Consider the following 288,358-nt stretch of genomic DNA (forward strand, 5'->3'; position numbering starts at 1 on the left):
ACATATATGCACTTGAAAACGATTTATTCAAAACTCATTTTTCCGTCAAATCACTGACACTGAATTTGGTGGTTTTTAATCAAATTTTGACTCCTATTATCTATAAAGCTTTGGATTACATATTATACGCGCAATATTATCCGCACTACAATCTGATAAGTTTGACATGACAAACGTTGTTGAATAACCCGTTCTTATTACGAAAAAGCCTGAGCTTTAAGCCAAACTTCATCATCTGTAATACTTCTGATGTTCAACTGAACATTGAGGTTTGTTCATTCGTTAAACTGTTGAAACATTGTACATCCGACCCGCCACTTTGTTTCCACGCGCACTAGAGTTGGTTTCTAACAGGTCGAAGCAACATGGGTGTAAGTTACACCTTTTATGATTATTCCTAATGATTTTAATAGGTTCGAGGTAATAAAAAGCATTTGAAAAGGTTAAATGCTCCAAAACACTGGATGTTGGATAAGCTGGGGGGTAATTTTGCCCCAAGACCCAGCACAGGTCCTCACAAATTGAGAGAATGTCTACCACTCAGCATATTCTTGCGAAATCGTCTTAAGTATGCGCTCACTTATACAGAATGCACAAAGATATTGGCTCAACGTCTGGTTAAAGTTGACGGGAGAGTGCGCACTGACAAGAAGTACCCTGCGGGATTCATGGATGTTATCACCATAGAGAAAACAAACGAGCACTTCCGTCTTATTTACGACACCAAAGGCAGGTTTGCCATCCAGCGCATCCATCCTGACGAGGCTAAGTATAAGCTCTGTAAAGTAAGGAAGGTTCTTGTCGGCCGTGGAGGAGTACCTTATATTGTAACCCATGACGCCAGGACGATTCGATACCCAGATCCAAATATCAAGCCAAATGATACGATCCAGGTGGACATCGCTACGGGCAAGGTTCTAAACCATATTAAATTTGAACCAGGTAAAAACATTTCAAGCTTATTGCTTTTGTAGGCAATATGTGTATGGTAACAGGTGGACGTAACTTGGGACGAGTTGGAACTATTACCCAATGGGAACGCCATCCTGGTTCTGTTGAAATGGTTCACGTGCGCGATAGCACAGGGCACCAGTTCGTCACTCGCCTAAACAATATTTTCATCATTGGAAAGTCGAACAAACCATGGATTTCTCTACCGAAAAACAGGGGCATCAGGTTGTCCATTATTGAAGAGCGCGATAAGCGAATACGGGCAAGACGTCTTGCTCACTAATTTGCAATAAATTTAGTTCGGAACTCAGACTTTTGGAAATTTGTGTTTCACAGCGTTGTGAAGCTGGTTTTTGCAACATCGACCTAATAGTTCTGTAGACAGTTCAGGTTGGTCGAGTAAGATGCACACAAAAACGTTACTTGACACTGTATCAAGATGGTAGACTATCGTTAAGGTTTCTTTGCTTTAGTCTAGCGGTTATTGAGAATATATAAAGGGGAAGGCGGTCGATTGTGTTCATTGCATGTCATGGTAATTCGTTGACAGTTTTACTGTGCCGTGATGAGATGAGTATTTCTCTAGCACTGTATGGTAGTTTGGCTTGCTTGCATACCTACTTGATATTTATCCTACCAATATATCTTAACGCCTCGGGACCTTCCTGAGTAAATGTTTTATGAGGTCTCAAGATTGTCGGTTACAGTTTTAAGTGGCAAATTTATTAGTAGGAAATAAAGAATATAAAACAAGTAATATTTGGTAGTGACGAAAGAATGTTGGGAGACTTGTCATCCAAGATGAGTCGCGTCTCATGTATGTTAACGGTTTACAGGGGGTACTGTCGCGGTGTTCGTAGTTGATGTGGTAGTTGCTTTTGAATGAAAGTCGCTATGGAGTAGAGTGGGATTTACTGCGGCCATATTTAGGCGTCTTTACTTAATGACTCGTCCTTGGTTGCTGCTGCAATGGGTTTTCCCACGTTCGTTGAGTGTCGCTTGTATTCTACTGTCTTGGCAGTTTCCGAGAGTATTTCTTATAGAAACGCGGTTGCAACAATTCGGTTAGGTCTGTACATGCCGTGACGTTTTTCAGGACATTCTAGGCAGGCACACAGCTCCCGCCTGTTGAGTGACAGCAGAGGTTAGAAAGTGATTACTAAGTCCCAGTGGGGTTCCCCCGGGAAACTCAGTACCTACTTCATGGTGAAGTCGTCACAGTAATTATATGGAGGTGGACAGTCGTCTATCTGTTTCCTTTAATGCGTGCCTGCTGATTTATTTTCTCATAGAAGCTACAGGTTTTTATTCTGGTAGCTATAAATGGTCCTTGAATATTAGGGCATTGAACTCAACATTATCCTGCAACTGAAATGGTTCCAGTACTTGTGTCATATCACAAGAAATATGCACATTGAACTCGTTCTGTTTTTATTACGGACTAGTCTCAATTCACTTTAAGTGGCAAAGTATCTGTTTTACTTCGATGAGTACTTCCCACAGTTTTAAAGAGCTCTGGGATTCATCGTTTGAATATTGATTCCATATTTGCTGAGACAGTTTTATTTTCCCTCCAATTTGACAGTTTAGACGTCTATTCAGTGGTTCTTACACCAGAATTACAACAAGCTGCCTATTCTAGTACTTGGAGTAAGTATAACTAATATCAACCGCACCATGAAGATAATACATTCCGGGGTTGTATGGAAAAGTGATTCCTTAATTTTGCTTAAGTAGCCTCAAAGATATAGACAATAATAGCCGAAAACAACGAGGCGCGTACTTCGCTCTTATCCATCACTAAAGATGACAAATCTGTCACAATAATAAGCCAGGGAAAGTCAGGTGACTGGGTAGCAGTTTGCTTTGGATAACTTTAATTAACTATTTTACTGGAGCATGATATCGCTGATTATATCCGAATGCAATACAGGTGGCGAGAGCATCATAAAAAACATGTTAAGAATATAAGTACGTTAGACACAGTGGTCTTGAGTAAACAACATAGAACAGACGTATGCTGGTCCGCGTTGTCGAACTAGATTGGCATAACAAAATAATATTGTAGCAATCGTAAAACGAAAGACAATCTTAGTAATATGGTTTAAAAAGATGATGGAAAGGTATGCACGAAGGGATACTGGAGTACAATATCGAGAAGATAAAGAATAAGTGCATCTGAACCACTGTGGACAATTTCAAGCTGTGTTACCCAAACTTGATCACGGTTATCACGCGAACCCCGACCAGATAGTTGGATTCTATCAACATGGGTTGGAGCAACAGTCGGTGACTATATGGATTAATGCCATGTCTTGGTTTGGCCACCCATAGCTTCCCTGAAACCTACTTCTACACAAGCAAGCTCGTCGAGGTGGGTGGTGGTTAGGTATACGTAACACATGTTCTAAATGCCTCAGTTGATGAGGTTTAAACCTTCATCAACTGGTTTCTCACTTTAGCTTAACTTCGATTTTGCTCACTCGGTTGTCCCACGATACGCAAACAATGCTTCGAAGACACTCATGATCAATGTCTTTCAGCCTACGTGTGTCCTCTGCTCTCATAGGCCATGTTTCATAGTCGGAAAGTAGAACAAAGAGGACCGCTGCATAGTATATACTTCCTTTCGTTCACAGACTGAGAACTAGTATGTGCTACAAGCGACAAGAGTTGGCAAAGGCCAACAGCTTTCTGAATGTATGCTGAGAATTCGTTGAACACGAGAGTTAGTTACACTCCAAAGTGAAATGGCCAACGCATCGCAAACATGCTCAAATTGTTGCTGAAGTTGATGAAAGGATTCTAAGTTTTGTCAGCGTCTTTCCCACATAGGACTATGTCATTTGCGTATTCTGCAGCGATAAATGAACTTCCTGGTAGGAAACCAACTCGTGAAGATTTAGCTCAGAAGTAATTTCCAGGGGGGTACAAATGAAAATGTTAAGTAAAAATGGAGACAGTGGGAAACACCATTTGAGGTTTACAGTTCGCCATAAACGCTAACTCAATCAATAATGTTCGAGTAGGGAGCCTTTACAATATTTATATACTTTCTGGGTACGTTTTTCATTGAGAACCATTGTTACAGAAACTCACGATCAGCCGAGTTGAATGCGACTTTAAGGTCAAGAAATGTAACTACAGTCAGTAGTTGGTAAGCATGCTCATGTTATAACATCTCAACCAACTTGGCCGCTAAAACTGGACCACTAGCCTTACAGATCTCTGGAAACAAGCCACTAGGACCTGCTGCTTACCTTCATCATAGATTACCTGCAACCTTATGTCACTTTGCAATTCAGGTTATTTGGAGATAGTGACTAGCCGGATGGTAACTGGAGGCCAGTCGAACAGTTCCTTAGTGTTCTATTTGTCCGCCTAGTCTCCCAAATCAAGAGCAAATAATCCGTCCCGTTTTTCTCCGAAATAGTCTCGCTAACACCAACATTCTCAATACGTGTTTTCTTGATGAGTCGGAATGGCTGTTCGCTGTCACCTAACGCTACCACCTTTCCTATCTCTTTTGCTTTCGTTGTCCATCACTCCTCACGACCACTAAATAAACTTGTCAGTTCACCTTTGAGTTGTTTCCGCCCTTTATCGTCCTCCAAGCCTGACGGAATGAGCCTTCGATCACCTACCAATTTAGTGGATGGCACTGGTTTTTACTGACTCTTCGATCTAAATAATTATTAGATACCATTCCTACTTATGTATCTTTCCCAGCTTCTTCAGGATGAACTATTTCTCTACAATCGAGGTGCTTGAAAATAAGATCAACTTTTTAGCAATGGATTAGAATTGCGCAACAATCACATACACGGCACAGTGAAAACAGGAGTATTCATAGACGAATTGTATTACAACAAATAGTAATCCGCCTACGGGAATGAACAGAATCAGTACGACTAATCACATATCTTCAGAGTATGTGCGAAGGCAACCAACATAATTGGAATGACTCAACTGTCAGATGTATAGACTTGCACTCTAAAATTATCAGTTCATATTCCTAATTATCATGTTTATTATCTGAAATAACTAAGAAACCTGAAGCCTTTCAACTACAAACAATAATTTAATAGGGTCCATGAGTTAAATGTCTCAGAATTCATCTTTCCCACGTTACACACGACTGATGTTGTAGAGGAAGTTTCACTGTACGGGTTACTTCCATTTATTCTTCCTTAATTGGAGGACCTTATATTGGGTTACTTTTTAAGTTTCCCTGCAGTCGATACTTTCTGTGGATGACATAAGATGATTTCTGAAACAAATTGATGGGGAGGTGCATTTGTAAAGCTTCATGGTTAAAAAAGTTAGTTTGAATAATTTCGTACGATCAATCACACGGCATCCTATCATTGAAAACATGTGATGGCTATTAATTCTCATTATTGATTAGTAGAACAATAAGTATCAAATAGAATTATATTTTTCAAGTGACTCAGTGAATTTTTCAATAAATACTAAAAGCTGTACATTTCAGAGATATTAGTATAAATATAGTGATTAAGGACTGCATGAAGATGTAAATTGAAGTGTATTTGTCATAAACTGCTATTTAAATACATTTGTAGATATCATGAAAATGAAGTGCCACATCCTGTCTAGCAAATAAATAAAAATCGAGCGATAAATCAGTTGAAACACATCTATCTCACAAGCCAATACGTAATAATGAACATCCTTAACGCAACTGAAAAATAGACGGTGTGCTTTCTGGTTTATATTTCAGTTCGAGAGATTGAAACCTAAGGTAAAGATAAAATAATTAAAATAAATTCATACATTTCTGAGTTAAGATGATAGTAATAACCTAGAACATGTCCAATAGATTTCTGTAATCCGATATAATAAAATCCAGCGAATGACGCTCCCTCTATGTGTTTCAACCCGGGATCTGGAACAATGAACTTTTCCTAAGAAAATTTTTAACATTAAAAAACAACTCACTTTCCATCTCATAAATATCGTATCGGATGTTTCTAAAATAGAGTAGTCGAAACTATCTATATGAAAGTTCCCTAGAGAACTTGTTGCTGGTATTTTTTCCTGCAAGTGAATTGATAATAATTAAACAAATACCCAGTGTAAGACATCTGTTTCCAAGGTAGCATCCCATTTACCAGTCATGAACGGGTGTAGTCTACTTATTATTTCTCCTTCAAAATATGTGGTCAGACTTGGATATTCTTGGGTCAAATTCTCAATTTTCATAAAGCCGTACACCATTTTTTGCTTCATATCGACATACTGAATAAAGGTCATGATTATCGAAGATATTGTCTTGCTTGTATTGTTACTTCCACGTTATACTTTTTACCCTTGGATCGCTGAGAACCTGTAAAAACGGCACCACTGCAAAGGCATGATGTAATAGTAGTATGTGGAAGTTCCTGTGGTAGCAGATCAACATCAAAAACACCGAGCATTTGTAATTTTATTACTCGTTCTAAATTGAACGTGATGAAAGCACATTTTAGCACGGGGACCAAATAGACAAAATTTATGGTTGGAAGAATGATAATAGTGTGCATTCAGAATTGAACTTCGGTGAAATGAACTCCATAGAAATTATAGAACGGGAAATGCAATAATCAGCGAAAACACAACCACTAAATCGTTTTTATAAGTGGCCTGTTACGAGAAAGATGTCAGAGAAGCGTTAAGAATAAACTATTCCAAGGAAGATATATTATTACAGAATCTCGCATGAAAGTGTTCAAGTTGAGTTAATCAAACCTTATCACAGCACTGCTAAAGAGAATCAGGAAAAAGATTACAGACAATCAGTAATGGATGGGCGAATTAGCGTTGGAAGAACTTATATATTAGCCAGTAGGTCACGTGTTTAAACCTAGTACCATTTGATTTCGTTTCAGCAGGCGAGTAGTACCACTAGTCTTCATATTATTAGGGGTCAACGTTAAGTGCACCTAACCGTATTATGTAACTGGAAGCTATAGCAGGTAACTGATGAGTAACAAGATGCTTAGGATGTGGAATGTATTAACGCCATCATATTTTCTTGTAGACTACCACATGCAATTTTCAGCCGATAGTTAACAACTCGAGTATTCTACACAGGAAGTTTATTATCTGCTACACACCTCAAACCGATAAATTACTCGTCAAAGGTAGTATATCAGTTAATAAGGTTGTAAATCTTCATCAACTGAGGCATTTAGAACATGTGTTACGTATACCTAACCACCACCCACCTCGACGAGCTTGCTTGTGTAGAAGTAGGTTTCAGGGAAGCTATGGGTGGCCAAACCAAGACATGGCATTAATCCATATAGTCACTGACTGTTGCTCCAACCCATGTTGATAGAATCCAACTATCTGGTCGGGGTTCGCGTGATAACCGTGATCAAGTTTGGGTAACACAGCTTGAAATTGTCCACAGTGGTTCAGATGCACTTATTCTTTATCTTCTCGATATTGTACTCCAGTATCCCTTCGTGCATACCTTTCCATCATCTTTTTAAACCATATTACTAAGATTGTCTTTCGTTTTACGATTGCTACAATATTATTTTGTTATGCCAATCTAGTTCGACAACGCGGACCAGCGTACGTCTGTCTGAGGTCTCTTTCTTGAGATGTCTTGCCTCAAAACAACAGCTACTAGTAGGTGTGATGAACTTTGCTGGTTTATATATTCCTGTTGCTTATAACGTGAAACAGAATTTCTTTGCTATAGACCTAAGAAATTTGATTAGTAACGACGACGTTTTCGACCCTGAACTGTGACCGATTAGTTAGAAATGCAACCACTTGAGCCCAGTCGCATGACGTTTTTGTTGTGTTAGCTTCGTACTTTTTAAAGCTTACCAACAGGACTGTATTATTCTCGATCTGAGATTAATTAGAAGCAACGGCCACTAGACATGCTGACTACTTGTGGGAATCACTACTACGAGTACAATGCAGTAGATGATTTAACTCATCCAACTAGTCAATAGCAACGTAGAACCTGACGTAAAGGCATATTACTTTTTAAATTAGAACTTGCTATTTTTGATCCTGTTGTTTTCTTAAATGACCTATTGGGATGAGAAAACCTCAAGAAATATGTTCCAAACGAAACAGCGCAAGCAGGTAGTCACGAAGACTAAACTAGTCCACTGTGTCGAGGTAACAACAAAAGTCGTGAATGTATAAACTGATAATGTAACAGTGAGTATAATGTAGACGACCTGGAATCCTTTAAAATAACCAATAAACAAACTATCTTGAATTTATTGGGTTTTGCTGAAGTAGTTGCTAAAAGAAAGGTTTAAGCCAAATTTATGTATACAGAAAAACATTGTTATTGACCTTGTTACGTTTACACAGAATTACTTTTAGGTGTTTGTTGCGTGACATTTTACAACCCTAATTATGACAATTAACTCACTTCTTGTCTGTGCTTTACGCAGCTAGTCAATTATTTAAGCATTACGTTAACAAAGACGTTAATCCAACATTCCTAAAACTTTTGTTTCAATGCTCTTTACAGTTTACTCCTCCAAACATGTTTAGTCTGGAGAAAACGACTTTTTTTTAACAATTTTTTAATCTCTTCACAATTGCTTATTGTTAAGTTACATCTACATGTCTTAATCAGAAAGATAAACATAGAGCACCAAGTACCTGAACACAAGACATTCATACTAGGAAATAATTTAGACCATTACTTAGCAATCGGCAAGACTATAACCTCTGGACGAACCAATAAAATTAAAGATGGCACGTTTTAGATTTTGGCGCAATTCATTCGTTCATATGATTAAATAGAAATTACAGGTGATATTAGTTTGTGAAGAGAACCCTGAATTTAATTCCTAACCATAAACTCTAACTCAATTCTAATCCTGATTCCTCAGACTAGTTTATAAATTTCTCTTAGACCTAGCAAGGTGTCCTTTTCAAGGCCACTATCCACGTCCATAAATTATAGTCTCACCCAGCAGTGTATTACGCTGCTCAACTAGGAATACTACAAACTGTCCTGCTCATAGTAAGGATCTTAGTGAACATGTTTTATCATTGCAGAAACTTTAAAGGACTTACTGAATCTCTTGTAGAATTCAGCTGGATGATAGTGTACAAGCTTTGTAAACAACCTTCCCGAAATCTAATTAGCTTTATGCTGACATGAAGCCGGAAAAATAAGCTGAACGATCTATGTAACTGGTTCTGAGAACTTGTCTACAATACTATGATAATTTCCAAACCAGGAAGTTTGGAAACCTGAAGTTCAAGTCAAGTTGCCTATATGTTTATGACAGATTCTTAGGATAAGTGTAGCCATTCAAGATCGTTGCTGTAAATGTTTTACGAACTTTAAAACCTCATGCAAGCCAGTAAACAGATAGAGAGATCAAATCAAAAACTCATGGCTAAGAAATAATAAAACTGATTTGTGCTCAGTTTTCACAGTGCACATTTTAATCCTACAACCAAAACCCTCATATTAAAGGAACTCACACAAGTAAGCCCATTTTTCACCACTTAATGAATAGTTTTGCAGTCTCAATTCAATGTTTACGTTAATAATCATGTCAACATAACGACGTCACAGAATGATAATCCAGAAACATTGATCAGTGTTTTATCATAAAATGGCTTTATGTAAAGAATTTATTTGTAGTCACGTGACCATACAAAAGTTGCACCAAGGCAATGTAGTGAGCAGAAGCGTAACAGACTTCTCTGAAAAACCACAGATTTCCAAGGAGTCTTTAAAAAAAAACCAGACTACCACGATAATCGCCAACACTCTTAAGTATATTGTAAACTTTCTTGAGTTCGATATAAGCACAGTTCGCCTTTAAAGGCAAATAAATGTTGACATATATGCTGGTAGAGGAATTACACGGCTCGCTATAAGAAAATAAACAAATCTTTTCTTCCTATATCCGAAGTCCAATCTTAAATCAACTTCGGAGAGCAAGGGGACTCAACTATCGTGCAGTGACTTTTATATATACATGATATGAACCACAGCTTAAAACACAACTTCATCGAATATAAGCATACTGAATATAACACACAATTCGCGATTTCGGAATTTTAGCCCAGCCTTCAACTTTCTGAAATCTAAGAGCCCGCTCTTCAGTTTTGGAGGACCCGTCTAACGTGATGTTCTCACATTCACTAACTCGAGGCGCGATACCAGAAAATCGGAAGCTGGCTCACATTAAACCAATTTTCCAAGTAGGTCAACGCAGCGAACTTTCAAGCTACCGGTCAGTAGCACTTCTCTCTCAACACCCTCAAAATTATGGAGTTACTGATTTGTGACGGTTTACGTAACTGCTTCCTATTCATAAAATTCTTTTCATCCCAACAGCACGGTTTCAGAAACGTTCACTCTCGTATAACCAATCCGCCGATTGCGGTGAACAGATCAACAAAATTCCTTGATCGCAAGGGGAAGTTTGACTTCTCAAATGCTTTTGGTGATGTCAACCATTTTTGTCTTAGCAATAAGCTCAAACAATTGGGTATCAAAACACCTTCAAATGACTGACTCACTTCATATCTAAAAATTGACATTTTAGGGCAAGGATTAACTTCACTTTCTCTCAGGCTATGGAATGTCCTAGTAGGGTCCCCCAGGGTTCAGTACTAGGACATCTCTTCTTGGTTTATAAAAACCACCTTTTACAGCAGGTATAATCAGATGATGTTAAGCTCTGGTGAGAAGTTTACAACCACAAGGAGAAATTGGCACTTCAGGAGGATCTGACTCGCCCTCAAAGTTGTGCGGACAACAACGGACATATGTTTGACACTCCGAAGTGCAAAGTAGTTCATCGGTGACATGTTGCAGACTACAGCTACAACTTAGGCGACTCCCTTCTAGAAGTATCCCAGGTTGAAAAAGATTTAGGAGTGTTGGTACCTTGTGATCTGAAGTCTCACGCTAACTGTGACAAAAATGCCTTTCGAGCAAACCTTGCACTCGTAACATTGAAGCGCATTTTTTGCCAATTTGATGGAGGAACTTTCCACATAATCTTCAGCAGTCTTTTCGACCCCATTTAAAGCGTGGCAGTATATTGTTTCTGCCCTCAATCCAAAAGGATAAGAACACATTGGAACGTATCCAATTGTGAACCACGAAATCAATTTGAGGACTAAAATTTAATCCCTATGAAGAGCGCCTCAAATTGCTGAACCTTTACCAATCAGAGTATAGGTGTCTTAGAGGTGAAATTGTGGTGACTTACAGCATTCTTAACACTTAGCTCCAACACAAACCTCAAGGGTAACACCCAGAAACTAGAGACACAACACAGAAGAACGGACTGTTGACATAACTTCTACTCCTTCAGAGCTGTCAGATGCTGGAATTCGCTGCCGGCTGAGCTAGTCCAGGTGACTTTCCAGGAGTCCTTCAAGAGGCAACTTGATATATTCTTAAGGACTAAGGGTTGAAGATGACACGGATATTCAGTGTTTGACAACGCTTTTACCAGTAACACCTTCTAATATAACTCGTACCCACCAAGAGAAATCAAAAGACAGAATCGAGGAGATCGGAAGCTGTATTTGATTATTGCCAATATATCGGAATTATCTGATTTAATCTGGCTAACGATTGCAGTAGCAGTCCCCACACGTGATCTGGTGCGGATGCATGACCGAGCGCCTTCAGCTAGATGAGTCCACCAAAACATATGGTCAGCATCCAATGTCGAAAACTCACAGAGCTATTTATTTTGGGGATTTATCTACCGCTACAGGGTAATCTGTTACTATGAATTACCAATTTCTCTTTTTTTTCTACTATCGTTGATAAACCGAGGTTCCTGCTTAGAGGTATTGGTGATTCTCTGCTACTAGACACGGAAGTTCGTTATGCGAAGGCTTCTTCTATTCCGTTCACTACTATTTGAAACTTTATTTTGTGATTATGGAACTTCTTGAATATCCATGTCACCATCGACTGATGAAAATCGATTGAATGGTTTATACGTTCTGGTAAAATAGTTATGGTTTGTTGCTAATATTTGTTGTCTTGCATCATAGTCGTTGGCTTGTTTTGTCGGTTTAATGTCTTCCCCGGTATTTTCAAGAGTCGGCAAATCACTGCTGCGTGTTTGTCTATTGACGCAACGTCGTGTTGTGATTTCGTCCGGTAATGTCACATTAATGCTTTGTTCTGTATGTCTCTCCACATTAGTAGATATTTTGTGGTAGGTCTTGTAAGGTATGTGAGTATAGATAGCATCATGTTAAACTTAAATAGCGTGTCATGAATTAAGTCATTATTGAAGACCATGTCTAAATTACAATAAAGGCTGTCAAGTAATATAGGTAGTTCATGCTCACATCTCATCAATAATTCGTACTGTTTTCTGGTTAGTAAGCATTTAGTATAATACTCGAAAATTTGTTTCTTGTTTAAAGTATTCTTAACGTATTTATAAGTATTTGTGTAATTACGGTTTATTTCTTATTCTAGTAATGCGACTTTGAAAATCTGTTCAAGTCACAATGGCTTTCTTAAAACTAATAATAATCCAGTCATATTTTTTCTCAGAACCCACACTGTATATGAGGTATTATTCATATATTAATAGTTCTGTCCCATGGATTTCTTGCAGATCCGTCCAAGTTTATTCTTACTTGCTTCGAGAATAGTTTATCGTGATGGTGCGTCACTTAATAGGCAACTTAACCAGAATTGAAGACTACTAAACGAGTTTATTTCCTTCGAGAAACCGATTAAGTCAACATGCTAATAAAATGAACTAATCTTATACTTAATTACAAAGTTACTCAAAACCACACCTATGCTCGTGTGTTATGCTAGTATACAATTAAGTATAAAGAATCATAGTTGGAAGGGTCGTCAACTCGTTCTGCACAAATAACATGCAAAGATGCACAATTTTAGTTCCAAGTCGAGAAACTTCATATTAGTCGAAATATACAGTGCTGTGTCAAGGAGTCAGGCCAACCTAAGCACTGTACCACACTTCGTTTGTCCTAGACTTTGGTATTTCTGACCTAGCAATCATGAGTATTTACTGGGCCTGAATGTAGTACACGCCATAAGTTCGAGTGCTTCCTACTAGTTTGAAACAATTATTGTGATTATTATCATCCTGAAAAAAGTATGTGTTTGCGATTGTATAGCTTTGAAAATGAATTCGCTAAAAAGAGATCTTTTCGCTGAACCAATCATATTTAATGTCTTAATGGGTGTATTCCGTTTACTTAAACAAAATAAACATATTCTTGTATTTAAGCTGTGTAGTTATAGAGTATTTAGCACATCACCTATCAAAAAGAAACATGCTGGTTCAACCCCATTATTTATTAAGTAGCTTCTCTCTCATCTCTAATCAACTGTTTATTCTGAATTAGAAATCCTATAGAACTACTCAGTATCCTCACTCTAGTTCTCCACAATTCTATCATACTGTAAGCTGTTAGATACACAAGTCGTTTCTCATGAATACTACGCTAAATGAGTGAAAATTCAATGTTTTTACGAATTCTTGTTGCTACATTAGCATCGTTGTATAAAAGATATGTATCACGATCAAACATTTGTGTGTACGTGACGTGTTAATCTGTAAATACTTTTGTTTACGCTCGACTAATTCATGTGCTAAAGTTAACATCGCCTAGATAATCTATTTAGTCATTCAAAACAGCCACTCGCTCAGTTTAATTAAGAGTTTGTAAGGATTGCCTAAACGTGTGATTTATGGGTAATTTTAGGTGTTCCTTCGCTCCGTGTGGTAAAAACGTATCAGTCGATGATAGGTTTGCTACCATAGTGAGTCAACTAAAAAATTGTATTCCCAAACTTTTGTATAAATACAAATATTGGGTAAAAACAGCACTACCTTTTCAAAAATATAAAAACCCATAATTATTTCTTTGTAGTTTCAATGGAGCATACCAGTATCAACTATCCTGAGATATATAAGGATGAATCTACTATAGAGGAAAAATTTGATGTCCAGGTACGAGGATTGTTTTCCTCATATTTTTTTAACTACCCATTAAGGTTGTGCCATTCCAAAACAATGCTTTTAATATGTGTATAAGACTTATATAAACAAAAGGCGTTTTATGTGTAATCGAATTCTGCCCACATTAAATCAATAAGTTTTTGAATCTCCGTCGACTGAGATGGTTAGGATATGTACTACGCAAACCCATCCACCAACCACCTCGACGTGCGATAATGGCTGGTGCAGGAGCAGGTTAGGAGAAATGTAGGGACGGCCAAACCAAGACATGGTATTAACACATAAAGACACTGACTGTTGAACTGAGTCGTGTAGGTGCGTGTAGATTATTTGGTTGGGGTCCACGTGATTATGGTAACCGATTGTTAGAGATGGCGCAGGTACATTCCCTCTAGATTCCTCATAAATTTTCCCCATTATTTCACTAAGTTATATTTTATCGGATGGTCTCTTGTATGTGTAGTCTTTTCTATTACCACTAATACTGCTATTACCTCAACAACTATGGGATTCACCCTGGCAATTTCATCTCTGCACGCTAACGGGTTATGGCAACTTAAACCGATGTATACATATGCTAGGTTCTAGGCTGCGTTCGACTGAGTGTCTAAACCCTTAGTAAAGATTCTCGTGATCGTTTTATAACCAGAAACTAGTACACAACATTACTCTGGAGTACTTAACTAGCTTATTTCAACTTTACATTTCGTGCCTAATGCAGTCCAGTAGCGTGAGATATCTGGTTTGAAATTCAGTAATTATGATTAGTTAATGTAACTTAATAAGCTGTTCGCAATATGCAAGACCTATTCAATTTTAAATATTTCTAGTATTAGAGCAAATAGTTTTGTAAAGTGATAAGCAACCATTTTCCGTTGTTTAAGGAATAAGGAAAAACTCAACCTATATTAATTTGTTGATATTATAGCAATTATTTCTCATGTGAACAGTTTATCCGAAATCCATGTCCAGGTTTCTTCGAATTCGATAACTTAGTGTCGGAAAATTGAATTTTTCCAAATACAGTTAGTAATAATCTTCATTCTTAAGTTCGTGCATGCCCAGAAATTCGCAAGGCTCGTTTTGTGAATTAAATACACAATAAGGAAGTACAATAATAGTAATCTTTAGCACTCTACTTAAAGTGGAGGACTAGTCTATTAACAATTCATGTCTTGACGTCAAATTATATACTTAATTGTGATTTTGTATGTTATATGTTCACTTTGTATCGTGGAAATTACCATTGAGAAGTAGACCATTCTCTACTTACAATTTGGCTGGACCTACCTAATTTGTTTACAAAGTAACCTTTTCCTTCCTGGCTAGATTCATGATCCTTACAGATGGCTAGAAGACCCGGATTCTGCCCAGACAAAAGCTTTTGTAAAGGCACAAAATCTGATAACGGAGCAGTTCTTGCGTAAATGTCCATACACTTCGAAAATCAGAGATAAGTAAGTGTATTACTTTAAGTTATATTTTTAGATTAACTGCTATCTGGGACTACGAAAAATACTCTTGTCCATTGAAATACGGCTCCTTTTACTACATATGGCATAATAGTGGTTTACAAAATCAAAGGTACTTTTTTATTTGAAGAGGGATTTGTCAGTGTTCTTTATCAAATGAAAACGTTGTCAGGACCCACAAAAACGTTTTTAGATCCTAACGAAATTGATCCAGAAGGCCTTACATCTTTGAGAAACTACAGTTTTTCGGTGGAAGGAACTTATTGTTGTTATGGTCTTAGTTTTGGTGGTTCTGATTGGTCTGAACTTAAAGTAAGTTTACATTTCATTAATGTGTTTTCTTAGTTTAAAACCTGCGAATCGGGCAAAGATCTGCCAGATGTTTTGAAACATGTCAAGTTCAGTTCAATTTCGTGGACGAAGGATGAGAAAGGTGTTTTTTACTGTATGTACCCTCAGCACGAAGGTAAAGCGGATGGTACTGAAACAACTACTAATACTGATCAGAAGCTCATGTACCATCGTCTGGGTACACCACAGTCAGATGATATCTTGTTCCTGGAACGACCGGATCACCCTACTTGGAATATGTGCGTATAAACAAAAGTCTTAATTCGAAAGATAATTTTTTTTAATCATTCGCCTATTAACTTAGCCCACTTCTATAGTATGTTCTGTCTCACATTGTCTTGTTTGAAAACTTCCCAAGGCTGGTTAGCTTGATGTTTTCAAGCTTTGTTTTAGCAGTGGCGAGATTGTTTTTTTCCTGTTGCAATTAATCTCACTTGGTATGCATGTATGACATACAAATCTTGAATCTATTGCTTACCAACATGTATCTAAAAATTTCATCCTACCCCTTAAAATGATGGTGAATGTCAAATATTAGGTTGCAGGTGTTCGGTTGTAAGAGTTCTTAGTTGGATCATCTAACGAACGGCATTTAGGGTGAATCTGGAGTCATTTTACGTTTAGTCGTAAATGTGGATCGATTGATATGAGTGACACATTTCCAACGTCTGATGCTATCCTTCTAAAGACGTAAGAAAATTCCGACAATGTTTTAGCTAAGTCCATTAAGCTACTAATTGCTCGTTATCGGTATATAGGCATGGTGTTTATTTTAATCCAAACAATAACTTCTGTATTACTAATGCTTTTGCTCTTGTCTTTGAATAATTTTGTTATAACGGTTAGATTTCCACGTTTACACTTATGGGACGTAAATTTGCCTTAGACGAATATCTACACTAGATACCTTTCCAGTGTCTATTCTACAGGACTTCAGCATAACTCAGATCAAGAACACATGATTAGTCTGACCAGAATGTAAATATATTTCCACACCAAAACCCGACATAATCCAACAACAATGAACAATCAATGATAATAATTATAAGGATAGGGGAATATATAACTCATCTGACACCTGTTAGACTATTTACATGTCCGACTAAGCAGACAATCACTATCATTCTCGTCCACACATCAAATTTTATCTGCTATATATATAATTTTATTTATTTATTTTGACACAGATATTGGTACAAGGAGGTACCAGATATATATGCGCCACACAAATCTCATTCGATATGTGTGAGGGCTGGGATACTGCCCGGGTGCCCAAACCGAAACATGATATATATATATATATATATATATATATATATATATATATATATATATAAATTTGTAATAATCGTATACCTTAGGATTTTGCGCTAGCTAAAGCTACTTCAGCCTGATTTTGTATTCACCTTTATATACTTTCAGACAGTAAACATATTTACCGTAACGTACGATGCTGAACTAAATTAGGTTTAAAACAAGAGTTGAATATCAAAAAACGTTGAACTACGCTAGTCTGTACATTCACTGACCGTTGATCTAGGCCACATAAAGACTCATAATTCCTTTTTCTAGTGCTCAAGATAATGGTAGTCAATGAATAAAGATGGTTTATATTTTTCCACGTAGTTGGTGTATTACTAACCTTTATTTATTTATCTAAACAGTTTTCAATTTTTGTTGATTGTTTTTCCAATGTTTCATTTCCACAAGATTGTGTCTGGTACTCTTAATATTATATCACGTAAATCGAAATCAATAAGATTATACGTCTTTGTTTCATTGATATGATCTCTTACACTGGCATATGTTTTCGTGTTATATGTATTTTGAAATATCAGTCAAGGAGAAGTGTCTGATTGCGGGAGATACTTACTGGTAACTTTGTATGATGGATGTGAACCCAATAACCAGCTTTTCTACTGCGATCTTGAAAAATTCGATCTAATTATCAAAAGTTAGTTGTTACGTAACCAGTTTGTCTTTGTGCATTAACATAGCATTGATCTTTGATGTATACTAGACCCAGTGATTAAGTAGTTTTTGTCTTACGATTCTTGTATTACCATCAATGTATATCATATTCATAGTATCTGTGATCTCTCAGCGAACACGACTTGGTGCTGGTTTATTTTAAAGTCAATACAAAAAGTTTGTAATTAACCAAGCTTCAGGGATGTGGAAGCTAGACGAAGTGGTGTGAAGGGCTGCGGGCAGTATAACGATCAGTAAATCAGCTGACATAATCAGTGGTTTTCTGGACAGTGTACCTTAATTCGACTGTAACTCTTCCCACAAATTAGATAGAATTTAATCTCTGGTTCTAACATAGATTATGTCCTAATGGATATAATTTCAGTGGTCCTAGTCTTCAGTTTTCTGTTTGAATACACGAAAAGCAAATACTATGTTAAATTATTAAAGACTGTAGTCACTGCAACATTGCCATGTATTTTCAACGAATAATAACAATAATACTTAAGGTTTATATATTTGTACACCGTTATTATGAGTAAATCAATGAGATTATTGAATGTTTCTTTAGGAATAATGATATGCAGTTGTATATTTGCATAGTTTGATTTTCAGTTAGCCTCCATTTTCCACATTTTGCGCTAGGGTCATGTATTATAAACCTCGCCATCAAATATTGAAACATTCTCCGTAGTTCATTTTGAGTAGCAACATCAATGAAACCGTTACCAGTGTTAATGATAATTCTTTTTAGAAAAAATTGAGTTGATTCCAATCGTCGATCGCTTTGAAGCTGTCTATGAATATGTGACAAATGAAGGTGATTCATTTGTATTTCGCACCAACTTAGATGCTCCGATGTACAAGATAATCAAAATCAATCTTTCTAATTGTGATCGTGTAAGTTTGTCTGTATGTGACTGCGATTATTATCCTCATTTATTGGTCATATTTCATAGCAATTCTGAAGACTGCACCTTTTTTTCCTGAGGGTACCAGAAATATATATATATATATATATATATATATATATATATATATACTTATGGACAGATTATAATAATTGCTAAATCATATCACGATTTTGCGATATTATATTCAATCTTTTCAACCGATTGTCAATTAACTACCATGGGATTGAATTCACTTGGTATTGTTTGCTTGAATCTTCCCATAGATGGTGGCTAGCAGTGGAATCCAGGACACGCGTTTCGTCATAAGTGGATAACGCGGTGGCGTTTGAAGCGAACAGTACTGGGTTCGAGTCCCGGAGTAACCATCAACTCTGGGATTCAGGTACATCTACCTGACGAGTCCCAAATAGGAAAAAACGCGCGTCCTGGATTCCACTGCTAGCCACCATCCATCTTTGCTTATAATATCATAAGATTGATTTATTGGGAGCTGATGGTTCTCACTGAACGACCATATAGTTTGCAAAAACTATGTAGTTGATTCTCTTTAGACTTTTCAGCGTTCTATCCTGGCTTTAGAATAAACAAACTAGTATGAAATCTCAGTAAGTAGTTATGGTGCTAAATGATTTTATTTTTCCACGAATTATTAAGTGTATAAAATATATATTATGTTGTGAACAAATGCAAATAAACACTTGCCATGTGCGTGATCATACATGCAATTTCATTTGATTTTCAAGTGAGAATGACAAATATGATTAACCCCATGATCATATTCTAAACTTTTGTGATTTTTTTGTTTGAGTCACTTGATTTAATTAGGCCTTCTACAAAGTGTGCAAAAACAAGCTTAGTGTAATGGCATGTACTTGATATATATATGGTGAAAATTTATTCAGTGATTGTTTTTTTTACAATAAATGTCCTAATTCTATTTTCCATATATTCTAGCAACATTGGGAAGATCTTATCGATCACAATGTGGAATCACTCTTAGAAAGTGCAGTTTGTGTGAACGAGGATAAATTGATCATTTGTCATCTAAAGAATGTTAAGGTCAGTTCTGTATTATTTCCTTAAATAATATTCATTAACCTAAATAGCCTAATAAAAAATAATTCTCGAGTTTGTATATCTATTAACCAGTTATTCGAAGTGAATAATGCCTCGTGAACAGAAACTTGATAGAAGTCACAAGTTATTAGTGCAGTAATTAAAAGAAATCTTCGACATATTAAGGATGGGAATTGACTTTTGCATGAGTTTATCAAGTTCAACTGACCCAACTAGTGTCCTTTCTCCCAATTTACGTTATGCAGTTACATAGGCAACTTAGTTCATTACCTTTTGTTGGATATTCCATGGTTCGTTGATAAGCTCCTGATGACTATTGCTATTAACTTTCATTATCTCATGCACTAGCATTTACGATATGTTGTCCACGAAAACGGCATTTTGTCACTTTTATCAACTACAGGATTCTGGACACAAATACAGAAAATATTTTATACATGTTATATACATCCAAAAATTTTATTATATTGGGAGACGTAACATTTTCTAACTTGTGTCCATTTAGAGCTGCTTATCCGTACACAAACTACTCACTGGGGAGAAGATATCGGATATTGATATTTCACTTGGATGCGTCGCTAATGTAACTGGACGCAAACGTGATGATGAAGTAGGTTGTGATTTATCTTTTATAAAACTTAATTTTTCTCAATATAGGCTTTCATCCATTTTACATCGTTTCTCACTCCTGGAATAATTTACTCCTACAATTTTTCCCACTCTCATCCAAAGTTAGAGGTAAGTAGTTTGGCAGGTGAATTGTTTGTAGCATTACTTGTTTTTGTGTACTACAAATCAGAAATGGCATCATGCGTATCCTGCGGTTTTCAACACTTGTTGACTGGTGAATTAAAGTTACTTTGTCTACCGCTACCATCGTAAGTAGGAATTAAGCACCTGCTCAAATGTATCATCTTTCAGCTAATCTGTGATCGGAGTATTGTAATCTGGTAGTTACTATACTTAATGCTAGCAACCTTTTTCACTGCGGAGTGGGTAGGCTTGTCCACAAAACATAGATCACTGGTCATACACACCATCAACCTATCGTTTTCATACCATTGCTTGGTTCATTTAGTAGTGAGCTTTTATGGGTATTCACATAAAAAATATAATCAAATTCTTAGTGTCAGTTCACGTTCCATTGTTCGTATTTCTTGGTCAAGTAAATGGCTCCAAGTTAATTAATGTGATCACGAACTTTACTTCATCCTCTTACTTAATCACCATGTTCATACATCAAAAACTTTTTTTTAGCTATCTTACATATTATATGTCTTTCTATTTTTGTTACTTACATGTGCAAGTTTACCTGTTATTATCCTTGTTGATGTTACTGTTTGATGACAGGTTATCAGAGAGTCAAAGATTCGGGATGTAGACTTAGATCAATTTGAAGTGAAACAAGTATTCTATGAAAGTAAAGATAAAACTGTAGTTCCCATGTTTCTTGTTCTACCTAAAGTAAGTAAAAATATTAAACGTCTTAGTATATATAAATTCACTACCTTTATATAACTTGTCCTATCGATATCGTCACACATCCGTCTTTCAATACCTTTTAACTAGAATACTAGTCATCTCTGAAAATCCGTGCTCATTGTTCATATTTGTAATAATACTGGATTAATGTCTGTCTATACCTTCTATTAAACTCAAAACGTTTTGTGATAAACCGGACAAGGCAGCTACCATCAACCTAATCAACTTTGCTTAAGTTGTGCTATGTACTACTGCTAAGGGTAAAACGCTTAACTGATTTCATGATTACTGCGATCTGAAGTATTCCTATAAAGTACGACTTTTCATTGACTCTGAATCTCTTGCTAATGAAAACTAGGGAAATGAACTGAAAATCACTTCAAAATGTTACATCTTAAAGTGGAACTTAATTAATTCTTTTACGATCTCTTTTCAAACCGCGATGATAATAATAACCATATAATTTAGTCCTACGTATCATTGCCGTTAAAAAAATTTCAGCACAAAATATGCTGTATTGCAAAGAATCTCCGCTCAAAATTCACCTGACTTATGAGTATTCAAAAAATATTTATAAAAACGTTTTTAAACACCGATTAGCTTTCATTCACATCAATCCACAAATGTTTACAACCGGTCTTGGTCCCATGAAACTTCGTTTCATTTCATTATATATTTGATATGTGAATTCTATAGTAATAATCTATCTTTTCTTCAAAGAACAGAAAAAAAGTCCACCATCCACTGTGATTTGTCCTCAGTAATTAGATTCGCAATAGGTCTTAAAGATTTAATAAAAGCATGTGAACACACGGTTATCATACGTAATTAGTTAATTAAAAAATTACAAAACGGGAGTATTTGTGTCAACAACTGCACGTTCGAAGGATAAGTGCCTCAAGCGTTTGACTCGATTGCTCAATCAAATGGAAATATTAGCTACCTTGTATAAACAACATTACGGTGCAAATTTCTAAACCATATTGTCTTCTACACGATCAAATGATGAAATTTAGATTTAAATGTATCAAAATCCACCGAAATCCACTTTAATAGTAATCTAATTACCAAGACCACTTCCTAATTATTATTCTCACAAAACCAGGTGTGCCCTGGGAGAGTCCGCTCTCCCTCTCGAAATGCTCTCATATTGCCACACATATACAGCCTCTGCTAGGGAAGTCTTACTCACTGCCTTCTCGCTGAGGGGTGTTGTTTACGAAATTGAGGGGATGAAAAGCGAATGTTCGGCACTTTAACCGGTCTAGTGGATATGGCGGATCCACCTAGGGGAGTTGAAAAATTATGATTCCAAATGAATGGTGCACATGGGCTCCAGGATCTCGAAGGAACAAATGACATATGAACCAATCGTTGTTCACCGACTACCACGAGACTACATCTCCTGACTTTCCTCCCTTGTGGATCAAACCTTTGGATCGAAGACTCCGGGTGTTGACCCCCTAAGAGAACCACCTGCTTCGGTTTAGGCACCCGGGAAGTATCCCAGCCCTCACACAAATCGAATGACAAAGTATGAAGCATATATATTTGGTACCTCCTTGTGCGAATGTTTATATGTTTAAATAAATAAATAAAGATATGAAAACCCTCGACCTTGTGTTCTAATCACTGTTTGCATTTATATCTACACTGGTGTCTCGCTTCACATTTCACCTTGCCAAATTAGCTACTCCTTCTGGGAAGGCTTATTAAATTATAGTGAGTTTTAGCTTAATCAGTTTGAATGGTATTCATTTCGTCGTCAAAAGTCGTCACTGTTCCGATTCACTCTATTTTCCCTCATTTTTTACTTTTTAGAATTTCCAACAAAACAACTCGGCGCCGTGTCAACTTTACGGCTATGGTGGATTTAACATATCTGTTACTCCATCGTTTTCGGTTGGACGATTGTTTTTCTTGATGCATTTTGGTGGTATAATTGCAGTAGCCAACATTCGTGGTGGAGGGTTAGTTTAACTTGGACAATTTTTTTCCATTATGTTCGTAATTGTTGTGACGCGCGGCGTCTAATAATTGAAGCTAATGCCCACTCTTACACACAAGACCGACTACCTGGGTGAAAAGATGAAGAGTGAAGTTTATTTGGGCTAAATCGAATCACATGTAGTTAATGTCTCATCCTTTGCAAAATAAAGCCATCGTTTGGCTATTTGATTACACTGATCACTCGGCGATTCCTGATTAGTCTGCTTTATCAATTTTGTGTAAAGTTTTTACTCAAGCTCACAGTGTTAGGTGGTCGGTGTCATTAGTCTCAATTGTATCCATCTAGGCATGGAGTTTGTGATCAATGAAACTGATTAAGATACACCAAGATCGTTCGTTTTTAATCTGCTTATGGCGTATGTAAGATATCTAAATATTTTGTTTAAAATATTTAGCACATATCAATCCTCTCTATTCTAAAGATTCGAAGCGTATCTGATGAAAATGGTTGGCTTGCGAGCATTGTAGGTATTTAATTACAAGTGCCTTTTATTAAATCACTGGCTGATCGATGTAGTTATGAGTCTGAAACGATTAATCTGCTCTGGGCCATGTGAATAAACTCTCATTGGTTCACGCGGTTGTGTTGTGGCTAAGTTAACTAGAATCAAATTTTTTGTATTCCTGTTCCTCATACGCATATAATTTTATTTGATAATTGATAGAGAATATGGAAAATCTTGGCACGACGCCGGTCGGCTGCAAAACAAACAAAACTCTTTCGATGATTTCCAAGCAGCAGCCGAATACCTTCTTAATCATGGATATACTAACAACCAAAAGCGAGTTTTCTTTTTGTTCACTGTTTTTGGTTTTTTTTTCATTTTCGCTTATTAATCATAACGAATTATAGCGAATTGAACATCAACGTTATATTAGGTGTTTTAATAATAGGTTGGTGGTTGTTCATAAACGTAAATTTGCATTTGGGTACATCAAGTTCTTGGAAGGAAGTTAGATGCGACATCTGTTCTTAGACTTATGAGAAATCAAGTCACTGACTGTTATGTAAAATGATTCACATGTGTTATTCGAGAGATCAGTGAACGCATCAAAGGACAGAGTTCGACTTTTATGACTATATTGTTTTCTCACTCATCAGTCGCTTCTTATAATCAGCTTTAAATCTTGCTTTTTGTTCCTTAGTAATTTGGATAAATAACACATGATTATAGATCTTTGCGGATACAATAAAGTTAGGAGTTGAGTTCGCTTTTATCTGTTCTATCGTGGGAATTCTTTACGAGTATTGGGTACGCTACAAATAAATATTAATAGTATGCAAACATTCGCCAGTAAACTTTTGAAACACTTCCCGTTTGTTTGGTAACTTAGTTAAATTTGTAGCTGTAATTTATTTTAAAACGAACATGTTTCCCATATTCTGTACACAATATCGATTTATCTTGGTTTTATGAGATTCATGTTTTGGTACTTACAATACTGTCCAAACCACAGTTTTAGTTGTTTAGTTTGTTTTTATAGCCACCAATTTTCTTTTTTAAAAAAACGACCAACTCATCTTTAAACTTTTAGACTGTACATTCAAGGAGGTAGTAATGGTGGACTTCTAGTTTGTGCCTGTTGCAATCAACGACCTGATTTATTTAAAGCTGCTATTGCTCAAGTCCCAGTGTGCGACCTTATTAGATTCCACAAATTTACGATTGGACACGCCTGGAAAAGTGACTATGGAGATCCTGATAATAAAAAGGATTTTTCAAACTTGATGCGGTAATCCATTTCTAAATCATTTATTCATTTCCTATTTTTGGGACATTTTCATGTTTATCATTTAACCCTTACTTAACCGTAACTCCTGTGATCAACTCACACATCTCTATTTCATGTGCATCAATTAGTTGATGACTTTTTGTGAATAAATTTCGTGATTACCCTTTTATAAACCTCATACAACTAAATCGGTCGACACGGAAATGTATTGACTTAAAGCGCTCACTATTTGAGCTGAAAATTTATTATAAAATAACCCATGGCTCTGATAAAATTCGAGAATATATATAAAAACGAAAAATCGTCCAAACGAATAGAATGTATAGCTTATTATTCCTCCTAGCTTATTTTTTTCAAATACTTTGAAGATTATGATAAATATACACCCCAGTATTGTAAGGGAGTTTGTATAAGCCTGATTCAATATTGCTTGCCAAATTTACTAGTTCTTTTTCTGTACACTTTTTCAAAATGTCTCACAGAAACTAAAAACTGATCCAATATATGAATAAACTAATGATATTCTTCAGTTGATATTAATAGGTTTTGTAGTCCCGTTGTTTAAGGTGTTTTCGAAATAATTTAAATCTAGATTATTCTTTGATTTCACGGTAGGTTCTTGTGTAAAAAGATAGTAATCAGTTTTAATATCTAGCTGACGAAAACGAATTATAGGTCAAGAAAATTCTAGCATCTTATATGATTCTAAGTTGTACTTATCTACACACTCTTATTAATATCAATAATATTATGGCTGGGAAATCCGAATAATCTGTAACACCATATTAATACCATTAACGTTTGTTAATCACTAATATACTTGTACTTTTATTCACTGAGTATATTGTTGTAACAATTTGTAACAGAAATCATGTGTAAATATGTTTTGCTTCTTATAGCATTTCCCCACTCCATAACGTCAAGATTCCATCTAATCCAGATGTTCAATATCCAGCTTTATTGATTTTAACTGCAGATCATGATGATCGTGTTGTTCCGTTACATTCATTCAAGTTTATTGCTACTTTACAAGAAAAATTATGTCGCAACTGTCGCCAAACAAACCCTATTCTGATTCGAATTGAGCCAAAGGCTGGACATGGACAAGGCAAACCAACATCAAAATCAGTAAGTTTACAAGCAAATAAATAATTCAATCAAGAATCGTTGAAGTAACAAAAATCTAGAATCTGGTTGCTAAGTCATACTGCTAACCGTATTGGGATAAGATGGTAGTAACGGATAACGAGTGTCTCCAGTGATCCTGGCTCCTCACAACAGAAGAGAAAAGCTTGTAAATCATGACCATGCGGAGAATTAAAAGCTTGTCGCTAGCACGTCGTAAACTAGTCACAAAAGGCTTTGACCGACTTGCAATACTGTTTTAGACGTTTCAATTAGGCTCCCAAGTCGTCAAAACCATTACCAACCCAGGTTTTTCTATTATCCATTGAATTTCGCGAAATGTTATTCACGGTATCTCGAAATGTCGCTCCAAACTACGCGAGTTTTCGATGTCTAGTCCTTGTGTCATATCAGACAACCCTGTTGAGCTAAGACTTTAGAATCTCGAGCGATCGGCACACGTTGTTTCTCCTGAGCTCGCGTACAGAATTGAAGTGTGGTCATTCACGTGATCCCGTCTGACAAATAGAAAAATCTAATACGGCCCACCCTTCGTATACCAGGAGACTTAACAACGACCACTCGTGATCTTGTAACAGACACTTTGAATGAGAGCTTCCTATAAAGATTGCTGATGATAGTACTTTTCTCTTTCCGATTAACAACTCAGAAAGACAGGTGAATCGCGTTGGCTTTTCGTCGTTTTATACCTACTCCGTCACCACGCTCAAAAATAACTCGTTATGTTAGCGTCACAACCCACCAAGCAGACAACTAATCGTCTGTTGCATACTCAATCAACCGCTTGTTCTTGCCAAGTACCAAAGTATGGAGCAGGCTGCAAATGTTCGGTTAAAGGTGCCTTAATATCATTCTCGCATGTTATACAACAAACGAGTGAGCAATGCTGAGGTTAGTTGTGAGATATTAGGCAAAGATGCTAAATCAATTGATGTTGCCAATCCTCAGCAACTAAGATACCTGGGACATAAGTATGACCAACTACCGACAACCATAACGTAGAATAATGGCTGGACTGGTAGTAGGTTTAAAGTGAGGTAGAGGCGCCCAAACCAAGACTAAGCATTAATCCACGAAATCACAGACTACCGGACTATGTCGTGGTGGTAGGTCAAAAACTACCGAGTCAGTAGTCGGAGACATTGGATAGCATGACTTAGAACCGGTTACAGTGGCACACATGCATTCACTTATCTTTCTGCGGATCTTGAGTTACAGTACTATTTCATACGTAATTTTCCCGGAAACACATTCTCATTGTTCCGTGTTTTTTTACTGCTGATACTTGCTATGTCTCGGTAATATCCTTTCATCGTGCTGATGTGGTATGACTACTAGGGTTGACGCACATCTATGCTAGGCTTTATGTAGATTTTGATCGACTGGTTTATTATATGAAATATGGATGCCGGATGACCACAGTATTTTCGTTTAGCGATTTGTTCATCTACTTGAGGGCACTAGCTAAAGGGTAAACTTAATACTCCCTTGCGCTTCCACAGTTTATTTAAAACTCCAGATCTTAAGCAATATCTCAATACCCCTTACCCTATGTAAAATACAAAGAGGACCTGAATGGTAGGTGTTCTGACCAGTTTCGTGTGATAAAAAACTGATTAGTTATTATCGAAATTTCACTAGAATGCAACCAGCATGTGTCCAACTCGATGAAAACTCATGTTTACATCTTAGTTTGTATTTTAAAAGTTTGCTTGTCTGTCACCTTCACTGTTGTAGTAATAAGTATTATCAATCACATTTTATTCTTATTGTGCATATATTCTATTATATGCCAAAGTTACTGAAATATTTATAAATATGTATAGTAAACCATTTTTAGTACTCATTTATTGTACCTTGCATTTCTATACATACCGTGATGATTTGCATTTCAGATTAACGAGGTAGTAGATATATACTCCTTCTTACAAACTGCAATGTCACTCACATGGAAAGAATAATATGGATTGTTATCGCAATTACTAGTCTTTGAATTTTTGGTACCTAATAATCTCGTCGCTGTTGTCAATATCTATAGATTAATTTTACTAACTGCCCCCGATTTGATTTGTATGAAGATCGTCTGTGGTGCTTTGTTTATTTATTAACATTCTTGGCTTTCATATATATATATTTCGTGTAACTAAACCAAACTTATACATTTGTTATGACGTATTAAAAAATATTTAATGATATTACTAATCGGTTGATTCACTGTTTATCTTTACGGTTTGATAGATTTCAACGGTGGCTTGTAGTTTTTTCTTTGTAAAACGATATGTAATAATAAATAATACGAAACGTAACCGATAGTAAATAACAAACCGACATTGTTTCCCTCATCACTAAAACAGACACTTATCCAGTTAGGATTGAAAGGTTTTATAGACAATGCTACACTATTTGCTATATGTGCTTTGTTAGATTTCATGCTCACGTTTCACCTAAAGGTAACTGTTATAATAAACCAAATGCCAAATTTATTTTTAAAAATAATGAGCTCAGTAAAATCCAGGTATGTTGTGCATCCAATTATTAGCCGAACAGCACATAAACGACTGTTACAGGGATCCACTCTAACAGTGCTTGTTCCGTCCTCGTACTCAATGCTATGCCTACACCTGTCAGTCCACGAGAACTGGCCATCGGGTCGCCAGATAAACAGAGGGTGTATCTCGTCGGCTGTCCGTTTTGGCGAGGTGAGGTCAAGTGAATGACCACATTAGGATCCTGTATGCGTGTTTCGGAGGTACAGCATACATCAATGGTACGAGATACTTGAGTTTCAGCCAACGAGGTCTACTGCCGATTTCACTAAGGGTGCGTACGTTTAGGGCTCTAATGTGTAGCGAGGTTTCAGTAGACCTGGGACAGGGTTTTGCGCACTAGAATCGCTGGCCATGGTGACACTTGAGGAGGAAGCCAAAAGAGGAAGTTTAGTGTTGAAGGTCGATGTAAAAGGAATAACGGGAACTGAGGAAAAAGGTTGATTATGAATACAGTGGTCTTGAGTGCTGATAGAGATATGAGGGCAGTTATCACCTCCCGGTTGCTCACACAGTGGAAGGGTTCTTCTGGAGGTACCTGAAAAGTAAATTAGGTTAGGAGTGATCTTAGTGAATCTGAAAGCGTGACCACAGTACCCAAAGGACAGCTACTTGAGGTCGGTCGCACACGCAGTTGTTGAAACCTTAACGCCGGAGATGGATATCCTTCGGACAAGGAGATGTGTGCATTTATTAGGGTCGACCTTTTCTAACCCCACCCCTCCTTGTGGGAAGGCAGCATCGCTGCCATGCTGGTTATCTGAGGGAAGCACCTTACTGCCGTCACACCTCTGTACAGTCAGCAGTACGACTTCACCCTCGGACCTTGGGTTTGCTGCTTTTAGTCTCACTGTTCTACAACCGACCTTGGTTTATCACGATAGGCAAGCCCGACCACCACGTCAAAGTATCAACGGCTGCGAAACGTGGCCATTAAGAGTAGAAGATACTCGTAAGCTACTAGTATTTGACCACATATGATTTATAAATATTGCTCGCATTTGCTGGGATCATCGGGTAAGTAATAGCGAGGTTAGACACAGGGTATTAGGGAATGATGTTAAATCGGTTGTTGAAGTTGTGAATCTTCGTCGACTGAGATGGATGAACCAAATGTTAAGTATACCTGAACACATTACCACAGCGTTCAATGCTGACAACTGTCGGGGATCGTTGGAAGAAAACCAGGGGAGTCCAAGCCAAAACGTGGCATCAGTGCTTGAAGTCACTAACTTCTAATCTTAGCCATGTTGATAGATGAAGACTACTTGATTAGGGTCCGCGCGACTATCTTAACCAATGTTTGGAGACTGTGGGTGACATGGCTCAGAAATGATCACAGTGGCGTAGGTGTATACACTTTCTTCCTTCCCTTAAACTATGAGATTAAAATTATTTCATATCTTTCTGTACTATATCCTTACATAAAATCTTTTCTTTATATATTACACCAGTGTTCGTCTTGCTGTGCTAATGAGGTGTGGCAACTTGTACCGATGCATATATATGCCTGGTCCTACGTTGTAACTGACTTATTGCATCCAATTCTATTAAAAGGACTTTCTCGGATTAAAAACAATGGGGATAACTACATAACATGAGATATTTCACAAAAGATAAAGTCAGAATGAAAATCAAGTAATCTCAAAAAATAAGTGACAAAATTAATTAAATTCAACAGCGAATGGTCAAAGATGATTATGGTAACTTAAAAATGAGCTTTTCAGTGTCAGTTATTAAAACGCCTACTGCTGCATTCGGGGACTGATTCGTTGTTTCTTACGCCAACAATCTTTTCGACACCTGAAAGTTTATCAGAACAATGGAGATTTTTCGTAATGATATGCGCAGCTCTTAATGGACGTGATAAAGGCATTGAAGCATGTACATCGGACACATGTAGTTCACTTTTACATGAAATCAGCTTTTTATATTCTTGTAAACATTCATTTCCTTCTGTACTGTTTAAAATAACATATCTTCGTTCATGTGATGGGGATGCAGATCCTGGTCGGTTTCGAAGATTTAGTTGTGCGCCTCCCTCAGAGATACAGTTTTCATCCACATCACATTCGGCTTCAACATCCTCGTCTATTTCATCTTCACTCTCACTATAGCATCTGAATGCTACTGAAGGGATTTCAAGTGGTTGACGATGCCTAATTCTAGTGTGAGCAGGAGATGATGAATGTCCAGCTGAGGGTGATAGAGCACTATTCCGAGGAAAAATTATAGAGCGGACAGCACGGGGTTCAGATGGTAAAGAATTCGAACGCAAATCAAACGTAGAAAATGATGGTGATGAAACTGAATGTAGTGCTGCATGCCTTGGAGGGGTTGACACAGGCTGAAAAATAGGAAAATCGTGATACTAAACTAGACACTAAACAACCAAAGATTAATTGGTTCAGGATGAATTAAATTTCGGCACTGAAACAGACATAGGACTTATAAACAACTGTGTGGTTAACAGGATATGACTGACCTGGGAAGTCACCACTGTTAAGGAGTTTTCTGCGAAATCTGTAGTTTTGGAAGTTGATAAGGTCTGAGATCGAAGTCCAGATGTGTTGTCGCCTTGGAACTTTTTAGTGGGTGAATCTGATAAGACGGTGCATGAATGTAGATGCGGAATTTCAGCCTTTACTTCGTTATTTTTCGAGTCACATAAAACCACATAACCAGGATTGAAACCTCCAATACGAGAATTTGGTATGGTAGATGACAAACCGATTGAAGCTAGGCCTAACTTATTCATCCATTTTGATCGGTCGATTTCAGAATCAGAAGCGAACACAAAGCGAACCCAATCATTGAAAATTGAGAATGCACTAACATGAATGAAATATGAAAAACCACATGACATTACTGAGAGCTATTCAAATGAACTAGCCCAAGTTATTCGTTTGAAACAGCTGTTATTTCCGCAAATCTAGGTTAACAGAGCTATGAAATTAGAACACCAGTGTTCTTGAGTGCTGTTAGAGGTATGATGGCAGTCATCACTTCCCGGTTGCTCACACCGTGGAATGGTTCTTCTGGAGGTACCTGAAAAGTAAATCAGGTTAGGGTGATCTTAGTGACCTGAAGGCGTGACCATGGTGCTTGAGGTCGGTCACACCTTTGTGTTAGCTCCGTAATTGTTGGGACCTTACTGCTGGAGACGGTATCCCTGGGACAAGGCGAGGTGTGCATTTATTAGGGTCGACCTTTTCTAACCCCACCCCTCCTTGTGGGAAGGCAGCATCGCTGCCATGCTGGTTATCTGAGGGAAGCACCTTACTGCCGTCACACCTCTGTACAGTCAGCAGTACGACTTCACCCTCGGACCTTGGGTTTGCTGCTTTTAGTCTTACTGTTCTACAACCGACCTTGAGGAACGACTGTTCCAGCTGGTATAGCTCTATTGGTTTATCACGATAGGCAAGCCCGACCACCACGTCAAGGTAGCAGCAATGGTCAGGATCGGAACACCATGATAGTACTAGTTAGGTAAATCATATAACTACGGTTTGTATGTTAATAATAATAGCAATTAGTAAGTAGATAGTTATGGTTAAATCAGTGTTTAAATAAAAAGGAAACTCCGATACATGTATATCAATTTCTAACCTTCAAACTATTATGTAGTATTGTCGTGTGCACTACCTATTTAGACGGACATAAGCATTATGTAGCAGGAATTGGAAGTAGAATGTTACTAGGATGAAGATGTAAGGGACAACTGAAAAAAGATGTGCAAGTGATGTACTCAATGTATGATTTTCGTGTTTTACAAAGCTACTGTCTGATTTCGCATAAAACAAAAAATTAGTTTACCGTACCTGAATTTTCGCTTACTGGAGTATATCTGTAATCCAGAATGCATTGATCATACATACAAGCCAACCGACATATAGAGAAATGTCTCGATTGCACACCATGACTGTGAAATGAACTTTAAAAGGGCAATATTACGTTGCACTGATGATTTTGAATCATCAATCTACAGCTTCGAAAAAGTGGAACGGGGATTTTTAAGGGTTGTTGCATCGTGTAACGAATGTTTTACTTAAATGTCTCTTCAACTTATAATTACTATGGTAAACCATAATATTCTTCGTACGTAAATTAACTATGAACGGCTTTTTAAGCTGGAAGCTCAGCAGGCCCATGGATTTGTTAGAAACTAGCAAGGACGATATACTGTAGCAATCGACTAGCGAATCTTAAGGCGAGAATACCGTGTACTAGTCTTCTACAAATTTTGTAGTTGATGGGGTCTATATTGAGCACATCCTATAATTCTAACAGGTGCAATTGAAACGACTTACAATTTTCCCGATTTCGCTGAGACTGCAGGAGTGATTGTGAAACCATGCAACAGAATTAAACCTTCAGCTGAATCATCCTAAAATAAGGGAAACAAATATTTTCCTATTTTTAAAAAACAAGTTAGAACATTACTTCAGGATTTCTGTAATAATAGAACGTTGAGTTTTTGTAAACACACCATCGCTTCACATATTTACTGGTAAGTGGGTTGGTTTTCTTCAACCAAAGCCAACCTTGACAATCTCCCTGTCCAAGATCCTTGCAGGATATACGACGAGCTATATGTAAAACATGAAATTAAAAATCCATAGAAAGCAGTGAAAACAATGGACATAAAAAAGTCAATGTACTGCTTTTGCGTAGAAAGACCCAAAAGTGTTATGCATGTTTACCATGCAGTTGGATTACCTTTCCACTTAAAATTTGTAAAAAATAATTTCTCTTTATCCACCAACGACTTCGGTTAAGTATAGGACAAATATTACCTTAAATGCACCACGGAACAACTTGTCAATGGTAAGGTTTCAATAAATAAGCTCAATTAAATTAGTGGAGTTTCATTGAAATCATGAACCGACCAATGATGGTCTAACATTGATCCGTCCACGATTTCAATGAAACTCAGCTATCTGTACATCACCATGCCGTAAATAAGTAGAATTCGAAAATTTCGATCTCCTGGGTACTGATACAAGGCAATGAGCTTGTAGTTAAATACCACAACCCTCTTTTCAATCTACGACCAGGTTCAATAGAGTAAATAAACCGACTAATCCATATAAAATTTTTAAAGAATAGTACGGTACTTCTGATATTAGACAAGACAGAACATATTTAATGTTTTTAAAAATTGCTTGAATCAAAGTGAGTGGCTCGCATTCATCGTTTTTTAAGTAACTTTGTTGATAACCGGCTATTTTAATTAGCAAGCTACCCGCTGAAAAACGATTATGACAATTATAACTTTAAAAAGAAACAATGTTAAAATGTCCGTGTAAGCAGTTTACGTATTAGTTTACTACACATGCTGGGATTTATTAATTTCGAAGCAGAACAGGATTGGGATATTAGCAAAAGAAGGATAAGTAGAACTTACTTGGTTTTCTTGATCCAAATCCATGTTTTAAAAAAAGCATGAAATCATCAAGACTAGAACGATGAAGCTGTAAAAATAAAACACGCACAATATGATGTTGAGTGGGATACTTGAGGGTATATAATGATATAGTAATGTTATGATTTGAATTATTTTTCCGGTTAGTGTTTTTTAGCGAGTTAGTTTTCTACGGGATGGGGTCGCTAACCACATGCTCAACCCTCCTCCTTTACCCGGACTTGGGAGCGGCAGTAACTCTAGAAGAGCTACAGGCTCTCAACAACAGGTTCCAAGCCTTACAGGATCTACTGAAAGAAGGAGAAACTACTATGGAGGACAACTGGAAAGGTATCAAAGAAGCACTAACTTCAACGTGTCAAGAGGTTCTGGGCCTAAAGAAGCATCATCATAAAGAATGGATCTCTATACAAACATTGGACAGGATCAAAGAAAGAAAGAACAAGAAGACAGCAATTAACAACAGCCGAACACGAACAGAGAAAGTTCAAGCACAAGCTGAGTACATAGAAGCAAACAAGCAAGTGAAGAATAGCATTAGAGCCGACAAGAAGAAATACGTGGAAAAACTAGCAACGACGGCGGAAAAAGCTGCAAGAGAAGGAAATATGAAACAGCTTTACGATACGACGAAGAAACTAGAAGGAAAATATAGTAAACCAGAGAGACCGGTCAAAGACAAAGAAGGCAGGCCAATCACTGAAATTCAACAACAGCGGAACAGATGGGTAGAGTACTTCGAGGAACCCAACTTCGAGATCAACAAGCTGGATTCCGTAAGGATCGGTTGTGTACAGACCAAATCACGACACTAGGGATCATCGTCGAACAACCAGTTGAGTGGAACTCGTCACTGTACATCAACTTCATTGATTATGAAAAAGCATTTGACAGCGTAGATAGGAGGACGTTATGGAAACTTCTTCGACACTACGGAGTTCCTGAGAAGATTGTCAACATTATCCGGACTACAGTGCAAGGTCGTGCATGGAGGACAGCTGATAGACGCATTTCAAGTAAGGACCTGAGTCAGACAAGACTGTCTATTCTCTCCCTTCCTCTTTCTTCTGGTGGTCGACTGGATTATGAAGACCTCGACATCTGAGGGAAAACACGGAATACAATGGACAGCTCAGAACCAATTAGACGATTTAGACTTCGCAGATGACCTAGCCCTCCTATCTCATACACATGAACAAATGCAGATAAAGACAGCTAGAGTAGCAGCAGTCTCTGCATCAGTAGGCCTCAGCATACACAAGGGAAAAACCAAGGTCCTCAAATTCAAAGCGGAGAACAGCAATCCAATCACTCTTGATGGCGAAACTCTGGAAGATGTAGAATCCTTCACATACCTGGGAAGCATCATCGATGAACAAGGAAGTTCAGATGCAGACGTAACGGCGAGGATTGGTAAAGCAAGGGCCGCATTCCCACAATTGAAGAACATATGGAACTCAAAACAACTTTCAACCAATATCAAAGTCACAATCTTCAATACGAATGTCAAGGCAGTTCTATTGTATGGAGCTGAAACTTGGAGAACTACAACAATCATCATCAAGAAGGTACAAGTATTTATAAATAGTTGTCTACGCAAGATATTAAACATCCATTGGCCGGATACTATCAGTAACAGCCTCCTGTGGGAGAGAACAAACCAGCTTCCAGCTGAAGAGGAAATTAGGAAAAGACGATGGAAATGGATAGGACATACACTACGCAAATCATCAAACTGTATCACGAGGCAAGCCCTAGCTTAGAATCCTGAAGGGAAGGGGAAAAGAGGAAGGTCAAAGAGCACACTGTGCCGAGAATTGGAAGCAGACATAAATATGATGAATAGCAATTGGAAAAGACTGCCCAGGACAGAGTTGGATGGAGAATGCTGGTGAGCGGCCGACGCTCCTTTGTGAGGTGTAACAGAAGTATGTAAGTAAGTAATGTTACGATTGTATCTTGAAACACTGACCAATACCACGTGCTAAAGTCACTAAACAGAATTTTATGCGTCTACTACATCTATAACTTAGCTTCTCTGACTTGGCCAATTACACGCCCTACCATCACCTGACTTTGACCTGAAACAACTGAGTTCTCATTGGCCCGCAGTTCGCAGACTTCTCTTTACATCTGGCCTTGAGCTTGAAGAATTTAGCAATCAGCTTCTACTGTATTTATATTTCAAACAGATGTAGCTTTTATTACAGCCCTACCAGGTCGCAGTCACATCACAAAATAAAAAATAACAACTATACAGGAACGAGCCATGAATAGCAATGAAAAAGCAAGTTGTAATTAACAGACCGGCAGGAAATTAGAGATAGTAGGTCGTATAACAGTAATTAATGAGTTAACTGAAAGTCTATAATAAATGGAACAATCCCATATTGCTTTTAGTCTAATATCTTATATCTCTAATCTATTTTTGTACAGTACGTATAGTGAGTCTTGTCAAGGAATTCACTTGTAAAACTTACGTTTCTATAGCGTTTATCCAGAGCATGAAACTTAGGAGATGAACTACTACAGTGACGAAGCGACGAAGGACTCGGTTTTTTCTGAAATAACGTATCTGGGAAGATTTTAAAAAATATGTATAAAAGAAACATTATCACTATTAATTTGAGTTTGAATTTTAGAAAATTATGGACAAGACGTTTTTCTGAATTGACAGTATAGAGGTGAATACCAAGCTCCCAGTTGAAAAGCAATTTATTATTTTTGATTACACTGTAAAAGCCTACAAACTCAATACATCCACAATCTGATCAAAAAGTGTCCTGCTTTTCATAAGTCAATCGATCGAATGTTTCGAACAATCTGCAAAGCATGATGGAAGCCAATCGCTTGGACGCAAACGGCAGTAAACGTATTCCCCGATAGTTGTTGCATAGATGACATAGGACATTTCTAAAGATGGAGGCGATGGTCACTTCATTTTAGCATGTTAGAACACTCTCTAGTTGTCAGACCTTTCGAAACAACCCAATCAATTTTCCTACCAGTGGTTCGCCCCGTAATCTGAAGAGTTAATCAAAAGTAGCCAAATGAGACCACTTATTGACAATTAGACAAGTCCTAACGGATAAATGCACACCTTTGGCTGAGATGGATTGATTTGTTAAGGCGTAGAGATGTAATATATACGAATGAGTATTTATACGTGTCATTTGGTAACCCAATAGACTTTCTCTCCCACTTTTGTTTCCTCGCTTAAGTGTTCAGTTGAGGGTTTAGCGCGTAGCACGTTGTGTATCAGCATCAAATCTCGGACCACCTACGTCATGAAAATGAGTCGTCTGGGATTAGTAACTTGTGGTCTATGGTGCTTCAAGAGTTGTAGTTTCTTGAGCATTTTCTTCTAGTTGTATCGGTCGTAACCCGCCATGGAGTACAAGATAGTGGGATTGACAATGATGGGGCAACAGACTAGCTTGACTGTTTCTCGGAAAACTGCCCACTGTGCAAGTCGTCGTCGGATGTTGTTAACTGGCATTTCATTAACTCACACTAGACTTCTTGCTGCCAGTGGTTCGAATGAGTTGAAATAGCTCTCTACATTTGCTAGAAGCTGCTGTTTTCAAATCTGGCACATTTTGACCACCAACTTTCTCGTTCTTCATGAAAATGTTTTAATAAATTCCCCAAACGGATCGATGTCAGCAAATTAGTTGCAGCTTCTGTTGCAACTAAATATCGAACCGAGCTAGGTTCAAGGCTACCTACCAGCCCATCAAAAAGTATAGAAGAGCACCGGCTGCATCTGAATGACACCGTAAAAATGGCGAATAAAGTCGCTTGCGGCTTCGCGAAATGTTCCGCTTTTAAGCATCGGGTTTCTACAGGCTTCCTACAACTCATTGAAGTACGTCGGTCTACTCTGGGTGACCGCGAGTTTGACCATAAACGGAAATTCTTCGTGTTGGTTCTGTAACAACTTTCGGGGGATAAGTCTACTTACGATTGCGTCCAAACTATTGGCTTCCGTTATGCTTCATAGATTGTTCAGGACTCGCGAGGAGCAGGCTGATTTCCGTTCTCGTCGAGGATGTATTGATCACATCTTCACCCTCCGCCAAAACGTTAGAACACCGTCACACGTATTAGAGGCCAATAATCGTAGTGTTTCTTGACATCAGGGCTGCCTTCGATTCGTGGACAGGACTGTTCTCTAGGACTGTCTATTGAAGAAGGGTGTGCCTGAGAAGTTTACCAACATCTTAAAAGCCCTATATACAAACACCTCAGGCAGAGTGAGGGCATAGAACCACCTCTCTCCACCGTTCCATTCAAGCCCTGGGACTAAGCAGGGTAGCCCAATTTCACGATTCCTCTTCAACTTTATCATCGATGACGTTCTGGAAACAGCTCTGATGGATGTTGGTGTGGATTTGTTGGTTGGAGAAAGATTTTTCGACCTTGAGTATGTGGATGATATTGTCTTACTGTGCGATAATGCCCAAGTCATGCAATCCGCACTTAATCAGTTGGCAATTAGTATCCGTAGGTATGGTATGTGCTTTGCACCTCCGAAGTACAAAGTACTTCTACAAAACTGGCATTCATCCTGGGTAGTGAGCAGACAGAAGTAGTGAAGTTCGTGTATCTGGGTAGCTGAGTAAGTGTTGGTGGTGGTGTGAGTGATGAGACCAATTCACATACAGTGAAAGCCAAAGCGGTTTATGCCAATCTGGGCCATATTTGGCGCCTTCGTGATGTTAGTCTGGCTGTAAAAGGTGAGAGCAGTTTTCCTCTATACTTATGAAACCCGGCCTCTCCGAGTTGAGGGTGTTAGACGACTCTGTGCTTGATCATCGTTGTCTCCGAAGAATTGCTGACATTTAGTGGGAACACCATATTAGTAATGAAGAGTTTCGGCATCGAGTGTTTGGAGTTCACCCATATACTCCAGCAGGAGAAGCAGTCTTTTATTAAGCCTCTTGAATAATGGCTGGTGAAGGCATGCTCTATTTGCGTCCACCGTTCTGATGTTAGAGATCACCAGTTTAGATAGTCTTTCCTCCGACTTAAAGTTTATACTTGCTAAGAATAATCGGTTGTTTGGTCGGCATTACAGCAGACAGTAACCATTTGCTGTTTGTTGGCCTGGGTCTCCACCTAAGTGTTTTGAATTTCGACTTGGCCCACCAACTTAGGAGTTAAAGCCACCTGCTATGAATATTAGGCCTTAGCACCTGGCCTAATGAAGGAGGTTGTAAAGTTTCCTGCGAAACTCAAAACGTTAGTAGACGCCGTCCCATGGTAACCAGTGATTAAAAATAGGTTTATACACTATCCGACTCCTCAGGATCCAAGAGCTTATGTACACCTTTGGTTTGGAATCGAGGTTTTCCAACTCCTCTGAGTGGATTCTCTGTATCCACCGGCTTAATATAAGATCTAGATGTTTGCTTTTCGTTCTCTTATTTCCGTAAAAAAAACAACCTCACAGAATGAAGAGAATGAGAAGAACTTTCTTGATAGTGACTATAAACACATGAGCATATGAAGGTGCTTTGAATGGACTCTCCTAACTCTCGGCCGTACCAACGAATCCGCAGCTGATTGGTAATGTCCTTAACTGCTGCACTGTATGATGAAGCTTCAAATATCTGAGAAACGAGTATATAAGCTCCTTAAGTATCGGGCTGGACAAAACTTTCACGTAGGATTTTCTGATTGCCTCCAGTTATGCAATACAAAATAACAAAATTGAAGGTATGAAACAAACTAGAAGATAAAAGCAAAGTAATGAACGAGGGGGAGAAAAGATATGGAATAACAAGGTTATTATGATTTTAAATAAGAGAAATAGTTGCCAGATCTGCAAGACTGGACCGATTTTCTAGTCATACTAATCAGTCTCCATCGCAGGCATATACATCAGATTTACAAAACTGACTATCACTCACTGATTTTGTAGATTTCTAGCACATTATGTTTTGACCAAACTTAGCATTTTTCGTAGTTACTATTTCTCAACCCAATGATGATAAATCAGCATGCGCATCATGTACTCCAGTAACTGAAATTTTACTTACTTTGCACAAAGTTTAGTGGTAGACATTGTCATATTTTCACTCGAATGGTTCAAAAGAATTAATATCTATTTACCCTATCTACTAAGACTATATTTTTGAATAACTTTGGACTAGAACAAATTACTCAGGAAGAGATTATCAACTATTGTTCGTTCTTGGAGCTTTACTTAGGCATACAAATTAAAAAGAATAAGTCTAGTATGTTTTGAATGTCTAATTAGTAAGGAAAAACCAAGCTTACAAGATTACTAGTAGAGATATTCATTCAAGTGAAATCTTGACTTTGTTGCAAGTAAAATGCTCAATTTAGAAAGTAAAATATATATGTGTCGCATTGGATCTACAGTCGTTTAGTAATAATGGTATAGAGATCTTTTAAACTACTGAAACAACAAGACTTTTGACACTAAGCAGTGAGTAAAATACTGAAAACGAATAATTTAAAATTTTATAGCTCACGACAATGAATGTGGAAATCTGATAAAACAGATATTACGATTAAAACACGTACTCGTGTCACTTTTAGCAAAATTAAAAATATTTATTCCAATACAAAACACTATGACATCACCACACTACTCACTAACCTTCCCCATCGCCACTAGATATACTATTCATCAGTTTTGGGTCACCAGAAGCTGTGCGTCGATGTGTTAGGGAAAAACGAGGGAAAACAGATTTGTTTGAAGAACAAGAAGTTGAGCGAATATGATGAGAAGTATTGACAGACTTGTATTTTCTACGGATAACGCAAGGAAAAATATGATTTAGTCCGTTATTATGAAAATAATAGTACTAAAAAGTTAGTTCAGAGTATCTCAGATGATTAGAATAATCTAAGACTAAATGAAGTACAAAAGTTGTCTGAAAATAAATCTTTTTACATCCATACTACAACAGTACATAATTCTCACTACTAGTTATATTCCTTAGGAGGTTATTATCATGTTCTTCATATCATCAAAAAATACCAACCGAGTTAAATAAATTACAAAACATAGTTTCAAACAATAGGGTAATAAACTACAATCTTTTTACCTTATGAGCTCCCCAAAAATAATTAATGTTTCTGAGTTTCAGAACGAACGGCACTTGATGTCAAAAACCAGATTATACTTGGGAGAAATTTCAAATTAACGTTGTATGGAACTTATTAATAAATCTGTTTTTCCCTAACCCTTATTTCACTGGATTATACTCTTTAAATAACATCTTCAAACCCTAATCTTTCCGATTACTGCTTATACTCTAACCGCCTTTACCACTGCGGGATTTAAATCGACAACTGCATCTCTGTGCTAATGTGGTGTGGCAACTCGAGCTGATGTGCGTACGTACGAAGTTCTACGTTGTTACTGACTGACTGAATGCTTTGTTCTAGTTGTACCTAAACACTTTCATCATCTAAACAACCAAAAGTTCAATAAAAAATGAACTGAAAATGAAATCATACGAAAGGTTATCTACACAAGATATGTAGTCATCATGAAAGTGAGTCTGATAAATCGTAGTTAATCGTTAATGCTGCATCCAGAGGTGCATTGACTAGAAATGTGAATCTGCTCGTAACAGAGTCACAAGAATGTAGAACTTAATGAAAATTCTGTGATCGAACGCATTTGCAAAGCGTTCAACTACGAAAGCAACAAAAAGTATATCTTAGGAAAGTAGGCATACTATAGAAACATGCTAAAAAGAGAAACGAAAAATTCCACGTTAAATCCCGATATATGAACCTCTTTTTTAAAGTAAGTGAATTCGCACATGAGGTAAATGACGATTGACAATGAATCAAACGGATGTATGGCAATTCGAAAACAAGAGAGTATTACTTTCAGTAGTTATACTCTTACTGATCTAGGGTTGCGGTATAAGTTAAAAATACATTATTCATAGTGTGACATCTATTAATCATCTAGCTTATAATGAGAAAACGAGTAACTAGGGTCGCTATCACGAGCAAAATTTGGGTATTACTAAATAAGAAATATCTGTATCGACTTTTCATTTAATCTACTCAATGGTACAGTAGTTTGTAGAATACTACTACTCTTTTAAGACACCTTATAAATTAGTAAATGTCTGCAAAGAATGTGAGAGATGGAAGCCGGATTGGTCATACCTACTTTTGAGCTCTTGAAGTAATATTAATAAATTGCAAATAAGTTCAATTGTTATGTGTTTGGAAACGGCCAGTAGATGCTATGTTCTAAATTTTATCGATGCAATTGGGTCAGTAAGATGGAAAAGAGGTAGTACTGGTTACTCTTTGGTGACCGGTGTGTGCTTCATAGAATTATACAAGCTTTATTGAGATATGAATAACCTATTAGTAAATTTTCCGAGTAGTTAATATCTGAATTTCTGAAAGAACATGCTTCTCAGTTGAGGATACCTTTGCTGGTGATTGTTAAATATAGAACCCAATCCCACGACTTTCTTCCAGTTGTCTATAGCAATTCAACATCAAGTTCACCGTGATTCCGGTTCACATACCTTACATACTACTACTGACTTGATCAACAGGATTTGGTTGGGAATAACCAAAAATATTGAGATTAATTACTCAATTTTCTCTATGCGTCTTCTCAATAGTCACTTACTTGGAGTATGTTGTATCAGATGTGACCACACTAGTATCGTTTATTACGTTGTCAAACGTTGTAGTACCAGGATGCGCAGGTGGAAGGTGGGGTGGAAAAGATAGCGAAGAATGAGAACACACCGAGTCCATTGATCGTAAAGTCATTAATGGAGTATTTGGTGTACTAGCAATAAGCCTCGAGTTATTGTAAATTATGGATTCATTGCTGGAATTCGGTCTAAAAGATATATGAGCACGATTTTCTAGATTGCAAGGATCATCATTTATTTTTATTGATGTACCCTGATGCACAGATAAAGAAGACGTCGGAGAAGAGGAAAGCAACCCAGACACACTAACTATGGATTGAGATTCAGGTGGAGATGTTGATGTAGGTGAGGAGACAGATGTTTGATCGGAGGTGGTTTCTTGAGTAACAGACAAAGGTTCTGTAGAAAGTGGGCCTGTAAGAGGCAGACGACGTTTTGGATTTCTGGTAAATATATACGCACCTCGCGTCTGGGATAGGCTCCCAGCAGGTGGTATCTGGTTGACTATTAAGCGATGACGCCGCCCAGCTCCTGGAAAGCCAATAAAATCGTTGGAATGAGAGGGTCGCTTTCGCAATCGCAAACTGATGTGCTGTGAAGAATGCCGCATTAAATCAGCGACGCGATAGTGAAGCCAACCAATCTGATAAAAAACAGAGATAAACAGTAAACGTTCGATTATTATAAAAGTCCTATGAAAGTTTAAGGGCGGACTTTTAGTTTAAGCTGAAGTCACAAGAAAACGGAAATTAAGTCACATGAAATATCAGTCAATCAATCACCAACAACGTAGAACTTCGTACGTTCGTACATCAGTTGCCATATACCGCATTAGCGCAGAGATACAATTGTCGATTCAAATCCCATAGTGGTAGAGGTAGTAAAAGTATAAACAGTAATAGGAAACATTAGGGTTTGAAGATGTTATTCAAGGAATATAATCCAGTGAAATAAATTTGGAAAGAGAAAAAATAAGGGACATGAAGAATTCAGAAGATTAGAATTTGAGAGAACACAAAGAGTGGACGCACCTGCGCCATCGCAAACGATTTTGAGCCATATCATTTAAGGTCTCTAACCATCGGTTGCTATCATCTCGCGGTCCCCAACCAGGTAGTCTACACCTACCAACATGGCTCAGTCCACTTGTCAATGACTTCATGGATTTTTGCCATGTTGTGATCTGGCCGCCCCTAGCTTTCTTCCAACCTACTCCTACACCATAAAACATCACTTGTCGAGGCAGTCGGTGGTTGGACATATGTAACACGTCTCAGACATCTCAACTGATGAATTTTCACTACTTCATCAATCGATTTGCCATCCTTACCTAGTACCTGTTTCCTAACAACTGCATTACTTACTCGGTGGTCCCAGGATATACTAGCAATGTTTCGAAGAGTCCTATGATTGAATACTAGTAACCTATGAATATCCTCTACTCTTACCGGCCATGTTTCACAGCCAAAAAGTAGAATGGAACGAACTGCTGAGCAGTAAACCTGTCCTTTGGTTGGTAGACGGACATCTCGCCTACACCACAAGTGACGCAATTTGGTAAAAGCTAGTCGAGCCTTCTGTATCCATGCTGAGATTCCGTCATACACCAGACCACAAAGGCTGATGAGACTCCCAAGATAAGTGAAGTGGTCAACACGCTCGACTACTTCACTCCCTATTATTAGTTCAAGTGCCGATGCAACCCAATCCTGAAGCAAAATTTTGCATTTTGAGGGGGACAACAGCAACTCGAACATGCTTGCATTGTTGCTTGAGGTGGTCAACACGAAATGTCGATAAGGAAGTGAGATGTTGGCAACTGAGTAGTAATCTTCTTAAATAGTTTCTGAATGTTTGTAACTCAGTGTATTATAGTGAGTAATATGCTGCACATAGTAACTGCGGATACAGACAATTTTTAATATAGCATACCGTAAAGGGACATATATATTACATACTTACAACTATTTGTTCATTTACTTCGATTACTTCATCTCCTTTGGTAACTTTTCCGGTACTAAATGCTGGGGACTGAAACAAGAAAAATAAAAAGTAGCATTCATAAATGGCCTCCAGAAGTCTAAACATAATTTAAAACGTGTAGTAAATAAATAAAAATGCTATTTCGATCAACTGCAGCACAAATATTTCCTTAACGTAGTATCTTCTATTCCTAAAAGCTCTGTCAATGCATTCTTACATACTCCTGTCACACTTCGTGGAAAAACATAGGTCGCTAACCAGAATTCCCCATCCAACTCTGTCCTGGGCAATCCTTTCACGTTGTTTCCAGTTGCCATTCATCTTATTCATGTCTGCTTCCAATTCTCAGTGCAATGTGTTTTTAGGCCATCCTTTTTTACGTTACCCTTCAGGATTCCATGTTAGGGCTTGGCTCGGTGATGCAGTTTGATGTTTTCCGTAATGTATGTCCTATTCACTTCCAACGTATTTTCCTAATTCCGTCTTCAATTGGAAGCTGGTTTGTTCTCTCCCACAGCAGGTCGTTACTGATGATATCCGGCCAACGGACATTGAGTATCTTGCGTAGACAATTGTTTAGAAATACTTGTACCTTTCTGATGATAGTTGTAGTAGTTCTTCGTACAATAGAACTATCTTGACGTTCGTATTGAAAATCCTGACTTTGATATTGGTCGACAGTTGTTTTGAGTTTCATATGTTCTTCAACTGTAAGAATGCTTCCCTTGCTTTGCTAATCCTCGCCTTTATGTCTACATCAGATCCTCCTTGTTAATTGATTATGCTGATGTTAGTGGGTCATAGATTGGATTAAAGCATGTTTCGTGCACGATTGTGTTGGTTCACACTGATTGTTTATTTCTTATTCAGTCAGCGCTAGTCGATACTTGAAGACTCTAGAATCTTTTCACGTAAAAACTACAAATATATAATAACGTTTTTCTTATTGGGCTTCTTACTTCCACCTACCCTTGTTATTTGAAATATAACTTCTTTCCTGTTCGATCGTGTTCTGATTTGGGGACTTCTCAAGTGAATTGGTACCCAAGAATATTGAGCAATGGGAATAGCTGGGTTGTAATAGGAGAAATTGTGACAGCCGACAAGGTACGTGAGTTTCCACCTCTGTCAGAGTGTGATGCCTTTGTAGTTTTCACATTTGCTCATATCTTATTTCGTTGGCATCTTGATAAGGTTTTCTTCTTTCCAGTCTGTCGGCACTTGTTCTTCCTCCCAAATCTTTCTGAATAGAACATGGAGCATGTTTGCAGTTACTTGTATGTCTGACTTCATTGCTTCGATTGTTATACTGTCAGGTCCTGATGCTTACCCACTCCTGATTTCTTTGATCGTTGGTGGAGTGGCAGTTATGAGTGTCTGTGTGTACTACTTCAATTTCCGGTGGGTTCAGTGGGGCTGGTCTATTCAAGAGTTCTTCAAAGTGTGATACACACCTGTCCCTCTGTTCTTGGATCTTAGTGATTGGCTTGCCTCCTTTGTCTTTGACTAATCTCTCTTGTTTATTATATTTCCCTGCTAGTTTCTTCGTTGTGTCATATAGCTGCCTTATATTCCCTTCTCTTGCAGCTTTTTCCGTTGTCTTTGCTAGCTCTTGCACGTATTTCTGCTTGTCAGCTCTAATGTTTTTCTACACATGCTTGTTTGCTTCTGTGTATTCAGCTTGTGCTTGGACTTTCTCTGCTCTTATTCGGGTGTTGTTAATTGCTGTCTTTTTGCTCTTCCTTTCTAGAATCTTGACCAGGGTTGCGATAGAGATCCATTCCTTATGATGATGCTTCTTGTAACCCAGATCCTCCTGACATGTTGAAGTTAGTGCGTCTTCAATCGCCTTCCAAATGTCCTCCATAGTATTTTTTTTGCTTTGGGTAGATCTTGTAAGTCTTGGAACCTATTGTTGAGAGAAACCTTAAATTCGTTGGGTTTGTCAGTATCTCAAAGGAAGGATGTATTGAACCTTTGTAATGCTGTTTCTCCAGTTGTCTAGTGCTTCTTTAACTTAAGTTTCATCTTGGCTACAACCAAGTGGTGATCTGAAGCTATGTCAGCTCCTCTGTTTGTCCGCACGTCTTCCATTGATCTACTGAGTTTTTTAGTGATGCAAAAATGGTTGATGTGATTCTCTGTATTGTGGTCCGGTGAGACCCATGTAGGTTTGTGTATGTATTTGTGTGGGAATATTGCGCCATCTTTAACCATTTTGTTGAATGCGCATAAATTCGCAAGTCTGTCACCATTCTCGTTTCTTTTTTCCAGTCACCTCATTTCGTCCCATGATATATTGATACCCGGTGTTGTCCATTCCGAATTTTGAGTTTAGGTCTCCCATCGGGATAGTCAGGTACTTTCCCGGGCACTACTCTAAGATCGACTGAAGCCTGGCATAAGACTGATTTTTATAATCTTCATTACAATCATTCGTGGGTGCATAGCGCTGGACAACTTTTATTGTGATTTCCTCTTTTTTGTTTCCAAGGTTGCTTTGATGATTTTGAATCCATTAGGTTTACATCTTATAAGTGCTCTTCGTGCTTCTCAAGACAGCATCAGTGCAACTCAGTGTGCGAAGCATTTCCTGCTTCATGACCAGCGTGCAACAGCATCTCACATGAACCTATCCTTTTCAGTCCAGGTTTGTTCCAGTGGGTTTCATTGATTCTGAGTATCGTCAAGTTGTATCTCCCCATTTTCGTAGCTATTTGACTGGTCTTCCCGGTCTCCCACATTGTCCGAGCATTCCACGTACTTATTAATTGTTGCGCTGGTTGTTAGAATGGGCGTCGGCCTCATAACTTCCGAAAAATATCGGCTTTTACCATTAGGCGTCATAATTCCTTCGGGAAGATTCTTCAGCTCGGAGGGCAAAGTTTAAATGGTTTAAGTTGTTCATTTTGGTTAGTGTTTTTGGGCAAGGTTGATTTCTACAAGATGAGATTGCTGACCCCATTCCCAACCCTCCTCCTTTACCCGGACTCGGGACCGGAAGTAACCCTAGAAGAGCTACAGGCGTTGTCAATTCATTCAATCCGTTAAAAATACTGTAGATGTAGTAGTTCATCCCTAAATTTTTATTGTGATCTTCAAAACACAAAGACCTGTGACGTTAAGCAATAAGTAACTAAAATGAAAAAGCAAGATCAGACATGAGACCAGTGATTATGTAGATTTCGGGGGTTTAACTTCGTTTTTCCAAAAAATTTTTTATTGTTTAATAATACGATCGCCGATGGTTTCGGTTCGAAGTCAAACTTGAAGTCAGAATATGTGACTAACTGGTTAGAAGACGAGTTTTTTTAACTACTAAGAGGCCACTTACTTATTTGTAAAGGTTTGAAATTACGCTAAATCTTAATCCAAACAAAATAAGTGAAAAATAGAGCCCATTATCGACACTACAAAGTAAAGCAAAATAAATCATAATGATAGACTACATGTTAGTCTACATACTTCATCCTGAACAGAAACAATTACGTGAATATTGTTTATCGTGGACCGAAAATTAAACCCCTAAAAAAGAATATGAAAAGATATTTTAAGGAGAACTTTTAATCCTGTAGTAATCATGCACTAAACCTTTACACCACTTTACAGATAAGTCATTAGCAATCACATGGAAATAATAGCAGAATGTAAAAAATAGTTGTTATTAGCGAAAGATTTATTAAAACAAATACTGTGACCACAATGGTCGATACTTAACAATTTCAAGCAATCTCTCGGAAAGCTTACTGATTGTCCTTGCCATTTTAAACCCGATGCAGTACTTAGAAGAATATGGATAAAAAGTTTCCATACTAGTGCAAGCAATGGATCTATGACGAAGTCAATCTAAGAACAGTAGAATATTGATTGGTTGCGTCAAATAATGGGTTTTCTCTCCAAACATCCATAAGTATCAAAATCGGAATCAAACTTGATAAACGCTTACTAACTCACCAATAATCTATTTAAAATAATCTCAAGCTTGAAAGGCAAGCAGAATGACTTATTTGATTTGTTTATATACATTGAGATTGATTGTTTCATTACAGGCTTTCATTCCACTTCTCAACAATTGTTTCGGAGTAACGAAATTTCATCGGTTGAGATGTCTGAGACGTGTTACATATGTCCAACCACCGACTGCCTCGACAAGTGATGTTTTATGGTGTAGGAGTAGGTTGGAAGAAAGCTAGGGGCGGCCAGATCACAACATGGCAAAAATCCATGAAGTCATTGACAAGTGGACTGAGCCATGTTGGTAGGTGTAGACTACCTGGTTGGGGACCGCGAGATGATAGCAACCGATGGTTAGAGACCTTAAATGATATGGCTCAAAATCGTTTGCGATGGCGCAGGTGCGTCCACTCTTTGTGTTCTCTCAAATTCTAATCTTCTGAATTCTTCATGTCCCTTATTTTTTCTCTTTCCAAATTTATTTCACTGGATTATATTCCTTGAATAACATCTTCAAACCCTAATGTTTCCTATTACTGTTTATACTTTTACTACCTCTACCACTATGGGATTTGAATCGACAATTGTATCTCTGCGCTAATGCGGTATATGGCAACTGATGTACGAACGTACGAAGTTCTACGTTGTGACTGACTGAATTATTCCGGACCACGAAAGTATGTTCTATATGATTCTAAAATACGACTTAAGTACCTCCACTTTTTAAGATGTTTTACTAACAACAAACTAATTATTGTACAAATAGTAGATCTGCATGTTATAAACTCGGATGTATAGCAGCTACGACGGTCTACAATACCCTACTGAAAAAAACTAGTTATCTTTTTTATTTTTATAAACCTAATGCATGACAAGTCCCAGAGTTCATATGGCACAAAAACGTATAGTCAGGACCTAGAAGTACTGAACGACCCTTGATGAAATTCATCGTATCATGAGGGCATACTAACAAATGTCCTGATTCCAGAAAATCTGGGGAGTAGTGTTTATAAAGGGTGGCCTTATAAATCAAGTATAAACTAGCTACTCACCTAACGGACTGTGAGAGAAATTTCCAGCATGAGACGGACTTCAATCTCCGTAAGAACATCAGTAGCATATCAGTTAAGTATAGTTGAAACTTAACTCAGGTAAACCAGTACTCAAGTATATAAGAGGAAAACAATACAACTGATATCCAGAGATGCACAAACAAACGTTATTACACGCTGACCTAAGCAAAATAATGTAGCATATTGCAATCAGGATATAAAGTATTAAGGAATTTCAAAAGGAAGCTTACAAAATCAGCGGAGTCAAGTTTTCTTATTTGTACCATTTCGATGCCACATGGAGTTAGCAAGATGGAATCACTGCAGTTTTGCAGAACATCTTCGACACGGATCCTCATTGGTTCAATCTTAAATTATGATAATGAGTTTTCCGACATACATAATCGATTATCTCCTTAAAATGTTCATTGCATTGAGTACTTATAGCCTGCTGAGATAACCTATTGGTAATTATAGCATTCTCAACAAGAAATTGTCGGAATACAACCATTTCGGGAAGAAGAGAAAAAGGGGGTCTAGCTGAAAATATTTACTGTGTTACATACTAACCGCTCTAGCCAGGACGCAGCATTACCGATCGAGGACATTAGGTTCAGTATACAACTGAGAATGTAAGAAACAGCTCCCTGAATATCTGAAAGTATCCCCGGATAAGGACTATCAGCATCTTGTCTCTTAGTTATAGCCATGAGAGAATTTATTGCAGTAACAATGCATGTACACGAACGTGATACGCGCAATAAAACTGACTGAAGTGTTTCGTTATCAAAAGATGAAAATTGGTATTGTAGTTGCTTTACTTTCTCCAATATGATCATCTGATGGCCAATCTTGTGAACTCCATACTTGTCCAAAACATCAGCAGTCAGGGAGCTAAGCCACTTTCCACTTATATTCTTCGCACTGAATGCAGACAGATACGGCTCGACAGCATCGTCCAACCCTTAAACAAGTTTATTCAAAGTTTGTTTAAGTACCGGAAAGCCAAGATATGACCTGAGCGGTTGTCCAACTAAGATACGATTGTGGTTTCTCGAATTTGTCCATTAGACCGCATATGGTTGACTTTTCGAATTGTTCCAAAATACAATGTTCAATATCGTTGTGACCCAACGGTTCAAATGGTTGTGGACGGGATAAAAGAATATTTCGATTACCGAACTTCCGTGTCTAGTAGCGGAGGATCACCAATAATTCTAAGCAGGAACCTCAGTTTATTAACGATAGTAGAATGGTTCAAATGGTTCAAATGGTTGTGGACGGAATAGAAGAAGCTTTCGCTTAACAGGCTTCCGTGTCTAGTAGCAGGGGATCACCAAATCCTCCAGGCAGGAACCTAGGTATGTTAACAATAAAAGAGGAAAAGAAATTGGTAAATCATAGTGCGATGCTGTCCTTGGTCCTTAAGAATAGGTCAAGTTGCCTCTTGAAGGACTCCTGAGAAGTCGCTTGGACTAGCTCGGCCGGCAGCGAATTCCAGCTTTTGACAACTCTTAAGGAGTAGAAGTTGTGTCTACATTCCGTCTTGCTATGTTGTGTTTCCAGTTTCTTGGTGTTACCCCTTAGATTATTATTCGAACTAAGCTTAAGTAGGTGTTTAAGAGGATGTCCAGAAGTGTTAAGAATACTATAAGCCATTAGTAAATCACCTCTAAGACGCCTATATTCTAGTGGGTAAAGGTCTAGTGAACGGAGGCGTTCTTCGTAAGGCTTAGATTTGAGTCCTCGAACTGATTTCGTGGCTCGCCGTTGGATACGCTCCAAAGTGACCTTGTCCTTATGGAGTGAGGGGGGGAGTACTATGTTTCCGTACTCTAAATGGGGACGGATGAAACTATTGAAGATTGTATGGAAAGTTCTTCCGTCAAACTGTCCAAAAATGCGCTTCAACGTTACCAGTGCAAGGTTTGCTCGGAAGGCATTTTTGTCACAGTTAGCGTAAGACTTTAAGTCATGGGGCACCAGGACTCCTAAATCTTTTTCGACTTGGGATACTACTAGAGAGGAGTTTCCTAAGTTGTAACTGTAGTTTGCGACATGTCGCAGATGGACTACTTTACACTTTGAAGTGTTAAAGGTAAGTCCGTTGTCGTTTGCCCAAAAAGAAATTGGTAATTCATGGTAAGAGATTACCCTTAGTCCCGGAGAATATATCAAGTTGCCTCTTGAAGGACTCCTGGAAAGTCACCTGGACTAGCTCAGCCGGCAGCGAATTCCAGCATCTGACAACTCTAAAGGAGTAGAAGTTATGTCAACAGTCCGTTCTTCTGTGTTGTGTCTCTAGTTTCTGGGTGTTACCATTGAGGTTTGTGTTGGAGCTAAGTGTTAAGAATGCTGTAAGTCACCACAATTTCACCTCTAAGACACCTATACTCTGATTGGTAAAGGTTCAGCAATTTGAGGCGCTCTTCATAGGGATTAAATTTTAGTCCTCAAATTGATTTCGTGGTTCACAATTGGATACGTTCCAATGTGTTCTTATCCTTTTGGATTGAGGGCAGAAACAATATACTGCCACGCTTTAAATGGGGTCGAAAAGACTGCTGAAGATTATGTGGAAAGTTCCTCCATCAAACTGGCCAAAAATGCGCTTCAATGTTACGAGTGCAAGGTTTGCTCGAAAGGCATTTTTGTCACAGTTAGCGTGAGACTTCAGATCACAAGGTACCAACACTCCTAAATCTTTTTCAACCTGGGATACTTCTAGAAGGGAGTCGCCTAAGTTGTAGCTGTAGTCTGCAACATGTCACCGATGAACTACTTTGCACTTCGGAGTGTCAAACGTATGTCCGTTGTTGTCCGCACAACTTTGAGGGCGAGTCAGATCCTCCTGAAGTGCCAATTTCTCCTTGTGGTTGTGAGCTTCTCACCAGAGCTTAACATCATCTGACTATACCTGGTGTAAAAGGTGGTTTATATAAATCAATGGTTATCATCCCAGTTAACACGTGTTTGTAGTTGTCTTTAGGGAGATCAGCACACGGTTGTAGTACCTAGCGTCAGCTGTGAGCTTCCCGCAGATGACTTTAACCAGGAAATTTAGTGTCAGTTTATCTCACTGTGCACTAAACAGATTTATCAAGATTGATAATCTCTTGTGTGCATAATTGACATACTGCCAAGTAGATCGTGAGTACAAGACTGTTCTGTCCACAGTTTTCTTGTCATTGCAAGAAAAAGATACTCTGGGTATTGCCAGCCACTAGTTATTGATTAGAGATGATCATTTTTCAGACATTCCAGTCAAATCTATATTGTTAGCGCTGCCTAGTTCAGTAAACTGTGTTCGGTAAACTCTCGATGTTCGTATATGAATATTTGGTGCCTTCGATTCGGAATGCTTGAATGTTTTTTCCCGATTATCTAATTAGGTCTTATGTGAATGGATAGAAAACCTACCCAGATAGAGTTTTTCGAGCGAAAAGTCACTGTCCTCTTCATATTTTTTCCTCATTCTTCATAGTCCACGAGTGTAATAGTCAGTTCCAGCTTTCTTTTGTCCCTAATCCTTGCATCATGTGTCCCGTGTAGGTGTATGCGAATTCCAACTGATGACTGATGTTTGTCTGTACAGAATGCTTCCAGAGTGGCAACCGCTATTTGGGATTTCACTCTATGATATCATCGTCTGCATAATCAGGGCCCATGTTTTTTAGGACACTTCTCATTATAATATTTCTTTCGCGAAAAATATCTCGCGAGATTCCCTTGAGTTGTTTCTGATAAGATTGCTCCCACAATGTTGTATATCAGGCAGTATCCTTATATTCTCACTTGATTTCAGCAAGTGGCTGGCCAGTAGAACATCCTCCACGTTAGCAGCGTTAGCAAACATTGTACGAAGAACTTTCGAGTATGATATCCTTCCTCCAGATAACCCCGTACTCATAAGTGGCTCTATTTTGATAAGTTCAAGCTACCACTTTAAATTATCCCAAAGCATCCTGCTGTTTTTGTTCTGTAGACTGAGGAGAGTGTCAGAATCGTATTTAAAATTCGTTATTATCAGAGAATAATCATGGTCGTTGGTCGATTAACCAGTTTTTTGAGTACGTTGGGGTCGGAGTCATTTTGTTTGGCTGTTGGGGTGTGGTACAGATCCCAGTGTTCTTTGTTAACTGGTTGGACAATCTTAAATGTATGTCGAACGCCTTATTCATTATCTGATTATTTTTCTTGAAGCGAACTTTTCAGCATTTTTGATAATGGTCCTCGTTTCTTTTTAACCTTGTTAACGAAACTGCAATTGCTTACAATGAAGTTATTCGGAATCACAGTAGCACTTTGAGGGTCTGTACTGGGGAGCCAAGTGTACTGTGAAAGTCTAACACCACCGATTTTGTGGCGGTGAAGATTTTCACTCATGTTGGAGCTTGTTCCGTCAGTACCGTTGTCGAAGTCCCTCTCCTTCACCCCACTGCACGTCTTTGTTTGTCTATTAGTTTCAGGACCGCTTTTCCGGAGTTGCCGACAATATTCTACAAACCTGTAAGGAGAAAACTGACATTGTTGAGTAAATTCTCAGAGTTCATTTTACATGTACCATATACCCACAAGCTATCTTACTTGCCAAGTTCGTTGTAACCAGTTACTGTAAAGTCATTGCATTCCCTGTGCAATAGATCTTTTCACCTGCCACACTGCATACCATAGATGATAATTAAATGAGACCCAAGTCGTTAAAATATTATCTTGGTGACCGTGGAGAAATATAGGTTGTTACAAAATTTTGTGATTAAAAAATAAACAGTAGACTCAAAACGAATAAAAACGGGTCGTAAAAAGACCTATGATGCATTAAAACTAAACTTTTGACATGACAAACCGTAAGTTTGAAAAGTAAGCTGACTCGAAATCTCAGTCAAATCTATAATCTAGCGAACATCATCTACAGATTATTCTGATCAAAAATCGCATTCCTTTTGCACAGGGAAAGGGCGGAAGTTTGAGAAACAAAAATGGCGTTAGGGTGGTACTTCTCAATCGTAAAGCTCGAGCGTTAGTCCTAGGGTAGTACGGTCTCTGGAACCAGCAAGCATCATATTTCCAGTCAGTTGGTTGGTTGCAATGTGAGAAATAACAGATGAAAAATTTGAATACGGAAGAAAAAAGAGCAACCAATTGCCCAAAACAATTAGTTGATGAATTACATAAACGATACTTGTTGATAGAATTTTAGGGCATAACAGATGGGCCATTTAGTAATTAAGACTCAAAGATTATTAAGCATATTTGGCAAAGTGATTTTGATTTGAAATTTGTATCTAAGAGAGAGGGCATATATTTGAGGTAATACTGGACAATACTGAATAATACGCTGAATAGGAGTCGACTAATGACCCTACAAAAAATATAAGAACGAAAATAAGCCGAAACAGCTCTGATGAAAGAAACAAAGAAGATGTGGCCATTTGTGTGTCCAAATACTGTTTTCCGTACTGTATTTTAAAACTATACATAATCCTAAACTTTAAGGTTTTTTTCGAAACGCTTTCATTTATACAGTTGTTTATCCGTTCATTACTATACTTAGGGCTGTTTTCTTTAACCTATTAGAATGTTCTTGCTTGGAAACTAACTTAATAAAAAAGAATAAGTCTAAGTAGTTATAACCCCATTACTCCATGACAAATGACACAATTTCGGTTGCTATGATCATTGTATGCTCTGCTTCCTGTGCTTTCTCTTATAACTCTCCTTTTCAGCTATCTCGTGATATGCCGCCAAAAACCCATGTGGAACATGTGACTTCGTCCTGAGCCATTATCAATAGTTCGGGTATTCCATAAGGATGTATGGTTGCGTTTTTCAGAAGCTCTCAACTTTACGTGGATTCTTTTTCGACCATCAGTTGCACATCCCAACTCAACCTCTGTAAAGCACACTAACCCTTACATTGACAGTTAGAGTCCTAATAACATTATTTGTATTCAAATGTGACAGGTGTTATCCTCCCCTGATTCTATGATCAGTATGCCATATAACATATCAACCTAACTAGGTGACTTATCACTGTGAAGCCTTTATCATATGTAAAACTTTGATCTTGTCTGTGAACTGACATACTTCATGTAATATATTATTATCAGTAGTAGTATTCGTACATGTTTGCATTTACGTGTCCAGCTGTCACACTAATATTACCCAAACTAGCGTTCAGCTCAATTGTCAATATACATAAGAGCGATGTTATGAAACATCTGAACCACTGAAAATATTCAACTTCGACGCCGTATTTGATTTTATCAAGTACTGTTTCCTCATAGCTGTGTTATTACAAATGATTTCGGTACATCAATTAGCTGTTCAAATACCCAATGGTTTGAAACCTGTGCAGTTCAATTGGTGGTTTGACGACACGTTCATCCACAAAGATCATCAGATTACACAGTCGATAGGATCTCTTGCGAAGTGAAAACAACATTGTCACCTATACTCCAAAATTGATAGTGTTTCGCACCAGTTCAGGGTGACACACTTGGTTTCTTCGATATTTTTTCTATTCTCTTATCGAACAAATATGCCGCACTCACAGGTTATAATATTTTAGAGACAATGTCACCAAGCCACTCCCGATCTGTAGTCTACAACATTAAGTGATTGTAATAGCAATCATCAGCTTCACAAACTGTGGTTACAAAGTGATCTATAACTTCTTACGACGAAGTAACGACTTGTTCACGGTTATACTCTTGTGATTTCAGCTAATCTGCTGAACATATATAAATTGAATTCGACACATACGTGCAGTAAACTGTCGACGGCACAGGCTGATCTTCTGCATTAAGTCAATTACGATACTAACATCAATATCAATTGTTGATACACACATCGTACTACCACTGTAGTAATACTGCGCTTGCGGCTAGCTAAAAGTTGCTTATCTGAGGAATTCAATAACTTATCAACGCAGTGTATTCCCACACTGCCTGGTGGAACTTTAAAACGTTATAGTTTCTTGATTATCGTCGTTAATTGCCTGATATTTAACTAACCTAAAAGTCATACTTCTAAGCTCATCGACAAATGCAATATCACAGATTTATTATTACTCGGTATTTCCAGATCGGCTTGTGCAACTTCCTTCCCATTTGTCTTACAGGTCGGTGATACTCGAGGGATTCTTGTTCGTCGTTTGGCAGCCTCCGGAGTGCAAATCCCCCTGACATGTTTGGTACTAATTCAAACGGCGGTTGAATCTGGGGGAGAGTATTGTAGGGCCAGTGAAATGTTACTGAGCCCTAGCCAACTCATCAGGCAGTTGAGCCGCTGAATATCAAACGCCCTAACCAAGGACGAAGAACGCTCATCAGTTAATTTCATGCCATGGATCGGTCCACGAGGTTGTGGTGCACTCTATTTCTCGTAATACTCTTACTAATATATTTCTGTAATAACATCGTTTGTGTTGTCCGGTCACCAAAGCAGCCACAAAACCTGAATACGACGAAAGACTAATCCTCGTTAGATACTGACCGAAAAGTGTGACTGCGACGTTTGTTGATTGGTCTAACTCCAGTAGCTACTTCAGCCATGTACATAAGCTGGAAGCAGCACACAAAAATTTGGGAAATTCTGAACTTTTTATGATCGGACATAGTTGAGAATCACTCAGAAGATTGATGGGTTATATTTTTACTTGTATTAAAGAAAAGATGGGACATGACGCATTTTAAGAAAATTAATGCGTCTTTAAATATACTAGAGTTCCGGAAGCTGAATATGAGGGTTAGAAGCATAAGACTATAACTAATAGAGAATGAATTATAGGGGAAAGGAGATCATATGTTTTATCGTTTGGTCATGCGCATATGAATGATAATGGAGGTCTTTTGTATTCATGATCAGTCTATATGTTAGGTGTTACATACTATACTTCTTTATTATTGGGTGGGAGTTCAGGAAATAATTGTTGAAGCTCTTTAGGATATAGAAACATGGTTATTAGTTTTTCGGACTTGGTGGTAGTGTAACAGTTACGGACAGGCACTAGCAACCTGTTCCATAATGAACCATACAGTACTGTGAAAAATTTACAGCGCATTGGTTCTTGTTGTTTTACAGTAAGTAATGTATATATGTTTTTTACCAATCCTGTAGGCAGGGTTGAGCGGGAGGTTAGAAATAAGAGTCTGTATGCTACTTTGTAGAGTAATATTAGATTGTTCCTTAACCAACGGCACCATAGAGGTTCTAAGGAGAGGTGCTTACATCCAGCCGTGTGGTCGAGAGAGGAGTCATATCCTAGCAGTCGACGCGTGGAGTGTCTTTGGACATCTGCCCTCATCTCGTCTGTGACATTCATGTTCGAGGAAATAAATGGGTAGCATTCAAAAAGAGACGTATATATGATTTTTACAGGTTGAGCTTAGCCTCTGTGGCGAAGATCTCGTGAAGAACTCCAGAGGTCGTTTAGATATTTGCCGAGCTCGTACTGCATGTATATAATTTCAGTCCACCCATGTCTGTAAGACAAAAGATTTTATTAAATTACAGCTCCTAACGGTCTAGAGATATTTTACTAAACGATGGTATTAATGCTACCTTCTTATTCCAACCAACTCTTTGACTCACGTCTGTAACCTTGAAGTGGCTTTACTTCCTACCGAGAAATCCTATTGCAAGCAAAACTGGACAATTACACTTAGTAATAGTCTATTGATGACTCTACTAAGGTGATAAATAAAAACGATTTATAAAAATTTTGACCAAAAAAGCCAGTTAGTATTCGAACACTGTATTTTCGTCACTAAATTTTTAAAATACACATAATTCTATACTTTCAGCTCTTTTAAATCACTTTCATTTGCACAATCTTGTATTCATTCAACGTCATACTGTGGCTTGTTTTCTTTAACCTGAAGAAATATACTTGTTTGACAACTGACCTTATAAGTGAGAATGAGTCTTAGTAGTTATACCCTAATCATTCCACCACAAATGATTAAATTTCACCAGTCATGAACACTGTCCGTCCTGCTTCTCGCCCTTCCTTTTTCTTCTCTTTTTCAGCATTCTCGAGGTATAACACCGGGAAATTTGTGGAACATATGACTTTGCTATTCGCCGTCACTAATAACTCCGGAATTTATCTGGGATCACTATCAAGAAGCACGAAATAATACATTCAAGTTGACGTCTTTGATTGACTTCTCTGGACTTTAATTCCACCCCTTACGATCACCAGTTGCTTGTCTCAACACAAGTCCCACAAAGCGCGCCAACTCTCATATTGGATACCAGGGTCATACTAACACTAATATTCTGATGTACAAAAATTTGTCTCCTGTTTATATCACCTATGTGCCCTATAACGCAACATAATTGTGTAACTTAATAAAGTCTGTAGCATTTGTAACAAATTGGTCTTGCCGATAAACTGGTATGCCTCATGTGGTATACTTTTAAATGAGGATATACTATTATTATAAACTTGTCGCCGATCCAAAAGCTCATTCAGTCATGTTGCTTCTCTTCGACAAGCTAGAACAAGGGTTTCAGATTTGCCAGGTTCTAATGGCTCAACGAGCAACGACGGCGACATTTCGAGGTTGATGTCATATACCTTGACTGCTCAAATGCTTAATGATGTTAAACTCTGGTGAGAAGCTTACAACCACAAGGAGAAATTGGCACTTCAGGAGGATCTGACTCGCCCTCAAAGTTGTGCGGACAACAACGGACATACGTTTGACACTCCGAAGTGCAAAGTAGTTCATCGGTGACATGTTGCAGACTACAGCTACAACTTAGGCGACTCCCTTCTAGAAGTATCCCAGGTTGAAAAAGATTTAGGAGTGTTGGTACCTTGTGATCTGAAGTCTCACGCTAACTGTGACAAAAATGCCTTTCGAGCAAACCTTGCACTCGTAACATTGAAGCGCATTTTTGGCCAGTTTGATGGAGGAACTTTCCACATAATCTTCAGCAGTCTTTTCGACCCCATTTAAAGCGTGGCAGTATATTGTTTCTGCCCTCAATCCAAAAGGATAAGAACACATTGGAACGTATCCAATTGTGAACCACGAAATCAATTTGAGGACTAAAATTTAATCCCTATGAAGAGCGCCTCAAATTGCTGAACCTTTACCAATCAGAGTATAGGTGTCTTAGAGGTGAAATTGTGGTGACTTACAGCATTCTTAACACTTAGCTCCAACACAAACCTCAAGGGTAACACCCAGAAACTAGAGACACAACACAGAAGAACGGACTGTTGACATAACTTCTACTCCTTTAGAGTTGTCAGATGCTGGAATTCGCTGCCGGCTGAGCTAGTCCAGGTGACTTTCCAGGAGTCCTTCAAGAGGCAACTTGATATATTCCTGGGGACTAAAGATAGCTTCTTAATTTATTAATGTTTCTCCTTTTTTATTTTGAAATATACCCAGGATTCCATCTATCGACATCGGCGATTCACTTTTACTAGATATTGAAGGATCTTAAGCGAAAGATTTTTACTTTCTGTTCAGAACCACTTGAACCATTCGGATTGGCAATTGGAGCAATGTTTAAATGTTCCGGAAAATGGAAAGTCAGTGGATGTTGTCTTCATCGACTTAAACAAAGCATTTGACAAGGTGCCAACAAATAGACTGCTATTGAGGCGGGAAAATCTTGGGATTGCCAGGCCGCTCCTAAAATGTCCTAAGGATTTCTCAGTATGTCGTAGACAGAACGTAAGAGTGAATTCCGAGTGCTCCACCTGGAGAACAGTACTTAGTGGAGTTCCGAAAGATTCTGTCCTAGGTCCTTTACTTTTTATGCTGTAAGTAAATGATTTCTCAAGTATACTTGTGTCCCGAATGTTACTATACGCCGATGATGTAAAAACCTGGCGAGAAATCATAGGATACGCAGATGCATTCACACTTCAGGCAGACTTAAATATTGTGATTGGCTGGTCTAAAGAGTGGCTGATACCCATCAACGCAACAACCTACCTTGGGGATATAAAGGCAAGTAGGTACAACATAAGGGAATCGCCTGTACCCATTGTCCGTTTCCCAAGGATCTTGATATGACAGTGAGTCATGATCTTAAGACCCAGGTCCGCTGACGGGAGGTTTCAGCTAAGGGGTTTAGGACCCTATAGGCTTTAATATGGACGTTCACCAAGTTAGATACTACCATGTCCACTACGGTATACACAACCTCAGTGAGAACTAGGCTTGGAATTTGCGTTAAGGTTGCAAGCCCCTGTTTCAAAGGCGACTTGGATATGCTGGAAAAAATACAGGGGGCAACTACCCGTGCAATTCCAGAACTTCCGGGCTTACCATACAAAGAGCAGCTTATAAATCTAGATCTCCTTACTTTGTCACATCTCAGATCAAGATGTTATCTGATTTTGATGCATAGGATACTGAGAAATGATTTTGAACCTAATATACCCCTATTTTTCTTCTCACTAGATCGAGACATCTCAGAGGACATAACAGGCGAGTAGAAAATCTAAGATTCGCGTGGCATACAGTTTTTCATCCCGAGTCATCAATTCTTGGAATCTGTTACCCGAGGCACGTTCAATCAACTCGTTCAAGAGAAGACTAGACTTTCACAAAAGCATACTAGAAAAGGAATAACATAGGCCGTAGGTCTTCTGTCCTTACTACACAAATGTGAGTATGAATAGTAGTAGTCAATACTATGTTCCTTTTGAGTGATTGAGTCTTTGGAGTATAAAATAAACTGTTTAATCCAAGTTTTAGTACTATAGAGGGAAGTTTGTACTCTCAAGGATGTTTGTTTTTTAGCGGTTATAAATTTTCGTTCTGGTTGTTGCTGAGATTAGTCACGTTTCTTATATTTATGAGGTCAGATTCATAATATTACAAAATGGCACTTTGAATTTTAGCAGTAATTGATAAGTGGCAGTCGTGGTTGTGTGATTAGTACTTTTTTCTTTTTATCTTCCACAGGGCCCGTTTTAAATGTCATTTAACCCATGACTATGAAAAACGCAAAAAATATCTCTGAGCTTTAACTGTTGAAATCTATCTAGAAAGTAATCTATCCATCGAACATGGGTTTAGTTATACTTTGCTTCTGTTGTCTACACAATGCGGTTGAAGTCATGTTAAAATTTCTGGAGAGCAAATTAATGTTTACCGGTCATCTTCATACGGCTCATCGTTAATCTGTAACCAGTTTTGATGTGATTTAATGGGTGTTTTCCACTTTGGATGGTCTTGGCTGTCATAGCAATCCTTCTACTGGTTTACTCAAGTTACGTATAGAAAGTTGAGATACATTTCAGACTGAATTGTTTTTGGATCAAGAGCTTGACACAGTAGACCATATGCCTTTGTGGGATCATTCTGATTGTTCACTTTGTGTGAATAGCCCATTAATAGCATTTTACTCCACTTTGCTGCTAGATAATCATATAATATGAATCATATGGAGGTCAAAATACTAGACTGCAAACTAAAGTGTCAGTGGGTAGAACGAGGTTTTTTTAGTCAGGAATGGTGTTTGTTGACCTTTAAGTCACAAGTTTCATAGCAAGAAAGTCAGCAGTATATCTTCAGTGTCCATGGCACTTACAATTATGTGCGTGTCTACGCCGCTTGAGTATCATTGTCTTCTCAGATTTAAGACAGTATCAGATGCTTGGTTTTACCATGGGTCTCAAAACTCGTAAACTTACTAGACATGTTCTATAAGTTATAAGCAACCACGTGTCGGTGCTATAATCGTCGCCCGAATGTTGGAGTTCTAACATGCCTGTCTCTAAAAGCTTTCATAGTTAAATTTTTTAGGAAAGTTCGGACGTATCCTTTACTAATTTAGTATACCTCGAAATCTTGTCTAGCAGTTGGGTTCAAATTTAGGAACATCAGTGGATTGTCGTTGATTCCTCTGTGGAGCTTCAATTAAAAATATCCTTCCGATAGTTCTATAACTTTTGACTCAAGCGACTTGGTGGTCCATAAGATTAGGGTACTACCGTTTGATACTTGGAATAAACACTAAGCATTGAATGTATTGTGTTGGGCTATGTGGTACATTGACTACTTGTCAAATGCGAAAACATTTCGACTCTTGTTCCCAATGAGGTGACTACTCTCTTTAAACAACGGGATTCTCGTGACTTTAAAGTGACCTTAAATTCATCGATAATTCAAGTAGTGAGTATGATCTAAATGGTGTATGCGGTCTTCATTAACAACTGACCATAAAAAATCAGTCCACAGTAGCAGCATTAGTGTTAATAGAAAAGACTACGCATGCAAGATACCATCCGACAAAATATAATTTAGTGAAATAATAGGAAAAATTTATGAGGAATCTAGAACTTTAGCATCTAAGGAGAGACAGAGTAAATGTACCTGCGCCATCTCTAACAATCGGTTATCATAATCACGTGGACCCCAACCAAATAATCTACACGCACCTACACGACTCAGTTCAACAGTCAGTGTCTTTATGTGTTAATACCATGTCTTGGTTTGGCCGTCCCTACATTTCTCCTAACCTGCTCCTGCACCAGCCATTATCGCACGTCGAGGTGGTTGGTGGATGGGTTTGCGTAGTACATATCCTAACCATCTCAGTCTACAGAGATTCATAACCTCATCAAATGATTCGCTATCCTTACTTAGTAACCTATTCTTTAATAAAAGTAGTTGAAATGCGGTTTGTACCTACTACCTAGTGTTGGTAAGTTGATCGCTCTAGTCATAAGGTTACCTCTCCACAGATCCAAGAAATGTGCTAAGGTTTCTCAATGGCGTTAGTTGCTCAACAACAGACAGATTTTAGTTGAATTTGTTTTCGCAAATTTTATTTTAGAATACTTCCAACTACTGTTCATTAGAATTCAGTACAGGCTAGTCATTTACCTATTACTATACCAGTAACCTACTATAAAACACAATGGGAAATTGTATTTTTGCTGGAAAGAAGTTGTTTAGTCAGTAGGTTGTATATTTGGTTTTCGAAATATTGTCACTTACAGATGCTACAATCATCTCGGACAAAGTAGAAAGTCCTCTGCCGAGGTACTCATTCCTCATTATTTTCATAGTTTCCTCTCTAGTTTGATTGCTTAATTGGAAAGGTGAGTAATGTCTATCGCCCATAATTCAACCAACTCATTTCTTATTTCTAAGGAGAAGTACAGGGGTGTAAAACCGTAAGTTAAGAGTCTTTAAATTGGTTTTATTGTTTTAGATTCAAAGAACCACGAAATATGATCAATGAGTACATGTCATGGGTATGTTCTTGGTTTACATTCACCATAAACGTATTTTTTTAAACCGAATTATCGTCATCTGACGTCGTTTTACTATTTCGGCTCTAGGCCTTGAGTCACAGTCATTCACCACTTGTCTTCGACGATGCTATGTCCCGCTCGTCACTTTCTTCACATTTTGATGAGTCAAATATACCAATCTCTTCTAGTTGGGTTAGTGATGGAGCGCGCAGTGATGCTTCTCATGTATTGTATAAAGAATTAGATCCGTTAAATAAAGCAACATCTATGGAACTTGATAAGGAAAACAATACAGTTTTCTATAAAGAGGGGGGTTGGATTACTGTTGCAGAGCCTTCTAACGGGAAATATGCTACATCGGTAAGTAATTATCACTTCAGTAAACTGCTTTTGATAGGACTTAGGAGCGTTTGTTTTGTTTTTTGTCATGTGAATGTTTATATTTATTTAAATTGCTTCAGAACACCACAACATTTAAAGAAAACACCCAGATAAACGTATGTGATGATTGAATAAAAGTTGTTCAAATCACCACACTGTCCTTATCTTAACTAAATAAATACATTTATCTGAAGGAATGCTTCCTAAGTGAATGGTTATGAACTTTGTCAAGCTCACCAATCAGTAAACCTGTAATAACCAGAGGGCTAAACACCTTAGGTTTCAATGAAGTGATTATTGGTAGATAAGGCAAAATGGCAGCCAATCATGGATCTTTGGAGATACAGCCCTACAATAATAGCGCTTGGGTAATCATCACAATCAAAGTTTATTATCATAAGTGATATATTAACCAAACTCATCACAAAAGACACAAACAAATAAAAGGTAGATATTTTCTAATATTACTTAATATATGAAAGATTACTTGCAAATAGGAAATCGAAAAAGCTCATGGATTGGCACTATAGTTTTACTTTACTGCTATGGTGCAGCATAACTGAGATGGATTTAATTCTGTATAGGCCTCGTGAAATCCTGACTTTTGCTAAAAACGTTTAGTCTGTACAAAAGACTTAAATATCATATCTGCAACAACTCTGCGATCTATGTTTAGGATTGCATCGCTAAATATCATTACCAAGGTTTGACTTGATAACTTCAAGTAAATTGAGCACTAGGTGGATTGTTTGTGATAACAAGATAATATATTTGCAATATTCTAGTGGGTAGAAGATTCAGTTTTTGTAGTTTGCATTAAATATTATACTTTGGTACTCTTTACTATTTAAACTTATATTAATTTAATTTAGGTATTTATTTGTTCTCGGATGAAGCGAATTACACTAAACTTTGGAAAGTCAGAAACTCAACTCTCCACTGATTGGGATATTTCAGATATATTATTTTATTTTCATACCTTATCGATTTTAAGAGTATTGACGTACTTCAGTTTCTCCGTGGTATCGTGCCCATAGGGCCTAAAAGCACCAATTTCGACCTAATGCCATAGTTAGAGTGTACTTTTAACTAGCCCCAGGTTAGAATAAACATTTGTACGTTGTTCTCTGGTTTGCAATGGTTCCCTAGCTGGCGTCATTTGATGATGAAAACTCCGAAAAGATATTTATGACTATTAGGAAAAGCAGCCAGTCGAATCATTCTAAGTAACATTGGAGACCATTGAAAGAACAACACTTGATAAACAACAAATGGATAGTTTATTTACATTTAGTTACAGAATGTCAGACATAGTGAAGTACAGTACAGTAGTCAGTAAATGAATGAACAAAACACATTTACAAATCACATTGAATGTACAATCGTGTAAGGATGTAAGATGAAGACAAAGATTGTGAAAAGTAAAATTGTTTGAAAGAGTTACCGATGTACTTATATGATATACTTACATTAGTGCAAACTGCTGCTACAGTGTAAACTTGTCCATTTCCTTAACATGAAGATTCTTATTTAATTATGCTTAATAGTCTACGGATCAGTGATTCTAGGAACATCAGATATATCAAGCAGTTTTCGAAACATATTAGTGAAGAAAAATGCTTCGAAGATAGAAGTTTATACATTCTGGTTGGTGATGTTATGAGTAATTTTGTTAGTAAAGGCATTCTAAAATTTCTGAAGTTCTGAGAATGCTGACTGGGACTTCAAGTACACACACTTACACAAAACTTATTTCACTTCTAAACCCCACTTAACACTTTTCCGTAGTTTCATTTTGTATTCCCCATCATTTACAGAATTACTTTTAATAGTAGGTCAATTCTTCCGATCACTTGGACCTGATTAGAGAATTCGTTTGTTAATTTCCTTTACAGGCGTCCATACTTGATATTAGTTGTTACTTTGAAAGCATATTTCGTCCGTCTAAGGTTTACGAAATCGAAAGTCATATTTGGAAGTCCTTATACCCCATCACTATCTCAATATCACGTATTAATGCCAAACCCTTAACTACATTCTATAGCTCGTATTAGCTCAGAAGACATTAATTCTGTATTCTAGAATTGGATCACTGTATTATTTTTGTTTCCTATCGGTTATTTTTGAGAGATAAAACTTGCTTGTTAGTGTTATAGGGGATAGTGGTAACAATAGAAGTTGCAGAATTAGTGTTGTTGACAATAGTTAATTTTGGTAAGTGAACCTTGTTTCCAATATGTAGTTTTATTGATAAACTTTGTCTACTCTATTAAGGGGAACCCACAACAAAATATTTTCAGTGACGAGATAAAGGTAAGAATTTCCCTGTCATAATAGCTGTTATAGAAAAATATCAAGATGCATGGAAGTCAGTTGGTTAGGATATATTTTGTTCACTTTTGTTGTTTAGTGTATCAATTTTGTGTTAGTATACCCTAATACTGATGAAATTTTTATGGGATATTTTGTTAGCGTTTTTGTTATCAAGTTCATTAAAATTCAGTCCAACCCAATAATCAAATATGTGTTCTTGTGGTCAACTTTGAACCAGACTTTGGATTCGGACGTCTTATATGTTACCGAATCAGTGAAATAAAACTAGGATTGCTTTAACTTAGGATCCAAACTCTCCCATCTCTATAGAGCTAAATAAATTAAGAATTTGTGGTTTATCCCAACAGCCACATTTTATGTGAAGGTGGGTGCTACTTCCTAAATAGAGCTGGAGCTTTCAATGTAACGGTTGAGTTAAATGACTTAATGATTAGTCCACTGTGTCCTGACTATAAGTATGACAGATTCATCATATTTGATGTTCACAAGTTTCTGTTGATTAATGATTGACTTTAGTTGCGAACCGAAAGGTCAACTGTGATAATTTTTTCAGAGGAACAATTAGTGAGTTATCTGCTACTTTCCAACTTATTGGTATTTGTGGATTTACTAGTTTGGAGATAGCTTCCATGATACCACCGTCTGTTGGTAAGCTAGCGAAAAACAAAGTAGCAACAGTGTTTTAATATCCTGTTTATGAAGTATTCAGAGGTTCAGATATTGAATCACGCACTAACAGGAGCTTATGGGATTTACAAATTGTATTGTGCTTCGTGTTGCCGATGCCTTGAGTCAAAACTTAATGGCTGATCTTTTTCATAACGCGGTCAATTTTAGATATCTAATAAACAAAATCAAATATCGTCTATAAGCATTTATCCTCATTCTGGTCTGATTTACCGACGATTGATATTTTTGACTTGAATCTCGGAAACTTCGTGTTGAAACAAGTTACAAATAAATTCTAGGTATTTATTCAAGTGTAGAATGTGAAAGAACAAATGTAAACATAGTTTTCGCAATAAAATGTTTATTTAAAATTAACGGCTTTTTTAATCTTGTTCTCAGGCTCTTTAACTCCACAGACATAATAAAGCAAATTAGCCTTTGAGTTCGTCTTGTATTCGATATTGGTTTGTGTTGAAATCAATCATTCTTTGTGGGATTTATTACATTTTTAGTAGACTTTATTTGATTCGTAATCTTTGTCAAGTAAGGTGTGAATTTTATTCAAGTAAACATATACTTTTTATTTAAACTTTGTCTTAATTGCCATCAAATAACGTAATAACAAGGTGGGATCAGAAGCAAACGCACTCATAGATAATAATTCCTCAGAAAAAAGTAGTAGAGGGAATTTCGACTAGATATATTAAGTAAAAAAGTACTTGTCTAGCCTCTTAGTAAAATTATAACGAGTATCTTTAATCTATCTCAGGGAATTTTCAATTCGATTCATATGTGTTATTGTGTACTTTGCAAACCCAGAAAATGGTGAAAAAGTAAGCCCATCCAAGTGGTGTGATTTGTTCGCTCAATAAAGGTGTACATTCATATGCACCACAACGTTTTAAATTTTTTTCTGTTCTCGTAATAAGATTTAAATCGAAGTAATGATTGTATAACCTGCATACCGAGGACAGGTTTATGTACTGTGCCTTAAGCCACGTTTTTTGTGTGAGGACTAGTGATACTATCCGATTAACCAAACCGAAGTAGGTTCAGTGGAGTTCGAACTTGAAACCTGGATTTAAGCTATATGATCTAACCATGAAGTCATTGCTTCACATCTAATCTACGAAGAAAAGTAGATATTAGGAATGTTTGTATCTGACTGTAGTTGTGTATTTTTCGAGTTATTAGCCATTATATAAATGGACGTGTAAACTTACTATAGTGTTCTATCTTTTTCAATCGCTTAACCAACTGCGTGTTATTATCAGTCTTGTTTTCCAGATTTCATGGTTATTATTAATTAACTAATTATTATTAGTGGTTACACTCACTACTAATGGTAATAACTAGAAGCACGCTTTTGTCTTAGTTTTATGAAAACTAACTACATGTTTGGATTTTTGTTATGTACTATTTTTCGGTGTTTTTTTGTGTGTATGTGGTTATCACCAGATGCACACTATCATCGTGTTAATTTCCACTTGTTCACTTATTTGTGTCATTATAGGTGTTGGTTTTTTATACTATCCAGTTACTTAATCTAATTAAAATACCGTTATCGTTATATTTTCACTTTTAGTCTTCTATTAGCCATTATATCATGCCTCCGAATACTGAACAAACACCAGGAAATATACATCGAGATGATAAGCGTAACATGGTACATCCGCTTGTAGAAGAAGTTGATGGATTAGAACTCGCTCGTTTGGCTAGACGATTATGGGACCATAATAAAACCAAATATGGTAAATCTGTTGGTTCTATTGAAAAGGCTGGAAACAAGTCCTATTCAAAGTTGACACCTCTCGGACGTCCCACTGTTTTAAGTCTGCGTTCTACTCCACAGACTGCTTTACCAGACATGGATAAGTCTTCAGTGTCAAGTCAGTTGTATTTACATCATTCATATTACTTTCGGTACTAATCTTAAACACTCTTTATTATTGTTCGTCAATGTGTTTTTTACCTTCAACTATGTGGTTAAGAGTTAGGGTTAACTTTTCCAATGATAACATCCGAAATGATAATTAAATTTCGTTTCATGTATATTTAGTGTTGATTAGCTCTCAACATGTCATATGACAGGGGGAGACAAATATAGCAACGTAGAACTCTGCATAAAAGTGTATCTTTACCATTTGTTGTAATTCATAGCATCATGGAAGGACAAGACAGAAAGGTATACGTGAATGAGTTTGAGCTATTGCGATCTACTTGAAATCACGTCACAATCAGTTTATTCATAAGTCGGTATTTCTTTCTAATCTTACTACCCTTAACTTAAATTATGGCTAAAACCATTATTATGAAACCACTGAAAAATATGTGCGTATTCTTTCTACTTTTAATGAAACATTTAGTGAACATTTTAGTGCAACCTGTATTCATAATAATAATAATAATAATAATAATAATAATAATAATAATAATAATAATAATAATAATAATAATAATAATAATCTTTTCTACTCTAACAAAATTATGGAAGCAAATCATTGCTCGGTAAATAAGGTGGGAAGTCCTAGGACTTCAGTATCAAGATTTGTACATTTTTTTATTTGAAACTACAAACGAGAAGATATAACGAGGATTTACCATTATTTGCTTTTGGTGTAGGTATATACTACTCACTGTCACAAAATGAAAGTTTAATTAAACATATTTTAATAATTAGAGTAAATCTATCAACCGAGTTCTACCAAAATAAAATAAAATACCTAGCTCAAGTGGTAATTCAGTTATCGTATTATTAGGAAATGAGGTTGGGTAAAAAATGGATAACTCCCTGAAATGGCACTATCGTTTAAACTACTTCCAGATGGAAGCTCTGAGTTCTGTTGTTTAATAGACAAAGCTTCCTCCGTAATTCTTATTTTTATGTAGTTTTATTTGGTCAGTCATTGATTCATTGTATTCGTTGCATGCTGAATTAGAGCATACTTACTTGCACCTGTTACCCCTCATAGAGGAGCATAGGCCGCTTACCAGCATTCTCCATCCAACTCTGTCCTGGGCAATCTTTTCCAATTGCTATTCATGTCTACTTCCGATTCTCGGCACAGTGTGCTCTTTAACCTTCCTCTTTTCCGTTTCCCCTTCAGAATTCCAAGTTAGTGCTTGCTTCGTGATGCAGTTCGATGATTTCCTCAATGTGTTTCCTATCCACTTCCATCGTCTTTTCCTAATATCCTCTTCAATTGAAAGCTGTTTTGTTGCCTCCTTAAGTAGGTTGTTGCTGATGGTATTCGGCCAACGGACATTGAGTATCTTACGTAGACAATTGTTTATAAATACTTGTACATTTTCGATTGTGGTTCTTGTAGTTCTCCACGTTTCATCTCCGTACTGTGGGACTGTTTTGAAGATTCTGACTTTGATATTGGTCGACAGTTGTTTTGTGTTCCATATTTTCCTTAGTTGTAGGAATGCTCCCCTTGCTTTGCTAATCCTCGCCTTTATGTCTGCATCAGATCCTCCTTGTTAATCGATTATGCTGATCAGATATGTGAGTTTCCACCTCTTCCCGAGTTTCTCCATCAAGTGTGATTGGGTTGGTGTTTTCCGTGTTGTATTACGGGGTTTTGCTTTTCCCTTGTGTATGTTGAGGCCTGCTGATGCAGACGCTGCTGATACACCGTTTGTCTTGACCTGTAGTTGTTCGTGTGTGTAGGATAGAAGAGATAGGTCGTCTGCAAAGTCCAAATCGACCGGTCGCATCCGAGCTGTCCATTTTATTTCGTGTTTCCCCTCAGATGTGGATGTCTTTATAATTTAGTCAACCACGAGAAGAAAGAGAATGGCGGAGTAAGCAGTATTGTTTGACACTGTTCCTCACTTAGAGTACATCTGTGAGCCGTCCTCCATGCACCTTTTCGCAGTATAGTCTGTCGTATGAATTCCGGATGATGTTGACGATATTCTCAGGTAAACCATAGTGTAGAAGTTTCCATGATGTTCTAATCGCACTGTCGAATGCTTTCTCATATGGATTCGAGTATAAATAATTCTAAATAACTTTTAAGTTTCAATACAACGAATACTTCATTTATATATGACATAGTGTTTTGTATTTAGTTGTACCGTAGTAATCTAAATACATAAAGGACTCAAGAAGTTCTTATGGACATCTTTGATGAATTTTAATACTTATATAACAGTGGTACATTCGTGACCAAAGAACAAGATATATATCACTATCCTAGATGTCCATCAGGATTAAGTAGTTTTTCTGAATAAGGAAGTATGACATTTTGTTAACTATTCATATTTAGGCTTCAAAACGGTTTTGTAGCATTCAGAAAACAAAACCACTTTCGTACCAAGTAGCTTTTTGTGGTCACATACTTGTGGAACTGTGGTTCGTCATGCCATAACATTTGACAATTTGAATCTAAGATTAAACTTGTAGTTTTTTTATCAAATGTCATAGTAACATTGGTTCTACGTCGAATTTCATCACCGTCTTAATCGTTATTGTCGCATTGTACAGTTTTATTGAGATCAATGATAAACTAATTAAAATAATTCTTGATGGACCATTTATAATTAAAGCTGTCCATTATCTCTATTAAAAAATACTCAACATAAGAATAACATGTCTATTCTAATACTCATTAGGAATAAACGGTCACTTTATTTTAAAGCTTCACGAAAAATGTTGTCTAAGCTGATATTGAAATCTTGCTAAAAATACTGTCCAAGGCACTTAATATCAAGGCATCTACATTTATTAATTTTCCATTACATGTTTACCATCCTGAGAGTGGTAGATAAAGCAATGGTTACTAACTCAAAGACGTAAAATGTGTATAAAACATAAAATACTTAATTATCAACTTTTAAAAGTGAAGGTAAATGCATAGAATTCACTATTATATATATATATATATATATATATATATATATATATATATATATATATATATATATATATATATATATATATATATATATATACTTTACTCTCACTGTATATGTCTTATCTTGTTCGTTCAGTTTCTTTTCATGCTAGAACCTAAAAAGGGCAACATCCATCTTAGTTCTTGCACATGTAAAGATGGATTATCAGCGATTAAGTCGTTTGGTTTTCTACAAGTTAAATTTGCTTGTAAAGTACATTTACATTTAAAAATGTGAGGGACAGTATCGACAGTATATACCAATAGCCAGTGTATATAGATCGGTTTTGATATGCATCTGTTGCACAAAGCTTTAGTGGATGCCGTAAGACTAACCATTTTCAAATCCCCGTCCCTGAAAATGATTGTCACTCAAAAAAAAGTGTTTTACTAACGTTGTTTTCTGGCACAGTTAGCATTGTAAATTTATTTTTAAACTTTTCACTGTTCAGCTATGTATGCAACGATATTACTTGATTATTAATTCTTTTACTCCTGGCGAACTTTCACATTTAATAGGACTTGGGAAATTAAACCACATAGGTAGTTTAGCTCGACTACGTTCACACGATAGGTAAGCAAAATCAGTGTCAAGTTAAAGGATTTTCAAAGAAAGATATTATACTACGGAAAATTATCTCACAATTAGAAACTCTTAATGTTACTCCATACAACTTTTTGTCTATTTGATTCTAACTCTTTTACCTTGTTTTATCCTGCTATTGCCATGAAGCGTATTTGCTAGGTTCACAGTGCATAAAAATAGCGGCGTATATATATATATGGTGCCCTTAGGAGGCCAGTAAAATCTGTGCTGGATATAGTTCCAAATAAGATTATTTATATATGTGTTTGTCATGTGAAATTGTATCTGACGGGTGTTTTTGACTATTGATGACCTTCAGAAAATGCTTTAGTTTTACATCTTATAGGAAAATATTTATTTTATCGATTAATAATGAGATGCTTAATGTTAATCAGGTTTAGTGTGTGGACTAAAAAACACTAGCACAGTTTTCTTTTGGCTTCGTAAAAATATGGTTTATTGTAAATGATAGAACAACCCAAAATGTCCTGGTGATTTAATGCACAATGAAGGTTTAAATCAATTCTCAACGGTCATTAAACAAAGATTGTGTAAAGTGGTGGCTTTTTCTGAATTTGTTCTTATGTTTGTTAATTGTAGCAATAAAAATTTCCGCAATTTCGTTGTACTCAGTCGTTTTACAGCTATGAATTTGCGATTTTTAAAAAAATAATTGTTTCACTTAAATGTTATAAGATTAAGCTTGTGTATCTGAATTACTCAAGTTTCCTGGCTTTCGAACACATCGTAAATGTTCGTATTTATAGGATACAAACAAATGAATCATCTACGTCTATTTTAACTAGTAAGGATTTACATATTTTAACTTGTGAAACATAACAGTGTTATAATATCAAAATACGCTCTATTCATGTCAACAGAGTTATTTATTGAACTAATAACGCAATAGATTCACCTTTTATTCAAAAGGTTATAATCATTGTGTGGTGTTGAATTTGATTTTTTCTATCGTCAATAATTAATGCAGAGGTTCTTTCAAGAAACCAGTTGAATGAGCATTATCTCTTTCACAAAAGTTATGGACCAAAGAGTGTTTTAGGTGAACTGTTATTGAAGACGAAAACCCATTATTGTACATTTCAGGACAAAACTAACAAGAAATTTACTAAAACCTATTGATTTTGGTTTTACTAGATGGTTTCCCATGTGACCCACTAAAGGTGTGCAGTTCGTAAAAGCATAACCTTTAATTCATTCTGAATTTCCTTCATCTAATTACATTGTTTCCCTAAAATTGTAATTTCAAAAGTACTGATACTCATCTGAAGAATAACTGAGGCTTACTGTATATGTTTGTTCAAGTTACAGAAATATTTTCGATAGCGGCACCTATGTTGTCTCATTTCTGCTCTACCATCACTTTTTCTTTAATAATTTTAATGTCTTTGTCAGTTTAATACGGATTTTATTTTTCCAGAATCGTGTCGATTTATAATTCTTGTTTACAGATCTAATTTCCACAATTCGCTCTACTAAAAGAATAATAAAAATGTCATGCTATTTCTACACTTTTGTTTCCCTGTAGAATATTATGCAGTGTTTCTAGTCATAGAAACTATCTGCTCTCTGTCTCGCAATCTTTTTGCAATGATTTGACACTTGTGTATTATTAATAATAGACTTTTAAATCTGTTGTGACTAAAACGATGATTGCTTAATTTTGGTAAGTAGTATTGCCGAAAAATATTCGCTTACCTTAATATGAAGTAGCTTGTTGGGTTGTAAAAGTTCGAAGGTAACATATTACCTAACATCTCACTCCAGTACGTAGTATACCCAGGTAGCATAGGTTAGTCCATATAGTACATGGATTTTCATGTGTTGTATGTTGAGATATAAAATATTCCTGTTTCGAGCACAATGTAACCTGTTCAATCTCAGCCTTAAAAGGTGTGTATTCCCAAAAGCCTACAAGTTTATTAAACATAACCGAATAGACAAACTTGAAGTATGAAAACTCGTAACAGGATATATGCATGTGTTCCGATTCTTTTAGAAAGACAACATAGTCGTGAGTCAGTTACATTAAATCAAAGCATATAATGATGCTATACGAATTTATATAATATTCATGTATTAGACCACCGTTTTGCAACTGTGATACCATTTATTATACGGCCATCAGTTTTCATTACTTCCTACGAATGGGTTTCGATTTTTTCCGTGAAACTTATTTTGCCATACAATTTTTATTGGATTCTCAGTAACTCTCTGTAAAGTAAAACATTTGTTACCCATTGCATGTTTCACGTTTCTTAGTTTCACATTGCTAGATATTACAAGGCATCATTTTTTGCCTACTATTTAAATGTTATGAAACGGTGACTATGTTGGTTTTTATTGATGAAATTTCAAAATAACACAATGCTGGAATGAATTATATATTTATTCATTCGATTTAAACAACTAGTAACAATCAATCATACTATGTATACAGTTGTTGCTAATGCTGTTTTATTACGTATCAGCATTTCAGTTATGGATGACGTTCTAATGAAATGTAAGAGAAGTTTTCTACTTAAACTGATATGAGTAGGTAAAGGCAAAAAAAGGAATTTTTAAAATAAATCATTCTTCGTGTCTCAATTAATACATGAATTGTTAATAATGAATTTAAAGCATCACAGGGTCATTAAAATGTTGTAAAATTTCAATTTTGTATGTTAATATTTGTATAGCATCAAGATATAGCTATCAGCACAAGATATCCTAGTTGTAAATATCGCATTAGCCCACCTCCTTATTGGAGCAGTAGCATTTTTCTGTAAGTTGGAACTACAGATACCAAGATAATTATGAATCTGAATATGTTCAACCTCTTTAACGTTCAATAATGGATTTCAAGAACATTCATCCCTAAGGTAGATCAACATTTAACCAGATTTATTATCCTGTTGGACTCAATAAATCTTACCTATCAGTTTTCTTATTTTCTTCGATGTATACAAAAAAAAAATCAGTTTTGAAGTGAATAACCATAACTAGTGCAAGGTAAGAGTGCTCGAAATCGTCTAGTCTCTTCACCAAACCGAAAATCACCATTTTTGGGAAATCTGATGAAGGGAGTCTACCGAACAGTACAAAGTAACTTTGTTATCAGATCAAACCAGTGAATATGTATTTAGTTGAGTAACAGTTAATTCTTCGACAAAAAATCATTTCATAAATAAAAAATGTTTTCTGTTTTATCTACATTGATGTTAAAAGATAAAGGACCTCGTTAAAATTGGTTATTGGTGTGATTCGGCAAGTGGCGAACATACTTTCGCTTTTGCATCAAGATTTCATCAAGGACCAGTCTATCACAGTTAATATAACATCCAAAGCTCAACTATTTAACTTCATACTCTTAAATTCGGCGCCAGTGTAGTACTATCGTAGATCATAGAGACATAAATTGCATGCTAATGTCATTTTCTGGTATTCAGGATTTATTTCTGGGTTATTTTATCTTGTATAGGTTGCGCAGTTGTATGTAATGTTTGAATATATAACATTCATTAGTCAATATCTACAATTTTTCCCGCTTCGCTGCAAGAATATTCCAGAATATTGATGCTTTCTAAAAATTAAGGGTACTTTCGTTATTCATCGTATTAGGAACAGTTAAGGTGAGACTATAATTTATGGACAACCTTTGAGCGACGTCAAAGTGACCTCGAGAGAGTGCCCACTTAATAACTAGGACCAAATTAGCGTTATAAGTCAGTGTGACGAATGAGAATTAGGATTTACTGTTGATGGTTAGGGTTAGGGATTAGATTTAGGGTTTTCATCACGAACTGACATAAGCTATAATGCCAAAACTCTATTTAGCCAAATGGGTGGGTGAATTTCTCGCCAAAATCCGAAACCTGTTATCTTATACCTGATTGGTTCGTCCATAAATTATAGTCTCGACACAATTAATTTTAACCTTGTTCAACAGTTATGATTTTTTGTAATCGAAATTTTATAGTCGAGATCTTTTATTATTATCATTCACGCTGATACCACTTGGTTTTATCATCATGTTAAAGGTGGTAACATCCTCAAAATCTACAATAGATAATTGTAATTAGTATAATTCATAAATGTTTAATTATCAATTTCCATGGTTTATAGTCAAAACCCACTTCTCTTATTAAGTCAATAAACTTCTATGAAAATTAGTTATTTATAAATATTCTAATCGTCGCTGCATATTTGCTCAAAGTACAAAAGTCTTATTAATATTCGGTTTAATAAGTGATACTTGTATGGATTAGTCAATAGTTCAAATTTCATGAACGGAAAATTTCGGCATTGATGCAAATGCTATTTATTAGCTATGCTTAGTTTGCGTTGACTGATGTAATGTGTGGATAAGATATGTTTTATCATCCATTGGCGATGAGCCCAAGAAGAAATATTTCCGAAATGATATTATAGTTTCTTTTAAACTAATTTATAACTCATGAATAAGGGATGGTGTTGATTATGCACTATACTTTAACATTGGAAGTGAATGTTCGGTAACATGGCTATTTATTTTTAGTTGAACTACTGAATATATCCGTTGAAAATGCTAAACTTGATGTTTTTATTTATTCTACAAACATTTCATTTGAATTCTTTAAAAAATTTGGTTTCGAAAAAAATAAATAACGTCAAAAGTTTTTTGTTGTTTTACCGTCGCCAAAATGTCGTACTTTCAGCTTTGTGCCATTCCTATTTGTCCATTATTCAGGCTAAGTGAAAATTGTACCCGTTTTGGTTAAGACATGTAAAATTATATTATAACGAATGTTACAGATCTAATCACTAAGGTTATCGATGGGAGCTGAGTCAGTCAGGGGCGGGGGAGATGGGCAGTGTGATGATTGGATAATGAATCATATTTTGTCAACCTGGATTTGATTTTCAGTAAGCTTCTTAGTTGTGTTTTTTTTGGGTGGTATTCATGACATCTAGACAAAACAACGTTGCTTTGTCTAGTATTTGAATCGGTTTTATGATGCTATCATTATCAATTACTAGAACAAAACCACTAATTACGACTTATTAGTAAAGCGATATGAACTATCAAATGGATTGTCCCTTTTGCAAACAAAAGCTTTCAGCAGGCAATAAATTCTCCCAAACATTTCCTTCTTACTTCGAAATATAGCTCTGATTTTGTGTTATGAACACTGGGCAGCTCGACTACTGATTTGCATGCTGACTCAATCCATCTCACTTTTTTCATTAGAAACAAGATTGTATAGTTTGATGTACCTAGATAATTGTGAGTTGGGTTTTCTTATTATTAACTATATGTGTCCGTCGTATTGAAACTTTATCTGAGTAGAAAAATTGATTTGACAGTTCAGGAAACTGATAACCTTTTCATTCTAAAAGTATTATAATGTAACCATTGATGCGTAAAATCGTAATTTACCGCTAAGTTTTTGTAGTTTATGGTAACTCATTTAATTGGAACCATTAGTAGAGAATTTTATATTCGCATGATTGCCTTTTTTTAAAAAGAAGAATTGCGTTATACTCAATAAACTACCTCTATATACACAATTTTTATTTACTTACCACATAAATAGTTTCTGTTTTGTAATTAATTTTCAGTTGCTTGATACTAATAATAAACCCATATTTTTTGTTTATTATGTATTATATCCTAATCATTCCTATTTGCTTTTAAAAATAACAATGCTTTGGAAAAACGTTAGAAGATATCCACTTTGAGTCACCCGATATGGATTCAGCCTTTGATTTAGCATGGGACCATGAAGTGGGTAAGTTGTATATATATATATGTATATATCCGTTCACACTATTAGGATTTTTCAGGCAGTAAGACTAGGGTCACTGGTTTTCCAGAGGTTTGCGAGCGTCATGAGTCAGTTAATAAATAAAATCGAGCTTTTACTATTGATGACTATAAATACAATTTATTGACTAATGAATTGGATCTGTCTGTATTAGCTGCGTTTGTCTCAAGATGTCAATAAAAAAATATCCAAGTGTATAATTTTCATGACTGCCTTATTATTCTCATTTTATTATTCGATTATTATCCTTAGGAATATGCATCAATTCTTCTTTTATCACTAGATTTGTTGAAACAGTATGTAGTAACAATCGATTGATCCACCATTGTTTTTTCAGTTTTAATTAATAAAACTGTTTTACGATTGAAGTATTCCAGGTATCTATAATCGATAGGACGTATATGATGTTATATATGCTAACAGAGAAACAGCAGCCAAAAAACGAGTTTTTGTTAGAATCCTCATTTTGCATAGGACCACCGAAGTATCGCAACTAGTTAGATTGTAAGTGGACTCATTAGTTTGAGCGTTCCATTTTCCATTCAAATATTATTGCTAAGTGGGGATTGGGTATCATTTTATATTGTTGCACTAACAACATTATTTATGTTTGAACAGACTTACTAACATTAATAATTTTCAGTTAGTGTTAATAAGTTTTTATCTCTAAATTATGAAATAATTTACATCTATCTTTAGGAAGTTTATAATTTTTTCTAATAATTTTGTAGGCTGGAATTAATTCTATGTCGTTTGAACGCGTCTTATATGAACTCAAAAAGTTAAAGTTATTTAGATTTAAGCCTTCTTTTTAAACAACCGATTTTTACTAATTCAATTTAGGTTAGTTGATACCATAAATATGCTAAACTTTACGTTCACTTATGATTTAGTCGACTGTTTTAGCCGTGTTCACCATTTGGAAACAGTCTAACTTGGCGCACTAATGGTAATTTTTATATTATGTTATATGTATGTGTATCGTACCCCATCTACACATTTTGCTTTGAAAATTTCAGACTTAAATATTTCCAATTGCGAAGTGAGAAGACCATACAGTAAACATGTTCTACAATCTATTATTTCACATGAGTTCGATGGCGAAGGACACTGTAATCAATCTATGGCTCGCAATCGGTTTTTCGACTCAAAACAAAAATCACCAACAACACCAAACGTATATGATCCCCGTCCTAATCAAACTTCATCAGTTGCCATTCTCCCGGTACGAAATGACAATTTTCATCCCATTACAGACAACCGATGGGTGTCAAGTGATAGATTGCCTGGGAATGCACGCAGTGGTGTAAAAAAACCTGTACCATCGCAAACTACTATACCATGCTCCAACTTAGTCTTATCACCTACATCTAATTGTAGTAATGTTGACATAGAATACAATACTGGTAAAGTCACTCCTAGACTTGCATTTCCAGATAATCTATTTGATTCTGGGTTTGTTGGTGGCGGTGGCAGTAACATGATTAGCAGTTTTTCAGATTTCGATGATGTTGATGAAAATGTTATTGGTATGGATGAAGGGAAACCAGTAGACAATTTGATCACCGACCTATCTATTGATCATTCAAGTGATTTTCTCTGGGAACATGAGTTATTCATTCCACAAAAATGTTATAAAGCAAAAGGTGTTCATTGTCCAACAACTGTATAATACTATTACTACTACTACTACTACTACTACCAACTTTACTTGTAACAACAATAATAATTGCAATTATAATGTTTATTTTTAAAATAAAATTGAAACAAAACAACGAAACTTCACATGAATAAAGTAGAAGAGGATTTCTTAAACTAAATTGATTATTTATCATAACTTTAACGTTCATTCAGAATATTTATTCTTCTTTTCGCTTTGTTTTGATATCAATTTATTGTTGTTTCTGTCATTATATCGAATAATGAAGGTGTGAAAAATTAATTCTTACTCTGTATTGATTGATAAATTTCTCGCTTTTTAATTTCTTTCTTTGTTTTTCAAACAAAAAATGTTTCATCAAACCGGTTATTTTGTTTTCTTTTGATTTGCCACCCTAGCCAACAAATATAATCAGTTGTTCTATCGCTTCTCTCTTTTTCCATTTCATTTTGTTATTGTCGCATCTTTTTTTCTCATCTACATAAATCCTATTTACTTACCCTAGTCAAAACTATTTGCATTTGATTGACTTACTTGTGTTTTTGTTTACTTGAATGCCTTTTCTCGTGTCCACTGATTGATCTTAAAATGAACTTTTATCATAAATTTAAAAATTACTTTGCTGATCTGTTTATGCTGTTCATTGATCCTTCACTTTCGTGGTTGAAGGATTTTGAATCTGTTCCCCCGCTGTTGATCTTCATGATTCTACAGCGAGCGTTGTGCATTTCTCCTTTAGCATTAAATTCAATGAAATTAGGGTAATTAATGACCTCTATATTTTGGTTTATTCCTTCTATTTTGTTGCTTTTTAATTTAGTCAATTGATATGAACAGATATAAATCACATATTTAATTATATTTGTCCTTGCCTCTATTCATAAATATATTTCTTATAAAGCATTTTCAACGTATAATTCCTTCAGTAGGCGATAAACAATCGTCGAGCTCAGTCTAACTTAGCTTGTCCGATTACTTCGACGCAGTTCTGATGACAATTATTTTTAACTTTAATAGTTTTAGTTATAATTATCATTGCAACGTTGTATAAATACGTTTGTAATATTGTAAAATATGACATAGCTACAAACTTCTTAGAAATGATATCTCCATATAAATTTTCTTTCATGTTTGTTTATTGTAGTTTCTAATCTCTGGAAAATTCCCATCATATTAAAACACAATTATATGAACGAAGAATATTCTTTTCAATATTTTCTTATCAAGTTCTATAATTATATACCCGTTTCGTCCTAGTATGGGACTCCTCGCGAGAGGCGTACACAGGACCAATCAGTCTCGCACGCGGGTGCTTAACGTCTAGACCACTTAGTCGGCATCCGACTGTGTTAATGTCTAACTTATTTATTTTGGATGCGAAGCTCTACCTTTTTTGATCCGAATAGCAATTTCTTCAGCCATTTACAGGATACTCAGTCTGACGGGATTAGATAGACTGCTGTTAGCACGATATATTATTGTGAAAGTGCTCCATGTTGGTTGTATGTCCCGTTTGAATTAAAGCTAAAATGGGGCTGTTAACAGTTTTAACTACACCTTCGCTTTACCACACTGGGAGGTGCTCACAAGCCCCAATACACTAATTTCTAGAACATCTGCCAATATAACTTGCTCCACAGGAACAGTTGAATTAATAGATACAGAAAAAAGTGGCCAGTCTAGGCAATTTATTTTCAACCTCGAAGTGATCATTGGATGTGCGGAAAGCATTAATTGTTGTTCACATGCATTAAAAGTTCTTTGGATTGATTTGCATAACTTTAGTCACAGTATTTCACTACGTGCATCGCCTCTGAATTGCGAGTCTATAAACAAAGGCATTCATTATGCTCTCTTTTTTTAGCTATATGCTTATCTACAAATTTCTCCAGATGTCCATTTTCTTTCAAGATCATGTACAATCACTTTTGTTTCGTCTTCAGCAGCATCTAGAGAGCATATGGTCTTGATTCTATAGTGAAGTGTCTCAATCAGGTATAATAGCTAGTCCAAGTAGTTTTCTTGTTTATATTTCATCTTAGTGACCCATCGCTTCTCCTTGTAAGTAGAACATCTAGAAAGGTTGTTCTACTTCAATTTTCTTCCTCACATGTGAAATATGTCCAGCCGCTGCTTTTACCGTGGCCAACTTCAGGCCCATCTAGTTAATTTTATGATCTGGTGACGTAATTAGATTAATGCTCATTTTTACATCCTAAACTTATTTTATCCACACATCATTATTATTACACTTGCTAAACTTCTTGAGAAATTTATTCAGCATCCAGCCCTATTTACTGATTCCTAACCAATTCGTATTATTCAACATATTATGTAATTCCCGATTTGTAATTACATTAAAAGACTAATGTTCGATGGCTGGCGACTGTTCTAATCGAAGATGAAACCAAGTTATTAGATCGAATACATGAAGATACATTCTTATTCAAGTAGTTGAAAACTATACTTCATCACTCGGTTAGGAAATTGATGTAGTCGATCAGAAAGTTCATATGATAACAAGAAGTATTCGAATTAATATACTAACTAGGAGTTCCCGAAATAGTGCAATTTAAGGCAGGTAGAATTGGATGAATATAAATGAACGTATTCATAATCAGAGGGCAATCAAGTACCAAGGAATCATTAGTTCATACAAATACCACAGTTAACCCTCAGTTCAGTTGAAAGCATAACTGTGATATCTATATAAGCTGCTGTTTCAGGTATACATGTTAACATGCATCGATTATTTGCTAAAAGATAGCAGGTGCGATCTTGATGTCAAACGGTAGGCGGGTATATTGAAATAACCCTCGATGAGTGTTGATAGTCAGAAGCTCTCTACAATCGTCATCTACTTACACTTGCAGTTAGGAAAAGTTCATTTTAACGAAACGTGTTTTACCATTAAGCTTAGCAAATAGGTCTTCAGGAACTGGTAACGGATACTGACCGACTAGTTGAAGAGCAGCATATGGTACAGGACGTCTCGGACGAAAAAGGGTTTCTCTTCTGGTTTCACTGGTAAATGAGTTTTCATCTTGGCGCAGTGATCAAGGCTATTCTGAAAAACAGAAGCAAATTTTCTCATCTTTCTTAGCAGCCTTTCACCTGTCTTTTTCGCAAGTACTGGGGTGTGCAATGATGAACACGACACGTTGCAGACACTGTTAATGGGTATATCTATTATTCCGAGTATTTCTAGCATATCTAGACCAAGAAAATCAACGTCTAGTCGTTCTGTTAGATAGCATATTCCTTTACAGTTAGTTTCATTGAAGGAAGATTCAGACAGTAATTCGTCAACCAGTTTTAGCATTTCTCCTGATAAGTTTTTAGCAGTATTCCTACATAAATTTGCAGATCTCTCACCATTTTCGTTCCTTTATCCCAGTCCGGGCTATCTTTATGCCCGGCGTTTGGATCTCCCATCAGGATTGGATATATATATATATATACATATATATATATTTTAATCAGGCTAATCATGTGTACTTGATCTATGTTGAAGCCCTGTAGAATAGACACTGGGAGGGAATCTAGTGTAGATATTCGTCTAAGGTAAGTTAACTCCCCATTCGTGTAGACAAGGAAAACCGGTCGTTATAACAATAGAGTAAATTTTTATGGATTCATATTACCTTCCACTTGAGTTTGTAACACAAATACAAAGAGAAATACACTATCTCCCATTATTTAGTGAGCAATTATTCAGATGTTTTCCAGTATAAGGTTTTGGAAACCTTACTTTGTGTCTATGCTTGCGCGAATCATAACATTTTATCTCATCTTGATGTGAATGTTCATAGAGCCTTGTGATAATTATTTTGGATTGGTAACTATACTACTATGAAGAAATGATGTTACCATCACATTTACTCGTAGCTATCGTTCAAGACCAAAAATACCTATGAATAATATGCATTCATTTACATTGATTTAATAAGGTAAACATTGTCAAAAATCAATCCCCGGTAACCGTTTGTTTCCTAAGGTGAATTACACGTAGAATTGTTTTTTTAAAATTAGTGTCATGTTGTAATGTTTCATTTTCGTGAATGATAGAGAATTCGGGTAAGCACGATGTATAAATGATAAAACGTGTTTATTCATAAAATACTCTGATTGTCGATGATATATGTAAGATACTAATTTCTCACATAGTGAACCAACAAGAAACATCTTGTATTAATTTAGTAATTAAATTAATAATGAAACTCATTTGACAAGCACGTAAAAGTATGTATGTTGCTCAAACTGAAATAATCACTAGTAAACAGATCGGGAGACTAGAGTCCATAATAATACGTAAATGTTAAACTCTAAAATCTGAAATATTTTGTCATGGTAAAAAGAACGAATGGTATGATCTAATTTTACTGTCACTGTATTTTATCGGGAACTCCCATTTAGTGCTTCTGATGGTCGGTCTTTATTGTGAACCTGATATATAAAAATTCCTTGAAATAAATCACTTTCTTGTTCTGAAAAGCTTCACAAATATATAGTGCATATACAGCTACCAATATAGTACAATTGTTATTTGAATACTAAATCTAGATAGAAGATTCAGATTGTGTAATAAGACGAAGATTATTTCGAACAATCTGATCACACATATATTTGTTAAGAACATTTGTATATAAAAATAAAAGGTCAACTACGCTAGAAATGGAGGGTAAGAGGAGACATGGATAACAAAGAAAATAATGTGAGGACAATTTGAAATCTCATCACTCTAGATAATAAGCTAATATTACTAGGGTAGGTTTAAGGTGAGAACAGACTGTTTTTGACTACACAAAGGGGGTTTGAATTTTTGTATGGCTAAGGCTACAATAAACCTTAGTATACGCCCTTTTACACTTTTGTACAACACCACAAAAGCCGAGTTAAGATCAATTTTATGACCTAAATTCACTTGGCATTGTTTGCTTGAATCTTCCCATTGATGTTTAGAACTGCAACTGATCAGTCTCTTATTGGCATATGTGCGTATTGCCTTGACACTGCCTTACTTCGCAAGCATTATAAGCAAAGATGGATAGTGGAATCCAGGACGCACGTTCCGTCCTATTTGGGACTCATCAGCTGGATGTACCTGCATTTCAGAGTTGATGTTCACTTTGGGACTCGAATCCAGTAGCGTTCGCTTCAAACACCATCGCGTTATCCGCTTAGCCACTGAGTCCTGATAGCCACTCGTTTGTGCAATGGGGTGAAATTTAAATTCAATTGGTATTGTTTACTTGAACCTTCCCATCGTACAAGCAAGTGGGTATCAGGGCTCAGTAGCTAAGTGGATAATGCAGTGGCGTTTGAAGTGAAAGGTACTGCGTCCGGGTCCCAGAGTGAACACCAATTCTGAGATGCAGGTACACCCAGCCAACGAGTCTCAAATAGGACGGAACGTGCGGCCTGGATTCCACTAATAGTCACTTTCCATCTTTGCTTGTTATGCATTTTTTTCATTCTCAAAAAACTTAATTCAACGGAATATAAACAATGATTACTACAAATTTATATCCTGTGCCAGTTTTACAACAAATAAACTGAAACTGATAATGTTAGTGAAATAAATATAGGCCGCCAATCGTATTGTCTAATATAAGCAAACGTTTTTTCATATGAAACTAGTTTAATCGGGATCAAATGTCGCGCACCAGATGGTCAATAGGTTTTTTTATTGGTGGTACAAGTCTGTTTATGATTTCTTATATATTTATTTCGTCGGATATTCTTGCCACCATGTATAGTGCAATATAATAAATCTTCCACCTGACAAGATATACACAAATTTGACCTATTTTCTGGAATTTTAGATGAAATCTGTTAAATACAAATTAATTTTATAAAAATTTCATTTGATTTCGTTTGGGTGAATATAAAATACAAGCTGCTCCAGAATTGCATGAAAGACTTACATTCACGGAACAGTAAAAATAAATTTATGCTAAAATGTGTTTAGTGTGAGGTAATTAGGGATAAAAATTCATTTCAACATTCTATGTAATGGGTCACCAAACCACAAATTTTTCACAAAAGACGCTTTTCTTTTCATACGTTAATTATATGTAGACAGCCATTTAGAAAGTCGATCATTCAGTGGGATTCATATTTATTTCAGAAAAAGATTATATTTTCATTTCTGGACTACTTGTTGTATGCAGACAAATAATGAGAAAATCGGTAGTCTTCACTATCGTTTAGCATTGGTCGGAGCGTAGATTGGAAGTATAACAGTTTTATTCGAAACATTTCGTAATCAATGCTGGTAAACAACTTGATTTTTCCTCAATGTGTCAGAATCAGGACAAACGATATTATACATTTGTGATAAAATATACCTTAAGACCCTTATTTATAATTTGATTAATATTTCGAAGTTTGAATAAATAGTGAAATGCAACGAATGTGCATGAGCAGTGCTAATATTAAATATAGCATCAGAATAAGATGGATTTGACGAGAATTAAGCTTAATAGTGATGCGATCACTTTTGAATCCATGCTAATAGAGTTCAACACTTTGAAAATAGTCTCGTTTATCTCTTACGAAGGATGTTAGTTTAGAAACCTTCAGTATTACTAGTTCGTATTTTGAGTGATAACATTATTTAAAGATACTTCTTGACATATTGTTTAAGGATCTAAAGAAGTTGGATCAATACAAACATCTATCATGCGCTAACTATCAATACTGTGGCTACATCGAGATGTGATCCTTAGCAGAATGAAGCAATCAAACTTATGACACCATAACCCTATAAGACAATCAAACTGCAGTGCTTTCAATACGAAAGCAGTTACCTAACTAAATTTTATCAACTTTGTAAACAATGAACTACTCAGAACAGGGAACTTAACAGACTAGACACGAGTTTGGTTTAGTTTTCTTCGGAGTGATAACTACTATTTGAAAACATATTTCAGCTTTTATGTATTCTTAATTGACTGCTGCAGAATACGGATAATCAAATAGATGAATAAATCACATGTTATATCGCGACTTATCAACGATTATATGATAAAATAAACTTCATGGTTAATTTTATATCTAAATCAAGGAAATTCCCTAATTAGTGAGTAGAAAATAAACTTTGATTCTAACATCAGTTTTGTATAAAGAAGACATATTTAACTTGAATTTTTAGTGAGATTAGTCTAATAATACTGTATAAGCTAACTTACTGACAAACTCAGTTTGAGCCTTCACAATGAATGGTTTAAACAAAAATAGGCAGCAGTAACGGCCATAATCAAATGAATTATTCCCAAGTTTTCCAATTAGTTCCCCATTAAAAATAAACTCCATATTAAGAGTAACCTTGTATTTCTGGCTTTTTCACCAGCTAGTCGACATGTAAGCTGGGTAGGTGTGTGTGAGCAAAATGAATGAAATAAACAGGTTGAGGAATAAACAATAATAAATAACGAGAAAACAACCAAACAAATACGAGGTTACAGATAAATTGTTGCAGGTAAGTTTTTTAAATATAATATTTTCAGTCATGGTTAATCTTCCTAATCAAATAATACTTAACAACAGAAAATACAAGAAACATAAAAGATCCGTTAGTGAACCTGTTTTGACCTTTTTTTGTAGGAAACAAAATAACAACAACGGAACAACAAGTAAATAATCAGAAAAGCAGACAAACAAATGTAACAGGTACACATAGCATCACCGAGAAAAGACTTCACACTGAAATCACTATTTTTATCGGCTTAGAAAGCAAACCAACATTTAATTAGAGAGGAACATTAAGGGAAAACAGACTCGGTTACAAGTAGGCGCCTATAAAACAGAAGATTATATTCAATGATTAATACACCACTGTAGTGGTCGTCGAACAATATAAAGCATTGGATTTAGCTTACTGGCCGATTCTTTGTTACACATAAGTTTATTATAAACACAAGTACATACGTATAATTAGGGAAAGTGATGTTTTCCTTCGTAGTAACACAGTAAATGTGCAACTGTTTTTAGAATAAAATAATATATTCTTAGAATAAAGAAAAATATATAAAGGTCAAAAAACAGATGTATTGAATTTTTTTTAAGTTTAATGGAAGCATACAGTAAAAACTGAATGTAGATATAAGAACAGAAATAAATATGTGAAGGTTTGTTACTTCAAACGAAAGATGCTGACAAATTGACTAGGAAAGTTAAAATAATATCACGAATACTGTCTCTTGTTGAACGCTGAACACTTATATCTTCAATTTATTTTGGTGGAAAAAGGTTCACGAACGTAACTCATGTACATTCGAACCCATATAAACCAAGAAAGTAAGACATAGAAATCCTAAATATCATAATTTCCACTGAAATAAATATAAGTAGTTAATTACTTTTATAGGGAAGATTATAGGATATTCATTATGACAGGTACAAATACAAAAGTTTAAGAATCTAAAAGACAGATAACAGGAACAAGATATAATAATTCGAAATAAATTATTTGTCCAGACCACAACGATGATTAAATAAATTAGGCTTGACAAACAATCGTACGGAAAAAGTTAAAATTTTACCACGACGAAATAACGATAATGATAAATATTATTAAATTTAATAAGTACGAAGCAGTGAAAGACATGCATGCTTATTTGGAAAGCATAGTATGTAGCAATAATTGAAAGAAAAGCATAATAAAACAGACAATGTAGAAATCAAAAATAAGCAATTTGAAGTGGAAGGAATCAAATGTACGAATAACATTTACGAAATTATAATCAGTCCGTACTATTCATAAGTTAATTGAAGATAAACAAAAATACAGAACACAAGGAAAGCATCACAGTCGATAACGAATAATGGTAAAAGTGTGGACTATGTAAACTGAAGATTTTTTGCATGGACTTTATTCTTTTTAAAACAAGCCATGGACAAAAAATCATGAGATAGTCCAGGAAGAATACTCAGGAAATCAAAAAAAACTAAATATCAAGTGGACTGAGATACGAAGAGGGGCAAAAAGTGAGAAGAGAATGAACGTAGATCATAAGTTGCAAAATGCGCACTAAAAGTAGCATAGATATTGTGTTTTTCCTGTTTGACAGGTAAGTAGATGTTATAGCCTGATAAGACAAGTATTCATAAGTTCAGTGATGTATTATACAAGTAATTGTTCGTGCACAAGTTCCAACAATCATTAACATTTGTAACAATAAACATAAAGTGGTATACCAATCAGAATTCTTTACATAGAAACAACTTAATATTTTTGTCTTGTGGGTAAGTGGTAGGTCAGTATTAACAGAAAGAAATCTCGTATTACTTGAGTATAAACTAACAACAAATGAGTAAAGTGGAATGTCAGCTATTTAACCGCACACTTAAAAACACCAGAGAATATCAGTGAATAAATAATTTAAATCAACGAGGATATAAAGCAAGAATTTAATTGCACATACAAGTTAACCATTAAGATAAGTGAACATTTAACCGACTAAGTAACCAGATTTTGCATTATAAAATCGAATTGCAAAACTAATGTGCATATCAACATGAGCAAAGAAACGACAAAATGAATAGGTTTATATTTTTAATCAGATAAACCTGGTTTTTATTGATTGGATAAATTGCATGTTGAAATTTTAAGAAAGAAAGAAAATACGCAAAAAGACAAACGGAATTGATTCAATATTAAAGCATAAAATTTCTGATAGTATATGTATACATATACTTCCTTGTTTCAATATCTCTCATGATCTGAGCAATATTATTTTGATTCTAAAGTGGATAGTTGAAACTAGCTGATCCAGTTGTACTAATATTTGCGAATCCACCACCACCTGAGCCTGCTGATAAACAAGAACGATGTACATGGACATTCTGCCAGCCACGATCATTACGTCTTACCCAAACACGGGTTTCTTCTGTTTGTTGTGTATGGGGCATACCACATCTATTTATAGAAAATAGTAAAATGTGGTTACAGATAAAGTTACTACTATATCGCTTAACGATGTTTTTAAGCTAAGAAAAATATGCAAGGATAACTCACTTATCTAGGAACTGAGTAAGTCTTGTGTAGGCAATACAAGCTGCATCTTCACCCATTAAATGTACAGTCGGGTTCAGTATACTGGTATGAATAGCACGAACAACTGATTTCGGAATGACTAGAGAGAAAGTTGAGCAGTAAAATAAGCACTTAGTAATAATAGGATTATAAGGTTGATAAATTACTACGTAGTCTTTTTCACTAACGAAGTTTAAGGATTAGTCTGATTTAATTACATTTTGTGTTGGAATTTGTTCTCAAGAATAAAATTTAAATATGATGTATTAAAATTGTTATCAAAAGGGTCTCTTTATCCTAATCCTAATAAAGATAATTAATTGAGTCGAGGAATCTTGCTAGCCTATTCGTTCGTTACCCTCGGATTTTGATGCATGTATCTGGCATTTAATGTCGGTTCTCACACACGTCTAACTTTAGAGTATTATTATGGAAAGGAGTCAGTTGACGTTGTGAAACTTCTACTTTCCATACAACGTTGCTCCATTACAGCACAGCAAATAAATCGCTTGTTAAAAATCGTTATACGAAAAAAATTGGTATTTCTGATAAAGAAAAACTACAGAGCTCATATGTTTACAAATATGCGCTCGATCCCCAAAATAATCGTTTTTGTTACTGACAAACGGAATTGTAAAACAAAATATGTATTCATTTTTTATTGTTTGTTTGGAACTTCCCACTGATGTTTGGAGCTACAATTGATCAATCTATTATTGGCTTATGCGCACCCTGTGTGGATTGCGTCAATATTGCCTTAAGTTACAATCATTATGAGCAAACATGGATGGCGGCTAGCAGTGGAATACAAATATGACGAAACGCGCGTCCTGGATTACACTGCAAGCCAACCATCCGTGTTTGCTCAAATTATGTATGTTTAAGTGATAAAAAAAATTAGGATAATGATCTGAACTATTTATGACATGACAAACGAAAGCAACCACGGGACTTCAGCGAAGGTTGGTTAACTAAACACACTAACCTACATCATTAAAGCATAAAAGTATGAGAAAATACAGAAAAATCGCATCACTAACGAAAGAAACTTACTTTGTTCAAAGTAAAACTTATGGAAATCAGCCCCTTCGAGTAAATTCCCACATGCTTCTGGACCGAAATAGGTGAATTGAGAATCCAAAAATTTACTGAAACAAAAAGACAAGAAAAAAGCAATTCACAAACATTTATGCTTATAGTGCTTTATTTGAAAAAAAGAATAAAGAAAATAATGTTATATAAGCCCAGTTACCTAGGAGTAAATTTAGTGATGTAAAGTAAAACGTCAGCTGTGTAAAACATTTTTTTTGACCAAGTAATTCCATTATGGGATTTGTTCAACTACAAATTAAAACCAGAGAAATGAGGATCTCGAATAATTGGTTTTACAATCAGTTTTATTACAATAGGTCATTCTACATATTTTTAAGGTTTTTACTAAACAACTACATTCTAGTGATTTTATGCAACACTAATTCTAAGCATTCATTTGATCCACCAATTGTTTTGATATTACTATGCTCTAAGGGTAAGAGCAACTATTTATAAGTATATGTTACTAATTATTGTAGCATAAATGTCTCAGTTGAATGGTTCTTACAAGTTTTGACCGACTATATGTTACAGCCTTATAATTCAGGAGTCAAAAATTAGAATCGATATTTTATGACTTATCTTGTTTTTTTACACAATCAAAATCAGTATGAAGTTAAGATGACAGATGTCAACAATTAGTGTTACACTGGTTGTAACACCGAGGCAGTTGATGAGAATCTCATACGAAAATAAAAAGTGAAGTAAGAGACTTTTAATTTACAAGTATTTTCATTAAGTTATGCGAAGTGGAGCTATATGAATTCAAAATTTCTGAAAATTATCATGTGCTCACTAGTGACTAGCTTCGAGAGAGAATTTCCAGAGTCCTAGTGAGAATCTGTCACCAGTGAAGTTAGTCCGTGTCGGGTTTGAAGCAGTTACACACTGAAAACAATGTAAGATGATCGCGCAAGTATTGGATTGGTTGGGGCTAGGAATTAACACCATTGGATTCCGCCTCAGTGGTATTGAGGTTGAGCGTTCGCACGCGAGAACAAAAGTCCTAGATCCAAGTCCCGCGTGAGGGATTGTGGATGTCCACTGATAGGGTGTCCCATACTAAGACGAAACGACCATTCAATGCTTCCAGATTTTCGATGGTGGTTTAATTTTCATTCATGAATTCAATGAAACTGAAACTTTTCGATAAGCTTATTGACTGAATACAGTGAATCAGATAATTTTATAAAACACGAAACTTACAGGTAGAGTTCGAAGTCACCAGCTGCAGCAGCAGCCAATAGTTGTTCTGTTGCCCGGATGATGTCCTGCTTTTTGCCTGTTTAACGAGAAAAGAATGAATAGAGTGATTAACTAGGAATCTCGAACCACGATTTTACGTGTATCTACCTTGGGTCAGTGTACACAGTCTCCTAATATTGGTGAGGTTCTTCACTTCAAAAAAAAAGTGAACTGTTAGTCATCTAAACTAAAAAGTGTAGAACCTGTGCATGAACCTAAGTAACCACACGACATTATTTCAGCGAGAGAAAGGAAGGAAAAATGAACAGTTACTGAGTCCATACACTGGCAACGTTATAGATACAAAGGAATAAATTAATAAAATATGATTTTAAAAGAAGGAATGAATTTACGGATCGCAAAGTATGGAACGATTCTGAGACATAAGACAAAGGATTAATTATAGTTGCCTCCGAACACTCACCAAGATTGTCGGGTAAATACTAGCCATTTGGTCTGGACTTAGCAACACACAACTCATACCTGTAGCCAAAAACGTTTTGGACTGTGTTAAGTCATACTATGGCGCCCCTTACCTTATATGAAACACTCCGGTCAAGGTTTTACGTTGAAGTAAGACGTGATTTAGTAAACGTAACGGATGACCCAGGGTTAGGATTTCTCTTACTACGTACCAGATACTCCTAATACTGAATATTTATTGACAATATTTCACTCGACAAGCTACCCATATTAGAACACAGTTGAACAGTAACGTAATTATATTCCAAATGAACATGGTTGAACGCAAGTCGGTATCACAACAAGAAAGACGTTAGTATATTCATAATTTCTACATAACACACCAAATCTTCTCCGAGTATCTACTAGCGCTGACTGGTCAAGAAGTAGCCAATCAGCGTGCCTCAACAGTCCTGCACGGAAAGTGCCGCAATCTAATCTATATCCCGCTAATACCTAAGAAACTCAGTTGGCGAGGACTTACAGACACATTCAAAAGATTCTCCGTACTCACCAAATACCTTATATCTTATCTCGGAGTTCTTTACTGGGTTGTCTCAATGGTACGAAAACGTCCCAAAACTAGAGACATATGGGGCTCATTATTAGTAATAAATAAATTTATAGATATAAACAAAAATTGTTAAAAAAGGATACTACAATACATGGGTTACTTTTTATGGATAAAATTTATAATCAATTAATAATGGGACTAATTAAAACAGTTAAACCATAGGGATATTGAATTAATAATGTTTGATAAGCAAGGACACACTAGGTGTTATAAACCTTACAAATCAGTAACTTAAACTTCAAAAGCATCAACTGAAACAAAGCTAAGCATGTATATAAATGTATATAAGACTACCAGGCAATCTTTTGAAAAAGTGTAACATTAGGAAAACAGCCAAAAAACAAATGGCCGGTGTATCAATCATGAAGTGGAAATGAAAGTGTTTGGTTGACTACAAATAAATTGGAATATTAATTAACTGGACGTGGTATGTATTAGGTAAGGCAGAAAAGCAACAATATTAAACTACAATACGAAACATAATAGATTTGTACATTTTAGCAAGCTGGTCAGAACAATGAAAAAATACACACACACGAAAAAACTACGCACTTATTTATTCATATAAAAAATATTAGTGGAATATCGATAGTCGGGTTATAAATCGTTATTGAGTCGGTAATGGATCATGCGTATTTTCATAGACACAATGCAAAACTCGGGCACATTAAAAGTAGTAATTTCTAAGCTGGAAAGATCTATGCTGACAGACAAATTTAACATCAAAATATAAATAGATAGAAAACAGGCAAAAACAAAGACGCAAGGCGTGGAGAATGGAAAGGAGAATTATGAAGCAAATGTATTCCTCAGTAATAATTACACATTCTTCTACATTCGCGAACCGCAATACTTTTATATTATTCAGACAGATGTTTCACTGGGATACAATTGAGCGTATCCAAGATATCCTTTTATGATAACTTTCACATATTATGAGACAATAATCAAAAGAACGGAAAACATCAATCAAATCGACAAAAACGAACGTGCACATTTAAAAGTAACCACATTATCTTTAAGTCTTTTAAGAAAAATGAGATGAACTCAGATTACATTTGAAAATTGTCCGTATAAATTCGATGTTTCATAGGAATGAAAAGAATTTTTACAGAAACTTAGAAAATGTCGAAGTAAAGACGAAAACGTATCAAGAAGTTATGATGGGTACATGAAATGCGGAGAAGTATTAAGATTAAGAAAATGATTTGCAAAATACAAGTAAATCACCACAGCTTGTATTAACAGGTCAATTAAACATGTTCTATTGATATGAAGATTCAAATTAAGTATGGGGAAGATACGAGTGAGGTGTGAAAGTTTTCGTAAAAAAGAATTAAAAACTGGAAGTTTCATCAGCTGCTATTTGTTGAGGGTTGTTAAAAGATTGTACACTGGGAATTTCGATGACGCAACAGTTGGAAAAGTATTTGTATTTTAGGTACGCGAATTTGTGAGAAATCTATGTTAGACTAATTGTTATGTTTTGCTATTCGATTGAGTAACTATATGGGTTTCTAACGCCTAATCAGCTAACCGTACATAGTGAAAAGACTAAAGCTGTGCAGAATACATCATTGTCAAAAGTTGAATAATAATGCTCTTAAGTTGTGGATATCAAGAGACTTGTTAAACTGACTGGAATATGTGGTAAGTGAACATAGAGAGCTTGATTTTGATGGAGTTTTGTTCTCAGAGAGCTTGATTATTTATAAGCAAAATGCATACGATTGATTAAGGAGTCCATTATCTACGCTTGGGATGCTACTAAAAGTGAGTTAAGTGGAGCCTTTAACAACAATATTGAATGTTAGGTGTGAAACATGTGTAATTAATATACTAGGGATTATTAGAGCATGAGATTGCTGCATTCGGATTGTTAAATCATTACATATAAAACATTCTACAGTTAGTGAATCGCATAATAAACAAAACTGAATAAATTTTAAATTCAGATAAAAATCATTCTAAGTGTATGAAAAGAATTGTTTTAGAGGAAGCATTTGCTCAACTGTAAACGTTAACACATAAGAAATGAAAATGACAGGAAAATTGTTTAAAAAAGCCTCTTTGATCTTTTGCATCATTATACTTTACGTAGTTCAACATGATTGAGTTAATATATTCTACGAGTAGAAGGGAATAGTCTTTAAAACAGGGATTTTATTCAAATTTGATATGTACATAATTGGATGCCTGTTTAGTGGTTTAGTAGTTAACTGTTAACGGCGAGACCGAAAGTATTGGGCTCGATGTCGTGAAAGTCCGTGGATACGCACCACTGAGTCTCATATTAGGACGAAACATCTGTCCAGTGTTTCGTAGTTCTATATGGTTTACTAACTAAGATTAGTACGTGATGTAAACTTTAAATTTATATTTGATTATCATCTCTTAAATCATTAAGACTGTTGAAACTATATTGAGTGGGTAATTAATACACCATAGACCTAACAACCAAAGGTATTTATTTTAAGTCAATAAGTTACAGTTGGAAAGCAGACAAGTGAGATGTTTATTAGAGCTGGCACTAGGACAAACAGTGTAAAATTCCAGCCGAAAATTATATATAAAATTGAAGTATAAATAATCTAGAGACAAAATCATGTATCTGTTTTAACTAATAGCTCATATGACAAACAAGGTGAATAGTAAGCATAGTTAGTAGAATTACAAATGATGAGACACAATTAAGAATTTAGAAAGAAGTGAGTAAATCAGATAATTTTACACTTCTACAAGTAATCGATTTCTAGAACAGTAAAAACAAATATTGACGCTGATCTGTTTAAAAATGCCTTCAAAAAACAAAAATTTTCTAAGTTTCTTACACAGAGTAGTTATTTGGACTGAGAACAATTGAGATTTATTTAATTGAATTTTTTTAAAATCTAAATGTAATTCAGTCATTAGATGATTTGATTTATTGAATCACATCACATTTACCGTTGATTATACATGAATTCATAAGCGATTCTCTAGTAACGTTAAATAATAAATATTATAGCAGGGTTTTTGTGCACATACAGACTCAATTTTCTGAATACAACCAAACAGTTACTTAATATGTAGTAGGTAGTAGTAGTACATTTAATTGCCTAAGTCGACTTGGTCAAAAGTAACAATAAGTGAATAAAATGAATCGATTTTATTTCACTGATTTCTTAAAAGGTACATCATTACATATAAATGAAGAACTACCAATCATTTAGGGACTTAGACTATATGCAGATGTTGGTAGATCAATGAAGTAAATATAAATAGTTTCGTATTTGGTGTTTTAATTATCTTGAACATACGAGGCTCAAATATCTATATACATAAAAGCCATCAACTTTACGTTTACCCATGAGTTTTATGGGATACGTGATTATTATAATAAATTTACAGGTTACATCAACAATATAAGTTTATTACTCTGAACGTGAATAAAATATTGTAACTATGAACCACCCATAAAAATGTGATTTTTCACTGCAACATGTACGGATTGATCAAACTAAAGTGAGAAGTGAATTACGAAAACTAATTAGCAATCTATATATAATCAACGGACTCCACAGGAAATGAAGGAAAGGACAATTCACCAAAAGATGGAATAATGAGCAATACACTACTAATAACAATGATAAAATAATAATAAATACCAAACTTATCTTCGAATAATACCCACTAGTTCGTAATGCGAATACAAATAACGGTAAGTACACATCTCGATATGTTACTGCGGGAAAGCTGATACAAATGACAAAAACAAAACCGTGAGATGAACGAAAATTATCAAGTATCTTTTGTCAGTTATTATTTATCTTCTTAATACTATCTTTATTTAGCATAACCACTTAAGAATCAACTTACAATAACGAAGTCATATTTAAGTCTTATAAGGAAATCCAAAACATACTGGTTACATACTAAAAAAATGTTTTATTCTAAATATTAGAATCAAAAACTGATTGTAATTACCAATAATTTGACTTTTGAAAAAAAAACTAGGGAAATGAAGGTGTCACATGATTAAAGAGATATTTTATGTGGGATACGCCGGTAAGAATGTTACTTCTATTTCACACACAAAGGAGATATTTAGAAAAGCGGATTGAACGGTCTAAAGGATGAACTTTTCGCAATATATCTTTTTTAACATTATTGGATGCATAAGGAGAATAACCTGTCATCGTCACATCCAACTACCAGTAAGATCTGGTTTTTAAGGCATTTTATCAGTCTGCGATTAATTTAAACGATGATGATAGCCAAATTTAATATGATCGCCCTCGAACAAAACTTTCTGAAAATTTTGAAGTATGAATTATATAATCTGAGACTGAGATTGTATGTATACTGCTTTACTTTCTTTACTGAGTATTACTCTCATTCAGTCGGTCAGCCAACAACGTAGAACATCGTATGTACGTACATCAGTACGCTCATTAATGAGATTCAACAGTAGAGACCCTCAATGATGGAAAACTAGGTTACAAAAAGTACATTATAAAAATACACATAAGTTCTGAGGTAAATGGTGCAGTTATGAAGATGGAAGCTGGTAATAAAATACGGAGATATGCTATAATGTTATTACGTTGTATGTAAATGGATTTTTCTTAACTCGCAATAAGCAAAGACGTTAAGAATGTACGTAAATATATAACTACTAAACGATTGAGAAATAATAGACGGTGTTTGTTTGGACACAACTAACGTCTAGCATGGAACTTCCTGAACTTTATAGCGTTAAGAACATTGAACAGGCCGTATCAAGTAGGGTAATGTGACTAAGGTCAGTTTGCCTGATTTTGTCAAAGTTATTATGATAAAAAAATATGGGGACACGAAGTGATGGGCTGAATAAAAAACGGAGACTCAATAAAATATTCAGAGAAAAAGAAATCCGAGTTAGAACAAAACTAAAAATATTGTGCCTTGAATGATCTAAAAACCTGTATCGACTTTTTGACAATTTTAATGATGTACTACATATAATATTTTGAAGCAATTGAGTTTGGTTTCTTTTAAGACCCGGTAGTCCTGACGAAGTAACATTTGATAACTTGATCTTTTTAATAACTTCTATAGAATGTTTTTATTTCGTGTAATACCCGGGCGTGAATAAATGAACGGAGGCTGATATTTGCGTTCCGGACTGAATCGGCTGGGCTAGACGAGAAACTGCTATCTCAAAGACCAATAAGAAATCTAGGCTGCTCATACTGGTTTATGATAAGTCGATGACTCGAATTGGGGATCGTATTGCGTGATATATTAACAGGGCACAAAGGTCACGAGTTATAACATTGTATTTGGGTGCCTTATTGTATTAAAAATAAACAAATATGAATATGATCGGATTATGGGCAGTAGGAAATATGATGGATCAAAATAGTTTCCGACGCCTGGTGGTGGTCATTAAGTCAATAAGGTTTAGCAAAACAGTAATGAACACACTATTGCTGGGAATGGACAATGTTTAGGTTATGATCAACTTGAAGACTGGAATTTTATATGACGTATGTATACAAAACAATCAGTTGTTGATTATTAGCCTTTCGAAAAAAAACGTAATCATAAGTATTTCACTGATAAATATGCAGACGTCTGGGCAAAACAACAATAAAATGAATCACGAAATGAAATGTGTGTGAAGAATGATAAATAATAATGACAGGATTTTTGAAGGAAACAAGTGGAATAAGAGAAAAACAACGGAGCCAAATCTCGTTTTACAAAAATAGATTTCGCTAATTTTATTTAACAATCTAGCAGATCGAAAACGAAATCAACAAGTGGTACAAATGAACAACTGTGATAAAATGGAGATATGTATTCACTCTTGACTTTATACTGTTCAGCGTATACGTCATTCTTTTGTAAGATAGTAGTGAATAACTCAAACAAATTTCATGCCAAATGCACAAAAAATTTATCCTGTCTTTGGATAAAGGATATGAAGATATTAGGACAGTTTTGTGAATTTCATTTTTTCATTAACTTTCTTTTCCTTTTCATTCGACATATGCAAATAGTTTGTTAGCGTCATTTTATCATCATTATTGCTTCTTTTGGTTGATTGGGTCATATACATTCTTGCTTATTTTGTCCTTGTAGAATCTGAACTTAACTAATCTTGGAAAGCACCTTACCAGAATAATGGATTAATTAATACGTTTCTTGTAAAAATAATATGCCAAATGTTTGGTTGATAAAGTCTATTGAAAACTTGAAAGATTTAAACTACACAGGATCAATTTATCACATAATGATTGTTCTTTTTTATAATGAAGTACTTCTGAAAATAGACTTCTGAGAAGTTCTTAATGGAAATTATGGGCAAGCAAACCTACTCTTACACGAGTCAACATCAGGTGAGGTATTTGGTCAACCATCTCAGTTTATGGAGATTCACTATCTCGTCAGTCTATCTGACGAACAAAACTTGAAGTTGATAGTTCGCCAAAAGTGTTGAGTTGACCAACAGTGTTCGTTGGTACGTTTTTCAGAGACAAAAACTGACATAAAATCTGTCGGTTTACAGAACTGAATGCTGCTTTAAGGTCGAAAAATACAACTATGTCAGAGAGTTAGGAGGTATTTCCATTCTAAATAATGATAAGCGATCTAGATTAGCCAGACAGGACTACTTCTAGTTCGCATACTCCACTTGAAATCTACGTCAATTTACCAGCTAAAACTGGACAAATATCCTCAAAGACCTCAGGAGTTAATCTACTAGAGGCTGTTTCAGATTAGTTATTTAAGAGTAAAATTGATAGTACAAATCGTGTATTACACACCAAGACTACTGTTTTCACTTTAACTGAACGAATTTCAGTCAAAGTATCACCAAGTTTTTTTCAGAAGCAATTTTACATCTGCCCTTTTATTGAGTACATTTATTTTTTTGTTACACCTTTGAATTTGACAGTCCGCTGTTTCACCTTTTCTGGTTATCAGCTTTCTTGTCTAATTTCTTTGAAAACCACTGATTGATGACTGAACAGTACAAAAGAAGCAATTACCAATACCATGGCTATCGAAACATGTGGAAAGTGGCATGCAGTGTGATGAGTGCAAAGGATGGCACCATAAGGTTTTCAAGAATCTAACACTTGCGGCTTCTAAACATTTAAGTAAAAATGGATACGTCTGGTTGTGTTAGCAATGGTGCATGGACGCAAATAATGTGCTAATTGAAGCTACAGCAATGGTAAACACTGCTCGAAGGTATAATAACAAGATGAATTTAATGATAAATAATCTGTCGACACACGAATCGATGTAAAACCATTCCAAATAGGCTCAATGTCGATTAACTTACATATGCCAAAGGATGAACGACCCAATTAAAATAGTTCTGTCAGAAACTCAAGTAGGAGGTATCTTTTATCCCCATCATCCAAGTAACAGCAGTCAGAAAATGCTTAGGAAAACCAATCGTAAGACAAGATCTGTTTGTACCAGAAAAAATAACAACCTGAACACCCAAGTCATCAACAATCATCCAGTATTTTACAGTTGCGAATGCTACTTCAGTGAAAGCTGATGAATGGGTAAGAATTAAGAATAAGAAACGATCAAGTACTAGTCTCTCCGTCAGTAGTTGAGAAATTGGAGTTACCATAGTGACAGATCACTTTTCTTCCATAAAGTTAAAGAGAGGAAATTCTCAGAACCCAGAACTCGCGTTGAGCATGACACTGATATTGATAAAAGATCTACTCAACCAGGTAATATCTAAAGATATCTCTGGAGTCACCTTGCTGAATATTTGTAGATTAGGTAGCCGAACGGACTTGAAGGAAAACCAAACTAGTCTCCTAAAAGTGGTATTTAAATCTTCCAATGAAAAATACTTAATATTACAGAATGGACTGAAGGGATCGGCAGATTCTTTCCCGTAAATGCTTGGCGCTTAAAGACTAAATAAAAAGAGAAGCTGAAAAGGAATTAGAACTAAGGTTATGTATTGGCGAGCATATTAGAATCGTAAATCTTTGAGTAGTGAGGCTTCGACAGAGAATGATCCCGAAGCCAACTTAGGTGCAGTACAAAGCCATTTAAATGGTCTTCGGATCTGTCCCAGTCCATGTCGTCTCATGGACTAGCAATGAAAGAGTAAAAAGCTACAAGAAAAGGAAATACTAAGCAACTTTATGAGACCAGTCAAAGACAAAGAAGGCAAGGCAGTAAGTGAGATTGAAGTACAGAAAAACAGGTAGCTAAAGCACCTTGAAGAACTCATGAATAGTTCAGTACACTGACCACACCGGACGTCGAAGCAGTACATACAGACCTTCCTAAAGGTATCACTCCACCAACAGCCCTAAAAAAATCAAGAGTGGGAAAGCAGTAGGACCTGACAGTATGTCAGCTGAAGCACTGAAATCAGACGTAGAAGGAACTTCAAAGATGCTCCACGTTCTATTAAGGAAGATTTTGAAGAAGGAACAAGTGACGACGGACAGGAAAGAATACTTCATCAATAAACCAAAGAAAAGAGATCCGAGCAAGTGTGAAAAATACAGGGGCACCAAACTAATATCGGTATCAGGAAGATTTTCCAACAGTGTTGTTGAACTGGATGAAAGTTTCAGTATACGCCCAACTTTGAGCCAGTGATACTACCCATTTGGCTAAACAGAAGTACACAGAGCAGAGTTCAAACCTGAAGCATAGGGGATAAAAGTCGAACGCCTTAACAAGTGAGATCGATGTTAAATGAAAAGGAGAAACTGACGTTAATTACAGCTCACAATTAAAATTAGTGATTGATGATCAAAAGATGTTTGGTCACTTTGTTACGGATGTACACTGACAGAATTCGGATATTAGTTTTTGTGAAAAACTTTCCATTATGGTGATAAATTAGATGGTGTAAGGTAACGACATAATTTTATTTCAAGTCAATACCTGTTCAATGTTCAAACAATCAAGAGCTGTATAGCATTAAAAAAAATTATTTCTAAGGTTTTTGATTAGTAAGTACTTTGCAGACATTTTACTTATACATGTTATGTTTCCGTAAAGTACGTAGTTGGACTAACGATATTGTCGTAATCAATAGCGAGAGGTTCATGATGGGTCTATTAGCCTTTAAACGAAATACAGGAAGTGGGAAAAACACTTGATAATTAAGCATGTACATGAGGATGCATTTTACACGTCTAAATGTGAACACTTTTAGAATAAGGTACTGATACATTCTAGTTATGTTGTGAATGCTTAAAAGTTTTATAGAAAAAATTAGAAATGACTTCACAAAAATACTATATCTGGCCTCATTAATTATTAGCTTTATTAGGAAATAAAACAAGGGAAAAAATGATTCTTTGAATTAAGTCTTTCATTTAAACGAGAATGAATAGTCAATTACTCATTGCAAATAATTATTTTAATTAATCGTGTTTTTAGCTTTATTCACATCATGCACGACATTAATTGGGTAGATTGTTAGTGGACAGATAAAATTACGTTGACGATAACTTCATATGCTAATTTATCAAAAGATCGAGTATATGCATGCAAATCTAATCACTGTAATATTTTCGGTGGTCATGCACAGAAGTTTGATATACATTGGAAATATCATGTAAAACATTGTAACACTGGGAATACATTCAAAATTTACAAAAACTTGTTTTATATTCAACTAATTGAAAAGGAATCTTAAAATAATGTGACAATATACTAGAGATAGGGCAAAAAAACTAAAAATTAATAGCGAAATTTATTTCTAAGTAGGCAATAATGAACAAATTACAATTCACATGTGAGAAATGACATATTTTTATCGGTTTATTTTACGTTAGGTTAGATAGGTAAACAGCAATTCTTTATGTAAAGTTTGATGAAAACTGACGTATTCTCGTAAAATTATGATATCTGAATTTCGGTGAGCATATGTGATCACGATTACTGCAAGCCCCAAGTGTTGTCGATAACACAGGACATTGTGTTAGCTTAAACTGACAGGGATTAGAATGCGTAAAACCGATTTCGTGATAATACTACGTTTTCGATTAAATTAGTCAATGAAAACAGATACTTTGTAAATACCTTTAACGCCTGGATGAAAATACTTAATTTGTTTAATAGAGCATATTGCTTAATTAGGAAAACAATGTTTAAATTAAATATAATACTTAATGAACCATTAAAAAAACATATTGGAACCTCATTATTATTCGTGGTCAGGTTATTAAAACTATCATAATAGATAAAAATCATTAGATAAATAGATAATAGGTAAGATGTAATTAACAAAACAGATCATACTAGTAATAATTAAACAACAGATGACGTTGTATGTTAAAACCCATTATTCATGAGTGAATTAACCCTAATTACATTTGTTGAACTTGAATGATCGTTAAATAACAACAGTTCACTAACTCATTATTCAATCCCATTTTACCATATTATAGTACAACAGACGTAAAAAAGATCTACACTTCTTAAGAAAGATATTATGGAGAAGAGAGCAGTCAGGTAAAAATATTGTGGAAAATAATCATTCCACACTGAAACATTTACTGAGCAACAATAACTGTTAAGTATTCATAACCTCTATTGTATCATGGGAGATAAGACAAACAGCACATGCAGTAAAGTTTACAGAACAATATAAACAGCATACAATGATGCACGAATGTTTGTTCCGTTATTATGTTAACTTCTGTAATGAAAAATATATTTTGTTGAAAACAAAAGTAAGCACGTCAAATGAACAGTTACAAACTAGGGATTTATAAACAACTACAAGCGAAAGACAATACGTGTGAAACAGAAGATTTAACGTGCATCAACTTGTTCCTCATCTTTCATTGATAAGAAAAAAAAAGTTAAGTAACCTAACACCACCTAGCTTATGTTTACTCACTTTCAACAGAGCACTCTGCTTTGACAATGGTACTACATGCCAATAATTCTTAAAATAAAAGAAATCAAATTGGAAGCAAAGAAATAAAACTTCGTATTAGCGAAAATTAATCAGTTTTGTTCGTTCAATTCCAATTCAACAACCAATCATACAGACAAACCGATAGATTAAGTATAACGTCGGCCTATCCTGAACTTTGTAATCACTGATCAATATTATTTGGGTTACATAATCAATTTTTAATAAAACTATTAGTAACTACAGTCACATTTTGCCAACTTTGCATCGCTATTATTTTTTTAGCATATGAGTCAATTTCAAGTATGTTTAATGCTATACTCTGTTTCTTCTTAATATTATGATTATTTGTCCTGTTTGGAGAATCCATGCTAAATTCACTGGTCAGAATTCATCAACTCATTGTTCTTAATCAGATTATTCTTTTTTAATTTAAGCTGCCTGCAACTAATGACAAACCTTGAAATAGAATTAATTTATTTTATTTTGCAAATCTTTGTTTGCGTTCAAATTGACAACTACAATCACTGACAATAATGGAATATACATTAAAATGGAGATTTCAGAAGTTATACATATCTAATAGAACTAACTTTTTATATCAGCTGAGTCCTCCATTACTGCAGTAGAACTGTCAGATGATTCTTTAATACCATCATTAGACTTCTTAGTTACAGAAGTATGACTTCCTGGAACGGTACCCCGACCAGCTATAAGGAGTATAAATCAACAAAATACAAAGTAAAATTCTACGAAAAATACCTAGTAATACAATTGGAAGAAAACTAAATATTACAACATGGAAACTAGACATGACAAAGTTTATTTTTGGATGTGATTAAACAAATAGAAAACAGAAACTACGCAAAACGGCATACATGATACACATTGATAACTGTTAAGTACTAGCTAGTGATGGGTAAGTTACAAAGATACTTATAGATAACTGTACACCGTACGAATGACAGGAATTTTTATACGAAACAATGGTAAATAATTTAGAATACAGTTAGCTGTGAAGCGAAAAAAAGACTCAGCTTTCCCGTTTTTAGAAAACCATTATCGACAAACTACTTTAAATGGAAAATATAATTAACAACACTGAACGTTTAACCTAGCGAGACTTGATCGTGAAAAACAGTTAGCGTATTTATTTTATAAATATTTCTGAAGGAGTTATCCAATAATATATATATATATATATATATATATATATATATATATATATAATATATAGTTCACGATTTTGTATGTACACTATGAAAGCACTTACGTAAACAGCCATGCAATCAAAATTAACAAAAGTGCATATGAAAACAAATGCGTTGATATTGAAAAAAAAACTTACAACTGTCATCCTTTTTCACTATAGATTCATATGAAAAACAGAGGCAAAACATGCAAAAACACAATAGAAAACAAATCAAATGAGACGTGATATTAATAAATCTGATTGTGGTAAATAAAACTACATGCAAATAACATTTTAATGAATTCAAACACCCAACAATACAAGTATACTTTAATAATGAATGCATAGAGACATGAAATGGATTCGAAGAGGTCAAAAATATATTATGAGACCAACATTTAGTTATCAGTATTCGAAAAGTGAACTTACTAGAAAAATTGCGTGTGGCTAGCATAGTCGTAAGTATAGCACCCTAAAAACGAAAAAAAAACAGAAAGCAGGAAACTGTTAAATGGGTAGATAACCATATTTGTTTAAAGCATGCACACACATAAATGTGTCAATTATCAACACTCTGAAAAACGATTAATAAGTTTTACCATTGAGTTCGATCTAACGTAGACAGTAAGGAATAAAACGCGTTGTAACTACTTATTAAGGAGAAAGTTTAGATGAAAAAGCTATTACTACACTTCAAATACAGATGGGTTAAGTAAATAGAGAACAAAAGAATTATTCAAGATGATGAGATATAATAAATATAGATAGTTATTCATCAAGTACATGCAATAAGCTCAGTAAATGATTATGGTGGTCGAACACTAGCCTTATAATTGAGGTCAGATGACTCTATGTAATATTACATCTAGTCAATTAAAAACTAGTTAAGAATATCTTGGTCTGAAGATTGAACATGACAAACAAGCAAAACACTGACTGAACAAATACAATTACATTTCATTTTTTTATTCAAGATTTCGGTAATAAAAGTAATCAGTAAGTCAGTATAAAATTTGATAACATGAAACTGCACACACTCAATATAAAGTGTAAGGTTTTGTTTAGACTATAAATACTATTACTTTATATAATGTATCTTTAAGCATTCTATGATAGGGTACCATCAAAAGAGAAGAAACAAACAAAGGTGGTGATAATCTATGAATTCAATTATTATTGAATAAAGTAAAATAAATTTGAGCCATCGAATGCTTAAGAGAATCGCAGTATAGTTAAAAAGTAGTAGTATTAAACTCAGTTCAGTAAATGGATTTGTGACAGTTATAACAAGAATACCTGATTAAGAGTCTAATAAATACCAAATTAATAGTTATATGCAACTAATCAGTACATTTATATATGCTGGTCACTCCACACAACACGGAGTATAGTTGCATAAAGCTTTTATGATGGGAATCTTCAACGAGCGTTGTTATTCGAAATATGACAGGAAAATATTTTCTTGTTAGGCAATAAGCATTCTTGAGGCAACGTAACATTTGATTTGACACATTCTATCTGATCACCAACTCTTGCTTAGATTCCTACGCGGCCCTTCAAATGTACAGGTTTAGTAAGCCCAACCAATTATTTATGTCACTTAAATATCGTGGTAAATTAAGACACCTAGAGAAACGTTACTTCGAATCAAACGACTTTATGACAGTTGCAAAAATAACTAACTAGTTTACGTAAATGATATTCGCGACTGCTTTTGTATGGGCAAGCCTCTTCCATAATAAGGTGACCTTAAAGTGATGTATTCATTTTATCCTCATGAGCCGAGCAATATGCCAAGTTGCATCAGTATGGAGCTCAGCAAATTGGTCCAGTGATACTCAAAATGGCATTTGGAGCTTAACAAGACCAAATTTGGATGTATATACTTTGGCAATACTTCACTAAACCTCGACATTACCATAAAAAGTAAGGTGTTATACATGTTACATGGAGTATTGGATCTAGGACTCAGGTATTCATACAATTTGTCCTTCTCAGAACAGGTCTCGAAACAGACCTCCAAGTCCCGACGTCTTCTGCGTTGCATAATTTGTAATCTTCATAACGAGTCACGTATTTTAATGTGCAAATACGTGTTCGACTAATCCCAGAATACTGCACTTTTGTTATTATTAGTATTGTTCACATAAAGGATAAATTAAGGTTGGAATCCGTTCAGAGGTGATTTGTATATCGCATTCTTGGGATTGTTGTACTTTTATTTATAAGTCCAGATATAATAAATTTGGACTCGACCATTAGTGGAAAAGGAGACTTAATTCAAAACTCACCTTTATCTTTAAAATATTTAATAAACTATCATTTAAATCTAATGAAGCATTTTAATATGCAGAATCTTCTGATTACAGCATCTGTGACTCTGTGTAATTAGTGAAACCATCTCATTCTAAATCTTCTCTCCATATGAATTACTTTATTAGGAAATTTTTTACTCTGGAAAATTTTACCACAATCTACCCTTGAAAAAAAGTCAATCCCATTCATTGTCCACTGCATCGATGCCTACTTTTCCTCTGGAAATGCTTGAAACTTGTTTACATCTGTAAGTATATTCCATACCGCAAGTGAGATTATAGGATACTTAAATGTTTAGTCGTTATTACAAGCTGATGTTACTTGACATTCAAATCTGACTGACTGACCTATCGTAGTAAACATTACATTTGTTGTTCCGTGCTCTCTGCTTGTGTTTTATTTTCTAGTTGTAGATGATTACAATCAATTCGTTATAAGGCGGGAAATGATTTTAAATACACCGTCCATACATCAACAGGTCTACTTAAAAAGAATTAAATGCTACCGGTTGAAGACTTTCATTGCTGAAATACATGTGAAATATGTACTACTTGAACAATTTTTGAACTAGAAAACTTAAGACAATCTAATATTCCATATATCTTTTACATTTAATAGTACTATCTATATGTTATGACTGTGAAAAATATTTGCTGCGGATTAAGGGGTAGCGAATTATTGATCGGACCCAAGACGCACAAACACGTAGAACGACCTAGGGTTCTGATTGGTCTCGCTTCCCTGTCTAGCCCAGTCAATTGAGTCCAGAACGAAAGTCACAGCCTCGGATATATGAATCATTATATTTCAAACATACTTTGTTTATATACCATTCAAGCAGTCCACAACGTACCATAAAATAGAAGATAACATTGTACAATAATGGCCAACAGGAAAATAACACGTCAAATAAATATTGACCAGTAAGATGATACCATTTCATGTCCAAGGATAGCATTAGGCTTAACAGGATAATTTTTGGGATATTTCCCTGAATATCCCAACACTATATCAAACTGATCATGCCTGTAAACTGGCATGAATTCTGTAATTATTATTTTTAGAATATATTATTATTTGATGGAAATTGTTACCCAGTGAATTCACCCCAAAAAACACAGATATCAACGGTTCGGGAACTATAAATGTGTAAACTTCCAGTGAAGTGCATATTGAGTAATGTATGCGTGACGCTTATGCTCAATGAACACTATCCAGAGAAATGACGGATAGTTGTGTCCGGTTGGTGTATGTAGGTTTATCACGATTCCGTTGATACAACCAGTTGAACTACATTTATGCCCCCAGTGCACCAAGCTTAAACAAATAAACATTTGGTCGAAATGAAGCAGCAACTCTTCGGTTATACTTATTAGATGGTTATCACATGCACGGAAATCCAAAAACAACTTTAAACTGGATAGAAAAATTGCATTAGAAATATCTCAGAGGTTATAACTCTGTACAGACATGAACAAGAACTTATGAGGCAAGCATATTCACAGTTTAAGTAGAGTACTATGCAATTAGATTTATAGAAAAGAACATACCTTCAATTTACGTCGTGCATTGAATTTCTTTAAGCACTCCACCGTCTCCTGACGATGCACAAGGGAAGCGACACGTTCTCGTTGCTATCAAGGAAAGAAATTAGAATTCGATAAGTTGGTTGACAGAGACGGGACGTAAAAGCAATATGAAGTAGTACTATACAAATCATTAGTGGGGTTAATGGGTTAATTAAAAATGATCTACTTATTATTGTCATCAGTGGCGAATTGTTATTCAGTACATTCGGAGATAAGTGGCAAACTTTTAGATAATCGGACCAGCAATTCCAGAATAATTCGTGAAGATGGGTTTTAAGATATGGTAGGAATCCAGTTATATATACTTTACTCATTACAAAAGATTGTTTGTTGGGTTCCATTTTAATTTAGCAAAGTTACTAACAAATAAGTCAGACCAAAAGAAGCTCAATTTAGGCATCAAGTTAGAGTATTACTATACCTTAACTTGGTCGATTTATTCGTCATAAAAATTGAGAAAACTACACCGTGAATCTTTGTCTTCGCGTACTTGATGTACTCACCTAAAGAAACCAATTACCCAGACCTTTCTGAAATACATTCTTCATAGATTTGAATGCCTTAAAAATGACGAGTCAATGGCCCAAGCTTTATATATATATATATATATATATATATATATATATATATATATATATATAAATGTATATTTAAGCATTCTATGATAGGGTACCATCAAAAGAGAAAAAACAAACAAAAGTGGTGATAATCTAAGAATTCAGTTATTAAAACACAACAATATATATGTAGGATAGTCAAATTTTTGAATACACCAAAGGTAACATATTCTGTGGTTAATAGGTGATGAGTTAGGAAAAACAACACAACCTTCTCGGGTTGTGTGAGTGTTAGTTCAACGGAACATTATTAACGTGTTGTAAATTAAGAGTTTATATTAGTGTGAAATCGTATTGTTTCCAAAAATTCCTGTTAAGGCGTGCACGCGCGCGTAAAAGATAAGAAAACAATGTATAAATATAGACGTAACCAGAGTAGAGAAGATTTACGCTTAAAATGTGACAATCATGTGATGTACTACAAAGTAAATAAATCAATTCTAACATTAATATTAAGAAAAGCTAATCATTAATAGTTTAGCGCCTTAGACAAAATACAGCATAAAATCATTCTCCAGTTGGTTTGTAAACACTTTTAAAACCGCTGATAGAAAGGTATAACATGTATGACACGTTCATATGAATGAATTTATTTATAGGGTTTGATGTTTGTGGCTTGGAGGTAATGCTACGCAAGCGAAGATATCCTAGTAAGGATTGTCAGGATATTATAAAAAGTCAAGTATAAGTACGATAAATAAGAATGTTGAGAAATAGGGTTACATTTGTGAGCTGATATATATATATATATATATATATATACTATTATTTTGGAAAGACAATATAATTATGAGCTGATTGGATTACATGAAAGGGTGCAACAATTATAAACGAATCTAATACGATTCACATGTACAAAACAATTGATTTGTAATTATTTATCAGTAAAATTTATTAGCTAGTACGAATCTCATTGAGGATACTTAAGCCTTGATGTGTTAGTTTTAATTTTTCCACAATTTACCAAGCCACTCAATGGACTTGAACAGGAATTTACTACCACACACGAACGAGTCATAGATGTGATCTAAATGTTTTTTTAGCGCAAGTAAACAACATTAGGAAATCTGAATTTTCTCGGATTATCGAGCTTTAGAATATATTTTGTCTGAAAATACGAAAGTATCGATGATTCAAATTCACTACGAGATAAGCAATTAATTAGCCATTTATTTATTTGAACACATAAATATTGGTAAAATGGGTCACCGAATACATGTGCGCCACACAATTCACCTGATTTGTGTGTATGCTGTGGTACTGCCCTGGTGCCCAGGTCGAAACAGGTGGTTTTCCACTATATCGATAGTGGAGTATGTTAAATTTCTATGTATATTTAATTGAAAAACACAACGCGTGACTTAATAGTTTCAAACAGTTAACGCTTAGTTTGCATATCACGTGAGTGTTGTTTACGGAATTGAGAGGACGAAAAGCGCTTTGGGAAACCCTGATTCCAAACCAATGGTGCACATCGGCTCCAGTATCCTGAGGGAACAAATGACGTATGAACCAATCGTTGGTCACCGGCTACCATGGGACTGTATCTCCTTACGATGCTCCACTGCCTTGTGGATCAGGACCTTTAGGTCGAAGGCTCCCTAAGAAAACCACTTGCTTCGGTTTGGCCACCCGGGCAGTACCACAGCCTACACACAAATCAAGTGACTTGTGTGGCGCATATGTATTCGGTGACCCTTTGTACCAATATTTATGTGTACAAATAGATATTTAAGACCATCGGTCTACTCCGAGTGACCATGAGCTCGACCACAAACGAAAACTGTTACGTAATCAAATTGGGCCGAGAAGCCTGGTTGTCGGAGCGTGCCAATGAGTTGTAGGCAGCAGCTACTTCAGGTAATTGCTGGAAGCTCTTTCAGCTCTTCCGAGCCACTGGCAGCAAGAAGTCTGGTATGGGCGGAATAATCTGTGATGACTGGATGTCAATCAATAACATCTATCGACCTCTTAAACGATGAGCAGCTAAACTGGTCTGCTGCCCCGGCAACATCGATTAGACTGACCTACCCTGACCTGTGACGACCAATTCACCTAGCAAGGCGGAAGTCCCTAAGGAACTTCAACTCCTGAAGCACCACAAATCGCCAGGACCATATGACCTATCTTCGGCCCTTTTTAAAGATGGTGGCGACCTTCTGGTTAAGGAACTGACTACGTTGTTTACAAACGTTTGACATTTAGAATGTTCCAACATCATGGAATGAGACGATAATTATCTCTATCTTTAAAAACGGTTCGTCTTTTCTATGACAACTATTGAGGAATAAGTCTACTATGATTGCGTCCAAACTTTTGGCTTCCATCATACTTCGTAGGTTGTTCAAAATCCGAGAAAGATTGACTCGCGAGGAGCAAACTGGTTTTCGTTTTGGTCGAGGATTTATTGATCATATCTTCACCCTCCGCCAAAACGTTAGAACACCGTCATACGTATCACAGGCCAACAATTGTCATGTTTCTTGACATCAACGCCACCCTCGATTTGTTGGACAAGATTGTTCTCTGGGATAGTCTGTTGAATAAGTGTGTGCCTGAGAAGTTTATTAACATCTTAAAAGCATTATATACAAACACTTCTCTCCATTGTTCCATCCAAGTAGTGGGGTTAGACAGGATTGCCCAATATCACCATTCCTCTTCAACTTTGCTATCGATGACATTCTGGAAACAACTCTGATGGATGTAAGTAATAACGATGTGAATCTGTTGCCTGGAGAAAGACTTCTCGACCTTGAGTATGCGGATGGTATTATCTTACTGTGGAATAATGCCCAAGCCATGCAATCCGCACTTAATCAGTCGGCAATTAGTGTGCGTAGGTATGGTATGTGCTTTGAACCTTCCATATGCCAAGTATTTTTACAAGACTGACAGGAAACCGATACTGCACTTCTTTAATTGGGAGAATTATTTCTGGTTGTACGTTTGCCAACTGAACTGCTTTTCCCATTATCACTCCACTATCGTACACAAATTTCTGTTCGCTATTGTTCCCTTTTTTCTTATATGCACCTTACATTGTCTCTTCATATTCTCAATGTTATCACAGCCCAAACACAAATTAAGTGACTTGTGTGGCGCATATGTATTTAGTGCTCCTTTGTACCAATATTTATGTGTTCAAATTAATAAATAAATGAGAACTTATAATCAATTTTTAAAGTCCAATTATAGACATTCCTCCTGGCTCATGGCAAGCCGCTGCTGTTCCATAAAACAGACTTCTAAAATATTACACAAAAATGTGGCTTAGTTTAGTTTATGTATCCTAAATCGCATGGAAAAACTCTTGGTAAAACTACCAACTACGCCATTGCGATCGATTTTGAGCCATGTCAGCCAGAGTCTCCAACTATTAGTTAAGATAGTCGCGCGGACCCCAACCAAGTAGTCTGCATCTACCAATGTGGCTCAAACTAGAAGTTAGTGACTTCAAGGACTGATGCCACGTTTTGGCTTGGCCTCCTCTGATTTTCTTCATACCATACCTAACAGTAGTCAGCATTGCTCGTCGTGGTAATCGGCGTTCAGGTATACATAACATTTAGTTCATCCATCTCAGTCGACGAAGATTCACAACTTCACCTAATACCCTGTATCTAACCTCACTATTACTTACCCGGTGATCCCAGACGTGAATAATATTCCTAAGACATCTGTAATCAAGTACTATCGGAGTCTAGACATATATTCTTTAACGAGCGGCAGTCTTTTATCGGGCTTCTCCAACGATGACTGATAGCAACATGATCTATTTCAGTCCATTGTTTCAATCTTATTAGTAAAGTTAAACATTTTCCACAAGTGTATATCATTCACTCATGTAGCGAGAAGATAAATAAGAATATAAATTCATATTAGTGGATTTGTTCTGAGTTTCCTATTTCTACATGTTAATAATAACTTGTTTTTAACTCATTCACCAGGTACTTGGGTATGAGTAACACTGAGTATGAGTGTTAATCATCCTATCCGGTTTTCCAAACAAAGTTGGACAGGGTTCGAACGTGGGAATTAGTAGTCGAAAGTTGAATGTCTTAATCAATAAGCCACTGATCCACTTTCAAGTTTCGTGTCAAAAGTGAAACCGACACCTACAGACTATTATACAAACAAAGACCAAGTATGAATATGCATCACACAGATTAGTGAAAAATTCCATAAAAATCAACTGTTATAGAACAAAAATATGAGCAAGTGAATTCAATGTAATCAAAAGAAGGATAAAATCTCGTAAATAACTTTCTCTTTCCCATTACTTTATCCACTTCACACTCCCTTAATTTTGTCCCAATCAAAACACTCGTATGTAAATAATATAGAAATAAGCAGAGGATAAAACAATCTAGTCGATATTGAGGTCATGGCCAAGCTTCCATTTAACAACAAAACCCATAGTAATAATAATAATAATAGAAACAATGACACTGATAATGATGAGCACAGGTTGAAGTGAATGGGCTATCGATCTGATGCAAGGAAAGTGATTGAATTATATCGAAATGTTATCACGGGTTTTATTGCTTTTTAACTGTTCCACATCAAAACAACATAAGTGTTTTTATCTGTTCGTAAATTCATCATACGTGAAGTTGAATGATGGTTGTTTTGGTTTATACTAGAAAAACAAATACTAATTATAGAATTTTCTCTTGTCAAATAATGATGTGATGAAGAGGAGCTATGTGGACTGGGTGCATAATTCTGATCAAATATATGATTAAACACCAAATTATTATCAGAGTTAAGTTAAAGAACAAAAATGTGATCATTTAAATTTAAATGGAAACTGTTGAATTAATCTAAGGAAAAAGAGGAAATAATTTACCAAAAACTTCAAACGCACTAGTATTTATAACGCGCATGGTGTCAAAGCGAATGATCATGTTAGTTTTCGTAAACACACAGAAGCAAACAAAAGAACAGAATTTTGTTACTCATAAAAATTATTATAGGAAAGTCATGAAACAGTTATATCATGGTATAAAAAAGCGAATAAACGTTCTTTCACTGAACCAAAAAACTGTATTCCATCTTCCAGTATTTAAAACAAATAAAAATAACATTAACTTGATAAACTTTATATTGAAGAATGACAGCATTAGTGTGGTAAATGATTGACTTTCAGTACAAACTAAGAATGATATTTTAGTGGTAGAAATTATCAAGAGGTCCGGATTGTTTTTAAATGGGATCAACTTTCAGAAACTCAGTAGCACGAAACAAATTAAATAACAAATAGGATGAACAGTGGCTTTTCCTCAATGTACTACTCAGGATGACAGAGTAAATTTAAGTGGATTTTCGTGTAGTACAAATTATACAAATTCCAATCATAACAGTTGATGCATAGCCTTTATGTAAATGAATCTACTTGTTTCACAAAAGGGAAGCTTACAATCGTCTGCTGTGTTCTATCGTTAATAACTGTTAAGGAGTATCATGAAAGGACAGAGCAAATTGTTAAGTTTTGTGACCATTTCTGTACCTCCCTCGAGAACAGATGGGAAGACCATAAGCTAAACAAGTCTATTATCAAAGTAATGATTTGTGCGAAGCAAAAGAAACTGAAACGAAAACGAAAATAATACGAAATCACGTGACACCAGAGATCGTGTTAAATTCCTTTTTTTAACGTAAGAGCATGTAATCCATTATTTAATGCCGAAAAGTAATGACATTTTAAAATATATGTTAATTGGAGCTTACATCTAAGGTCTGGAATGTGAAATTAATTAAAGATAAAAACGAGAGTGAAATCTTTGGTAAACAACAAGCGGCAAAGGACAATACATTTAAAATAAAACGATCAATGAAAGAAAAAGACTTTTCATCTACTTTATCGTCGTTCGCAAATACTATGACTAAGAAAGGGACAAATTACTCGATTAAGAAAGAAGTATTAGGTATTAATATCAGATAGCATTGTTTGACTACAAAGGATACATGGATATCCATGAGAAATACTTCAATACGGATACAATATAACGATTAGAAATAATATAATTATATGCATATATTATGCAATAATGTGAAATGCAGAGCATATTTGTTCTAGTAATACGGCTATTTGAAGTGTTTATAGGAAAGCCTTTTGCATAAATATACTTAAACACAAACATATGTGATTCAGAATCTCTTGTGGTAGAAAACAGGTCCTCACTACTCTGAGAATTAATTACACAATTTAACTGGTTCACAGTTGGAGTGATTACCTCTAGTGAGATATAACAAAAAAAGAAGAATCTCAACATAGAGAAATATTATTTTAGAAATATACATTTACTAGAAAATCAGCGAAACTAAGTTTGAAATCGTTAACGTAAAGCCAGTGTATCCAAAATGAAATCGCTTAGTACCAAGACAATTTGATGGGAATACTAATTAAAGTGTGTGAAATTGGATCTGCGCGCGATGTATTGGCGGACAACGTTTGCATAGTATGATTTTAGCTTTCGAAACATGCATACAAATGGTTAGTACTGTTGGATCTACACTCAAACAGCTATTGAAATGTAGGAACTCAGGAAATTTTCATAAGTAGGAAGAAAGTTACCTAAACAAGTTTCGTGAGGATCTTGTGTGAGTGATGAAAATTAAACATTAACGTTTTTAGCATTTTTATTAAATATTTCATGGTATGAAAATTCCTTACGGTGAATTTACATAAATAAACAGTTGTCTATATGTATCAGACATAACGTCATAGTCATTGATATTAAATACAAATAAGCAGTGAATCTTACTAAATGATTGCAAGCTAAGATAGTAGTACGCAGGTACCATTGAAAACTATTGATTACAATGAGCTGATTTACTGCCCTTGTTATAATACATTAAGGTTTGAAGACTAAACAAGAACCAAATACAAAAACAAACAATTCAAATTCTACTAAACATCTGTTTTCATAACGTACACAAATCCATGGATGTTTGAGGGCTTCTGCAGCTGTGATTCGCCTTGCAGGACTGACTGTTAGCATTAGGTTGATTAAATTCTTAGCTTCAGGGGTAACTGTATCCCATTCTGGTGAAGGATACTGAAAAAATACAAAGAGATTGAAGGACAAAAAACAATTTTATAGACAAAACATTTTTATGAAATAAAAATTAGAAAACAGGAAAACCACATCTACTTACAAAATGGGATATTGAGATTTTCAAGGAAACTACTAGTGCTTAATGTGAATCTATATTTTACAGATAAGATTGTCGTTTGTAGAATTAAAGAGGAGGTAAACAGCATGGGGTGAGGTAAGGTAGAGTATTTCCAGTATACATCATGGGAAATTACTCAAACTATTTGTTTCAATAGAAAGTAACACCATCTAAAAATGGTGAAAAACCAATATCTATAAATAAGCGGTGATTAACAACATTTTGAATGATCCCTACAAATAGTACGAAATTAGACATAAACCGATTATTAGTATACTTAGATTGTGATCAGCAGTGAAATCTAGGATGTGCACTTCGTTTAAAAAGATGCAAGTTCTTCGTTAAAATAAATACCTAGCTTCCAATATTTTTCTCAGTTTAAAGAACAATATTGCTTTTATCCATAAAGATAGCGAAGGAACTCCCAAGAAGGCATTTTGTCTTGATATCAGCTGGGGTGACACGAATACATTAGTTTATCATATTCTTCTAGATCTTCGATTTTAATACTGTCCTATGCTTCTTATCATTGGATTTCATTTATCCTTTTCAATGTCCTCTATGTTTGAACTTTCACTATCACTGTTACTGTAACTATTTGGGCTTTTTGTTATTTTCATTTCGAAAGCTGTGTTGATGTGGGACGGATAACTCATGAACTAATGTGAGCGGTGACCCGGGTGTTCGAGATCAGGCTAATCACCCACTCGACCGATACCCTTAAATCGATTACGAACCCCACAAAGAAACACAGCACAATTACTCTTGGATAGAAAAACGACGAAAAATTGGCAAAACTGGTGCATGTAATGTACGGGGTCGCTCCACACAGGGCAAACTCCAACTGGTTGCAAAAACAGCTATTCTAGCCCCGGTAGTTGTACCGTGCTTTGATGTGACCTGTTTCTCGCCAGAAGGACCTACTAGGCTTCACCAACCAACTTGTTTTCTTTATGTGAAGTGTAAGAACTTCGACAGACATACATTTGTGTCAGGTCCTATTTAGAGGCAATATTCATAACATTTAGTGATTAGTAACAGAAAACTGTTATAGTACGAGTTATTCACGTCTCTTGATAATACGTATATAACCCATTATTTTAACACGAAATAACAATTGGCTTCTACCAACATTTCAAACATGATTTTAGCCAAATGTAGCTACGTTTCTCACGTTTTTAGACTAAATAATCATTCTCCTATATTTTTTAATTAAGCATCTGTCAAGAAATAAGCATCATAACTCATTCAAACTCAAGAACCGTAATTCTAATGAAGATTTAAATAGTAAATCAAGGTACAATATAGACTAAATTACATGTAATATTTACCTAATTAGTCGTCACATGGTGCAAAGATAAGAACCAAAAAAATAATAAAATTGATAAAAAGTAATATATTTTTATTTACGTACATCATATGCTCCCGATTTGATTTGACTGTACAATCGATTCTGATCTTCATCCCAGAATGGTGGATATCCAACAAGAAGGATGTAAAGAATAACACCTGGAGATTGAAAACATTACGAATTTAAGAGAGTACTTTTTAAGTGAGCAGAGGTGCTTGATAATCCTTTTTTCAATTAACAGAAACAAGGTAAATTGGGATCATATATATTCAGTGATTTGTTTGTTAAAACATAAAACTGACTCGGCAGGAATAATAAAAATACATACTTGGTTCGACAAAATTTTTAGCGTAAACAATTTGAATGAAAATGATTTTACAATCATAATTTGTGGGTAAGTGATTTTAATTGCGAGTGTTACATTAATCGTCAATGAAATATTAGCATTTCACTAGAAACTGAGAATCGAAATAAGACTGATGACTCAATAGAAAGGAAATGTGAGGTAACTGGATTTTTCTAAGTAACACTATATACTACGGTTGTTTTATGGACTGGCAGAGCTATTTTCATACAAAAACAATACGAAGATGCTTACTAACCGAAAGACTGACTAAGAATTTACAAGAATTCAGTCGTTTACACCTTAATCTTATTTATCACTATCCCTAAAACTTTTGAATGTTCGGGTGAGATCCGGTATGTTAATGATAAGCGATATAAGCTAGGACAGGAAGTCAGAAATGTTGTGCCAGAACAACGCTAAGTGCAAGCTATTCCTTAAATAATTGTAAAAACAGGTTACGCGTCTTGATACGAGATATAAATCAGAAAATAGATAAACAAATACGTTTACAAGAATACATAAGATAACTGTGAATAATTACTTCGTACACATATATCTGACTACAGGGAATAATTCGGCTCCAGGATTTTAAGTTACAGAAGATACTACTAATCAAACAGCAGTTTAGAATATTCCACAACTGATATACGATTTAAAACTGTTCAGGAGACAACGAAACATAAAAATAAAAAAATTGTTAACATTTCCAAACATTTCTGGGAAAACGTGAAATTTCTATTACACATTGAAAAGAGAAACTGCAGGGTGTATATTTTGTGATGAGATTACTGTGTAGTGAATACTTCAAATAGCAAGTCATAAATACCAGAAAAAAGAAAATATATGGAAAACCATAACAGCTTACCGCAAGCCCAGACGTCTACCGCTTTACCATATGGTTCTTTACGCAAAACCTCTGGAGAAAGATAACCAGGAGTGCCAGCAAAACCTATAACACGGAAAGTGACACCAAATGTTTTAATTAATAAGACAGAAAAATATGAGTGGTGTTTGCTTTTAAAGTGTCGAAAACACTTCATAGTGGTCTATTATGCATTTTCTTCATTAACACCTCATTCAATTGTACGAGAACAGGAGGAATTAATTACTGATAAATGTAGGTGAAGAATATCGATATTTCTCGAAATGATGCTGATAATTTATCACAGGAATAGTCGGAAATATTCTAAAAAAGTAAAATGGCAAGAAGGGATGTGGCGTGGAAGTTATGGACAAGAATTAAGTGATGAATTATTTTCTTCTAATCCAGTAAGAATACTGTGAAGATTTGAATTGTTTCAAGCCTGGTGTTTCCAGAACAATGTTTTTTTAGTTGATGGTAATACAATTCTTAATTCTTTTTGCTTTCGTAGATGAATCTGACCTTTATGTTGTTAAATGGTTAATTTCTTTAGGATTACTGCAGTTCGACAAGTATACAATTTTTTAATATGGCAGGACAGATGGTGGGTTGTTATCTTGGTTTAAAACTAATAAACAAAGTGTGATAACATTCTAAACAATAATAAAATCATAGCAATAAGAAATGCTGATTAACGTTAGCATACAAAACACCAAATAATAGGAAATGTGGCATAAGATTTTCTTGGTATTAAGTCTTTAACAGATAAGATAAACTTTATGATAGCGTTAACAGTTGTAGTGACCGTGTCTACTTGACGAGTAATTTTGTCAGGGGAAGATATTACCATTCATTTGGAAAGCAGGTAAACATAGTTTTCCAGAAAATAATTATCTTTAACACTTTTCAGGTTAAGATGGCAAGAGAAAAACCGAATAAGGCACTGTAAACTGAAACACTGAATAAATTTTAATCCAACTACGTATGTATACTTAGATCTTAGCGAACGACTTAGTGATGATTTGGCTATGAAAACTGATTTAGGTGCAGAGAAGTCCGAACCTACAACTCATTGGTTGAGAGTTAGGTGTTTTGACTTCTAGATAATCACATTCAAACAGACAAGGTAAGAAAATACTTAGTTGAGACTAATGTAGCAACCATAAATAAGATTTAAATACCCGTTTCTACTTTCCATTTCATATCTGCATATTTTCAAGCATAGATCATTGCTCTCACACTGTTTTTAATAAACACTGAACGTCATACGTATATGTATTAATTTATATTCACTAAGTCGTTGGGCTATTAATTTCTTCCTCTCCTGCCATGTTCGCGACAATTGAAATTGCTTTTGTAACGTTACTTATAAAAGGTTCCGTTCACAAATTGCTGACGAGAACTTTCTCGTGAATTGAGTGATAACTATATCAATAGTTCGATGTTACACATCAGACCAGTTGAGTTCCTGAATATGAGGTATGTTCATCAGGTCATGTAAGGTAAAGATGGAAAAGAGTTATGTAAATACACAACCATATTTTACACCAGTTAATAAAAGTGAATGATGACTAGTTGTATATCTGCACCAAATATACCTGAGAAGTATGTAAAAGTAACTTTCAAAAACGTTTTCCAACTGGTCCAAGAATACAACTCCACCTAGGGAAACAATTGTGCCCTTACTTCGGGAAACACCAGAGTATTATGGGACTTTTAGCCATAGTTATGATTTAGAAATGCAAATGGTAACGACTTGGTTGGCACACGAATAATCCAAAAAAGAAAGTAGGCGTGATGTTTCCTGGATTTGACTCAACCTGAGCAGTAGTACGATAGAGATCAGAAGCCTGAATTCAACAAGCATAAAACACATGAAATCATTTATTGTACCTAACAACTACGATTTTGGATATTACAGTATGCTGTAAATGACAGTAGTACTATTTATCTATGAGTCTTAAATGTTTTACTAATTCTTTAATCTTGATATGTAACTGAGGTGTTTTTCCCGGGTATATTTTTCGAAGTCACTAGTCAGATTTCCTGATTTCTATATGAATACTTTCCAACACTCATTATTATCTGTACAGTCACACTGAATAGTCGTTTAATTTATAAGTTGCCCAGGGTGACTGAATGAAGAGCTTATCTGATTGATGTCAATTCATACTTTAAGAAGACTTTTAAAAACATTTTTAGTTTTCCATATAAAAATGAAAAAAAGAATCGAATTTTGAAGTGACATTTGAGTACCAAGCCATATGTGTAACATAAAATGAGGTAATTGATGGCTTTTATTCAAATACTTCGTATGAAAAGTTTTTATGGGTGTGAACCGTGTGCTAGTGCAGTGTCGTTGAAATGTAGCCACAGTGTATATTTATTCGAAAAAAAAGTCACCGAAGATAATTTCTGATAAAGATGTTTTACGTCTTTCCAACGAACACAAATGAATCTGTGAATTTGTTGAATTTCCTTGCATTTCAGTAACAAAAAAATGCATATATGATACTGTTGTCACTAGAGATGTGACAAAAATAACTGTGTAGTTAGGTTCCACTCGAACCATCCACCGATTTCGCTACGAGTTTCATAAACATCCGTGAAAACTCACCCTTTGAGATCTGTTGATCCTTTATTTTTCATAAGGTTATCTAAAATATCGATTAACTAATATCCTTATAGTCAGTATGTAAAGGGATTAGACGGTCAACGGTGTACAGAGGATACTTACACTTATTAGGGAAGTTAGTCAGCTACAATATAGGACCAGGCACATATATGCACCGGTCCAAGTTGCCACAGCTCATTAACACAACAAGATGAACACCAAATTCATAGAAGCAGTTACTACAATGGTAGTAAAAAAACATTTCATACAAGGGTATAATACAAGGAGAAAGAATTAGTTCGTAGAAAGAAAGGTATAAAGTTATTTCAATCTCACAGTTTAGGGGAAGACAAAGAGTGTATACACCTACACTACTGTAATCGATTCTGTCTCATGTCACCCAGGGTCTTCAGCCTCAACCAAGTTGTCTGCATCTAGAGGTCTTAAAAAATTTCGTACCGTCAATGGAGATCCACTGGTTCGTCGAATCGATTAAATCAGATATTTCTAAGTGGGCAGTAGTTGAGTAGTACTAGTATTTAACTAAATAAATCATATATTTAAGAGAAAACAATAGGTAATTAACAGTTAGGGAGGAAAAAATTCTAACTAGACATGAAAATAAGAAGATAAGGATCAGTGATCACTGTCGGATCAAAAGCAAAGGCCGACTCCATCAGTGAATTATTAATAGATTTATCACATATACTCTTCAATAACGACTCATCGTCTATAAAGCATCGAGACGAATTTAGGAAAAGGCAAAAGAAAGAATTCCTCCATATAACAAATAGAAAAGCTACTTTGAGGTAGATCCCTCGTTGTTTTCAAGTTTATCATACAATTTACAATATTTATTTCAAAATACTAAATTTTAGAAAGCAAATAAGGCTAAGGTGGAAATTTATTTGTCTATCTTATAGCGAAATGCTAACTTTGTGATGTAAAACATAAATGAAAGCAAGAAAAATATTTAACATACTAAACAGAAACGACAAACCGACTCAGTTTACTGTAAGGCATGGATAAAATTAATCATAACAATACTATCTGCAGCATCGATATGTCTCCATCCACTTGAAAAATGAAATAAGTACCGTTTATTCAATCACTTGAGTTGGATAATCAGTTCTCTTACTAAACATTAATTTTAAAAATATGAATTGAAATTTGGTTACTGTTAAAGTATTTGCGTGAACTGAAGGAAAAATGTCTTTTTGTAATGAAATACATAAGCATATTGGTTGAAAAATTTAACAAATGTATGTGTTTAGGAAAAACGTACCAAACCAAGCTGGTTGATCACCCTGAACTTCTATCGCCAGACCGAAATCCGCTAGTTTCACTGCAGCCCCCTTGGATTTACTAGCAAGCAACAAATTTTCTGGCTGTAAAACAAATTCAATTTTATGAAAAACCCACATGTGTTTGTTAAGTACAGGACAGCTCAAAGATTACTTAACAATGATTTACTGCTATCAGTTGCAACAAATCTAATAAACGTTTTTAGTGGAACCTGTTGATGTTGTTACATACGTGCTAAAATGTCTTTCTACTATAAAAAAATGAACTTGGTTACAAGGCAAGGTGTTTTGAAGGTTACTTTTACATTATCCACAGAGTCCATTAAAACGTGGACAACAGAGTAAAACCTCTTTATGTTCTCTTATCTTCATTCCACTAAATGCTGTTGTCCGTGTATTGCTTTGTTTATTATTTAAGTCAGTTAAACTCAAGAGCATTAATCACATACACAATAATTACACACATAGAAATCGTTTTTTTGTACCTAGTGAGTCTCTTAAATATATGTATATAAATTAGAGGATGATAATAGTGATACAGATATCATAATTTGTTAGGATTGTGACGTGGGGGAGGGATATCAGGTAGATGTTTCACTGCACTCATAACACAAAGAATAAATGATTAGAAAGTAATGTAAACGAAACCGAAAATCCGGCGAGATTATCATTTATGAACGCACCAATCAAATGTAAGATAACAAGTATTGGGTTTTGGCGCGAACTCCATTCATCTATTCGATTAAATAGCATTTTGGCATGTTAGCTTATGTCAGTTCGTGATGAAAACCGTAAATCGAATTCCTAACCCTAACTATCCACTGTAAATCATAATTCTAATTTTCACACTGCTTTATAATCATCATTTATTTCTAGTAGGTGGACATTCTCAATTCAAAAGTCGTCCATAAAATTTATTCTCACCGAAAACCCTTTGACAGATTACTTGGGATTTCGAATAAGATATGTTTGAGTTTATCTACCAAGTAAATATTAATATATATATATATATATATATATATATATATGCTACTCAGAATATAGAACAAAAACGTAATAACAAAATTATCTGCTGTCATCCTGCGAACAAAAGATTAGCAAAACATGTCTCTTAGAGACTTTTGGGCAATATATATTTTGTTAGGACCGGGTAGTAAAATTGTGACTGAATAGTGTGATTAGGAAAATATTCATCATAAAATTTCACATAAAACATGATAAAATGTAATTATAATCATTTAAGATAAAAAATCATGACAAAAAATAAGTATAGACACCACCATAAAATAACACACTAAAACTTTTGATGGGCAATTTAGAGATCAAGTAAAAGTTTATTGAGTCAAAGGGAATGAATGCTTTTAAGAATATCGATGTCCACAACACGTAACATAAGATCCAAAATCCAAGTAAATGTGGAACACGCATGACTAATGATAATGAATGCTGAGTACAGTGATACACTGCGAAAACGTTACTACTAACCTTTAAATCTCGATGTACAATATTATTCTGATGACAATAATTCACACTTTCAATAATTTGCTGCATACAGTTACTGGAGGAAAAATAAGAAAGCGAGTCTTGGTTATTCGCAAGATTTAAAATTACGGTAATAATAACGATAACAAAGTCAACAGAAGCTAAATGAAATTTATAAACTACGGTCTTATGCCTACATTTGAATCAATCTAGTAAACCAACAGTAATGGTATGGGAAACAAAAACAGTTAAGGAGAATAACATATACAAAAAGATACCTCTAAATTCACTACGTATTCATCTCAGTAAACACTAAAGAGACTAACCTAGCATCCGCTTCACTGTAGAATTCTCGAGCAACAATGTCCTCGAAGAGTTCACCACCAGTTACCCTAAAAAGATTAATTTTAATACAATCATATGATGAAAACAACATATAATTTAGAATATTAATAGGGTTATCATTATAGTGTAAATTTGATTAGTAGTGCCAGCAGTCAACTAGGTCGTGAGTCTGAGCCTTGTCTTGTCTACACCGGTTTGAGCAGTCGGATGAGATCACTGGCTTTCTCACATACGCGAACAAAATCTTAAAGCTTAGTAGACGAAAAAGTACTTGATTATTGAACTGCAGCGACACACAAAAATATATGAAGGGAATACAATTCATCCAGTTTCAAACAGTGAATTTTTAGCTTTGAAATAATTTAAAAAGTAAGAATTCACTGCATCGGCTCACTCAGTAAATAAACTATATACAGAACACAGGTGTGAAATATGAGCGTGGAAGTGGGAGGTTGGAGTATTTATGATAATACGTTGAGAAATCCGGTAATAAATGTGGGATCAAAACACGTCCGCTAGGATCGGTACACAAGAATTGTGATAGATGAGAACATAAGATACAATTTGGCACTCATTAATAATTAGTAAATGCACTTTTTCATTTTTAATTAATTCTTATCCATGCTGTGAAATTATTCCTGAGACAGCAAATATATAGAGACCACGTTTTGGATATCCTTGTGATTTCATTACTCTGCCAGCTTTAGTCTATACAAAAAAAACTGACACAGGTCTGGCTACTTTGAATGCATCTACCGTTTGTCTTTATGTGCGGAGAAGTGATAAGTACGAATGATTATTGTATGAGTTTAACTGTGTGGGCGTTACATATGGATAACAAGTCTGGTGTTAGTCTATTAACGGAGCACGAATGCCACAAACAACAATTATTATCCAAACACAAGATCCCTAATTTTTCACTCTTTCTACTATGACATGGGCAAACTTCAACTAAGAGTTGGCTGTCAGGATGTCACTTCCATCGAAAGGAACAAACATAGTGCACTGACTTTACGAACGTCACTGATTCTAAGCTAACTCAGAAGATATCCTGTATACATACGTGCGCTACATTTCGAATAATAACATGCGACACATGAGATGTTAGTAATAGTAGTCTATTTGTTACCACAAGATCACTACCGATTTCCTTTGTGAGGCGATACAGCAAATATTAGTTACTTCTTGGAAGCTATATCAATCCACTCGCCAAAATGGTTGGATCCATGATCACTCGTGACTCCAAACTTACTCTAATCCTTATTGCGTAATGAACTTGGGGGGGGGGCAGCTGTTTACTGTTAATCAAATGAAAATTATTGTCAATATGAATTGGGTTGTCACTGATTAAGTGTCTGTGAGGATTGTTATGCTAAAGAACGTCAAACTGAGAATTCCGAAAACTCAAATAAAGGAACTAAAACAGAGAATCCATGGGCAGCTACATCTCGTAAACACAAAAGTCGTTCTTCCATACCTTCACGTTATGCGTCAAGGTAGCAGGAAATCAGATGCTCAACATGTCTTCTTGATGCATATATATATATATATATATATATATATATATATATATATATATATAAACATAAAAATCACTTGTTTTTCGGATCACATTTAATACTAGTAACCAATTTGAAGATACAAAACTCACAAATCAAATACGAGGTAGTGAAACCCTTCGTCCTGAATGTCATCGTATAGGCGAACTAAAAAAATGAAGAATGATTATAAAATACCAACCCGAGAGGTAGATAGGAAGTACACGTACACACATGATAAATAGGGATGTGGCTTTGTGGTAAAACCATGTTAATTTCAACCAATAACTTGCAGCTTTAGACTAGAACTTTGCCTGCCTCACTTTAGGAAGCAATTTAGCATCAATAGCTCCTACACAAAACGTATGGCTAAAAGTCATACTTTGAGAATGAGTTACATATGTTTATCCTTCGACATTGAGCGTTCTAAACTACAAATGCCAATAATGAAGTCGAGTAATGCACTCGTCATTCGGTAATTTAGAAGTGATAGAGTCTGAAATGCTATTCCATCCAACCGAGAATGATGGTTACTTGCTGTCAGTACCCCCTCTTTCTTATATAATACTGACATCGTTCACAGGTTGACCATATACGTAGTCGGGTGAACTGATTATTTGCCAGTAGTTCTGAGGAGTCAGTGACTGACAAGTCTCCCTAAGGATTAAAATCACTCGGTTGAGTTTTTTTGATTGAACCAACCGATAATGGTGCGATACGTGGGTATATACAAAAGAGCGAATCTGGAACTTGAGTCCATTAAACATCATCTTAGGACTATTAAATGGTTACCGAAAACGAATGACATTCTAGAAGTATTTTCGGAGCATTTTTTATGTGTTGGAGCTATCAAGTAAATGATGCTGATGCTAGGTGTAGTGTTTTGCACAAGTGAAGTAGGTCGAGTGATAAAGCCGTGAACCTCCAACAATTAGGATGTGTGACGTAGACCTAATCACGACCTACCTTAACCAAGTCGACTAGAGGGTATGCTAGAAGAGGTTAACGTGACCAACTCAAAACATGGAATTAGATCATAGATATATTTTTCCTAAACCTGCGGTGTACAGGTGGATGTAGCCTTCTTTGTTATAGTTCAAGAAACGATCGTTATAGATGGCTCGAAACTAGGTGGTATGATTTGAAGCTGATTACGGTGGTAAGGAGATCTACAACATATCTCCGCCTTTTTTGTCTTGAACAACTTGTCTTTTATGTACTTTACCTCCTTATTTTACAACCGTTGTTAGCACACTTATTTCCATATCTTGCCTCAACCTGTTGAACTTTCTTGGATTGATAGCGTGAACTGAGATAACACGTTAGGACCAGCTCCTAGTTTGTCAGCCACTGAACTATTTGGTATCCAATTAACTAAGACCACTCAAACTCCCAGAAGCTACGACTTGAAGTGCTGATTAGAAAATCCCCAGTGAGCAATAATTATTTGTAGTACTATAAAGAGGAAGATAGACTGAACAATAAGACCCTAATGAACATGACTTGAAAATCCCTTTGTTTCTAGCCTTCTAAAAAATGCATGTCTGTGGTTGAGCTTTCTCTAGATTTCATTTACTTAAAATAGGTCAGTGACAGATTACTTTAGGTGATAATATGGAACGGTTCGGATAGATTGACTACTGTAGCTAGATTATATTTCTTGATCCCGTTATATTTCGACAGCTAGTAAGATGCTTGGTCATGTGATAACATGTTTAAGAAAGCACGAAGATCGTAAGCAGCGTTATTGTCTTTTCGTACTGAGTTCAAAGACAAATTAGTAGTTTGGAAAGTTTTAGTGATAGTGACGCTTCTATACTTCATACTTCATTGATATTATTGAGTCATAGATTTTTGACTTACACAAACTTAGTGGAAAACCATCATAACCATAATTTCAGGAAGCAATTACGAATCTGAGATATTGGACGAGAACTTGGTCCATCAATAAGTATTTCACTTATTTGAAGGACATAGAAGTAAAAGTAGAAGCACAACACATTTTGTTTCACAAATTGTTTGCATACTTATTTATTTGAACAGATAATTATTGTTACAAAGGGGCACCGAATACATATGCGCCACACAATTCCATTGATTTGTGTGCGGGCTATGATACTGCTCGGGTACCGAACTTCGCGTACTCAAACACTGAAAGGACGGACAGAAGTACTGGATTTATCTAAGGAATACATTCAAATAGTGAACTAGTATAACAAGCTGTAAAATGAGAATATCGGACTCGAAGACTTCGATCGAAACGACCGGTTTTGATGGAACCCTATAAAACTATTATTTCTTAAAATGTTAGAGAACATGCAAACACGCTTACTCTAGGTGACATTTTCGAGAAGCCAACATAGCTTTTAAGCAAAAGATAGGTAACACTTACCTATGTTAGGGTGCTTCAGGAGCCTGCATATTCTGGCCTCACGTTCCAACTTCTGCATGTCTGCAAACAAGATATTGCTGTAGGTTATTTGTATGTTAAAACAAGTACGTAGGATGCTTATGAAAACATGATACAATTTGTTGAAATTAGGTACACAAAAATTACGCTTGCAAAACGTCAAGCCACTTGGATGAGTATTTTGCGTCATTGGTCAAATAACCTAGGTCAAAAGTGTGTATGATCTTAAGTCACATTAATAGGTTCATCCTCAACATGAATTTAAGCAAAAATTTGACAATTATGAGATGGAGTTCTTGGCAAATAGGCTAGTATTTCGGTAGTCTCTAGAAGAAAAATAATGATATTTAGAGGAATTAACGTTAGGGTTAGGATGGCTTATATATGTCAAGCGATTTACCGTCTGACAACCTAAACCAAGATCATTTATCCATACCAGACATTGAAGCCGATGTAACAAGTTGCGTCACAACTTAGATCTCAAGTTCCCGAACCTCCTAGAAATTCCTCTTTTACTGATTCATATTTTCCAAGATCGTATCTTAGATGCCTAGTCTTTTTTGTCTCCACCAGTAATCATTACCCTTACCATTCTAGGGACTCACCCTATTTCATCTTCCTATGATAACCGAGTATGACAAGTCGGAATAACGTACTCATGTGCCTGGTTTCACGTTGCATCTAGCCCACCGACTGGTAGTACTTAGAGTCAATATGAAAATTGGTTGGTGCAGCATGGGCAAAACCGAACATCACATAGCAAGGACAGGCAAGACCTAAATTAACTGTCATTCAAGATAAGAGTCGTGGGACTACTTAGAACACAAGTTTCGGACATTTACTGTAAATGATTTGTATTCCTAAGCATTCTGAAAAGTCGATTATAGCTTATATTATGGATTGCAGAACTAAAGGGGTAGAGATGCAAGCGCTTGACTTAGATATATGCGAGCATAATCGCACGCACCCCTAATACAAATATTTTTCATCCCATTAAGGTAGTCACTATAATGAACATTGGATATAAACAATGGAATCAGTAAATCATGAGGGAATAAACTGACAAATTTTATAGCTCATGAAAAGTCCGAGGAAACCAATTAAAACCCAACAATCAAAAACCTACCTCTGGTTGACAGACGTTTTGTATTTATGATCTTAGCGGCAAATTCTAAACCTGTTGAGAGCTGAATGCATTTCCGAACAATTGAGAATGCCCCACTGAGAATACAGAAAAACTTATCGTTATAATGTGATCAACGGACATTAAGTAAGATAAACTAACTAAATTTATTTCGAGACTTACCGCCCTACTTCTTCTTTCAAACTATACAAATCAGAAAACTTCGGGAGAACAGTAGCCATCTTCAGAGAACTAACCAAAAACGCCTCCCAATTATAGTCCAAACAAACAAGATCCAAGACCGAACATACGGTTTCAATGTTATATATAAATTACTTTTGCTTTATTGTGATACTAAGAAGTTCAAAATGGAAGAAGTAACACTGCCATACTTATGCGTCATCAACAACGGCTTAAGAGTACGAATTTTGGTGTTCATTATGTAAAGATTTGAAAAACTGTGACTAGGCTTCAAAAGTTATCAGCACTTTTAAGTTTAATTTAAAATTAAGACGTAGGCTCGATTGGCGGTGTGGCGTTAGCAACTCTCCAGAAGAACTGGTTTAGGATATCTTCGACATTAGCCCTACTGAACACACCACATGCTGAAGGCTCTCGGTCAATCACTTGTATCAAATGGCGATTGGGTAAACCGTACTTTGCTTTTTCACGGCATATAGCGAACGCGATTCAAAGCATCAATCACTACTCAAATACATCGTCCCAACCCTTCATTATCGACTTTTGGTTTTACTGTTTTACGGGAAGCTTGTGTAAGGGGAGGGATCACACAATGGTCCAAGGAAGCACTTTATATCACTAATATCCTTTGGAGTCTAACTTAAAGGTGTTTATGAGGGTGCTATCATTGGTTTGATTTTGCATCTATACAAGGGGTCAAATATTCTCCTTCAACTGGGTTCATTTTTCTGGACAGTACTGCTTCAATGGTTCCTTTCCTGTATGTTTTTTCTATGGCACAAATTATTATTTTCAGTGGTGAACCAACAGTGAGCGTGAGATTAATCAAACTTTTGGGCACGAGTTGTTGTTTTGAAAATTTCATAACAAACGACATCCCAATTAATTGACAAAGACTATCATAAAAACGAGATCCTGATAAGTTTGTATTTTCAGACACTCAGATTTTAAAGTGGTAATTAATGGGTTTGAAATTGTAAATGTAGCTTCCGTATCGGTTCCCTTGATTTATTTGACTGGACAAAAGATTGGTGTGGTGACAATCACCATTTATTTTCAAATAATAATAAGCTAAGTGAGGCATGCCAATTCATGAGCGAAACCAAATTGACAGAAATGTTACAGACTTTACGGCAGTAAACTGGATTATTTAATTTAGGTATAATGTATGTTTTTCTATAGAAACAAAATAACAGTTGTTGATGCATAAAAAATACAATAAATGGAAGTAAACCTGGGATAGAAGGAGTGAACGACGTATGTGCGTCTGTACAACGAAAAACTGATGGCTTAAAATGATATGAGAAAGATAAAGTGCTGTTCTACGGTTGAAATCACAGTTTTTAGTATATATCTTGGCGTCGTTTTACTAGTTTTCAGATAACTGCTGTGACAGGCTTCTAGTAAAGAGACCTGTTTTGGAAGTATGAAGGAAGGCATATGATGGAGTATTAAGATTTCGGTACGTATTTTGTGTGTTGTATCACGATATGTATTAAAAACTGACAAAGACAGTTCGAGAATTGAATTCTTAGGTTTTGATCCGCTCCATTTCAACAGAAATATTTTTGCCGCATCTATTGAAATAGTGTCGAGTATGGCTGATACTGTTATGTGTGAAGCTTCTCAAGGAAAAAATAGGTACGATAACTTGGCGGTCGTAGTAATTATGAAGTTCAAACAGGGTAATGCTTGGTGTTTAGATAATGAGTAGCTTCCAAAACTTCAACCAATCTCAGAAGGCTGACACAATCCAGCTTGTGGACTATCAAGGTCTGTCACCTATCCTCTCAACAAATGTTATCCTTAAGCGTCCGAAGTTTCCAATTAAGACAATATCTTGTGTCACACTTAAATAAACTAACTTTCAGATTCATCATGACTCATACATACTGACATTTAATTATCCTTCGCAGTTAACTGAAACTTTTATAGCACCACTCTAAACTGTTACTGCACAAACACTTATTCTGCAGTCAAACCTCACTGCAATAATGGTTTATTTCCTTATTAATTTTTTTCATTTTTTCTCTTTATATTCATCTGGTGATATATGCATAATCATTTACTCATATTCCGTGTTCACAAACACGCTTATTAAACTATTTACGTATTTCGCGTTTCTTTAGTCTCTATTAGCTTATTTTCTCGCTTTCCTTCTTTGAAGTCAACTCAATGCTCTCAGTTACAAAGAACCTTTTTTAAATATGGCAAATATTATGCTAACATTATTGTAACTTATTACTGCATTTCTGAAGAGGCCAAAAACAGTTTATTAATGACACTTATATACCCATAAGCTGCTTGTGAATAATAATTTGGTGTGTATTTGTTTATTTATCTAGCCTGTAAACCAACGATCTAAGTTGAGTATTGTAAATAATACAAGTACAATATTAACCAGCATTTTAAGAGATGACTAGTAGCCTTATATTAGTGCTTTAGAGTTTATCGAGTTATTTACCACCTTGAGAGTGCCAAGTATATTACTAAAAGCGCTAGACTTTGAATATATTGTCAGCTCATCCAGTTCCTTAGAATGGTTTAGATGTCTACTTAGTGATTTCTATTGAATTTTTCCCAAATTCTGGCTGGTAGCTTATTCCAAAAGGCAGAAAAGGTATGTAGGAAGACAAGTTGGCGCTTGCCAGACCGACGCGTTCATTTATTTTCTTCATTGGTCTTGCTGAAGTTTATTTGTTTGTTGTTCTCGGGTCTTTTGTGTTCCCAGAGAATGAGGAGATGCTTCACAGGGTAAAGTCTTTTTGCTGCTATAATTAACTGCTGAACATTTTCAGAGGTTCTGTACTACTGATTCAAGCTTCATTCAAACATCCTTATTTGGGTCTTTTATGATAAGTTCCGTGTCATGTATCTTGTAAATTGACCATTCCTAACTTACTCGCGACATCTGTGGAAATCAATTTGTTGATTGATTGCAGTTTAAACTTTACAAATGGTCTGGTTTTTAAGTCAATTTCATTTTCTGTTGGCCTTATTCTTCTATGAGGAAAGACAGTGATTCTACGGGACGTTGAATGCTGTAAATTGGCTCTTAGGTTACAATGTCTGGATTCGCAAATGGATGTGGGCGTTCGGTTTAATATGAATGTTGATTAATAACACTGGTGGTCTGCTTACTATTATGCCTGATAAAGGCGATATAGGGGATAAGCAAACTACACTAGATTGTCAAAATGGAACAGCACTTGAGTTTCCGAGGTATATTCCCAAGGATCTTTCCATGACTCAGCAGACTTTCCCAGTTTTACTGGAGAAGTGAACATGGTATTATCTAGTGATAACGTACCTGATGGTGCTAAGTTTGACTACTCAGTTAGAAGGTGCACTACTGCAGTTGAAAGTGTCATACGGGCTGAAACTTTTCAGTGCCAATCAAATTTCAGGGGAAAAATCTGGTAACAGAGGTTCGAAAAAATTGCATGAACATCAAAAACACGTGACTTGTTCATGAGGCCGTCAAACGTGAGGTGGAGCTTTGTGCACGACAAATTGAGTTTTGTTATGGAAAAGGCTACTTAGCCGATAATTCGAAGAGAGCTCGTATAGAAGCCATCGTCTAGGTTCCATAACTAGGACTGGCAGCTTCCTGTACGTTCTCGTCTGGCTGATACTAAGAGATTTCTATGAAAATATTGAGCTGGGACAAGTTGGTTGGTGGACTGTTGAGTTTTGCTCGATATAATGGATACACTATTCGGATTATGTAGCTCACTTGTTTATCCCATGTTCCTTAAGTTCGAGCGTGAGTAAACGGAGGTTGGAATTACATGTTGTTATAATTCTCTCGTATTACAACCCAACTATTCCTATTGCTTAGTAATCTTGGATACCGATTCACTCGAAAAGTTCGTAAATCAGAACACCGTTAAACAGGAAAGAGATTATATTCCAAATAACAAAGTTAGATGGAAGTAAAAAGTACGATGAGAAAAACGTTACGTGAGAATATTCTAGGGTGTTCTCCAAGTATCGACTAGCGCGTTTTGGCTAATTCTTATCCAGTCATCGTGCACCAAAGCAGTCTTGCATTGAGCATGTCCCGCTAACACATATATTCTATGATTCTTCGGATACGAGGAACGTGGTGGTGTGACACGTTTGTTCGTTGGGGAGCTGTCAAGCAAATTTGTGACTGTAACTGGCAATGGTTCAATTATCTACACTAATACCAGTCACAACAAATCGTTTGGAGTCCAGCCACCCTACCAGCTCTGATGTATGCGACAGCGAATGAAGAGTCAAATACCAAGCACAGGCTCCAAAATGGTAACGTATTATCTAAGAAAGAGGTGCTCTCAGCTTGTACGTTTTGTTTCAAACTTTGTAGGCCATTTGGGACAGATAATACATGAAAGTCATTAGCGATATTTAACGTTAAAACGCAATCTTACTCACTTGGCACCTTGACTTACAACCAATTTATACGTGTAGACCAAATAGTCTGATGGTAAGAACTTCTCAAATGAATATGAATATAAATGGCCCTGTAAGAACGGTGAACCACTTGTGTGTAAAAACATACTCGAGTTGTAAGGGGTTCTGGATACTGGATTTAATTCTTTGCGATAAAATCTACACTTCTGTTCATCCATGTATATTATTTTAGCTGGCAAAAGTTTCTGCAAGATGTTTTGTGTCTGACAGGATTCTTAGACGTCCGAAAATAAAACGTTTCCTCTGCACTGTTACACATTGGGACGTCGGTTTTCGGAAGATTATATGTAAAGAAGCGCAGAAGAAATTATGGTCAAACAAACGTAAAAGGAGGCATGGATAATTTTTAAGACAAGCATTAGCTCAGAATATTTTGAATCTGAGAAGCGGGTGAAAATGGTTGAACTGAATAGTAATAAATGAAGTATTTAGAATTTATGGGTTGTCGTGGTTGGAACCATGTGCGCATAAGGAAATTCTACTCTGGTATTTTGCTGAACCGTTGAAAATATTGGGACATTTCACTTGTCTCATTCTCTTTTTAGGACCGGTGATGAAGTAGCCATTTATTGGTATCGAATATCGAATATTTGCTGCTTGTTACACCATATTTTTCTCTTATGTTGTTCTAACTATTCTGACAAGTAGTATTTTACATGAAATTCCGGGCGCTTAGGCGCAGATTTAACGACTGGGGTTCAATAACAACAATAAAAAACGTTATAGTGATTGAGTTATTTGTGTATTTTAACCTTTTACGTTCCTGCTAGGTTTTCTAAATTATTAAACCTTTATCGCACTTAGCTCCTCAGTCTTTTGTCCATCAGCTGAGACCTGATGTGCTCTTAAGAATTACCACACACCGCGTTTAGTTTCTGTGATTCATCTAAATCTTCATCACCGATCGTATCATCCTAGGTCAATAAGTATAGTTGTATCAAATAATTAAAGTACTTCAATGTTTTCAGCTGCAAACGACTATGTTTAGTCAACCGATCATTGTTTTCAGTTTTGCTACCCTTTTTGTCTCTCCCCTTTTTCAGCACGATGATTGGAACAAGCAGACGTTAAGTTTGGATCAGATACATGTTCGCCAGAATTGAAGTGGTTAGCATCTAGCTTAAACGTACTCTGTTTGCTAGGAGATCATGCAGAGTAGAGTGAATAATGAGGGCTGGAGAAGGGAAGGACAAAGTAAAAGGTGAGTCGACCACCATGAAAGCGCTTACAGTGCACTTATATTTGTTAAAAGAATGCGATCGACAACATGCAGCAAGAACAAAGGCATTAGATTAGGACAACCTGGGAATCAAAGCTAGAAGCAGATAGTCGAACCCACTCCAAAGAACACAGTTTGTACGAAGTCTGACGTTTGGACTGATTACAATGACTGTAAACTCAGTGCAGTGGTAACACATTAACCTATTTATTAACCTGCTGGTATATTTGCACGAATACTTTTTCATACACTCGCAGTGGTTTTTTATTTGATGACTGTACCTGAGTAGTTTCTTGCACGTAAGCACGTAAGCTATTGATCATGCCTGTAAAAATGGAGTGAACCTCTTGTCAAGCAAGCACATATAATAAATCCTGTATCGTGTGATTCTGTTGTATTTGTATCAGCAGGTAGTGAAGTTGTCGAAATCATTTTCGTCTCTTGCACTGACAGTGTCCAACAAGTTAACCATTTTTATGACACCATATTTTATTTTATAACCACACATAATCCCATACTCTCAGCTCCTTTCCGAATTGCCTCCATTTGTCAGTTGTATGTCCACTCACACCTTGTTTACACTTATTTTCTTTAACCTATTAAATGCTCTTTCTTAACAAATACCTTAATAAAAGAAAATAAGACTGAGTAATCATACCTTAAACATTCCTTCATGAATATTGGCTACTCTGCCCCTCGTGTTTTCTTTTACTTGCTCCCTCTTTCAGCCCCCTTGTGATATGGAACGAAAGATTTTATCCTGCACCATCCTCAAAGCCTTAGACATTCCAAAGGGACATAAGGTTGCGACATTTAGAAGCTCCCACCTTCAATGGACCTATCCTTGACCATCAGTTGCACATTCGCAACGCAACTTTCGTGAAGCGCGCCAACTGTGATACTGATTAAGACCATCTACATTCATATCTTATAAATTATCAACCCAGCTGTGTAATTTACTACAATGGATATTGTATCATTTGTATCAATTTGATCTTGCCTGTAAACTGGCATACCTCATGTAACAAACTGTTATTTGAGAATAAATTATTATTATTATTATAACTGATGGGAGTTTTCAGGTTGTTACTAATTCCTGCCTACAAAACGTTAACGTATGTAGAATTACTTTGCATGAATGAGAAGTGGTGCAAATAGATTCACAGACAATAAAAGTGGAATTATATTTGGTCTAAATTTGCAGAAGTTCAGTGAACAACTATATGTACGGAAACAACTCATTCCTGTGTTTAAAACACTTATATTTGCTTTTAACTCAAAGGACAAGCAAGAAATACGGCTCATCTTGACGCAAATCATACTGAGAAAATCCGTTAAAAGTGATTTATTGGTCATTGTTTTATTCCTTTATTCTTTTTCCTTGTGTTGTATTTTAACTCTTACTCGGGTGTCTCGTAAAGCTGCAAGAAGTTTGACATATTTAACAATTTCTCGATGATGATTCACACATTGGTAGAAATGGCTCACAGACGGAGAAGAAATACTTAATTTCACGTGAAAATCACAGTGGACAGTTTTCGTGACCTGTCGATCATTTGATTCCGATCCAAAGCAAAAAAAAATGCGGCGGAGTAAGACAAAATACATCTCTATGTTATTAATCGTTAGAATCATTGGTTCGAACTATCATGAAAAAGTGAAAGTTGCCAGTGTAACTACAGCCAATAAATAAAATAGCGTCTGGCCAGTTCAAATGGTTTAGCTATCACGATTTCGGGTTCAAAATACATAGAAGCGTATGTATTCGCTTATTCTTTACGTCTTAACTCTGTGAAACGGAATGTCTCTCCTTGATTAACCACTCACGAACATTGGAGTTCAAGTCTTTGGACATCATACTGTGTTGTAGTGTCGCTGGTTCTCAACCACACACTTCATGAAGCAAAACATATTGAAACGACCAAAATACCAACATTCGGTTTGAACGCAGAACTAAGGAACAGAAAATTTTTCTGTTAGGTCAGATTACATTCATCTGTACGGCGAAAGTAACATTTTTGATTGACCCGTATTAAATTATACAAGGACACAAACTCTATGTTCAAGTTAAAGTATTCTAACTTGAGGAAGAGAGTGAATTGTATCAAAAGCACGAAATACCTCAAACAGCACAGCCTGTGCTATATAGTCAACGGTTTCCCTAGCACAAACTAACGTTCTAAACAACAAAAGGAGTAGTTAATAAAAAAGAGTTCGATACTCGGGAACCAATAAAAATATTCCGATAAGAAACGATCAGATATCTATTTGCAAGGATTCCAGCAACCTTTCTAGGTAGATAATCAAAATGCAGGTTTGTGGATAACTGAGTAGGCAACCGACGATGTTAATGTTTAACTTCAAACAATCCAAGATATTGAGTGGCCGTCCACCATTGTCTTCAGTGGGTTAGGTGCTCTCGCGCAAGACTGAATGCCTTTATTTAGAGTCCCACGTGCAAGCTCATGAAGGAGCACTGCCGAGGAGCTACATACTGGGACGAAATGGCCATCCAGTGCTCCCAGGTTTTCAATGGTGGTTTATTTTAAACCGGCTCATTAATTCGATCATTAGATAATCAGAGTTTGGTGGTCATCTACTGAACTACGGTGCGACTTTGAGTCTAGTCAAACATGACCCTATTGTCAATGGTCTGCCAACATGCAACAGAAAAATTAAGTATTAAAAGGTAAGTCATTAACCAAAGCCGCACAATAAAAGCTCAGACGACGGAGAGACTGATGAACATAAAATGCTCTTAAAAGAGACCCGAATAAGGGACAAGGCACAAGACAAGGAGAAGAAACAAATAAATGACAACACTGTCTGATAAAATACTTCGAAGCGATTTTGAGCAAGTTCTTTTCGTTGTATATATGGTGGCCTAGAAGGTTCACATTTAACAGTTGACACTTGGGAAGGGCCAGAGAAATGGTGAACGTGGGAAAAATTAATCTTAGGATAGTAGTGAGCGTTTTTTTTGTTCGCGCCCTCTAAATCAGTGCAAACGAAGGATTAATCAAGAAGTATTGCAAGCGTATGTGACCCATCTTCCATTCGTTTTTCAGAGGAGAGGCTGTTCCATTTTAATACATGGAGAGAAATAAGTTTTCCGGAGTTTTTGGCTTGTATTTTTCAACTTTGACCTTAGATGCTGAAGATGGCACAGGTATTCATTGTTTGACAACGCTTTTACCAGTAACACCTTCTAATATAACTCGTACCCACCAAGAGAAATCAAAAGACAGAATCGAGGAGAATAGAAGTTGTATTTGACGATTGTCAATATACTGGAATTGTCTGATCTAGTCTGGCTAGCGATTGCAGTAGCAGTTGAGCACGGCGTTTCCACAAGTGATCTGGTGCGGATGCATGACCGAGCGCCTTCAGCTAGGTGAGTCCATTAAAACATGTGGTCAGCATCCAATGTCGAAAACTTACAGAGCTATTTATTTTGGGGATTTATTTACCGCTACAATGCTTTATCTCGAACGTCCTATATATGCAGGTCTTGGGCAAGAACTATATTACAAGTGTAGTAAGTAAGCGTTTTGAGGAGCTTAAAGTAAGAAATCACATTGAACCTAGACTTTTTTTCTAGATAGGGTTCAAGACCTAGGATATGACATTAGGACCCATAGTCAGTGAGCGACTCAGTTTTAAGCATTTTACGAGTGAAATCCCGTTGGTAAAATAACGCAAACGGTAAATAAAAATCCAGAAGCTCAAAATTTGGAGAAATATTAAGAGTGTACCATGTAAGTGACTTTGAGTCATGTCATTCAAAGTATCTAACAACTAGTTGCAACTGTCACATGAGTCAGTTAACCTGAAAGAATCTCTGGCTTTAACTCTCACTATTTTTGTAAACATCTGCTGATTCGACAGTAACCCACACCAGTATCTAAAGCTGATTGGAATATTTTTAAGTAGCCTTTTTTGACATAGAATACAAACACCATCAAATAATACCATATTTTGTGCATATAATAATTTGAGTTCAGCCTACGGATAGGCTTGAAATGTGTTTTTTAAAACACTATTCTAGGCAACCACTGATCAAGTATAACGTAGATTAAAATTATGTAGTCCTCGTTGTTTTAATATGGTCCTGTCAGGTTCGCAGCACAATAGATGTTAACATCAAACAGAATAACTCTACTTAACGATAACTCTGTTAACCGACATAGGTGCATTGTTAATCACATTATATCGTTTGTATATTATATATATAAACTATTGCAACAATTAAGAAAGTCTTTAAATGATTCTGTGCATCAAGATTAATCACCTCAATTACATCAGCTTCCGTAGTATTTTAACAACTAGGTTCATTGACATAGTAAACGATCATATATATTTGTATTGACATAAGACCTTCTTAGCTGTACTCTGAAGTCTTCATACGTTTCTGAGCTCGCAAGAAGTACGAGAAAACGACTTACGTTTACTGGGACAGATGTAGTTCTCTCTGTACCACTTAACCCTTGTGGACTATCTCAAACCTCTAATGTTTCCATTTATCAATTTATGACTTGTAGTAGTTTTCTGTAAAATGGCAGTTCGATGTTTCGAAACTCGTATGTCATATGTTTACACAAGGGTTTAATCTAATTCTGTCATTTTTTGTGGCAAGTAGTTTTAGCGATATCAAAAACAAATTGATCGTACTCAACCCCTACTAGCACGGTTTCATATCAGTATATTAACATTAAATGTCACCTTTTGACTGATATAGCTAAATTATACTCAAGTGACAAACCAGTGTTCACTTAATCTAAATTTCGTTTACCATTTAACCCATCTTTCTTGGCCATTAATGCAATGATTCATAATACTTAGTACATCTCTGTGTATTCAAGTAATCTATATAGGTTAGACGTAAGTATCTTAATGAGAACTAAATCTTCACTAAAAACTAGTGCGGTCGCAGAACAGACCATTCACTGCTTAGCAATATATTGATGACAACGAGTTGTTGTGCTACCAGAGTCCGTCAGGTTTCCTTGATATAACGCCCTAAGTAACTTTATCAAGACCCGGATGCCGTATTAGATCCAGAGTTATTACTTTGAATGTAAATGGCCTTTATGGTTTATTGTCAAGAATTTCACATTTGCGGATTAGCGTTTTGTAAGTATTCAATGACATATTCATCATAAAAAAGTTAAAGCTTAGTTACTTGTTCAAGTTTTGGAAACGTGCTTCAATTCACAATCCAAAAATGCTCAATTCCAGTTAGTTCAGACAACACGATTGAAAGGGGGACGAATCAAAATGTCAGCCGTCATAACCTAAGTGTCAAGTAAAGCAACAGTGATGTAGTTCGTGAAAAGAATTCACATCCAAAAGTAAAGCAACAAGCTACATCATAAAGGTGTGTACGTGAAGGGAATTTTTATATACACTCACGAAAACGTCCCAAAAGGATCTTACTATACGATCGATCATTAACATCCTTTTATGATATGAGCCAAGGCCATGATGTGACCTACTCAAGATAAATGCATAACAATAAGTTCATACTGACTATTGTCTGCCACAGATTTTGGTGGCGTTTTATACAAACAGCTAGCTTCTGTCTAATGAAACTGTGAGCTTTTAGAGAATTCCGAGAATTCCTCGATGGAGTCCTAGACTCTGAATGTTTTTATGTAATAATTCGTTAAGTAAAATACATTTCCCCCTTATCATATTGAAAAAAACTAAGCGGTTTGATAATAATCACCTAATTACGTGATAACGATTTTGCAACTAACATGATCTCATTTCCCTTCCGGATCCTCAAAATCTGGTCAATTTCTAAGATTTCTGCTACGGATGGCTTAATCCAGTCAAGTTTTACTCCTAAATCTTGTAGTTAGAAAGATAAAGTATTGAAAACTTCTGTCCTCATTTGCACAGCAGGATTCATTTAATAAATGCTAGACCATTATTTGATTCAACAAACCCTTAAATATTAAGATTGCACTACATGATACTTAGAATTTGATGGCTGAATGTACTGTATGTTGCTAAAAGGATTCTTACTAACAAAGTAGTTAATCACTCAGTTTCTGAAAACAATTCTCCGCTTAGTAGTTTGTGAGGTCACAAGAACCAGAGAGTGGGACTGACACAAGGATCAAATTCCTAGAAAATGATATTGCGATGTGTTGGAAATATCAGAAATCCTCACTACAGTAGTATTCGTGCTAAGTTGATTCGCCACTGCTTGTTGTTGACCAAAAACTCTATAAATACGTGTGAACTCTTCCCACGGTTTTTGATTTCTATTCGGGGATTTTAAACCATGTAATAAAATGTAGCGTGGTGTCGAGTTGGGATTAACTATGAACACCGCTACCAAGAAACACATGCCAGATAAATCAGAAGGCGTAGGTTGAACGTAACCAAAGAAACCCATAAAATCCCCGAGAAGCCAAATACCAGAAGGCAATTAATGGACCAAGTCGATGTTTATTTGCTGGCGATCTCGTGGCATCGAAAGGATACCGAGATCGTGCCAGGATACAACCTTGGTTACAGAAGGTAACCGAATTCGCGCGAAGTTACAGTCGAAGTGTAAGTATATGAATGGAAGCACAAAATAGCTGTCATTAGTACAGTCAAACAAAAGCACATTAAAACAGTCACTGGTACACTTGGTTATAATAATAATTGTTTTTATTAAACCAGTCGTGTTCTCGTGATAAATGTGAGTCACTACAAATGTTTATAAAAAACGAGTACAAAAGACGTAACACGAGATCAGTTCAAATGGTAATAATTGGTCTTGTGAAACCTTACCACTTAAGAATCGTATGCCACACCCACCTATTGCCAGCAGGAAATAACATTATTTATTCGCATTATACACTTCACGTACCATTTCAGTTACATTCCTCCTCATTCTCACATTATGAATCACTATATGTTTACGTATATGGTGAGTCGGTGTTTACAATTGTTTGCTGTGCAACATACTCATAAAAAACAACAGTGGTTGAAGTATCATCACTGGAAAAACATATGAAACATTAATGAACAATCATTGAAACGTTTTTAGATCATAACACAGATTCAATAGTGTGATTTATAGAATTTGGTCTGCGCTGAAAATGTTCCAAGCATCAAGAAGTTACTGGAATATGTCTAATTATTAAACTTTTGTATACTAACTGGTAATTCCCAAGGTTGTCCAATACGTACTGTAGTATTCACGAATTAATCAGTATTGGAGTCAGAGAGTACACTTGGAGTTATTGTATCTGGAATCCAAATTAGGAACGGAAAAGTGTAAGCTTTTCTAATGATACTTATTATCTTATGATCTCATCACAGAAATTATGTGTATGCTGTCATGCAACTTCACAAAAGGATGGTTATGTAACCTAGCTGGTCGTCATGTTTTACTATCCTAATATACGAAATGCCTTCACAAGAAAGCAATTTAAAAATGTGGGAATAAAAAAGCCTTGCAATAAAGTTTTAACAGGCTTTTTCTAAAAATAACCGATTGTGGAATGACTAAATGATATTGTAAGCCAATCAAAAGTAGCCAAATGTGGTCACTTGGTGACATCCAGAAAAGTCCTAAAAGACAAATCCATACCGTTAGATAAGAGAGAGATTAATTTTCTATGGGGTAGGGATGTAATATATATAGATGAGAATTTATGCATGTTATTCGGTATCCTGATAGACTTTCTCTTCCACTCTTCTCGTTCATAAGTTAGCGCATAACACGTGTATCAGCATAAGACCTCGGACCCCGCACACTGTAACAGTAAAACAACACCATGTCCATTCCGTCATCTCCAAATATCACGTATACAACTTATTTAACTGACAGAATTAATAAAATGTTCGAATAAGAAATGCGCACTTCTATAGTACCAAAAATCTCAAAGTTTATGTAACATCTCTAATTTTGAATAAAGTAACAACAAAGATTGTAGCAGAACAATGTAAATTCATCTATTTAGTGGGTTCTTTTCGATTCCTTATAACTTAGAAATAATAGTATGAATCAATAAAAACAGTGTAGATACTTTATTTAATAATTAATACAAAGTGTAACGCATGTGAAAGAATTACAATAGATGTTCATATGATCTACAAGTGTTTGTAAGTTCCCATCCATACCAATGACCACAAGTGACCATCCTCTTTGCGGTATATTTAGATCCTAAGTGGATCGCCATATAATCACAAGTTTCATGTGGGGCTGGATAGTGGGTAACAGTGGGAATCAGAAAGTGCTTTCTGTTTTATCTCGGTTTCTTTTAGCTGTATCTACCTGTTTTCCATTGTTCATGCCCACTTTAGGTGTGGGACCCGATACCTTTCTATCCAATCACCCAGCACATTACATACTGATTTCAGGTACTGGATACGAACCGCTATGTAAACATCAACACTGGGATGTACGCGTATTTTTGCTGACGAGTCCCAAATAGAACGAAATATGCTTTCTGGATCCCAATACTAGCCTCCATCTAACTTTGATGAAAAGATGTCCATATGGTAGAAATTAATGTGTTAGATGATATGAATATTCTAGATATGCTACTGGGAAATCGATGTTGAAAGCTACGTAATTATAACTAAGAAGAATTGGTTGAATATAATAGTGGAACGATCAAAGGTCAGATAAAGAGAGAATTTAGGAAATAAACTTATCAATGTGAATACAAAATGAGGTGTTCTTTTGGTGACTGGTAAATTCCGTAAGAGTTGTGAACTATACGTTATGAGATTGGTTACTTTCAAGTAATCAGTTAGTAGACATTTATACTTGGCAAACTCTTTGACAGAATCATTTAGAAGTACGGTACTAGCTACAACACTCCTTGAAAATAAGGAGCCTATAGAATAATAAACTTGATTTATTTGAATGCCTATAATATCATATTAGACCACAAACTAACTATGCTTTGAGGAAATGCTTTCAAGTATAAACTTAAACAGACAATAAATATCCAAACGTGCCAAACTCGTACGTGGTTTGCGTTTTTTGAGATCAAATAGAAATTCATTAAACCCTATAACGAAGAGATAATTTCGGAATTATGAATATAGGGTTGTGGAGATTGTTGAGTTTTAATTGAGATTATGAACCGGTCAGTGTTAAACCACTATTGAAAACATGGAGTCTCGCATGCGGGACCATGGCTACGCATTGCTGAGAAGTCTCATACTAGGATGAAACGGTCGTTCAGTGTTTCCAAATTTTCAGTGGTGGTTCAGCACTAATCGGTTCATGATCTCGATTAAAATTTTGAAATCACCTGGCCCAATATAATTGGTTTGTACTTCCATAATCTGTTAGCTCTCTCGGTTCTGTGAGATAAAATAAATTCTAAACTGTCATTGGTGACCCTATGCTACGACTTCTATGGTCAGAGGTGATAGATTATTTAGGGATAACATTATATTGAATGATACCATAAGTGTACTAAATTTACACAAAGTAATGGCTGTAGTGAAAATATGTCTCAAGCTAAATTGCTTAAAACAGTACATCGTGGTTTTGCATTCAGTTGAGACTGCGAAGCATAAGTAAGGTTAGATACTAATTAAATAAAAACAAGACCACTACTTGGAATTCTCTGGTTTATCCTGGCTGTTAAACTGTAGCCAATTAGTGGTGAATTTCAGTTGTCTTTTTTTAGTAGGTCACAGAAAGAATTAAAATTTTATATTCTCATAACTCGATACTAAATGTAAAATTCCGTGAACATTCAGTTATCGACAACTTTTAATAGATTATTGCTTCCTGCTTAAACTAAATCGTTAGATGGTAGGGGAGTGTTATTAAGTATGAGGTAATTAATGAATATAGAGTACTTATTTCCTAGTTAAATGAGTTTATATTAAAACAACTGTTGAACAAGGAAAAACTATGAGATTTACATAAAATAAATAAAAATGTCATTTGAGAAAATTAAAGTTTAAACAAGAAAGAGGGTATATTGAAATAAAATTCACAAAATGTAAAGTTTTCCAGAATTTTTAGAAAATTAGAGAGCGTATCATATATATTAGGATTATTTTCTGTCTGTGAAAAGGTGACTAAAAAGTTTGTCATAATTCATGAAAATTGATTACCAACCAACTTAAAACTTAACTTTCCTACACAAAAGTCATTATAAACCAATTTAGTACATGAAAAAGAGTTGCAGGATTCATAAAGCATAACAATTTGCATTTACCAACTGAAGATAAGTGGTTTTCGTTGTAGTCACATATCTACTAAGATGTTTGGCTTACTTATGTCTTTTACAAGTAGTAAGCCATTTATGATAGAATAAATCAGATTCACGAGATATGTAACATTATTATTAACGTGATATGTATGTTTAGTGAAGTAATTTGACTGACTATAACAAGAGTGTAATGAATCATTGTCCTTTGTAGTAGGAAATAATTTTTTCTCAATAAAAAGCAGTTGACTATCTTCAAAGATGGGTGGTGGCTAGCTGTGGAATCCAGGTTGCGCGTTTCATCCTATTTGGGACTCGTCAGCCGGCTTTCCCTGAATCCGAGGGTTGATGTTCACTCTGGAATTCTAATCCACTCCCGTTCACCGGTTTGAACATAGACATACTTCCCGACAACCAACTATAATATTTTTTGACCTTATGGGAGCATTTGTAGCGTGGAGTCGAGTCGCGGTTGACTACGAACACCACTACAAGAAGACTACGTGCCAGTTAACCGATAAAATCCTCCGTAAGCCAAATATCAGAAGGCAGTTGATGACTGTAGTCGAGATGTATTTGTTGGCGATCTTGTGGTATCTAAAGGACACCGAGATCGTGCCAAATGAGTACAAACGTTGTTACCGAGCGTAACCGAACCCGTGCAAGGTCACAATCATTGGAAGGATAAAGGAGCAGTAATATGGCTGTCTTTAGTACAGTTAAACAAACGAGCACAGTAAAACAATCACTGGCACAATTGGTTATAATAATAATTGTTTCCATTAAACCAATCGCGTTCTCTTGGTAAAAGTAGGTCACTACACATTAGACTTTGCTAATCGAAAGCTTTAATGACGATGTTTGGCACTGAAAGGCGTAACAACGAGGTACATTAACACTTTTCGTTTCTCAAGTCGAATACTGTCGGTTGGGTTAGAACCTTAGCAAACTGTTCTAATGGTCCTCGGATGTCTGACTCTAATTGGATCGCTTCTGGTTGCTGTGGAAACATACATGTCGTCATTTCTCGTATATAATCATCGACCTAAATTGCGTTGGTGAATAACGAATGGAGAATGAACTTTGAATACGTATATTTCATACAATCATTGATCGAAAAGCGAAACAAAACAAAATAACGCGCAGTGGAGAAGGTGAGTGAGCCAACACAATTTTAACCAAGCGTCAATCGATGTTTATAGTCAGACAAAAATAAGTTACAGACATATAATGACTAAGAAGTGCACATACGCTTACATAAAACCAGTCAAGGTTAATAAGAGAATAAGTGACAGGGTAAAAATGTGGCTTGAGAAGAATGAATAGATTGATCGCTCCACAGGCTAGAATAACCTATGTGGGTTTGACATATTACCAGCCCCATACCGTCAACCTCAAATGGTATTCGTCAGAATTATCCACCTGCCCTATTTTTATTTAACTTTGTCATAGAAATTTTCCCGTATATGACGTCCTTGCAGTCTGACTTTTTAGAAATCGATCTTCTACCAGGGAACTTGATTGCTGACTTGGAATACCCAGACGATGCAGTCCTGTTTACAAAGGCCAGGACAAAATGAAGAGTCTTCTGACCAACTAAAGAAGCAGTGCAAGGATGTCTCAGATGCATTTTTATCTCTCTAAATGCAGGATGTCGCCTAAGGAGTGACTAGCATCAATGCCCAAACTAGTGATAGGAAGTAAAGTAGTTGTGTGTGTCGATCACTTCATTTATGTTGGCAGTTTAATCAGTCATGGTAAATTGGTGTCTGACGTAATCTTGACACGAACTCAGAAATCTCGGTTGTATTTTCCTTGACTGTGATGTAGATGAGATATCAGTCTACTAGGTAAGAGATGTGTGTGATGAATAGCTGCCGGCTCCATCCCATTTTATGTTTGTGAAAAGTGGCCTTTAAAAATGGGAGATATTTGTAGGTCACTAGCTTTTGATCATAGGTTTCTACGGATCTCTCATCGTATACTTTTGTACCATCAAGTTAACAGTTCTCAAGTTAGGCACGCGATAAGATGTGAAGATTGAAAATGAAAATGAAGTACTTGGGAATATCAAGCAGTTAAGATGGTTACGACACGTATTATGTATTCTTATCCATTGGCTATTTTGACGCGCAATGACGATTCGTGTGGGAGTAAGTTGTAGGAAAGCTAGGGAAAGCCAAACAAGAACATAGTATCAGTTCGAGATGTCATTGATCGTTGTAGCGGCACTTATAGGTAGGTGCAGCCTACTAGATAGGAGTCTGAGTAGTTATTTTGATCAGTATTTGAAAACATTGGGTGACGTGGCTCATAATCATTCACAACGACACATGTGCATTCACTCTTTGTCTCGCATTAGATCCTGAGTTTCAGGACTATCTTGCATATTTTTATTCCAAGAACCGATGTTTTCGTCTTAGAGGCCGTAGTACACGGTGTTTATGATTGACTGTCTGAATGTTGTCGTACCGTTATATGATTATAAGGAGCGTAGTGTTGCTTACCACACTAACAATAACGGATTTCTTTAAAGTAATTAGCCATTAAGGACTGAATTATCATGAAGTTAAAAGTGATTTCTGTATACTAAAAATGTAAGAATTTACCAGCCTGTTTCCAATGAAGTACGAATAAATTACGAATTATGAGTGGACAAGCGTGTATCCAATAGTGCGATAATACTTTACTTTCACGTGCTTTATTCGTCTTGTTAATTTGGTTTATTACAAAAATGTGATCCCTCTACAATATTTAGATGACTAATAGAATATACCATCCGGTTTCACTTGTTACAAGAAGTCTCCACACAATAATTTTGAAAATTTAAAAACTAGAAACACAAATTCTCTACTATTTTTGGGGTTAGCCTTTTATTAATACTACCAAATTATTATTAGAATAAAAATCATTCATGTTTGTTTCATAGTATAGTTTTCGTTTATTTCTGTATGTTTCTCGCTGTCGTTCAATGATTAGATTCTTCACCATGTTGTGCTAAATAAAACTATGATCTATGCTGCAATAAACTGTTACAGCATAAGAGAAACACTTGCAAAGAGTAAATGGAACTAATAGCATGGTCATTTAATCAAAATGCAGGTTATTAAAATCAAAAGATAGTAAATGACTTTAATTTTGATTAAAGTCTTCATCATGAACTGAGATTGGTTGAAAGATTAAAAAAACCCGAAATGAGATCGTATTTCATGAAGCCTCAGTATGAGATAAAATGTGAGAAAACTATGTTTATTGGTGTTCACTTCACTGATAAATTACCTTGTAACCAGTAATTATTAATTAATTAACATTGTTAAAGAGGCTCCATTGAACATCACTTTAGGGCACTTGTTCTGGTTTATTATTATTATTGTTATTATTATTATTATTATTATTATTATTATTATCTTCGCTAAACCTCTCCAGTTCACCTGAATGTTTCTCGAGTATTGGTTTATTTTGTGTTCGATCTATGTATTCGTATTAAATAGTGAAACGAGTTTGAATCTGATGTTCAGATTATTTTACTCAGTTTGATTAGACTAATAGTATTTCTTCCTATTTTTTTAAAACTCACTATGTTATTATTAAACTTAAGTATGTTGACATGAATGCTTTTTATAAACCCGAAGGTTTTCTTTTATCTCTCTTAACTGTCAATGTGTTATTAGTACAAATTGTCCCTTAAACATGACTATTTACTGTTTTTATCGGTACATTGTGTTGTTGGCTTCGAACAAATAAGAACAAATTATTAGGTAATTGGATATGTGTTACATGCATGAATCTATATTTGTAAAAATATAAATTATCACATACTTTCAATGAATACTTGTGGATCCAGGAACTCTAATTTTCCTCCTACTCTACTCAAGAAGAACAAAATTGGAGACAGTCGAACGTATTGGAGCACAAAATTACGAAACATCTTAGTAAAATCTGAGAACCATACAGTAAATACTTAATTTGAAAAGTGCGAATCAATCGTCTCAAACTCCACTGTTTCTTGGTTTCCACAGCAATCATTCACTGTTATCGTTCTCTTTTCTTCGATCTTCTTAATCTTCTGCCTCCAGGCGCTTCGACATACTACTTATATCCGTCAACATCAATAGCACACATCACAGTACAAATAACTTGTTTTCTAAAAATGTTATATCATTTTCTCTCAGAAATGCTCTCAAAAAAACATTCACAATGCTTTTTGGATGAGTTTTTGTGTTTTCAGATAAATACTTTTTATGGTGAGAATTTTTAAAGGGGATTTATTTAGAATTTGGTAGAAAGCAATGTCTTTCGTTTGATTATAAATAATCCATTTAGTTGATTATATGCATACTAGGTTAAAAAGTAAAACATTAGTTTTACTCATATTAATGACTTTTATGATAATATACAAACAAATCCTCTCCGAGCAGCAAACTTTGCTTCACTAATCATGAGTTCTTTAATGTTAACACTAATGAACAAATTGCACTGTAACATATTCACCTCTAGTGCATCAAGTAAGCTAACGAATTGTTATAATAAAAATCTAAATAAAAACCTTTAAACATAATTCAGAAACATTCTCACCTACGTCATACAATGTGGGAGCACTTGATACATGCAAACGTGATAATTCATACATCAAGCTGTTACACTGTCGTTAATATCCTTCGTGGAATGTTTTGATTACTAAATGTGAGTACTTTTCTTCAAGCATTACTTATGTTCAATTCATTTTGTTAGTCGGTAGAAAACCGGGAGATAGGTAGTCGTCTTAGCTTGTCATTACTGTGTCTCTTTTTCTTCTTAATTTAACATCAAGAGACAGAGGATAAGACGCAAAGGATATTTACTGAATTTCATTCAGAATGGATTTGTTAAGATGAGCATCATAATAAACAGAGGAGAGTGTTCTTATTATATTGAATATTGGAGTATACTAACTGTGGTATAGCGAAAAACAATTTTGTAATTACTAGAATATTTAGGAAACTATTTATTATTTAATATACTCTCAGTTTGTTTGTAGATGCTAATAACGAAATCACAAAAACAATTGGACATTCCACTGATCAGAGATCAAATTCATTTGGATTTATAACTGGAATTAATATTAGTATATTTGATCTTTTCAATAATTGTTAAACTGGTCAAAAATATTGACTCATTATCAAATTACTTTATGTACGTCAACTAGAGTTAAAATAAAATTTTTAAATATTCCATTACAGTATGTTGTGAAAGTCATTAAAAGTGACGGAAAATTTGCATTGAAATTATGAAGGAATCTAAGCTGGAACACCAGTGAAAACCTGGAAGTGCTGAATGATTGTCTCGTCATAGTATCCAGCCCCTCAGCGGTGCACATCCACAAACATGGACGCTCCAATCTAATCAAGGATTATCGGCCTGACACACGAACACTTAATGTCTAGACCACAGACACCGGATCCAACGGTGTTAATGTCGAATTTCAATTGATTGGCGGAGTTGTGTGACCATCTTCAATTGTCTTCTGTGGGTGACTGATTCATACCCAACACGAATTAGTTCGACTGGTTCTAGCTTCTCACTATAAGTCTGGAAATTTCATTTCGATACTGGTCAGTAGTGAGCACGCGATAATTACTAGTATGAAGTTATGGCTATCTGTTCATGATTTCAATGACATTCAACATTCTCTAAGACCCCTTACTGGGTAAAAACATACATATGACTCTTAACCACCATTTTTAGGTACAAACCTGAGTATTATTTAGTCAGTTACTAGCACGCATTATGATCAAAATGTAATACTACTCAGAAACTCAATAGTACACCTGGAGTTAGCTACGATTCGCGACAAACACCGAAATCTTTCAAATGACAACTTTCTGATAATCGACCCTCACCTGCCAATGACGGTAAGGAGTGGATATCACCAGTAGCTGTGATTAACAGGAATAATTACCCACCTACCACTTTTATTGACATAATTGTTCAACCTAACATTTTAAAACATATTTAAATGCCTTTCAGTCCACTGATTTGACAAGTGACTTTCCAGTTAATTCGTCTGTTTCACCAAATACGTCAATCTTCAGATTCATTTTCATTTTAAAACTAGATATATGAAGTTACTGAATATCATTCAAAAGTACTTCAGTGAAGCTTTTCGTCAGATAAAGAAACTTATAATTCTAAAGCTTATTCTACCGAGTAGTTTTCTGTGTAAAAGTCCACTACCTCACTGACTTTTTTATTCATTTTATTCAACCGGTTTCTTTTAATTGGATAAGATGTCTGAAAAATGATCAATGTATTAATATATAATGTGCTTTACATGTAAGATTACAAAATGTCAATTTCTCGTTCTTAAGTTTAACTACGTTCTCTGTCCTTATTCTCCTATTATCAACTCCTTTTTGTATGTGCATTGTTTCATATTACTTACTAATATTTAGTAACTGGTTGTGTTCCTAACAATTTCTATGCGTATTTTGTAGCTCAAGTTTGTCGTGTGATATTCTAAAATGTTTACATATACTTGTAACATTTACTGCATTTATCATTGCTTTATATCAACTGATGTAACGATTATTCACAATTTTGTGTAGTTGTTGACTTTTTGTTTAAGCGCGCCTGTCCCCATGTTTGTTTGCTTTTGGTTCCCTCATTGTTTGTTAATAGACTGTTGATAAGTTTTGACACAGCTATCAGCTGTGATTCGCACTATGGTACGTCACAATTATTTTTCATGTTATTATTGAAGGAAGTGTTTCCTTTTTTCAGACTCAGAGACGCCCTAAGGGCCACAGATACCTCACGATTTGAGGTTTGCAACTAATTTATGTCTATTCCTTAATAAGTCGTTGTTTTATGAACTTCGGTTTTGCTAGTATCTCAAGCGTATAATTGGAAGATTCAGTAAATTTAACACTCGTCTTCAAAATAAACTATTCACCTACGAAAATTTAGGTACATGAGTAATTTGCTATGACAGGGATTACATTGAACTGGATCTAGTCACTTACTGCATAAGGAAAAGCATTCAAGAGTATGTGAAAAGTAATTAAAGTTTTGTCGGCACTCTTCAAGTGAGCGAACATAAACAGATTGTATGAATGTAGTGGGAACACTAAATTTTCATCAGTTTACTGAGTTTCTTAAGCATAGTGGAATAACCGAAAACCAATTCAAATAGTTCGCTAGATAACTATTAAAGGGTATCTTTGATAAATTACTGTACATTCCTCGTATTATCAAAAATGTTTGGCAATAAAATATCTCATAAAGTTTTTTTAAACTCAAAGTTCATACTCCCTATGAAAATTTCATTCAGTAAGTACTGGTTTTTTGACCTCAATATGTCAAGTGACACTTTCCTATTCGGTAACTGTTCTTTTATAAAACGGATTGGTTGGATGATAGATCGCTGAGAAGTGTGCAGCTGTGTAACAATTAACAGTAATAGGTATTTTCAAGGCAATCAACCGCTATTACTTATTCAAATGTTGTCGGAATTTGATTTAAGTACATTTTAAAGTTTGAGCTAATAGTATCGATTTCTACAGGAAAAACGTTTTTCACTTAGAAATAGGCTAATGTCTATCGTTGTAACCATGTATTTGGAGGTGTATTTCAAAACAGACCATGCTACATACCACGTTAACCATGAATATAATTGATTCGACTGGAATAAAACATATATATATTTACATGTTATAACTAAACAAAGAGTTATACGGTTTGATATAAGGAATAGAGTAAGATTGTAGATGAAGGATTCATCATGAAGCAACAATAATCCCTCAACTAATCCAATCAATAGTGAGCAAATGTATTAAAAACATAGTATATTGTATCAGATTTCTTTACCTTGTCAGTGGTCAACTTTAAATTTACTAAACTAAGTAACAGCTGATATAAATTAATCCGTAACTAAATACACTTTGTAAAATTGACAGATTTAACTGAGTTACATAACACTATGATAAATTATTGACTTAGATAATTTATTCTTTCTTAATAATAGCTATCATCTGTTACAACAAGACCTATTACTTTCCATGGACCATTGGAATCCAGAGTTCAATATAGGTTGAGAACTAGACATTATCTGATCGAAAATTCAATAATAAGATGTATCAGTTATCTAGGACACTGAAAAGTTTTGTTATCTTTTAGATATTTTGATTTAATATGAAAAATGAATTCACACTTGACAATAAGTTAGTTTTATTTATACTCTGATTTATTTCTTATAATCATTCACATCTGAATCCTTCATTTATAAATATGAAATAATGGTGTATAACTAGCTCTTAATAAAAATAATTTCCTAACTATTCATTTATTTAGTACAAACTAGATCAAGAGATATTTCAAAGGTTACTCTTTATGAGATAAAAGTGACCTTTGAAATCAATGATCAATCTAATATTAAGTTAAGTGGCTATTTTTAATATTTCATTGTTACCATTACTTTTTAAAAGTTTTGTATATTTCCACAAGTTAACAGATAATAAATGACTAATGTTTAATTTGCGAGATATATCGATAACTACTTATTTATTACCACCGATTAAGATTTGATATTATTTTCCCTACATTACGTAAACCGTTGCCTTTATATCTAGGGTTTATTGTTATTATGGAAAAAATGGGGGGTTTTGTTTCTTAGATTGAGTTCGTTTAAAGGAATGTTTCATCATAAACTCTGTAATTACAAAAAAATATATTTCAATAGTGATGAAACCTAGAGTGATACAAAAACACTTTTCCAAGTAAAACCAAATACGACGGGACTTGTATGATGACTACTTTTTCAAAATTAATACTATTAAATTCTGGCATCAAACTTAACTCCTGTCAGTTTTATCCGCAAAACCTCAGCAGAGTCCGGACAATTCATTTTGAAAAGTGTTATTTTTGTAAGCAAAATTGTTTACGACAGAAAATTCATACTTACTCATTGGTATAGAGGGAGCTCATGCAGCAAACTATATTGATGATGATTTACTAAATATTACGAACCCGTTACCATAATATCAAATATGGAAACAGTTAGGGTTTGTAGTTCGAGTTTTACTATGATTTGTAATCAGGTTGTAAAATTATATTTCAGGCATAAATTAGTCTTTTATTTACTATTTTCATCACTTTATAAATTCCTTTGACCAATTAGAAAATTGGTGACATTTAAATATATTTTCTTCCTTATATGGTTAATCAGTAAAGTAACACTGTAGTGTAGCTATATACAAGCGGTCTACCATCGGAACTGACAGATTATTGAGTCCTAATATTAACATACAATAAATGAGATTGGGGCATGGTGTTTTCGAAAAAGAGAGAATAATGAAAAAAGTAACCGTCTTCCCTGCTATCGTTAGCATTCAAAGAAATGAAACATTGCAATTTGTATTTCTTTTTACATGATTATTTGTCTGCTTTTGTTTTGCAAATGTCGTCAGATGTGATATTTAAATTTCGAAATCATTGCCTACATGGAATTTTCAAGAAAATCCAAGATAGATTTAAGTTGAGAAATAAAGTTCTAAAAAGTATGCATAAAATAGTTTATGACAGTTAAGATTATCTGTTTTCTCACACAATGCATGGATACAATTTGTTTTCTAACCATACTTTTAAAATTTGATATTTTGTACAGTTTTATCTATGGTTATCCATTTTGGTAAAGAAATAACTGGAAACATCAGGTCATAGAATGTATTCCTATTTAAGATTTCCGAAGTTTACTCGATTCTTTTACTTCAAGCTTTTACAGTAATACCGTTGCATTTGTGTAAAAACCAGTGTTTGTGTGTGTGTATGTGTTTGTTTGTTCGGGGACATTTAAAAACAGTGCACCATTTACATCATTATCATCATCATTTCAGAAAACTGGTAAACTTACTAAAGAGTGGGAAATCTCATATTGTGTATTTATGAGATGACATAACAGTAACCGAACGAATTCATCATTTAGAGTGAATAGAAATTACCGAGAGGATGGTACCCTTGTACTGTTTGTTTAGTTGAACTTATAGTCATAAGGAATCTCAAATAGTATGCACTAAATGAAACCTTGTGACCCATTTTTTCTTCTGCATTTGTAAACCATGATTTCTTAATGACATTGAAAAAAAATCATCACTTCAATGTTGAAAGTCAACTCTTTCTCTATAAAAGTGTTACCTCAAAGTGATTTGAATTGGTTTTCACACCCTTTCTGATTTAATTTCAGATTTGAATTTAACTCAACATGTTATGCAACCCATTTTGTAGTTATGTATTACCATCTAGTTCCTAAGGCGTCTTTGGTCAGTTCTTTCTCGTTATATGACAATTCTATTTCCTTTCTTTCTAAAAGAATAATAATAGTTTGGAATTTTTTATTCAGCTAGTTATTAAATATAAGAGAAATGGTTGTTATTATTGACACGTTTATTATATTTGATGGTATTTAAATATTATTTGTAACTGTACAAATTTAAGAATGAAATTGCATAAATGGTAATATCATTGCCAAACCAATCTCTTATATTTTTAGGCTCTAAATAGACTTTCTATATCCACGAGTTTATTAATTTCTCTCATTTGTCGTTGAGGTTTGTCAAATAAGAAAAGGAAACTGTAAGTAAACTGCTTTATTTTATGCTGTATATCGTCATAGTGACTACCATAATTCTTGCTCATAGTTACCGATTTCATATATCACGAAGGAAGTTAATATCAATAACAATCTATTATCATTTAGATATACTGGAAAAGGAATAGTGTTTGATGTTTATTCCACTATTTTCTGAGATTTTTAAATAATATTTCATGAAAACTCGTTTAACAGAAAGATGAACAATGAAGACTATTAAACTTTGTAATGACATCATAATCGTTTCGAACCACCTATGTGAATTCCATTGATAATATGTAGTAAAATTAAGATAGATTTTTTCTTACCTATTCATTCCCCTAAATTACTTTAATGTATTTCGATTTTTGCTAATACAAATGTTTAAGGTTCACTAAGTTAAAGATGTACGCTCAACGTTACAGATATCAAATTGTTTTGATTGAGAACACCCGTATTAGCATTAGGATTTATGAACAATTGTTTGTGTACTGAAATTCTAGAGAAGTAGATTTTTTATATCATAAACACATTTTACTCAAAAGTGATTTAAATGATCTGGAACCAATTAAGTAACTTCTTCTAAGCTTTATGATCTCATGATTATTAATCGCAACGTTTTACCGCTTACTGAATTTTGTGGACTGAAACAGATTTTTAATCAGAAAACTGTATTTTACATTATATTGAAGCATCCAATATCATATGAAGTGTACTTGTATAAATCATATAAATATTTACTAATGACCATTTACTTTTAGTATTTACCTTCAATGTTTTTTTCTTCTGTCTACTAGATGAAACAGAGATTTATAATCAAATAGTAAAACCTTTTTATCTTAAAGTGTTTTAAATGTTATGATTTCTAGTAGAGTTTGTTCATTGCAATTGGTTTGGTATAAAAACACAAAGATCAGTCCGATCAGCATAAGTTATTACATATATGTAGATTGACGGTGAAAGCTTCCTTAAATAAATAAAACACATTTAATCTCTTTTAAGTTTTAGACAAAACTATTGTTCTATTAGGAATAATATGGAGGGATTAAAACAGAAGGAAATTTACATTGTAATACATACTTGTGTGATCTGCACAATTTATCTTTCTACGCTCCTGCTTAGGTATTTTATTGTTATTCTTTTTTAAAGTCAGTTTGAACTCTTTTTTATTACTATTCCAGTATTCGGCAACTATGTTATGATAGAATTCTAATTTACTTTTAATATGGATAAATATCAATGACTGAGACTGAAAAACAAAAAATTGCATGCCACCGTGCTACTATTTTCTTTTGATTTCTTCAACTTTTCATAATTATCTTTCTAGGAAAGTTAGTTAACCATGCAAACAGTTGGGAATGATCATGTGTGTATTCGAGAGGCGGGAAGTAATTTAAATTCAAGAATATTATCGATCAAGGGAATGAACGTGATAATGTTACTTAAAAAAACACTTCCATGAAAACCTGGACTTTGAAAAATGGAGTGGTGTTTTATTGACTCAGTCAAACACTAGTGCTAATCAATATAGATAAATATGTAGATAATATAGTGGACATTCTTAACAATCTGAGAATTTTCTATTCAAAATAAAGGTAAAACTACAATTGAACTGACTATAGACAGATGTATTTTTGGATCTAACTAATAACTCTCTGAGTATATGAGAAATACTCCGAGAATGAAGTTTCTTTCATATCTGTCAGTTTGTAACTTTTCTGAAAAATTGATTTCTTTTATCAGATCAAATTAAATAAAAAGTTATTTTTAATGTCAATCCACGTATTATTCGTTATTCGCTTCCATAGATCGATGATATTATTTATCTAGTTTCTATCAGATCTTAAATGCTTACAGTCGAATGATGATTGACAACAATTCAGACTAAATATTAAGGTGCATGGAATTCTTTCTGAGTAAAAATGCTGCGTAAAACGTTTTGTAATTTAATCGTATGATTATTCTATTTGGTTAGGTGATGAACATATCTGACAAATAAGTGAAACGGAGTCGAGACATAGAGAGGAAGGGTGTGAGTATGAAATATGGGTAACCAAGTAAAACCATTTCAACAAAATATCAATATTGGGCTAAATAAATTCACAGATCACTGGAATGACCACTGTTTCAAACATTCAATGTTGGGCTGGATTACTGACTACATGTTTTGGTGAAGTCGGTTCCTTAGTTACTCTTTAGTCCTGTGAACGAAATACTTTTTATTAAGTCTACTGCGAACCAAAAACTAACATCTGAATTTTGTTTAATATGATATCCCATATCACGCTGAAACATCAGACCAGTGATGTATGATACATGAAGTACTTCTTGTTTATGAACTAGGTTGTAATAAAATGTTGACTTCCGAAAATAATAATTTAGAATGACAACAATGTTTAATTCTAAATGTTTAGACATTCTGGCATGGTCATCATATGGTGGATTACAAATTAAGCCAGTTAATTTCTCTACACCTCCAACCCACTAATTACTACAAAAATAAATTGTCAAAATAAGTTACTTTGGCGAGATGTCATTTGTGATTTTGTCATGCAAGCGGTCAGGGTACATGAACAAAACAAGGAATGACACCATACATAATGACACGTGTTCAAACAAACGAACGAAGGTGCACAAACAAATATTATGCATACAAATGTATAAACATGTAATGAAAGAGGTAAACGAAGGATGTTAAGTTAATGGATGAAAAAACACATGCCATGTTACAGCACTCTGGTTGTAAATCACCGCAAAATAATGAAAAGATAAACTTTGAGCATATGATTTAAATTTAGAAAGCTTCTTTATAAGTAAAAAATTACAATAAATATGAAATTACTTAATTTAGAAGAAAAGCTCAGTAGTCTGCATTTTGTGAACAAAGAGAATCATGGGTAAATAATTAGTCTTGGAGCGTTTCAAAAACTAACTCATACAGCCCCTCTTATTGTACTTTGATTGAAATTATGGGTTATTAATCTCTGTCGTGTGAAAAAAAAACTAGCAAGATGATATTTGTTGACTATTTTCCGAAATAGCAAGCCACAAAGTTCTCATCATCTTTAAATTGTAAAATGAAACATATTATTAATCTCACTTCAGGAAACGAATCGAGTTATTCAGACTGAGGATATATATATGTATATGGTGTATGGATTTTAGTGTATTTGTACCTTGTTCTCTCAGACTATTAACAAATAGAAAAGTGTACAAAATACGTTTTAAAGTATTTAACATGGCAATAAATTGTGAGCCTTTAATAAATTAAATGAGCAAATAATACACCTAAGGAAATCAATAGTTAGCCTTAACAAATGGGGAAGTTAGTTCAATAAGACCTAAGTTCCCCCAGATTTGTCAGTCATTACTAAGACTTCTAGGGGCGTATAAAGAACAAACATAAACTTTATTTTAAATGGAAAATATTATTCTAGAAGATTGTCGTCCTTTGTTTTAATCAGTTAAATAATTTCTTCAAATGTAAACTGGAAGGTAGTGATAGGTCTCATATCAACTCTATTAGAGACAGTCAAACGCATATATATATATATATATATATATATATATATATGAATAGATAGAATAGTATAGTTTCATCATTATTTTTCACATCTATAACATGCTTTGAATAAATATAGTAATAATCTATAATTCTGTCAGATTTTTTTTGATCACATGAATTGTTTCTATGCATTTACCACTATGTTACTTTTAAACACTTGTTTTTGAGCAAATTATTATTAGTTGGTTTAGATTAAAGATACTTCTCTCACTTGTCAGACTATCAATGCACATAATGACTACAGTATAAGTAACTTCAGTATCTAGAGGTTGTCAGTATTTTGAAGAAAGTATATATTAAGAACAATGAAAAATTGGTTTCAAATCACTGAAGCAGTATACTTTATGTCAAATGAACCAGATAATGAAATCGCTAACAAACTGACATTTTAAAGAGCTCATTGAATAATTTACCAAACGGTGTTAGCTGCAATACTGAATATTCATTCTTGATTCATCTGAATGAAATACGTTTTTGTATTATTAATCTGAAGCTTCATTTAATGATTCCGGTAGGACCGTTAGAAACTGCCTAGATCAAATCTAGAGGAAAACTCATCATTCGATTTTTTCATGTTTATCTATAAACTCATCTGCTTTAGTTTCTTATTCTCTACCAACATATACTAGTGTTCTAAAAATATGTAACTTGTTGTAGTCCATCCTATAAATATTAAGTGGATTCGACATCCAGGGTATAGCTTATTTACACGAATGATTAAATAACTCAAAGAGTACAATAGTTTAGACGTAAAAGTTGTACAAAACATAACATAATATGAAATTATTGTGGTTATGATTCATTCTATTTGTTTGTAGTTCTAAATGTGTCTGTTAACAAACAGTAAGCATATAATTTCATACACATAGTTCACTTTATTATCTTAAAGAGAGCAAGAACAAAGATTGGTGCAGAATAATATGAATTCATTTTATTTCGTTAGGTTCTCATCAGCTGCTTACAACCTAAATTATTTGAAAATCAACATTATTATAGATATTGACATACTTATACAACAGAGTGCGATGAAGGATGAATATATGTAAAATAATGTGGCAAAGATTTCGTTAGAGTTAATGAGGTGATAAAATTTTGTTTCGAATATATAGAGTTTGAGAGGGAAGGTTCCAGAACATTGAAATGTTGATTAGAAATCATGGAATCAAAACACATTAGACGATTATGTAATGAAGTGACTGAAAATAGATTAATGTTAATAAAGAGAGATACGAATTGAAATTGGTCAGTTATGAATGATGTAATTATAAAATTCAGAAAGAGTTGAAATGACGTAATAAAAACAAATAAAAATAAAAGGGGGTGGGGTGAATGTTATCAGGGCAAAGAAAGATTTATTACTGTTTCTTTTTGTATACAAAGTTCTGGTTTTAAACGTTTGATTGCTATTGCTTCCGCGAATCACCTTGAAGGACTTCAGTATATCGACTTCGTGTCCTGTGTCAAGGAGATGTCTTTCAACAGCGCTGCTAAATGCTATTAGTCCGTTTGATCTCAAACCCTCCGGAATATGTTCTTTGAATCGGACGTAGGCTCTCCTTTCTGTTCTACCAATGTAACTGCTTTGGCAGATACATGTAAATTTGTATACACAGTTGGTGGTAACATGAAAGGCATACCTGTCGACCTTTGATTGTGTCAAAGAACATGTCGTTTTGGACAGGACAATCAGTTTAGCTGCAAGATATCTTTGTATACAAAAAGAAACAGTAATAAATCTTTCTTTGCCCTGATAACATTCACCCCACCCCCTTTTATTTTTATTTGTTTTTATTACGTCATTTCAACTCTTTCTGAATTTTATAATTACATCATTCATAACTGACCAATTTCAATTCGTATCTCTCTTTATTAACATTAATCTATTTTCAGTCACTTCATTACATAATCGTCTAGTGTGTTTTGATTCCATGATTTCTAATCAACATTTCAATGTTCTGGAACCTTCCCTCTCAAACTCTATATATTCGAAACAAAATTTTATCACCTCATTAACTCTAACGAAATCTTTGCCACATTATTTTACATATATTCATCCTTCATCGCACTCTGTTGTATAAGTATGTCAATATCTATAATAATGTTGATTTTCAAATAATTTAGGTTGTAAGCAGCTGATGAGAACCTAACGAAATAAAATGAATTCATATTATTCTGCACCAATCTTTGTTCTTGCTCTCTTTAAAGTAAGCATATAACTCGGGAATCAGTTATAGTCATTGTATGAATCAGTTTTATCATACATGATTTATGAATTGTGTATCTAGTCTATTAATGAACAATCAGTAGCAAATACTACATAATTTAACTTATTCTACATCCGACTATTACTCAACATAAATAACAACTATAAAATGAGTGTACTTGATGATTTTACAGTCTCAAATAAATATTCCTTGCCTTGCTCCTTTCCTTCGCTCTTGTGTTGAATTACATCAGTTTGGTGGCGGTTTCATCAACACAGTCATATTAGCTCTATTCCAATAGTAATAATACCATATCCATCAATGATTCCTTTATAAGCACATAACTGGTTGCTTACAGGTTCTTACTTTTGTATTTAATTAATATTATTGTTTTGCAAAGAAAAAAGAACGAAGAAAGTGGGATAAAGCGAATTCATTCAATTTTGTATGTTCTAAATCTTCCACAATGTTCAGTAAACGGACAGTCGTACAGGAAATAACCAATTAATCGATTTGTAAGTTTTCAAAATCGAAAGGCATCTATGTATCAAGGTTTTGTGGTCCACGTAAGACTCATAACACTGGTAAGCCTAGTCTACCCATCTTAATAGAAAATAATTTATTGGGTAATAAACTTTTTTAATGGTCTACTCAGCTGTCTTAGGCCATAAGAGAAGAGCTAGTTGCGTGCAGCTTGAATAATAGCTTTAGTCAAAGAACGGAATGCATTAACTTAAGTGCAAATTACAAATTTTTTTTATTTGGAGCCTTTAATCACTAACATTAAACTAAAAGAGACTACTTGTATAATGTTCAGTTGCGCTATTAGAATTGATTAGATGAATTATTATTGTTATGTATATAAAATATCTCATTTCAGTCTAATAGGAAGTATTATTGACCAACTGGTGGTTCCATTCCCAATTCACTGGGGACTACATTTTATATTATCAGTAGAACCAAAAGTTGTCTGAATCGAAGAAACGATAAAACATGAAGATTTATTTAAGGTATGTAATAACAGTGAACATGATGACCAACTGGTGATGTGTTTTAACTCGATTCACTCAAATTAAGCATTCACATACGAACTATTCTTATCACTATTTGACTTCCTGGATAAGTTAGTGTTTTCACTAAAACGGCTTTGCTCAATCTGCAGCAACGAAGTCTTTTTAAAACATTATTCTCAAGGTAACTTGACTACGCTCAGAGGATTCACTAGATAATGGAGCGAAAAATGCCATAGCTCTAATCAACAGCGTTTATCCTATAAAGTGTAACGGGCACTGAAAGTCAACAAACGAAAAATCAAACGTAACCACTGCCCTAGAAAGAATGGATTTGACGAAATCGTACCCCAAAGCGATGATGTTACCTCACAGAATAGTCATGAATAGGGGCCACTATTGAACTGAATTTTCCTGTCCACAATTTGTTCATCTCATTTGACACTAAAACCTTGTAAAGAAGTTTAACTTAAACAGGAGATCTATCCTAGTTAACTGAGGTCTTATTTACCTATTAAATTGTACTTGAACTAGTGTGTTTGAATAACGAGGATGGTTTTATTTGAAAAACGTTTTTATGATGAATTATCTCGGATACTGCAAAAGCGTTATATCTAGAAATATTATAAATGTGGTCATTTGGTGAATCCCGGTACAGATTCTAAACTAACGAACAAAGACATCATCTTTCCATCGTACTGGTCTAAAGATATTTGCGTAACTCATATAAAATGAGTTTTGATACGCCTGGGACTGATGTGGATCTCAATATGCTGTTATCCACGACAAAGAAACTCGCTGGAAATCATCGTAAATCAGAACGACCAGTGAAAAGCAAAGAGGGCAAAGTAATCACCAACATCGAAGAATAGAGAAACAGGTGGGTAGAACACTTCAAAGAACTATTAAATCGACCAGCTCCACTGAACCCACCCAACATCGAAGCAGCACCCACAGACCTCTCAATCAATGTTGGCACACCAACACTTGAAGAAATTAGCATGGCCATCAGACAAATCAAGAGTGGCAAAGCAGTAGGATCAGACAACATTCCAGCAGAGGCATTAAAAGCAGACGTAGCGGCAACTGCAAGGATACTCTACATTCTCTTCAATAAAATTTGGGATGATGAACAAGCACCAACAGACTGGAAAGAAGGACTTCTGATCAAAGTACCAAATAAAGGCGATCTCAGCAAGTGTGATAACTACAGGGGCATCACTCTTCTCTCAATACCGGGAAAAGTCTTCGACAGAGTATTGTTAAACAGAATGAAGTACTGCGTAGACGCTCAACTTCGTGACCAACAGGCAGGATTCCGTAAGGATAGATCATGTACAGACCAAATCGCAACTCTACGGATCATTGTGGAACAATCAGTTGAATGGAATTCATCACTCTACATCAACTTCATTGGCTACGAGAAAGCATTTGATAGCGTGAACAGGTCAACACAATGGAAGCTTCTTTGACACTACGGCGGGCCTGAGAATATAGTCAACATCATGCGGAACCCTTATGATGGACTACACTGCAAAATCGTGCATGCAAGACAGTTGACAGACTCGTTCGAGGTAAAGACCGGTGTCAGACAAGGTTGCTTACTCTCATCCTTTCACTTTCTCCTGGGGATCGACTGGATCATAAAGACGTCAACTTCTGAGGAGAAGCATGGGATACAGTGGACAGCTAGAATGCAGCTGGAAGATCTAGACTTCGCAGATGATCTGGCTCTTCTATCGCACACGCAACAACAAATGCAGGAGAAGACGATTAGTGTAGCAGCAGACTCAGCAGCAGTAAACCTCAATATACACAAAGGGAGAAGCAAGATTCTCCGATACAACACAGCATGCAAAAATCGAATCGCACTTGATGGAGAAGATTTGGAGGATGTAAAAGCCTTTACACATTTCGGCAGCATCATTGATGAACATGGTGGATCGGATGCAGATGTGAAAGCGCGGATCGGTAAAGCAAGAGCAGTATATTTACAACTGAAGGACATCTGGAACTCAAAACAACTGTCAACCAACACCCAAGTCAGAATTTTCAATACAAATGTCAAGACAGTTCTACTGTATGGGGCGGAAACTTGGAGAACTACGAAAGCCATCATCCAGAAGATACAAGTGATTATTAACAGTTGCCCACGCAAAATACTTAGGATCCGTTGACCAGACATTATCAGCAACAACCAACTGTGGGAGAGAACAAACCTGATGTCAGCGGAGGAAGAAGTCAGGAAGAAGCGCTGGAAGTGGATAGGACACACATTGAGGAAAGCACCCAACTGCGTCACAAGACAAGCCCTCACATGGAATCCTGAAGGCCAGAGGAAAAGAGGAAGACCAAAGAACACATTACACCGGGAAATGGAAATAGACATGAGAAAAATGAACAAAAATTGGATAGGATTGGAAAGGAAGGCCCAGGACAGAGTGAGTTGGAGAATGCTGGTCGGTGGCCTATGCTTCATTAGAAGTAACAGGAGTAAGTAAGTAATGTGTAATTAACTTAACTAGTCAATAGTCAAACTTAAATACATGAGATCATTAGTAGATCCACAAGAATAATACTCCACTAAGACCAGTGGTAGACTATACAAATTCACCGACTTACAATCTAGCTAAATATTTAGCTAAGATTCTCAAACCATATGAAAAACGGATTAATCATGCAATTAAAAACTCTATGGAATTCAAGAATTTAATTGATACCATCGATATAGAAGAAGACGAAATAATGGCAAGTTTTGATGTATCTTCCTTATTCACTAATGTACCTATCAGTCGAGCTATGGATATTATCAATAATTGTTTAGAATCTGATTTAGATTTGAATTTACGATGCCCATTAGGTCCATCAGAGGTTATCAAATGCTTAGAATTATGTTTAAGATCTACCTTATTCATATTTCGAGGTCAACTTTACAGACAGAAAGAGGGTATAGCAATGGGGTCACCAGTTTCTCCGATTGTAGCGAATTTATTCATGCATTCCCTAGAAACTAGTGCAATCGCAAAAAGTTTATGTCCACCAAAGTTATGGTTAAGGTATGTAGACGATATTTTTATTATCAATAAACGGGATGGTATGGAAGAACTATTTAACAATGCAAACAGCGTTTCTGAAAACATTAGACTAACTAAGGAATTAGAATCAGTTGACCACAAACTAGCATTTCTAGATTGTTTGGTTGAACGTCGACACAATAATAAGTTAAAAATAAATGTTTACAGAAAATCAACACATTCCGAGAGATACTTGGATTTTAATTCAGCCCACTCAGAGAGCACGAAAATTAATGTGGTAAAAAATCTAATGAACAGAAGTACTAAGATTGTTACAGACAAGGAAGACCAACGAACCGAATTAAATAAAGTATTTTCTACTCTTAGGCATAACAACTACCAAAAAAGGTTTTTAAAGAAGATTATTAAAAATGAAAGAGAAAGTAAACTAGAAAGTATACGAAAAGAATGGAAGTACACCGTAGTCATACCTTACCGTAGTGAAACATCAGAAGAAATCAAACGGATTCTAAACAAACATGATATAAGAGTGTATTTTAGGGCGAATAACACATTAAGATCGACATTAGTGAAAGTTAAGGACAAGTTAGCAAAGGAAGAACAACAGAACATTGTGTATGAGATTCACTGTCATGACTGTAATGCTACCTATGTTGGAGAAACATCCAGGTAATTGAATGTAAGATTGAAGGAACACAAACAATGCTTGAAAAATGTTCCAAAATCCTCGGTCGATTTAAAGAAACTTGAAAATAAGTCAGCGATAGCGTTACATGCGTTAGAAACAGGACACAAGATTAATTTTGAAGGGACCAAAATACTTCAGAAAGGTTTTAACACCCATAAAGAAAGATTGACAGCAGAAGCGCTGCATATATGGGCGAACAAGAACAGCCTGAACCGAAAAGATGGTATTCAACTGGCAACTACTTGGCAAATTTCGTTTGACAAGTAAATTTGGAACCTATCTCTTGTTTAAACCTGTTTTTAATATCACATGCATCGTTATTATTTTTGGAATGAATTCAATGAGTTTTTTAAACAATACAATTTATTATCAGAATGGGTTTTGTGGAGATTTTTAGAAATTTCACAAGTTGAAATCATGAGCCAATTGAAGCTAGACCACCATGGAAAACCTGGAAGCACTGGACGGCCGTTTCGTCCTAGTATGGGACCCCTCAGCAGTGCGCATCCACGAACCCGCCCCCACGGGACTCGAACCCAGGACCTGCTGGCTCCGCGCGAGAGCACTTAACCATTAGACCACTGAGCCGGCATCCAACGGTGTTAATGTCTAACTTCAACCAATCCACCAAGTTGCGCCACCGTACACCATTGTCTTCAGTGAGTTCCTATCTCACAGCAGACTTGGTTGAACTCCACTAGTAACGACTTCTCACTAGAACTCCAGGAGTGTCTCCTGAAGTCAGTCACTAGTGAGCAGGTGATTATTATTATCAGAATGGGTTTTGTGGAGATTTTTAGAAATTTCACAAGTTGAAATCATGGCGCAACTTCGTGGATTGGTTGAAGTTAGACATTAACACCGTTGGATGCCGGCTCAGTGGTCTGATGGTTAGGTGCTCGCGCGCGAAGCCAGTGGGTCCTGGGTTCGAATCCCGTGGGGGCGGGTTCGCGGGTGCGCACTGCTGAGGAGTCCCACACTAGGACGAAACGGCCGTCCAGTGCTTCCAGGTTTTCCATGGTGGTCTAGCTTCAATTGGCTCATGATTTCAACTTGTGAAATACAATTTGTGTTTTGACATGTACATCAATGTTTCATTATCAGTTTTTCATCCTTGAACTTGAACTTTATTTATTCCTTCATATCAATCACAAATACATACATACCTGCACACTCACACACATACGATTTGTTACTCAGTTAAGTATTTCCATGTAGTTGAATTCTCCACATGATTTGTAGTTAACTGACTCATTTTATCCTATTTTACAAAATCAACATCCAAATATGATTGGTTTAACACAGTATAATCCTGATTGTTAAAAAGCTATATATTTCTTTGATAATTTTGATTTTGATTATTACCCTGAAGAAGTCCAGACAAGTTAGCTGGACGAAACGTTGGAATTAGTTATATTTCAATCGCTGAGAATATTTCAAATATAATTTTCACATATAATGATTAGTAGATAATGTTAATTAATCAGTAATTTAAAGTATATATGCAAATTATAATATTGAAGGACTAATTACTATAACTTAGAAATATAACTAGATTAGTAGGTTACATTTGTACTTCTTCCTGATAATTGGTATTTCAATAGAAATTGAATAGAAGAAAGTTTGAAACAGTCATCTGTGGTTATGGTTCCTGAGAATGGGTAACTTTAATTTCCTTAGTTTCACACAGTTGCTAAAACAGTTACTGAGGGCTGGTACAAGAGGTAATTCATTCCAAATGTTAGATCTATTCCTGTTTGTAATCACTTCAATGTCTTCAAATCATCTGTGATCCCAGAAAAAATCTACTCATGTTCCATGTGGGGTGCTCGTATATTTTAGTTAGCTGGGAGCTAGTGATTCAAAGGCAAACGGCCTACTCGTAACTTTTATGGCTACCTCGATTATGTGCGAATTTATCATGACTTGAAACGATATTGCTAGTTCTATATTTAAATCTACCTATGATTCATTCTACATCAAAATCTCCACTTTTAGTACATTGAGAACTTATAGTAGTTATTTATCATATCTACTTTGAGATTATGAATATAAGACTGAAACACTGTGTGAAAAAATACAATGATAATTTTTTTTAAACAATATCTACTTGATAAACATCGGTCTTAATCTAAACAAAGTCATTCATACACACTCTATTCTAATGATAAAATATTTAGGTATTTTATTTATCGAATATATATTAGTTAACTAACTTGATATTGAGGAACTAAAAAGTTGCGACAACTTACGTCATACGTTTGTTTACATTTTCTGAACAAATGTTCATGAACACGCACGTATTGACTGTAGACGAAATTGGTATCTACGAGAGTTTTCTAAAGAACTAAAAAAGACTACGAATTTATTCACTACATAAACTGTTTTTGCATCGTGATAATGAAACATTTAACCTAGAATAAAATGTGACTTAAAGTCTCTGAACAGGATTAAGTGACTTAGAATTGCTCATAAAGGCAAACTTGCAATGAATTTAATATTTTGATATCGTCTAAATGCTGTCCTTTTAAATAATAATAATAATAATCACTATGTGAATTTAATCGAAATCATGAACCGATCTAAGTTAGACCACGAATGGAAACCTGGAAGCAATAGACGACAGTTTCATTTCCACAACATCGTAACGATAATCATCTTGTGCTCACTAGTGACCAGTATCGAAATGAAATTTCCAGACTTATAGTGAGAAGCTAGAACCAGTCGAACTAATTCGTGTTGGGTATGAATCAGTCACCCACAGAAGACAATTGAAGATGGTCACACAACTCCGCCAATCAATTGAAATTCGACATTAACACCGTTGGATCCGGTGTCTGTGGTCTAGACATTAAGTGTTCGTGTGTCAGGCCGATAATCCTTGATTAGATTGGAGCGTCCATGTTTGTGGATGTGCACCGCTGAGGGGCTGGATACTATGACGAGACAATCATTCAGCACTTCCAGGTTTTCACTGATGTTCCAGCTTAGATTCCTTCATAATTTCAATGAAATTTAGTAATCTCCACAGTTACATATTGAAAGTTACTATCTGAATAGCCAAAGAATTTATTAGTGTAATACTTGAATCCTAATACAAATCATGAAAACCTGTTCGAATACAAAACGGCTATCTTCGGATGAATTAAATTAATCAAAACACAGCTGAGTAAATGAGAGCCTTTTGAGTCATTTAAAACATGAAGTCAAGTCTTTATTGACTAGATTAACTGATAATTTGATAACCGGACTTTATAATCCAACCAAATGAATAGAACGTAGTAAGTTGTATGTAGTTCTATTAATGCAAGTGATATCACATTCCTTATAAAATACAAGCTGATTATTGTAAGTACTTAGTATGTTTTCTTCTCATTCGTTTTCAGTATATTACGATATAATACAAATTTGATGTTAAAAATCTGGTTTATTTAAATTTTAGGACAACTTCGAAAATTCTAATCCTGGTTGTTAAATGCCGAAATCTAGTCGCCTTTAAACACTTTTATCTCACGAATAATGACACCGTATTATGAATATTTAAAAAAACAGAAAGGAGTAAAAGTCTAATCATAGCACTAAGATACAATAGTTCACTTTATAAAACTGTCCGGTTAAACTAAAGAAGACAACGAGTTGAGATTAGATGGTGGTTGGAGGTAGTCAACAGGAAACCCTGGACCCGGGTTTCGTGCTACTTGGCACTCGTCAGCAAGGTGTACCTGTAATCTTCAGGGAACTGATGCTCCCTGGCGGATTCGATCTCGTGTCATCCAGCTTCACAGTCAGAGACGTTACCACTGAGCTATCCGAGCCGTGACTAACCTCCTGTAGGACTGAGATGTAATCACAATTGATTGATCACTGGGTGGTGATCAATGTCATGCTTGTCTAGTCCTTATTAGTGCAGATCGAATGCTATCGATCATGTTGCAATGTGGCCACCAGTCTAGGTGACTCGACACTGCGGGTCCAGGGTTTCCTGTTCACTACCTCCAACCATCATCTAAATCTCAATACATAGTGCCCGCAGTGTCGAGTCACCTAGACTGGTGGCCACATTGCAACATGATCGATAGCATTCGATCTGCACTAATAAGGACTAGACAAGGATGAGATTGATCACCACCCAGTGATCAATCAATTGTGAAGATAACGAGTATTTATTAATGGCTTAATGATAGGGTCAAACAGTAAGTCAAATATTTACTTTATTTATTCTAGAGTTGATTTAATAGGTCTATTACAAATGACTAGCTAATGAAATTTTCTTAGGTTTATGCGTTATCTACTTTTTAGTTGGATGTGTAATAGAATTTTTTTCTTTGTAAATAGGAAGACTTTTTAATCTGAGAAACCAGTAACAATGAAAATTATTTCCATTTATTTATCCAATTAGAAGTAGAATAAAACTCAAGATTAAATGTACGAAAATAAGAGAGAAATAAAACTTTTAACTGTACTAGAATTTTCAAACAGTATTGAGATGATAAGTGAACAGTAATCAAAGCTTTGCTTAATTCCTTATCCTTAATCAGAACTCATTAATTAAGTTGAACAGTATATCCATTAAATTGAGCAATGCAAGTCAAAGTTAAAAGTTTTCCTTTTAATTATATTATGGACAACATGAACATTTAGGCAAAAAACTTTGGCAAAACTTTTGATATGTCTAAATCGTTGACATAGCGTAATGAAAGCTTATTAAGTCGTTGTTTTTTGTATTAGATATACATACCACATTCAAAGATGTCACCTCTGTGCTCTTCGGGTTGTGAGTGATGTATTGTACCAGTAAGATGGTTGGACCTAATTGGTTGTTAATTAGTAAACAATATCATATCGTCAAGATTCTAGCTCTTTTAAAAAGCTATCAAATATGCATAAACCCGAAACACTATATCTACAGCTTTTCGCTAATTTCTTACAATCATCAAACATCGAACAAAGTTCAGTATGTCAAATCACATAGCTTACTGATCATAGCATAAAATATATTAATTTGATCATTATTAGAAATATGACTTTAGGACTGTATTGTTAAGCAGTAACCAATTAGCGTAAAACAATCAGTTGTATTTCCTAAACGTGTAATAATATTGGCTATAAATTCATGATAAAATAACAAGGCTACCGAAAGAAAGGTTGGGAGAGTGATGCATTAAGAGATGAATTTATCCATTAAGTGAAATATTAAATAATAGGCTTCCTCACGCAAAATTGTTTAAATGGTCTATACTCGTTGTTTTCACACTTTTTATGCCTTTGAGCGCAAAAAATAATAAAAATAATTTGCTAACTTCATGGGAAATAAATCCTCATCATATTAAAAGACTAATATTTGAACGAAGAATATTCCTTTCGATAAATTCTCTTCAGGTTCTACAATTATATATTCCAATTAATAATCTGAAAAAATGGTCAGGTTAATAAGGGTAAAGTATATTGTTTAAAGTATGTGAATTTAGAATTGTATTTAATACGAGTCAATTTCTTGAATTACAACTGATTACTAGATGAGGAAATTAATGACTTAGAGCAGTTGACAGAGTATACTACTTAACTGGAATCAGTATACACAGATAATGAAGCTAAGTAAGTCAGCGAGATTTTCTTTAGTTTATTAAAAACTAATAGGGATTTTAAAATATTTGTAGATTTTCATAAAATTCTAAACGGAAAAAAACAAAACAAGAAAAGCATTTTACTATCAGAATGTATTTCAGGATCAGTTAGACAATCATGTCTAACTAAGAAGATTGGTTATAAGATACTTTCATTACCTTTTACTATAATAATTCTGATAACTAGAAATGACAAGATGAAAATGTTAAAAGAAATTTGATTGTTTTATGCAAAAGTTTTGAAAATATCAACTATGGGATATTTAAATAGGCACATAGATGTACTACATATTATGTAGCTTGTATTTTGTTCAGTAGAACACAGTGAAAAACAAGCAAACAAACAACCAAACAATGAAAATGTTCTAAGATTACATGAATTGAAACTTACTAATATTATTAGTTAGACGGTGAAATTTTTCAAAAAAATATACAAATTTTTAACACAGATTCACTTCAGTATTGTAGACAGTACAGTGAGTTGTTGTTATTCTTAGTTCAGTCATTCTCCGTTTTTAGACTATACAAGTATGTTTTTTTTATATAACGTCTATATGAGATAATAATATTGTACTTTATTGTACATCGTTGAAACAAAAATGGCCCTCATATGTCTAAATTCTATCAAAAATATTCGTGTTTATGTCTAACTGATGTCTGTTTTTACTTGATATAAATATTTTTAACTTAATGTGTATAAGATATCACTTTAAGATACTTTTTTTATTTAGCAACAACAGCAACCGAAAAATAAAGATTAAAAACACTATTGAAACCGTACAGATGTCATTTTCATCTGCATGTTTTGTCATATAATTTTGATGGGAAATAACAATTTGGGTATTACACATTAAACGAATAGTATTTTATCAGTAAGATGAGCACAATTTAATTTAACTCTTATAATAATATCTTTAGAGCTTAAAATATAAAACATATATGTGACTAAATTCACTTGGTATTGTTTTACTTGAATCTTCTCATTGATGTTTAGGACTGTAATTGATCAGTCTCTTATTGGCCTTCATTCACAAGCATTCTAAGCAAAGATGGATACTGGCTAACAGTGGAATCCAGGACTCTCATATGCACATATGCCAATAAGAGACTAATTAATTGCAGTACTAATCATCAATGGGAAGATTCGAGTGAAACAATACTAAGTGAATTTGAATTTCACCCTAATGCACAAACAAGTTGCTATCAGCACTTAGTAGCTAAGTGGATAATGTGATGATGTTTGAAGCGAACGATACTGGGTTTGAGTCCCAGAGTGGACATCAATTCTGTGATGCAGTACATCCAGCTGGCGAGTCCCAAATAGGACGAAAAGCGAGTCCTGAATTCCATTAATAGCCACGATCCATCTTCGATATACGTGGTTAACTGATGGTCTATACTAAACAGTAAACCATAAACTAGTTTTTAGTTTTCATCATAAGCACGACTATTTTTTGTCTCTTTAATGGCTTAGGAAGATTTTAAATTCTAAAATTTGGTAAAGGTCTATAGAATAAGTAAGCCTGAAGATTTCATTATGAAAGGAAATCAGTTAAAAATGCCAATGGAAGAGGGCTTTGAATAAATCACCACTTTTTTATAAAATTTTATCCATGATTCTGAAGTTAGACATATCTGCAGTAAATTATATCATTTTGAAAGAGTTTATTGATGAATACTGTACAAGAGCATTCAACTAATATATGGTACATTTGTGCATTATTTAGTGAAAACTTTGTGAAAGGAAACACTAACAATGATAGCCTTATTTCAATAAGCATGGAAATTCAAAGTAATTTAGCGATTGAAGTTACTAAACAACAAATATCAGTTTAGCATAAGAGTTTACATTTCTGAATAATGCAAATGTAATTTCCAGAAGTTAATAAACATTAGAATAAGAAAAATTAGTGAGCTATTACTTGGCAAATTTTAATCTAATAGACTAGTGATCTAAAGCATATTTAATTAGTACAATATAGCGCGCTTCCTACTTGAGGTCAGCGGTAGTTAATTGTCCCATATTTCACCTAATTTTATTTAATAGTCATGACTTCCCAATACAGCTTTATCATTGAGCATAAGATTATTATCCACTGAAATAGTTTACGTAAACTTATATAATACCGAGATGGTGTTTTTTTACCAACTGAATAGTATTTCTCGGACTAGAAGACCTGTAGAACCTAGATTTTCTCTTGTGTCTAGTCGTGGGTGTATATTATAGGGAGTCTCAAAACAGGACGAGGTAGCAATTTAGAATCTCTTGGTTTCTATAGGTTCTTCAGCTAGAACTGGAGTAGAAAATGAGAGTTGATGACTTCCTAATTCAATCAAAAGTCTAAATGTAGACTGTCTAAGTTCAACACTACTAGGTAATAGATACGGATTATATACTTTTAGGTACTCAGTCATCAGAAATTTTAATATTTAAGTTGATAAAGCTTGAAGAAACATTTCCCAAATCGAAGCAGAATATGAAGCTTTCGTTTAAATAGTACGGAACTGAATAAAATATACATCGAATTCCGATTTTTAAATAATCATTCACGAATATTTGGAGTAAATAGTTTGGTCACATGAACAGTGGGTTTAAACAATCATATGTGAATACATGGCGTAAATGTCAATAAAAACTGGAAGTTTGATTTACCAACTACGAATATAATTAGTACAGAATATCTAGACGTTTCAAACATTATTGTCTACAGAGTCTAGATATTGTATACTAGTTATCTTTGTAGTTGTTAAGTCAAATTTTACGTTATCACAGAGTTAAAAAAATCAGATCATTATTAGACTGATGTATAGTTTAAACAAGCTTACTGTTAACTCGTCAACATTACAAAGCATAAACATCAACTTTTACAGCTGTTACAGGTAGTAAATGGAAGTTTAAAGAACTACATAAACCAGAGCAGACTCAAAATAAAATAAGAAATATACCTAATTCATCTCTGGTTGATCGATTGTTAAATTCACATTACCACTAAAATTATCAGCAAAATGTTGTGAATACTTACAAGTAGAGATCAAGGTCTTTGATGACTAAAAAATCTAATGATCGTAACCGACAGATATATTTTTAGATAATAGTCTAGCAAAACCGTGAATCTGATTTAGTACTTGAATAATTCTAGGTATTTTCTGAATATGGAGAACTATTTGTTTACTTTTTACTACTTTTAATTAATATTTTATATTGAACTAGGTCTCTGTATACATTATAAACAAACAAGCTTATACATGCTTTAACAGAATATATTTAATGTCGGACATAAGTCAGTGTCTCAAGTTCCATCTTAGTTCTTAATATCTTAAGTTTACCATGTTTTTCATTGAAAAAAACTAACAACTCATCATTTTGTTATGTTCTGGAAAAGAAAACCATATAATTTCAACCCTAATTGTTCACTCAGTCATAATTTATTTTCAATGAATGATTATTTATCAAATAACACAGTGTTCATATGATTTTTTCATTGTATTTATGACAATAAACGCTAGCCATCTATGTAGAAGATAGTGAAATTTTTTAAGAAGAAAGTGGATATGCAAATTAGTTTTATTTTGGATAGTGAAATAACTTTCCATTATCAAAACAATTTGCTTAAAATCATTATAATTAAAGATTATCTGTATTGAAATCGACTAGGTGATGGAGTTGTTATTTGTTCATAGAACTGTTTTTGGATCATTTTAGTGACCTTACGAACAAATCAACTTGTGTGTCAAAGCACATGAACCCAAATTTCAATTCCCGTTTGTATAATCTGTACTGAAAGTATCACATTTGATTCATGCTTCGGTTTAAACCTGTAAGTATTAGATGTATGCTGAATGAACCTTAGATTATCTGAGAGATATGAGAATGCCATTTATTTTTACCCAAATAATTTGTGTTTGAAATAATAGACTTCCTTATGGAAATGAATATTCCATTAGTACAGGCTTTAGGTTTTCAAAATAAGTGATCAACCATAGTTGTGAAAAAGTTCACATAAACCAGGTTGAATAAATATCAACTTAGTGAACATAGATGTAACGATAGTGGATGATATCACTAAGTAAATAGTAGTCATGTCTACTGGTAGGTTTCTGACAAACTGACAAAGAAATTTACAACAAATGGAATCATTTTCATTCATCCTAGCTTTGATGCATAACTTATTCTTCCTGAAATATCCACCCTAACTTATTAAAGTTTTTAATTACTTCAGATCGACTAAATTATATGACTTATATGAAAAAAAGATCAACTCACAGGCAGATTTAAAGGTTAGGTAGATCCGGATAACAAATTCGGCTTTTAACGTCAAACGTGATGGATGCTGCATGAACATCAACACTGGAGAGCTGACAAATCCGGCTAACGAGTCCCAAGTAGTGCAAAATACGAGTCTTGGATTCCACTGCTAGTCTACTTCCAACTGTAATTAGTATCCTTCACTATGTTGAGCACTTGATTAAGGATCATTAGAGTTCAATATAAAGTTAGAAAGCACAAAGTAGTATGCAACATTAAAAATCTACTGTCATTTGTTTATCAGGTGGTACTAGATACTATTAGGGTCTTGGGTTTAAACCACGTACGTGTAATCGGGCTCAATTAGTCTCATATTGTAACTGGAACTTAGATTATGGAGTTCTAATCTGATAGTCTTGTGTGTGTGTGTGGTTCCTGTACGGTGTCCATATAGATAATTGTCAATGCGTACAATATTGTACACAAATAAGAATTTCAGTTATTACTACTTTTACAAATAAATTCAATATACAGAGATAGATATTTAAATTAAGTCTACTTCGGAAAATGATCATTTTGATTATTTAATATTCAAATATGTTTCATTTACAATTTATAAATTATACAATGTCAACATTATTTCAACTTGTGTTTATTTTGTCTATGGAAAAGGGTTGACTACGTCAACACTGAACTATAATCAACATTATAGATTTACTGGTCTAATAATTCTCCATCAGAAAGGTAAATTATTAGATTTTAAATTGTTCATTTCTGACCAATATATAATGCTCCCTCTCTCTCATTCAGTGTATGTTTGATGATTTGCCTCTTCATGTGTATACACTTTTCCACATTCCTAACTCGTGGATGCATGTTGATTTTGTAAGAATCAGAAAATATTAGTAAATACGTACAAATGAACCTATTAAGATAAAAACAAATTAGTTGTAACAATAACCGAAAATCAATCCAAAAAATTAATTTCGATAATTCAGTGAGAAGATGTAGTTTATCAGAATTATGTGATATATTTGCGCAATACATTTCGAACAAACTGATCACACATATACTTGGTAAGACATTTTTATATGAAAATTAAAAGGTCAACTAGACAGATTAAAGGTGAGCCATAACAAAGAAAAAACAAAGTACACAAAAACAATATGATAACCACTCTGGATAATAAATCAGTATTAACAGGGTAGGTTAAGGGTGAGAACAAATTGTTTTTGAACACATAAAGGGGGTTTCAATTTCCGCATAGCCAAGGCTTTAATAAACAAAGTTTTGTTTTGTTCTCAAAGTCGACAGACTATTAACAGACTCTTACTCATAGAAATAAACAAAGTAGATTTTTTCGGGATACAATCTACTAACTTTAACCTCCAAGAAGGATAAGTTATACTTTGAAGGTTGGAACTAGATTTATTCTTTCAGTAGGAAGCTTTATTCATACAGTTTGAAATAATAACGGAAAAAGAACGGATATAAATAATTTATACCTCAATATGTTACTATTAATAGATTTTTTTCTAAATTTTGTCATAGTACAACCCATATAAAGATATACAAAGAACTTAATTGTGAACTCATTTCATTATGTGTTTTCTTTGCTGTCATAAACAAAAGAAATCAATATTAGATTTTTTTAAATTTTACTAAATGAACCTTGGAATTCTTTAACTCTTTTTTTCAACGATCAATTTGAACAAAGTTATTTATAGAGGAACAATCAGATAGTTGTTTATCTGAATAAACAATTAGTTTACATTATGTCATTGAAACAAACAAACTGTTATCTTCTTTTGGTTTAACCAAAGTTATGTAATATTAACAAGTTATAGTTGTTTATTATTGTCATCATTTTAATCAGAATATTACATATTGATGAGTGGAAATGGAATAGATGTAATCTGTCTTTAGAATTATTATTCGACATTGCAGTGTACTGTCTTATCCACTCTTTAAGGTAATTAGTACTTATCAATTAAAATTAGCCTAGAATTTATGATTCCAATGAAACTGAGTTCAATATAAAGTGTGAATGCACAAAGTAGTATGCAACACTCAATAATAAATAAGTAAATAAATAAACTACTATCATTTGTTTACCAGGAGGTACTAGCCAGCATTATTGATTTTTTGCCGGTCATAGCGTTCATATTTTATGAAACAGTTATTTTGTTGGTATGACTTGTAATGAGTTAGACTGAACAACAATTAAATCCACCAATGTATCTTAATATATTTTATATGATATTTAATCATTGAATTGTGATCTTTATTCACTCTTCTATAGATTCGCATAAATAAATCATTTTATAAGTGTATCATTATTTTGATTTATCTTCCATTTTTATTTTAAGGCACAATCAAAATCAATATTTGTATACAGAGACAGATTTAAAGTATTGTGAAACAGGCAAACATTTGTACAGGTATGTAACTAAGATTTTGACTCATTTAATATGTATATTTTGAGGAAGAAAAAACTCAATAACGACAATAACATTAACAGATCAAGTGGTTTAGAGTTTCGCCTCCCACCTAGAAAAACTCAATGATATGAAGTTTTGTAAAATCAAAATTAGAAAAGTGATTGATATAGCTTAACGATTGTTAATAGTTTATGGTTTATATATTCCAATATGAAAACACAATGAAGAGGCTACTTTTAGGCTTTTCTACCGTTAATTTTATCCAGATGAAACGAAATCATGACATCCACTGATTTGGTTTCATCACTGAATGGAAATTCTTCTTAAATAGTGATCTAGTAACAGTACATCTACGTTCAGAAAATTAAATCGCAAACATAATACAACGATATTTCGCTATTTTCCATCAATTCAATTTCACTATCACTGTAGCATTGGTATGATTACTTAATTCATCCTGGTTGTAAAGTCACATGAATCAACTTTAAGCAGATTAGTTAAAATTTCGTACTGTCACAGTAAAAAAACCTGAGTGATATTGCTCCAAAGTTTATATTTGTATTGTGAATATGTTGTCCATCCAATAAATATGTGAAATGATTACTTAATGTTGAAACTTGGGATAAAGTCATAGAAAATTCGTGACAAAAGTGATACAGAACAAAGAAATTCCAGGAAACCCTTGATTTCTGAGGAATTCCAGAGATGTTTTGAATAATGAAAACAGATATAAGAAAAAAATGCGTTGTCACAAATGTGAAGTATTCAGAAAAGAATAAGATTAATGTACTCTGTATTTTGTACAACATAGTTTTATGATCTCAGTTCATAAGTTTTATAAACAAAGCTTATTTCAAGTCACTAATTAGTACAGATCAGTGCGAAAGATAACTGGCAGAAGTAAAAAATGAAAATATCTACTGCATAAATAAACCCTTCGAGTGAGGTAATATTGTAGTGTTCTCGTTTACCACAATATAACCCTACATAATGATAGCTTCACTAAGATGCGTTGTATTACATTTTGTAGTGATGATACTATAAATCACATTCATGATTTCATCTAAAGTACTAATAAAATAAGAGATCAAAATCAAGAGATTAACAGTTTATGTTAATCTTGAATTCTGCTTTATTTAAATACTAACTAATAACAGGGAGTTAAAACGGTTTAGAAGATGATGAAGACATATTGATTACTGAATTTTGATTCTGTAATCTGTTGATAAGGCATCGGTCAAAAGACTATATATCTGAATTTGAATAGGAATGTATTTACAGACTGTGAAGGAGGTGTAAAAAAGATTTGAAATAATTTTCACTGATTCTCTTATATTATGAATGCTTTTCTGCCTCTTTGTGTACAATAAAAATTGAACTGACTTCTCACTTTAAAAAGTACCAAATCACTTCCAGTAATCTAATAAAGAATCTGTGTCATGTAAATGTTAGAGGATATGTGTAGTTTAGTCGATTGTAGATTAAAGTTCATTAACCCATAAGTTGTACAAAAGTTATGGCTTCTGCAAACAAATTTAGTGTTATCGTAGATACATCTTAGTTAACAGAAACGTACACAAAATCTTCATTGATGTAGCAGTCAGAGTCTAACCTGAAACTCCTTTGGTTTATGAGAAAGTATGAAAAGTAGCGTTCCTAAGAAAAGCTGAAAAAAAACCAAAAGGAAATGTGACCCGACTACTCAGTAAGCGTACAAAATCAGCTTACGTTTAATGAGGAAAACAATAAACAACAGTCAGAAATAACACAATCCTCAGATGAAGACAATCTGGAAAGGGAAACTAGAACTAGATATTCCAATCCGCTACATTTGATGAAATCAAATAAACTAACAAGTGATTTATTTCAAATCGAAACCAGTTCATTTAATTTTTTTAGGCATCTACCAAACGAAAATCAATGGTTTATATATAATTGAAACATTGAACCAACTGAAAAAGGGTCATAAAGATTTTAATGAATCTAAATTGTTACGTCGTTTTGTGTTTTGTTAATTCTACCGAAAAATATGAAATTTTAGGTGAATCATATAGCTGAACTATGACATAAAGTTTTATCTACTCTATGATAGTTATCAGACTGATTGAAACTGAATACTGGTTAATAACTCAGTAGAAAATGAATTTCCAATGATAGTTGATAAAGTAAACTAAAACTTAACCAAATTAAATACAAGCAGAATTTAAATATGAATACTTCTACCAAGTGTCAAACACAAATCTAGCTGTCATTTATTCATATTAGTCAGTCATAAACTTATTTTATAAATACAAGTTTTACTTTATAGCTTAGAAAAGATGTGATTTGTGTGGAATATATTAGAAAACTAATTAATGATATAAGTGGAGTGAATGTCATAGAGATATTGGCTAATGAACCAAGTAAAGATTATAATGTATCAGAAGTCGTTCAATCTACATTCATAATTTTATAATTCAGATCAGGGTCTTTAGATTTATGTGATATCTTTGAATAGTTTATGGGAAATACTAGAAATTCATATTTATTTTCTGTAAAAATGTATATATAACACATTATAGACAGAACGTACATACTCTTAATAACAAAAGCATTTTTGGACTAGTCAATTTAGCTTAGTCAGATGTTAGAAGTAAAAAAAAAACTGTCCAATATCATCTACAGTAAGTGACATGAAATATGAAAAAAAGTATCAAGATTATAATTCGACAACTAATTCTTAGATAAATTTAGTATTTCGAAATGATTAAGTGTAAATACACGAAGCTACATCTTTGAATCAAACAACAGTAGACTATTGTATTTAATTTTAATTTGATTCCATGTTAAAACATGAATAAGTTTCTCGTTTGAACAAGTAGATGTATAATTCATTGCATAAAACTGTATTTTATTTTATTATACAAGTAAAGAAATAGATTAATGTTATATTCATCTTTATGTTTATTGAAAGAGAGAGAAAAGAAGCCACACTTCAATTTTGTTGAAAGTACGGTTATTCAAAAAGAATAATTGGTCTTTAATTCATATTTAACAATCCTAAATGATTCATGGTAATGTAGACATAGTTTAAAAATTTAGTGACAACATTTAATTATTTCTATGACAGTTTATATGTCAGATAATTCTAGTTTATAATGATTTAGTTGAAATTGCCAATTGTATGTTTTAATAATAAGAAATATACTTTAGCTTTGGAGAATGAAGTTAGTTATGATAGGCTTGAGTAGAAGAATGTTTAGGTAAAAAGAAATATATAGTGGAATTTAAGCTATATCTATGGATTCATGACAAATAAGACTGTAGGTTGATGATTGTCAAGTATTTTTAATTTGGTAATACAATCAACATTGTGAGTATAGTTTTCTTCTTGTCAGGGAATTAAATAACAAAGATATAATATATGTAGTAAATGAATTTATGATAAGTAAGTTTAACATAAACTGTCGGTCAAGAATATCCACGTTAGGAAATTATATTTCATGTACAGCGAGGTTGCCAAATTTACAGTTTACACCACGAACTGACCTTAAGTAGATAACTACTGAAGACCAAGAAGCAGTCGACAGCTTTTCCGTCCCAGGATTCAATTCTTCAGTAGCGTACATTCATCTTCATGACTGAAAATCGAGCCTACGATCTTTAGGTCTCTCACTGGGTGCTCAACTTTTAGATGACTGAATGAAGCTCGAATATCTTCAGTGGGTTACTACCTCACAATTAGAATGGTTGAGCTCTATTGATCACGGCTTCTTATTCAAACTCTGAGAATTAACTCTCAAAATCAGTCACTAGTAGACTATTATCGGGTGCGAGGCTACTACCCACTTATGGTATGAGAAAATGATTGTGCAGTATTACGAATATGTTGAAGTAGAAAAGGTATAGCACTAGATGCCGACCCAGTCGTCTAAAGGTGAAGGGCCAGCTGAAAGATATAAAGATTATGGGTTCGATTGTTGGTTAAGTGGTGAATATACATCACAGAGAAGTCCCATACTAAAACAGCTATCCACCGCTTCTTATTTTTCAGCAGTTGCTTAACTAAAATCAGTACACAATGTGAACTGATATACATAATCGATTAGTTGTATTTCAAAAGTTGATATATTTATGAAACAGTTGGAAACACCGACACTACGCAATTGACAATAATGTTACCATGTCAATGAATGATTTGTTAACTCAACTTACATATGAAGTAACAATATGAGAACAGTATTCAATGTAATCTGCTCTTTTAATAGTTACCTAATTAGAATGCTGAATATTTTGAAAAGTTCGCTTTAGAAAATTAAGTAATAATTTCTAATATAAACTTAAATTCATCTTCGTATAAGAAGGAACAACATATTGATAGATAATGAATTCATCTGAATACCAACGTTCGAATTGAATTATTTCAGAAATCATACAATTAAAAGCTCATAAAAATGTCGATTGGAGTGCAGATATCCTTAAAAATTATTGATGTAATTACTGGTTATACAGATCTTATATAGTTTCATGGTGGTAATACAATTCAAGTACACTGATTTCATTTTTGTGTATGTGCATGTGTATAAGTTGTTCATTTACTGTTAAAATTTTATATAATCATGGGTTAATAGATACTTTAATGTTCATCAATGATAACTAAACATAAACGATTTAGACTAATTTGGAAGTCCTATACATTTAAACAAGTCTGTAATCAAATGACAAGTCATATAATCATTTATTAATTGTCTATAGATTCAAATCCTGGAATTAATATGTCACAATTGATTGATCACTGGGTGGTGATCAATGTCATGCTTGTCTAGTCCCTATTAATGCAAATCGAATGCTATCGATCATGTTGCAATGTGGCCACCAGTCTAGGTGACTCGACACTGCGGGCACTATGTATTGAGATTTAGATGATGGTTGGAGGTAGTGAACAGGAAACCCTGGACCCGCAGTGTCGAGTCACCTAGACTGGTGGCCACATTGCAACATGATCGATAGCATTCGATCTGTACTAATAAGGACTAGACAAGCATGACATTGATCACCACCCAGTGATCAATCAATTGTGATTACATCTCAGTCCTACAGGAGGTTAGTCACGGCTCGGATAGCTCAGTGGTAACGTCTCTGACTGTGAAGCTGGATGACACGAGATCGAATCCGCCAGGGAGCATCAGTTCCCTGAAGATTACAGGTACACCTTGCTGACGAGTGCCAAGTAGCACGAAACCCGGGTCCAGGGTTTCCTGTTGACTACCTCCAACCACCATCTAAATCTCAGGAATTAATATGTATACGACTTCGAGTTATCGGATTCATAAGTTTGCCTTATTAGTGAGAAACGACTAGTGGAAAATATAAATCAAGTGTTTGCTTTTTTCATCCATATCAAATAATCGGAAATAGTTTTTACCAGAATACTTTATTGAAACGAGTGAGATTCCGTGTTTTTATGATGGAATTTTGTTCAATTTAATTGATTTATCAGTCAATGGGGGAATTGTCAGTCACCAATCAGTCAATATCGTACAATAATCTTTTTGATCATAGGTAATTGGAAGTGGTTTTCAGAACTTCCATAACCTACATTAAATCACGTTTCTGTTTTCACATAATATATAGTTGCTAAAATATTACACCAATTATTTACGTAACGTAACTCATAGATCAGGATAATATACTGATCCAAATACTCTAAGATTTGGCACAAAATAACCTTTCAATACATATATTTATTCCAACTTTGACAATGACAATTTAATCGCTTATAACTAAGTTTACAATCAATAAAGATTGTGATTAGTTTCGATAGTAAACTTCCCGACTAGACTAAGTTGCTTCATTTGATGCTAAAGAGCGAATCACTGAAAGGGGTGATCAAATAGACTTGATTAGTCCCGTCTTTTTAAGTTACAAAAAAGAAATATTTTTTATCAGTGTCTCCTTGTATGCCACTTTGAATGTGAACCTTATTTCATCAAAAAGATACATCACAAAACACGTACAATTTTATTATGGCTACGGTCGGTTGTTTATGTATTTTTGGCTTGTCGGTCATTAAGTTATCATCATTTAGATATGAATCAATATTGTAAAATGAATCCCAATGAATTTCAAAGATGAATAAAAAGGAACTTTACGCTCCTTAAAAACTATATTCAATTTATTCTACTAAGTCCTGTGAATATGTCCGTCGGTCCCAAACGCGAGTAATTGAAAAGGTTGAGTGTAGGATTACCAACATATCCTCCGAAAAGGGAAACTCGACAAAAAAACCTAATCACAAATAATCATCTGAACAATTCAACCTCTCTTCTAACAACTGAACGGCTTATCATACCTCACATGATGGAGACCAACATTCTTCAGAAGTCAGCAGACCGACCACACTTCTGACAACCACAACCACAATTAGCACAAGCATGTGAAATTTCCACACATTGTAGGTGACAGGGAAGCTCACTCAAACAGCAGTACAAATGAGGAGATGCAATCTGACTGTGTTTCAAACAAGTGGAACTCATCGGACAAAGTCCAGACAAAAACAATAATAAATCACGACTTTAGGATCATCAAAGTATCTTTAAAAGTGGAGAATTGAGGGGTTACGATGTCTGTCATCCAGTGCTACGTACCCACTAATGACAGCGACGAAGATGATAGAGATCGATTTCGTAGGATGTTACAGGCTTTCGTAAGGACAGACCAGGAAAACGCTATCCGATGACCATCTGATGATGAGGAGCACAAACACAAAGAATGAGACGTATAACGTGGAGTATGGATGGATCATAGGGCCACGTCGATTGAGGGAACGAAATGAAAGACTGGCACACCTACCTACGATTGTTCAGTAGAATCGTCAAATGGGGAGCAATTTTCGCTACAAATGTATTTACAACACTACACTATGAGCGATAACCTACTGTGAGAGAGAACAGACGACCTTACAGCTGAAGCGAAAATTACCAGAAGACACTGAATATGAAAATAACACACTTCACAAAAATCATTAAACTGCATCATTAGCAAGCACTGATTTGAAATAATCAGGGTAAACGTAGAAGAGGAAAACACATGGTACTGGAATGTGGGGACAGATGTTAAGTTCATCGATAGCAAAGCTCGAAGACAGAAACTAGGACAGAGTTGCTAGTAGAATCCTGGTCAAATATGTAAATAGGACTTTAGTCACATGAACACGAAACTCGCATTGCCGCTTGTTGACGCGTAACTTTATATCATAGTATGAGCTCCTTCATATTTTAAAATCGGGTAATACAGAGGTTAAAGATCGAAACCATAATCAGCGTTCTTTCAAGGTGACGAATTGCTGCGGTACTTCAGAGTGTGACGAGATAATTGCCATCATGCCCTTCAGCTTTCGAGAATGTTTGTAGCGTTGGGAGAAGGTCTACACCCGTGTCTTTAAGTTCGATTTAACTCTCAGTTTGGAACAGAACTAACAATTAGGCAAACATTCTCATCTACAGTAAAAAATGGGATCGAATTAGCTATATTAGGTTTGTCTGAAAACAGCTTTAAAATCGTTTTATAGACGTTTTCAGAGCTATATTCCCAACTACATGGACTTTTTTGTAGTATGAAAATTCATTTATTCTTATGTGCTTAAGCACATTTCATTTTTTAACTTAAACCAAAAATTATGTTCCTGTAAAAAATTTTGATTACATGCTATAGTATCAATATAACTTATTCCATTTATACTTCTTATTTTTCTCAGTATGTTCATTATTACTCTTATTATATATCTAATCATTCCAGAAAGATTCTCTTACTATTTTATGAATAAAAGAAATATAGAATCAAAAGAGATTCTCAGTTTGATCTTTCATTGATTAATTGAGAAAAGATGCCATATTTTAGAAACAACTATGATTTCATACGTGTAATATTATACTTTTTGTTGTTTAGACTAGACTTGAGTTTTTGTAAATTAATCCACAACTTAATCTTGATTTGTTAAAATATTCATTTCTATATTTTGAGGATTCGTGGAGATTGGTTTAATTTTGTAGATCATACTCAAAAAATGTATTGAGTGATTCATGCGTCTTGTGTTCGATCTCTAGAGAGGTGACAAATGTGCACTACTGAGACAAATATCCAGTAATTTTTTGTTTTTAATTATATCCTAAATTGTGGTGATTTTTGACGCATACTATTTATAAATCAATAATTCTAGAATGAGTAAACTATTGATCATGAGTAATCAAATCCGTAAAAAACAACTGAAGATCACGAACTACCATAGATAACGCGGAAATTCCCGTTGTATGAATGCAAGTAAAGATTGTAATAGTATCATAGTGAAATTCAATTTAATAACCATTTAGACGTTTAGGAATGGATTATTTCATAAGAATATTTAGTAATGTAAGTTATAAACTCATATAAATAATACACAAATAACAAATAGGCATGACCTTATTGTTTGTCTGTTTATCGGTGGATGCACTTTAAAAAGTCACACCAAAAAAACACAAAGTTTTTGCAATTCTTTTAAACCGAGATTAATAGTTATTATGTCTGATGACATTAATATTATAATGATTTATACATTTACGAACAAAAAAACCATAATCAGATTAGAATGAATACCCTAATAACTTTTGGCATCACTAAAATCTATTTAAGATACGGGTTAGTAGATTCACTATTTTTATTAGTTAAACTAAAATATGATTAAAAATAAACAAAAGAATGAAGGGTCTTTAGCTAGATTGACTAAATATTCATTTCTGGAACATAATTAAACCAAATATCAGCATAATTGTTTAGGCAAGTATATCTAGTTGACTTTGATTTATATCACGAAGTTTCTAGTATTGTAGTTGTGTAAATTAAGCATTCAAAATACACTGTATTGAAGAGGAACAAGGACCAAAGAAATATTTAACTTGATTCAACTGATTAGGCACTCAATCTTTCAATGATCACTTCCAACGTTATCGTCAAGATTCATATGATTTAAAATCGGTTATATGGTGTGACGAATTTCAACTATACTATTAGTGGTATTCAAATAATAATAAATTAGTAGTCCTCTGATTAACGTATTATTTTCCCGACAACATTTTATTATTCATAATTTCGGGAAAGTAGTTGTTTTGTATATTGTTATACATATATGTATGAAGGAGTTTGTTCACGTTATGTAGCCTACTTCACTCTGTGATGTTTTGACAGATTAATGACTTCTTGAATTGCATAACGTGATCATCGCTTAATTCTCTGATTTTAGTTTCTTGCTGAAGCAGATATCTAGCTAGTTATAGAATGCGTGAATCAATACTCTGGCTTTGGTTGACGAACTCTTAGGGATTTTCGTGTAGCGTTGGATACAAGGTTGATATTGATGTATAGGTTTCTTTTCACTTATGTTATTTCTATCTGACTGGTTCAAGGCTAGAGGATTCCTTCTCATTTCTCAACATCTAATTTATATGATAATAACCACTAACATATTTAATAGTTGAGTTCATGGGTCAATTGAAGTTAAACCACCATGGAAAACCTAGAAGCACTGGACAGCCGTTCCGTCCTAGTGTGGGACTCCTCAAGAGTGTACATCCACGATCCCACCCCGCTGGATTCGAACCCGGGGCCTACCGGTGTCGGACCACTGAGCTGGCACCCAACAGCGTTAATGTCTAAGCTCAACCAATCCACGAAATTGAGCCACCGTCCACCATTATGGGTTTATGGATGCGCACTGCAAAGGAGTCCCACTCTTCTAGGTTTTCCATGGTGGTTTAACTGCAATTGACTCATGAACCCAACTATTCAATTACTATCATATACACAAAACCCCTTTCTGATAATAAGTAACATACTTAACAGTTATATAGAGTTAATTTTCTTCAGTTTGGCTGTCTACTTCTATAAAGCGAATAAGGATAAACCAGGCCTTCTTATTACAATAATACTGATCGTTTTTAACGTTTACGAGCTGTGATAATAGAATATTATTTCAATTCAGCTGACGAGCTCCAAATACGACGAATCACATGCACCGGCTCCTATTACTAGCTATATCCCATTTATTTTGCATCAAAAATTATTCCCGTTAGAAGATAGGATTACCCGATCTGACGTAAAGACAATGTATTTATTTTCGAATATTAATGTGTGAATTTTATAAATGGGGTCGCTGCTAAACATTTTCAATAAAATCCATACAATCAGCCCAATTTTATACTTATTTACTGATTTCCTCGTTGGAAAAAGGAATAACATTTTTGAAATCGTAGAAATTCTTCATGTTTTTTGTGTCCTAGTCTCTATCATTAGAAGTTTTCTCAATGTTCCTAATTTTAAAAGTGAAACTCAACTGATCCAGAGAATATTATCCATTTGGTCATCAAGTTGTAATTAGTTTATTGCCATTAATTGCAACCAAATGGTTAGTATTCATCATTCTGTTTTGTAGAGCATACACGTATTATGTTCATACAGAAAAATAGTTTACATTTTCTAAGTCGTTCATAGAACGGAAAATTTATTTACCTAATGACAGTCCTTCAAATAGTTCTAAAATCTACATATTTTGTCAACAAAAAATATACGTTTTTTCTAGATCTTTATATGAGATATGATCTCACAATGAATCTTTGCACCTAGGTGTTTTGGCCTTTTTAATAATCAAAGAATAGATGATGAAGAACATACATTACCAACCTTATCTTCTGAATTATGATATTTTTCCACCATTAAGAAAGAACTATCATTTCATGAAGCTTAAGACAGAAACTTAGTTTAGTAGTTATATGACCATGACAAAGAAAGTTATTTTCATAATAACTCTTCAAATTATTTATCACATGACTAAACTAAGTAAACATGAAATAGAAAAATCAGACCAAGATGAAAACTGATACAAACACAGCAATTGTCTGTACAAGGTGGATATCTAAATGGTAATATTTTCATATTTTGTAAACAAGAAACGTAATGACCCTGAGCCATGAAGAAAAGTTTGACATTTAAATTAGTTTAGTTTATTCTCTTTTTTTAATTAATATGTCTATCTTGATAAACCAAAGACTTTTCCGTTTTGATTGTTCAGTGGAACTATATATCACACATACCAAGATGCAAGGATAGAAGTCTATTAATATCAGGTTAATAGTTGAAAAGAAAAATCTAATTATATGTTGACATTAAAACTTTTCGATATGGTCTGTCCTCTCAAATGAGTTAAATGTAAGTGCCCTTGATCGTTAACTAAACTACTATGGGTATGAATATGATTTTTGTCAGTGTAATACCCACCCACGTATCATAAACCCGAAATTCGACCTACTGTTCAACACAAACCAATATTATGTGCACCTGTGTATACCCCTGGTATCCAGCTTAAATAATCTACTAATGAGTGATGCAAATGCTCAAAACATCTTGTGATTGAACTAGTTTAGTTCATAAACGTCAGTGGTGCCCAAAAGAATCCAGGTACTCAATTCACTTGAAAACTGCTGTGTTTTCTCACCGATAACATCGAATTATGAACGACGATCAATGCCAAACATCCATTGTTTTCCATAACACATTAAATAAATTGCCTGTCATAAGGGTTTATGAATGTTAGTTTGCTGTATATGAACTGTTGTAGCGGTTTTTGAGACGGTGTACCCAATAATTAATTTTTAGTTCTCTTTCAATTCATGTTATTTATTTGAGATAATGTTTATCAAAATGACTATTCAGTATAATACATAGTTATATCAAATAATTCTGATAAGAGCATACATTGAAAAGAGCAATCAATATGAAGTTATTAATGATTAGGCTAAAATTAATAGATCAATAAAAAAATTTGGACTGGGAAACAAGTACAATTTCTTAGTGACTAAGAAAACTTGATTATACTCTCCTTCTGTATGATATATAAATAGTTATCAAAGTACTTGATAACAAATATCCCCGAAACGTAACTTAAATTTGGTGACTCTAGTATGTTTCTCATCCTGAAATATTAACCAAGAATCCAATCACTTTTACAAAATCTCATAGAGAATCTTTTCTCAGCCTTGTTCAATGGTTTTCGCATGAACTGATAAATTCAGTTAAATTATTAGTGTACCGTCAAAGCAACCAATTGTGCTCACTGAAAGTTATAATATACTGTTTTCATTAATTTATTTTAAAATCTTGCTATATTTAATGATTAGACTATATTACCTTATTCATACCTTGATATTTAGTGTTTATAGTTTTCGAAAATACAATAAACTAAGTATTTAGAGGTGGAATTGAATGAATATAAAGATTTCATTTCTACTTTACTCTAAATGGTAATAAGTAAACACTATTTATAACCGATGAACAAACATGTGATAGAGTACACTACTTTAGATAATTTGTCATGATAGCTTTGCCATAAACTGAAGTCAACTAACAGGAACAAACTATTCACTGCTATTAGTAAAAATAAAGACAAATTAGTAAATATCCTAACGAGTAGAAAAATGAATTTCTGTAAATTCGTGGCTGAATGCAAGTCGCTTATTCAGAGAATAAGTAAATAACCAAATCTAATCAAAATATAATTCAGTTTTGAAGCGTTTTAAACTTGTATACATTACATGATCATGAAATGATTTAGTTACTACTCTATTGAGAACACATGAAGAAGCAATAATTTTCATTAAAAAAAGGAATTTTTTAACAGGAAGAGTTATAAAATGAACTGTTTTCTAGCTTTTCAGCTATGGTGCTGACAAGCTCTCCGTGATGAATTACTTAGTCAAGGTTTAAACTTTTTGAACCGCTTTATTTTGAACATTTATTTGGGTCAGTAACTTGCGACAAATACCATCATCGTAATAAAATGTCAAGTTGATCAAAACAACGATAGCACTTAGAATACAACTCAAACATTTTTAATCGAAGGAGAAGATATAATAAAATAAGTAGAGAGGAAACATTCATAGAGTTTTCAAGCAACGATTACATTATGAGTAGCGTAAATACAACCCTGTTTAAGTCATGAATTGTTTACGACTTATGGTGTGTTGATAACACAATCTGACGTTTATATCACCAAACACTATATAACATAATGTAAATAAGTTCCTGTAGAAAACTCCCAATCTGACGCACTGTATTGTAGATACTATGCTTGGATAACGAAGTGTCATTATTTGAATAAAAAAGGTGGGATTAAATAATCAGTATTAAAACCATCCTCGCAATCTATGGAGTAAAAGATCATGAAGTATCTTTCCGTTTCCAACAAATCGGTGTTATGATTTATGATTCATTAAGCACATCTTATACACTTTCAGTAATTTCACCGACGTCTGCTTTTTAAATAAACGAGACAATTTTTTAAATACAGAAAATTAAGCAAAATAGAAACTTTCCTTTTGACAAACACAGAGCATACACGAATCATATTCCAACCTACACATTTGAATATTATATGCATGTGGGCAGAAATTTTGTGCATTTATCGCCTTACACAGTTACTAAAATGTAACTAAGTTCACTTAAACAGCTATCAAAACACCTATCACATCGCTGTAGTGCTTGAACACTATACTGCCTACACAAATACCATAGAGAAAATTGATATCAACTACATCAAACGTTTGAAAATATCATTGAAATCCAATACCTCTATTTTGTATTGAGTTGTTGAAAATAAAAAAACAAGATTTTTTATAATATAACAAATGCTAATTAAAGCGGCGAATACAAACAAAAGGCAGTATTTGTAAAAACGATAGATAGGACACAGTGGGTGAATCGGCATGAGGAGTAAAGTACTAATATGAATAAGGAGAATACAACAAATTGTGAACAGAAATAACAAAAATATATAATCTAATTACTTGATTCGCAAACCAAAATTAGAGTTACCATATTCTTAGAAAGAATAAACGGAGTAACTTTTTGAATACAATGTAGAAGGAAGTTGAAAAGCATGATCCGAGCGAAAATTATGCTTAGATAGAATAGAGTTTTGATAGGGAGAAAATATCAAAAACATCCGGTTGCAGTTAAAGATCCATTATGACATAAAGTACATATATAATCGTATGCATACAGCAAATCTAATATAGGCTAAAAAAGGAAGCACCTAAATAAGCTTTAAGCATTGAGCCTTAAAAAGCTCAAAGGCGAGAAGAAAATCAACAAACAGATTGGTTACATTTCTTGGAGAGAAGAAGGTACGAATAGTCAGCGGACTGGTTTCTAAATTTTAAAAGTTTAGGATATGGTTATTGTATTATACATTTGAAATAAACAGTGTAATGTAGAAATAAATTTCAATGAGCACTGGGATAAGGTTACGGGAAGCACTACAATAGAAGAAGAAGAAGAATGAAATCGGATCATTTCATATTCCTTTGTTTTGATAAAAAAATACTTCGATTGGTTTCGCGAAAACAGTGAGCACCATTTATATGTAGCTGGGGGACTAACAGACGAATTGACAGCAACGAGGATAAATAAATCAGACAACTATTTTTCCACCTGTATCACTAGGTTTGAGCAAAGGTTTTGATTCGATAACCTAGTAAAACATAAAAGAGATGGAAATATGATGATAACGTTACAAAAGAATTATTAAATATATACATGGAGCGAGCAAGCCGATTTGAATAAAGAAATGTTGAGGTTCACTCTTTTTCATATTCTACAAGAAAGAATAAGCAAGTTATATCAAACTAGTTGAAAGCAGTAAAAACAGAGATGAATATAAAGAATAATAGAAGATTCAATTGAGCATAATGTTGACCAGTGTTACTTCCTTAATGCTTTCAAGATTGAAAAAATTTCCAAATTTCCATTTTTAAATAGAAATGATACTAAGAATGGATTTCGAGCAGTAATAATTTATATTTATATCAATTAAATTAAGATTGGATTAACAAACTCGTAAATCAATCTTAACTAAGAGGGTAGTTATTGTAGTATATTTCTGGTGAAAGAAGGATAGAGGGCGAGTAAAATTGTGTATTATACAAAAATGAAACTGTCGAACTTTTTGACATAAAAGAAAATGATAGTTTGGGAAACTATTGAAACATTCTTGATGAAGTGGTCAAGCACTTTTTTAAGTGGGCAGATACAAAGAGAACTTAGCTTCAAACAAAAGATTCAGTTAGTTTGTTAACAAATCTGAGTAGGATAAAAAATTAACGAAATGAGAAATGCTAAACTATAAGAATTGGGGCGATTACAAGAATGTTAGGTTGATTATTGTGTCCTTCATGGAATATTTATGTGAAAAGTAATAATTGACTGTAGATTAAAACAAAACGACATTTATTTATTTTGTGTAGGTATCTAGAATGTAATTAACACAAAAGATTAAACCCCATTAAATGTCTGAATTATCAAATGAAGTGATGAAAGCATTTAAATATGATTTGGGTGTAGCTCAGTAGAATTCTACCTGTGTAAGTATTCGCATCTCATTACAAAGTTCCATTTCTTTTACTTCTGTTTATAAAATTGAGCACTACTTTATAGTCCTAGTATAATACTGACCTTTTAAAACACATCATTATTAAAGTTCTAACCTGTAGGCAGTAAAAATAATCCACACACCCAACAAAGATGTTAAAATGGAAATAAGAATTTAAATATATGTAACAGTGCAGGGATGATAAGTTTAATAAACTTATTAACATATGCATAAAACGACACTGATATCATCAAGGCGAAAGTGCATATTTGAGAACCACATACAGTAAAACGTACGACAATATCTTCAGTCGTTATTATTAAATGCCTTTGTTACGTACATGAAGGAATTCAACTCAAAAGATGTCCAACAGATGGTCTACTTTTAGAACACCTCCCTAGAGCTACATTGGGATAAAATATGATATTGCTTACTGTTAAGGTTTCGTAATTTAAAATAAATACCATGTTAAGTAAAAGGCAATAGTGAGTGGTTTTCTCAAATATTTATCAATAACATAAGTGAAATTTCCCTTTGAAATGTGAACAATCAAACATAATGTTGATGTATAGCAGGTTGAAGAAACCTTTATTTATCTGATGCCTAAAATTCCTTTGATCGTAGCGGTTAGTGAAGGATTAAAGAGATAATACAAAGCGAAAATAATAACCTAGTATTAATATACGATTTGATTTAGATTGACGGTCCTGAACTTATCATAAGTGTGTATAATACCTGCTGCATTCATTGAAATTTCATATAAATATCGATAGAATTAAATCACTTGATATTCGTTAATGCATGACAAACGTAACACAATGTGGAGTGAATAAACATACAGCAGAAACCTTTTGAAATGATGCCTGAATGTCTTAAAATACATTTGATGTCACATACAATTAGAGGCTTGACATTAGATATGTACTAATGAGATTAAAAAGGTTAGCATTCCAATCAAGATTTACTTAATAACACCATATTAACAAAGTAAACCAGACATATAAAAAAAAGATCCTAACTTGGATCGAGATAATTGAATCTTTTACTTGTGATTATATACAAAATCAACGGTAAAAACTTGGTTTAAGAGCACAGCAAAAAAACAATGAAATAAAAGTTTATCAAGCTGTAACGTATGCTCATTTAGAGGTATAGAAATACTACTGGAATTTTCAGAAAGATGAACAGATATTTAAATTTGATAATTAAACTGTTACCAACTTTAAGTAGACATGGTGAAGAAGTTGATCAATCAAATAGTTGTATGCTTAAGTTTATTTTGTCCGGATCGGCTATTCACATGGGGGAGATTGTCCACAGATTATATTTACAATTGGCTACGATCATTTGACCAAACAAAACCATACGTTGTACGCTACTCAATGAATGAATCGCGGTACTTAGCCATTAAGTTTACAGGTAACATCACTAAGCTCGATTCAATGTTACTGAAAATCAACTTTATGGATATTGAACAGCAACTATTCATACCTTACAATAAAGTAATTTTGTGACAATAATGAAAATAATAATTTAAAAAAAAATTTTTTTTCATCGATTATAGGCCCAGGAATTATCATCCATTAAGATTAATTGCATTGTTATGTATATGTATATATTTATTTACAGAAAAAAATGGAATGGACTTAATAAATTGGTAGAAACCTATTATCATTAGTTATTTATTGTTTTTTGGTATATAGTTATCCATCTACTTTTGGATTAGGAGAAGAACAATCAACAGACAAAGAAAGTGGTTTATTACACCGAATAAAATTTTTTTATAGAAAAATCACGGATCAAATTGAGTTGGGGACAGGAAAACCTGGAACATAAGCACACCGGTTAGGTATATATTAACCAAGAAACGTTTTACCACGCACCAATAGATTGATGAAAGATAAGAATGAATTGTCTATAATAACAGAAACGTACTTAAAGAAGACAAATAATACGACATGTTCAAGCGAACAGATATTGGTATTGTTAGTTAAGTAGCAGAAAGAACCTTACTTCCACCAAAAGGGTGATTGTTTAACGCAAATAATGTTGTCGCCCAGTTATTGAAAGAGTGTGATTCGACAACTTTATGCAAGGTTTATTCGTTAATAAAAAATTGTAGTGTCAAATTCGCTTACGTATTACAGAGAAGTTATAAGTATTCTGTCTGGAGGAGATTGCAGGCAGTCGATAACCTCTTCCTATAATCGCGTAAATGTGCAGCGTGTGATAATAAATATATATAGAAGTCAAATAAACTCAAGCTTCCTCAGACGTCACTATTTAAACTTTTACATATTGTTGGTGTACAAACTATCATAGGGTTTATTATATCAATCAGAGTATAATGAATGCCATCAATAGTTGCTTGACAGGAATCTTACTTCAAAATGATTAAGAAGAGTATTTCGAAAATCTGCTGAAATACATTACAATCCTGAATTTATTATTATTATTTCTTTTCAGTTACTTGGATGTTCCGTTTATAGTATGAACTTGACTATATATACTTTCCATAAATAATCAATACTTATGTCAATAAATCATAAGCAACGTAGAACCTGGTACAATGTGCATAGATATGATTAGGCATATAGAATTGTGACTTGGTTGCAATTTAGACAAAATTGATGGACCAATATTCGGTTGACCACAAACAAAAAATGTATAAATGACGTAGGCAAGATCAATGAAGAACTAGGGTTTGGATTTGCGATGGGTACAATGATATAACAAATTATCACGTAATAGTACATATTTCTTCTAAATCAGTTGCACAGATGTACACTAAATGTTACTATAAAATACTTGAATTGATGAATAGTGAATTGATCTATAATTAGGAACTGATATATACACTTTACTCAGAAACAAATAATTACTGGGTGAGGTTTGTAGAACTGATGAGAAAATGAAGTGACATAAAAGTAACGAAGTATCTGCAACTGACTAATTCAAATTACTTGACTAAATAGCGTTTAATATATCATGCTAACTTACCTGAAAAGATTCGTGTTCTGGTGAAGGTTTAACAGTCCATTGATCAAATGGGCTTTCATCTGTTTTATTACATAACCCAGAATCTGTTGGCATGAATGTAGATTCAGCTTGACCGTGAATAGAAGCACTATCAGTTTTTGTTAATTTATAACGCTTTAATAGAACTGCTATCAAAATGACGGCTGATATAAGTGCAAGTGAACCGACAGTTGATAAAACAATAGGTATTATTTTCTTAGGCTTAAGAATATAGTTTGATATTTTACTTAACGCCTTTTTGTCAGCCACTGCAAACTGAAAGCAAAACAGTAACAACATAGCCGTAAACTCTGAATATAATTCCAAAAGCAAAAAAGAATGTGTGAAAAAATATGATTTAAATTTCAAGTAGATGTATGGATAAAATAATTCACACCCACCTGTAGTCACTCTAGAGTTACTGCCGCTTCTAAACCCCAGTAGTTGAAAAGGTTGAGTGTAGGATTACCAACATATCCTCCGAAAAGGGAAACTCGACAAAAAAACCTAATCACAAATAATCATCTGAACAATTCAACCTCTCTTCTAACAACTGAACGGCTTATCATACCTCACATGATGGAGACCAACATTCTTCAGAAGTCAGCAGACCGACCACACTTCTGACAACCACAACCACAATTAGCACAAGCATGTGAAATTTCCACACATTGTAGGTGACAGGGAAGCTCACTCAAACAGCAGTACAAATGAGGAGATGCAATCTGACTGTGTTTCAAACAAGTGGAACTCATCGGACAAAGTCCAGACAAAAACAATAATAAATCACGACTTTAGGATCATCAAAGTATCTTTAAAAGTGGAGAATTGAGGGGTTACGATGTCTGTCATCCAGTGCTACGTACCCACTAATGACAGCGACGAAGATGATAGAGATCGATTTCGTAGGATGTTACAGGCTTTCATAAGGACATATCCATGTTCTAACATTCTAAATAAGAACACATTGTACCGAAATATAGGGGCAGACATCATAAGAATGAAGAGACATTGGAAAAATTACTAAGATCATCCCAGGACAGAGCTAGGTGGAGATGGTAGGTCGGCAGTAACAGGCCTAAGTACGTAAATTATGACAATGTTCCACAAACTTGTTTCGATAAATAAATAAGTGAAGGGAGCTATTGATCATTTATGTTTTGTGTTATTGAATTGACTGTTTGGTTGATTTAGAAGGGCATATTCATATGAAAATAAAATTTTTTTGTTTGGATAGTTAATGCTGAAAATTAGTGAACATTGTATTTCCTAATTACATCCGATGTATTTAACAGTAATGGAAACTCGTCGTTTAATAAATGTTCGAACCTATTGTTATGTTTCAATATCCCATTTTTTTAATCACCTTTATAATGACTATAAAAACGTCAAGGAAAAAAATAAACCACCAGTAACGACTATGTGAAAACGTTTTACTCAGTTGAAAACACAACGATTGGACTAATTAGGTTTAGTAAAACTTTACTTTAAAACCTTAAATGGAGCGCGATCCTGGATTACATGTAAGAAGGCCGCTTATATAAAAAAACGAACGTTTTCTAGTAGGATATAGAAACCAGTTACTAGTAAATTTTGTGTTTTGAGTAGAAAACTGATCAAGAGAAAACTGTCTTAATGCGTTTCTTATGAAATTGTGGTAACCAACAAGCGAATATATCTAGGTGATCGAACTACTTGATTTATTGAAAGCAGGATGATAAAAATAATTTTAAGAAATTACAAGTGATAACGAATATTGCATCACCAAAATAACTATTGAAAATCTTCATTCCTATCATCACGTACCTCAGTGAACCAAGCTAAGGGGAAGAAATATGGTCCTGCCATATCTTGGTATACTTCATTCCTACACAAAAATCAAAAGTAAAAAGCACAACATCCATCAGTCTTATCCTTTAGAATTAAAAGAAATCTAAATTTGAGGAAATATGTAAACACCTGGACAGAAGCGAAATATGGAGAGAATGAGTAATCTGTTAACCGAAGCCATGATTTTAGTATTGCAACTGTTCTGAAAATCAACGCAGTTTTGTGGTGACATTTGCATCATAACGCCATATGAGCTTATTCTAATCTCTGGACAGACAAATCATGTTGATTTTATTAGTTGTTCTGTAGAATCGTATATCTGGTTATGTTAACTACTGGGTTGTAACCGTCATGTAGTCTTGTTGTGTTATATTTAACAGAATTTAGTTACCTGGCTTTTCGAACTGTTTCAAATTTTTGATAAATGTTTATATCTTGTTAAATAGGTTTTAATTCGATAACGGATTTTCTACATGCCACACAAAAAGTATACAACTTTTTTCACGCTTATATTGGAAAACATCGTATTTTATATAAAGTCCAAACGGAAATCCGAATCAAATAAGCAAAAACAGTGCTTGGTTGATGAACGTCATGAGACATCAATAATGACACTCTTCACAGCAAGTCATAGGTTGATGGAAGAAAATACAGAGACCTGTAATTGGCGAAAACTAGACTGATGGATATTAATATGGTTAAATACCTATCAACTAAGTACTTAAATACTAATCAAGAATTCATTTAGCACTTTAACAAACAATATCTACAGACAGTTGGCCATGATGAAACAGTAGACCAAATATTTAGAAAGGGTGCATTAAAAGTAAATTTTTATCATTATATTGCACTTTTAAAGTTGAAAGTGCACCACAAAATAGACCAAGATTACGCCCAAACCATATGTAAATTTACATTTCTCCAGGATTTTATGTATTTCGGTGCATAACCCAGTCATATTAATTACTTAGCGTAATGGACTTCAGTCTAGAAGTAAATGATATTTAAGCATGAAGTTTGAAAATGAGACTTTTAATTAATTATATTCAAACAAATTTTATTGAAAATAAGTAGTGTATGAAAGAAAAAGCATTATAGTTTTCTTAATATGACTAAAAATAACTTACAAACCGCCATCGTTTTCAATGTATGCATTAATCTGAACCTTTTTAAAAGCTTCCAATACAAATCCAGTATTCTATGGTGTATTAAGAAAAAGCAAAAAGAATAAACATAATGTTTACATACTTATTAAAATAATTTCAATTTAGGTCTTATATTGTAGCAGGAACAATATGTATGTCTATTTATCATGAAGTGTGAATATCTCAAAAAATAGGAAAACTATCACATGTTACCAATTTATGGTAAATTTCTGATTTACAAAATAACTGGATATGTAAACTTCGAATCAAAGAACTTACAATGTCAACCCTAATTATGTAATACTTATAATAAAACATCATAACCAGGTAGAAAAAATAACATATACTTAATAGGTTTTGATAATGATTGGTTGAGACATGACTATTATACTCAATAAGTCGACTGTAATGGATAGCGATAAATTTCAGACATCTGTAAATATATGAGGAAGATCACAATTGATTGGTCACTGGGTGGCGATCAATGTCATGCGTGTCTAGTCCTTATTAGTGCAGATCGAATGCTATCGATCATGTTGCAATGTGGCCACCAGTCTAGGTGACTCGACACTGAGGACTAGACACGCATGATATTGATCGCCACCCAGTGATCAATCAATTGTGATTACATCTCATTCCTACAGGAGGTCGGTCGCGGCTCGGATAACTCAGTGGTAACGTCTCTGACTGTGAAACTGGGTGACACGAGATCGAATCCGCCAGGGAGCACCAGTTCCCTCAAGATTACAGGTACACCTTGCTGACAAATGCCAAGTAGCACGAAACCCGGGTCCAGGGTTTCCTGTCGACTACCTCCCGACCGTTGTTGCTACCTTGACGTGGTGGTCGGGCTTGCCTATCGTAATGAAGCAACCGAGCTATACTGGCTGGAACAACCGTTCCTCAAGGTCCTACCATGTCAGACAGGTCGGTTGAAGAGCGGTAAGACTAAAAGCAACAAACCCAAGGTCCGAAGGCGAAGTCGTACTGCTGACTGTACAGAGGTGTGACAGCAGTAAGGTGTTTCCTTCAGACAACCAACATGACAGCGATGCTGCCTTCCCACAAGGAGGGGTGGGGTTAGAAAAGGTCGACCCTACAAATGCACACCTCGCCTTATCCCACGGATATCCGTCTCCGGAGGTAAGGTCTCAATAAGTACGGAGCTAACACAAAAATTACCCATAACAAGGTCGTGTGTGACCGACCTCAAGCAGTTGTCTCTTGGGCACTGCGGTCACGCTCTCAGGTCACTAAGACCACCTTTAATCCAATTTCCTTTTCAGGTACCTCCAGAACAACCCTTCCACGGTGTGGGCAACCGGGAAGTGATAACCGCCCTCATACCTCTAACAGCACTAAAGACCACTGTCGACTACCTCCAACCACCATCTAATATAAGGAAGAATTAGTCTCGCAAGCTAAGCATCAGTGAGCACACAAATGACTTATTGGGAAGAGTATTTAAGCTTTATTTGGTTCTAATTATACCAATAATGATCGTCTTCAAAAACCTAGAACGCAACTAACTGCCACGTAACTAAAGATTCTAAAACTATACGAACACAGTAATATATCAACCAAACTATAATGAAAGCACCTTCCTTAACTGAGATAGTATCAAAATTGGAAATAAGAGCTGCGAACTGTAAACAGCCAACGCCAAAACGAAGAACACGATCAGGCAAAGTCTGTTTTTATCACAAGGTATCAGTTAATATGAGCGAGAAAATTAGGAAAGCAGACGAGTAACAGGTGAAATACTCTGTATGAACTATCGTAAATTGTGACAAATGTGAACTGCTTCTAGACAGAACATGTTTATTAACATTTTAGTTGTTTATAGATATTAAAACATAAAATGAATTTCGTCATTCTCAACCTAGCACTAGTACAGTATAGGAGAATGGTAATTTAAGAAAATGAATTTAAGGCAAACCAGGAAGAATAAGTCAATCAGTGAGTTATACAGTTTGAAGATCAGTTCAAGTAGTTAACTAGTAAAACGAAATATCAACATATGTCACTCACAGGCTCAATAAGTAATACAGTAGAATCAAGCTTTTCATCAGGTTTTCTTATCCCATCCATAGCTGCCCGAATACTTGGATCAGCTCCCAAGAAATGTGGCTGGCAAGCAAATATAGGGACCGAAATCTTAGGGTTCGAGCAAGGTGACAAAGGTATCATTCCTGTTGGAGGACAGTCTGGGCCGGCCTTCTTCTTCGGACAGAATGCAGCATTCAGCGGATTAACAGTGGCGTTCTGTGATTGTTCGGGATGGGACGCAAATCTAAGTAGCTGGAAACGAAAAAAAGACATATGTGAACTAACAATAATGCATTTCTTGTTTTGTAAGTACTTTTAGTAATATTTTAAGTGACAATAGTAATAATAGATATTTACTATATCTAGTATACGGATCCCAACAACAATGTGAAATGTAGAGCCCAGGAGTGATAAAAGTAAAATCAAGATCCAATAAAATGTATATCGCAGATGACGTTTACGTGGAGGTAAAGAAATAAAAACAAATCCCTATATATGTTGCATGATGATAGATTTCTAAGTCGACTGCAGTAAAATAAATGCCTGCTAATTTACATGCAATTTAAAACTTCCAATACTGAGAAAATTTCCAAACATAAAGATGATAATTCAGATTAGGAAAAGTACTTTATTCTCACTTCTTTATTCTAACAAGCCGGTTCAGCACAAGCGAATTGATTTATTCAGCCTATCGAAGCTTTGTCACGAAATTCTGATGACTAGTCATGGTTTCATGTAACTTCACATGCTTATCATGAAACGCTGAGGAGTCACTCTACAAGGTTATAATATTCGCCAAACACATATAATCCACACTAGGAACTAATTCAAATATCTCACTGAATATCATTTTCATTTTAAGGCTATGGATTTCATCCACTAACTAGCAGTATATATATATATATATATATATATATATATATATATATATATATATATAACTTGTAACACCATCAGTGAGAACCTTTATAAAATGAAAATGAATTAAAATATGAACTGTCGATACAAGTCATTAAAAAAAATACACACGCTTTAGAAAAAAATCAGGTATCTTAATGAACAAAAGTAGCAATTATTTATGGACATATGATTCCCATTTAAACACTAATTCTGTTACAATCATTTGATGATATACTGTAGTGTGTAAACGATTTATTTTCTCCAACATAAATACGGAATATGAATGATTAAAATGATAAACCCTAAATTCGATTACGCAACTCTAAATAGTCTGATGAAATAGACAAAATGTTATCATCATCACAGAAATATTTACCAATTCGCATTTGCTTTGGTCTCCGAAAATTCCCTTTTACCCTGCATTCTCACGTCACTGTATAAATGATCCCAGTGTGGGAGTGTGAACCATTTAAGTAAAACATCAATATAGCAGCAAATAAATCCAATGACTGAGATAAATATAAAAAATAAATCAATGAAATTCAGTAACCACGATTGACCGATTCGCTACACTAAGCCATAGATATTACGTGTGTGTATGTGTAAGCGCATAAAATAGTCTAGTTGATTAGTGACCCAATAACTAGAGATAACGGCTCATGGAAAATCTTAAGGATCTCATTAAAAACGATATCTATCCTATAGTATAAGCAAAACGAAGTTTTGAATGAATAAATCTAAAAAATTCAAGTTGTACTATATTATAGTCTGACAGTCAAGCGAATTCAGTGTAAACAGTTAACCAACAAAATTTGTAAGAGGTTCTAGTTATTTGTCTTTTTGAATTTAATGATAACAGACTGTTAAGGAAACAGCATTTACATTCTCTTTCTATTTGATCAGCAATATGCACAAAATAAACACTTTTGAATATTGAATTTCTAAAACCATTTAGTTCAAGTTTCTATAAGATTTGGTAGTTTGAGTTAAACATTCGAAAAACATCCTTAACCACCCTACTATATTAAGTATGTTTGTAATTTGTCAGATTTATCGTCAAGTCAAATTCAAAATGTCTACCAATCTTCATTGACACTTTGTGTGGAACAACTTAAGTTCACGCAAAAGGTTTTACATGATTCTGTTTTATCATTTCTCTGAAAAGTTAAAAGAGTGTTTAAATGTTAAATGTTCTTGCGATACACATTCCTTTTCTTTTTACACAATCATTTGTCGCCTCGTTGACAAAGAGTCTAGGATGAGGCAAGGAAACAACAAAACAGTTATTCTATTTTGACTGAGTTGAAATGTCTTTTATGCTGAGTAATATAACATAGAACACTTAGCAGTGTTATTAGCACATGCGTAGCACACACTCGGTCAATGTTAACAGGAAAATGTAAAGTATTCATTAATGTGGCTAATTTTAGCTATCTGAGATTGAAACATAATAGGAACACAAATTAAGGTCTTCATTGAGAACTAAAGATTACTTTCTAACACCCTATTAGAAGCAGATAATCAGTCGTCGTAGGTACACAGGACAGAATTTAAAATTTATCAGTTTTGTTGTGGTATCCATTCATTTAATTTAGATCATAAGTGATTACCTGTATACTAAATTTCTAAATTTTGAAATGTATTTTCTCTGTTAACTCACAAATAGACGCCGAAGACACATTCCTACAACGGTGTTAAGACAATGAAATATATAATTGTCTCCGTAACAAAGTGCGAAAGGGCTGTGGGAAAAACGATTTTTATTTTAGTTAGGATATTAGAGAAAATAATAGAATACACACAAGTAGAAACAAATACGAGAATTATTGGATACTTTTCAGTATATCTGATATTCTACTCGTGTAATTATTAGATACCGATACTTACATGTACACTACTGTCATGAGTTGCAGTCGCCCAACCCACAGCATCTGAATGAAAGGATCTGCAGAAATCTGGCACAAAAAAGGATATTCGAGAAGACATTTGTAATCCTGGCCGTACAACACTCCCATCTGAAAGTAAAAAAAATTAGTAGTAGTAATATTTGATATAGGAAACAATTGAGAAATTTCGTTCTCCAGTTTCAAAATTCTCAATATTCATCAGACAGATAAAATTAAGTCACAATCCTAGCTGTTATGGTAAATCAATTAGAAGAATTATCAGTTATATGACCTACTTTTGTGGTAACTGACATAATGCGCCAGGGAAAATAGTGGCACTAGATATTTAAACATATTTTGTTCATCTCAGTTGACGACGCTTTATCTATGATTAAAATGATTCACCATGTTTACCAAGCTCGTCCGCTTACTGCTCTTTGCTTTCAAATTAAGCATCTCAGTAGGCATTAGGTTTCATATGTTTATTCTAGTTAGCATTCTTTAGCAAGGTTGTATTGTACGGGATGGGGTTACTGACTTCATGCCCAACTCTCCTTTACTCGGATTTGGGACCGGCACTAACCATAGAAGAGTCACAGGTGGAGGAAGGCCGGAGAGTGTATAGAATTGGAAGCACACAGCAAAAGGATGGAAACAACTGGAAAGGATTGCCCAGGATAGAGTTCGATCGAGAATGCTGATGGGCGGCCTATGTTCTTCCACGAAGAGTAACAGGCGTAAGGCATTAGGGTATTATTAGTGTAGGAAACGGTTGAAAGTTAGGGGCGGCCAAACAAAAATGTGACATCATTCCTTGAAGTCATTACTTTGTTGAGATCCGCGCGACTATCGTAACCAATCGTTGGTGACTCTGAGTGAAATAGCTCAGAATCGATCACAATGACATAGGTGTATACACTTTCTATCTTCCTTTAGACCATGAGATTAAAATTGCTTTATATTCTTTTTTCTACGAACTGATTCTTTCTTCCTATATTATATCATTATATGCAATCTTTCTTTCATATGTTACTACCATTGAATTAACTATTTCTACGGATTTTTTGTTCATCGTGTTGTGGTAATGAGGTGTAGCAACTTGGACCGATGTATAGATGCGTTTGGTCCTACGTTGTAGCTGACTGACTGACATTAGGAAATTTACATGCTAAGTTCGGGAAATTTAAATATCAACTTGAAAATTTAAGTTTTTTTAACAGCTGTTAGTGTGCATATTTTAAGAGTTGATTAGGAGATAATCAAGTTTATAAGCTGTACATGAGATATGAAAACGCTATTCGAATATTCATAATGATGAAAGTGTAAAATCAATTTAACATTCAGCTAGAAACTATCGTACCTGTGCCATTTATCATATTAGCGTAATCCGTACGCCAATAGTTCAAAGATCTGAATAAGAACAAGATAAAAGCATAATATATATTATATTACATGAAATTATTATCACATATAATAAATTTAACGACTGTCAGAAATGATGTACAGCTATTTACTGAGTGATTTTCAATGAGATTACTGATTATATGATCATCTTTTGAATAATCACAGTGTAAGTGGAAAAAACTCACTGAACTATTGACACGGAAGAAATAATCATGCGTTAATTAGATTTCTATATTGTTGCTGATGTGTATACAGTTTGTAGCTTTTTCAGAGTAAAATCACCTTACGAAAATAGGTATCATATTAGTAGCAATATTCTCAAGAAAGACCTGTCACAAATATCTAATCACTTAGAACGCACATATTATATATCACTTCAATAGTAATAACAGAAGGTTAGGCTATGATCATTAAGTGCATACTATTTTTTTTTACATAAAATGTCTTCAAAGTTAAGCACTGAAAAGATGTATATACACCCATAGGGAATTGAAATTTTTGGACTAAAACATTAATTGTCCAAAAATCTTTTGAGATGTGTTAATTAATGGCAAATTGTTAAAAAAATTTCATAATCATTCTAGATGAAAACAGAGCAAACTAAATACAAAGCTGTAACATCCTTTAGATTGCTGTACAACGTGAACATGAAGCATATTATTTGAGATGTAAACTAATAACTTCTAACTGCCTAATCTTGAAGAAATCTTATAGATCTTAACAGTAGAGAGTTACAAATTAGGCAGAACAAATATTGAACATATGTATTTATTTATTTATAGAACTGTATTGTTCTACTTTTTTCACCTTTCAATCAAGCAATATTCTCAGGCTGTCCCAGCTGATATAAATAGACTGTATGGAATACCCAATTGAATTAAAGAAAGTTGATTCTCTTAATTACAAAGCTATAGATATAGCTAATAAAGTTACTGATACATTTCTATACATATACTTACGTTACTCCATTGTATTGTAGCACTTTCCCGACGTTTGAAATATTGTAAGCACCGGTATCAATCACGAAATCAGCAACTTTTGTACCATTGTTCTAGAGGTGAAAGAAGGAAATAAGTGACCTTAAAAATATATACAAAATAGAGTGTTATTCTTAAAATTCCAAGTCACAGCTTTATGATAATTAGAGCAAATATAACTCATTAAAACATACTAACTAATTGGTTCATCATTAATTTTACAGATATGTAAATAAAATAAAACATTTTTAAAGACTTCATATTTGAAAAGTAAAAATATACGCATGAGATCCCAGTAACATAACTGTTTAATTTGTACATGCTGAAGCAATTGAGAGTACTCTTAGGATTCTGTTCTTAGAGTTTACTGCATATCTTGAGACTGAACTGAGATGTTCATTGGTGTTCGATTTAAAATAGTTATAAAATCATGTATTCAATCTGATAAATCAAAGTGAAATATTGACGATGATGTGAATTTCCATGCTTAGCGTTAGACATCTTGTAATAGTTAGTTAGGAAAAACACTGATTATCACCTTTTTTTCTAGATACCGATATCGATAGTTGCGTAATATTCAGTTTATTCTTTTTAAAAAGTTTAAGAAGTTAGAGTATTTATTTTTCTATCAGGTGAAAGGTTATTATTCCAAAACCTTCTCTATAATGTAGTAACCACGTACTAAATTAACTGTGGTAACTGCTACAAAAAAATAATTTTATTGACTATTATAGTCCAGAACTATTTATACGAGAGATTTTGAAAAAGAGATTTCAACTGATTCAAGACCTCGGTGGTTCAATTTTTTTTAATAATGCAACAAAAGATAACTAATCATTTACTTACAAAATATATAAGCAATTTTGAATAGGTGAATCAACAAAGTAATGTGTCCTTTCTCATACAATGAGTTGATATTGTTAACATCCTACATAGGTTCCTCTTTTTATGAAAGTAATTCTTCAACAGTAAATAAATACTGCTGTCACTCAATGCTTATCTACAGTTTCAGGAATAGAATATAACTGTAATAGATATACGTACATATTAAATACCTTGGAAAATATTGACTATAATGTTTAACAGCAGTGTAAAATCTTCGGGTATTGCAAGTCTGTGGTTCGATAATGTGCATTTCTATAAGTTCTCAAAACAGCTGTTTTGTTCTCCTGGTTTTGGATGTCCATCGAAAGCTTGGATTTTATTTAGAAAACATCTTAAAACTGAGCAACGCTTCGCAAACATTAACTAAGACACTCCAGTTACTCGATAAGTATCGTTAGTCTGTATTTTATAAATGTTTACTTATGTATAATTATTTGCCTCAGCATCCTTGGGATGACAACAAAACAGCTGTGGTTTAACTTTATTATTCACACCCAACAACGTATTGATGAATAATTTTTCACACCTTCCGTCTTCACACTCCTCAAACCTGTCTGTTGCCTAATAATATTAGTGATTTTCAAAATGTCATAATCAGTTATTATTGTTGTTTATAGATGAATATAAAAGTCAATTATTTGTGCAGCGATTGGCATTTTAGTAGCGTGGTTACAGACATATATAATATGTTTCTCAGCATTGCTGTCTTCATATATCTGGGCTAAAATAAATTGTGCATCCAGATATACTGAGCACATATTTCGATAAGACCTAAACCAATAACTACTTTTTTAATATTTACAGTTATACTCTCAAAATTGATTGTTAGGCGTAAAGCAAAAAATACAGTCGTTTTAATGTCAACCGCACATATGAATCTACATAAAGGTTACGATAAGCAGCACAATCATAAGACTGCTAAATTCAAGGAAGCACATAACAAGTAATTCGCTGCGTTTAGTATATCATTTGTTTTCAAAGACATAAGTAGACCACAGTGGAACGAATTAGGAATTTCAGGATATGAAAACTAAAGTGAATGTGACCTTCACCAGTTTTCTACATATATATTAAGTATAGTAATAATCAAAGAGTAGGTTAAAAATACAGAACATCTAGCAGTGTATAATAAACAAAATCAAAATTTGTGGGTAAAAGCAAATTACCATAGCCATTAAGCCAGCACGATCTGTGTCACAAACTTTAGAAGTTAGACAAACAGACATCAGTGGATCTTGGTAACCCCAGATGATTTCACGAGGTGTCTTTGAAATGAATGCGTTGAACGTGTATAAAAAAAATATCATTTTGTAGTATCCCGGAAGATTATTTATGGCCTACAGTAACACAAAAAAAGTAAGGTTGATATGATAAAAGGAATGTGACAAACGAAAATTTTACAAGCGTTTCGCTGGTTCGATCACCTATTTCTGAAACTTTCAAAGATGAATGCACAATAATTAAATTTCGGAGAAAACAGGTGATAACAACTAGAAAAACAGAAGTAACAAATTATAGGTACAACAGAATTCTTCCAAAGGTTAATACTAGCTGCTTAAAGCGAGTTAACTGCACCAGTAAATAATGAGTCACCGGATAACAATCAGTCAGCTTTTCCACAAACTATATGTATCAAGATAGATAATAACCAGTCTTGAGTTAAAATATTTCCATTAGTGCATAAACTTACATAATAGTTTTTATTCATTGGATTCGTTATGACTTTAAGTAAATGAACTAGTCGATATGACAAACGACAAGCGTAAGGATGTACAACCATCTAGAAAGATACAGTTTATTAATCAACAATCAGTTCATTTTGTTAGTATGTCAAAGTAAAGTTGTATTAAACCTTTATAATGCTGTTTCTCCAGTTGTCCAGTATCTCCTTAACTTCAGTTTCATCTTGGCCACAACCGGGTGACCTGATGCTATGTCAGCTCATATCCTGATTTTCACGACTTTTATTGACCTTCTGAATATTTTACTGATTCAAATATGATTGATCTGATTCTTTGTAGTGTGATCCGGTGTCACCCAGGTAGCTTTGTATCAGAATATTGTGCCGCCTTTAACCATTTTGTTGAAAGTGCATGTCTATTTCGTCCCATGATATATTGATACCCGGTGTTATCCATTCCGACTTTGGCGTTAAGGTCTCCCATCAGGATGGTCAGGTTTTTTCCTGAGCAATTCACTATGATAGACTGCAGCGTCTCATAAAACTGGTCTTTAGCATCGTCGTTGCTATCACTGGTGGGTGCATAACATTGGATAACACTCGTTAAGATTCCCTCCTTTGTTTTGAACGATGCTTTGATGATTATGGATCCATGAGATTCCCTATCCTATAAGTACTTTACATGTTTCTTTGGACAGCATCAGTTCAACTCCTTGTGAGTGTGTGGCTTTTTTTCTCCATGATCAGAGTACAACAGCATTTCACCTGAATCTAACGTTTTCAGTCCAGCTTTGTTTCAGTGGATTTCATTGAAACATCAAGTTGTATCTGCTCATTGCCGCAGCTATTCGACTGGTCCTTCCGATTTCTTATATTGTCCGAATATTCTATTTACCTATATCGATTGTTGTTCTGGTTGTTAGAAGGGGCATCGGCCTTGTGACTTCCGAAGAATCTCGGCTTTCATCATGTGGCGTCATAATTTTTCTTTCAACTCGGAGGGCAGAGTTTAAATGGTTAGCATTTTTGAGCAAGGTTGTTTTCTACGGGATGGGGTTGCTAACCACATGCTCAACCCTCCTCCTTTACCCGGGCTTGTGACCGGCAGTAACCCTAGAAGGGCCATAGGTAGAGTTGTACCATTTTAAAACAAACTTTAAATGAGCATACTTTGCAACACATAAAAATAAAGTTGTAACATAATTAATTTAAAGAAAGTGTTATGAAACTTACTACTGTTACCAGATCAAGACTTGTAACGATTCCCTGATCATCAGGGCCGACAGAGAGGTCAGGTTGAAAGTAGTAGAAAATTCTGTGTTGATATTTTACAGTTTTCGGAGGAGATTCTCCGGAAAATTCTACATTGTTACGTTGACGATCCTCGCTGTATTCAAAATTTAAAAGTAATCATTATCGTCATTGATGCCATATTAGATAAAGGAAACGCTACGCACGAAAAGACATTAAGTAAAAGTTTCAAATCTCGTTAACCATAAAGAATATTGACTTGTAGAGTACATTAACTATCAAACAAATAAACTAACCGATAAACGTAAGGGCCAACTTCAGTAAATCTTGGTCGACCACCACTTAGAACTTCTTGAGGATTAGTCAAATTATACAGATATATGGAAAAATACACAGGGACACTTGGTGATTTCCAGTTATCAAAAATTTCACTACCGGGTAAAATAGCAAGTTTCTACAATATACAAGAGAAGTAAACAAATTCATAATTCGGCGAAAATACTCAGTAGTTAGATTCTTAATTATGCTTTTGGATATACAAATGTGAGGTCGTCAGTGAATAAAATTGATTACACTGTTAACAAGGGTAATTTGACGTGGAAAATAAGATTCATCTATTTTAATTTGAGACCAGTATCAACAAGTGTGTCACTTAGAGGTATTCTATCACAGAGGCGAAATTAATTAATCTAAGCTCTAAAATTATGTATGCTAGTAGTTTATTTTAAAATATATTATGATACCTCGCAAGTGACGTTAAGGGAAAATGTAGCAAAAAGATATAAAAAGAGAGGATTGAGTAATGGGAGTAATTACACAGAAACTCATGTCGCTTTTGCTGCTTTCCTATAAAAGACAAATAATAGTAATAATAATAATAATAATAAACTACAAATACTATTGGTTTCAATTCTGAATCCTATCATGATTTTTTAGTTGATGAACTGCATGAAGGGTAAAACACTTCACGCATCTATCCTTCAGATGACGGCAGTCATACAGTAACCACTGATTGGTATTTCTCAGCTAGCTCCGAAGTATATATGGTATTTGCTAGAGGTAAGATAGGATTTTAAACAGATTTTAGCTGTGTAACTCACTTTATAGAAAAATTCAAACTATATACAGACGTTTCGCCTAAGGTAATATAGGTTTTGTAATAGAAATACCATTCCTAACCATTTCTATCCGTACAAAAACAAATGTCTGGAAAGATGTGGATATTTGTGTATAATATAAAAGACAAACCAAAAACTCACCCTGGAAATCAGACTAGCAAATAAATAGTTGAATATAAATAACCCGATTATACACATCAGGGACAAGAAAAGCAATGCAACTGTGGATAAAATCAAGCAAATACGATTAGGTTTCGATATACGAGCCATTATTTATGTGCGGGTAAGTTGTTATTGAAGAAGAGTTTATCAGTAGTAATATGTAAAATTCAGTGGAATGTAAGCTGCGAATCGATGATGATATAAGATGCCAAAACAATGAACTGAGCGGATGTATGTAAAAGAATCAAATAGCTGTTGAAAATATCAAAGTCATATAGACGTGAATTTACGGACAGAAATTTCTGCAGACCTATAAGAGTTAACAATAAAATTTAAAACAATTAGTTAATTCTTGATAAGTCTGGATAACGCGATAAGGTGAATATTATTAGTGTAGTACATTTCGGATAATCTGATCACGTAAACTTGTTAAGAATATATCTGAAAAAACAAAAGGTCAGCTAGACAAGTCGGAAGGTAAGGAGAAACAAAGACAATAAATGAAACACCATTCTGGATAATAAATCAATGTTGGCAGGGTAGGCTTAGAGTGGAAACAAACTGTTTTCGAACATATAAAGAAGGATCGAATTTTCGTATTGCATTCGAAAGTAAGGTGCGAAAAGCTTATCAGTCTAAGGATTCACAGAAATCAAAAACAACAAACGATTAAAATTCTAAGAAGGGTTACACATTTGTTTATTTCAATACAGCTAGAGAAAAACGACCAAATCATGGATTTGATATAGACATTATGTATTAAGGAAACACCAATAAAATGTTTTGTGACTTTTATAGGAATGTTCAGCTCAATTACTTGTAAAAGCATGATACACACAACAAAGTAGTGAGGCTATGTAGACCAATGGACTTCAAAGTCTAGAATATATACATAAATATTTATTTTATTTAAATGTAACCAATATTTCACCAAGCATCAAGTGTCTCGATTTTGTCACTGGTGCGAGTCTGTTGTACAAATTTTAACGGAAGTGTATGTAATCATCAAATGACCCTTATGGTCGGAATAGTACTTTAGTTAAAAACAATGGGATATAGAACAGCAATGATGTAGCAAACAGAAGCAGATTAACGCAATGTACTCTGATAAACAGCCTAAAACAAATATATTACATGGGTATTAACATCATAATAAACATTTGTCTTGTAATATGCGAATGTAGACACTAACAAATACATTTTTATATAGATATAGGAATAGAACAGTTCAAAAATATGGACTGGATTACAAAATTGTATATTTTTACTTATGTTTTATTAAGTGGGGAAATGGTCGATAGGAATTATTTTCGTGTATCTGAGATATTCACTAGATTGCTTTTCAGTGAGTAATGAACTTCAAGATGATTGTTTTATTTTGTTTTCTAGTGAGCATGTTGTTGACAAAAGTTTAGGGAAAACCAGGGTGAAAAGGAATTTTTCTAAACAGAATGCGTAAATTATTAATAGAAAAGCTCTAATCTGGATAAATCCATTATCCATAAAAGCAAATGAGTGATATCGCTAACAGTATTATAAAAATCATTCAGTGTTACAAGTACATATATCCATACAACAGAACACCTTATTCACACAATTTAGTTTTAGTTAAAATGAAAAGTAAAACTAGAGGAAACCTGGATTCATTTACAGAGGAAAAGAGAAAAATAACTATTATATAGGTCAAAAAATAATGAAAAAGACTATCAAAGTTAATGAAAATAACAGCATGAAATTGTGGTATGTTAAGTAGAAACTGACTTTTGTCTTAATCGTTTGGATTTTACACTAGCGTGGTATTTACAAGGCTATGACGTATGCTGTGAAAAGTATAGTATCATTACATATATATACCAAATAGAAGTAAAAACTTGCTTACAAGCAATGAAAGTTCAGTAAGATCCGTGAGACAGAATTTACTAATTACACAACCTTTTTAAATATTTTTCTACTAAAAACCTGACTAAAGTAATAATAATAATGATAATAATAGCGCACCTAGTGTTTTGAAAAAATCAAACACTTAATATTTATTTGCTAAAATCATGTGCTACAAGAATGTTGTGAACAAAGTATAAGAGAATCCGATAGTAAAAGCAAGACATGTTAATAACAGTGATCACATTGTCATTAATTGAGTTTATGTAGAAAGTGTCAGCATTCAGAAGATGTATATATACATATTTAGAGAGTGAGGGAGAAGATTCTGTTAAGAAGACACCCTATTAGGTAATGAAAATAAGTATATCTGCGTCAACCTAATTTTTATTCATGAGATCTGGATGATGTAGACAAATGTGATATTTCTTTACCGAACTATAAATACATTCACAGGTCTGCATACTTTGGACAAAAAAGGGATGAAAAATTAAGGTATTCAGGGAAGAATATAAAAGATAATTTCCAATATATAAATAAGTACCAAAAATAACTAGTGGTCAATATAACACGTGTGTAAGCAAAGAATTAAAGATATTCGGTTTTGAGTTTTATTATCCAAAATCGCTGTCAATTTCTATCAAATAAATTCACTGATAAAGCCTATAGTTCAATATACTACTAAAGCCAATCCTTAATAGACGCATATATTTATATCGTGGTTTTTTTCTGTTCACACTGTATCCAACTATTTGTATTTCAGCATTGGAAACAATTGAATCATCGTCAATCTATTCGAATAGTGGATTTTTCGTCATATGATTAAACAACGTAAGACTTCATTGTTCTAAGTAGATTACAAGACTAATAACAATGATTTTATGAAATCGATTGTTTACGAACGAAATAATGTTTATAAAGACTTGGAAAAATACTCGAAAACAGTAGAATGAATACAATTGTAAATCTAATCCATTGCACGCATTGTCTGAAATAAATATTTTGGTCAATTAAAATGAATTTGACAATATTCATACAATTCTAATCCTGCCCATTAGCCTTTCATAATCATTGATTGCATAACAGATATAATTGGGAATAGATAAACACTTATTTCAAATAAATACTCAGTTGTCTCACAAGTTTTATTGATTATTCTAACAAAATAAGCATTAAAAAAGAACCTACTATGAATAATGATTGATGTTTAGGCACATGTGACAGCTTCATTTAATCATAATGTTTGAAAACACCAGTTCAACTAAACATTCTTGACACCGATGTAACCGAAATAGATTATTTATCTGAGTTATGCGTACATGTCATATGAATTGTATCAGTTATTGATTAGGAATAATGTATTAAGGATTATTCTCAACTAGTTTTTGATCGCAAATGATAAAAAAAACGACGCATCCTTTTGCTAACCAAAATATTCAAAAGATTTAGTAAACTAGCTTTCGACGTATGCTCCTGTTAAAAAGTAGGATATCAATGATGGTTAGTTTTCTTGTGAGCACTTTTCTATTTGGTAACGATTAACGTCAAAACAACCGTGAGTGAGAAAGTAACTTTTGTGAAAGTACCTGATATATATGTATATATACATATATGAAATTTCGCTTCACAATTGCACCATAGAGTGACAGTTTAGATATTATTTCTACGCAGTTTGTGGACTTTCATTTATGGCGAACGATGAGTATTGACAAGTCGGTAGTCGTTCGAATAATACGGATTGTTTTAACAATTTCCAACCTAAAAATCTAGAAAATATACCGGTCCACATAATTCAAGATTTTCATTTTACCCTGAAAAGTTATCTCCACGTGAAACTGACCCCACAATTATCACAGCAAACCTTTATAGATAAAAAACAAAATGACCGGTAGTGACCTTAAATAAAATCTATGATTAAGACATGTCGTATATTTGATTAAAAACAAGGTAGCAAGTCTAGTTCTTCGAAAAGTTAAATGTAGAAATAAGAGGTTCAGTAAATTAGTTTTATTACATAAAGTGACTGACCATAGCGTTGGTGTGAACAGTCTTAACTGATATGGTTCAAGATCTCTGTCGTTAAGGGTTATTCGGTAGCACTCAATGTCCTAAAACTACTGACTTTAGTCAGACAGTAAAATTAAGGAACCAGTTATTAATGTTTGTGGAATATTACATTTTACGCGATTAGGGAGGCTTGAGAAATTAACCGGAAGACGTATCTAACCAATTCACTAACGGACAAACAAAATAAAAATGTATATTCATCAAGGGTTGAGCTAAATCTTCAAGGGTACATGAAACAAGGCTATTATTTCATTCAATTTTGCAGTATAGGTAAGTGTTGTTGTATATTACCAATGAATGTCATAATATTCAATAAGTCAATTAACAGTATAATAAATCAATCGTTAGCATATTAAAACAAAAATGAAGTTATCCAAAACACACAAAAATGGTAGTTAAATGAATTAAAATTTATGTTTTATAGGTTAAAAACAAATGTTCATTTTCATTACTCCCTGATAAATTACTCAATTTAGTCATTTCCTGAATAGTAAAAAGAAAACCGACAATATACCTTGTAACCACCAACTTACCTGCGGAGAAAGAATAATTATTTCGTCGTTCTCTCAATAAGTAGTTCGTGATGAGTGCTTTATACATCTAGATCATAGGGGTGAAAAATTAGTCTACTATGATAGGTTGATTAAAACTGAACGTAATTCAACCAATTAGAAATCAGACAAGTCCAGAACCTTGAGAATACAAGGCTAGAGAAAAATCACGCTATGGGTGAAAAGTTGAACTATTTGATATGCATTTTTCTAGACACTTACGAAAGGTCATTGGAAAAATGAACTTAGGCTTCTTTTAAATTGAATGTTTGTCAAAAGGAAAAGTACAACACGAAAGAATAGAAAATGAGTTATTGTTTATTTATCTTTGAGTGTCAACCTTCGAAGACGTGAACAGAAAGCATAAGTCTTACGTGAGCCTAACTAAAATAGCTATTCTTATTACACAAGCACATATAGAAAGATAATTAATACTATGTTCAGCCGAGCAATGAAGAATGACAGCTCAAATTTACCACTTACTAAAATACAAAAGAATATTCTTGTCGATAATCTAAATATTCAATACTTGGTAGTCAAAAGTGCTGATTCAGCATCTGATTTCATGAGCATTACTTTTATTCAAAGTACTACAAGTGAGATAGCATTTATTTAATTTCAACTCAGTATTCTCTGCACTGCACTTCAATAAACTCGAATAACATAAATAAATTTATCGTTGTCTTTGTTGTTTGCATTCCTCCAAATATCTATCTCTAGTTTGCTGTGCATATCTGTGAGTATAACCCTCGTAAAACGGTTCATATGTCTCATTTTACAAATGCGATATTCTCATTTCATTTCTAAGTTACGATTTCCATCTATATACCGTTTGGGAAAGACGTAGTCTACGCGAAATTGTTAGCGCTTTTTAAAAGTTGCAAACTCTAGGATTCGACTAATTTCCAAGAAGACTGCAGCCCGATACATGTCACTCGTAGAGTTGTGAGTATATGGAACCCTTGTCGCTCAGTGTCTATCTGTTTAAACCTACATAATCACTTCATGCTCTGATCTCATCAAATGTTTCTATATGCAGCACATCCAAGATAAACGACCATGCCATGCTAGACGGGGAAATTGTGGCTAGTTCCAGTAATTTTTCCATTTTTTCTTTTTGTAACCTGGACCTGTTTAGGTCTAATGTTTGTGGCTTTTCTGAAGCTGGTGGTGTTTTTGCTACAATATGATGCGTAATGTCTTTTTTCCCTCCGGTTTGACGTATCCGAACTGGTTTAACATTAGAAAGGCTGCTAGTAGTTTAGTATGGATGCACTAAAGCTTCGATTAGATAACTAGACTTATAGATGATGAATCGACCAAAACGCCTTTTATAGAGACATTAGGGAGTTTATGATGCTTGGTGACTGCAAATAAATCATAGTGGCCCATAAGGTTTGTTTCAGTGGTCGGTACAAATATGTTCGCTGCAACACACCTTCAAGTGAACATCGTATCTAACCCAAAATCCAGCACTAACTGTTGCTTTCATACGGTCGTATACTAGACTGATTAGCAGCTTGCAGAACGAACGTAGGGTCACATTTTTGTCTCCCTGTAGTTATTGGGAATTAGCTTTCTGACTTGGTCTGGGTTATCGTTGGGTAGGAAGGAACTAGCATAACCAAAATTATTACTTTGAGAGGTATCCCACAACGAAAACTTCTCAGGACAAAAGAAACACAGCAAGCGGATCTATACACTTAAGAGAAGCTATATAAACTCTGGTGGTACTCATGGGTCCATGGTTATAAAATCAATGAATTTGTATTTGAATGCATCGCAAAACCTCAAAATAATAAAATAGAGTCAAGTAATAAAAAAGAAGTATGCTCACTAGATACAAAAAGTTTGGTTTCCAAAAGGATCAGAGTTAGTAAAATCCACGAGGTGGCATATATATATAAAAGATAAATCCGTAGTTGTTTGGATGAAAAGTCAACTAATTCGTTGATGTAATGTGAATATTCCAAGCGTTTGGTTTATTAGTTGTGGTGAAACCTAGGTGCTTAGGCTTTTAACAGACATGAAAACGTATGTGTTCTCGGTAGTCTATCAACTAGACTACGACTTATGGCAATATTTAACCCACAGCACTAGCGAGCATAGCTAACCCACACACTAATATAACACCGGTGATAGAAGGAAAAGACAATAAGTACAATCTAGGAAAGGTTGTTTTTCGAAAGTACGAACTTCAACACAATAAAATGATTTAGATACGTAAACAGTAGTAACAAATGAAATGTTAACAAGAGGTTTTAGAAAGGATTTCGCTGTATAGTATAACATTCTGTACGCTGTTCATTAATATGTACAAGTTACCAGTTAGATATTACGTAGTAAAAAGGGCTATTTTTATGCTATTCAGAAAAAAGCCCATTTCAGTACTAATAACCTACAAAGTTTAGGTTTATACGACTTTGCTTCCAATTGGATAATTATCTTGTAAGTTATTTAAAAAATCACCTCTCTTAAACGTCATACCTTAGAAATTAGTACGCTTAGCATTTATATTTACAATCTTTGTAACATTTTTGTGGGAAAACAGAAAATAAGAGATTTATTGGTAATAACGTCAACTTGAATAGTTATAGTGTAGGACAATAATGTGACTTAAATAGAAAAAAATCAATGTATACTCAATAAAAATTTATAGGACACTTCAAAAACGTAAGATTTTACCAGAGTATTAGAAAGTCTGACCAGTGTGACATTTTTATTCAACGATTGTAGCAATGAAATCCTATCCACTATATAAAAATCTGACAAAATAAAACGGTACTGTGTGAGCAGAGGAAACGGTAATGAACTTCAAGGCATAGATTTTTTGTTGGTCGGATTTAACAGTATGGCTCATTCCTAACATTGGAAAGACTCGAACCTTTCATGAAGCGTCACAGTCAAGTACGTTCATACTGAGTTGTCGGAGAAGGGTGACATTACAACGTAAGTTTTTCATGTAAGAATATGTGAAATATAGGTCTCTGAAGGGTATTTAAAAAATGACGATGTTAAGGATTAGACGACCAGATAGTTCCTCAACTATGGCGTGTAAGTGACTAACTAGATATACCTATACCCAGAATACAGGAGGATGTTATAAAATTCATTATTTATTTATTTAGAACACATAAACATTGGTACAAGGAGGCACCAAATATATATGCGCCAAACTTCGTCATTTGATTTGTGTGAGAGTCAACATACTTCCCGCGAACCCAAACTAAAACAAATGGTTTTCTTAGGGAGCCACAGCCCGAGCCTTTGACTTGAAGGTCTAATCCACAAGGCAGTGGAGCAACTTCAGGAGACGCAGTCCCATAGTGGCCGGTGACCAACAATAAGTTCACATGCCATTTGTCCCTTTAGAATCCTGGAGCCCATGTACACCATTGGCCTGGAATTAAGGCTTTTCAACTCCTCTAAGCGCATCCTTCATATCCACCAACCCAGTTGAAGCACCGGACATTCGCTTTTCGTTCGCTCAATTTCGTAAACAACACTCCAGTCACGAGAAGGCAGTGAGTAGAGCTTCCCTGTCAGTGGCTGTATACGCGAGGCCATGTGATCAGCATTTTGGGAGAGAGAACGGACTCTCCCCACCCTCGATCGTACCAGGGCATTTTGGGGCAAAACTGTCGAGCCCACCAGAATTTAAAGATGCACAGCTAATGAACCCATGGGGGAAAAGTATTTTATGAATCGTTTAGTAAATAAAGTGATACTATGTTTCATGGTTGACTTCCTCCTTGTACCTATGTTTATGTGTTTTAAATAAATAGATAAACATTTCTAAATATTAATTACGCAGCTGATATATAGCCATCATAATTATATACTAAAACTAATTTTTTGACAAAATACCATTCCCTGGGAGGCTAGAAAAAGCCTATCGGCATTTTTTTCTTTTGATATCTTAATTTACCTAAACTTTTACTAGATAGCAAAATTCTGCAGCTAACGGCATATGAATTTCAAATAGTCGTCTAACTAGGTATGAAGCTGTACCGTAACATGTAAATGAGATTGATGCAGTATATTATGGTATCATTTATACTGTCTATTCTAGTGGCTACATCCTGTAAACATGATATATTCAACTACTTCCTTATAAATTATTATCTTCAATAATACATATTGTACTTTACTGCTTTTTAGTTACTAAATATCGAAATTAGCTGTAAAATATATTCCTTTTCAACTTAAACACCCCTCAATGAATAGTTTCATTGAATATGAACAATGCATCCTGGTCACTGACGGAAAAAGTTACCAAGTTTTTTCTTCTAACTTCATAAATGTATGAAATAAAACAGTGGATCGTACTTTTAACTGAACTTAATTCATGGATGAAGTTTGTGAAAATGGTCTGTTATTTGGATTTGCAGATATTAACTTGCCAATCATCTAATCATATCTAGCAATGAAGTATCCAGTATTTTCTATCAATTCACTTCACACATCTTTTTATAATATCTTCAACTTATTTAATAAATATTCGCGAATTCAATAAACACAATCATGGGACATTCACTGGCAATTAAGAATGCTTAGGTAACACATAAGAATTGTCTAAGTCCATCTGGCTATACTTTTATCTTCTCAAAATCATTTACCACCATCTAATTATAATGACTTCGTGATCGCTAACCAGTAGTAAGCAAACTAGAGTGTTTGTTAAGGGGGTATTGAAAGCAGCTTTCCAATTAAACATTTTCAATATTTACCTGCATGTAATGATATATTTAATAACAAACTTTACTTGACTGAAACATTTTCATACGCTATGATGGCTACAACCTTTTCATAAGAAAGACGTACAAATTATTTACCTGAGTCTCAACAAAGCATTGTACATTCACTTGAAAGAATGAGTTTCTGAGAGGTCTTAGATGTAGAAATAAAACCGATATTCAAACCAAATATTGAAGTGAGACAAACGAAGCAATCATCATCTATGATAGATGGCGTCACAATGAAAAACCCTAAATTTTTATTTATCCAGAGAAAATATTCGCAAACTATAAGACTAATATTGAAAAATTCAAAAAATAAATTCGAAATACTAACACGGATTTGTGTAAAGACTAGATATATCAAAAGTAAAAACTGGTAAAAAAAAGAAAGTCTCACCCATTGAGGACTAACATGCAACTAATAAAATGTACAATACTTCATAATTCAACATAATTCAACCCTCAAGTCTCTCATTCACATTCACAAAGAAGTAAAGTAAGTTAATACGACTAGCTACATTCAGCATTATTTAAAATACATCGATGAAAAACAAACTTTACCATCCTAGCATTTATGTGGGACGCGAATATCACCTGTTTTCACCAAAAGAAGTAGCATGAACATTTATAACAGATACAATATTTTTTGATACATTTATGTCTCATCATCAACAGTGTCATGAAATTAAAAGAAGAGACATACAACAATCGTTGCTCAGCATTATAATACTACACCTGGACTTTTCCAGATACAAGTGTTCAAACACAAAGCGAAGAAGATTGAACATTATAAATAATAAAAATGAACGATATGTTCTGAATTCATAAACCATTTTAGGCGAAATAATCATTTTTCATCTTTACATACATTTAATAACCCCATCGATCAACTTTTATACGTGTGCAAAAGGGTGAGTGGAACTGAGAAACAAATTTTCCTGCTCGACTGAGCAAACTTTGATAACATCAAATGATTTTCGTATCCTTGGATTCGGATGTTAATACATAGCCTCAGAAGGATCAACGTTTAAAATGAGCCAAACGAAAGATATAAAACTAATTTGGTGATCGAATTCTGGATGAAGATGTGAAAGAAAGAAGAAAGCTCGGGTAAAATTATCAATTCCATTAAATGATTTTACAATGTACTACCAAACTAGTTTGTGAGCTAGAGGGAAAGTGATTTAAGTACTCGAGGTCCGACCATTTTATTGTACGTTTGAACCTCGATCAACCCACCAGTCATCAGAAAGCATCCCTTCCCCTTAAATATCTCTGCTATAAAGCCTAGTATATAGTACTGTATTTGGTCACGTAGTTGTGTTAAATAATATCAAATAACTGCAGATGATTGTTAAACTATATTTATCCACAAAGCATACGCAAATGATGCTGTTTAATACAGCATTGAATATTTTCAATGCAACAATCAGGTTAAGTAACGCACAGTGCTTCATTTTCTTTTTAATGTAGAAATTCAGGGATATAATAACCACTACGGTTTATTAAATTTAGACAATCCCCAAGCTTATTTTTCATCTCTTTTGGTTAGGGTTGCTTCAAACCAGTAGTGTTGTTTGCTGAGCTTATCTCAACACAAACTATTATTGTGGACCTCCACACCTTAATATTGTTGTGACTCGGAGATAATGTGTAACTAACGCATATTCCTATTGGCTTCTTTGTCTTGTACAATACTATACATAAAACGAACTTTAGCTAGATTCGTTTCCGTTTCTTCCGGAGATACAGGGTCTTTCTTCAAATCCTGTCTTCTCATGGATAGCTCTGGTTAAAGGATCGACAAAGAGTCCGTTTTGCGTGAATTGTCGGGTGAGATAATCATAGTAGAAGAGTTGGTGAAGTCAGCTGTGTTATAGGTGTAAGCGAATCTGAATCACTGATGAAACATGAGTAGAAGTAAGTAAAATGTAATTAAACGTTTCAAAGTGGTTTTGAAAGTGCTATTATATGATAAGCTACTATTAAATATCATTTTTCCGCCTGTATAGGTATTGCTATGGTAAATGGACTGAGTTATTACCTCGAGCGTACAACAAATATGTTGTTTTTTCAGAATCGGAAATAAAATTTACAATTTAGATAATGATCGGGTTGCCTGCCAAACTCATGGACTACAAATTCTGACCACAAGCTTCTCGCCACACACTTGGATAGTGGTCACATATCATAGCTACGGACTAGTCCACTAAAAAGGTCTATAGCTAATTAATGGGTTATACGTTGCTTCTCGTCAACTACGACTCATAAACGGTTGAGGTTGGACTTACTGCTCGGCTATGTAGAATTCAAATATGAGAAAGTGGTTGTTTTGGGGTCCAACCGTCATCAAATCAGTATCTATATTTTTAGGAAGCAAATAGAATACTGAGTGACCTTGGATATTCTTTACGTTTTCATATTCACAAATGATTTCCGCTCATATGTGATTCGAATCCTATATTTCTTCTTAACAGGCTCATGGATTCACAAAAACAAACATTCCGAGCTTAGTTATTGATGATTATCAGGGAATTATAATCATTTTATCTATGTTTACAGTTGCCTATCGTCTTTCCAAGTCCCACATTATTGAACTTCGACAAATACTGTATTTATAGTGCAAAGGATTACACTCTACTCAGAAATTTTCAAACCCGGATTTCATCGGCATTTATGAGAAACAAACCTACCCTTAGCACAAAGCTGGAAACACCAAACGTGTGTAAGTGTACAGAGCCTAACAATTAATCTAAAATCACATCGTTTTACTCACAATGTCAAAGTAGTTTAGATTGAATATCATGTCAATAGAGTTAGTGTTCATGACAAACCTAAAGTGAGGCTATTCCTTAATCGTTGATGGAAACAAAATAAAAAATTGCTTGAAAGCAGGGGTTTTGCCAGTAACTTCATAGCCAGTTTCATAAACCAGAAGGGGATGGATATAGAATTAAAAGATTACACTAAGGTGAAAATGTTGATATTCCTACAGTTCCTAATGTTACAGATAACAAACGCAATCTAAAACACAAACAAAAAGATAACATGACTCAGTGACAGATTACAAATTTATGTATTTAGTTCTGAGCTAAGCTTTGAAAATCCTATATAGCTCTCGAAACAAGGTAATTTTGCAATCTCTGACTCATGGGTTAAAAATGCTGGGCAGCATTATAGGTGCTAAATCAATAAGAAATGTATTTTCTACGGATAAATAATGAGGTCGGAAATAACATTCATGGACTTGTAGTTTTTAATACTAATACACGCGTGCTTCATCCTAACTTTTGAACAGAACTTAATAACTCAGACAGCATGTGACTAGTGAGTCACTTTTATCTTTATAATAACTATTGTTTTCATAGGAAATTATGATTGTCAGTATACATACATATCTTACTATTATGTTCTTCTATTTCGACACTCATATGCCTTGGGTGTATGTTTGTCACATATTATTTTATCCAAAGCATTTCTCTTTGCCACATTACGCATTATCTATTTTGAACTATATTAACAACTGCATTCAGTAGTATATCGAGTGGGAATTTTTTACCTTTCCGGCATGCTCCTCTGCATCGTTTCTCGTGTATAAATAACACGTGTCCAAAATCCATTCTCGTATACATCCTGTTATTCACTTACGTGAGTTCAATGGATAATCACTTAAGAATAAACAGCACGGAGCTACCAAAGACCCTCAGGTCCCAACAATAAAAAGGAAACGAAAGTGGCCTTTGTGTACGAACAGAAAACAGGTGACTTCTTTGCGGTCAATATAGTGGTAGCAGAGCGTTTCGTAACAGATGAGGTTAGGTTTGAAAAGTTTGACGGTTGAAATGACGAAGTCATAAGTGAGTCTTTGTTTCATTGACACTCTAAACTACTTAGGTGTTTCACGAATTGGTTAAATACTAGCTGTATTTTGAAAATCGAAACAAGTGAGTTACACTGAAACAATTATTTGTAATAAAATTTCCGGAAAAAATAGCTATTTGTACAGCTTATAACCAACTCCTTCGCAAACATAGTAGCGCCAGACGCCACCTATTAATTATAAGGCAAGAAAACACTCACTTAGAGTTTGATACACCAATCTTAGAGGTTGTATTGGAGTTTAAATTGAAAAACTCTCTTTATCTGAATTAGTAGATGAATAACCTGAAGCAAGACAAAAATATATACCCTTCTGTTTGACATTTAGCAGAACTAGTCCCCCTAGGATGCGTTTTCATGCTTGAAAATTGTCTATGTACTTCAGACGTGGAAACGTATAACGATGAAATCGTAGCGTTTGCATATAAATAGTGCGCTGCCAAAGGACATCTTTCTAAATAGTTCAAGTAACGGTCAAATAATAGAAATTTCTTCCTAACTAGCCTCTGTTTCTAATGGCACTGGGTCACTAGTACCTCAATGTGAGGACTTAAGTATATGAAACTAACGGAATTCGTGAAAGCAGAAGTAAATTAGTTTGTTTTACTGTTTCAAGTCTTTAGGAAGATTACTAACGAAGGACTCTTTGAAAGTGCATTATAAGCTTTGACAGGTAAAGTGTCTTAAACCTTGACCTCGAAAAAGAACCTGAGTGCGTGCTTACTTTGCAGCAATAATCGTGTGATATCATTATTTCATCAATTTTTCCGATGAGTTTCGTATTCGAGAAGAGAATCAGTTGGCCATCTGGAGGGTTTCGATAGAATGCTGGAGCGCGATAAAAGTATTGCCCCTGGGTCAACTTTACTTTAAAGGCTAGGGATTCAGAGATTCGCATGTATCGGGTTTAAATCTTCGAACTGATTTCCCGAATCACCTTTGAACATGCCCCAACATAATCCTATTCTTTTGGTGTGAATGAGACAATATTATTCTCCAGTGCTATAGATGAGGTCAAACAAAACGATTAAAATTGCTTCTCCTGTCAAATAGTCTAGAAATGGGCTTCAAAGTTGCCAACGATCAAGGGTGGTCCATTAGTCGACCTCAGTAAACAGATCTGTGGCTGAAGAGTAGTTTTGTATAAATATTGATTTCCAACCACACGATCTTTGAAGGTGTACGTATATTAACTGAGAAAATTTACACTTGATAATTAACACCTTGAAAAGGCCAGAAGTGGTGAACGTGGGAACACTTTATCTGTATGGTTTAACATAAGCAACGTAGTAAGTTAGAAATGACCATTTATTTAAACTTGTTAAATGCATGGTTGATTGTATCAATACCTCTAGCTAGGAAGCTAAGTGAGCAGAGAATTTGTGCACATGTCCTTTCAGGATGTATTCCAATGGCAACTCCAGCCAACTGGTTGGGTCGCTTACTACAACGGCGCAGCCAGGCCACTCATGTGTGTTCTTTCTTTCGCCTTCTGCTTTTCGTATTAAATATATTACTCTCTTTCCAGCCGAAGTGTATTCTTCAGAAGTCTCTAACAGCAACCAATTTTTACTAAAATAGGGAGTGTTAATATATAGTGATGATACTTCCACGTAAGGTCTAATAGATTAGGTAGTCACGTCATAAAAAACGTGCATTCGCGGAACAAGTTTGTTACTCTAGCAGCATAGATTAGTGTACTAATAACGACCTAGAACATATTTATAACTTTGGTGAGACTGACTGAGTTAACTCAGTCTATCATTTGTCCTCTTATAAACGTTGACTTTACCGACTGGCTTTTACTTATTCTTTTGGTCTGTTGATTGTTGTTCACTTCTACCGTCGTATTTTAATATTGATTAGTGTCTATACCCAACATACTAGCACTATAAATGCTAATGACTGATTAATTAGATGTGATTAGCTGTTAAGGTTTATTAACAGAATTTAGTAGTATTTGCATGCTTCAGCGAAATAGGTTTATCAAAAGATCAACCTCTAGCAAATATGGCGCTCTATTGACACAAATGAACACAAGCTTGGAATTAATATAAGCGAGAATTGGATAGTTATATAAGTCTAATTTTTCATCTTGATTCTTCACTGAATATCTTACTTTATTTTAAAGCATGGGCTATTACTTAACACCTTTTCTCTCGACCACTGCCTGACTTCTTGATTTGTCTCATATAAACACAACTCCCAAAACTGTTTTCTGGATGAAATATGTTTCATAGCTTTATATGACAAAATACTGCCATGAGATAATCTGAATTGCCTAGAGAGAAGTTTGTCATATTTAAGACCATGTGCGACAACAAAGCCACTGCATTAAGATATTATTGTAATGGACTAACATAGTAAATTAACTGTAATTTAGTTGATGCTCATAAAACTGCTCAAAATAGAAACTGTGGAGTCTACTTCGAACTAAGCAAACATCTCTGCACTATGATTTGTAATATAACCAGATATTTCGAATTCGTCAAGGATACACAGAACATTTTTAGGTTCTAAATTTTCTGAATTTCTAAACATGAAATATTCTCCTCTATCGAAAGTACTGAACACCCAAAACAACAATACCTGTTTCTCACTAGTTAATCTCATTATCATTAACATGTTTGCCCAAGGTTATAACTTTTGCTCTCCCTGATAATCACATAGACAGCACTGAATAACAACCAACTTGTAAAAGTTTAGATAGCTGAAACCGTACAAGATCATACCACTTTCATTCGTAGAGTATGAATTTTCCAAATTTAACAATTTATATTGCCTCTATTTTGAATAAGTCGATTTCTACCTCATCATCTACACGATAATTGCAACTAACTTGTTTGCACCGCCGACCGGTAAGTAAGAGTATAAATAATTGGATTATTGCACAGTCTAGAGCATGCCTCCCGCGGATGCGTTGATGTTCAAAGAAGTGCTATCATCTTTCAATCAGAAGATCATGTTATCAAGAACATTTTCAAGTATTAAACGTTTTTTGATAAAACCCCACATTTATTAGTAGCAATAAATAATCCCAAAACGTTTAAGTATTAATGAAAATTTGCTGGTAATTAGATAAATCATTTGAAAGTTGAATAAGGAGGTGAAACACAGGCTGGAGTTATTCTTCGAAGAAATCAGCGTAACATTCAGACAAATAGAGTCAGAAAGCAACAGCCAGCTGAATTTAGATGTAGCGGTAACTGCAAAGGGGTTTCATATTCTCTTCGTAGTGATTCCAGTGGAATTTTAAGTAGCGACAAAATGGAAAGAGGGATGCCTCACAAGTAAACTGAAGGAGCAATATCTTGACAAATGCGAGAACTGCAGAAGGATGGCATTACTGTCAATAGCAAAAAAGTTATCAACAAATTGCTTACGAAGCGAATGAAAGACTCTGTAGATCTCAGGGTTTCAGATAAACAGACCAGATTTTGTAAGGATCGACCAAGCATCTATGAAAGTGAGACGCTATCAAACATTGTTGAACAATGAAATGAATGGATATCTTCGTTGTACGTCAACTTTCTTGGTTACTAATAAAAGGCAACTGACGGTGTAGGCAGGAAACTCCTGAGGGATTTGGGACGTAGCCAGACAGCTTACGCTTAAGAGATAACCTATCTATTCTATTTCATGTACAGAGACACAAGGAAGTGGAGACAGACAGTATAGCAGTAACCTCTGTGGCAGTAGGCTCCAACAGATTAAAAAAAGCAGGATCTTAAAATAAAACACAGTGACCATAAACCAAGCCACACTTGATGGAGAATGTCTGGAGAACGTGAGAACCTATACCCACCTGGACAGCATAATTGATAAACATGCAGGAGGGGGTCTGATGTAGATGTGAAGGCGCCGGCTATCAAAGCAAAGAAAGAACTCCTACAACTGAAGAATGTGTGGAACTCAGAACAACAACATGAAAGTGACAACCCTCAATAAAAACGTTAAAACAGTCCTATTTCACGACGCTGAAAGTTTAAGGACTACCATCGGCATCATCAATAGAGCATAGGTATTTATTAACAGATTTCTACACAACATACTACAGTGGCGTTGCCTAGACATTATGGGAGATAACCCCGTATGGGAGAGAACAAACCAGCATCAGTCTGAAGTAGAATTTAGTAGAGGGCAATGAAAGTGAAAATAAAACACCCTACAAAAATCATTAAACTGCATCACGAGCAAGCAATGATTTGGAATAATCAGGATAAAAGGAAGAGAAGAAGACCAACGAACACGTTTTGCCGAGAATTGGAGGATAACGTAACCAATGTCGCCCATAACATTTCAACTTAATTGAGTAAATTATTAAAATAAAGCCTGTAGCAATTGTAACAATTTAATCTTTTCCGTAAAGTGGCATACCTCGCGTAACATATCTTTATCTGAAAAAATATATGGTCATCACAAATAACGCTTGAAAAAATTGCAAAAAAAGGTCAAGACAGAGATGCTGGAAGATTTATGGTCAGCAAATGCATATCCGACGAGGGTAACACGTGTAACTCAGTAGTTGTTATTTTATTCGCATTTTGTTGCCATGTACTTCACTCACAACTTGGACGTGGATAGTACAGACACGTTGAGTTTGTCGTCAATGTATATTTCAGCCTTGTTTATGGAGGTTATTCAAGACCTCCATTGTCTTCTACTTCCATTTAATATTTTGTCAAAATCACATAACAGGCGATACTGCCTTGCACGTTGCCCATTCTGGACTATTCTACGGGTAGATGGTCGCCGAATTTGAAGAATACTGACACTAGGCAACAAGAGGAAAACCAAAATGCAAGGTGTATATAGAAATTTATGCCTTGAAAAACACCACAAAATGTTTTGTTTTATGCTACTTTCATTTCATTTACATTTCTCTTTAATTTCTCGATCTTCTTGAAAAGGTCATTATTGTTTGAACCTGGCCAAGGTGTGCCCTTATTTTTTAATCGTTTTATTGCATAGTGCCGGCATATCGGCAATGAGATCTTTTTCGGCTGCGCTCAGGGTTATGGCTGAAGCCGTCAGTCATTATTACTCTTTGACTTACTGCTGGAATGAGCTATCTGTCTATGGAATACTTGCCAATAGATATTTGATTCCACTTTGTAGGGAGTACGAGTACTAGTTTCTAGCTAATTAATGGATATTCATCGACCACTGTTTCAGATAGTAAGCTATTTTGTAGCACAAGAGGCTCCAAATGTATGGTGTAAAATGAACTTTAGAGGTATTTTATATGGTTGTTTGGCTCCTTTCCTCTTGCACCAAACGCAAAGTGATCACGCACAAGATTTCCGTTTTTCTGTAATTTAGCACAAACGAGTCAAAGAGTCTCCGTCAACCTCAGCCTAACTATTACAAAAGAAACTGAAAGTATCTAACTGACTGATAACTGCTATTATGAACACCAACAATTGCGCAGTTTTACGGATATCTTTATTTTACTCAAGCTTTGAACTAATTCGTTTATAATTTTGACCTCCACCATACTATTTTGGCTTAGTACTCCACAAATTTTGTCCCGAAAATCTAAGGGTTGAAGAAAATATGTTCAGACAGATTGCTCGTAGTTTAAAAATAAAATTACAGTTCCTGAATTGTAATTTGGTCGTTTTGTTATATGGGTTGTAAATTACGTTTATATCGATAGACCGTGCTTCTTTAACGGATAAAAACAGGATTTAGACTTAACATCAACCAAATGAACGCTTATTGGTTGGAAAATCTTGTGTTCGGACCAAATGTTAGAATTTCGTTCGTTTCAATAGATGTGACAGCCTTTGAGAAATCTCACTCACCATCCAACCCGTGATGTAACCTAGGATTCGAATGTCACACTGCAATGTTATATATAGTGACTTCGGTTGATCGTGATGTGGAGCAATGATAGTTCCATTTTACTGAAGACGACTGTTTCATTTCATATGAACCTGGAGACTGATTACTAGCCTTGTTTTGGTAGTATTTTTTGCTATTATGTTATGGGTAACAAATTACCTATATATGTAAAACAGCACATCATCTACGTAATTATAATGTTTTGAATTATTTGAATTGTATTATGAACTAGGAATCCCAGAATTAACGCAATTGAATTAAGAAGTGAGACACAAGCACAAACGAATGTATTGTATTTGGAATCCGAAATCGAGCATTCAACAAGTACAAAGGTATCATTGGTTCATTCAAATACCACATCCGCCACAGCTTAAATTGGAGTCTAGGTGTTTGTAATCAATCGTACGTCTTCTTCTCAAATTCATCCTGAGTCTGTCTGACATTGTATTGGATAAGGATTCTGTATTATCTAGAATATGCTCATTAGCATTAGAATTAACAGTCGAAATTGGAACTGACTCACCTGGTTCCTGAAATTGTATTTGATCTACATGTCGACTGTGTGTACTTAAGTCATCGATGTCTAGAATTTGCACCATCGATTTTCCGACATTCTTCAGAACAATACCCGTAGATGGTCGAAGATCATTTCCTCGATAGTATGTAACTTCTGCAGACTCCAAACATCTCATATTCGACCGAAGAATTCTTCCTTTCAATAGCTTCGCTGGAGTCTCCTTCGTCACCGTATGTCTGGCATTTCTATATTGCAATAGAAAGGTATCTACTCCCCTCTCCAGCTCATTAAATGTTGAGGGGGCTATAGAATCAATAGCAGTCTTTAATGTCCTAACAAAATTCTCTGCCTGACCATTAGAACACGGATGTCTGGGAGCAGTAAATAGATGTTTGCACCCTATACCGTTCAACCAGGTAGTGACTGCATCTGCAGCAAAATGTGAGCCATTATCAGTCACCAACACCAAGGGAACACCTTCTCGACTAAACACCTTTCTTAATGCTTGTATTGTGAAATCAGAATTTGGTGAAGTTGTGAAAAAAACTTCAGGCCACTTTGAAAAGGAATCAATGACTACTAGTGCGTAGTATTTACCAAGAAATGGCCCACAATAGTCAGCATGAATCCTCTGCCAGGCCTCAGACGATACTGGCCATGGTACCCACTTCGAAGGATGATTTTTCAACTGATGACATTTCTCACAATTGTTTGCCGTACGACATATATCTGCATTTATCTCTGGCCACCAGCATGTGAGCCTTGCCAAGGACTTCATTTTCTCAACACCTAAATGACCACTATGAAGATCTTCAAGAACAGATCTACGCAATGAAGGAGGAATGACAACACGATCATTTAAACACAGAATACCACCAGGAGTAGTAGATAGCTCATCCCGCTTTGAAAAATAGATAGGAAATCTACGTTTCAAATTAGCATTCCAACCTTTCCTTATAGCACTGAGTATACATCCAAAATATCTACGCGTTTCTCTAACGAGATCTGAACGTATCACTGGTAAAGGTTGCACTAACAAACAATCCGAAGTATTAATAGGTTTATCTTGTAATGACTGTCGAGAAATGTAATCAACATGTTGAATCTGTTTGGCACTTCTGTGCTGAACGGTATAGTCATATGCACTCAAAGCAATACTCCATCACTGAACCATAGCTGCTGAGGAACGTGCTAAGGATTTTTCGGGATGATAAATAAACTTTAAAGCTTCATGATCAGTAACAATAGTGAATTTCTTTCCGAATAAATATTTATGGACTCTTTTAACAGCCCAAAACACGGCTAATGCTTCTCGCTGAGTCCGTGAATAACCTTGTTCAGTAACAGTAAGTTTGCGTGAAACACAAATAACAGGTCCACCTTCCTGTTCCAAAACTGCACCAATTCCCACAGGTGATGCATCAGTAATAAGCAAAGAATGTACATTAGGGGAGTACGTTCGAAGAACAGCATCACTTTGAAGAAACTTCAGCAGACTTCGTAAGCATGACTCTTGTTCCTCACTCCATTTGAATGAATTGGATGTCAAAATATTAAATAAACAATTTGCACGACAAGAAAAATTAGGAATAAAACGGGAATAGTATTGAAGAGCACCCACTAGTGAACGTAATTCTGTAAGATTTTTCGGAGACGGTGCATTAGTTAGTGGGGCTAGTCGTTTCATATCTGGTCTAAAACCATTACCATCAACTAGGTATCCAAGGCATTCAAAACTAGATACACAAAACGAACACTTATTTGGATTCACTGTAATATTCTTGTCAATTAAACGACGCAATAAAGCAATAAGTCTCTGGTCATGAACTACCTTATTAGAGCCATGAACAATGAGATCATCTTGATAAACTTCAACACCTTCAAGATCACTAACTACTTTATTCATTACTTCCTGAAATATGGCTGGAGAACAACTTAGACCAAATGGAAGGAAATTGTATTTGAACAGACCAAAAAGAGTGTTAATTGTCGCCAAAATAGATGAAGATTCATCTAAAGGAATTTGAAGATAAGCATGTTTTAGGTCAACTTTCGAGAACACTTTAGAACCATGAAGTCGCTTTAGAATATCTTCAGCTTCTACCGTCGTGCACGTTTGCTTCAACGAACGGGAATTCAGAGTTAATCTATAGTCACCACAGATTCTAGGGGTCTTGCCGTCCGACTTCAGTGATGTAGCGATAGGAGTACCCCATACTGAAGACTGAATTGGTTCAATTATGCCTTTCGCACACAAGTCGTTTAATGTCTTACGTACTGCTTCTCGAAGACCATAAGGAATTATTCGTCTTTTAAGAAAGACTGGATCACCCTGTACTTGAAGTTTTATAGGCTTAATTTTCATACCTCCACTGCACTTAGCACACATAGCTATCAAATCTTTAAGTAAAGTATCTGAATTTTCTTTAGAAACTAGGAATGACAACTCCACCTTAAGCCTTTTCAAATTCTCTAAACCCAAAATTGACAGTCCTGTTTCGCTAACTAAAAATTCACAAGGTATGTATGAAGAATTATCATCTCTTATTAGCAGTTCACAACATCCTCGTATGGGCAGTCTGTGTCCAGTAATCCCCAATATTGATACTTCAGTGGGTCGTACCACAACGTTAGGATCTAAAGATTTCAAGTACTTGAATGAAATAATTGACTATATACTGCCTGTGTCCAGAATAAAGTCATGAAGTGAACCAAGCGATGTATATGGTCGTTTTTGAATATGAGCATTACCTTTCGAAATAGTAGACAAAGATAAATGATCACTAGAAACATCCGAATTATTGAAATTTAAATTACAAGATTTAGTACAGCTTGAAGCAAAATGGACAGTAGCTTTGCATACAGACTGAATGGGTCCTACCTTACCACATTTAAAACATTTAGCATTACGAAATACACATGAATTGCGAGCATGAAACTTTCCACATGATAAACGTTTACCAAACTTCATCTCACCTTTGTGATTTGCTTTGTAATTCCTCGTTGAAACACCTTTCATATTTACACGAGAATAGGAATCACTGTTAAATGAACGCAAGTTTGATTGACCCTGAGATTGTAGTTGATCACGACGACTAAGCAAAGTATTAGAAATCTTCATCGACTGGATATCAAGTTCATTGACTGCTTCGTAGTTAATACACGCAGTCCTAGCATCTTGAAAGGAACAGTTTGGCATTTTTAACAGCTCATTTTCCAAACTCGGTATGTTAATTCCTGCAATTAATCGATCTCTCAGTTGCACATGAAGTTGATCACCGAAATTATACTTGGGAGCTTGTTTCTGTAATTCAAGGATGAATTCCCGAGCCTTTTGGTCATTTTGACGAACCATCTTATGAAACTTCGCCCTTTCACGGCATTCAAAACTGGTGCATTTTACATAACTTAATAATAGCTCTTTAAGAGTTGCATAGGGGAGTGAGATAGGTTTTTCTGGATATGCCAACGTTTTTAATAAGCTGTACGTTTCTCTCCCAATGAATGTCAGAAAATGTGCCACAATTTTGTCACCTTTAACATCTTTCTTGGTCATGCTCCAGATTTCGAACCTTTCCAAGTAATCCTCAATAGCTTCAGGAGTTGAATGAATATCTAACTTTTCTATTGCAGGCTCCATCGCGACGCTAATATAATGTTTTGAATTATAGCACGAACTAAGAGTCCCAGAATTAACGCAATTGAATTAAGAAGTGAGACACAAGCACAAACGAATGTATTGTATTTGGAATCCGAAATCGAGCATTCAACAAGTACAAAGGTATCATTGGTTCATTCAAACACCACATTAATCTGAAGTGAATGTTTGCTATGTATTGAGGGACATAAAAGAAGAACTCCTTTTCTTCATCCTTGTTTTGCTTTAAACGGTCTAATGTGGTTTGTTATATTGGATTTCTGTACCTCAGTTATGGCCACGTGAGCCGATTACTTTTGATCTACGTTACTAAAATTGAGATTAGTATCCTGTTGTTTGAGAGCGTTTACATTTAATACCTGAAGGTTAAATTTTGCTTAACAATTAGTTTTCATCCGCTTGTTCACTTTAAGAGCGAGTTTAAACATTATTTCCGTTTTATTTTAGTAAAACGTTGTTCCTTAGTGATAATTATCTACTTATCACCCTCGTATACCCTTGTACTCTTTGTCAACAGTGTTAAGAGAATGTTTTTGTCTTTTTGCTCTATTCAGACTTGTAAGAAGTCACTGAGGGAGTTCACGGCATGGATATACTGGAGTTTCTTGAATTATTTACTTAATAAGTAATGCTAAAACTTTGGAATTTATGTTAATGGAGCTCCGGGTCTAAAACTGGATTGTTTAGTAAAGTGAGAGCGTCCATGTCTTCCTGACTTAATCCCTGATTTCTCATAATTTAGTTTCAGTCACATGGTGTGATGTTGTACGACTTAACCTCAGGAAGATGTTTAAGGGAATTGTGTTGTAAAATGACATGTTAGCTATTTAAGAGCAGTGTCTTAACTTTTTGCAGATCACTTCTTAGTGTGATGGTTATGCAATGAGTTCTACGGAATCGTTCGTGTGTCACGAGATATTTCATTAACAAATATCAAATTTCTCTCACTTGCTCTGCATTTTTCAGTTAATACGGACTATCCGATTTTTAAAACTAATACAACAGTTGATATTACATTGATTGAGTTTATCATAACTAACGACAATTTTATCTAATGACTATTTTAATCGAATGCTGTAAATATCGAGAACCAGATATCTAAAACAAACTAAATAAATCCGACTACAGAATATGGCATCTGTAGTATAGATCCTGAAAACATGACAAATTATATTATTATTTTTCTGTCACAATTGTTGAGAAAGTTGTCAACAAAACGAAAAAAGAATATCAATTCTCCGAGCTTATCTCTCAATTAATAACATTCAAAACTTAGTGCATTTTTTTAAAATTTCGACTGAGCTAACATAGCAACTGGAATAGGAGTGTTAGATGCCGATAATATTCATCTACGTTTGATGATGCGATTAGCAGCCAATCAATATAGACGTGAACAAAATCTAAGTCTCGTACTATGTTATCGATAAACCTTTGGAAAAATTGGTCAACATTCCGTAATCCAAATGGAATTTGTAGGGACTCAAATGGGCCGAAAGGTGTGGTGATAGCAGTTTTATTGATGTCTTCAAGAACGACTGGGACCTGATGATATGTTCGTACGAGATCGATCTTAGAGAAAATAGTCGTGCCCTCAAGCGATGCCGTGATGTCGTGTATGTGGGGGATGAGGCGACTATCAAAACGTGTAGCTACGTTTAATGCTCGATAGTCGCCGTATGGTCCATAACTAACCCAATCCTGTTTGCGACCCGTGTGGAGAAATGAGGCCCAGAGACTGTTAAAGTGACGAACAATACCAACAGCTAGTAAATTGTCAAACTCACGTTTAGCGAAAGCCATTTTGTCCAGTGCTGGTGGTGAGGCTTTGCTGTGACATGGGGGGCCCGCGGGTGACTATGTGGTGTACCACACGATCGGTCACCGATGAGATCTCCTCGAGAGGTTTAGTTAATTGAGCGAATTTCCGGAATAAAGTGTGGAATATATCGTCACGCGAGCGAAATACGCCTAGGATTCGGTACGCGTTTGTCTGAGCTTTAAAGCCCGTGAATGTACTGTTCGACGAAGTATCGATTAGCTGCAGCCTGAGTGAATGGACTAGCAATTCATAGTGCTATAGGAAATCGATACCGAGTATGGCTTTGGAAACATCGGGAGTAATGAACGTCCGCAGATACTGTCATCGGTTGCTCAGGTTTACCGTAAGCTGCCGTGTACCATAGGTAGGAATGACTGAGCTATCCGCAGCGCGCAGTCGAAGCATCGTAGATTGAGACGTACTGTTACCAATCAGTACGACAGAAACTTGGGCACCCTCGATGGGAGGAAATGCCTGAGAGTCGCCTCCTTGAGACGATCGTAGTCGTTATGTACACTGGAATTGAGGACTACCTCACGGACAGCGGCAATATGATCCTCAGGTAGGGTTTTCAGAGCGTAGGCGTATTTACGCCGCTAGTTCGTAATGCTCTGGTACAATTAAACAAAGAGGTACAATAAACCAATCACTGGTACAGTTGGTTATAATAATAATTGTTTCCACTATACCAATCGCGTTCTCTTCATAAAAGCGGGTCACTACAGTACCATCCTGGACAACCTTTTGATTTTCATATTCATCACCGACCTCCCAGAAAACCTCAGTTCACCAGTCACTATCTATGTGAAGGGTATTAAATCGTGGAGAACCAGTAAATATGAAGTCAAAAAGAAATGTTAATAACAAAAGTGTGAAAACGAAACAATAGTTTGACACTGGACGTCTCGTAACTTTAAAAGAGGTCCTCACCGGCAATATAGAAGAATCAAGCCAATTGCTTACCCTCTATGGCTTCGTCTGAGAGCAACCTAGGTATATTACCAACAGACAGCCTGGTCGCTAGTGACAAGTATCAGTGAGATCCATCAAAACTTTGTGCAAAACTCTAATTCGTCCGATGAGGTACTGATTCATGAAATGCTTCCGATGCTATACAAGACCTTCGTGCCCCCTCATTTTGAAATCCACAACATTGTTGCTTTCTTTCAATTCACCATTCGGGATTGCACTCGTCTGGTCATAGGAGTATGAGAGACTACCTGATAATCGTTTACGATACTAAGTACTCCAGGTCATCTTAGTTAAAACATCCTAACCGAATCACGATATCACATCATATGAGGTAACCCACGAAGAATTGGACATCAAAGAACAAATATCAAGACAATATAATGCTTGTTCTCATAACGATTAGGTCCTACATCTAACATAGTTTCAGGAGATGTAACCATAAACCCGTTACCTAAAAGTTTTCAGGGGACACTCAATAACTGTGTAGGTACCCATGGTTTATCGTCCTTTGCTTGGAACACTGGTTAACTATAATCACTCACCGAGAATTATGCTTTACAATAATTAATATATCCAAATCATTTCTCTCGTTCCATCCATTATTATTAATATTATTAGTAGTAAAAATCTGTATTACATTGTCTCTTATCCTCTCCTTTCATTTGTCTATATTTCCTACTTAGTTTGTCAATTAGCCTCTGTCCAAATCACATTCTAATGTTCGCATGTAGACCAGAACATAAATAAAGTAAAACGTCTCTGCACATGTGTGTGTGGAATGTATTATAACTAGAATCAAGCTCTCAATAAAGTTCAAAGCAATTATTGTTTTGGCTGAATACAACACTGACATTACCATAAATTTACAGGACAGAATCTATTACCCATACGTCTCAATGGATACATTTACTATTAGATTTTATACATAACTTCATAACAAACACTGTATACCACAGTTGGAGAACCTCGATACATGATTTCTATTCACGAATATAATAGTACAAAAATAAAGTTTCTAAATATCAACTTAGTATATCTGCGTCAGTATTAAGTATCACGGAACCATCAGAGAAATTGGGGCTACCGTGATAGTGAGCTCAAATTATCTTGTACTCTATGGATAATGTTTAATCTGGTCGTCTTAGAAAGTTAATCTTCGAAGTTCTTTCATAGAGACTTCGCTATTACATTCCTCAGTGTTTTTACTTCAATGTTAACTACTATTTCTTTTATTCCTCTTCTAAATTTTTTACCTTTTCATCTTTTCTATATCACAACTTTTAGATTAAAGTTGACTTATCAAACAACATGTTGTAACGTGTGGATTGCAGATTTAGATGCGCAGCGTATTATATCGACCGGATCAGTGACACGTAAAACACGTAAGGACGACCTAGAGTCCCGATTGACCCTGCTTCGCTGTCTAGCCCAGCCAGTTGCGTCCAGAACACAACTCTCAGCCTCTGAGTTATGAATCGTTATATTTCAAACATACTCTGTTTATATACCAACCAAACAAACCACATCGTACCACAAAATAGAAAACAACATTTGTACAATATTTAACAAGTGAAATAAATATTGACCAATAGGAAATGTCCATTTAAAGTCCAAGGACACCATTAGACTTAACATGACAATTATTGGTACATTTTTCTGCACATCCTAACACAACAGTCCGGTGAAATGAAAACACTTTTTATCAATGAAGTCTTAGATGATCGAACATTAGCTAAAATATATGAAGTATGATTTGAATTGTGATTTCCGACAATATTAACATTCACTATTATTCGTTTCATTACTACATACAATATATGAGACCAGATATTCTATCTTCATCAATTAAATAAAGTCTTTTCATATCTGGTTTGATGGTATAAACGGCATCAATAGACTATTTCGAGATATTGCCAAAGTCCAAATATCTAATTTTGAGGGTAAACCTATTCTGAAGGTGTGCTTTAGACTTCAGAATTCGGGACTGTTTGTAACGAAAATCCATCTATATAAATCTACAGAACTAAATTCAAGTTCATATAAAGGTAATCGAAGAAAAAAATCTATACCACAATTAAATTGATAAATATACATGCTCTCATCAAGTATATGATTGTAAAACTACTTGCTTAATAATTAGTTCAAATGAAATAAAGCAGTTCATCTGGGATATTAAGCAGTTCGAATAATGCTATTGATCAAGAAAAGCTGAGATTTACGGAGATTTGTTGCTAACTTACACACTAATTTACTTTGTTGTTTCTTTTGAAACTAACACTAATGCTACTACAACTTTTAGCTCTATTTCGCTGTTACAAATTCATTTTTCGTAGATTGTCACCTATGACTTATTTAGGTAGTGGATGTAATTCTGAATATTTCCTCACATTATAAGAGTAGAAGAAAATTTACTGTCCTTCTAATCGTTTTTCTGCACCTGATAATCAACAAAGTTTTCTAAGTTATGAATGGTTCTATTTGATATCTAAAGAGAGCATAAGAGTCACATCATAGAGTCTCTTAAAAGCTGATAAGCAATAAAAAACTAATAAATTATTCAACTTTAAGAATACATAATAGATAAACAAATTAACAGGTTTCCTGAATAAATACAATAGAGAATTTGTGTTAATAGGTGTGATGTTTATTTTGTGATAAATGCGAAACAACTTTGAAAAACGAAGACATTTACAGTTACATTTGCATAGTCCGTGACTAAATAGCGTGAAAACACCAGTTATTTTGGGCAATATGCTCAGTGAACACATGGAAACAATCGTTGAGTGAAAATCATACTGCTATATGCTCATAAGGAGGACGATTTTAAGATAGTGTTATTTATTCATTGTGAGCTACATGATTGCTCGAAATCGAAAGTATTTATTACAGAACACAGTTTTTATTGAAATGATTGATTAATTGACAGCTGAAAAATGTACTGTGATAGGGTAACTACATTGTTCACTCTGATTTCCATTCACCTTCTATGATATACTCATAACTGATGAATATATGGGAATAAAATATACTTCAATGACAAAAGTCATAAAGCTTAAAGTAAATTCTGAGCTCATAAATCGAGTGAAATTTAAAAGATTCTATGATTATGTTATTTAAAAATGTTATTGTTAAATCTAAAGGTTCATTGAAAAATAAACATCTATACACCTATGCCAGTTATGTTCTCTAACTGTCAACGCCTTATTTTGTGAGCTGAGTTTGGTCGTTTAGTAAAATTGCTCAAAATGATCCAAAACGTTCATTTTAGTATATATGAGATATAGTGGTGTATACAAAATTAGAGGAAATACTGGGAGAATTTACTTAACTTTCTACTTGTATATGAGAAAATGTCAATGCAGTATATTTATGTTCTTGTACTTGAGATATTAATTCAATTAGATTCAAATTTTCAAATATGATGCACATCAAGCTATTCAACCGCATACACACATTACCTAAGAGTTTTGATGTTGTGGTGGACCAGACGATATATAAACACAAAAAGTATCAACAAAGTTAATAAAAAGCAATAGTAATATTAATATATATCAGTTAAATGTTACAAATACAATAAAAATGGGACTTTACTTAAGTTCACCCAAAATGATGCGTGTTCGGCTTTAATCTGGTACAATAAATCCACAATTATAGATGCTTGGTAATTCCAAACGTATCAATGAACTCCCCAGTGGTGTAATCCAAAGTAAGATATGGTGTATTCGCTCTCACAGTCTATGAATGTAAATAATATTTGTTTTAGATCTCAGTTAACTCAATCTCGAATGAAAACAGAACGGGGAATGTGAGAGAAGCAGTGTATTTGTTAACCAGCAACGATATGTCACGCTATGTAGTATCACAACGGAAAAAGTCTTCAAGGTCATTTACTTAAACAACAGGTACAATCACTTAATGATAAATGTACTTGCAGTGAGAAATTGACAAAATAAATACAAATTATATTAAAAACTATTTAGAAAATAAGCTTGTCAGTCATATCTCCACAATGTAAAATAAATAGTTATTCAGATCTTTGAGGGATTCTTTCGATAAAATTCTCTTGATCAAATATATCTTTTTCGCCAGACAACTTTATCCTCACGCTAATTAATTATAAATCCATGAATATAGGTTTTTTGTAGTTGGTACATCTGATGGGTAAAATTTATGACTGAAAGAACCAGTGTTATAGATAGATCAAGGTTAATTCTTTCAGGGACTAAAAATTACTTCTTTATCTCCAAATGTTTCCTTTCTAAATAGAAATATGAGTTATTAGGTTATGCAACATCGAGTACACTGAAAATTAAGTCACTAGCTACTGGAGGGTCTTTGTTTATTTTAGCTTCATAACTGATTTTCTAGTCAAAGAGACATCCCAAATCGGTCAAAAATGATACATATAATTACTAGCTTGAAATGAAATTTTGCTGAATATCTAAAAGCAGTTATGACTACAGACTTTTAGTATCAAAAGTTGCATGAAGAAAAATGAATGAAAATAGTTCAAACATTCAATAAAACAATACATTATTAAAGATTGATCCGTACGGATTACAGTGTACAGTTCTTCGAAATTAGCTTACAACGCAAACCAAGCATCTTTTTTTCAAAAGGCTAGATGATTTTTTGGTATTGTATTTTTTTTTCTTGGATAATTTTCAACTTGGTTAATAGTAGATTTAGGAGGTTAGAAAAGTCTTTCTTTACATTAGGTTGTATAAAACTAAAATCCATTTCTCCTCTAGTTGTTTACTACACGAAACATTGCAATTAGAAAGACACTATCTTGGTCTTTTTGAAGTGTTTTGAGCTATGAGTCTTATTCATCATTTAGAACTTTTTATTTCCAGTTCTCAAGAATTTATCTCACTGGATTTAAAATTGCATGGTTATTCTAACTTCATACTAAGTGTTCACAAGCGCACCTTAAGTTGAAAATGTGGCCATGGAATATCAATTAAATTAAGTTTCTTAGATATCTTTCAATGAAATGACATGCTATCCTATCAAAATCAACTAGTAGCTACTGTCTAGCTCAATAACATGATATTAGTATGTTGTGTAATTTTAAAGTATTGCATTTCTTGTATCATGCTACAGGTAACGAACCAGATATGCAACATGATGTTGCATCTCATTTACAACGCAGATTCAATTAATCAACCTAGTGGTATGATTTAGTTAAATATATAGTGTTGAAACATTCAATCAATTCTATCACCTGGTTTGCCCACCTAACTATCATTAGTCAATAGTGACTTTTATCCCATATTATATTGAAGTCGTTCTTTGAAAGTACTGAGACTTCAATGAATAGTGAATTGCAGAAATTTCACTTAACTGAAATTGAAACTTCTCTGATGACTTTCTCGATCTCAAAAAACTTTTTCAAACTGATTTTCCCAACTTTCGCTTTATAAAAACATAGAAAAGTATAAATTAGGGACTTAAATAAGTTTTTAATTCTCGTGTTCGTTAAAACATTCACTTATTTCCTTTAAATCCTTTCAAATTTGGTTTTCCAATAGTGATATAAACATACCGCTTTCTATAGTAAACTACAAACCAGTAACATATTAGTTGATGTCTTCAAGCTATATGTTTACATATGTGCAATATTGTTGGTTGTTTATTTACTGAGTTTCGTTTGTAAACTGGCACGTTTTATACAACCAACGGATTTAAATAATATTATGTTTTTTTAAAAATACCAAGTAGCATTGAGTACAATGTTCTCCAGAAAGGTAGAGTAAAAATGCCTTACAATTAAATGTCATACTTTTAAGCTTTTTCTCATACATGGTATATGAATTACTTTTCTTGGAATCAAAAGTTGTAACTTACTGCTTTCATTTATGTTGGCTGATTATACTTAATTAAGATCCCTTCTAATTATTCATCGATTACTTTATTTCTTAGAATAGCCACTACAGTATTTTAGTTGTGGTAAAGTAATTTTATCTGAATGAAGTTTAAGTTTAAAAAAAAGCTCCTTAAATTACTAATTTATTATGTAACAAGTTGTTTGTGTCGTGTTTTATTTTTGAAGAAGTTTAAAGATGACAATATACATAAAATGTAAAGAGACGGAAACATAGAAATAATTAGATCCTATTTGTGGGGTTCAACTATTTGTTGAAAGAAAAACAGTTGAAGAAACAAAGCTATAGAAAATAACAAAATAAATTTAGATAAATTTACTGCATACACTACAGCTATAATCATTTAGACACGAATCGATATTACACTGACAATGTTAATAAAAGAAAAGAGAGCTTAGATGTCAATTGATAATGACCCTTGCGTTTTGGGTATCATAAATTAGTTTTTAAATCGACTAATATAAAAGATAAAAACAAAAGCACGTTTTAAAAAGAAATAGAATGTTTAGTGCTTGGTGATATTATGGCTATTATTTTTGATTAGGAGTAAATCATGAACTTATATGACGAATGAATGAGGTGAAGACTTGTCGAGATAAAAGAAATAATGACACAGAACCCCATAAATTAACAAAAGCCTATAATACTTGAAGAGAATAGATTATAGTTGATCTTAAGCTCCTCATGAAAATTCATGAGTGCATGCAGTTGAAATTTATAAATGTTGAGTTAAAATAAATCTGAAATAGAGAATTTTAGTGACATCTTCACAGTTGGGAAAAAGTTTAACCATTGGTTTAAGTGTATACTTTGAGTTTCTCTTTAAAAGTTTCCATAAGTGTCACAAAAAAAAGAAATAGCTTACTCTCTTTCGTTACTAATGCTGAAATTAAATGAAAAGTGTGAATTTTTCATTCATTTCCTGAGATATGAATAGAAGCCGAATAAAATAATCATACGTTTTCTTTATTTAAGGAGTGTATTTTATCATCAAAACTTATTTTGTACAAAGAATCCAGTTGTTAATTAGATCAGAAAGAAAATTAGGATTTTTTTGATGAATATCCATCATGTTTATCTTTATTTTCCTAGAGTAAAAATTAAAAGTAAGTTGGTCACTATATAAAACAAGTTAATTACTAATAACAGTTACCTTTAACATCAGATTCAACGCTCTATGTATTCATTGAAGTCTCAGTACTTTCAAAGAACGACTTCAATATAATATGGGATAAAAGTCACTATTGACTAATGATAGTTAGGTGGACGAACCAGGTGATAGAACTGACTGAATGTTTCAACACTATATATTTAACTAAATCATACCACTAGGTTGATTAATTGAATCTGCGTTGTAAATGAGATGCAACATCATGTTGCATATCTGGTTCGTTACCTGTAACATGGTACAAGAAATATGATATTTTGAAATTATGTAACGTCATGAAATCATGAAGTTGAAGAGGGATTTACAAACAGACACAGTTGTTATACACATACTGTAACTCAGTTCGTGTAATGTGAATAAGTTTCAACATTGACGTCATTTAAATGCTTAACTGTTAATTCTTGTAATTTCTTTTCGCACGGCCGCAACTCTGATGGAAAATATTATGCACAAAACACATTACATTTGCTGTAAGTACTGAAATAACTGGATCAGTCATCTTTAATCCGACATTCCACTTCTAAACTACAATTTTTATGAAGCCTTTATTATTTAATTACATTCTTATCTCTACAAGTATGAGATCTGGTGTGCCAGTATAAGACTTTATTTTGTACAAATTCAATGAGAAGTTTTATTTTCTTCACTGTGTATAGTCATTGATAACTAATATTCAGTATGAGTAAATTTATAAATTGATAGTTTCGTTGGTAGGATTCAAAGAGGTCTTTTTGGTTGAAGGCGATAAGGCAAGTTTTGATCTACCAACAGTGTCTGCTTTTCTTACAGCCAGTCATATCACAGATTTTTATTCTCAGTTTTCAGTTATAACAATCATTTTATGGTTAAATTCTAGGATGACAATCCTTATCCATCTGAATTATGTGAATAGACGGAAGTTAGATAATAATTGTCTGTGCCGTTCTATTTTTTGCTATGAATTATTATAACTGACAATTATCTGTTAAACAAAATCTAAAGCCCAACAGGCTTAACGAACTGTGACTCAACTATTTGTTTTACATAATTTTTGTAAATTAACTGGTTTATTTTGTATAATGAAATCGGGTATTGAAAAAGGCTTCATATTCTTTACCGAGTTGATTGAGTGATAATAAGTTAGTCAAACTGTATTTATATTTTTTACAAATAAAATTAAGTACTTGTTTTCATTTAGACAAGAATGCCCTAATATCAACGATAAAAATGGAATCATATTCCAAATTGACTAAAAGATGGAAAATCTTAAAACTAGCTATATTTGAACATTCCATAGATGAAGTCTAGTTGTAATGAGTAGTGTGAAACAAGATATAAGTGAGTTTCATTGAAATCATGGACCGATCCATTATGGCTTATCACTGATCGGTTAGGGATTACAATGAAATTCAACAATCTCCACAACTTCATTTTGAGATAAGTGAGTTGTCATGTTAGAAATCTTGTATTTAAAACGAGTTTAGTTTCACAAAGATTTAAATCAGGTGTATACTACTGATATTCAGAGATAAATAGCAAAAAGTTATGGAACTTGAGTTAATCAATAAGTTAAATAACATAAGTTATCATTCATGTTTTACTACAATGTTTTTATACTTAGAATCGCCATATTTATCTACTGATTTGCTCCTATCAGTACAATACCATACAAATCATATTTGTAAATGACACAGAACTAGAAAAGTGTTTCACCTTTAATGATAATCACTTTCAATTTCTTTTGGTCTTAAATAAATTTAGTTAATCATAAAATTTTTCTTTAATTTCCTACCATTTTCATTTCCTTAACTCGTCTATTTTGTGTAAAAGTTCGCCAGTAATCGGTAATTAGGTTGTAATTCAACATTCAGAAACGTTTCGTTCACTTTTTCTCACACCCATTTTGTTAAAGACTATTTTTTTAATTTTTTTTATTTAGATAAATCGGTTGGTTTTATTCTTCAGCGTATTCCGATATTCCATTGTCTACCAGCTTTGTTAGTTGTATACTTCTGAATATTTATATTATCAGTATGTAATAAGATACTTTTTTCTTTCAAATACAAGTTCGAAATGTACACACGGTCTAGTTGATAAGCTTTCCATGGTAAATTTTTGTATATAAGCAAGAATATAATTCGTCGGTAATATCAAGTGAACAAATTTTTTTATTATTCATTCATTTCTATGTAGTTGTATTTTCAGTGTATTTATTTCAACGACTACTATGCGATAATTTAAGGATAAGAATATTTATTGCCATTCCATCCACCAACTAAACATTCCTTAGAGTCCGATAAAAATGAAAGCATTATCTGACACATTGACTAGTCATTCCGAAATGCCTAAACTTATACATACTAGTTGTAGGCAAACAATGCTCTGTAGACAATTGAGTGACGCAATCGAATGTGAAATTATTTTGTTTAGCATTAATGACCAGTTTCTGCTATATTTGGGTTGAATATGCAATAGATTAGGCTAAATTAAAACCACCTCTTATACGTAACATTATTTTTAAATCCAGAAAGTATTCACATACAAATGATCCTTAAGTTTGTGTGACGTAAAACATTTTACTATTATAACCTTTTTAGTGTGAAAATGACTATATAACATGATGATTTAGTACGGTATAAAAGTAACCCATGACTATTTAAGAAAATAATGTAAAAAGAAAAACAACAACAGTTTCACTTAAAGTTTTTAAAGGTTCGTGGTTGAAGGGAAATGATTTCTTGTCAATATTTATATAGATACACTGGTTTTCTATTGACAGCTATTTCATTATAACTAAGTTATTCATATAAAAAGTAATTTTATGAACTAGAATTTTGACCATTTGGAGTTTTTTTGGAAGGAGGCAATGATAATAAGGTCAAGATCTGAATGGTAAGTTGTCAACAAGTATTTGGTTCATTTTTGTCATTTATTGTCAGTATACTGTGCTGTCGTCACTATTTGTCCATAAACAAGTTGAACACAGAAACTTTTTCGAAATAACTTTATTAATTGCGTTATCAAGCATTAGTATATAGATTTCCTCAGTTGTATACCAACAAAAAACGACACAAAAATTTCTTTTAAGAAGAAGGATATAACAGTAAACGAATTTGTAACAAATGGAGATGATTTCGTGCAACCTGATTATTTAATACTTAATAATCATATTATGATATTTGCTACTGATGTCGACAGATATAAGTAGTATATATCATCAATCAAAAGTGAAATGTCTGGAGACAGACAGTTAAGTGGATCAAAGAAAGAGACCGAGAACAAAGAAGGATTTGTGTGGAAAGGAAAGAACAATGAAGTGTGAGATGATTGATTGACATTTAGCAAATGAATTATTTACTGTATGGTTTTCAGATTTTACTAATATGTTCTGTAATTTTGTGTACAAATACATCCGATTGTCCGCAATTGTATTCTCCTTCACTACGATATTACCAGCCAAGCTTACCTAAAAAAACCAAAATATTACCTTTTTAAGTAGTACTGTGCTAGGTAAAACATATAATGGTATTGTGAAGTAACAGTCAGAAATTCCTAAGCCTTTCCTTGACTCTGTTGTGACGTCAATGTTCCTCATTGAATGATCATTTGTGTCGTGAACTTTATTAATAACTGCTATCTATCAGTATCAGGTTTGCCCATTTTTAGTCACAATAGTTTCATTCACACATAACAAGTTAAAATAACGTTCTTGGAGAGTCTTTATACGTTGAAAAAACCAACAACAAATTATAATGTTTGTACGATTATTTTGCCATTAAATTAGGACAGAACTATTTCTTTCTCTGAATGTATTGATAATTACATCTATCAGCTATTGGAGATATTGTTTGTTTGTTTTATTTTTTCAAAAAACATGTTCATATGAGACACATTTGTTTTCCCAATTATGTGTGAAATTTGATCTTTCTTGTCCAGTTGTTTGGATTGTCTCTATTTGATTTTATTGTTTAAATTAAACGAACACTTTATAATAAATATCTACTGTTTACTCTAAACATCAAGGTATTTTTTTTGTTGGTTTAAAACTGTAATAAATAAACATTGGAAAATTTATGTTTCTCTAGAGTTTTCGGTTTCACTTAGCTTAGATTACATTTAATTAAGAGATTCAATCAAATGAATGAAAATGGGGAAATTATGATAAAGTAAATAGGATTTGTAGACTTTACTGAGTTATCATATCTTCCCGATTCTCTAAGGAATCGTTTGATACATGTAAGAAGCGTTCCGTAACGATAAGCCGTAACGATACATTGGGACATAATGGATTAATCAAGTAAAGTCTCTTGAGGTTCACTGGAGATTATTGTTTTCATAACAATGTAGAATATACTGATTTACAACAAGCATAAAAAACCGAAAATGTCCCACTCGACTTGGTAAAATATTAGACTGATGGAAGTAGTCAAGTAAAGAATTTGTTCAAGAAATAAATCTCTAAATCCCAGTCAAACTTATTTTAGAAAATAAATTCACTGTTCACCTGGTTATTTGAGTTATACACTAACAAATCAAACTTATTATCTACACACAAAATACTTGGCCAAAATAGTGAAACTAAGAGTGGCTTTCAATTAACAAAATAAGCGATCATGGATGATAGTGGATGTCATTAGGTCATCGGTGGTCCTTAGCTTCTACCTATCGTAATAGAATCATAAGTGTTAGTTTAGAGAATTGAGGACCTTTTAGAACATACACATATTAACTGGGACCACGAAATGGTACGCAAAACTAATTACGTTTTTATTATATAAGTAGTACATTTACCTCGTATTATTCTTTACCATAATATCAGTCATAATAGTTCTCAACTAACGAGTGTATATTCCTTCATATGTTACTCTGTCTATTTAAACCTTCATGTCGAAATCTCCCATTTAGTTCGAGAGTTGTCAAAGTTATTATAATTGAAAGTTAATTGCTCACTGAGTTTCGATATGTTTAAAGACTTGTAGATAACTAGCTTTAGTTCATGCCGTATAGTTGATGTATATTGCTGAGTGGTCTTACACTATGGTTAAAGCACTTTCTACCATGATCACGTTTATAGAATTGTAAAGTTATAATCTGTTCATGATGTATCATTTATTACCGTAAAGCCATTTGCAGTAACAAGTTACAAATTTAAGTATTTTATGTAAGATAACTAGTCGTCAAACTTAGCAACAAAATTCATTGTTTTCAGGCATTCTATTTTGAGCTTCAGTCAATACCTCAAGTACATTTTATATATGAATCAAGCCATATAGACATGTAATTTACTTTGTTCTGTTTTATTTACAAGATTGGTTTTTGAAAGTTAGTTCTCTAGCTTACAGAAATCCACTAAATTTAATAGCTGAACTTGTATTTAATTGATATGTACGAAAAAAACAAATATATGTTACCCTGGTAACAATAACCGCCATGTACTACAATATGGTGCTGATTATTAAGAAATTAATAATTAATGAAATTTCACTCTATCATATGTTACATTGTAAAGATAAGTTTTATTCTTGAAAACTGTAAGGCTGTAAAAATCAATTAAGTACATCAAACAACAGGATTAGATAATCTTTCGACATAAGGTCAGGTAAAGCTAGTTGCCTTCATGGGTAGATATGATGGTGGTAACGGTTTTACGGACATTAATTTTTTTTTCATCTGAAGACTATGTGCACAACCATTTAAAAAAAATATATAAAAATTTGAAAAAGCTGATGCTAATTGTTGCATGCAGTTACTTTTCGGTTTATCCGATGAAAGCAAGTCATCAATTTCGCTTTAGATAAACTTTAGATAAACGATTTGATTTAACCTCAGGATTCAGAAAAAATAACTTCTGAATAGTAAAGAATAAAAGGGACATAGTTAAATATTTTGAGAGCGCTTAACAAAATACATATGCTTTACCAGGGTACAATGAAGTGTAGTCCAGATGATATCAGTGAAGTAGGTAACTACTTTATTTCACTTTCATCACAGTAAATAGTTAGGATGTTGAAGGTTATAATCAATTCGTTCAGATATTCTTACTGAAACTATTGTAACAATATCACAACTCTTAAATTCGATAATAATCAAAACAATCTTGGACTAATAACTTTTAATTCAGTACAATAATAACTTTAATTTCAGAACGATTGAGTTTCACAGCAGATATAAATAATGACCTTGTAAAATAAGCATCATAAATATTCAAGGTCACTTATGATATTTTACAATTTAAGGTCATGATTTACAAAAACCTTTCGAGTTTTGTTAATTTATTTCTATTTTATTACAATTTAGGTTTGAAAGTCTCATCATTATTGTTTGTACAAAGTTGGAGAGTTCTTATTAAACTCGATTAAATTTTTCCTACTGATAATTTTAATATGAGATGGGTTTTGTGGATATTATAGTAATTTCAATGGTTAAGATCATGAGTCAGTAGAAGCTAGACCACCATGGAAGACCTGGAAGCACTGGACGGCCGTTTTGTGCTATTGTGGGACTCCTCAGTAGTGCGCACCCACGACCTCGCCCCCTGAGAGATTCGAACCCAGGCCCTACTAATTTCGCGCGCGAGCACTTAACCACTAGACTGCTGAGCACTTGGTACTTGATGATTCAAGACTAATTTGATTAACTTGAAGTATATCTCAATTGGATCTTTGATGTTGTGTACTACTGAATCAAGCTCTTTGTTTTTACAAATCTCTGGTATATAATTTTGTTCAAGGTTAGTAAGATTAAAAAACAAACATTTAGTTGCTTTCTCTTTGAATACAGTTATTTAGATTTTTTTCATTTTACACAGTGGTGGTAACTTACACAATCACTAATAACTAATTGAATCAATATTAACTCCAACAACATACCTACATTTTATGAACACAACTTTCGTTGTTCATTATTCGCATAGTTTTTTACCTAAAAATGCAAATAAAAAATAGTAAAATTTAGAAGATACATTAAATTTCACTTAAATACCTTCCATTCTAATTTTTTTCTTTTTTTTATACCTCTGTCGTCTCATTTAAAAATAAAAATAAACCATTTCTAGTTGTTTCAAGTATATCCAGCTAAGTATCTTCTCTAAATGCTCGTCAATATCTCAATCAATAAAAGGATTCTAATGTTAAAAGAAAACTTCCGAAGAAGAAGAAGAAAAAATAATAAAACAAACACAACTCATTTGATTCACATAAATACAGTATTGTTTTATTACAAGAACAAAAGTAAATTATTTGCCTTAGGAAAAGCAATTTGGTAATATCATCTATGGAAATGAAGAAAGGATAAGAACATTTTATTCTTTTGTTTTTATCAACAACAAAAAAAACCAAAAACAATTTGATCATTGGAATTATTTGATCTTTCGAATAACAGACTCAGTAATTCATAATCAATACATACGAAAGTATTAGTTTTTAAGTCGCTTTTTATTCGATCTTTTACATCTCATCATTTGATAATGAGACAGAGTATTATTGTATCAGATCTTGATCGGTTTATTTTTTTTTAATTATTAATCATTCTTGTTATAACTAGATGGAACAATTCAGTACAAATGATATCTAGACAATATTGTAAAATGTTAGTATACTCGTGAAACTGCGTAATAAGAAAAGAATAGTATACTCGACTAAATAATGAGTTCTTTAGAGAATAGATATTTCTATATGATTAAACAATTAGCTAATAAATTGTCTTTGGACATATAGTGATATGCATATACAGCCGTAGCCACTAATTATGCGGTTTTAAATCCTCATTAACTAAAACTATCTTCAAATAAGATAAGTAGTGAAATAGCGCTCATTTTACCTATTATAATTCGTGTACTGTGATTTACAAAATACATTAGCCTCTACATTATTTGTGTCCAATACAGAAATGTAAAACTAAAGAATAGATTTGTTATTAAAAATGTATATCCTACCAAATTATACAGATGTGTTATTGACTTCATACTCTTTCATTAGTGTATTTAAGAGAAATTAAATTAAATTAGGTTTTTGTTTAGTATACGAGGATTCGCAAAATATTTTGCTGCTAGGAAATCGTAGAGAAGTAACATTGATTTTAATGCTTGCACTGGAAGCAAAACACTTACATGTAGAATGATTTAGACCGGTGCTTCTGAGTTCACAACTGCTTTTTCACTATGTTTGACCACATTGTTTCCGGATAGGAAATATATAACACAGTAAACAATCAGTGAAATAATTTAAATACTTTCATTTGGCGGAGTTTGTGTTCTATTTAGACCATTAAATTTCTCTGAGAAAGTCATTATAAATTTTTAAAGAAGAGCAGTCTCTGTGGATACAAAAATGTGGGTGTGAATGGCACCAAAACTTTTTGAAATGCTAACTTAACACAATCAGGAGAGGATAAACCAAATACAAGCAGTCTGAAACTTATCAGTATACATGATAAGATTACTGGGTATAAAGAATTCACACCACTAACCTATTTTATTTCTGAGAGATATGTATGCACATTGATGTAAAGAAATTACAACTTTCTATCTTTATGAGAGACGTAACTAACAATTATAACTCCGCCTGTAGGTCTTCTAGAGTTACTGCCGGTCACAAGCCCAGGTAAAGGAGGAGGGTTGGTCATGAGGTTAGCGACCCCATCCCATAGAAAACTAACTAGCTAAAAAAAACTCTTACCAGAAAAATTAATTCAAACCATTTAAACTCTGCCCTGAGAGTTAGAAGGTCTTCATTTAGAAGAATTATGACGCTTCATGGTGAAAGCCGAGTTCCTTCGGAAGCCACGAGGCCGATGCCCCTTCTGACAACCAGAGCAACAATTTTTATAGGTACATGGAACGCCCGAACAATGTGGGAGACCGGGAAGACCAGCCAAATAGCAACGGAAATGAGGAGATACAACTTAGCAGTACTGGGAATCAGCGAAACCCACTGGACCCAAGCTAGACAGAAAAGGCTAGCTACGGGAGAGATGCTGCTATACTCCGGTCACGAAGAGGACAATGCTCCACACACTTAGGGAGTTGCTCTAATACTGTCCAAAGTAACACGAAATATACTTGTAGGATGGGAATCTCACCGATCCACAATCATCAAAGCATCATTCAAAACAAACTAGGAGGGGATCTTAATGAATATTATCCAATGTTATGTACCCACCAATGATAGCAACGACGACATTAAAGATCAACTCTACGAGCGGCTGCAGTCAGTCATAGAGAAATGCCCAAAAAAAAGGACCTCACCATTCTAATGGGAGATCTAAATGCCAAAGTCGAAATAGACAACACCGGATATGAAGATATCATGGGACGACATGGATTGACTGGGAGAGAGAAACGAAAATGGGAAAAGATTTGCAAGTCTGTGTGCATTCAGCAAATTGGTCATAGGAGGCACAATATTTCCACGCAAGCGTATACACAATGCTACATGGATCTCACCGGACCACACTACAGAGAACCAAATAGATCATATTTGCATCAACAAAAAATTCCGAAGGACAATGGAAGATGTGAGAACCAGGAGAGGTGCTAACATAGCTTCAAATCACCACCTAGTTGTAGCCAATTTAAAACTGAAGCTAAAAAAGAACTGGACAACTGGACAAACAGCAATTCAAAGGTTCAATACAGCCTTCCCTCGAGATACTGGCAAACTCAGTGAGTTCAAGATAGCTCTCAACAACAGGTTCCAAGTCTTACAAGATCTACTGAAAGAAGAAGAAACTAGTACGGAGGACAACTGGAAAGGCATCAAGGAGACATTAACTTCAACGTGTTAAGATGTTCTGGGCCTAAAGAAACACCATCATAAGGAGTGGATCTCTATAGAAACTCTGGACAAGATCAAAGAAAGGAAGAACAAGAAGGTAGCAAGTAATAACAGCCGAACACGAGCAGAGAAATTCGAGGCACAAGCTGAATACATAGAAGCAAACAAGCAAGTGAAGAAAAGCATTAGAGCCGACAGGAGGAGACACGTGAAAGAACTAGCAACGACGGCGTAAAAAGCCGCAAGGGAAGGAAATATGAAACAGCTTTACGATATAACGAAGAAACTAGCAGGGAAATATAGTAAACCAGAGAGACCGGTCAAGGACGAAGAAGGCAAGCCAATCACTGAAATTTAACAACAGGGGAACAGATGGGTAGAATACTTCGAGGAACTCCTGAATAGGCCGGCTCCAATAAATCCACCGGACATCGAAGCAGCACACACAGATCTTCCCATAGACGTCAACCCACCAACGACGGAAGAAATCAGAATGGCCGTCAGACAAATCAAGAACGGGCAAGCAGCAGGACCTGACAACATACCAGCTGAAGCACTGAAGTCAGACATCGAAGTAACCACAAGCATGCTTTATCTTCTATTCAAAAAGATTTGGGAGGAGGAACAAGTGCCGATGGACTGGAAAGGACACCTCATCAAGATTCTGAAGAAAGGAGATCTGAGCAAATGTAAAAACTACAGAGGCATTACACTACTGTCAATACCATGAAACGTCTTCAACAGAGTGTTGCTGAACCGGATGAAGGATGCAGTAGACGCCCATTTTCGAGATCAACAAGCTGGATTCCGTAAGGATTGGTCGTGCACAGACCAAATTGCGACACTACGGATCATCGTCGAACAATCAGTTGAGTGGAACTCGTCACTATACATCAACTTCATTGATTATGAAAAGGCATTTGACAGTGTGGATAGGAGGACGTTATGGAAACTTCTTCGACACTACGGAGTTCCTGAGAAGATTGTCAACATCATCCAGAACTCATACGACGGACTACAGTGCAAAGTAGTGCATGGAGGACAGCTGACAGATGCATTCCAAGTAAGGACCGGTTTCAGACAAGGCTGTCTATTCTCTCTCTTCCTCTTTCTTCTGGTGGTCGACTGGATTATGAAGACCTCGACATCTGAAGGAAAACACGGAATACAATGGACAGCTCAGAACCAATTAGACGATTTAGACTTCGCAGATGACCTAGCCCTCCTATCGCATACACATGAACAAATGCAGATAAAGACAGCTAGAGTAGCAGCAGTCTCTGCATCAGTAGGCCTCAGCATACACAAGGGAAAAACCAAGGTCCTCAAATTCAAAGCGGAGAACAGCAATCCAATCACTCTTGATGGCGAAACTCTGGAAGATGTAGAATCCTTCACATACCTGGGAAGCATCATCGATGAACAAGGAGGTTCAGATGCAGACGTAACGGCGAGGATTGGTAAAGTAAGGGCCGCATTCCCACAATTGAAGAACATATGGAACTCAAAACAACTTTTAACCAATATCAAAGTGAGAATCTTCAATATGAACGTCAAGGCAATTCTACTGTATGGAGCTGAAACTTGAAGAACTACCACTACAATCATCAAGAAGGTACAAGTATTTATAAATAGTTGCCTGTGCAAGATACTCAACATCCATTGGCCGGATACCATCGGCAAAAGCCTTCTCTGAGAGAGAACAAACCAGCTTCCAGCTGAAGAAGAAATTAGGAAAAGACGATGGAAATGGATTGGACATACACTACGCGAATCATCAAACTGCATCACGAGACAAGCCCTAACTTGGAATCCTGAAGGAGAGGAGGCCAAAGAACACATTACGTCGGGAAATAAAAGCAGATATGGAAAGGATAAGTAACAACTGGAAGGAGCTGGAAAGGATTGCCCAGGACAGAGTTGGATGGAGAATGCTGGTGAGCGGCCTATGCTCCTTCACGAGGAGTAACTGGCGTAAGTAAGCAAGTAAGTAACTAAAAAATATATGTTTTAATAGTTGAGATCATGAGTCAGCTGAAGCTAGACCACCGTAGAAAACCTGAAAGCACTGGACGGCCGTTTCATTCCCAGGTTTTCAAAGCCTATTATAATGATGGACATGTGAACTAAGACACGTTATATAGCACTTGTGTTGTTGCAGGATTATTAGTTAAAATCATTTACTATTTCAACTAATTTACACTTCAACCAAATATACACTACATCGCTTGACAAACCTACATTTTACTACGATAATTAAGCTGAAACTAAATATATCTTGATGAAGAACATGGTAAAATTCCTTAAACTGCTTTGAGTACTTTAAGAAATAACGTAACTTTTATTAATGCCTCAAGTAATAAACCATTAAACGTGTATTGAATTTCTGCCATAATAGTAGTGGAGTGTTTGTGGGTTCTATGAAGAATTATTCTTGTTCTTAAGGATTAAGGATAATTCATTTCATAGGTTATGATAGAGAAGTATTCGACATAAGGAGAATAATACTACATTTCAAAAAAGGGAAAATCAATAATAGAAATAATAAAAAAAGACAAAACACGTGGGGTTCACTTACTTGTCTGAAGTAGAACAAAGATCAATTTTTCAAAAAAGGAAATGTTTACCATTGATCATAATTCATATGCTAATCTGTATATGAGTTTCACCAAGAACATTTATGCGTAATATTCATTTCATACTGATAATTCCTCAGGCTTTCAGTATGCTTCATGTTCCGTATGACACGAAGAAAATGTCTTTTTTTAATTACGTCAGTTTTCTAACTTGTTCAATGTACAGTTTATTTTTATTCTGTTGTAAATATTAGAGTTTACATATCACTATTACTTGAGAAGGATATAACAGTGAAGGAATTCGTAACAAATGGAGATGATTTCGTGCAACCTGATTATTTAATACTTAATAATCATATTATGATATTTGCTACTGATGTCGACAGATATAAGTAGTATATATCATCAATCAAAAGTGAAATGTCTGGAGACAGACAGTTAAGTGGATCAAAGAAAGAGACCGAGAACAAAGAAGGATTTGTGTGGAAAGGAAAGAACAATGAAGTGTGAGATGATTGATTGACATTTAGCAAATGAATTATTTACTGCACTAATAGGGACTAGACAAGCATGAGATTGATCACCACCCAATGATCAATCAATTGTGATTACATCTCAGTCCTACAGGAGGTTAGTCACGGCTCGGATAGCTCAGTGGTAACGTCTCTGACTGTGAAGCTGGGTGACACGAGATCGAATCCGCCAGGGAGCACCAGTTCCCTCAAGATTACAGGTACACCTTGCTGACGAGTGCCAAGTAGCACGAAACCCGGGTCCAGGGTTTCCTGTTCACTACCTCCAACCACCATCTAATCTCAATACATAGTGCCCGCAGTGTCGAGTCACCTAGACTGGTGGCCACATTGCAACATGATCGATAGCATTCGATCTGCACTAATAGGGACTAGACAAGCATGAGATTGATCACCACCCAGTGATCAATCAATTGTGATTACTGTATGGTTTTCAGATTTTACTAATATGTTCTGTAATTTTGTATACAAATACATCCGATTGTCCGCAATTGTATTCTCCTTCACTACATTATTTGTATTTAAGTAAGAGAACCTTTGGAGTTTGACTTGTAATCTGACTTCATTTAACGAAATATTTTATGAGAAAATACTTTCCGTAGAATAGATTTGTATTCAACCCATAGAGGATCATTTTCTGTTAATCTAGTTATTATCCTATTTTTATATCAGCGAGCAGATAATTTCAAAAAGACGGTGACGAATTTATGCAGCAAAGACAAATGACGTTTTCTGATACATACGATTATATATAAACATTAAACATTAGTCCTATGGTGGAGTATACTTATATACATGTTTATTTCATATGAAATACATGTACAGTATTATTTAGAGAATAAACTTGGGATAAATTTTAATTTTCATATGTGTAGGAAGATTTCAAGAGATTATGGGCAATAAACGTCAAATCTTCAAAGAATTATTACAAAACTTAAATAATATAACACTAACATAAGTAATATCAAACACTCAAATTTTGTCAAATGCAAGGAAAATTACTGTGTCTACAAACAGTGATTATTTATCTATTTATTTAAACACATAAACATTGGTACAAGAAGGCACCATATAGGTATGCGCTACATAAATCATTCGATTTATGTAAGGGCTGTGATTCTGCCCGGGTGCCCAAACAGAAATAGGTGGTCTTCTTAGTGGGGCCACACCCTTAGCCTTTGACCTAAAGGTCTTATCCACAAGGCAGTGGAGCAACTTCAGGAGATGCAGTCCCATGGTAGCCGGTGACCAACAATTGGTCCATACGCCATTTGTCCCCTCAGAACCCTGGAGTCCATGTGCACCATTGTTTTGGAATCAGGGTTTCTTAACTCCCCTAGGTGGGCTCCTTGTGTCCACCAACCCAGTTAATGCTCCGAACATTCGCTTTTTGTCCTCTTATCTTCGTAAAGAACAACCCCGTCTCGAGAAGGCAGTGAGTAGGACTTCTCTGGCAATGGTTGTATGCAAGTGGCTATATGAGAGCATTTTGAAAGGGAGAGCTGGCTCTCCTCACTATCGGCCGTACCACTGAACACTAAAAATGTGATAAAGTAACCCTAGGAGTTTATTGTATGGCATATTCTAATAGGTAAGATTATCATTAATCTAACACACTTCTAATGTACGTTGAAGATAACCAACTACTTAGATTAAGGTCAGTCAGGTGCCAAAAACTAAATTAAGAAATAAAAAGTAAAATCAATTTATTGATTAACTGTGTCTGTCAGCTATTCTGTGAGCGATTTTCGGTTACAATGATGAATGTTGAAGAATGACTGCGTCACGTAAATTACTTGATGGAATTCTAGTAGCTGATGTCAGAAAATTTAAAATATAGAAAAGAAATTGATTATAATTCAATTAAATACATCTTATGATGAGAAATGAAAAAGATTGTTTCTTGTTTTTGATTTATCCAATTTTACTAGATTATAGAATGACATTTTCAGTTTTGATATTGGATAGCTGTCCATGAACTTGTAGGGCATCTGATTTCCATTGTTCAATATATGTGCAGTACCAAACATTTTCATGTCCATTAAGTTAGTAAACACTTCATATAAAGGCATAGTTTTCAATTCCAAGCTGCCTTTAGCACTCTTGGCATTTTCCATTCGAGAAGCTGTGATACGTTACAACGGCGTGTTCAAAGAGAAAAGAAAAATATGAGTAATATTAAGTCTGAAAGACAAGAAGATTGAAGAAATATTTCTTCTCAATTCGTTCAAAATCAGGGCTCTACACTAATATATATGTGGGAGGCTTATGCTCCTCCACGATGGCTAACAGGCATATGTTAGAAAGTCGATATCAATTTTCATAATCAGTTAATGATTACAAGTAGTTGAATAAGACTAAGAATAGGAATTGAAATTGGATGTAAATATGATGATAAGTAACAGGTAAAATTTGAAATCAGAATTTTGACAAAATCAAAGTTCGGGAAAGTTTAAAAGAAGCGAAAGTAAGGCTTTGAATCATGTAATAGTATGTAAGTAAATGGAAAGGGTCGATTCGGAAGTTGTATAAACTAGTTTTCTGTATGCAAAAGTGACGTTTTTTAATGTGTATTCTTGTGGCTCCTGATGTAGATGAGAGTCTGATTCTGGAACCATAGGATAAATTTCAGTGAGAGTTTGTCTTCACGTGAAAGGTGAACGAATTGAGAAGAAATATTTCTTCACTCTATTTATCTGTTCATCTTTTTAGTGGGAATATTTAATAAACCGAAATAATATCTTCCGAGTAAATCATGCTCCATATGCTGCATTTATCCATCTAGTGCTAATGCTAATTATTACAGTTTTATTAAATAATGAAAAGCGTATTTTTATCTTCTTACGTACATTTCCGTTTTTTTTAATATTTTCATTTTATTTAAATATGCAGGAATAATTTGACTTTTCAAAATCCAAAATGTTTGTAATTTACCCAGACGATCTGTGATTTTCATTTTTTCTCAAAAAAAAACCTAACACAGCTGTTTATGGAAATGTATAATTAAACAGGTTGTTTATATTTCACTGAAATGCCGGAGAACAAAATTCGTCTCTAAACTATAAGAAGATGACTTTTATACATCAGTACTGTATTCATATTTATTCTTAGATTATGCAATCTGACCAGTTAAACTAATGCAATTATGGTTGAAATTGTTTCTTTCTATTCGATATTATAATTTAACGCAGGCTTAATCTATAATTTAGATCATTCTTCAGTACAGATAACTACTAGTGTTTCTACATAATAAAATCATTTCCACGTTAGTTAAAATACTCAATCAAATTGAATTCCTTTTCGTTATCTGAATTAACTGTAAGGAATTTCAAGTATTAATAGTATCTTATATGTTATAAGAGAAATAAAGAAACGATAATCAATAGTACAATAGATTCGTTTTTATGAGAAAGTTGGTCACCTAAACATTGTTCACTGAAAATTGAGGAACTTCGCTCATTCGTTGAATATTTCCATAATTTTAAATAACAATTTCTTCAAAGTGCAACTTTAATCTAGAATTCTTTTTTATTAAGTTACTCAAATAAGTATACAAGAAAAGTATCCTTTAGCACATACTGAAGCTAAAATTAAATTAAGGCATTGATATTGACTAATGAGTTTGATAGTAGTTTTTATTATGGGGTGATATCGCCTGGAAAACAGACTAAAACGATTGTTTCTTCTACAAACTACTCAACATCTAACAAGTAGTTACGACAAAATCTGGACATATGTGGGAAGACGTAAAAATGTTCTGAAATTCCTGAAACAATCCCTGGAGACTGTATTAACTAATATCATTGAGTGAGTATCATATGTTTTAAATCACTTAATTTAGAAGTGTGACAGCGCATATAAGCTGAGAGACCTGCGTTCAATCTTAGGTTATGTTATGGGTAAGCACTGATGAGGAGTTCTTAACTAAGGAGTAACAGCTGTTTATTGTTTGCTAATGTCCAATAGCTCTCTGATTATTGTTAGTCTATGGTGAAAGCTGACCTCAGGTTCAAAAGCTGTTTTTTTAGCTTCTCAATCTGTTAATTGTAAATATTTTTTTCGCTCATCAGATTGTGTTTGATATTAACTGGGTGTATTTTTTAAGGCAACATGTTACCATCTTTTTCATTCTATTATTAACGATTTGAGCTTCAACACTACAAAACTTCATAAATGGCTATCTTGTGATTCCCTTTATTTAAGATTAGCAATGTAGCAATGATAGACAAATGAGTAAGTACTTTATTTATAGGATGTAGAACTACCGGATTCATTCTCTGGAAATTGGATTTGGTTTATCATCATAAATACTTTTATGTATTAATTCAGTCTAGTTATAATTACAAGGCGAATTCGGAATAAAAGGAATCAAAAATGAACATTAGGTTTTAAGAAATCAAATGTAATGTTTTATATAAACAAGTGACTTCATATACTGATAATGAAGTTAATTCATCTTTTGTGTTTAGAGAGTAGCTATTACAATTTACTTCAAATTCTCATATCAACTCAGCGCCCAAATACTGTGAAACTATTCGACGAAATTTAGATGAAAGTTCTTATATATCTTTCAATTTATCGATATCAGTTTGGATGTTTGAAGTTTATTGAGCACTGTTTTAAGTGACTGTTATTAAACGAAAATTTGATCATAGTTTTTAAGCACATAGGATACTATGAAAAAAGCCTTCAACACAATTATCATGAATATTTAGCCTGTACCACAGTTGAATGAGTAATCAATAGTACTATGTAATTCGAACAAGTGATTCATGAATTCTCTATTTTAGAATTGTTTATCTCTCATATGGACCAGATAATTCTATTTATGTCATGGCACACTGAAAGTTAATTATTTCAGTACTTTTTCAATAAATGTAAGGTTGACCGTATTCAATACTCACAAAATTAATTTATAAATGTTAAGTCCTTTCTTGAAATCTTAATTTTGGAGTCTTACCACAAGTAATATTTACAGTAATCAGAATTAGTGTCGTTGTTAAAACAAGCTAAAACCTGATAGTGATATATTCACGTAATATTTTTGAGTAACAGTATTAAGGATCAAAGAAGGGAACGATTACAATGTAGAGACTGCTGATTTCATAGTTTAACACTATATATAAAATAAAGTGGACCGCCAACACATTTTACTTAGGAGATCATCTTTAAACTTCAGTCATTACTATCCAGTAAATGTTATTTCTAAGCTCATAGTAATTATCTCTCCACTACATTATTCATCACTTATACTACTATAAGATCATTTTTAGTCTATATTTTATGAAATAGTATTGAAAACTAATCATGAAAATGAAAAATACATCTTTCCCAACGTTTCATTTGGCTACCTGATTATTGTTTTTTTCCCCTAAGTATTTTGAGGTTAACGTAATTGTTCAGTTTTCTTTTTTTTCCTACTAAGTACATACAGCATGCTTCTGATCTGTAATTTTGTACTGTTTACCAAGGTTATTTATTTATTTGCAAAAAGAACCATAATTACGTGTGTTGTTTTTATAAGCTAAAAGTACGAAATTTAATATGGGTAATAAAAATGATTATTTTTTTGGAAATAACGTTATTCAGGTAATTGGAATATTAAACAGTGAACAAATACCAGTCAAGTGCAGATGGTGTTATATATATATATATATATATATATATATATATATATATATATATATATATACCATTCTTCAGATCACTTCTTTTGTTAAAGTGCAAGATAGCACTCGAAGGTATATAAGTTGTCTTTAGTTGTTTATCTGTTTAATCACAATAATTATCAGTGTAACCTCTAATTGAATGTGTGCTATTTGATTGTTTACATCCAATGGTTGTAATAAGTGATCAAAATAGCCTTTCTTATTTTATTTTGTTTGTTTTTGAAGTAAATTTTATTAATTGCTAGCGGATTTTTTAAAGTTTAATTGATCAATTATTAAAGCTTTGGAATTTGTTTCCTCACATTGAAATTGTTTCGAGAAGTTTTTGTTAACTTTTGCTCTTTGTTGTCATCTTCAAACTTTTTCTCAAACTTTACGCGTTAATTTATATGGAACATAATGAATTTATCTGTGGTCAATTTTCTTAATCAGCAATTTTAATAAACAGAAGTTAGCTGAGAGTCTCTGGAGCTGGAAATTTTAGTGTTGATTATTATTCTGAATAAATTAAGTTTGAAGTGATTGCTTTAGGGACTGCTGATGGAATTGAGTATTTGAAATAAAACAGTTTCAAAAATCTTAAACACTATTCTATGCACTAAAATGTCACTTTCACACCCCATATTACGTTAAATTTACTTCTAAGTAACTAAATGCAGATGGTAGTGTGACTTCAAAGTTCACGAATTAAGATCAATTCTAGACCACTTTTGGAAACCTGTAAGCACCTGACAGCCATTTCGTCCTAGTATGGGACTCTCCAGAAGTGCGCATCCACGATCTCGCACTCAGTATTCGAACCCAGTACCTTCGGTCTCGCGCATGAAAGCTTAAATAATGCTTCCAGGTTTTCAATGGTGATCTAAGATTGGTTGATTCGTGAACTTAAACAAGACTCAACAATCCCTACAACCCTATACTGATAGTTCACGAATTAGTTTGAAGTTTTCATGAGTATGTGATATTCTCAAAAAAAGTAGCCACTAAGTCGACAAAACTCACACATCGAAAAGATGAATTATACGTAAAACATAAAGTGATTTAGACAGTTATGCCCAAAATCATTAGCTCTTTAGATTATATCAACATCATAGCGATTTTCTATATATTCAAAGCGAGTTAAATCGATGCACAGAATTAGTTTTACCGTTAGGAATATACTGAGGGTGTCAAACGTAAGTCGCTAAATAAAAATGAGCTGTTCAGGAATGCTAAATGCAAGCAATTAAGGATTTCAACATATGTTTAATTTGAAGTGATTTACTTAAGCACCAAAAATTAGTGCCCTATTTTCTGGTTCAACTAGTTATATTTTGTCATTTCCTTAATGATTGTAACATCTGACCTTCGTTTGATCAGTAAATTGATGAAACAGTCTTCTGAAGGTCAGAGTGGGTTTTTAAGTTGTTTGAAAGACTTCAGATAACATCAATATGGTTGTTGCGTTTATAGGCTGGAACGTTTTAGAATTTAATGCTAAGAAAAGTAAAGCTGGATGCCGCAAAGTCTGAATCCCATAACACCTCAAAAGTTTTAAACAAACAAGTGACAAACAGATTTAGAGCTAATGTACAGTATTTAAATCCAAACCAAATGATACACAAACTCTGTTCGTCTGTTAAACTAATATATTCAAATTTGCATTTGAAACACGATTTTTAGGTCATCCCAAGGACCTTTAGAGATTGGACGAATATGGTGATATTTTCTAATATTCAGGGTTATTTAGCAAGTATCTCATCAATCACATCCACTTTTTACCTTTCGAGGAACAATATACCCTTGAAATTCGTGAACAAAATCAGAAGTCAAATTCATTGAACCATTTATATTTCGTAAAAAAAGAACGTCTAATTCAGTGTGTGAGCCTTATTCAAAATTAGAGTATGGAGTTATAGATTATTGGTTTCATAGGTAGCTAAAATGTAGTTTTAAATGACTATAACCTCGTATAAATATATCAACTGACCGGACAAGAAACAACAGATGCATCCTATTATACAAAATCTACACTGAATACATAAAATGGTGAAAACAGAAAGGTTATTACTCCTTAAAAAACAAATATCTTTTGCATAGAGATGCAAATGGATGCTTTAGGTATATATCCAGTGTGAATATTTTTCATGTGAATCAAGATTTTGATAAAGTATGAAAGCAATAAACTAAGATTTCCGAATATGATTGGTATGTGCTAAAGGGATAAAACCTTGGGAAATAGTTTATAAATTCCGTAAAGCAGTTGTTTTACGGAATGATTATTATACAACTAAGAATATCATTTTGGAATTATTCCAATTATATTCAACTCCTTACACTGTGTATTGATTGTGGCTTACACTGTTGAATTGATTTTTAGACTAATTTAACTGTACTTTTTCACTTATTTTTACTGGTCTCATGAGTAAAAATCTTACACTGACCAGTCGCTATCCTTTGCAAACACATGAAACTCAAATGTGTTTGGTCTTTCATACATGATATTGTTTCATCTATTTAACAAAAGAGTGGATCAAAAGCATGATTGAAAATGAATGTTATTGTTTTTATTGGATAGTTAAGAACCGAAACTAGATTAAATAATTTGGCATCAATATAATAAACGTACTGAAATCAACCTAATGGACGTTTATTGTGAGTAAATACTTTTATCAGCCGTAGATACTAGCCACTAGTAAGTGCTTTTTTGTAAAGTATCATTTCGTCTATAACTATGTGTTATTTTGCGATAGTCAACTGTACCTATTATGTAATCACCATCTTTATTTATCTATTTCCTCTTTAGAATGTACTAGAAATCACGAAAAGCTTGGTAAATTATATTGTCTAACTTGTAAGCTATTATGGAGCGTGGATAAAAAATTGGGATAGTGTTTAGAGTTTTCAATAATAAATTTTCATTAGATACCATAGATAGCTATCTAAGGTGGGTGATTGTGAAACCTAATTACCGGTATTTTGGAGAATATGGGAAGCCAAGAAATCTGAACTTACTACTTTCAACAGATCAATAGCTCTTTAAAGTTGATATCATAAAATATATAGTCAACTAGATGAATGGATTATTTAATTTCAATATTCGTGACATAATTTAAACTGATGTGTTGCTAGATTGTTTTAATTTACTTGAGGTTAGACAAAGTATTTTGCTAATTTCAAAAGTTTTCACTTAGATTGTCTACGTAGCTATTTCGTACAACATATTTTATGTTATATCATTTATATGTACTGTGATAATTTTCAGATTTTATTGTTCCACTCTGTTATACATGTGACAGCTAAGTCACAAGCTAATTTTAAAAAGATCGTTTTACTTTAGCAATGGATTCTCTTCTCTGTTTTTTCTTTCACCTTAATCATGGAAAGTAAATTTGTACTACTGACTTTTAAAAAAGGAAACAGATATCCAAATATTCTGTAGCAACTTAAATTATTTGTGAGTTTTGGTGAATACTAGCCAGGAAGTTGATTTATTCTGTCAAATTATTAAACCATTACATTATGAGCATCTGCTGTAAAAAAAAGGATAATAACCATCACTTAGGGAAAAATTCATACTAAAGTTCATAATTAATGAAGAGGTCTTGACTTAACACCCACCAACTTTTCTTAATTCATGGGGTTTAGTTAATATAGTTCGACAGAAACTAGAATGGGTATTTTTTGACGTCGAATACCTACAGACTTTATTCTTGGAATCAAAAGCTAATCTGGAAGAAACAACATATATTTTTATTAAGTACTTCCTACCATACTTGACGTAAATGTCTTTCCAAGGATACCGTTAACGTTTTAGACATTTATTCAAAGTAAACATCTGTACAAACTTAAATTGCTGTAACTTGCCCAATCATTATGTTATCAGTATCACAATCTCTCAAATCAGTAAAGAATTTTATCAGTAAAATTTATTACAGAATTTTGTTTTAAAAGCCAAAACGATTTAAATGATTTGGATTAATCCAAATTTAAATTTTAGAGTGAAATGAAATTTATTTGATAAGCAATTTTCATAACAAACCGTGCGAAAACTCTGAAGTACAATGAGAATATGGACAAGTCAATATAATTAAGTAACACATAAACTAATCCATACATTTACAAGAAAACAGTTGGTTTGTTTTTTGAGAATAAATTATAAAAGTCGTTATATTAATAAAGTGGCTTAGCTACAATTGCAAAAGGTGTATTGAAAAACTACGTACGGTTTCTGAAAAGAATCTTAGAAATAAGTTACATTAACAATTTCAGGTTTTAGCATTGTCTCAATTAAGTAAACTAAAAGAAGTTTTAACTTAAATTCACTTGATATTGTTTCCTTGAACCTTCGCATTGATGTTTAGGACTCCAATTGGTCAGTATATACATATACCAAAAAGAGACTAATTAATCTCAGTCCTAAACATCAATCGGAAGATTCAAGTAATCAATACCAAGTGAATTTAAACTTCACCCCATTGCACAAGCGAGTGGCTATCAGAACTCAACAGCTAAGTGGATAATGTGATGGTGTTTGGGGCGACCGGTACTTGGGTTCGATTCCCAGAGTGAACACGTTGTAATTAAAGCTGTACTGGTTTAGAACAACATGATTTTTGGCTTACAGAAAACATAAAGTAGTCAAAACGTCTTCTGTTTACAAAATTAATGACTAAAAATTTATAGTTCCTTAATTAATAATAATTAAGTAATAGTAGCAAAGTTTCACAGAAGTAATACAACCGATGGTATTCAAGGTTACAAATACTGTATAGGGTTTATAACAATGCTTGCCATATGTCTAACTTATTTCTATTTTATATGGATGACCTAATGTGGTTAAACACTTAATTGATTCAAGACACTGAAGCAGCTTATCTAAGTCATTAATACGGTTAGAATCACTAATGATATATTTAAGAGAGATTTATATGAAATTTAGCTTCAGTTCAAGAATTCGAATACAGATAAGTAATGTAGGTAATTTTGAGATTACATAATTTTGCACTTATTCACAGATTTAAGTGTTAAACAAAAAAAGAACAATAATTACAATTCCTAATTGTCAAGTTGACAGAAAGCCTCAGAATCTGAACAAGTGATTTCTGAATATTTTCTTTCATTTACCTAGACACTAACCTATAATGGCAAAACTAATGTACCCCGTTGTTCTGTTTGTATGATCAAATAACCAATTAATCAAATAACGTAATAATAAAAATTCCACTTCTAATAAGCTGATATGGAATTTTACAATAATTTGAAGAATTCTTCAGTTTTATTTTGGTTTGCAACATGAAATATAGAAGACAAAAAAATTTTGGAAATAATTTTGGTCTGTCTATTAAACGTTCCATTTTAAGCAGCTGAACAATCAAAATAAAACTGAGCAGAATAAATTTCAAAAGACCGATAGGTTTGCTGAATGATGAATAAGGAGACACGTTTAATTATTTAAATTCACAGAAACGTGTATGATCTACCATATACATACTTTTCGGCGTATATTTGTAATCAAATAATAATCCAACTTTTAGCGAGTTTAATAATACCTTCTTCATCTTCATTAATATATGATCGATTCAGTATATAAAGGTAATGAAAACTTTATGTGATTTAGTACGAGAACTGTTGGAATGTATAAAGAGAACTCACTGAATATTTAAGGAGTAGAAATTTCTTAACTGGGAGCAAACTGAATGGGTTAATTTAAATAGTGGGCTACCTAAATAAGCTTCATTTTCTCAAGTAGGAGGAATAAAATCAATGGAAATACACGAGGTTTAGTTTTTTTTTTATAAGAATGATTTCTGGTTTTCAGTATATTTTCCAGTCAATCTGTTTGCCTGGAAAATGTTTAACAAATAATTTGCACCATATTCATTAGTTTCTCTTTTCTTGTGATTTGTCACTAGTACTCATTTTTAGATCTTTGATTTGTATTTATATTTTATAACTGATGAAAACTACTATACCCCAACACTATACTGCTTAAGTTAGATAAAGTATGGTATAGTGCTTTTCGAAACCTTAACAATTTCTATACAGATCATTGAAGTTGAATACTTGTTGAAATTCATCAAATGACTTCTTAAAATGAGTTCCAGGTATCAAATGGAAGTACTGCATGTTACCAAGTATGTGCAGTTCCAATAGATATTATTCCGTCATCTTGAATAAATCAGAGCAAGAATACAACAGAAGAAATTTGTGAATTAAATTGTACGTTGTGACTAGTTAATAGTATTCTTGCATACTTGTCGTTTGTCCAGCTAAAGGAAGCAGGATATTTACTGTGGTAGACTAATTCTCTACGACACTAAAAAATTATATTATGAATGATGTACATTTTGAAAGCACGGAAAACATGTTTCACAAATATATTATCTTGATAAACCACAATAAGAAACTTTCATCTGAAGTATAAGATTGATGCCTGGTATTTATCACATTCTACTTTCGTTAAAGATGTTTACTTGCTTTTTGGTTCAGGATCAATGATATCCTTTTGTTGGGTGCTTGATATTATAAATCTAGTGAATTTAAATATCTTGAACTTATATTGCACGAACCATAGCAACGTATCGCACGGCACCAGTTAGACCTTACAAACAATGAATCCTCCACCAAGTTCTATATTTTCATTTTGTGCTTGTGTGTTTATTATTGAAACTGTCAGTGCTTAATTTAGTGATTCGGGTCAAAATTCGAAACCTATACAGATGAAATAATAGTAGGACAGGTCTTCTAAAAGTGCATCCAGTCATGATAGTAAAATCAGGACCTTATAAAACTTCCAGGCTATTCAGTTTCTTAGACGCACAGATTGAACTAGCATTCCATCATTATAGATCACGATGGTTCATCTGATTTAAATAAGACCGATTGGTTCAGAGAAGAGTTCTCTTTTTGGCGAATTCTTTTTCAAAGCTGTTCAATCGCAAATATATATTTATACTTATTTTTTTCAGGAAGATAATAATTACAATAATTACAATAATGATAATAATAATAAGCAATAGAAAAATCTGATAAGTACATTTTATGGCTTTCAAAACCAGATTTGCGATTCTCAAAACGTTTATTGATACACAAAAGAATTTTGCATCTTAACAAATATAGACTTGATAACATATACAGGCTATCATGTCATAAAAATGCTATAAAATGTGATCGGAGTTTATTGAGGAAACGTGTGTTTACGTCTTTTATGTGTGCTACAATAGTTGTTGCACACACACATATAAATGTATGGTGACGTATGTATTCGTCTATAATAAGAGGCAACTGGAGTCATGAATGTGAATTTATTGGCTAAGTAAACTAGTTAAAAAACCTAGCCAAATCAAGTTTTTGCTTTAAAATTCCGGATAGTTAGGTGAAAATAGTTGTGAATTAAACATTATTCGAGCCTTGAAATAGATTATTGTCACTATGTGAATAAAATCAGACGATCTAATTAGTTTCACACAGTGGTTTTCTTGATATTATATAGTTTACAGGTCAATTAAAGATTCACAACTGAATCAAATTACTGTGTGGTAATGACTGGGAATTTAATAAAGATTTCTCATTATAAAATGAAGGGAGGTTATACTATATATATACCATTATTAATGTCTAGAAAAACTGAACATATTCTACCCAAGTTTAAATTAGAAATCCCTTATTTTTCTGTTAATTAAATAAGAATTCAACTTGACTTCTTTCATACAACTGTTCAAAGAATAAAACCAAATAAATTTAACTCCTCATTTGAGTAAATGATTTTGCTACCTTATTTTGTAAAACTCTACAACTACTGTGAACTCTTGAAAATATTTGGGAAGTTGAGAATGAAAGATTGAAATCTTAATCCCTGTAAAATCCATAAACGAAATGTGATGATTGTCATTACCATCAGCAGAAACTTCTATCTGAAGTGTGTATTGATGATAACGTTCAGAAAAACGATGAAAGCTTCACAACCAAACCATCCAGTTCAGAGAACAAAATTCTGTCATAATGTAATGATTGTATTTAGTTGTACATAGATGGAACAATACTAGTGCGTGAAATTGATATACTAGCCAACACCAATCGTAACTATTCACTTGAGCGGTTAGAGGAATATAGAATGAATAGATTAGTTGAAGTTGATTAGTACATCTCCTTGCGAAAAGCTCTGTAGATATGAAAAGTAAAACATGCAGTACTCAGACATACTTCTCGTACTAGATGTCATTACTAGTGAAAAATAGCGAATCTTAGTAATTTCATTATACATGGTGAGATTAACAGACACATCATTGGGGTGAGAATGGTGAAGTATTTGTGCATATCTGAAGTTTGTCGTCTGTGGACATATATGGAAACGATCAGTAAACACCATCTTCATTAACTTTAATTTTCTTATAAGTTTTAATTCTCTTACTTCAGAAATTGTCATTTAAAGAAGAACAGATGGTCCCGTTTTTTATATATGACCAAAATACAATGTACGACTATAGATTGCTAATTCACGAGTATTTCTGAAGTATTAGATAAGTATAACTACCTCTTAACATAGGTATGACTTTCATACTACATATATAATCATTCCAATGGGTCGATTGATTTCGGTTATCCAGTAGAATTGAAACGTAATATTGAGAATAATTGACTAATATCACAACACTACTGATCAAATAATCGTAAATGATCATGAATTCAGTTTTATTAGTGACCATTAGCACTTTTCTTTAACCTGTAAATTCCACTTCGGTTCTATTGTTCATACAATAAAATAACCAAAATGTATAAAAAAAAAGTGGCGGTACGTGCAATTAATTCAAGTGAAAAAATAATAATTATGCACTTAAATAACATTTTATTTACTGACCTATATTCCATTTCCATGTAAATTCTTAATTTATTTTTAAATACCTCCTAACTTAATTGGAAAACAGATGATTAAATTAACTGTGTAAAAGGCTTTTTACGTTTGTTTGTTCTTTTCTAATAAAACTAAACCAGAACATTAGGTTATTCTGATTTAAAGAAAAAAGAAAGAAAACCCGATTCAAACTTCATTTGTTAATCTAAAGAAATTCAACCCGTCTCAACACCACAATGAAAGTATAGTTTGTACTTTAAATAAATATAATACACTTTTTCATATCTGATCTGAACAAATACAATTGATAAAATGAAAATGTTTGCAAGTTATGCGCATTGTCTGATCCCTGACAGTGTATTTATAAACTTTGAGTGGTATGGCCTAATCTGAATGTAAACTCCTGAAACCGATAGTTTTCCGAGTTTATAATATATCATTATGATAACCAAGAGGAAGGTATTAATACTTTATCTATGCTCTATACTCTTAATTATCATGTTACATTACAAGCCAAAACTCTTTACAAATAAAAGTCTCGAAGATGAATAAAACAATGTACAATTAAATGAAAAAAGGAATCTAAGATAATTATGTTTGCTTGTTTGTTGATTTCTGGAGATAAGGCACAGAAATTATTATTGTACACAAATAATGCACAGTTCATTATTAACAATTTACAAATGAAAATAAACAATTTTTATCTAGTTATTTAGATTAATTTTATTTGTAGGTAAACAGATTTTGTTATTTAAATGTCTGAATTGATAAAGCATCTTTTTGATCTGTACAATCGACGTGATTTTTAGTCAAAGATTAATGTTCTTCTAGAGATAGACATGAAAAACATTATGATTTCAATTAAATTACAAAATCTAAACACATAACGTGTGTTTTCAACGCCCACTTTAAAATGAAATCTCACCACACTTACGTTTGAATATATAAGAAAATAGAAAATTCAATACTTCTTCAAAAAAAACAAACGGTGAACTAGATTATTGATTGACTACGCCATAATGATACTCACAATACTACGACTCGTCAGCCTACTATATATTTTCATGTGTACATTTGACCGGATAAATGTACGTAAAATTGTATGCACGACCATTCATTACAAACTGGGCACACCTTACTGACTATTAATAACCAGTGATTTTAGTGTTACTTTCTCAACCTACTTCAAGACATCACAGTACTGTTGAGTTACAAGAGATCTTAGTCAAGTCTTCTAAGTTTCGTATCGTGTTCAATGCTGTTCGTTCACCAGTTCGTGTCTAAATTCTTGAAATCCTGACGGAATATGGTGATTTGTTCACCCAGTGGAATCCGAATTAATGGTTGTTTTTACCTTAAACTAGATTAAATGTGATTAAAATACCGTTATATAAACTCAGTCCCCTAGTAATATCGTACTCATCACAAGACATTAAAGTTCTTTTTTCTCTGTATTGCTAAACTTGAACAAAAGAGTAGCTCAGCAAAACCTGATTTTAACAGCGTTTTACTGATTTCAGTCGTTCAAATAAAAACGTCTTTAGAATATACCAGTCTTCTCAAACTACTGTAGTTCATGACTTTCTTTTCAAAAATGAAGAATAAAAAGCAAGTATTTACATCTAATTGGATGCTGTAACACAGTTTATATAATATAAGTAATGTTTCCAACTCAACTGATAAACAGAAAAAGAGAAACCAATCTAAATGAACAATATGCAATATGTTTCCAAATGTGAAACTGGTTTCAAGGTGTTGTTTAAGAAGTCAAAAAATAATCAAGCGTACCAATAATTATTGACAAAAGGGATTTTAAAAATGATATCCACTACTTAAAAGATAACCTTATCGTGGGGTTTTTAAGAGAAGTCTTCTAAAAGGTTGGTTTGGTTTTCTAAAAACATCATTTTTTCTACATTGAAATATGGATCACTGGTAGACTTCAAGTCTCAAATTCGAACTTTTTACAGAGAATCTACGAAACTATGTTAAGTAATTGGTCATATAGTACAACTAAAAATATTGTAATAGGAGACTTTTTATTACTGACAGGAAACATAGCCTAATATTTCAACCTACACGAAAATTAAATAAGCATCTATCTAGATAAACGTAATAACTCCTACTTTTAAACCTTTTTAACCGAATTCGGTTCCTATAACCAAAGAAGGTTTATTGATTTATTTTGATTACGAATCTGTTTTGCTCGTGAACACAGATGGAATTTGTTACGATAGAAATTGATCAAACGGATTTCAAAAGTTGTTTCTTTGAGTTCGCAAATGTTATTATACTTTGGCTAGTTTAGATAGTTGTTTTATCAATAAGTTTTGATCGAAACTGAATGATATGAATAAAATAGGCGGTTTGTTGTTAGTATTTGCAATTAAATCACATGTGCCATTATTTACACAAACAATTCAAAATATTATCCAAAATGAAAACTACTACAAAATCAAATAAATTCATCAAGAATTTTAGAGCCTTACATTCGTCATCTAAGTGTAACTAAATAGTTGAATGTATGTTGTGCAAATCTATGTAAAGTTTCTTTGATGATTATCTCCATTCTGTAGTGAAAAAGTAGACTAAAAACAACTTTGTAAGGAAAGAAAAGATATACATAAATACGCATACCCATTTTTAAATGATATATGTACGTAAATTGAGTAACTGCTTTCTATGACTAGCTCTTACTGTGCATAAAAAAATTTGGTAACTGTCGAATTGTCTAACGTTATTCTAATGACAGAAATAATGAGAAACATGGTCTCGTTAATTACATATTATCTCTTTACCTTATGAAGACTTTATTTTAAGTATCGTATGATGTATATATATTTAAATAAGAAGCTTTAGACTGCAACTTGCTTAATCTTCTGAGTTTATAGTTAGGGGATATTTTAAATACGTGTTTACTCTATTGGAATTCCACGGACTGAAACTAAAATATGGCTAAAATGAAAGTGCAAATTAGTAATTATTGTTGATTTTCTGTGGTACGAAACCAGCCACCATGTGGATATTAATAAAGTACGTTATGCGTAGAATATTTTTTTAAACTATTGGTTCACTATAATCAGCAGACATACTGATAGTCGCAAAAGATTCCAACGACTTATTTGTTGACTTGATACATAGTTTATTAATTTATCTTTACTTAGTGACAGGTTTTTCACGACGAAAAGCTATAACTTTTAGATTAAATTTCCAATCAATCACCTTTAAATTTTTTTAAAAATAAAGTTAGACTTCTTTTTGAGTTAAATGACTCATGATTTGTATATAGATACATTTTATTGGTGAATTGCATTACTAAGAACACCTTCGTTAACTTCAGTCACTAAATCTTTAGCTCCATGAGAGAAAATGTAAAACATGAAGATTGTAATAGTTGGTTGACTAAATGGATTTGTAATCTCCATCCTAGTTGTACTTGGAAGGATACATTTTCCGTAGCTAACATCAGGTTCCACAAAATACACATATAAAAATCTTATTTCGTTTATTATTTTTAAAAAATATATAGAATAACCACTTTTTAATCGTTTTATTCAACTTTCCAGAAATCTAAACTTGTCTAATATTTAATTAAATCAATTTCGAAATATATTTCCATGAATTTTCTTTTTGTTTTTTTTTCGGAATTGACCAGTAACATTCTTGACTAAAGTTTGAATGATTCAAAAGTATGACTGACAGGTGGATGTTCATTTTGTTGAATTCTTTTGCAAAAATGTTTCATAAAAACCAAACTGTAAATTGTATCCGCCTGACTTACAGTTTCACAGGGTTTCTTTTTTAAAAGAAAATTTTCACAAGAACATATATCTCTTATCACTATAGAGTCTTAAGAAAGTTATTACATTTGAAAATGTTAAGTCCTGGTAATAGACTTTTTTTCAAAGAAATATTATTAACAGCCATCACATGATAAGATAAAATGTAGATAGACTGTATCACATGCTGAGGGAGGCAGATAAATGGAATGCAAATTAACAAGAAGCATGTCAGAATAAAGTTGGTAGGAACAAATCAAAATAATTTTATTATGATTGATAATGGTAGTGGTCAACAATAAAATACGAAAAGGAATAAACTTGTTTTGACGGACAAAACAAATTGCGTACAATTAATAGATTCTAAATGTGAAATATCTTTATAAATTATATTGTGTAATTGAGCCATTGAAAACGGTAAACATGTGATATTGTTCAGATCATCAATGAATTCTTTTCAATATGAGATTTTTCAAGGTAGAAGGAAACAGCTGTTCTGCCTAAAATTAATGATAACTATTGCGATGAAATGAATAAGAGAGAATGACAAACTGTGGAAGCTGCTTTTCGCGATATTGATACGTTTATTATTTAATGTGTAATTATGGATATGACTTTCATATTTCATTAATGACAAACTCTTACTTGACTTGTAAACTGATATCGTTTGTTCTTCTATTACAGAATTAGTATAACTTAATCATAAGCCTATCATTCCAATTTTCCACCCCAAATGTCTTATTTTGGTATAAATTGGGGTTTAATAATTCTTGTATGTTGTGATCTAGTTGTTATAACATGTATCTATGAACATTTTTGAGTTAGATGAAATCATCAGAAACGGAAGTTAGTAACACTGTCTTTTTCTCATATCTGATTGCATCTTTGGCAGGGAAATTCCACATAACCAAAAAGAGTCTCTCTAGCAACTTAGTCATACACGGCAACAAGTGATGATAAGATAGTCAATGTAGCAGCGGCCTCTTCAGAAGTAAGCTTTAGTAGTCACAAGGAAGAAGCCAAATTCTGAAATACAGTACAATAAGCACCAACCAAATCGCATTTGATGGTGAAACTCTGGAAGTGGTAGGAGCCGTCACGTGTCAATAAGCAATAAGGATTTGATGCATATGTGAGGTCATGAATTGGCTTAGGAAGGACAACTGAAAAATGTCTGGAGTAGAAAACAACCGTCACACAACACTAAAGTCAGAATTATTAATACTAACATTAAGAGAGTATGAATGTGCGAAGCTGAAACTTAAAGAACTACCAGCACCACCACCTGAAGAATACAGATATTTATAAACACCTGTCTACACAAGATACCGCGGGTTAATTCATCAGAGATCATCAGCAGTGAGCAACCGTACCAGAGAACAAACCAGCTGTAAGTTGAAAAAGAAATTAACAAAAAAACGCTGGAGGTGCATAGGATATACTTTACATAAATCATTAAACTTCATCACAATACAAGCTCTAAGCTAAAATGTTTAGGGCAAAACGAAAAGTGGTAGACTGGAGAAGGCATTTCATCAGGAACATCTAGACCATGAACAACACTTGACCACAACTGCAAAGAAGGAACCAAGACAGAGTTGATTTGAGATCCGTGGTTGAAATCCCTTGTTACGAGCAGGCTAACAACGTTATATAAGTAGTAGCATTGGGATAGTTTGTCCGTACGGTCACTCAGTAATTGTCGAACTTACTCGAGACGATCACAAGATCACGTCCACTAGTATAGATTCACAAGAATATTGGCAAGCTATATGTCAATCCCTGGCACATCTGACCTCAATGTCATCAAGCACCGAAGGTCACTGTAAGTCTCCACAGCTTTATTATTACCGTTCAAATCATGCCGCACTTCAAGTTCATTGTGATTATTCTGAATAAGTGGTTTCCTACCGTATACGCCTCGTGTCACGGTTAAATCACTCAGCTATAGTTCAATATGAAGCTAAAAAATCTTGATTTAGATAACTAGTAAGACATTCTGATTGCTATATCCGATTCTCAGAATAACTTATTTTCTAACACAAGTAAATAGCTTATGTTGCTTAAATAACCGTATGCTAATATATCTGTTAATATCCCCCAGATATAATGGGAGTTTTTCATTTATTTATTTTTAAATCTCATCTTTTTTATGTTATTCTTACACTTCTGCTTTCCAGTTCTTCACAGTCATACCAAAGATCGGATATATTTCTTGTGTTTTATTCAACTTAACATTGATAAAGCTAGCAACATAAATATATAGCTTATATTTTGAGCAGGAAGAATTTGTCAAACACTTGTCAGAATTGCTTGACAGTGATTTTTTTTAAGACCGAAAACAGTGATAGTATTTTTTAAAAAACGTTGTTTTTACTTTAACCGCACTATCAAATTACATATTGTTAATACGTGCTTCATGAGGCGATCATCATGTCGTAACTACTTTCAAAGTCCTGAATTCATTTCAAATCTGTTCCATTTATTTTATTTATTATGTCTAGGTAATTGAAAAAGTCGTGTGTTTAACGTTAATTGGCCGGAGTCTATTAGTAATTATAGACGTGGGTAATAGAATAGCCTGAAGACATCTGCATCTTATTTCTTCATCAATGAATGCAGCGGTAAATCAATACTTTCAATCATGAAATATTTATGCATAAAAATGACTAACTTTTATGTTCTACGACATTCAAACTTGCATCTTCGTGGTATCGAGCGTCATATTCGTCCGATATACATTTGTGTACATCTTAAAGTGCTGCCAATCTAAGTATACATAGCCATCTTGATAAAGTAATGAAAAATTGAATTATCTAACTTGTTAAAATGAAATACTCAGTACAAACCTAAGATAAGTGTGCAACAGTCCGGTAAAGAATTTGTGATAAATGGGCAAACAATAAAAAAAATGAACTATTTCACGTTTATTATTTTTCATGATCCCAAGATTAATTTAAAGTGATTCAATGTTTTAAATCATAAACTTATTTAACCAAGATTTATGTGCGTATCGTAAATTTTTCACCATAATAAATACAATTTGCAGACATTATCTAAGGCTTAGACTTTTATATTAGATGAGAGACTGACAGGGTTTGAACAACAAATAACTAATGTCAAGTTTGAATGACCATCAAAAGACACATCTCAAAGAAAATAATTTAACAGCTAAGTTGAGCCATTCAAAAATCTGTTTATTCCTATTTGTTTTTAGGATTTCGGTGTTGATGAAGCGAATATCAGTCTTTTTTAGATTACAGTTACTCTTCAAAAGATTTACGTGTGTAATGTGAGTAATATGACAAATACGTGAGCTCAGGAATCGGTAAAGATTGATAATCCATTCATATTAACAAACATTTTTTATCTTCTGTGATAAAACTAGTATACAAGAATTTCCTTTACGTGGTATTTTGTGCTTTTCAATTCGCCTAAGCATGGATATTTTCATTGACAGATTACAATTACTAACTGTGAATGAACAAAGATATAACTGAATGATTTTCTTTCAATATCAGTATAACATTGGTTCATCAATAAACTAAACATTTTGTTTTCGCTGACATATTACATATACATAAAACAAGAATATTCTTCTTGACAAACTCCTACCAAATTCTTCATCTATAAGTGCCAATTAATACAATTTTTAAGATACAAAATATGAATTTAGGATAGTATGTAAAATATGCTTGTCAGTGGTTGTACATTTTTAAAATGATCAGTATGAAATGTACACTTAAATCAGTTTGTAAGTCAACTGAACATTCTAGTTTTAGTATTTCAAATTGACATAGATAATGTGGGTTGGTTTGTAATTGTGATCTGTCAGTTTTTTTCTCTATCAGTGGTTTTCGAAGCATATTAAAAAGTCAATATGATATGACCTTGATCTTGTTTATACAAAATACAAACAATTGTAAACTGGGTTTTCCTATGTAATAATAACCCAATGACATTATTCACACACATTGTGATAAAGTTATTTGTTTGGTAGAAACTACTTTAAAAGTTGATAAAAATTCTGATATAAAATGAATAATTCAATACATCGAGGTGGTTTTTTGGATAATTTGTATGATTTTGAAGTAATTTTCATGAATAATTAACGTCAGCTGAAAACCAAGAAGAGTCGGTTAGGTGTTTCCAATTATTGTGTCCTCACAATCCAACTCCAGGTGTTAGTTCAGTGATGACTCATTGGCCTTAAGATTCCACTCTCGCCGTTAAGCTGAATATCACTACCACACTCTTGTGTGTGATCATTAATGTGTACTACTCAAGAATGTCAGGTGAACATGAAGGATTATAAATAAACTACCTACGCTGGCAAGTTTCATCAATGTTATTAATTCAAAGACTTAAATTAAAGCAAGACTTTGGTAACTGAAACTCTGGAACAAACACCTTAATTAAATCACATACCAGTAGAGTAGTAATCACTTCAGTTTTATATTTTAATCATGGCTGATGGTCTCTTGAACAGATTTATCGATTACAGATTACCTCAGTTCTGTATGATCAGTCTGTACACACTATGCAGGAAATTAAATTGATGAAATAAGTTCTTACTTCAATGTCAGTGAAACAATTTGGTAAATTTAGTTAGTCTGTTTAAAACGGAATTGCTGCTTATAGTATCTATAATAGGTACGAATATGTCCTGAGCCGAAATGTAGACTACGAAGTCACTTTATAATTCTGTTGTCTTTAACATCTCTGATAACTGTGTTGATTAACATTAGCTGCCAAATATCTGGACCTGTTGATCATCGTCATAAAACCAAATTTTGTTATTACAACAAAACATTTTATAAGATGAATGGTGGTTAGCAGTGGAATCCAGGACGTGCATTTCATCCTTCTCAGGACTTTTCAGCCGGATGTGCTTACATCCCAGAGCTTATGTTCACTCCTAGACTAGAACCCAGTACCATTCGCTTCAAACTCCATCACGTTATCCATTTAGCTATTGAATCCTGATAGTCAATAGTATGTGCAATGGAGTGAAGTTTAAATTCATTTTATATTATTTCACAATGGGATTTATTTTCGTTGTAACCACAACTATTATTTACAAAATTTTCATTGCAACTGAGAATCAGATTGCAAAAAATGATTCAAATAATCCAAACTTTCCTTCTGTTTCATGCATTAACCAAAGCAATCCATATTTGTTATTCTTAAAAATAGCCATTGTATTAAAAGCACATTTTTCGATCTTAGGACATATGTTATTTAGTGTACATTCTGGATTAAGGAATCCAACATTCTTATAATAATAAATCGTTTCAGTATTTTGAATTCGTTGCTAATCATATAGAAAAAAATGTTTTATTGTTCTAAAGTTCATGAAATATTTGACCTAAGGGTAAACAAAATGGAAGTTGTATTTTAAATATTTAATTAATGAATAATCCACTATTACGCAATGAAAATTGTAATATGTAGATAGTTTTACATTATTGTTTTTCTTGTTCTAGAGAGTCATCAAACATTAGGAAGAAATGGACAACTAATAAGTCTCTGGTCATTACCACATATTTTAACGGAAATTCACTAGATCGTCTTACCCTAACTTATGGACCAAACGTATTCTATGGTTAACAGATTTGACTACGATTCAGAGGAAAAAATATGAACTACCTTGTGATTCTGCGATGAATTTATGCACCTAAACTTCATCAGTCGTTTTCGGATACATCAGTAATGAAGTCACTAATGACAGTTAGGAAATCTCTGGGGATGAATACTGACAATACTTTCTGTTAAACTGGCCTTCACAAAGTTCGTAAACTTTAAGTTTAAACTCAGCTATGAATTTCATTTGTGAGAAATTAATCATTGGGGTGATTATTTCTCAGCTAGTCAATAAATTTATTTCCTTTATACTAACGATCAATTCCAGTTATTTTTTATCTGATGATATTTGACTTGCTCACAATAATAATAATGATAATGAGATTCTTCAAATTTCTGTTTTGATCGTAATTGTATATAAATTGTGTATAAATTAGAGAACCACGTTCACGTAGATGCTTCTAAAGCATGACTTATTATTAGCCTATTATCAGTGTGCGAATTTGTGGTGATTGTAGTATTTTCAAAGTTGAGTTCAGGAGTCGATCTAAATTGGATCATTATTGAAAGCCTGGAAGCACTAGACGGCCGTTTCGTCCTAGTATAGGATCCTTACTATTTGTTCATCGTCTTGACTGTCACATAAAAAATAGTAATTCATAGTGTTTTTTTTTTAAAAAACAAACAAATAAATACTATATTCTATACGATATCAGTAGTTTATTCAGGCTTAAAATGTTTTTACGTTAACCTAGTTATATTAACTTAATTTCGATACATTCTGAAACATAACTTGCAGACTATTTGTTTGACGCAATCAACATCTATCTCACTTTTAGAAATGTCTCCAAGAAGGAGTGCAGTAAATAATTGCGCAATAATAAAAGAAACATCAGATTAATTTGCCTTTATCACATCAATCGTCATTAATAGTTGTTTTCTAGGAAATGGTAGTCTTAGTTTCAGTTAGTAAAAATGTTTTCTAATTGAGATCATGAACCGATTGATGTTAGACCACCACAATTGAAAACCTGGAAGCACTGGACGGCCGTTTCGTTCTATTGTGGGACTCCTCAGCAGTGCGCATCCACGATCCCGCTCACGGGATTCGAACCCAGGACCTTCGGTCTCGCGCGCGAACTCTTAACCAACTGGACCACTGAGTCGGCATCCAATGGTATCTACCTCAGTACAACAGAAGTTGGTCGCGCAATTTCGTGGACTGGTTGATGTTAGACACTATCATCATTGGATGCCGGCTCAGTGGTCTAGTTGGTTAAGAGTTCGCGCGCGAGACCGAAGGTCCTGAGTTCGAATCCCGCGAGCGGGATCGTGGATACGCACTGCTGAGGAGTCCCACAATAGAACGAAACGGCCGTCCAGTGCTTCCAGGTTTTCAATTGTGGTGGTCTAACATCAATCGGTTCATGATCTCAATTAAAAAACGTAATAATCTCCACAACCCCTATACTAGTAAAAATATTTTCATTGGTTACATATACTTTATTTGGTCTAACGTTGCGGTGTAATATATAATTCCAAATACTGTAATGAGTAATCATTGAATTTTGATCAGTATAGTAAGAAAAGGAAATTACTAATTACTGGAAACGTTTCCTTGCGTTTGTTACATAGTTTCACATACAATGTGTACTTGATGAGTAAACAGTTTTCTACAAAAAAAGTTCCTTCTCAGAAGTGTAAAGCACTGTAAAGAACTGTTGTTAGTCAATTCTAAAGTCTTAGTATTTACTAGTGTATGATTGAATTTAGATGTAGGGTAATGAATAGCACAGCTGATTGCAGCCAAGTCAAGTGAGTACACATTTATGTTATTAAAAATACTTCACAATTTTCGAACATATTTCATTCTTTCTCTTTTCTGATGTATTGATATTATTCAAAAGAATCTTTTGTTGCCTTGATCTACATATGAGGTTGTGATGAAGCACATGTTACCAACAATAGTTTTTCCATTAATAACTTTAAACTAAATTCTGACAGCTACAACTATCTCCTGTTGGCCGAGTTTATATTATATTTAAACTATGAACAAAAGTTTTCATGAACCGATGACTGAGTTTTTAAAGTTAAGTAATAAAACTGTATAATATAAGCCTGAGTTTATATTGGCTACAAAATAGATTTTATTCTACACTGGAAATTTAACTCTCATTCTCGAACATACTATAAATACAAGTCTCACTAGTCGTATTATACCGAATCTTGAAAGATAATAGTTAGTTGTTAACAAAACGCAACAAAACAACTGCCATTATTTTAAAACAAATGTTCAAGATACCTAACTAGGTCTAATTCTAGTGTTTTGATAAGGAACATTTTGATCTGATAACTAATGAACAATGGTAAAAGTGATTTAATGTTTTAAAAATGCCACACAACATTTGCGTTTATCTTTTTTCGTCCACCTAAAGAAAAGAAAAATTAGTCAGTAAAAGATATTTATAAAATGTTAATTTCATATACACGAACTAAATAGAGAAGATAAATGATTTCATGTCTATTTTTAGTTGTCATATCTAATATCACCTTATTTCGTACACAAAGAAAACATTAAAATAAGAAAATTGACCAGCTTTCAGGTTTTCAACGTTATCAGTAATACGGAGATGACCAATTCAGCTAAGCTTAAGAAACATTTTATTCACTTATTTCAGATACAATACATCTCCCCCCCCTTGATTCAGTAGCCTATAAATTTAAAAACAAAAGCTTATATGTAACACGGAACTATGTAAAATTCGTTTAAAATTCAAAGGATATTGTAAACGTTGTAGTTTGGACAAGTGATAATCACCGTTAATATGTCTGTTAAGAAAGTGATTAGGATTTTTACTATATTCCTTCTATTGTATTTTATGGGTTTAATAATGCTAAACACTAGTAAATACAACCTATATGTACGAAGTAGCTAGTCAAACTGTTTTTGTTCTGTTTGAATTAAAAATGGGACAGCATAAAGAGATCAAGAATGTATATATATACAAGGATGAGTCAATTAAATAGAACACTGGAATATTATAAAGAAGCATTAGTGAAACATTAGTGAAAAAGACAGTATCACATCACACCCTGTTTTACAGTTTTAATGAATAACGACATGTAGAACAGTAAGGAATTTTGCAGAGACCATGACGTGAAAGAAATCCATAACTGAATACGATAGATATCTACTCTTCTATAATCTTGTATTATTTATTAAGTTTAGGACATTTGGAATGAGTAATGAGTAGATAAAAACAACCTCACTTATACCGATTTAGGCTTGTTTTACTATATATAAAGGTATATATGTTGAAGATAGATGACAATACAAATCCTCGAATCGATCTGAATAGCGAATGAGGTATAGTCCAAGGATGGATGCACATTTCATGTCCTTCAAAAAACCTCTAGATCAGCTTACATCAATGCAGTACGTGAAGTCATTTTTATCATCTGAGAGCCACTGATACGTCCCTGATAAATGAGGCGAAAACGAGATGATTAAGTTTGAGTTCATACATGAACAGTTATCATTGGAAATCTAGAACAACAGACCACAAGTCATTCTATGGCAACCTCGTCAAGATAGCTTTTTGTTAGGGTAATCTTTTAGAGATCCGATTAGCCTATTAGTAGAGTAGATATCGTGTGAACATACTCCTGTCACATAATCACACATTTACAATTCGTTGAAGAAATACATTAATCCATGTTAAACAATAATGTTTTAGCTCATAATTTTTCTGGGAATAAAGTAAATCTATGCGATTTAGCTTGTAAACGAAATTTGCTTGTTATAAACATAGCATATGGGTCCTTAATCATCATTTTCAGTCTACTTGAGATACTGGATATATACTTATAAATTAACCAGGAACTTTCATTTCCCTGTGTACATAAAATACACTTATTATTTCACATAAACGAAAAATAACAACATTATCCTAGTAGCCATTAATAAACTCTTGAAATGAACATGGCTGGAGATGTAATCTACATTTGGAGTACATTTTGCTTCCAACAAATTATACAAAAAGGAAGTCATTTACCGTTTTGTCAAAAACATTTAGATAAAGTAAGAGATATTTACATTCACTATCCGACCACGTGCAAACTGGGAAATATAATTGACTACTGACAATGAAATCAAAATCATTGAATTTGACTCAATATAAACAAAGCTTAGTGACAATGAGTGACAAATTACTAGTCGGATATACTGCTCTCTTGGTAAGAAGAAAATGTTTAAAATGGACCAAGTAAGTTTACGGTCATAGAATGAAATAACAATCTGAATTACTTATCAAGTAATTCTCTAGGTTGATAGTCTAAGTTTATGAACAACGTATTCATGAATTTTCGTGAACTATGTCGATGAAGCAAAATGATCATTGTTCATCATACGAATCCTCCTTTTAATATAACTGACACTATCTCAAAATTAATCATTTCCTTTACAGGAAATATTCTAATGTGGCTTAGTAACTATATTTTGTTTGTATCAATTCTGAAATGCATGATAA

General features: G+C 34.2%; 7 protein-coding genes across 14 annotated transcripts; 3 read left to right on the forward strand and 4 right to left on the reverse strand.

Annotated features, from left to right (window-relative positions):
• Positions 1–365: 365 nt before the first annotated feature.
• On the forward strand, positions 366–1,257 carry RPS4X (40S ribosomal protein S4, X isoform; the record flags this gene model as incomplete). Its single annotated transcript, XM_012938033.3, has 3 exons — positions 366–371; positions 414–942; positions 975–1,257. 3 exons carry the CDS (start codon positions 366–368, stop codon positions 1,232–1,234), a joined length of 795 nt encoding a protein of 264 aa, XP_012793487.2. The 3' UTR covers positions 1,235–1,257.
• A 4,114-nt stretch (positions 1,258–5,371) lies between these two features.
• GID4 (GID complex subunit 4, VID24) lies at positions 5,372–8,791 on the reverse strand. Its single transcript, XM_051211149.1, has 5 exons — positions 8,596–8,791; positions 6,043–6,594; positions 5,911–6,009; positions 5,746–5,876; positions 5,372–5,708 (listed from the first exon to the last, which is right to left on the reverse strand). Exons 2-5 carry the CDS (start codon positions 6,223–6,225, stop codon positions 5,645–5,647), a joined length of 477 nt encoding a protein of 158 aa, XP_051071186.1. The 5' UTR covers positions 6,226–6,594; positions 8,596–8,791; the 3' UTR covers positions 5,372–5,644.
• A 3,208-nt stretch (positions 8,792–11,999) lies between these two features.
• Positions 12,000–28,422, forward strand: MS3_00003380 (uncharacterized protein). Its single transcript, XM_051211150.1, has 8 exons — positions 12,000–15,400; positions 15,432–15,527; positions 15,559–15,727; positions 15,761–19,710; positions 20,234–20,338; positions 20,386–24,002; positions 24,757–26,082; positions 27,996–28,422. The coding sequence occupies exons 3-4, from the start codon at positions 15,572–15,574 to the stop codon at positions 16,013–16,015; spliced, it is 411 nt and encodes a 136-aa protein (XP_051071187.1). The 5' UTR covers positions 12,000–15,400; positions 15,432–15,527; positions 15,559–15,571; the 3' UTR covers positions 16,016–19,710; positions 20,234–20,338; positions 20,386–24,002; positions 24,757–26,082; positions 27,996–28,422.
• A 1,807-nt stretch (positions 28,423–30,229) lies between these two features.
• CNKSR2 (connector enhancer of kinase suppressor of Ras 2) lies at positions 30,230–50,848 on the reverse strand (the record flags this gene model as incomplete). 4 transcript variants are annotated; one of them, XM_012938040.3, is made up of 14 exons in its annotated part: positions 50,740–50,848; positions 50,312–50,705; positions 50,142–50,277; positions 49,993–50,109; positions 48,201–48,260; positions 44,715–44,783; positions 42,722–43,395; positions 40,706–40,857; positions 36,555–36,649; positions 34,057–34,123; positions 33,093–33,238; positions 32,960–33,036; positions 31,132–31,477; positions 30,376–30,993 (listed from the first exon to the last, which is right to left on the reverse strand). In XM_012938040.3, exons 2-14 carry the CDS (start codon positions 50,449–50,451, stop codon positions 30,376–30,378), a joined length of 2,697 nt encoding a protein of 898 aa, XP_012793494.3. In that variant the 5' UTR covers positions 50,452–50,705; positions 50,740–50,848. The 4 variants fall into 4 exon arrangements, with proteins under 4 accessions (XP_051071188.1, XP_051071189.1, XP_012793494.3 ...); XM_051211151.1 differs by lacking the exon at positions 30,376–30,993 and having other exon boundaries at positions 31,123–31,477; positions 32,960–33,238; positions 49,742–50,109; XM_051211152.1 differs by having other exon boundaries at positions 30,230–30,993; positions 49,742–50,848.
• A 10,635-nt stretch (positions 50,849–61,483) lies between these two features.
• On the forward strand, positions 61,484–83,584 carry MS3_00003382 (uncharacterized protein; the record flags this gene model as incomplete). 3 transcript variants are annotated; one of them, XM_012938039.3, is made up of 9 exons in its annotated part: positions 63,495–63,499; positions 63,726–63,768; positions 63,807–63,827; positions 63,880–63,902; positions 63,941–63,983; positions 64,071–64,343; positions 68,953–69,256; positions 78,563–78,628; positions 79,684–83,584. In XM_012938039.3, the coding sequence occupies 9 exons, from the start codon at positions 63,495–63,497 to the stop codon at positions 80,334–80,336; spliced, it is 1,431 nt and encodes a 476-aa protein (XP_012793493.2). In that variant the 3' UTR covers positions 80,337–83,584. The 3 variants fall into 3 exon arrangements, with proteins under 3 accessions (XP_051071192.1, XP_051071191.1, XP_012793493.2); XM_051211154.1 differs by having other exon boundaries at positions 61,484–63,684; positions 64,071–69,256; XM_051211155.1 differs by lacking the exons at positions 78,563–78,628; positions 79,684–83,584 and having other exon boundaries at positions 61,484–63,688; positions 63,807–63,902; positions 68,953–72,171.
• A 2,311-nt stretch (positions 83,585–85,895) lies between these two features.
• Positions 85,896–131,423, reverse strand: CAMK2G_1 (Calcium/calmodulin-dependent protein kinase type II subunit gamma). 3 transcript variants are annotated; one of them, XM_051211156.1, is made up of 20 exons: positions 131,297–131,423; positions 131,088–131,258; positions 130,908–131,002; positions 129,764–129,823; positions 127,485–127,539; positions 125,815–125,880; positions 125,492–125,564; positions 123,988–124,090; positions 120,092–120,175; positions 118,944–119,038; positions 117,289–117,411; positions 109,692–109,775; positions 106,255–106,297; positions 105,982–105,999; positions 105,227–105,343; positions 104,616–104,663; positions 92,662–92,737; positions 91,417–91,511; positions 90,346–90,463; positions 85,896–90,246 (listed from the first exon to the last, which is right to left on the reverse strand). In XM_051211156.1, exons 2-20 carry the CDS (start codon positions 131,144–131,146, stop codon positions 90,072–90,074), a joined length of 1,587 nt encoding a protein of 528 aa, XP_051071193.1. In that variant the 5' UTR covers positions 131,147–131,258; positions 131,297–131,423; the 3' UTR covers positions 85,896–90,071. The 3 variants fall into 3 exon arrangements, with proteins under 3 accessions (XP_051071193.1, XP_051071194.1, XP_051071195.1); XM_051211157.1 differs by lacking the exon at positions 104,616–104,663 and adding an exon at positions 121,687–121,938 and having other exon boundaries at positions 92,662–97,471; XM_051211158.1 differs by lacking the exons at positions 105,982–105,999; positions 131,297–131,423 and having other exon boundaries at positions 87,653–90,246.
• A 61,764-nt stretch (positions 131,424–193,187) lies between these two features.
• On the reverse strand, positions 193,188–227,669 carry SCARB2_2 (scavenger receptor class B member). Its single transcript, XM_051211160.1, has 14 exons — positions 227,545–227,669; positions 218,600–227,499; positions 214,101–214,431; positions 213,138–213,295; positions 212,824–212,977; positions 211,076–211,246; positions 209,007–209,098; positions 208,004–208,053; positions 206,645–206,772; positions 203,840–204,109; positions 201,791–201,861; positions 200,640–200,700; positions 198,816–199,109; positions 193,188–194,918 (listed from the first exon to the last, which is right to left on the reverse strand). Exons 3-14 carry the CDS (start codon positions 214,227–214,229, stop codon positions 194,859–194,861), a joined length of 1,638 nt encoding a protein of 545 aa, XP_051071196.1. The 5' UTR covers positions 214,230–214,431; positions 218,600–227,499; positions 227,545–227,669; the 3' UTR covers positions 193,188–194,858.
• Between the last annotated feature and the right edge of the window lie 60,689 nt (positions 227,670–288,358).

The sequence above is a fragment of the Schistosoma haematobium genome, chromosome ZW (assembly GCF_000699445.3).
Source record: "Schistosoma haematobium chromosome ZW, whole genome shotgun sequence".
In the NCBI taxonomy this organism is placed as follows: Eukaryota; Metazoa; Platyhelminthes; class Trematoda; order Strigeidida; family Schistosomatidae; genus Schistosoma; species Schistosoma haematobium.

Coding starts and splice junctions, on each gene's coding strand:
- SCARB2_2 (XM_051211160.1), bottom strand. CDS start 214,229: ATGGCTCGTATATCGAAACCTAATCGTATTTGCTTGATTTTATCCACA. Junction 206,773..208,003: donor TAATATGATAAATGGCACAG/GTACGATAGTTT, acceptor TTTTACTTTCAG/ATGGGAGTGTTGTACGGCCA. Junction 194,919..198,815: donor CAGAACACGAATCTTTTCAG/GTAAGTTAGCAT, acceptor ATGTTTTACTAG/GTTATCGAATCAAAACCTTT.
- GID4 (XM_051211149.1), bottom strand. CDS start 6,225: ATGACCTTTATTCAGTATGTCGATATGAAGCAAAAAATGGTGTACGGC. Junction 5,877..5,910: donor CGATATTTATGAGATGGAAA/GTGAGTTGTTTT, acceptor AAATTTTCTTAG/GAAAAGTTCATTGTTCCAGA. Junction 5,709..5,745: donor TATCATCTTAACTCAGAAAT/GTATGAATTTAT, acceptor TCTTTACCTTAG/GTTTCAATCTCTCGAACTGA.
- CAMK2G_1 (XM_051211156.1), bottom strand. CDS start 131,146: ATGGCTACTGTTCTCCCGAAGTTTTCTGATTTGTATAGTTTGAAAGAA. Junction 120,176..123,987: donor TGATCAACCAGCTTGGTTTG/GTACGTTTTTCC, acceptor TCCGTGTTATAG/GTTTTGCTGGCACTCCTGGT. Junction 90,464..91,416: donor TAAGTTTTACTTTGAACAAA/GTAAGTTTCTTT, acceptor CTTTCTCTCTAG/TCATTCCGAAATCAGTTGTT.
- MS3_00003380 (XM_051211150.1), top strand. CDS start 15,572: ATGAAAACGTTGTCAGGACCCACAAAAACGTTTTTAGATCCTAACGAA. Junction 15,728..15,760: donor CTGATTGGTCTGAACTTAAA/GTAAGTTTACAT, acceptor GTGTTTTCTTAG/TTTAAAACCTGCGAATCGGG.